Raw genomic sequence first — 241,379 nt, forward strand, 5'->3', positions numbered from 1 at the left:
CTAACTTTTTATTCAATCTGATAATCTCTGCCTTTTACTAGGGGCAGTTTAGACATTTAAATTTAATGTAATTATTGATATATTAGATTTAAATCTACCATCTTGCTAGTTGTTTTCCATTGGTCATATCTTTTTTTTTGTTGTTCCTTTTTTTTTCTGTCTTCTTTTGAGTTAATTTAGTATTCTTTTTATTATTCCATTTTACCTCTATTTAAACCTTTTTTTTTTTTAAGTGAGAGGAGGGGAGATAAGACTCTCGCAAGCACCCTGATTGGGCTCCACACAGCAACCCCTATCTGGGACCTGTGCTCAAATCAACCAAGCTATCCTCACTACCCAGGGTCAATCAACACTTGAACCAATCAAGCCACTGGCTGTGGGAGGGAAAGAGAGAGAGAGAAGGAGGAGGCGGGGGAGGGGGGCGGGGGGAGAAGCAGATAGTCACTTCTCTTGGGTACCCTGATTGGGAATCGAATAGGGACATCCATATGCCAGGACATCCATATGCCAGGCCGATGCTCTATCCACTAAGCAACCGGCCAGGGCCACTTAAACTTTTAAATTGAAAAATGTTCTCGGCCCTGGCCGGTTGGCTCAGTGGTAGAGCGTCGGCCTGGCGTGCGGAAGTCCCGGGTTCGATTCCTGGCCAGGGCACACAGGAGAGGCGCCCATCTGCTTCTCCACCCCTCCCCCTCTCCTTCCTCTCTGTCTCTCTCTTTCCCTCCCGCAGCCGAGGCTCCATTGGAGCAAAAGATGGCCCGGGCGCTGGGGATGGCTCCTTGGCCTCTGTCCCAGGCACTAGAGTGGCTCTGGTCGCGGCAGAGCGACCCCCCCACCATGGGCAGAACATCGCCCCCTGGTGGGCGTGCTGGGTGGATCCTGGTCGGGCGCATGCGGGAGTCTGACTGCCTCCCCGTTTCCAGCTTCAGAAAAATACAAAAAAAAAAAAAAAGAAAGAAAAATGTTCTCATACATACTGAAACCTTTTAATGTACTGATTCTTTTTATGTATTGTCAACTAGAGGTCTTTTTTATTTTAAAGAGCATGGACTCTGGAGTCAACCAAACCTGCATTTGAAACCAGACTCTGCCACTAACTGGCTATGTGACCTTTGTCAATTTAATCTCTACAGGATTCAATTTCCCCGTTCGTATAATTGGGATGATCATACTTGTCAGAGTACAATGAGAATCAAATGAAAAAATGTTAATTTCAGTATCTAGTATATGTCTAGAACAGAATAACTGTTTATTTAATGTTCTTTCATTTCATTTCATTTGTTTGCTTTCTACAAAGCTATGTTTCTAAAAGATATTTGAGCCCTATCAAGGAGACCAGTAGCTGGGCTCTTCACTAGCACTCTGAATCTTCCTTGCTGAGCCTTGAGCAGGCATTGCTCCTAAATCCGTGCTGTTTCAATTAACTTAGATAAAATTTTCTTTCTTTTCCTTCTTTCCTTTTTCTTTTTTATGTATAATTTTTCTCAGTTGGAGATGGACCAAAATATAAAATTTAGTTACCACCAAGGACTAACACACCAACTCTATTTAAACTCTTTTTAACACGGTTATTATTTTAACTGGGTTAAATCGCCCCTTCCTCTAACAACTTCTTACCTTGTTCATTTATTTATCAAACACTCCTCTGAAGATACTGCAAAGGAAAACTCAGTTTGTTCAGCTTTGATGATCCCAAATTCTGAATCAATGAAGTTTTTATTTGGCACCTGTGAAACCAAACACCAAAGAAGAGAAGGGGGAGAAAGAAGAGCTGTTGGCCAGAGGTGCGGGGCAGGGCCACAGGGCCAGCTCACCAGGTCCCGTTTTAGAGACTGACACAAGCATGTGATGAGGGCGTGGTGTCTCGTGATGGGCACCAACTATTCCTCCTGGGGCCTCGGGTGTCACTTAGCTAGAATGGACAAAGGACTATCTGTTGGTGGCTTTGAAAAAAGCCTTGACCTTGTACCATAGGAAAGCACTGAACATTCCTCATTCAGCTGCCTCTCCCCAGATCTACCTGGAAAATAAAGACTCCCCATAACCGGTGCTGGGGCCATTTGCTATGTTCAGAGTTGGAGCCCAGGAACGTACATGCGACTCTGTCCTCTGGGGACCCTGAGCCTGCCGGGCAGGGAGTGACTCGGTCAATGGTGCCAACACTGCGATCCTTATAACCCCAGAAGAAGCTGATTTACAACAAAATTCTGCTTCTTGTTATTTAGGAAAACATCAGTGAGAGAACATCTTGCTGCCTAAAGAGAGATTAAAAGAGATCCCTTGGCCCTGGCCGTTTGGCTCAGTGGTAGAGCGTCGGCCCGTGTGGGTGACCCGGGTTCGATTCCCAGCCAGGGCACATAGGAGAAGCGCCCATTTGCTTCTCCACCCCCCCCTCCTTCCTCTCTGTCTCTCTCTTCCCCTCCTGCAGCCAAGGCTCCATTGGAGCAAAGATGGCCCGGGCGCTGGGGATGGCTCCTTGGACTCTGCCCCAGGCACTAGAGTGGCTCTGGTCGCGGCAGAGCGACGCCCCGGAGGGGCAGAGCATCGCCCCCTGGTGGGCAGAGCAGCGCCCCCTGGTGGGCAGAGCGTTGCCCCTGGTTGCCCCTGGTGGGCGTGCTGGGTGGATCCCTGTAAAAAAAAAAAAAAAAAAAAAAAAAAAGAGATCCCTTAACCTCTGCTGGGCCTGAAGCTGCAGAGACACCACCATCACCCCCTCTCCGTCCTCCCTGGCTGTCTTTGTTCTCTCTTCTTACTCTTTCTCCTTATTGTTCCTGTCATGAAAAACATCATAGCAACATTCAGGGGCTGGAAGTCCTTGAACTTTCCCACATGACTTTTAGAGTGCTTTATACTTCCACTGTTTTGGAACAGAGTAGAACACTGGATGAGTGCCTCCTTCTCACATACTCCTGTGGTTCGGGCAGATAGAACCAGAATCCCTAGCAACAGGATTGGAGGAAAGACTTCTTTCTACCCCATTCACCACAGATGGGACATCTTGCTTTGGTGTTTACTGTTTTACTATTTAGAAAACATAAGAATTATTATTTTTTATTTTTGTATTTTTTGTATTTTTCCGAAGCTAGAAACGGGGAGAGACCGTCAGACAGACTCCCGCATGCGCCTCACCGAGATCCACCCGGCTCGCCCACCGGGGGGGGTGCTCTGCCCAGGGGGTCGCTCTGCCGCGACCAGAGCCACTCTAGCGCCTGGGGCAGAGGCCAAGGAGCCATCCCCAGCGCCGGGGCCATCTTTGCTCCAATGGAGCCTTGGCTGCGGGAGGGGAAGAGAGAGACAGAGAGGAAGGAGGGGGGGAGGGGTGGAGAAGCAGATGGGCGCTTCTCCTGTGTGCCCTGGCTGGGAATCGAACCCGGGACTTCTGCACACCAGGCTGACGCTCTACCACTGAGCCAACCGGCCAGGGCCTTAACATAAGAATTATTAAAAATAGATAGATGAGTACACCACCACCACCTCTTAGCCCTCTCCCCCCCCCGCAAGGATTCTCTGTCAGGGTGCTTTTGAAATCTTTCTGTGAGGCAGAGGTGCAGTTTAAACCCACGGCCTCTGAATTCTTGTTGCCTCAAATACTGTTGGATGTTCATATTCATCTAGTGATGTCATAACTCTATGCCAACACTCTTAGGTCAAAATAATAATGGTAACGATAACAAAAATCCCTCAAACATTATTGGAGTATCTACTTTAAGCTGGTTGCTTTCATATGTAATCTCTCATTTCATCCTTACCAGGAACCTCTGAACTGGACGTATTAAGCCCTTGGCCAAAAACCTTGAGTGCCTATGAGCAGCCTCCCCAGAGTAACATCGCGAGTAAGTGACAGAGTTGGAATTGGAACTTGACTCTAAACCCAGTGCTGTTCAACCCTTCCTGATAGATAAGGAGGTGCATTACTTCCCTGAGAGCACAAGGATGAGATGGGGGTTTTCTCTCTCTGGGGAAGATGGGGTCCCTATAACTCACACGACTATCTGCCCCACACAGGGGCCAGGAGAGGAGCTGGCAGAGACCACCTAGTCAAGGTTGTTACTATGGATACCAAGGTGGAAGAGGGCTCTAGCAGAGCCGGGAAGTGTCACTCAGTGCTGTCAGCCTCCGGGATCAGTGGCCCCTGTCCCTCAGTGTGCCTCCTCTTCCCTGCACCACCTTGCTCCTCACTCCACCATATTGAGTGCCAGTCCTCGGATTCAGCAGAAGCTGCCACTCCCTATGCTCGGCTAAGCTTCCATGTTGAAAATTTAGTATTAAGGTCTTGGGACAGCGGTTCTCAAAGTGTGCACCAGAGCGCACTGGTGCGACCTAGAAGATTTCCAGGTGTGCCCTGTGGTATTCCAGAGAAATATGTGCCTGTTGGGGACCAAAAACCAACAGGGGGACAGATTTTAGATTTAGATTTTGGAGTTTAGATTTTTGGGGGACAGAGGTGTGGGGAATTGGCTGTAAGCTGACAATCTGCCCAACCCCCCAGCTCACTTGCCTGATTAGGTTGCAAAAGGCTGTTAAGCTGTGGTGCTGGATTGTTTACACTGCCCCCCATGTTCCCTGGAAAGACTGGAGGCAAGTTTCTTCTATCCTTTGTTTGGTGTAAAGTTAAGATGATATGTATGGTAGGGGTATTCTGCATTCAACAGAATTAAGGGTAAAAAGAGAGGAATTCTTCAATGTATTGATGACGAAATGAGAGTTTGCCTTTCAAATATATGCCCAAACATTAAAGAAATCACTAGGACACATCAGTCTTATGTTTCTCATAAACACAAGAATGAAAAAACTTAACACATTCTCACCGAGACCTGCCGAATTTACTAAATCTTACTAAGAATGTATCTATATATATAAAAAGATAACTTTTGTATTTCTTTTTATTTTTTAACCCCTCTTTTTTTTTTATATATATAAATAAATTTTTATTTTAATGGGGTGACATCAATAAATCAGGGTACATACATTCAAAGAAAACATTTCCAGGTTATCTTGTCATTTAGTTATGTTGCATACCCTTCACCCAAAGAGAGATCGTCCTCTGCCACCCTCCATCCAGTTCTCTCTGTACCCCTCCCCCTCCCCTTTAACCCCTCTTTTTTACAAATTCTAAAAAGCATAACTCAAAAAATGTAACATAAAAATGTTTTTTGCCTGACCAGGCGGTGGCGCAGTGGATAGAGTGTCAGACTGGGATGCGGAAGACCCAGGTTCAAGACCCCGAGGTCATCAGCCTGAGCGCGGGCTCATCTGGTTTGAGCAAAAAGCCCACCAGTGTGACCCAAGGTCACTGGCTCCAGCAAGGGGTTACTTAGTCTGCTGAAGGCCCGCGGTCAAGGCACATATGAGAAAGCAATCGGCCCTGGCGGGTTGGCTCAGTGGTAGAGCATTGGCCTGGCGTGCGGAAGTCCTGGGTTCAATTCCTGGCCAGGGCACACAGGAGAGGCGCCCATCTGCTTCTCCACCCCTCCCCCTCTCCTTCCTCTCTGTCTCTCTCTTCCCCTCCTGCAGCCGAGGTTCCATTGGAGCAAAAGATGGCCCGGGCGCTGAGGATGGCTCCTTGGCCTCTGCCCCAGGTGCTAGAGTGGCTCTGGTCGCGACAGAGCGACGCCCCGGATGGGCAGAGCATCACCCCCTGATGGGCGTGCCGGGTGGATCCCGGTAGGGCGCATGCAGGAGTCTGTCTGACTGCCTCCCCGTTTCCAACTTCAGAAAATTACAAAAAAACAACAACAAACAATCAATGAACAACTAAGGTGTTACAACGCGCGATGTAAAACTAATAATTGATGCTTCTCATCTCCCTCTGTTCCTGTCTTTCTGTCCCTGTCTATCCCTCTATCTGACTCACTTTCTGTCTCTGTAAAAAATAAAATAAAATTAAAAAATAAATAAAAATAATAATTAAAAAAAGATTTATTTAAAAAAATGTTTTTTAATGTCAGAATAAATTTAATTTTGTCATATTTATTTTGTTTAATTACCATAAAAGCTTGCTTGGACTTTATATTTTTTCCTTAATATTTGACTTAATTATTATAACATATTTCTCAGAAATTTGTATTTAGTGCGCCTACAATTATTGGTAGGATTTTGCCTGACCAGGCGGTGGCGCAGTGGATAGAGCGTCAGACTGGGATGCGGAGGACCCAGGTTCAAGACCCTGAGGTCGCCAGCTTGAGTGTGAACTCATCTGGCTTGAGCAAAAGGCTCACCAGCTTGGACCCAAGGTCGCTGGCCCAGCAAGGGGTTACTCGGTCTGCTGAAGGCCCGTGGTCAAAGCACATATGAGAAAGCAATCAATGAACAACTAAGGTGTCGCAACGAGGAACTAATGATTGATGCTTCTCATCTCTTCGTTCCTGCCTGTCTGTCCCTATCTATCCCTCTCTCTGACGCTCTGTCCCTGTAAAAAAAATAAAAATAAAAATCTTAAAAAAAAAAATTTATTTGTAGGATTTTAAATGCGCCCCGACTTCAGAAAGTTTGAGAACCATTGACTTGGGATATGAATACATTTTGTTATTTGTATAATACTACCTATTTTGCTCCTGAGATTTTAATTAACTTCTGGAAATCCTTAACCAATTACAATAGTTTATAGGGGATAACATCATGAAAATACCTTATATTTTTCCTTTTCCTTTTCAAAATGATTTTGGTTGCTTTGAGCAGACACCCAGTGCTAATTTTTTTAATACCCATAGCTCATTTGAACACAGCTGAACTTAAAACTATGTTAATCTAAAGATAAGATCCCGCCTGACCTGTGGTGGTGCAGTGGATAAAGCGTCGACCTGGAAATGCTGAGGTCGCCAGTTCAAAACCCTGGGCTTGCCTGGTCAAGGCACATATGGGAGTTGATGCTTCCTGCTCCTCTCTCCCCCTTCTCTCTCTCTCTCTCTCTCTCTCTCTCACTCTCTCCTCTCTAAAAAATTAATTAAAAAAAAGAAAAAATTTTAAAAAAAAGATAGGATCCCATCTTTAATGGACTTAAAGTAGCAAAACTACTTTTTTTTTTCTTCATTCTTTTAGAAAATAGCTGTTGCCAAAGCAAGGGAACAGACACTATTTTGTCTTGTTATATAAGGGAGATGTGGTTTGTGGATGAATTGTTCTCTTAATAAAGTTGGGGTCTCAAGGGATATCAGTGTTCATCTCTGCCATTTCTCCAGTTCAAAATGGTTCTATTCTAGACAAATAGTTTAAAGTTTGTAATTGGAAGTCCTTAATAAAATTTGTATTTAATTTTATAAACTGTAAAAAAGAAAAGAAAGCACAAAATGGTCTGCCTTCCCCGCTTTCTCTGTGTCCGAGGAGACACAAGTGTCCGGGCTTCTGGGAGCTTTTGAAGATTCTCAGCAAAAATCATCAGTCAGACCCTGTGCTTCCATGTTGGTTTGCACCTGACATGTGCCATCTGTCCCATGATAGTAAAATGAACTATTTCTGTTTCTTCTTTCCCTTGTTAGACCTTGAGGTCTCTAAAGGCAGGGGACAAAAGTTATTTGTTTTTCTAAGGGCCTCAATAACTGTCAATGGAAGTGAATGGAATTTATTTGAATTCAGTTAAACTGGCTCATGAACACAAAATTCAGGAGTGAATCTATTCCATGGCATGTTATGAGAATTGTTTGATAATATCTCTGCAATATCAAAGGGCCAAGGGGCAGACATCTCTTCAGCCTCACCCAGGCTCACAGTCCCGGTGACCGCATGCACGTACTGCGTGCAGGGCAGTCACGGCTGGGGGCACGGAATTTGTAATTTTATGAGATAAACATGGGATAGAACGAGACAAATTGATCAGGACAAAAATACTGTGTGAGTTGTTTAGCATAGACATCATGTGCTGTTGACAGAGTGGACTTGAACTTGAACTACAAATTAAACTGGAAGTGTGAGAGTCTCTTACATGTCTAGGAATAGACTGAAGGATTCCCTCTGGGAGCCCAGTCTAGAAGTTTTACCATTGTTGTTAGTGATCAGCCAATTATCACACTGTCCTTGGGGCTTTCCACAGGTCATCTCATACAACCCTCCTTTTAAAAATTTTTCTTGATTGAATTTTGAGTGAGAGAGAAGAGAGAGAGAGAAAAAGAGAGAGAGAGAGAGAGAGAGAGAAACATTGATTTGTTGTTCCACTTATCTATGCACTCATTGGTTGATTCTTGTGTGTGCCCTGACCAGGGATCTAACCCACAAACTCGGTGTATCAGGATGACGCTCTAACAAACCAAGCTACCCAGCTAGGGCCACCTCTCACTTCTCAGATGGGGAAAACGGAATCAGCTTGAGGGTAAGTAACCCACACAAGGCCTCACAGGATGTAAGGGCCGGAGCTGGGGTCTAACCAGAGGCCATGTGCTGTCCACCAAGTTAGCCAGCACTCTAGTCCCCTCAAGCGAACACATCCTGAGATCTGGCTTAATCTGAATGATTGCAGACTTACCTCTTGCTTTCCCGTCCTGTCTTCGTGGAAGCAAAAAGAAGATACCCCGCCCTGTCTTTATAATCACACCATGAATACTTGAAGACAGTTTTTCAGTTGTTTCTGAGTTTTCTTTCTGCAGTTTAAGTAATTCCTATTAGTCAAAAATTTCTCCCAGACACCCACCCCCATCTCATAAGTCACCCCCATTTTTCAGGCACACTTTATTTTTTCAGATAGACTTTCAGAATGATGAAGGCCTCGACTGGGTAGGAGTGTTCTCCAGGGGAGGCCCAGCCATGGTCATAAGTGGGAAAGTCCTTTTCCTCATGAACACTTCAGCATCATGCTCCTTTGTTCTCCCGCTCGTTTCTCTAGTGCTGGCCAAGTTTGTACGGTGACACAGTTGCTCACCCTGAAATTTCATAACATTTTGTCCCCATAGCTCTTGTGAGTCATTTCTCATCTTGTATTTGTGGTATGGATCTTTTTCTTTCTTTCTTTTTTAATTTGTCAAGGCCCATCTAAAAGGGTCATATAGAGTTCAGGTCTCACCACTCGGCCTATGAGCAACTCCACCTAATTTGGTATCATCCACCAATACAAGATGCTTATTCTCTAGTCTACTCCATCATGTGAGTCCTTGAGGAGAGAATTTACATAAACCTCTTTACCTGTGAATATCGTTTTCTGGCTTCCCGATAGCCTGGGAGTGGTGAGCTGAGTTCACATGTTAATCCTTTCCAAGAACTGCTGCTGCTGATTCTCTGAGCTTTATGCTGACTTATGAAGAAACAATCAAGATTCATTTCCAGATCTGAAGAAATAGTGATGTTTTGCCCCAGCTCTGTTCCTGGAGGACAACCAAAACTGAATTTATTCTAAATATAGGAGGGACAGCAATGTTCTTTGGAAGCAAAAGCTTGGCCTGGGTATCTGGAACTTACTGAGAGGGCTCTGCCCCTCATCTTGCTTCTAGACTGACATTCCTGTTAGTTATTGCCAAACAGAGAAAAATTGTAATCTGGTAGCAAGCCAGGGCAACTGAAAACTGAAGCATTGGAAGTCCTTGAGCGCAAGTTTTTATATTGTTTATTTTATATCTGGCGTCCTGGAAAGGAGAAGACAGACCTTCTTTAGAAAACAGAAGTTTCGTGGCTTTTTGTTTACTTTTATATTTGGAGGGTGAAATGATGCATTCCTTATGCCAATAAATTCCAGACCTGGCCAATAATCAGAACCACCTGGAAAGTTTGGAAAAATACATATGGTCAATCTCTCCCTTCTCTTCCTGAATCATCATCTTGTAAGTGGTGTTGAGACATGGGGGCAAAGCATCTCTATTTTTTAAAACCTCTCCAAACTGGCTACATAATTTATGATTAAATTCATGTAATGGAACACCAAGCAGCCATCCGAGAGGGGAAGTAAATCTACCTGTGCTAGCATGGGAAGCTCTTGCATTAACAATGCAGAATGTGTAGTAAGTTCCCATTTGCAAAGATATTATCATAAATATATAGATATTTATATATACTTACCTCCACTTATATATGTATACTATATACATTTAGATGCATCACCAGAGGCACCTGTCAATCAGAAAGAATGCCACCTTTAGTACCAGAGCACCTGTGCCTAACCCCCCAAGATAACAGGTTATAGGGGAGAGGGTCTGAGGGGAAGGACCAGGGAGGCTAGGGTCTCAGGGGCTAGGGGCAGTGTCTATTTGCCAACTGATGTGAAGGATTTCAACACTTTCACAATCGAGTGAAGGCTAGCCCCGCATTTACATGCGTCAAACAATTCCAGACAATTTCCTAAGAACCTGCCACTGGCAGCCTGTCCACGAACACTAACTGATTTGAGCAGGAAGAGAATTTACTGAGAGTATATGGGGTGGGATCAACAGGAAGGATTAGGAACTAGACAAGAATAAAGGAAGAAATGGACAACTAGCCTTACCCACAGGCAAGGCCACACCACTGACCCGGTCCTGTGAGACCGCCGCTGCCACCACCCCTGGTCACTGGAGACTGCTGCTGGCACCACTGCCACGGGCAGACTTTGAGATAACACTCAGTGCATTGTCTCATGACTGTTTACACATTCATCCGCCTCTCCCACTGGACTGTGAGCCCCTTGGACGTAGGAACAGCATCTCATTAACCTCCCAATTTCCAGCCCCCACCTCACTACCTGGCATCAAGTGAGCAGAATGCTGAATAAAATATTGAGCAAATAAAATGTAATTGCTAACTATGACACCACTACAGGCAGAGAGAGAGCTGTATTTACCTGTATGTGTTACTTTAGAGCTTCAAACACGAACAGGTGCACATACTTTCTCATCTTCCATTCTGCTGTTGATAGTTTGCCTGATGTTGCTTCAACAAAAACATATGGCTTGACTTCAGGGTAGATTCATTCTGTCTCTTTCTCTGAATTGAGCATTCTCTTTAGCAGAGATTTGTATAAAACCATGGTTTCATGAAGTGATTATCTTAATTTCAAATGTGACATCCCGATGAAGTGGGTCTAGGGGTCAAATGTGATTGCATCTCTAGCAGGACTTCAGTTTTAATTGCCTATACACATGAAATAATGCCCAATCTCATCTCTGAGCCTTTCCTAAGCAAGCAACTTAAAACTGAACATGATGCATATAGACCAGGATTCTGGAGAAAAAAAGCAAAAATAAACCATATCCTAATAATCTATATCCTAGTGGTTTTCATAAGAGCCACATAAAAACAAGGAGTTGAGAACACATATCAAAATTTAGGCTTCTCCGGACCCACAAACAAATGATGTAACTCTTCCAAGATTCATCTGCTCTTTTCCCTAGGCAATGAGAAGAGTTAGAGACCGGGAAGCTGTGAAGATGAAGGATAATGCACACGAATAATAATTATGACACAAAGAAAGTAGATGATCTTTGCTTAACTAGGGATTACTACATGCTATCCACTCACAGAAAAAGACCTAACACAATTCACCGTAAAAGGTATAATCTCAAAGAAATGAAATCTTATGTTCACATAAAAACCTATACGAGAATGTGTGTAGCAGCTTATTTATAATAGCCCCAAAGCTGGAAACAACCCAGATGTCCTTCAAAGGATGAATTAAACAAAATGTGTTACATTTACATCATGGAATACTATTCAGCAATGAAAAGAAACACGTTACTTATACATGCAACAATCTGGATGAACTTCCAGAAAACAGTTTTGAGTGGAAAAAGCCAATCCTGAAAAGTTGCATACTGTATAATTCCATGTATATAACATTCTTGAAATGATAAAATTACAGGAATGAAGAATAGATTTATGAGCCCTGGCCGGTTGGCTCAGCGGTAGAGCGTCGGCCTAGCGTGCGGAGGACCCGGGTTCGATTCCCGGCCAGGGCACACAGGAGAAGCGCCCATTTGCTTCTCCACCCCTCCGCCGCGCTTTCCTCTCTGTCTCTCTCTTCCCCTCCCGCAGCCAAGGCTCCATTGGAGCAAAGATGGCCCGGGCGCTGGGGATGGCTCTGTGGCCTCTGCCTCAGGCGCTAGAGTGGCTCTGGTCGCAACATGGCGACGCCCAGGATGGGCAGAGCATCGCCCCCTGGTGGGCAGAGCGTCGCCCCTGGTGGGCGTGCCGGGTGGATCCCGGTCGGGCGCATGCGGGAGTCTGTCTGACTGTCTCTCCCTGTTTCCAGCTTCAGAAAAATGAAAAAAAAAAAAAAAAAAAAAAAAAGAATAGATTTATGGTTGCCAGGGGTTAAGGAGAGGGTGGGGTAGAAGTATGTAGCTATAAACATGCAACATGAGGGGTTCTTGCTGCAATGGAATGCTCTGCATGTTGACTGGATCAATATCAACATCCTGGTGTTGACTGGATCAATATCAATATCCTGATTGTGAAATTGTACTACAATTTTGCAAGATGTTACCACTGGGAGAAAAATGGGTCAAGGGTTCACAGGATCTGTGTTCTTTCTTATAAATGCATGTGAATCTGCTATTATTTCAAAATAAAAACATTTAATTAAGAAAAAAAAGTGTAAAAAAAACAATAAAGCTGTAAAGTAGAAAAAAAAAATCTAAGAGACCAAAGCTCCAAGTTCCTATGACTAAGCATTAAATATACTTCTGTGCTTCCTTGCAGCAAAAGAAAAAGAAAACCATCACAGTTCATATATTGTTGTTTTGTGATAAAGTAATTACAGTAACTTTTTAGGAGAGACAGCATTTCCCATGGCAGTCAATTCTAGAAGAGAAACAAACTTCATCCTAAACTATATATAACCCACAGGACACAAGGAAAATTCTACAGAGGTGAAGCAGGCTCAGAGATACAGTGCTAGTAATTTTGGATTTTTTTTTTCTTTTTTCTTTTTGTATTTTTCTGAAGCTGGAAACGGGGAGAGACAGTCAGAGAGACTCTCGCATGCGCCCGACCGGGATCCACCCGGCACACCCACAAGGGGCGATGCTCTGCCCACCAGGGGGCGATGCTCTACCCCTCCGGGGCCGTGGCTCTGCCGTGACCAGAGCCACTCCAGCGCCTGGGGCAGAGGCCAAGGAGCCATCCCCAGCGCCTGGGCCATCTTTGCTCCAATGGAGCCTTGGCTGCAGGAGGGGAAGAGAGAGACAGAGAGGAAGGAGGGGGTGGGGGTGGAAAAGCAAATGGGTGCTTCTCCTATGTGCCCTGGCCGGGAATCGAACCGGGGTCCCCCACACGCCAGGCCGATGCTCTACCGCTGAGCCAACTGGCCAGGGCGGATTTTTTTTTTTTTAATTTTTTTATTTATTCATTTTAGAGAGGAGAGTGAGAGTGAGAGAGAGAGAGAGAGAGAGAGAGAGAGAGAAAGGAGGGAGGAGCAGGAAGCATCAACTCCCATATGTGCCTTGACCAGACAAGTGCAGTCTCGGTGTACAAGGTCGACGCTTTATCCACTGCGCCACCATAGGTCAGGCGCCAGTGCTAGTAATTTTAATGCTTGATGATCCATGATTTGGTTGAAGGATCCTGAGGGGGGAGGGGGGATACAACTCTCATGGCTGTACTTACACATAAGTGAAGCTGATGACCACCCCCCAAAATGTAGCATCAGGGAAACCAGAGACGCTTCACAGCACAGCTATGAATTTCCCATGTGGTGTCTGAAGGCCCACCATTAGGAATGCACTTGTTTTGGCTGAGACTTTTTGCTATTTGGAATTCTTCTATTGCAAAACCAGAGACTGGGCATAGCTCAAATGATGCACACAGAGGGGGCCTCTGGGTAGCTAAGAGACTCAGAAGAACATAGAAAAACTGACTGGCAGGACAGAAAGAGTGTCATACCTTCTGGTTTGTCTCCTGTAACTGCAGATGCCTTTTCCCGTTAAAGGCAAACCCCCAACCTGTGCTTCTGGTCCCAGCTCTCAAGCTCTCAGCTCCTGCAAGTATCCTCATCCACTCACTACTAAATCCCTGCCCTACTAGATCATCTGTGTCAGCATACAAGCTGTATTATGTCCTGTCTCTAAAAAGCCCCAAACCAAAACAAGCCAACGATATCCTCTACCCCAGTGGTCCCCAACCCCCAGGCCGGGGACCGGTAGCGGTCTGTGGGCCATTTGGTACCAGTCCGCAGAGAAAGAATAAATAACTTACATTATTTCCGTTTTATTTATTTTTAAGTCTGAGCGATGTTTTATTTTTAAAAAATGACCAGATTCCCTCTGTTACATCTGTCTAAGACTCACTCTTGATGCTTGTCTCGGTCACGTGATACACTTATCCGCCCCACCCTAAAGGCCGGTCCGTGAAAATCTTTTCTGACATTAAACCAGTCCGTGGCCCAAAAAAGGTTGGGGACCACTGCTCTACCCCTTTAAGGCTACATCATCCCCTAGTTGCTGCACTGTTTCTGCCCCCCTTCACAGCAAATTTTGCATTGCCCATAGTCTTGATATTCACTTTCTCATCTTTCTCTAACTCAGCACATTTCAAGGAGGCTCCACACCGCAGAGTATGCACAGTTGACCTCCATGTTCCCAAATCTGATGGTCACTGCTCTTGTTGCCATCTTTCTTTTATATTTATTTATTTATTTATTTATTTGAGAGAGAGAGAGACAGACAAACAGACAGAAAGGGGGAGAGAGAGGGTAAAAGCATCTACTTGTAATTACTTTTACTTTAGTTTGACTGGTTTTTGTACATGCCTGGACCTGGGCAAGCCAGTGACCCCTTGCTCAAGCCAGCGACCTTTGGGCTCAAGCTGGCAAGCTTTGGGACCATGTGGATGATGTCCCTGCTGAAGCCAGCAACCCCATGCTGATGAGCCTGCTCTCAGAGCCAGCGACCTCCGCGGGCTGGGTCGACGCTTTATCCACTGCACCACTACCAGTCCGTCTCTTGATATCTTTCTATCCAGCTGCCCACTCCCTACTTCACGTCACACTTTTCCTCTTGTCTTCTTTGACATCTCACTCTCCTGGTTTTCTCTACCTCACTAGCTGGTGGCACATTCTGAAGGTGAGTTGAGGTGGAGCACACAAGAGATTTGCCACATTTTGCTTGCTGTTCTTCTGCCCCTTCTAACATGTAGAGTGCCCTATAGCTAGTCCTTTGTCTTCTAGAATTTCACTTAGGTAATCGTCTACAGTCCCATAGCTGGTTACTTCCACATCTGTATTTCCACCTCTGACCTCTCTCTCCCTGGAACTCCAGCTCTACACACGGTGGGACAAAAGTAGGTTTACAGTTTTTCTTATGTAAAATAATAATAATACAAAAAATAAACTCCAGCCTGACCAGGCAGTGGCGCAGTGGATAGAGCGTCGGACTGGGACGCGGAGGACCCAGGTTTGAGACCCTGAGGTCGCCATCTTCAGCATGGGCTCATCGGGTTTGAGCAAGGCTCACCAGCTTGAGCCCAAGGTCGCTGGCTCAAGCAAGGGGTCACTCGGTCTGCTGTAGCCCCCTGGTCAAGGCACATATAAGAAATCAATCAATGAACAATTAAGGAACCGCAATGAAGAATTGATGTTTCTCATCTCTCTCCCTTCCTGTCTGTCTGTCCCTCTCTCTGACTCTCTCTATCTCTGCCACAAAAATAAATAAATAAATAAGCTCCGTTTCATGTACTCACAACTGCTTGTACTTTTGCCCCACTGTAAAGCCAGGAGCCAGGGCCAGAGCCACGATCACAGCAGCCCGCCTCACGCAGGTTCGCATTGGATTCGGACAGTTGGTAAAGAAACAATGGAGCCAAAAACTGATAGGCCATTTTCTTTAATTCTAGCTTGCACCCGGCGGGCAAGTAAAAACACACACTGGGCTCCAAAACCCAATCACATTCAGTGCTCACAAAGCCACTGACTTATCCGAGTTTCCTAGAATCAAAGGTTTCTAGCTCACCAGCCTTATTCTCCTCAGTTCCCCATCTCCTTCCTTATCCCAGATACAAACTCTGTACAAACTGGTATCTCACTCAGCACTCCGCCATCTTGGCTGCTTCTCCTGGCCACATGGCCTCTTTCTGCTGCTTTCTGCTCTGCTCTCTCCTCTAATGATAATCTCAGGAACCAAGCGCGCCAACTCTGTTCTGCCCCCATTTTATATTGTAGCTTCACAACCTCTAATCCAATATACAAAATAGAGAAGTCTCTAACACAGTCACTTCTCTGAGGCATAATTGGATTGTACCGCCCCACATCAAGACGGGTGGGAGAGGCTTAATCCCAAAACCAAGCCCCAGGCTACAATGATCCTGTCTGCCTCCAACACACATTAATATCACCTGGGCGACGGCATCTTTAACAAAGTGAGCATAATACATTTTATCTGCCCAACACCCACCCTGTGTATCCAAAGGCTGACTCATCCTTACTCAGATAACTAATTGGCACCTCAAACTTAACAGTCCGAAAAGAACTCGAGATTTTCTCCTTCAGCCTGTTCCTCATCCTTCTTCCCTTTGGAAACACGAAACACCCAGTTGCTTGGGCCAAAAATTTCAGAGTTATCCTTGCTTTCTCTTTTCTGCTCCCCCACATCCAATCCATCAGCAAATCCTGCCAACTCCACCTTATCCAGCATCCGGCTCTAGTACAACTCACCATCTTCCCTCTCCAGGGCCATCTCTGTAGCTGCTGACTGATTTCCCAGCCTCCAGTCTCCATCTTCCACCCTCAACCCCAGCCCACCCCCACCCTCAGCCCATTCTCCACCTGGGAGCCAGAGTAATCCTTTCAAACATAGATTAGATCATGGCATGCCTGAAACCCTCCATCGGATTACCTTCACAATTAGATAAAATCTCAACCTACAAAGCGCAAACCATCTGGTCCCTCTTCATTTCCTCTTATTCCACCCTCAGCAAAGGGGCTCCAGCCAAGTGGAAGAGCAGTGTCCACAACCACCTGGTCACAGGGGGATTCCCAGGGCCCAGCGCAGCAGGTACACCATAAACATTTGTTTGTGAATCAATAAGCCAACGATTTAATGAGGCAAACTTACAATTCTAGACTGGTAGCAACAGTTCTGTTTCTGTGCCTCAGGGTCCTGACCTGAAAAGCCAGCAACTATAAACACCACTGGTCCTGAATTGCTGTGGGAACTAATGGAAAAGGATTTTCTAGTTCTAAAAAATCCACCCAATTGTTCTTTAATGGGTACATGTTACAGTGTGAGTCTTGTGATGACATCTAGGGCTCCTCCTTGCTTTATTCTTTGTGTGTAATGACACAGACTCCCGAGCCTTCAAGCAAATGCTCGTTTTGTGCCGTGCAGGCCTGCGTCAGTGTGTGATTACCAGCACAGGGTAATGGACCTGTGTGAAGGGCAAAGGGCGTGGCGGGGAGAGGAGATAATTTTGCCCAAATTAAGCACCAGTGTTGGGTAGGAACCAGCACATTATCCATCGTCAGTGGACTCATACAGAAAAACACACTACCCTAAAGTAGGAATTGTGCTAAAATATCCACCTGAGGCCTGCTGGCCCTGCAGCTGGCACAGTAGGAAGTGGATTCCAGCATGTAGTGGATTTACTGCATATTGTTATAGTTTTCTATCTTGCAGGTAGGTCTTGTTTAACATTCTCACACATGCCTTGGTCTGTGCTTTTTGCAAAGTAAAATGATTAGTGAAGACGATGTAATACTCACCAGTCAATCTGCAACCACATCCATAGTTTATGGAGAGCTGATGCCTGCTCATTTTTTCTCATCTTCCTTTCCATTGCCTGCCTTTTTTTCTCCCTTCTGCAAATATTTAACTTTGTGTCTCTAAAGGGGTGGGGGTACCAAACAATAACGTTATTACACCTCACAAATTTCCAATAATTTCTTTTATTATGTATTATTATTTTTTCTTTATTTTCCAAATGAGAGGAGGGGAGATCAAGAGACAGACTCCTCCTGCATGCGCCCCAACCGGGATCAACTCGGCAACCCCTGTCTGGGGCCAATAGTCTGCCCATCTAGGGCCATGCTTGCAACTGAGCTATTTTTAGCACCTGAGGCAGAGGCTCCACAGAGCCATCCTCAGTCTTGGGGTTATGAGTTCTTGAACTAATCGAGTCATAGTTGCAGGAGGGGGAGAGAGAGAGAGAGAGAGAGAGAGAGAGAGAGAGAGAGAGAAAGAGAAAGGGGAGGGGTGGAGAAGCAGATTGTCACTTCCCCTGTGCCCTGACTGGGAATCGAACCCAGGACACCCACACGCTAGACCGATGCTCTACCACTGAGCCAACCTGCCAGGGTCCCAATAATTTCTTAATAACAAATACTTCCTTAGTAGTAAATTTTTCTGATTTTATATATATATAAAAATACACACACACACACACACATATATATGTACATACATATATATATATTCCTTTTTTCTTTTTTTGCTGCAGCACTGTATTTTCCTCACAATAACATGTTGCTGGGCCTAATGTTCTCTCGGTCTTTCTTTATACACACATATATACGTATATCAATATTTATAAATACATATATATGTATTTCCCCTTTAAACAATAAGAGTTTGAACAGCGTGGGTCCACTTATACATGTGTGTCTCTCTCTCCTCTTTCTAAAATCAATAAACAAAAAATAAAACAAAAACAAAGAGCTTGGCCTGTGGTGGTGCAGTGGATAGAGTGTTGACCGTTTGAAACCCTGGGCTTGCCTGGTCAAGTCATATACGACAAGCAAGCAATGAACAACTAAAGTGAAACAACCATGAGTTGTTTCATTCATTCCTGAGGTGCCCCCGCCCCCCCTCAGGAACGTTACCCTGCTCACTTCCCACCTCTCTAACTGCTATGTGTCTTCAAGTCTGAGATTCCAATGTCACTTCTGCAGGGGTGACTTTCCCGTCCCCTGACCACCCCCACACGTAAGCAAGTCTTTGGCTTTACCCTCTCATAGCACTCTCTTCTCTTCTGCCACACTCTTCACCATCTCACTGAGTTCACTATCTGAGTATTTGTTTGCTGTCTGTTTCCCCCCAAAACTTGTCAGTTCCGAGTCAGACCTGGCTATATTTTTTCCACACTGAATTCCCAGCACCAAACATGGTACGTAGCACAGAGTAGTGACTGTAGAATGAAAAAATGAATAAACAAATGAAGGAATAAATGAAGCAAGCCAAAGCCTTGCAGTTCAGAAAGGAGTCAGAGAAAGCCCAGTGCCATAGTCAAGACTGTTATAAAAGTCCTACAATTCACCCTGGCCGGTTGGCTCAGCGGTAGAGCGTCGGCCTAGCCTGCGGAGGACCCGGGTTCGATTCCCGGCCAGGGCACACAGGAGAAGCGCCCATTTGCTTCTCCACCCCTCCGCCGCACTTTCCTCTCTGTCTCTCTCTTCCCCTCCCGCAGCCAAGGCTCCATTGGAGCAGAGATGGCCCGGGCGCTGGGGATGGCTCTGTGGCCTCTGCCTCAGGCGCTAGAGTGGCTCTGGTCGCAACATGGCGACGCCCAGGATGGGCAGAGCATTGCCCCCTGGTGGGCAGAGCGTCGCCCCTGGTGGGCGTGCCGGGTGGATCCCGGTCGGGCGCATGCGGGAGTCTGTCTGACTGTCTCTCCCCGTTTCCAGCTTCAGAAAAATGAAAAAAAAAAAAAAAAAAAAAGTCCTACAATTCCCAGGCTATCTTTTTTAAAATACCAAAAAAAAACAAAAAAAACCCCACAACAAAATAAAACGATGTCATCGTGTGCTAGATAAAAATTTGTTGTGACAGAGTGCATTATAACCAAATTTTCTACATAAAGTCTAGCGAGGGTTAGCTTATAATCCAAGATTTTGATAAGAACTTTGCCGTTTTAATGGGAGTAACAGGAACTAACCTGGACAATAAAGGATGCGAGTGAAGACAGCACAGGATTGACAGAAGCTGCCCCACGTTACCAACAGGCTGGAGCTGGTGTTCCTCTGCTCTTGATATTAAATCTGGGAAAGGTATCCAGCTTTTTCTATGAAATGAACTTTTGGCTAAATAAAAAAAAGGATTTTGAAGTTTTAGGATACCCTGTGGCCACAGAAAGGTAAATTCAGTCCAGCGGCGTTTGTTGGCTCAACTCCCACAGGACTTTTAAAATGATGATATTATATAGTCAGCAGCTCTGTATTCTACCTAGAGAACTGGTTTGGTCAGCGACTCCTAACCCTCACTGCCTACCAACCAACACCCCACTCACTCCCTCGCTGGACATTCAGCCGGCCCTTCCTGCCCGTTCCTCTGCCACAGCCTTCACATACACCATGCTCCTGCCATTCCGCGGTCACAGGGCGCACTTTTTCATCTCTGCCTTTGCACATGTTCTTCTTCTGCCTGGAAGTCCCTCTTTAGGGCCACTCAGTTCTTGCAATGCCAAATTCAAAGCGGATCACTCCTGATTTCCCCAGAAGTGGTTGCTCTTCTGCTCTGTCCTCTCGGGGCACTGTGTTGACCTCTGTTGTGGTCTTTATCATATTCAATATTGGTTTCTGAGCAGGTATGTACTTTACTTATCCTGGCTACTACCCAGGCCTGGGGGTATGGCCTCTGTCTTAATGATCCTTTTTCCCTCCATAACCCAATATAAAGCTTTGGAGCAGCGGTTCTCAACCTGTGGGTCGCAACCCCGGCACAGGGGTCCCCTAAAGCCATCGAAAAATACATATTTATTATACAATACATTTTTAAATAAAATATGTATTTCCGATGGCTTTAGGCGGCCCCTGTGTTTTGGTCATTCGACCCCCGCCAGGGTCGTGACCCACAGGTTGAGAACTGCTGCTTTGGAGGTAGCAAGGGCTTACTACATATTTGTTGTTTAATGAATAAGTAAAAGGATTGATGAAACATATGCTAAAAGGCTTTTATTTATTTATTATTATTATTTATTTTTTTTTTGTATTTTTCTGAAGCTGGAAACGGGGAGAGACAGTCAGACAGACTCCCACATGAGCCTGACCGGGATCCACCCAGCATGCCCACCAGGGGGCGATGCTCTGCCCCTCCGGGGCATGGCTCTGCCCCGACCAGAGCCACTCTAGCGCCTGGGGCAGAGGCCAAGGAGCCAACCCCAGCGCCTGGGCCATCTTTGCTCCAATGGAGCCTCGCTGCAGGAGGGGAAGAGAGAGACAGAGAGGAAGGGGGGGAGTGGAGAAGCAAATGGGCGCTTCTCCTATGTGCCCTGGCCGGGAATCAAACCCGGGTCCCCCCCACGCCAGGCCGACACTCTACTGCTGAGCCAACCGGCCAGGGCGCTAAAAGGCTTTTAAATGAATCAGATATACTTTATACCTTAATGCCAATAATATAGCCACAGAAAGAGATTTAATGTTAAACATTTTTATTTTTTTATTTTTCTGAAGTTGGAAATGGGGAGGCAGTCAGACAGCCTCCTGCGTGCGCCCGACCGGGATCCACCCGGCATGCCCACCAGGGGGTGATGCTCTGCCCATCTGAGGCGTCGCTCTGTTGCAACCAGAGCCATTCTAGCGCCTGAGGCAGAGGCCATGGAGCCATCCTCAGCGCCCGAGCCAACTTTGCTCCAATGGAGCCTTGGCTGTGGGAGGGGAAGAGAGAGACAGAGAGAAAGGAGAGGGGGAGGGGTGGAGAAGCAGATGGGCGCTTCTCCTGTGTGCCCTGGCCGGGAATCAAACCTGGGACTCCTGCACGCCAGGCCGACGCTCTACCACTGAGCCAACGGGCCAGGGCCTAATGTTAAACATTTTTTTAAATTTTTTTTTAATTTATTCATTTTAGAAAGGAGAGAGAGAGAGAGAGAGAGAGAGAAGAGGGAGACAGAGAGAGAGAAGGGGGAGGAGCAGGAAGCATCAACTCCCATATGTGCCTTGACCAGGCAAGCCCAGGGTTTCGAACCGGCGACCTCAGCATTTCCAGGTCGACGCTTTATCCACTGCGCCACCACAGATCAGGCCATGTTAAACATTTTAATTTGCCTTTTTATGAAATTTTGTTTTCAAACATACCAAAGACACTTTCTCATAAAGCAAGAAAGAACTTAGAAATGAATAAACAGAATGTGTCTTCACTAGTCCACCAGAACACTGGCGAAGTATCCTAATATATTACTCTAAACAGTCAAATAGAAACCAAGGAGGTTAGTAAATGATGAAGCAAACTATTGAAGATAGGACAATGAGATTTCCAAGAGCTTTCTGGATTTCTTTAATAGTCTATTGTTGAACTTTTAACAAAATAACTTCAACAATCAAAAATGTTTAATAATAAGTATTAGTTGACTGTAAAGTGATTGAGTCAAAGTAGTGACTTAATTACAAGGACTTGCTACAGAAATGGAATGTACCAGATTATTTAGGGAATGCTGTTTGAAAGGACAGTGTTTTCATGGCCAAGTCCATCGTATCCTGAAGCTTTGTGTTGTTTCTTTCTATCAGGGAAGACTGTCTCACAGATGATTTCAGGTTTTCTTCCGGTTCATGGGGGAGAAGAGTATGAAGGTTGAATAGACATCGAGGCTCCCCCAAGATGCCAACTCTGTGAAAAGAATTATTGGTATAGCTGAGTGGTGAGGCCAAAGACTAAGGTAGGGGTGTGTGTCTGTGTGTGTATGCATGCACGCATATACACAGCTTTTTCTTTTTCTTTTTTTTTGTTGGAAGCATTCCCTGTTTCCCTAAACCACCACTGTGGTCTTAAATATGGGTAAAAAAAACTCAGCCCAGGCCCTGGCTGGTTGGCTCAGCGGTAGAGCGTCGGCCTGGCGTGCGGGGGACCCAGGTTCGATTCCAGCCAGGGCACATAGGAGAAGCGCCCATTTGCTTCTCCACCTCACCCTCCTTCCTCTCTGTCTCTCTCTTCCCCTCCCGCAGCCAAGGCTCCATTGGAGCAAAGAGGGCCCGGGCGCTGGGGATGGCTCCTTGGCCTCTGCCCCAGGCGCTAGAGTGGCTCTGGTCGCGGCAGAGCATCGCCCCCTGGTGGGCAGAGCATCGCCCCTGGTGGGCGTGCCGGGTGGATCCCGGTCAGGCGCATGCGGGAATCTTTCTGACTGTCTCTCCCCGTTTCCAGCTTCAGAAAAATACAAAAAAAAAAAAAAAAGAAACTAAAAAAAAAAAAATAAAAACCCTCAGCCCAAAGCCAGATTTTGTCCTGGCCCTTCCCAGAGATGATTCTTCTAATGGAAAAACCTCAGCCTTATAAAGCCTGCTACTCATTCATCCAAATTAGAACTGTTTGCAGTCTAGCTTAACAGTCTTTTCTAGTTTAGATGGGTATACCAAGAGCTGCTCTGGAAAGGAAACAGGTGGAAAGGAACACGGGGTCGGTAGGAAGATGGCGCTTTCATTTTTGTTCAACTCTCTGGCAGAGGCACGGTGTCTCTGTCCCTCCCGTCCCAACCTAGGAAATGACAGTCGGGGCTCTCTTTTCTCTCTCCCTGGGCCACTTACATTGGCATGTGCACAGAGTCCTGATTTTTCATATGCTCTTCCACCTGGGCTGAGGACTTGGTGCCTACTTGATGATAGCTCTTCTCAAGGATATTCTGAGCTTTTTCTCTGAGAGATGGCAGCAGAGTAGACATAACTGGAGAACGCATGTTAATTGCTTTTTTAATCGCTGGACGTTTTGCCATCATTCTCCTATAGGGGGAAAGGTGACATTTACATCACATCTTCCTGTTTTCTAGAAATGTCCTTGAGCTGAGGAAAGTAAAAAGGTCATACCTGAATTGTACAAAGGTCATGCGTTTCTTTGCCCCTCCTGATTCTTCATCCTCACGCTTCCTTCGAGGAATATTGAACATATTGGTACGAAAGAGCCTCCCTATTTCTTCCTCAATCTCTGTGAAGTGTTGACGCCGGAAGACAATCCAAGCTACATACGTACAGAAAGTATACAAGGACTACAACAGAAAACAGACAGGAGTCACAACCTACAGCTATGATATGAAAAACTCCCAACTGTCTATATAACATTGCTAAGTAAATATAAGCCCAGATGATAACAATTTCTCAAGATTCCACAAAAGCTGTGGAAAATTATACATATATTCACCTTTGCAGGAGAAAAACTGGAGCAAAATTTTTAAGTTGTAGCATAAAGTTTGTTAGCATCCTTTTGAGAAAGGGCATTCATTACAAATAAATACCTGACAAATGTCTATTATTATTGCTATATTTCATTTTTCATAGCAAAGAGAAAAGTCCCAAAACATAAGTGACTTACCTCAAAGAATTTCCAGTCTTTTTGAGTATCTGATATTTTCTCCCTGCAATATAACAAATCACAGCTATAGGTTCAGAGGGAAGTTCAATCTTTCAGTGATCTATGCAAACCCTTATCTTCAAAAGGTCCCGTTGCAGGATCATTACTTGTGTCCCCAAGACTGTTTGGGCACATGCCATCAAAATGCATTGACCCTGACCAGGCAGTGGCGCAGTGGATGGAGCATCAGACTGGGAAGCGGAGGACCCAGGTTTGAGGCCCCGAGATCGTCAGCTTGAACACGGGTTCACCTGGTTTGAGCAAGGCTCACTAGCTTGAGCCCAACCAAGGTCGCTGGCTTGAGCAAGGGGTCACTCGGTCTGCTGTAGCACCCCAGGGTCAAGGCACATTATGAGAAAGCAATCAATGAACAACTAAGGTGCCACAACGAAGAATTGATGCTTTTCATCTCTCTCCCTTACTGTATGTCTGTCCCTATCTGTCCCTCTCTCTGTCTGTCACAAAATGCATTGATAATGAGTCCTAATATCTTTTTTTCTGACTTCTTAGGTTATCCAGATCAAAATCCCTAGCATGTTCCATCAAAAGTTAATAATAGCCTGACCAGGCAGTAGCGCAGTTGATAGAGCATCGGACCGGGACACAGGATCCAGGTTTGAAACCCCAAGGTTGCCAGCTTGAGTGTGGGCTCATCCAGCTTGAGAGCAGGGCTTCTGGCTTGAGCATGGGATTATAGATATGACTCCATGATTGCTGGCTTGAGCCCGAAGGTCACTGGCTCAGCTGGAGCCTCCCGGTCAAGGCACATACAAGAAAGCAATCAATGAACAACTAAGGTGCCTCAAGGAAGAATTGATATTTCTCATCTCTCTCCCTTCCTGTCTGTCTGTCCTTATCTGTTCCTCTGTCTCTCTGTCTTAAAAAAAAAAAAAAGGTCAATCAATAGGCCCTGGCCAGGTAGGATTGTTCTGATACTCAAAGGCTGTCGGTGTGATCCCCAGTCAGGACACAGAAACAGGTTGATGTTTCTGTCTCTCTCTCTCTCTAAAATCAATAAAAATAAAGTTTTGTGGGGTTTTTTTTTTTTACAGTTAATCAATATAAATTCAGGATAAACAAGCCAACCAAGAAATGTATTCTTCCAAATACTACTGGTGATGCAAGTACTGGGGAGGTGAGAAAGGTAAAAAGATATAAAGAGGCAACACGAGGTGTTAGTAGGTACGAAAATAAAGCAATTAGAGTAAGTCTAAAAGAAAAAGAAAAAAATCTTAATGATTATGGCTATTGAATGCAAAAAGAAAAGGAAATATATCATTATGCCATGCAAATATAATCTATGCCATGCAATCAACAGACTGGATACAATAGTGTGCTCTTCCTTCTGAATGAGCTATGTAGACTGAGCCTTATCTCCTAAAGGCAGGCATTTTTTCATGAGCCCTTGCAACAGAAATTTAATGTTAAAGACACCGGACTGGCATGGGCACACTCCCCAGCACTGGCCATTCTGATTCCTTTTCCCAGCCTTAGGAACGTGGGCGTGGCCGGGGAGGACTTGAGGGTTGACAGAGAGAGCTGTGCCCCTGCAATCACTTGAATAGTCATGGGTGCCAAGCACCCCAGGGTTGATTCTGGGTTTGCTTCTGCTTTTGCGTGGGTCTTCTTTGGAGTAACTGATCAAGAACTGGCCCTGGTATCAGGCTCTCCCGAACCATCCTGAATTCCTATGGTCTAGTGCAAATGACTCAAACTTCTCAGGACCTGAATTCAGCCTCTCGCAGGGACTTTATAATCTGTATGAGCCCAAACTAGACTTTCATTTTGGGGAACCGCTGAGGAGACGGTTGAACTTTTACTGAGCTGGGTCCCTCCTACCTCACCCTCTTCACTTACACACTGGCTTCCTCGTCCGCAAGTCTACGACAAAGAATTAAGAGAATGGTAATTGCAGTGAACATTTACTAAGTGTGGACTATGTGCCATTTACTAAGTGTGGAATATGCTAAGCCCTTTATACTTATTATTACATTTAGTTCTCATAAGATCCCTATGGTATAGTCAGCTTTATAGTTGAGGAAACTGAAGTTGAGACTTAAGTTCAAAGACACATAATTAGGGGTAGAGTCTGTACTAAAACTTAGGCTCGTCAGAGCTCCACATTTGTCCTCATAACCAGAATGCAAGGGAAACAAGCTTTTTATTTAGAATAATTTGTAGGACAGTTTAAAAATATTAAACAAAAGAGCCCAGCAGAAACTTTTCAGAACAAGCCTCAGCATCCTTCTGTTCCACCTGAAGCCTCCTTCTGGCCAGAGTCCATATGCGGTATTTCCACTCTTTCACGGACACTGCCAGCTGAAACCAGAGACCGTGCAGACCTGCCATGCTGAAGCGGACACCAGCCAACCTGCTTTTGGAATACCAAGTCAGCTTGCGTTCCGGGAGGCTTAGAGCAGTACTATATTGGCACAACACAAACCAGCACCATCTCAGCAAGGTTTTGAAAGGACAGAGTAATTTCCCAGGGAACATACACTTTCTCTTTTACATTTCTTTCACTGTTCTTTTTTTAAACATTAGAAGAAAAGGTATCATGAACTTCTTCCCCTCTTCTTCAAGATGCCATAAAACTGAGGCTCTCTCTCTTAAAGACCAAAGCAAACTGATGTAGCTCCCAGTGCAGTGATTAAGTACAGAATGTAGTGGGTTTCTTCTTACCATTCTGACTTAGTTCTGCATATGAAACTCCACTGCATCCAGGAAATGAAGGCAGAGAATGAGTACATTTGAGAACCTCATAGTTTAAATCTGCAAATTTATCTCTTGCTGGTGCATTTTGAATCATTTTGCTTTATCTCAATTTTATGTCATACTTTTCATAGTAAGTACATAATAATTATAAACTGAGTATAAATTTAGAAATGTGCTTAGTATAAATAGAACTAACAAATCTAAGCTCCCCAAATCCTCTACAAATTGAAACAGGGTTTATAATAGCACAGCACAATGTAACAGAAATAGAAAGCAAGCCATAAATGTAATTTTAAACTTTCTAGTTGCAACCATAAAGAGAAACAGGTGAAATTCATTTTAATAATATATTGGCAGTAGTAGAGCGTCGGCCTGGCGTGCAGGAGTCTCTGGTTCGATTCCCGGCCAGGGCACACAGGAGAAGCGCCCATCTGCTTCTCCAACCCTCCCCCTCTCCTTCTTCTCTGTCTCTCTCTTCCCCTCCCACAGCCAAGGCTCCATTGGAGCAAAGTTTGCCTGGGTGCTGAGGATGTCTCTGTGGCCTCTGCCTCAGGCGCTAGAATGGCTCTGGTCGCAACAGAGCAACACCCCTGGTGGGCATGCCGGATAGATCCCGGTTGGGCGCATGCGGGAGTCTGTCTGACTGCCTCCCCGTTTCCAGCTTTAAAAAAATACAATAAATATATATATTGGGCCAGGGCCGGTTGCTCAGTGGTAGAGCATCCGCCAGACAGTGGATGTCCCGGTTCCATTCTCGGTCAGGGCACACAGGAAAAGTGATCATCTGCTTCTCCAGCCCTACCCCTTCCCCTCTTGATTCTCGGTGTTGGCCCCAGGTGCTAAGAATAGGTCTATGGAGCCTCTGCCTCAGGCCTGAAAGTAGCTCAGTTGCAAGCAGGGCCCCAGATGAGCAGAGCATTGATTGGCCCCAGACGTGGGTTGCCAGGTCAATCCCAGTCTGTCTTTCTATCTCCCCTCCTCTTACTTGGAAAAGAAGAAAAAAAATAGTATATTGATTGTATCTAAACTACCAAACATTATCAGTCCTTCCTGAAGGAATGCAAAGCCGAGGGCCACGCCCACTGGGGTTCTGGACTGGAGAGGAAAACGTTGAGTTCCACATGCCCCCTGCTGCTTTAGGTAAAATCAGGCTGAAATAAATGTCAAGGCCTACTCTTTATCAGGAAAAGAAATTTCAAAGGATTATGTTTGTGGGGAGGGGAGAGAGGGCTTGGTGCCTGTGACTGGGGGTGAAAGTAGAGGAATGGGGCTTGAGGATGACTTATACACATGAACTTCAAAGAGCCTTTTCTCCCCGTCCTCATCCACACCTCCAGCCACTTCGGTCACCCATCAGATGACAGCTGTATTGAGAGCACAGAGTGGGACATAAATCCTAGGGTAGAGGTGGGTGGTGGCCGAGCCAGAACTGCCATAACCAAAGAACAGATCTAATTCCACAGCAGGTGTCACAAAGGGGGTTTTCTTGTCTATCCTGGAAAACACAAGAGAGCTTTCACTTGCCGGGCAGACTGCAATGCCCGTGTCTGAAGTCAGAAATACGGTGTCTGGAAGCCAACTCAGGGGATCCTGAGAATGAACTGTGGAGCCACTTTTGTCAAGTGTTCCCCTTCAGAGAACAAATTTGCTGTGGGATGTGTGGCATGACTCATTTCTGTTTGTTGCTTTGAGTCTGAAAATGACTACTCGGTAAGCAAGCCCGTTAAAAAGCCAATTCGCACCATGGTCCTCAGCTTGGGCTGGAATCCCAACAATGTATTGCTGGCAATGAGTCATGCAATTTCAAATGCAAAGTGCTTTCTGCATATATTAAAGAAGTGGATGACAGCCAACCTATACACCCTGGGGCTGCAAGATGCCTTTTGGTCAGCTGATGTCAGAGTTTGGGGGCTGTAGCACTGGTGGCTTGGTGCACAGTGTCAACTTTTCCACCTATGGAAGATGCCTGCCCCGGGTCAGCCATGACAGCACCATGCCCATTGCCAAGGCCTCAAAAAGTGTGCAGGGCTCAACTCTGAAAACAGAGTTCCTGCCCCCCCCCCCAAGTGTGTCATTTGTCTTGGAAAATAGCTGAGCCAAATTATTCTGTACAACAAAAAAGCAGCTTTCTCCATAGCACCAAAAGTCAAATGTAATAGTCTCACGGATGTGGCTAAACAGAGAAGTGAAGAAGGAATGAAATCCTAGGTGTGCACTTACCTTCCACAGCACATGTGATGCTTACAGGGCATTCCCAAACCCAGGACCAGCAAGCAGTACTCCTGGGCCAGGTATTTCTGTGCCGCCTCTAACTTACTTAAAACCAATTCCATCTCTTTTTTCTCTACAGGGCCTCTGAAAAGAAAAATGATAATTAGGGTTAATTTTGAAAAATGCATGTATTAATTAATAAAAATTCAGAAGTATAAACTGTTTTGAAAGAAATACGAGTCAACACATCTGACTTATCCTTTATTTTATTCAAGCCGTGGCATGGGTCCTCAAGGTCCTTTTTTAAAATTTATTTTTATTTTAAAGATTTTATTTATTGATTTTATAGAGAGAGGAAGAGGAGAACAAGAAATATCAACTCATAGTTGTTTCACTTCAGTTGATCATTGATTGCTTGTCGTACATGCCTTGACCGAGTGAGCCCAGGGCTTCAAACCGGTGACCTCAGCGTGCCAGGTGGATGTATCCATCGCACCAACACAGGCCAGGCTCAAAGTCTTTTGATATTTGTCACTGTCATCAGCATCTCAAGCTATGGCAGATTTTCACTTTTTTATAGATTCTTTACAACTTTATGCCACATATCCTTAGTTTTATATACAGGCAGTCCAAATTTATCACCCATCTTGTTTTTGGAGGCAGCCCACTTCCTTGCTGCTTTGCTAAAATAGATGGTTACCCCCATCTCAGCTTCTCCTGGGCTCCTGATGTTACTACTAAGGATGGGGGCTCAATGTTTGCCTCCTCTCACCTCTGTGTTTGCTAAGCAGGTATTGTGGAATACTACTCTGAAACTTTAGCATCTTTTACAATAACCTTTCTTCCCCTTAAAAAACACACCCAGTTCTAACTGAATTGCAAATGAACTTTAAAAGACAGCCTATTCTTAGGTTATATATAACATGTCTAAAGCCTAATTTTAAAAGTTTCTGAAGTACAGAAGGAAACAATATTGCCTACAATACATTCCAATGACTACTATTGGTAAGGTGTCACTAGCTTTTTTGGCTTTTTAATTTTCAGAAAGATTTAAACCAAATGAAATTTAAACAACAGGGACAAGTTATTGACCCTTCTGATGTTAACCACTGGATTGACCACATGAGGATATGTTGTGGGGGGAAGGAGGTGGGTTTGAGAATAATATAGATAGTTCAAAGCAAAAACAATTATCATATGTGATGAGAAGGCTTGTGAGTGGCTGAAATAAAATGAGTCACTGGGATAGATAAATTGGGCTCCAACTTTAAATGCCTAAATTTCATATAACCAAACACACATCACCACAAGCACCCCAACGGCCATCATGGCGCCTGCCTCTCTATTTCCTTCCATAGTCCCCACCCTCACCATTCACTCCCACTCTGTCAGAGCTGTCGTCGTAAACAAACCAAACTGAACAAGATCAAGAAACACCTAGAGACTTTTAGGCCACTGGTTCTCAAGTTTTAATATATGTAAGAATCGCTTGGGGTTAGTTGCTAAAAGTGCAGATTCCCAATGTCGGCCCCTCTCAAAGAATCTGGTTTAATAGGTTGGGGTAGAAGCTGGCATTTAAAACAAGCCCAGGTTGCCTGACCTGTGATGGTGCAGTGGGTAAAACGTCAAACTGGAACACTGAGGTCGCCGGTTTGAAACCCTGGGCTTGCCTGGTCAAGGCACATATGGGAGTTGATGCTTCCAGCTCCTCCCTCCTCCCCCCTTCTCTCCTCACTGAAATTAAAAATAAATAAATAAATAAATAAAACAAGCCCAGGTGTAATCCTCTGGTACAAAGTTGATAATAATTTCAAGTGCCGTACAATTGTTCATAAACTTTGATGCAATAATCTCGCCTGGAAATTTATTCTTTTTAAAAATCATCCAAAATTATGGGAAAATCTACTGTATAAATATTTAGTGCAATCATTATTTATCTTTTGTCTACCAGAAAAACTCAAAACTGCCAAAATATATATAATAGAGAAATAAAATGACTAGTGCTACAGGATGTATTATATACAGCCAGGTACTGTCTAACCTAATGCATGATTCCCTGTGGGACTTAAGCCAGGGACCAAAGTTTGTGCCCTTAATCACCATACTGTACTGCCCCTTAATAAGTACATCAGTAAGTCAATAACATATCAGCTTGATAGAATGTTATGCCACCATTAAAAATTATAGTGAAGACTGTAATGCTTGTGAAATGTTTAAAACTGAACACATTTTAAAAAACTGCATACATAATACATAATGGTGCCTTTGCTTAGAAACTATATGTCTGGCCTGACCTGTGGTGGCACGCTGGATAAAACACTGACCTGGAACACTGAGGTCACCGGTTCAAACCCTGGGCTTCCCTGGTCAAGGCACATATGTGAGTTGATGCTTCCTGCTCCTCCCCCTGCCCTTCTCTCTCTCTCCCTGCCTCTCTAAAATGAATTTTAAAAATTAAAGAAAAGAAACTACATGTCTGAAGGTAGAGTGGAGGTACAGTGACCACTGAACTGTAGAGGTATCTGAAGACTGAAAAACGAAGCAGGCAAGCCTTCCAATTATAATAGAATTTATTATAGGGTAAATTACTTACAAGGGGTAAGATTGGCGTGGACAGGCAATCCAGTGGTCTAGGTCTCATAGCTAACTTCTGCCACCAGACCATTACTAACCAATATTTTATAGTGTGGTTGAACTACTAATGACTGACAAGACAAAGGGACAAGCATGCAGCATAAGCCAAGAATCATATCTCCTGGTGGTCTTATGATGGATACTTGCTTGAAATTGATACCAACACTTAGTTTGGTATTTATCTCAGCTGCTATGCTATTCTGGCCATTTACTGACAAGAATCTTTATAATTACATTATGTAAGTTTACAGGATACAGCTAATCATTAACTGACGCTTTGGTGCTGCCTGAGACTAGTTACGTTAAAGGGATACAGAGATGTAGTCAGTTTTGCTCGCGTCAATATCTATACACTACAATTCCTAATTATAAGTGGATGAACTGTGGAAAAGCAAGCACAGTTGACTGGTAGCAGGTGGTGGGCAGATTGCACAATGGTTTAGGCATAGGTTTTGGAGGTAGACAGACCTCAGTTCTAACATCAACTCCACCAATTATAAGGTATGTAATCTCCAGCCCATTATTTAACCTCTCTGAGCCTTAGCTCCTTCATCTGTAAAATGGGGATAAGGCTTCTTCTTCTGGAATTAGGGGTTTTAATCATCTAAAACCATCAAATTGTACCTTTGTTATCCTCCTAAATCCCTTTCTGCTCCTTTCTTAGTTTGTAGGCTTTCCTCCCAAGTGCCGAGGAGGTTAAAACAATATGCATTATTGTTCTGTGAAGTAGGCACTAGTGTTATCTCTATGTTATACCTCACTAGTTTGACTAAAATGAATTTTTTCCTTAAAGTTATTTATTCCAAATTACCTCAATGCAAGCTACATGTATATTTCTATTATAGTAAGTAAACCAACAGACTACTGGAAGCCTGAAAATGAAAAGTTACCGTAATATTTTTAGAATCACACTATAGAATCAATAACTTTAAGTCTTGGGGTTTTGTTTTTTTGTTGTTTTTTTTTTACTGTTGTTGTTTTTATTTTGAGAGTACACTTATTAAAACTAGGGACAGTGAAACAAAGGAAAGGCTTAAGACAGAAGAGGCAAGATCCCAGCAACAGGAGTGAGCCTGGGCGGAGCTGCTGTGGCCCCTGGGAAGTGCGAGGAAGAATCAAGCAAAGGAAACTGCCTTGGCCCCTTAGAAAGAGTCACTGAAGCAGAAGATGAGAGCCAGCTGGGCTGCATGGGCTCAGAAAACAAGTTACAGAGGCAAAAGGAGGGGCCTTTGAGACAGGATCAGGGGTTAGCCCTGGCCGGGCTGCCGCTGCCCGCTGCTCTCCCAGTTGCAAGTCTTGTGGGAACCCTTGGAGTTTAGGAAGAAAACATCAAAGATACACACCTAAGAAAAAAAGTGGGGGGAGGGGGGAGGCACAGGCAAGCCCAAGAGAGTCTGCTTGTTTCTTTCTTTATTACTCGATAACCGATTCTTTCTAAGAAAGCCTACCTTATACCACTATGTTCTAATAAGTTTTAGTGAATTTTTAAAATAAGAAACCCTTCTTCTATTATCTATTCCTATAAATTAAGAAAGGAAACTGATCTCTCTGCCAGATTAACAATAATCCTCAGAATTAGGGGGGAAAAACACCTCACAAAATATAAGCTAACATGCCACCAAAGTCTAAGTTTCTTTTAGGGAACAGTGAGACTCCTCAAACCTCTGAGCCCATGGTGGGCTTGAGCCCTTTCTCTTGCTCCCACAGAAACACTTCATGATCTCTGGATGCTGTGGAATGCAGCCCTGACATAACATATTATAATGGCTTTACTGGAGCAGCAGTGTTGGAATTATTTATTTGGTTCTTTACAAAACTGCTGTCCAAGATACATTTATTTACCCATAAAATCAAACTGCTTGGTTATATACAAGGATTTTGCATTTTGAAAACATTCTGCAACAACAGATTAATGATTCTACCAGCATTCCTAACAGCTAACTCACTGGGTTGGTTCCACATGTACTACTGGAAAGGGCAGCCCGGGCACTGGAAAGTTCCATGGCTTTTGAAAGGTCACCAAGCTGGAGAGAGCACTGTTTTGCTCCGGCCTTTGAGTTCCAGATTTCGACACTGGGTGTATAGTTCTGAACCACCTCTGTCTAAAGCAGTTAAATTCTCCATATATAACCTAAGAAATTTTGTGGGCTTTTCCCCTGTGATATTATTTTGGTCAAATCTGTTAACTTTTTAAATTCTTAGTTTTTTTAATTAGATGCTTGCAAACCTTTTAGAAAGAACTTCGTAAGCATAAAAAAAGCATACAAATAATAACTATATCAGCACTGTCCAACATTGTAGCCATGTGCTTATATGTGGCCATTTAATATTTACTATGGCTATGTTGTGAGTATAAAGTAGATATCAAATTTCAAAGGCTTACTACAAAAAAATAGTCAAGTATTTCATCAATAACTACTTAACACTGACTGCATATGGTAATGATAATATTTTTAGGTCACTGGGTTAAATAAAATAAAATTAATTTGATGTGTATTTTTTTACATTTTTAAAAAGTGGCTACTAGAAAATTTTAGATTACATATGTGACTTTCATATTTCTATTGAGCAGTGCTGGTCTATATTGTTTAGAATATTCTGTTACCAGGCCACCCATCTAAATTATTCAGTGAGCCTCAAAAACTGGTGAACTCCTCCATGTAAAAAGTTTCAGTTTACAACAAAGATTTAAAATTTTCCATCACCCCTTCACCTTAGGCAAAAGTGAGTTTTAATTCTGATAATGTTAAAACTCTAAAGCATGTTACAAAATCCTACTTACACCATGTAAGTTTTGGGCTTCTTTTCCAGCGAGGTTTTTTCCAAGTAATGAGATAAATAGTATAATAATGCCATGAGGAAATTGTCAAGATTCTTATTCCTATGTGGAAATGGAAAAAGAAAAAGAAATCAACACTAACATATTTCAAACATTATTTTCTCATAAAAATATATAAACACAGTATAAGTAGAAATACATGTTATCATGGCTATCATACAACTTATTAATTTCCCATCTAAAATTCTATCTACTATATGTTAAAGATGTAAGAAATCTGATTTTTGTAAACATAACTTTTTGGAAGGTCAGACATTTTGATAATTGATAACTTAAATTGGTATGTTTTGCTTATCAATTAGTTCTAAATTTAAAAAAATTTATACACAAATGATATTTTTCCATTGTTTAAAAAATGTACATAATTAGAGCATCTTCCTAATATGCCAAGGTTGTGGGTTCGATCCCCAGTCAGGGAACATACAAGAATCAATGAATTCATAAATAAGTGGAACAACAGATTGATGTATCTCTCTCTCTCAAAATCAATACATAAAAATTAAAAATAAAATAAAGTAAAAAGAAAGAAAGAAAAGAAAGAAAGAAAGAAAGAAAGAAAGAAAGAAAGAAAGGCCTGACCAGGTGGTAGCACAGTGGACAGAATGTCTGACTGGGATGTGGAGGACCCAGGTTTGAAGCCCTGAGGTTGCCAGCTTAAGTGCAGGCTCATCCGGCTTGAGCGCTGGGTTGCTGGCTTGAGCATGGGATCATGGACATGACCCCATGGTCGCTGGCTTGAGCCCAAGGACAATAGCTTGAAGCCCAAGGTCGCTAGCAAGGGGGTCACTTGCTCTGCTGTAGCCCTCCACCCCCCAACCCCCTGTCAAGGCACATGTGAGAAAGCAATCAATGAACAACTAAGGAGCCACAACTAGGAACTGATGCTTCTCATCTCTCTCTCTTCCTGCCTGTCTGTCCCTATCTCTCTCTCTCTCTCTCTCTCTCTCTCTCTCTCTCTCTCTCTCTCTGTCATACACACACACAAATGTAGCAAGTAAAAAGTTCTCTCCTCTCACCCCTCTGTTACCATCCTATTCCCTAGTGATAACCATTGTTCTGAGTTTGTTATGAATCCTTTCTAAACTTTCTAAAGCATAGATAATCATATGTGAGTACCCCACCCCAACACACATGCATAAGCATGAATACTTCTTAATTTTTTTTGTAACAAATAGAATAATGCTGTATATACAAATCTTAACAACTTGCTTTTGTCACTTACATTTGTGTAGCAAGGACCTCTGTCCATAATACTATGTATAGATTTTCCTCACTTTTTTAAACAGCTGAATCTTTATCTCATAACTGATGTAACTAGCCCTCTATTTGGTAGTTATTTAGGTCTTTTAAAAATATTGTAAACATTATTGCAGCAATTATCCTTAAAACCATATCTCTGAGTAACTTCCTAAGTGAAATTGTGAGGACACAGTAAATAGGCATATTGAAGTTTGACAATCTTTTATCATTTGTTTTTATACTAGAAGTCATTGTTTTCTTTCTAAATATTCTTACAAGACTTCTGCTGCTTCCCTTCTAATCCTAAATGGAAACTGTTACTCCGGCATGCTTTCCTTAACTAAGCCTTGAAGGCAGGATGAAGGTGAGCATTGCAGGTTTGTTTCCAGGATATTAATAACTACCTGTCTTAGGCTGAGTGTTCCCAAAAACTGACCCCGAGACAAAGGTTTGAGAGTAAATAGTTTACTAAGGAAGAGATCTCAGGAAACATCCGTAGGAGAGAGGGGAAGTGAGATAGGAAAGAAAAGGAAGCCAACAAAGGGGATAACAAGCTCATTATCACTGTGGACAGATGAAGTCCAGGGCTGTAGGGGATTCCGGGAGGCGGTGCAGAAAACCTCTGGAAGTTATCTTGACAGATGGAAGCTGGGATAGTCATCCACCAACTCTCTGTCTAGCATGTCACGGACTGAAGGCTGCTTCTGGGGCACTGATTCCCTAGAGCTCCTCGCTTGCCCTGTAGTCAGGCTGAGAGAGCTCCTGCCATGGAACAAGGCTTCAGAGAGAGGATCTCAGGTGTTGGTCAAAGCAGCTGTCATTGACTGCTGAGCGAATGTGGGAGGACTGCCAACGGCATTGGGGACCCAACTCTAACTGAGCACTCAAGTGCAGGCGTCATGTGAAGCACCTTCCATGGACAGCCACGAGACACCAGGACTTCCAACTCTGTATCTGAGGAACCTGAGGCTTAGAAAGGCCAGGAAGCTCACCCAGAGTCCCACACTGAGTACGTGCCGGGGCTGCCAAACACAGCTAATGGAGAAAACTGATCTTCAGTAAATGAGTATCCCCTTGAACTATCCTATAAATACAGGGCAGCCTTTATGGAACTCGGACAATACGCTCTCCACAGGCCTTGTCTGGGAACCTTACAGCGGGCTCCCGTGACTTCGGGCTGCCTCTCTGTGGCCAGGGTCCTGAGAGCATGGCTTGCATAGATCCAGCCCCACAGCCTTTCTCCGAAAATCAGATTCGTCATCATTTATCAGATAGAATTCCTTCAGAATAAAGGGTAAAAGATCTAAACTCTCTCACAGCATTACGTACCTCATAAACGTTGTCAAAGAGCAGAACCGCTGCATCTCAATCTCTTGTAGCAAAAGCAAAGCAACAACTGAAAAAAATAAAAAATAAAAAGGTTGACAACTGAAAGAGGAGCACAGAGCTGCCTTAGAGGTTCACACCAGATAAGGTGAGGATGAGGAAGCAGCTACTCACATTTAGCATCGTGCAGCGTGATGTTGCCCTGCTGACCTCGCTTCTCCAAGGCTTGAGACGACTTAGCATCTCTTGAGACAAATCTTTTATCTGTCAACCTGTTTTAGAATTTAAGTCTCTAGTAATACTTTAAAAGGCTTTAGTTGTTATTTAATCTATCCTGAAGTGCATGAGGCTTTTACTATAAAGTAATAAGAGCCTAAGTCTCATGCTCAGATTTTGTTTAAGGTAGGATCATTTAGAAATATGTTTTATTAAACATTATATGTACTATATACTATGGGTAGGAAGGATGTACACTGCCCAAAATAACATGTAAAGACCAATTCCATCTAAATTAGATCATTTAAGTCATCTATTTAAGGTGTAAATACCATTTTCAGATTTTTATTTTATTTTTATTTTTTTATTTTTTTGGTATTTTTCTGAAGTTGGAAACGGGGAGGCAGTCAGACAGACTCCTGCATGCGCCCAACCGAGATCCACCCGGCATGCCCACCAGGGGGTGATGCTCTGCCCATCCAGGGCATTGCTCTGTTGCAACCAGAGCCATTCTAGCACCTGAGGCAGAGGCCATGGAGCCATCCTCAGCGCCCGGGCCAACTTTGCTCCAATGGAGCCTTGGCTGTGGGAGGGGAGGAGAGAGAAAGAAAGGAGAGGGGGAGGGGTGGAGAAGCAGATGGGTGCTTCTCCTGTGTGCTCTGGCCAGGAATCGAACCCTGGACTCCTGCATGCCAGGCTGACGCTCTACCACTGAGCCAACCAGCCAGGGCCAATACCATTTTCAGATTTTAAAAAAAGTATAGCTTGACCGGTAGTGGCACAGTGGATAAAGTGTCAACCCAGCATGGTCGCAGGATCAAAACCCCAGAATTTCTGGCTCTGAGCACAGGCTTGTCAGCGTGGGGTTTCTGGCTTGAGCGGGGGAATCACCCACATGATCCCAAAGCTCGCCAACTTAAGCCCAAAAGACCTTGGCATGAAAAGCCCAAGGTCACTGGCTTGAGCAAGGGGACACTGGCTTACCCTGGTCAAGGCACATACAAGAAGCAATCAATGTACAACTCAAGTGAAAGCAACTACAAGTTGATACCTCTCACCCTCTCTCTCCCTTCTTCTCTCTTAAAATTTAAAAACAAACAAAAAATATATATATATACATATATACACACATAAAAGTATAGTATAAAAAATCTAAAAATTTGCTAATAGGTAAATTATTACAGGAATACATTTATGAGGACTATTGCAACTCCCCCCACCATTATGAAATAGTTCATGTTCTTTACTTCATGGGTGTTTACTTTTCAATCTAGAAGAACGGAAATGATAGTTTCTTAAGAGTCTATAAAAGCTTAGCCTGTTCTGCTGAGAGTTTCTATCATGGTTGGGAAATTAAGATACCTGTCCGAGGCTGTACCATCAATTTCAGCAAAGTGAACTGCTTTGCCTTTCTTTCCTTTTTCTTTGACTTCTACTGCAGGTGTAAAACTGTAATAGAAATGAGAAAATTAGGAACTTCATCATTTCCCCGGGGAAAATGAATCATATCATGACCATAGCTCGTGTAACCTTAGGACTAGGATATATCATGAGTGGAGACTAAAGAGAATTTGAGGTACAGCAGAGCTCAACTTATGTATTTACATATGAAATAAACATCTAGAAAAATATTACAACTTCAGACTTTATATTCAGCCCCTACATATCAGCAGCCTCTAGAATAGCATCATATATAAAACATGTCCATCTGAAAACGTTGTAGTAACTTCACAAGAAACAAGGTTCATGATAGGTTTGGAAGAATGTTCATTTCATTCATTAAGTATCCTTTTCTCAGTCCCAGCCCCATAATTCAAAGTTTCTCACCTTATTAATTTTCCTGAGATAATTTGAGGCTGGGGAGCCCAAAAATAATACATTTGAAAGAATACATTTGGGATTATCATGTAGATCCAGTCTATGAACTAAGTCAAACAGACTTAGAATTATAAAATCAAAATTTTGAGGTTAGAGGACATCGAAAAGGTCGTCTAGTAAATGGCTGTCACAGTACTGATGGAGAGAACAAAGGCTCCGAGAAGCTGACTCATGTCTCCTAGTTTGAAAGTCATGGTGGGCACTGCCTGCCCTTAGCCAATAGTCGAGCATTTACAGCTAAACCTCTAGTCCTTATTCTCTGGCCCCTGGACATGCCTTCCCTACTTCACACTTGTCCGAGTGACATTTCACTTGACTGAAGTCATTCTCTAGCTCCCTGGTGAAATGGATTTCTTTGTGAGTACCCTGCAGTGGCTCTAGAGGCAGTCTACGCTCTCAGTGCAGATGGAATCACTAAAAAAAATTCACTAGTAATCATTGAAAACTGTCCTTTGAATTACACCTCTGTGGATTGTTCCCAAACCACAGCCTGAGCTGGTTCTGCACCCTCCTACAGTCTCCCCCGCCTCCTTCTCAATCTGACAACCCATTTAAAATCTGGTCTTTTCATAGACTGCATTTTGGTCATGTGTTTTCCTAATATTACAACATAATCCTGTTGTTTCCCTTTGCCCTGAAATGAATGAGAAAAACATCTTATTTTCCCTGTAGAATTGATCACTAAAGTGCAGAGGGCTGGACCACTCTTGGCTTCCACTCAAGTTAGAGCTCTTCAGTGGTTTATTAGCAGTCTTTCCTTAGGCCATAATGAGAACAGGAGGTTCAGGGCTTCTGGTGATGTAGTTTCCTCTGCTGTCTGTCCTCAGGGGAGTCAAGGACATTGGCAAAGACTCAGACAGGCTACTGGTTCTCTCCCAGCTGGGAGTAGGGGCACTTGAAACAAGAAGGGATAGGACTACTGACACCATGTCAGAGGAAGCATGCCTCACGGGCCAACCAAAATGTGGCCCATGAATAAAGGTATTCTTTCTTTTTCTTTTTTTTTTTTTTAACATTAGCTGGTGGTACCTATTAAGTCACAACTTTTCTTTCTTCCTCTTCCTTTCTTTCTTCCTTTTTCCCCTTCTTTTCTTCCTTTTTATTGATTTTAAAGAGAGAGGAAGGGGGAGAGGGAGAGACAGAAACATCGATTTGTTTCTCCATGTGCCCTAACTAGGGATCCAATTGGCAATTTTTGCATGCAGAACAATGCTTTAATCCCCTCTTTTTTAAAAAAAAAAAGAAAAAAAAAAGGTTTTATTTACTGATTTGAGAGAGAGAGGGAAGTGGAGAGTAAGAGAGAGAGAGAAAGAAACATCAATTTGTTTTTCCACTTATTTATGCATTCATTGGCTGTTTATTGTATATATACCCCGACCAAGGTTCAAACCTGCAACCCTGGCACATCAGGAGAATGCTCTAACCAACTGAGCTACCCAGCCAGGGCTGTGTCATTTCTTGCATGGAGGAAATGGTTATCCTGTTGTAATATGATAGATATCTCCCTCAGGGTATAATCTGAAAAGGTAAGGCAAGATCTGCCCGTGCTAGGTATTCTCTGAAGGGAAAGATTTCCAGTGTCATTCATCCAGGAAAGATGCCAGGAAACCCAAGGTGGGGGAGAGGAAAGGAACCTTCCCTTGATTTGAACTTGAAACTACCTAGGAGTCTGCAAACTCCTGTTGGCTAGCAGGTTTATAGTAAAAGGTGGCCTACCTCACGTGGAAGGAAACTAAAACCGAGGAAGAGGTTTCCAGATAGAATGTGAATACCCCTAGGATCAAGCTGGTACTTTGCAAAGCAGATGATCTGGATTCATGATATTCCAAATTTCTTCCCCATTTCTGGCTGCTCTTTCCTGGTCTCCTGAAGCCCCTTTTCCCAATTATGTTCCCTAAATGAGGACCTATCTCCAGGTTCCATCTGGTTACTCACTTCACTTCCTCTGAGTAATTCATCTGCTTAACTAACACTAATAACTCACAAATTTATATTTAAGGTTCAGATCTTTCTGCAGACATATAAATGAATACATCTGCCTATTGGATACCTTTGCTTGGGCATCCTATAGACACCCCAAACTCAAGATGTCCAAGACTGAACTCATTCCCCTTGAACTTGTATTTACTATTCCTATTTCCCCCATTTCAGCAAAGAAGTGTCACCACTCACCCAGAAGTCCAAGTCAGAAAACGTGTCATTCTTGATTCCTCTATCACTCTTAAGCCCTTACAGTAATCAGTTAATTCTTCAATATTTTTTTTTATAGATTTTAATTATTGACTTTAGAAAGAGGAGAGAAAGAGAAACGTTGGAGGGGGGCCAAGCAGGAAGCATCAATTCGTAGCTACTTCTCATTTGTGCCTTGACCCAGCAAGCCCGGGGCTTCGAACAGGCAACCTCAGCATTCCTGGTCAATGCCTTATCCACTGCACCACCAGAGGTCACACCAGTATCTTTTCAATTTCTCTACTTCCCTCTTTTCCCTCTGCCACCATTTTAATTTTAGCCACCATTATCAACCAACGAAACTTTTGCAGTTGCTTCTTAGTTGATCTCCCTGCCTTCAGTCTTGTCTCCCTCCAAACTATTTTCCGCACTGTAGGCAGAGTTATTTTCCTAAGATGCAGTTCTAATCACGTTGCTTCCCTGCTTATAACCCTTTGATGGCTCTCCTGAACCCTCTGAATAAATTATAACTTCCTCAGCATGGTGTGCAAGACCTTTCATGATCTTGCCCTGGTCTACTTTCTCTCTTCATACTTGGAACTCTATACCCAGCTGCTGAACTAAGTGCAGTCCCAAACATGTCACATGCCTTCTCAAGAATGGGCTTTTTGTACATGCTGTTCCTTCTGCCTAGAATATACTCTTCTCCTCCTCAACCAAATCTCCCTTTGCCTTGTCAACTCCTTCTCCTCCTCAGGTCTTCGCTTAGTTATCACCTTCTCTGGGAAGCCTGCCCTGTCTCCTGGGCTTCAGGAAATGGGCACTGGGTCAGTGTTGGGCAGATAAAATATATTATGCTCACTTTGTTAAAGTGGCGCTGCCCACGTGAGGCTGTCACCCAGGTGATATTAATGTGTGTTGAGAATCCTTATAGCCTGGGGCTTGGTTTTGGGATTAAGCCTTTCCCACCCGTTTTGATGTGGGGTGGTACAATCCAATCATGCCTCAGAGAAGTGACTTTGTATTAGAGACTTCCCTATTTTGTATATTGGATTAGAGGTTGTGAAGCTACACTATAAAATGGGGATGGAGCGGGAGCTTGCGCTTTTGGTTCCTGGGATGATTAGCATGAGAGAGCAGAGGGAGCAGAGCAGAGAGCAGAAAGAGGCCATGTGGCCAGGAGAAGCAGCCAAGATGGCGGAGTGCTGAGTGAGATGCCAGTTTGTGTAGTGTTTGTATCTGGGATAAGGAAGGAGATGGGGAACAGAGGTGAATAAGGCTGGTGAGCTAGAAACCTTTGATTCTAGGAAACTTGGATAAGTCAGTAGCTTTGTGAGCACTGAATGTGAGTGGGTTTTGGAGCCCAGTGTGTATTTTTACTTGCCCGCCAGGTGCAAGCTAGAATTAAAGAAAATGGCCCACCAGTTTGTGGCTCCTTTGTTTCTTTACCGACTGTCCGAATCCAGTGCGAACCTGCATGGGCTGGGCTGCTGTGATGGTGGCCCTGACCTTGCCTACTGGCCTTACAATGATCAAGATCACAGGGTTGAATGGAAAAGATAGAACTAGTTTTTCCACTGAGTACGGTGGGAAGGAGATAGTACAGATGGAAAGCAGAGGAATTTGAAAGTGCAAGGAGGGATACCTATGCTGCTCTCCTCAGTGAAAATAAACCAAACCCTTCCAGGCTGCTCCTGGAAGGTCAATCTTTTGGTAGCACTGTTGCTGACCCTAACTCTTCCCCTGAGACTGGGATACCCCTTGGAGCTCATTCACCAGTAAGAGAGGGTGGTTTTTGTTGGTTTTGTTTTAAAAGCAGGAAAATTGTTTGTTTTGGGAGAAGAGATGGAAAAGAAGGAAGGTAGGAATATGATTGTTGGGCAGATAAAATGTATTACGCTCACTTTGTTAAAGAGGCCGTTGCCCAGGTGATATTAATGTGTGTTGAGAATCGTTGTAGCCTGGGGCTTGGTTTTGGGATTAAGCCTTTCCCACCCTTTTTGATGTGGGGTGGTACAATCCCATCATGCCCAGATAAGTGACTTTGTATTAGAGACTTCCCTATTTTGTATATTGCTTGGGATGGGTGTGATTATATTAATGTGTGTGGGGGGCAGGCTGTGGGCAGGCAGGATCCTTGTAGCCTGGGGCTTGGTTTTGGGATTAAGCCTTTCCCACCCTTTTTGATGTAGGGTGGTGCACTCTCATGAGGAACCCCATTAGGCCTCAGATAAGTGACTCTGTATCAGAGACTTCCATGTTTGTATATTGGATTAAAGGTTTTGAATCTACACTATAAAGTGGGGCAGACTGGGAGCTTGCTCTCTTAGTTCCTGAGATTAGGATCAGAGAGGAGAGCAGAGAAAGGCCACGGAGGAGGCCAGGAGAAACAGCCAAGATGGTGGAGTGCTGAGGGAGAAGCCAGTTTGTGCAGAGTCTGGGCCCCCTAAGTTATCATCTCTTTTTCACTGGTAAATTTACCGATAGGAGGTACTCTATTTTTGCTAGTTTCCATCTTTATCTCAGATTCTCTCCTCATCTAGTTTCTCCCCATTTCCAATTTCTACCCTACTGCCCTCCTGAAACTATTGCTCCCCTGTAAGGCCAGGAGCCAGGGCCACCACCATCACAGCAGCCTGGCCCATGCAGGTTCGCATTGGATTCGGACAGTCGGTAAAGAAACCATGGAGCCAAAAACTGGTGGGCCATAGTCTTTAATCCTACCTTGCACCCGGCGGGCAAGTAAAAATACACACTGGGCTCCAAAACCCAGTCACACTCAGTGCTCACAAAGCTACTGACTTATCCGAGTTTCCTAGAATCAAAGGTTTCTACCTCACCAGACTTATTCTCCTCTGTTCCCCACCGCATCTCACTCAGCATTCCACCATCTTGGCTGCTTCTCCTGGCCTACTCCACGTGGCCTCCTTCTGCTGCTGGCTCTACTCTCTCCTCTAATCATCCCAGGAACCAAGGGGCCAAACTCTCATTCCGTCCCCATTTTATAGTGTAGAAATCCAAACCCTTAATCCAATATACAAAACAGGGAAGTCTCTAATACAAAGTCACCCTCTGAGGCATGATAGGATTGTACCACCCTACATCAAAAAGGGTGGGAAAGGCTTAATCCCAAAACCAAGCCCCAGGCTAAAGGATTCTGCCTGCCTTTAGCCCACCCCAACACACATTAATATCACCTGGGCGAGGGCCTCCTCCTGTTATCTTTAACAAAGTGAGCATAATACATTTTATCTGCCCAACATCCCCCTAGCAATCCTAACTTGCTAAATCTAAAGAAAGACCTCTTTTTCGTATTTCTCCCACCCTGAGCTCTCTTTAGCATCGAACTTTGCACAACACTCTCCACTCCAATCCCTCTTCTTAGAATATCTTCTTTTGCCTTTGAGGCCCTGTGTGTCTCAGGGTTTTTCCTCTGACCTTCTAATCACTCTTCCTCCTTAGCGACCTCTAGAATGAGTCTTTGACTCTCTATTCTTCTGCAAGTCATCTCTCCTTGGATTGCTGCATAATTGTCTTGTCTCCCTAGTTCTAATCTCACCCCTCCATACTACCATGGGAGAGGGCTTTCTACAGTGTTGGGCAGATAAAATATATTATGCTCACTTTGTTAGAGATGGCGCTACCCATGTGGAAGCCCATCACCCAGGTGATAATATTAATTGCCCTTCTTGCTTGGGATGGGTGTGATTATATTAATGTGTGTGGGGGGCAGGCTGTGGGCAGGCAGGATCCTTGTAGCCTGGGGCTTGGTTTTGGGATTAAGCCTTTCCCACCCTTTTTGATGTAGGGTGGTGCACTCTCATGAGGAATCCCATTAGGCCTCAGATAAGTGACTCTGTATCAGAGACTTCCATGTTTGTATATTGGATTAAAGGTTTTGAATCTACACTATAAAGTGGGGCAGACTGGGAGCTTGCTCTCTCTTAGTTCCTGAGATTAGGATCAGAGAGGAGAGCAGAGAAAGGCCACGTGGAGGAGGCCAGGAGAAACAGCCAAGATGGTGGAGTGCTGAGGGAGAAGCCAGTTTGTGCAGAGTCTGTGCAGGGAGAAGGAGATGGGGAACAGAAGTGAAGAAGGCTGGTGAGCTAGGAACCTGTGATTCTAGGAAACTCAGAGAAGTCAGTGGCTTTGTGAGCACTGAATGAGTGGGGTCTGGAGCCTAGTGTGTGTTTTTACTTGTCCGCCGGATGCAAGCTAGGATTAAAGCTAATGACCCACCAATTCTTGGCTCTGTTGTTTCATTACCATCTGTCCAAATCCAATGTGAACCTGCATGGGCCAGGCTGCTGTGATGGTGGCTATGGCTACTGACCCTACTGGCTTTACATACAGCATGTATGTAGTGCTGTCATGTATGCTCAGTAATGGCTTGTGTACCCTTGCCAAACAGAACTAGGTCTGAGAGCAATGACGGAACTGGCCTTCTGCCTCTGCGGCACCCACACTTACCACTGTCGCCCCTCAACCCCGTCTTTCCTCTGCCCTGTCTCATTATCATAGAATGGGGTGACATAAGTCTCTGCAGCATTATCTCTGAATGCTGAAACTTATGTTCCAGCTCATAAGTCCTCTCTGATTTCAAACCTACACTTGAACTTGTGATAGGATGTGCTTAGAGTTTAAAAGAGAATCCGGGCCCTGGCCGGTTGGCTCATGGTAGAGCGTCGGCCTGGTGTGCAGGAGTCCCAGGTACGATTCCCGGCCAGGGCACACAGGAGAAGCGCCCATCTGCTTCTCCACCCCTCCCCCTCTCCTTCCTCTCTCTCTCTTCCCCTCCCGCAGCCAAGGCTCCACTGGAGCAAAGTTGGCCCGGGTGCTGAGGACAGCTCTATAGCCTCTGCCTCAGGTGCTAGAATGGCTCTGGTTGCAACAGAGCAACACCCCAAATGGGCAGAGCATCGCCCCCTGGTGGGCATGCCGGGTGGATCCCGGTCGGGCACATGCGGAAGTGTGTCTGACTGCCTCCCCGTTTCCAACTTCAGAAAAATACAAAAAAAAAGAGAGAGAGAATCCATACCTATATTTCCATCAAATCCAAACACTAACTCTGACCTAAATCATACACAGATCTGCTTTCCTCTTCCTTAGTAGTGTTCCTAGCTGCTGGACTTCCCAGGTAATCCTGATACTTTGAGGCTGGCCACACCTCGCTGCTTTAACACAAAGCAGCCCCACTACAAAACAGCTGCCCCTGCCCCCCCCCCACTACTCTGCATGGATTCCTCTCCCCTTCACTCCTAAATGCCTCCAATTTGTAAATTCCACAGAGTCTGAAGCTTGGGTTTGTTTTTGTTTTAACTTTTAAAATTGAAGTATAATTTACATGTAGTAAAGTACATAACTTTTAAGTGGACAGTGTTGTAAGGTACCAAAAAGCTGCAAAATTAATATTGATATTCTAGAAGGAAAGGTCAGGCTTTCCTGTCCCGTCCTTCCTTTGGGAAGGGGGAGGGAGAAGAAGGTAGAAGTTTCTGGCTTGCAAGAACAACGGGTCATTTAGTTTTAAATCTAAAATAAAGGTTAACTGAGAAACTTCTCTTTCAATGGGATACAGAATTTACATACCACCTTACAATGATTGTAGTTCCTCCCCCTTCCTGGAATCCTGAGAGTAACATACCTCTAGGCAAAGGAGGGAAGATGAACCCTAAAAGATTGTAAACATCTTTGATTGTGTTACCTTGGAAGTCTTTTTTTTTTTTTTTTTTTTTTTTTTACAGAGGCAGAGATAGACAGGGACAGACAGACAGGTACAGAGAGAGATGAGAAGCATCAATCATCAGTTTCTCGTTGCGCGTTGCGACTTCTTAGTTGTTCATTGATTGCTTTCTCACACGTGCCTTGACTGTGGGCCTTCAGCAGACCGAGTAACCCCCTGCTGGAGCCAGCGACCTTGGGTCCAAGCTGGCGAGCTCTTTGCTCAAGCCAGATGAGCCTGAGCGCGACCTCTGGGGTCTCGAACCTGGGTACTTCCGCATCCCAGTCCGACGCTCTATCCACTGCGCCACCGCCTGGTCAGGCTACCTTGGAAGTCTTAATGTTTCTGTGTATCCCCTAAACAAATGTTGTAAGTTTATGCCATGATGTCATGTTCTCCCCCACCCGTGTGTGATCAAGGGTATATAACCAGCCCCTGCGATGTTTTGGGGGCACATGATTTGGGTTTGCAACTGCCCCATGTCAGCCATATGTGGCTGGCATATTTAATAAATCTCCTCCTTTAATAAAACTCTTCAAAATTCATCTGAACTTGGTGTCTCTACATAAACCCGCAGAATTGAGAAACAGGTACTTGACAACATTGAATGAATTTTTTACTATTTATACCCATATAACCACCACCCAGATCACTACATAGTCCATTTCCAGTACTTCAGAAGATGTTCTTGTACCTTCCCTGAGTCCTTGCCACTTGATAACTCCCCAAGGATGACCGTTATTTTTACCTCTATCATCATCACAGGTTTGGTTTTGGGATTTTTTGTCTGTTATTTATTTTATTTTTTTCTTTTTCTTTCTGAAGCTGGAAATGGGGAGAGACAGTCCGACAGACTCCCGCATGCGCCCGACCGGGATCCACTGGGCACGCCCACGAGGGGCAAGGGGCGATGCTCTGCCCTCCAGGGGGCGATGCTCTGCCCACCTCCGGGGCGTCGCTCTGCCGTAACCAGAGCCACTCTAGTGCCTGGGGCAGAGGCCAAGGAGCCATCCCCAGCGCCCAGGCCATCTTTGCTCCAATGGAGCCTTGGCTGCGGGAGGGGAAGAGAGACAGAGAGGAAGGAGGGGGTGGTGGGTGGAGAAGCAAATGGGCGCTTCTCCCATGTGCCCAGGCCGGGAATCGAACCCGGGTCCCCCGCACGCCAGGCCGACGCTCTACTGCTGAGCCAACCGGCCAGGGCTTTTGTCTGTTATTTTAAGCTCACAAATAGAATCATACATTATTTACATTTTTGTGTCTGGCCTTTCTTGTTCAACATTATGCCATATAATCTACCTTTTAAATCAACCATCCCATGTATATTCTCTAAAATTAGTGGAAATCAATCAAGCTATTTTCAAAGAATTTGGTAATAAACCAAAAAAAAAAAAAAACCCTTTAGCTTCTGAATATATTTTACAAATAAGAAAGTCAGTGTAAAGTTGTTATCTGTGAATTTATTAGAAGGCTTATATAAGAAATAGTGCCACCTGAGGTGGGTTATTATTAGATTAGTACTGAAAATTAGTGTGAAAAATAATACAAATTTAACTTCATTTACAAAGAAGGGCAGTAAGTAAAAAGCATGGTCCAATTTTCATCACAGAAGAGAGGATCAAGATGGCCTTTAAATATATATATGAAGATTGAAAAAAAAAAAAGGTCAGTACTTAAAATTTTACATTCACATGTTCTTGTGCTTTAAAATGTATTTTGCCTGGCCCTGGCCATGCAGCTCAGTTGGTTAGAGCGTCATCCTGACATGCTAAAACTGAGGGTGTGATTTCCAGTCAGGGCACATACAAGAATCAACCAATGAACACATAAATAAGTAGAACAATAAATCAATATTTCTCTCTCCCCCCCTCTCTAAAATCAATCAATAAAAGTTAAAATGTATTTTGTCTGTCTAACCCCAAAGCTATCTTGCACACTGAGTGTGATGTTTCAGGAACTACTCAACAGAATTTCCTGTGGCACATCTCAGAACAAAAACTAAAATTACTCTTCGGAAATGATAGATTACTCAAATGCTGAAATAAATACTCTATGAAATATAAACTTTTTTTGTGTGTGAGAGAGACACAGAGAGGGACAGATAGGGACAGACAGGTAGGGAGAGAGATGAGAAGCATCAGTTCTTCATTGTGCCACCTTAGTTGTTCATTGATTGCTTTCTCATATGTGACTTGACTGGGAGGCTAGAGCAGAACGAGTGACCCCTCGCTCAAGCCAACGACGTTGGGCTCAAGCCAGTGACCTTGGGCTTCAAGCCAGCAACCTTTGGGCTCAAGCCAGCAACCATGGGGTCATGTCTATGATCCCGTGCTCAAGCCAGTGACTCAAGTCAGCGCTCAAGCTGGTGAGCCCGCGCTTAAGTAGGTGACCTCAGGGTTTCGAACCTGGGTTCTCTGCATCCCAGTCCAACGTTCTATCCACTGTGCCACTGCCTGGTCAGGCTGAAATACTGTATAAACTTTTGATTAGGACTCTAATGTACTGTTTAGCCTTTAAATTATTTAATTGACATTAAATATAATGTAACTATAAATTATATCTGCTTAGCTAACTCCTTTCCTGAACTTCATTTGTCCAACAGTCTAAAAGACGTATCCACCTGACCAGTGGTGGCTCAATGGATAGAGAATTGACCCAGGACCCTGAAGGCCTCAGTTCAAAAACCCAAGGTCACCAGATTGAGCACAGGCTCACCATCTTGAGCACAGAGTCACCAGCTTGAGCATGGGGTCATCGACATAATCCAGTGGTCGCTGTTTTGAGCCCAAAGGTCTCTGGCTTGAGCAAGGGGTCACTGGCTCCGTTTGAGCCCCTGAGTCAAGGCACATAAGAGAAGCAATCAATGAACAACTAAGGTGACGTAACTACGAGTTGATGCCTCTCATCTCTCTCCTCCCTCTCTCTTCCTTCCAGTCTGTTTCTCTCTCAAATCAATTTTTAAAAATTTAAAAAACATCCTGACCAGGCGGTGGTGCAGTGAATAGAGCATCAGATTGGTATGCAGAGGACGCAGGTTGGAAACCCCGAGGTTACCAGCTTCAGTGTGGCGTCACTGGCTTGAGCCCAAAGGTCGCCGGCTTGAAGCCCAAGGTTACTGGCTTGAGAAAGGGGTCACTTGCTCTGCTGTAGCCCCCTGGTCAAGGCACATAGGAGAAAGCAATCAATGAACAACCAAGGAGCTGCAACAAAGAATTAATGCTTCTCATCTCTCTCCTTTCCAGTCTGTCTGTCCCTATCTGTCCCTCTCTCTGTCTCTCTGTGTCTGTCACACACACACACACAGACAAAAAAAATTTTTAAAGAAATTATAAAACATATATCCAAGTGAACATGTCATAGCATCCTCAAACACATCACCTCTTTTATTCTGTATATGATGATGGCCAATCCTAGCCACCCAATCACCCAACCCAGATATCTGGGGGTCAACCTAAACACCTACTTCTACCTCTCCCTTCACACCCAGGCACCACATTCTATCAATTCTATCCAAACAGCCTGTGAAATTCAATGTCTTAAATATTTTGTCTTGCATCCTTCTATTGCTACCATCATGGACTTAATCCTGACTCTATTTCTTACCTGTATAATTAATGATATTTGTAATCCTCTACAACTAACCTTCTAATTGGACCCCTGCCTCTAGTCTTCCTGTGCTTGAATCTATTAATAGTTGGTTTATTAAGCAACATTTGGTGAATGTCTACTTTGTGAAGTTCTGTAGATGGCTGCAGGGTCACCAGGATGAGTAAAATAGCTCCTGCCAGAGGGGCTTACATCTGCTTACATAAGCAGATACTTAGTTTCTTCTCTATACCTTTTTGTATTGCTTGAATTTTTTTTTACCCCAAGCACATGCAATTTTTATAAAAGCTATAATAAAGTTTTATTAAAATTTACCTTCTGAATTCAAGAGTTTTGGTTTCATCTTTCCAGTACCACATGCCCAATCGTAATCCCAACTGCTGTAAAATTAAATGATTGCAGTAAAAATTAAAAGTTGTTTACAATCCTCGTGTCACAATAAACAGTTAACAATAATTCCCACTAGTTGCTCTTTATTGCATAAAGATGTAGAATCCTTTTTTTTATTATTTCTTTTTTTTTAATTTATTCATTTTTTTAGAAAGGAGAGAGAGAGGGAGAGAAGAGAGAGACAGAGAGAAGGGGGAGGAGCAGGAAGCATCAACTCCCATATGTGCTTTGACCAGGCAAGCCTAGGGTTTCGAACCGGCGACCGCAGCATTTCCAGGTCTACAGACTTTATCCACTGCGCCACCACAGGTCAGGCAAGATGTGGTTTTTTGTGTTTTTCCATTCGAAGCCAGGAGTTTCTCCTATTTGATTGTTTTTAAGAGGGAGGGAGGGAGGAGGGAGGGAGGAAGGAAAGGAAGGAAAGGAAGGAAAGGAAGGAAAGGAAGGAAGGAAAGGAATGTAAGTTACAAACCTTAGCCTGCACTACCTCAAGGCCCATCATAGCAACTGACCGATTAACTGAGACTCGGACCACAACAAACTGATACCCGGGACAGCCTGACCCTTGGAGGGAGTTACACATTCCTGAGGAGGAACCTGCGACACTGGCCGCCCTCCGAGGGAGTCCAAGAGAACTAGGGCAGCCCTCAACGCAGCTGCGGCTGCGGGGTGTCCTCCCCCCCCCCCCTCGGCCCCCCGGCCTGCCCAGAGCAGGGTGCCTCGCCCCTCGCCCCTCGCCCCTCGCCCCTCGCCCCTCGCCCCTCGCCCTCCGCCCCTCGCCCTCCGCCCCTCGCCCTCCGCCCCTCGCCCTCCGCCCCTCGCCCTCCGCCCCTCGCCCTCCGCCCCTCGCCCTCCGCCCCTCGCCCTCCGCCCCCGCCTGCCCAGACCAGGGTGCCCCGCCCCCTGCCCGTCGCCCCCGCCTGCCCAGAGCAGCGTGCCCCGCCCCTCGTGCCGTGCCCCGCCCCTCGTCCCCCGCCCCCGCCTGTCCCGAGCAATGTGGTGAGGCGGCACTGTCGCACACACGATGATACAGAATCAATTCTGGCCCTTTGCAGAGTACACTGCTACAGTTTTGCTTTTGTAGGCACTGTGCCCGCGCTCGCCCAGCGCCCGGGGGCGGGGGGCACGGGAACGGGGCTGCCTTCTCACGCCGTGGGGTCGGGGGGACCCTGCTGCGCTCACCTCCTGCCGGGAAACTGCTAGCGTTTCCATACGCCTCTTCCTGCTGGACTCGTCCCGCGCTAGAAACATAGCCTCCCTCCGCCCGCCTCACGGCGTCGCCGGGGCAACCGGCCGAGCGGGCGCGAACGGAGGATCCTGTTCCTGCTGCGAGCGGCAGCCGGCGCGGGTCCGGGAGACCCCTGGGCATCGCCGTTGTTCGGTCTACCTGACGACAGTCTTTGCTGTGGTGGCTGATTGCAGTATCCACGGCGAAGCCGCCCGGGGGTAGAGGTGTACGGGGGTGGGGGTGTATTTCACGAAGGACTGATTCCTTCACTTCATTGTTCTGTTTAATTGAACTAGTTTCACTCCACAGGGAAGTTCCTTTGTTCCAAACTTTAAATTCAAATCCAGGTGGGACTAGATTGATTTGGGGGAGGGGGTTGAGAGTCCAGAAAGCTTGGAAATAAGGTTTTCAAAACTTGGTTTTGCTACATAACTAGATGTGAGACCTTGGACGGGACAACACTCATTCCACTTCTGAAGATCGCCAGATCAGAGGTTACGAGGATTTTTAAGGAGTAATGTGTGTAAAGCACCATCATTAATAAACTCAAAATTTGTGTTGCTCAAAGCAAAGAAACTTGCTTTCTGTCAATTGGTATTTTTACATTGACATTTTTTTACTTTTCAAATCATGTAATTTGTTCTTGCAACTGGGTTGATATGCAGATTAGTTATTTCTTTTCTTCCAACGCTGGTGTAAGCAACACTAGATGACGCAACATGATTGGGAATGCCCCAGATAGTCCTTTGTTTTATCCCTACAGCTTGCTTGGCATTAGAGATGCTCAGTAAATACTGGGTGAATGTCTATTGCCAAACTTTTAAAATATGGCAATAGACATTCCCACTACCTCCACTCTCCCAGTCTCACTGTTTGGTAAGATAATCACTGTTTATAGTGATATAAAATTGTAATCACTTAGATTTATGTTCCATTCACTTGAGTCCCTTGCTGGTAGGTTCCAGTTGGCTCAAGATACATAAAACTCCACCTACCTATCCACTGGCTGTGCTGCTTTGAGGCTGTGGCCTCAAGGATGGTTGACTACAAGGTGACTCATTTGAAAAGGAGTTAAGACTATCCCAGTCACCAAAAGTTTTTCACTAATTAGTGTATATAGCTTGGGGTAAGGAGGACAGGGAGAAATAATAGCTGAAGTTCCAGAAAAACCTGAAATTGATTCACCTCACAGCCAATATCTGGAGGACTTCCATCAACCTCCAGTTTATCTCAATGAATAAGAAAAACAAAGACCTTTTTACACCTCACCATAGTTTAACTTCAGGCTGTCTAATGCACAAAACTAAGGTAAAAAACTATGTTGAGAACCCAAATCAATGATATACATAAAATAATATGAAAAGTTACTTCACATGTGCCAGCTAGAGGGACATAATATCTAAAGGAAACCTTCTATAACTCCAAACAACCATTTTTACTTCTGTATTACCAAACCCTGACAAAAGAGGGAAGTAAAAGATGGTTTTTATTGGCCCTGGCTGATTGGTTCAGTGGTAGAGCATTGGCAGGCTTGTGGATGTCCTGGGTTTGATTCCCAGTCAGGGCACACAGAAGAATTGACCATCTGCTTCTCCACCACTCCCCTGCTTCTCTCTCTCTCTTCTCCTTCCCTCCTGGAACCATGGCTTGATTCCAGCAAGTTGGCCCCAGGTGCTGAGGATGGATCCACAGCCTCCGCCTCAGGCGCTAAAAAATGGCTCCTGTTGCAACCCAGCAGCAGCGCTGGATGGGCAAAGCATCACTCCCTAGTGGGCATGCCAGGTGGATCCTGGTTGAGCGCATGCGGGAGTCTGTCTCTGCCTCCCCTCCTCTCACTGAATTAAAAAAAAAAATTGTTTTTATTGCTCTAAATTATTATTTTTAAAGTAACTCAAGTAGATTTTTAAAAAATAATAATAGATATTTACAACCTAAAATGGAAATATAATTTTCCCTTTAGAAAAAATTTGTATTATAAAATAGGGATAAATGTACTATCTAAATATTTAATAATTCCAACTATTCTGTGAGGGGATGTTTTTGTGTGTGTTTTCCTAATTAAGAGAAACTTAAGGTCATATAACTAAAAGCACATAACATAGAACTAAGTATCTCCGATTTTAGGTGCAAGACTCACTAAATTATAATGCATGCTTATACTATGAAAAAGTCATAAAGGATGCTTTTCAGAACATCATAATTCTACCTTTAAAAATTAACAAGTAAGGACATGGCAATGACAATACTTGAATTAGCAACTCCATTTTGTGGTTATTTCCCCAATCTTGAATTCACAAACAACCTAATCTATTCTGAAAGTGGTGGAGGAAAGAGCTTATGGCTTCTTGATTTATTCTAAAAGAAAGATATTTCTACATTAAATATCACCCTATTAAACTTCAGAAATGCATATACCCATTCCAAGAGCTATATCAAATCAAAAGTAAATATTGGGATCTTTTTCCAAAGATCCATACTTTTTCTTCAAGGAATGAAATTCTGTATTTAATTTTAATGCTTAAGAATAGTCCTTCAAAACAGTTTTCTTATACCTATTTATAAATTAAACATACAGAAGCAACTGAATATTCCTGTTGTTCCTTAACCTAAATAAATATATTCCTTAAGCAATTGACCTTAATATATGGATTTGAGATTCTTTAAAACTTCAATTTAATTGTGGTGTTCAAGCAACAGGAAAATGTCTCACAACTTTTAGAAACTACATTCAAAATAGGTGAAGGCCTTATCATGGGCCTACTATTTGAGCTTCATAAAAAGAAATCTTTCAACTAGGTAGCCAGCTTGCTTGTGTTCCCATTTAAGATTGTATATAGGATGAAGAAATTCTGATTCAGTCTTCCTGACATATTAATTAGATGAATTTTTATGCGTGTTAAGTTTAAGTATGTAGCCTGACCAATGGTGGCACAGTAGTTCAGTAGTTGCATTGACCTAGAATGCTGAGGTCGCTGGTTCAAAACTTCAGGCTTGTCCTGTCAAGGCCCTTGTGAGAAATAACTAGGAGTTGATGCTTCCCACTCCTCCCCCCACCTCCTTTCTCTCTCTCTCTCTCCTCTCTAACATTAATAAAATTTTAAAAAATTAAGTATGTAGCATTAATATCTTCTAATGTGAAAGTTTTAATGAATTTCCATTACACATATCAAATCAATACTATAAAAAGTTTGAGTTTGTTTTGAAATTTCACACATCACGAATACTGTAATCAATTTATTGTTTTATTTTAACAGGTGTCTAGTATTATTGACTCAAAACAGGGACAACTATGTTAATTAGACATTCAGGTAAATAGAATTTAAGTGCCTATTCTGAGAAATGTATTTTTTAATTTCTTAGAATTCTATATGTATTGTATTTGCTTTAGTCTTGACCACTAGTCTAACACAACTCACTTTAAAGTTCAAGTGATGCTTAATTAATTCTTAAACTGTAATTTAGCCTTGTTCTAACATTAAGTACTTTTTTCCACTGTCATTTGACTATGGCTGATCTAACATTTGCTAAGGAGTTCCCAGGGGTTATTTGGTTACTGGTTTCAACTGACCCCTGGAAACACTGAATGGCTGCTTTGGTGGCTTTATCTTAATAACATTCAGATCTAGATAAATTTGAGAAGACAGAATTAAATAAAAAACACTCAAGAAGGCTAGGAGTTTTACAAATTACTTTCCAAAATAATAGAAAATGTAGTATCTACATAGATTGAAGTGTTATAGCCAGTTACCAGAGACCAGGCCACAGTATCAAAGAGACTACCACTAGTCATTTTTCTAATACATTATAAACTGATGTCTTCTAAAGTGAGGTCTAAATGAGTCATATTATTACCAAATTGCAGTTACAGAAAGACTCCATTATATTTTGAAGTTAGAGCAAGGGATAAACACTTTCAACAAATAAAGAGCTAATAGAAGTTTAATAGCATGGGTATTATCTTGATAAAAATTAATGCTAAAAGTCACTCTAAAGCTACTGATGACTTGTTCTCTTAGTACTAAGGTAGTTTGTCACATATTTGTCATATTATCTGTAGTCAGTGAAACACCCTTAATGTCTCCTTGCTGAAAACTTTCCACCAACTTGACACCAGCACTGAAAAACCCGTTATCTTCAGCTTTTCAGTGTAATTTTTTAAAGTTTATGTTGAAGTAATTTCACAATTGCCTTTTTAGCTTCATCCCCCACCCAAATGAGACTTGCTAAAAAAAAAAAGAATAAGAAATATATATGTACACAAGAGTCAGCTCTTGTGTAAGGGTCATTACCAAAGCCCAATCTTTTTAGGCTAATTTGTTCCCTAGTTTTCATATTATTTCAAAGATTAATCTCTCTACATGATAAAGAAGGGTCCACTACTAAATCTAAAATATAGCTTCTATAATTCATTGTTATGAACATGAAGCAAATCTATATCACTTGCAAAGAGTTATCAAAATGTCTATGTGTGGTGAAAACATTAGGTTAACTATGCATTTCCCAATCAGCTTTATAGACTTTATCCCAAGTTCTCCTTAAAGAGAATACATCAGAACAAAGCAGAAGTGAAATTCCACTAAAACAATAAACATGAACCCCCTTCTCCCAAGGACGTGTATTTTAAAGCCCAGAATAGTGGATCCCAAAGGGTTGTGATATTCCTATCTATAACAATCTCAAATCAGATATATAGGAAAATGGAGAAGTATATTAACAAAACTAAAGGACTATCTTGTCATTTGCCTTTAAAAAAGAAATCTATTTTAGTGATTTAAGGCAAGTATTGCAAAAGCATTATGATTCTTAAATCAGAAAAAAAAATGTTTACATTATCTCCTCCTACCCTCCTAGAAATTATACCTGCTAGAAACATACCCTTATAGAATTTGTCTTAAGCTCAAAAGATGAGCTGTTTTACTAGAAAATTAAACCATGTTTGGTTAAATTTGGACTCAATATTACGTGGCTTTAAAGTTTCCCCACTGGCTCTTATTTTAGGCACCTGTATGTCACAGAAAGCAACTTGTTTCATACTACTTTGGGCTATTATCGGAAGACAACTCCTGTCCCAGCCTTTGTTAGTTAAAAGAATCATTTTGCACTTAACCCCAGAATATAGCTTGTATTTTAATGAAATATTCAGGTGGATTTTTACTGGAACACTTAAGCCAAGCCTTAGTAGTAGGTCGTGTGCCCTGAAAGACTAGTCAGGCTTCTGTATTAAGGGGAGGGGGGATTTTACCGAGATCTTCTCCCCTTACGTTGTTGGTAATTCAAAGCAGGAACCTCATCTGAGAATTAGACAAGATTGAGTTAGATCAATTTCACCTTATACTACTAGCTTAAAGACCAACAGGGATAAAAAAAAAAAAAAAAAAAAAAAGTACCAAGGGAAAATTGAAAACTCGAAGACAGTAATTTTGAGATCAATTTCAGCTTTACTTTAAACTTGTATTTATGCAATTGTGTGCAAAAGAATGCCTGTTCTTTACTGCGATGTTGACTTTCCTCTTAAAGAAGTACATGAAAATGAACAATTCAAGCTTCTATGTTTTATTGTTACCAAGCTTCCACAGAACATGTGTGCAAACTTCAGGTTTCCCATCTCAGACTAAGCTAACCAAAAATGCTCACATCAGCAAACACGCAAAATGCATTAAAGAGAAACTTCAATTACTGTTTTTAAAAATCAAACTTTAGAACTAACCTTTTAGAATTAAACTAAGTTGTTGCTCCCTTCCTTTCATATGCATATACCGGGCTAAAGGCTTCCAAAAATAGGTCTCTGACTTGGCACAGGACATTTCAAAGAAAAAAACAAAAGGAAAAAAAATAGAGAAAGGAAAAGAGGATTACGCTGACTGGAGAGCAAACTTAGTCCACTTCCTCGATGGTGGGTCCCCCGGAGGCTCCGGACCCGCCGCCGCCGCCGCCAGGGCCGCCCTGGTACAGTTTGCTGATGATGGGGTTGCACACTCTCTCCAGCTCTTTCTGCTTGTGTTCATACTCATCTTTCTCCGCCATCTGGTTTCGGTCAAGCCAGCTGATCACTTCCTGACACTTGTCGAGGATCTTGTTTTTGTCCTGCTCGCTAATCTTGCCCCTCAGTTTCTCGTCTTCCACCGACTGCTTGATGTTGTAGGTGTAGGACTCCACCGCGTTCTTCGCGGCCACACGGTCGCGATTGGCCTCGTCTTCGGATTTGTACCGCTCCGCCTCCTGCACCATCCGGTCGATGTCGTCCTTGCTCAGACGACCCTTGTCATTGGTGATGGTGATCTTGTTTTCTTTGCCGGTGCTCTTGTCAGCGGCGGTGACGTTGAGGATGCCGTTGGCGTCGATGTCGAAGGTGACCTCGATCTGGGGGACGCCGCGGGGCGCCGGGGGGATCCCGGTCAGGTCGAACTTGCCCAGCAGGTTGTTGTCCTTGGTCATGGCCCGCTCGCCCTCGTACACCTGCACCAGCACGCTGCTCTGGTTATCCGAGTAGGTGGTGAAGGTCTGCGTCTGCTTGGTGGGGATCGTGGTGTTCCTCTTGATGAGCGGGGTCATGACGCCGCCAGCCGTCTCGATGCCCAGCGACAGCGGGGTCACGTCCAGCAGCAGCAGGTCCTGCACGTTCTCGGACTTGTCTCCGATGAGGATGGCCGCCTGCACGGCCGCTCCGTAGGCCACCGCCTCGTCGGGGTTGATGCTCTTGTTCAGCTCTTTGCCGTTGAAGAAATCCTGCAGCAGCTTCTGGATCTTGGGGATTCGGGTGGAGCCGCCGACCAGCACAATCTCCTGGATCTGGCCCTTGTCCAGCTTGGCGTCGCGCAGCGCCTTCTCCACCGGCTCCAGGGTCCCGCGGAAGAGGTCCGCGTTGAGCTCCTCGAAGCGGGCGCGGGTGATGGACGTGTAGAAGTCCACACCCTCGTAGAGCGAGTCGATCTCGATGCTGGCCTGCGTGGACGAGCTCAGGGTGCGCTTGGCGCGCTCGCAGGCGGTGCGGAGCCGCCGCACCGCGCGCTTGTTGGGGCCAATGTCCTTCTTGTGCTTGCGTTTGAACTCCTCCGCCAGGTGGCTCACCATGCGGTTGTCGAAGTCCTCGCCGCCCAGGTGGGTGTCGCCGGCCGTGGACTTCACCTCAAAGATGCCGTCCTCAATGGTCAGGATGGACACGTCGAAGGTGCCCCCTCCCAGGTCAAAGATGAGCACGTTCTTCTCGCCGCCCGCGCAGCCCTTCTTGTCCAGGCCGTAGGCGATGGCCGCTGCCGTCGGCTCGTTGATGATACGAAGCACGTTGAGGCCCGTGATGGTGCCCGCGTCCTTGGTGGCCTGGCGCTGCGAGTCATTGAAATAGGCCGGGACGGTGATGACTGCGCTCTGCACCTTGCCCCCCAGGTAGGCCTCGGCGATCTCCTTCATCTTAGTGAGGACCATGGAGGAGATCTCCTCCGGGAAGAAGGTCTTGATCTCCCCCTTGTACTCCACCTGCACTTTGGGCTTGCCTCCCTCGCTAACCACCCGGAAAGGCCAGTGTTTCATGTCCGACTGCACTGTGGCGTCCTCGAACTTCCGTCCGATCAGCCTCTTGGCATCGAAGATGGTATTGGTGGGGTTCATGGCCACCTGGTTCTTGGCGGCGTCTCCAATGAGGCGCTCGGTGTCGGTGAAGGCCACGTAGCTGGGAGTGGTGCGGTTGCCCTGGTCGTTCGCGATGATCTCCACTTTGCCATGTTGGAAGACCCCCACGCAGGAGTAGGTGGTGCCCAGGTCGATGCCGATAGCCGGGCCGCGGGCGGACATCCTGACGCAAAGCTAGGCAAGCGACGTTAGGCGAGAACCCTTGGGATAGAAAGTCCGCGGCGTCAACTAACGGTCAACTCGCACCTGACACCACGAGCGCAACCACCGACTCGCGTTCGCCTCCTTCGCCTCCCCGCACTTATAGCCACCTCCCTGCCGCCCTGTGGAAACTCCTGGAGCCAATCCGCTCCCAGGATCGCCCGCCAAGGCTTGCCTTTGTCTGAGTGACCCGCCCGTGGCCCAACAGATTTCAAGTTGAATGAGGGGGCCCGCGCTGGGAGGCGAGGGCAGGCCGTTATGCAAATATGCCGCTCCCGAGTCTCCTAGTGGCGGGGGTCTGCCGCGCCTTGCGCGCCACCCGCGGCTGGAGTGCGTTAGGTTCGCGTACGCCCCGGACGCCCCCTAGGTGTACATGCTTTTTTTCTCATCTTTGCCTTCCCTAAGGCGGGATTCGTCGACACCCATTGGATTGGCAGGGCACGAGACCAATGGGCAGCGCAGGCTTCCAAGGGGGGCGGGGAAGGAAAAGCTAGGGCGTGGTGGGGGCGGAGGCGCGAAAGGGGAGCCAGGAGAGGGGAGTCGTCTGGGTTGTTCGCTCAGTTCCTGGGCCTTAAGTGCGTGTAGTTCAGTGTCAGATGTACTGACTCACCTAGCACGCGGGGCAGGGTAGTTCATTGTGTTGGTTGCACCGAGGAAATAGGGCCAGGACCCCCTTTTTAAAGTTGGCATGGCCTCGGCGTAGGGGCGGCTCCCCCCGAGCCGGGGCCAAAAATGACACAGAAGTTCAGAATTGGGCTGTGGCCTCCTGGAATTTTACTTCGCGTACTTCGCCGCCTCTCAGTGGGTATGAGCGCTCGACGTCAACAGCCCGGCAGGCGGGAACAACAGAAGCCCGGAGGGAGCCGGGGAGAAACCCCGAAGAGGCCGGCCGTTTTCCGCGCCGCCCATGGGAGGCCTGCGGAATGGGAGGCTGGGGAGTGGCTGCAACTCGTCTTCCCAGCGTTTAAACTTAACCTACCTCGTTTTCCAGCTGCTTCTGCCCCTCTAAGCTTTCGGATTTTGTCTCCCTGTTCTCTCCACTGCTTTTCTTATTTTTGGTTTCAGGAGTTTTATTCACGGGAAAAATCTATAGTCAAACCCTCATGTTGAAGCATCATAAAATAACCCGGTCTCATGCCCAACCCGACTCTCTCGTTCCCCACTCACGCGATCATGTTTATGACAGCTCAACTGATGAGATTATTTTCTTTAGCTATGCTGAAGTTACATTAGATTAGAAGCATAAACCCTCAACAGATGAAAAGGAGAGCAATTCATTTTATAAGAGGAATGTGAGGATAGGTTTGGAAGCACTGTCTGGGCTCGAAGGAAAACTAACAAACTCGCTGGGCTAACACTTCACATGGGGTTAGGAGCGGGGAGCTGTAGACAGTCATTCAACGAGCTCTAACAGGTACCTACTGTGTGACAGTAAAAAGACAGATGAGCTAGTCTGTTGTATGAGGTTGAGAATCTAATAACGAGATAAACATAATGCGAGAGAAGTGTTATTGGAACACATTGGAGGGGCACATGCAGACGGAAAAGTGAAGGCTTCCTGGAAGAGATGACATGCTGATCCAGGCGCTAAAGTTTGCCAACAAAGGGGGAAAGGCATTCTTTGGATGGGTTGTAGTAGCTTGGGCTAAGAGGAGAGCAACTACAAGTTCTGTGCAAATTAGTGTCACTACAAGGGCAAGGATACAAGTAAGAAATAGTGTCCTCAGGCCCTGGCTGGGTTGGTGAGAGCATCGTCCCAAAGCGCTGAGGGTGCCAGTTTGATCCTGTCAGGGCACATAGAGGAGCAGATGATGTTCCTGTCTCTCTCTAAAATCAATAAAATAAACATTAAAAAAGAAACGAAAGTGTCTTCAGGTGGACAGGATACATTTAAGAGCTCTATGTGCCATGTTTCCCCTCACCCACCTAGGCTAGGAGGTGGGGAACTACCCTTTAAAAGAGGGTAGTAATAGATAGCCTGTATCGAAGTTGTGTGAGACAGTGCTGGAGCCAAGTTTTTGTCTTGAGAAATACACAGTAATCTGTGACCAAGAAGTAATGTTGCTAGAACCCTTTAAAGTCTATCAATGTACACTTACATTTCATTTATCAAATTGTGTATGTACAGTAATTTCCAATGTTCAAAGACACATTTACTATTAATTTGTTAATCTCATTAGTTAAATAGTACTGGTTTTAACCACAATTCCCATCTCCTCTGGAATTAAAAAATTTGAATTAGGAAAACTTTAAAGAAAACAAAGATAAAGACCAAAAGTTTTCTTTTGAACCTGCCTTAAATTCTGAACACCTATCTCTTGATTTTACTCTTGCAAGTTGATGTCTTTTATGTATTTTTTTTTAAAGGGAACTAAAGGGTGGGGGAACAATCCAAATTCTTTGTAGAGCTGATAATATGATATGATTTAGAGACAGCATACCCACAAAAAGAACTATAAGAAACAGACTCTTCAGATCACTTGTATTGAGACAGCCCTCACTCATTTACCTCAAAGCAAGATTGCAAAAAGCAAACATGCCAGTTCTTATACACAAACACTAAAATTAGAACTTCAGAAGGGAGAGGTTCTTAGTAACTATGTACAGTCATTACAAACAACTCTTGTAATCTAACAACCACATTCATCTTTAACACAGTTTTCTGAAACTACAATAACAATTTATCTGCATTTTCATTAGCTATATATATCTTTTTTTCTGCTCTAACTTTTCACCTAGTAACCTGATGTATCATATTTTAGATGGCATCATGAGCTTTCCCAAAAAGACACAGTATTTCCATTTTGATCTTACATGAAATAAACTTTTGTAGTCCTAGAGCATTATCATACATTGAGCATTCTTGGAATTTTAACATGGTTCCTGATTTGTATTGACTTTTTAAAAATCTTGTTCTTGCCCTGGCCGGTTGGCTCAGCGGTAGAGCGTCGGCCTAGCGTGCGGAGGACCCGGGTTCGATCCCGGCCAGGGCACATAGGAGAAGCGCCCATTTGCTTCTCCACCCCTCCGCCGCGCTTTCCTCTCTGTCTCTCTCTTCCCCTCCCGCAGCCAAGGCTCCATTGGAGCAAAGATGGCCCGGGCGCTGGGCATGGCTCTGTGGCCTCTGCCTCAGGCGCTAGAGTGGCTCTGGTCGCAATATGGCGACGCCCAGGATGGGCAGAGCACCCCCCCCTGGGGGGCAGAGCACCGCCCCTGGTGGGCGTGCCGGGTGGATCCCGGTCAGGCGCATGCGGGAGTCTGTCTGACTGTCTCTCCCTGTTTCCAGCTTCAGAAAAATGAAAAAAAAAAAAAATCTTGTTCTTTTTGATGATTGTGGTTCAGAATTCATTAAAAATATGACTTGACCCATCAAAATGATCAAATTTACATCTGAGAATACTTGCACTAGAGAAGCAAATATGAATAAAATAAGGTCTAAAACTATGTGTATGGATAGTCAGGCTTGCCCTAAGGAGACTGAGAAAAATCACTTTTTCCCAAATTACTAGGGAAAAATTTTTTTTTTTTTTTTTTTTTTTTTAATTTTTCTGAAGCTGGAAACAGGGAGAGACAGTCAGACAGACTCCCGCATGTGCCTGACCGGGATCCACCCGGCACGCCCACCAGGGGCGACGCTCTGCCCACTAGGGGGCGATGCTCTGCCCATCCTGGGCGTCGCCATGTTGCGAACAGAGCCACTCTAGCGCCTGGGGCAGAGGCCACAGAGCCATCCCCAGTGCCCGGGCCATCTTTGCTCCAATGGAGCCTTGGCTGCGGGAGGGGACGAGAGAGACAGAGAGGAAAGCATGGCGGAGGGGTGGAGAAGCAAATGGGCGCTTCTCCTGTGTGCCCTGGCCGGGAATCGAACCCGGGTCCTCCGCACGCTAGGCCGACGCTCTACCGCTGAGCCAACCGGCCAGGGCTGGGAAAAAAATTTATAATCCATTGAAAGTACCCTGTCCCAAAATATTTATCCAATCACCTGTCAATATAAGAAATATTTCACCATTTGCTTCTTTTAGTCTTGGAAAACTTCTTTAAAGTTATAGCTAAACTATAGATACAACAGTAGCCTGGGGTAGAACACTACCATGCCTGGTGTGGAAGGCTATCAGACTCAAACCTGGAAGAGGCTTTTCCAGACAGAACTATATCTGTGACCACAGCAGACAAATTGTACATACCTCAGTTTTGTAGAATACTAACTTGGAGGATAGACTCCTGTAGAACAGTCTGAAATGATCTGAAAGAAGTTAAGTTTTTGCCTTAAGTACATGAAGAGTCAGAATCAGTGTGCCATTATTGTTGACACATTAAGTGAAATCAAATTAACTGAAGTTACGACAGTCATCTTTCATAACTGATCTTAAATGAATACTCATTGCTGATCACTTGAAACAAAATTATTAACCTCTTTAACTGAAAATAAAATGAATTATACTGGTTAGGAGGTTATTTCTATGAATAAATTATGGTTTTATTTTGAGAAACAACCCCCTGAAATAGCTAAATACTATGTCAGTGAATTTTTATAAATAATTTTTTTTATATTATAAAGAAACCTAAGTCACTTGTTTCTATTAGTGTTTGCCATGAAATAGTGCTTTCTCAGTCATTATATATTAACAGGAAACAGGACCTGGCAGTAGTAATTTTAGTTAATTTTTTTTTTTTTGCATTACCTGTGAACCTGCGCAGGACCACCATAATTAGCTGTTTCAGATAATTTATTATTTTGGTATTAGAGAATGAAAAGAATTGAAAATTTTTCAGAAAATAATTTTTTAAAGGGCCAGATTAAAAAATACAGTATAAATAAAAGTAGTATACAGACGATTTAACTTCTGAACATAGAGGAGCAAATTTTATTAGGTAAAAGCAATGGACTAAAAATGTTAACAAAAATTCTTTATATAATCCAATAAACTTCATTTTATACTCATACACAGAAAATATTATAGAATGCATTCATATCACTTATTATTTATTACATTTTTATTTTAGTACAGTCAAAATTTAAGCCATATTTTTTTTAGTCTAATTCCACCAGTCAATTAAAAATTGAGTCTCTACTATATTGATCTGGCACCTTTAAATAGAGATAATATGTTTTTTATCATTTCTATTTCCTATTTCTTAGAAGTCTGTAGTTCTAAAGGCTTCCTGAAGCTCCCAAAAGAGATTAACTCTAGTTTTGTTTTGTTTTTTAGAAACTAACACTTCTCTAAACTTATTTTAAAGCAGTTGAATTCATATAAATTTAAAATCTTTAGTGGATTTCTCTTTACCTTCTCACCCCTGCATTCACCATCACATTGTAATTAACTTTCTCTGATTTTTGGTAATCTGTTAGAATGAATATTCACGTTATCCTATTTTATAGCTAGAGATCTAAAATTACTTCTGCGTGTATACTCTAAGTTAGAGCTCTTTGTGCAACTCTTTTTAAAAATATTTGAATAGGCATAAAACATAATATACATTTCTGAAAATATACATCTTGATATTGCACAATAAACAAAAATAATAACATAATAATGAACTGGGTACACAGTTTACCAAAAGTAAAACTACAATACACCGACAATAAGAAAATAATATGGCTAGAAGATTCATATAGTTAAGGAATGTGTGTATGAGCATATCTATAAAACAAAGTATTGTAACCAATTTAATATTTCACCAAACATTTCATTTTGTCATGAAAGGTCTTTAAAAAATATGTTAACTGTTGTTTTATTCAATTAGTTGAATTTTATCTTGAAATTTAAATACTGAGAAACATTAATACTGAGAATGGTGAACAGAAACTCATTCTGTCCTATTAGGTTAGTTTGCTAAATTCAAAAGAAAATAATGTCTTTAAGATACACTGTTCCTGGTTGTGATTTGTGAAAATCTATTATTATTGAAGAAATAATTACACTTGTTTTTCCTTTAAGTTAACAGACTTAAAAGAGAGCTTCATTAATAATAAAGTTTATAACATATATACAGTGAAAAAGAAGGGCAAATGTTATATTACAATAACTGTTTTCTTGTTACAATATTGGTCTTATTTTTTTTCTTTGTATCCACATTTTTCATTTATAGTCTACAGGTTTTGATGTATAATTTTTTAAATTGTCTAAATGCATTTCCTAATATATAAACTCTGATTCAGATTATCTTAAATAATTATTCTAAAGTTTAGAATTATATGCGTTTATACAATTATGTGATTATCTCTATAATATTTATGGTAGCCTGTAAGCCTTTTAGAAGGGACCCTTGAAGATAGTTTATAAAATTTCATTTTAGTGTAGCTTTACTCACTGATGTCTTATGAATATTCTACTTTTCTTTAGCAGATTTTCCACAAATACTAGGAGAGTCTCCATGAATCAATTTTTGTCACAACAAAGTGATTTCAAAGTGATCTTTACTGAGTTTTCTTGGATGCTTGCAACTGGAACTTTTGGGGCTGATGAGGTTTGTCAGGAAGACAGAAAAGATGGTGTCACTTCAGATCTGATATTCCTGGGTCTGGACTTAAAGATTATCTGTTGAAGATTGATTCTTCCCCATGTTCTCTCCAAATTCAGATCTCACTTCTCCAGAGGTTTAGAAGGCCCTATTTCACCACTGCCACACAGAAAAAGACAAAACTCAAGAAAAATAATAGTGCAAGTTGGCTGCTCTACAAGATACAACATTAAGTCTTAGGCCAGAATTTCATGGCTTTTGATATCAAGCCAGCACACTATTACTAGAACAAAGAATGAAAACAAAAGTATAGTTCCTAGAACTGAAATTTATTTAATTTCTTCCCCAATGTAACTCATTATATCCTTCAAATATAAGGTGTTGTTACTCAAATAATTCTTCAACTATAGGGGTGCTTTTTCCCCCTTGATCTAAGCTAGAAAGGGTAAGGCATATAAATATGTAACATAAAAAAAGATAGGTCAGCCAGGTAGACAAAAGTAGGGAGGAAGAAAGCAGTTAAGTGTTTTCCTTCAAATAAAAGAATTTTACAGTGAATTTTAACTTAATGGCAAATCTGGTTAAAACATAGACCTAAAAGTTTAAAAGTGAAACATCAAGCTAACATTGTTCTCTTTGAATATTGTGTTGTATACACTTTGCAAATGAAAATAAAGACAACACAAACACACCCACATTTCCCTTCAAATTCACAAATTTATAGTTCCCCTAACCTGCCCCAATGATTCTGAGTAGAATTATTTTTTGCTGCAATGCTTTGCCTGAATTTAAAAAAAAAAGAGATTGTCTCTTAAAATATTTTCCCCTCACGCCTGACCTGTGGTGGCGCAGTGGATAAAGTGTCAACCTGGAAATGCTGAGGTCGCCGGTTCAAAACCCTGGGCTTGCCTGGTCAAGGCACATATGGGAGTTGATGCTTCCAGCTCCTCCCCCCTGTCTCTCTCTCCTCTTTCTCTCCTCTCTAAAATGAATAAAAAAAAAAAAAAAATATTTCCCCTCACATGGAAGGAACATATATATAAGCATTTGAAAGAAATGGTGACTAATAATCTGCATGCAACCATGTCCTTTTTTTTGGCCCTTTGATCCCAGTTCCCTGTGATTTCTTACTTATTATAATGGCAATTAGTACATCGATACATTCAATCTAGAGCCAAGTACTGAGTTGTAATCTAATATCTTTTTCTGTCAGCAAATGAATATAAAATAATGAGAAATTATAATGGCTTCCTGCTCCCTGGTGACCTGTGGTAGATTTTGATAGGCTGAATAACTATCACTAACAAATCTCAATAATTTGGTTCTCCTGAACATAAAGGGAACAACTTAAATATTCTGCTCACAAAAAGTAGGGGATATTTTATCACTTCATATTCACTTTGAAATATCCCCTACTTTTTGTGAGCAGTATAGGATTTAAACTTCTTAATGCTAAAGTCAAGTGAGCATGTGCACATAAACATGTAGGTGGTACTATGTTGGTTTAAAATTAGCATGAAGTTGCAAGCTGCCATTGTGATTTGGACAATATTTATATTTTACCAATACAGTTCCAAATCCGTGGACTGTAGCTTCTTGCCAGCATGTCATTTTATAAGCAGGTAAATTTTATATGGTTTTAGTATGTGACTCTCTCCATGTTACCAAGTAATATACCCAAGAGTTCGATAGAAGGTCATGAAAAGGGGCCACCCAAATGATTATATAATTACTCATCTATTTTTTTTTTTTTTAAAAGAGACAGAGAGAGTCAGACAGAGGGATAGATAGAGACAGACAGACAGGAACAGAGAGAGATGAGAAGCATCAATCATTAGTTTTTCATAGCGGCACCTTAGTTATTCATTGATTGCTGAGAGAGATGAGAAGCATCAATCAGTTTTTCGTAGGGACACCTTAGTTATTCATTGATTGCTTTCTCATATGTGCCTTGACCGCGGGCCTTCAGCAGACCGAGTAACCCCTTGCTCAAGCCAGCGACCTTGGGCTCAAGCTGGTGAGCCTTGCTCAAACCAGAGGAGCCCGCACTCAATCTGGCGACCTCGGGGTCTCAAACCTGGGTCCTCTGCATCCCAGGCCAACGGTCTATCCACTGCGCCACCGCCTGGTCAGGCTCATTCTTCTATTCTAACTGAAGTACAATCTCGCAGATGATAGATCGTTAAAGTAACAGACTTAACATATAGTCAAAAGCTATATTGTATAGAAATCAATTGATGCATAAAGTTAAAATCAGATCTACTTTCATTTTTTCATTATTTGCTTCTAGATTAAGGTGAATATACAGCTATTGTTTCCTGAAATTAAGTTCTTTTACAAGTAAGATTTTTTTTTACAAGTAAAACTTTTTAAGTTTACACTAGAAAGCCATAGATTTTATTTTTTTGATAAATTACAAATGGCTAGAAAAACCAACATTTGTTTTTAGGCAAATTTTGATTGCTCTATAAATTTTAATCCAGGGGTCTCAAACTCGCGGCCCGCGAGCCGCATGCGGCCGCCGAACAATTTTGTGCGGCCCGCATACTAATCCACGAAGTTCAAAATATTTTGGATAAAATTAAGTAAGCCTAGGGGCCTACTTGTATTTTTCATTTCTCTAGCATCCTAGCTAGATATTAGCTTAGTTAACAGTAGTTGTGATGCGAACTACAGTTTCTGGTCGTTTTGTGACACTGAGTAAACTGCATGTACGATTGTGCTTGTTGTACTGATTTTTTTTGTTTTCAACTGCAGTGAGAAAAGTGTTGCGTAACAGTTGCCTTTTGTAGACCTAGTGCGGCCCGCCGAAGGGCTGTGATCTTGCTCTGCGGCCCACATGCTGAGTTGAGTTTGAGACCCCTGTTTTAATCAATCACAATCAATATAGTAATTGTGGATTTTGTTTTTTAGCCAAAGAAATGAAAATTTTCTTATCCACATCCTCTGTTAAAGCAAAAAGAGGAAACTAGTTATTCTGGGGTCCTGATTTTTCCTGGGAATCTTTTCAAATAAGTTGAATTGTTCATCAGTGGTAACCAGTAAAAGGCATTGGGACTGGTGGAAAAGAGTAAAACATAAAAGGGGCAGGGGGAGTTCACAGATGTTGAACTATGTTTTATAATTAATATTTAATTGAGCACCTGCCATGGACCTAAAAAAAAAATGGCTGACAATCCCACTAAATGTTTTAAGTTTATATAAAATTAAAACATTAGTATTTAGTCTTTATTTCCAAAACATCATTCTGAATGAACCATTCAAATAAAGTTTTATTTCCGACCAACGTATTTTCACATTATTCAATGTGTTCATCAGGTACCCACTGTTGCCAGCTACCTTACCAGGCACTGCAGATGACAAGTGATGGACAAGAAGCACGGTCTCATAGGAGCTTTAGCGCTCGTGTTCCTAGGCTGAAAAGGCCCTTCTTTGTACTTCTTGGTAGGTTGAGTATGTATGTAGGTTAGTGGTCAAATATAGGAATGAAGAAATCAGACAGGTCTAAGCTCAAATTCCAACTCTATAGTATTTAGTTTCAGTGTGGTCTCAGGATAAAATATTGTCTGAACCTCAGTCCCCATCCGAAAAATTAGAATGATACTTACCTCATAAGGCTGTGAGGACTAATTAAAATGACATATGTATTTAGCAGAGTAGAAAGTGCACTAAATGGATATGAGGATTACTAGTGAGAGCCTCGGATGGATGGATCATGCGTTTCCAAATCTGACCTGCAGCTTCAACTTAACACCAAATATAACTCTACTTGCTTGTTTCCTGATATTCATCCTGTCAACCCCATTTTACTGCACCTCAGCTATGGGAAACATTCCACAAGGATATGTTCCCACAGAGCTTTTCAGTAAGTACCCTGAAATCCTCAGCCTTGGTATAATGCTAGAGTACCTGCACGGCAGTAGCATTCACTACCGACAAGCATTTCTTAAACAGAAGATGAGATGGGGATAGTGAGCAAAGATGAAGAACTGATCAAAATAGATTAATGGCAAAATTTTTTTAATTCATAAAACCCATTTAAAATAAAATATCAGGCCCTGGCCAGTTGGCTCAGTGGTGGAGCGTTGGCCTGGCGTGCAGAGGTCCTGGGTTCGATTCCCGGCCAGGGCACACAGGAGAGGTGCCCATCTGCTTCTCCACCCCTCCCCCTCTCCTTCCTCTTTGTCTCTCTCTTCCCCTCCCGCAGCTAAGGCTCCATTGGAGCGAAGACGGCGGCCCGGGCGCTGAGGATGGCTCTGTGGCCTCTGCCTCAGGCGCTGGAGTGGCTCTGGTCGCGGCAGAGCGACGCCCCAGAGGGGCAGAGCGTCGCCCCTGGTGGACGTGCCGGGTGGATCCCGGTCGGGCGCATGTGGGAGTCTGACTGTCTCCCCCCGTTTCCAGCTTAAAAAGACAGAAAAAAAATAAAATAAATAAATAAAATAAAATATCAAATCTCTTTATTCTCAACCATGTGTGCACATACACATTCAGGTTACTTTTTTTTTTTTTTTTTTTTTTACAGAGACAGTCAGAGAGAGGGATAGACAGGGACAGACAGACAGGAACGGAGATGAGAAGCATCAATCATTAGTTTTTCATTGCGCGTTGCAACACCTTAATTGTTCATTGATTGCTTTCTCATACGTGCTTTGACCACGGGCCTTCAGCAGACCGAGTAACCCCTTGCTCCAGCCACTGACCTTGGGTCCAAGCTGGTGAGCTTTTTGCTCAAACCAGATGAGCCCTCGCTCAAGCTGGCAACCTCGGGTTCTCGAACCTGGGTCTTCCGCATCCCAGTCCAACGCTCTATCCACTGCGCCTCTGCCCGATCACGCCATTCAGGTTACTTTTAAAAATTATTTTTGATTGATTGATTTTAGAGAGGGGTGAGGGAGGAGTGATGGAAAGAGGGAGTGATGGAGGGAGGGAGAGAATCGTTGATGTTGTTCCACTTATCTATGCATTCATTGGTTTATTATTGTTTGTGTCCTGACCAGGGATAGAACCTGTAACCTTGGCGTATCTGGATGATGCTCTGATAAACTGAGCTACCTGGCCGGAGCTATTTTTCTTTTGGTTGGTACTGATATAGTTTTTAACAATGACAAATTTTTGTTTAACTATTACACTAGTTCTTTATGGGGAATTTTCCAGAGAACTAGTAACAATGGAAGTTCCTTAACAAGTGATTTAGAGAAATAAGTAGTTTTAATCCGGAGAAAGTTGCCAACCACCAGCAGCCTCTATCCCCACTTTTTAAGAACATAATAGCATACTATCTCTAATATTTAAGCATATTTTTGGCATATTCATAATTGTTTCATTAGGCTTCTATAGCTCTAATTGAATTCTTCTAATCTAATAAAATTATTTTAACCTATCAAGTACTCAATCTTAACTTATCTCACTTAAAAAGTTTCAATTTTTTTTTTTTTTTTTTTGCGAGAGGACAAATAGGGACAGAGAGAGATTAGAACAGTGGTCCCCAAACTATGGCCCACGGGCCACATGCAACCCCGAGGCCATTTATCCGGCCCCCACTGCACTTCCTGAAGGGGCACCTCTTTCATTGGTGGTCAGTGAGAGGAGCATAGTTCCCAATGAAATACTGGTCAGTTTGTTGATTTAAATTTACTTGTTCTTTATTTTAAATATTGTATTTGTTCCTGTTTTGTTTTTTTACTTTAAAATAAGATATGTGCAGTGTGCACAGGGATTTGTTCATAGTTTTTTTTTATAGTCCGGCCCTCCAACAGTCTGAGGGACAGTGAACTGGCCCCCTGTGTAAAAAGTTTGGGGACTCCTGGATTAGAAGCATCAATTCTTCCTTGTGGTACCTTAGTTGTTCATTGATTTCTTTCTAATACTGTATGTGCCTTGACTAGGAGGCTATAGCAGTGACTACTTGCTCAAGCCAGTGGCCTCAGGGCTTCAAACCTGGGTCCTCTGCGTCCCAGGCTGATGCTCTATCTATTGCACCACCAGCTAGTCAGGATCAAATGTTTTCTGGGTTTTTTTTGTTTTTTTTTAATTCAATTTTTATATCTTGTTCGTATTTTTGTTTTCAACTACATTATTTAAATATAATTTTTCAGGCCAGTTTATTATATTTTCCTTTTCATTAGTGCTCTGAGTGCCCTCACAAACTTATTTAACTTATTTCAATTCTTTTATCTTTAGAACTAGCCCCTGGAATCCTTCTCCCAATTTTTATCTGTATTCAAAAACTTTACATATTAAACATTAGCCATGTGCCATTTTACTTATATAACACATTTCTCTGAATATATGAGAGTCCTTGTCTACTGCCACATGGTGTGCTTCATTAACCTCTGAGATTCTTAATCCTGTTTACTAGAGAACTATAAACATCCGAGTTGCACTGTAATCGATGGCAAGGTTGTTGGGCAGACTCCATTTTTCCAGAATTATTGCTAGAGCATAAAAGTCCCTTTTTTTTTTTTTGTATTTTTCTGAAGCGGGAAACGGGGACAGTCAGACAGACTCCCGCATGCGCCCGACCGGGATCCACCCGGCACGCCCACCAGGGGGCGACGCTCTGCCCACCAGGGGGCGATGCTCTGCCCCTCCGGGGCGCCGCTCTGTTGCGACCAGAGCCACTCTAGCGCCTGGGGCAGAGGCCGAGGAGCCATCCCCAGTGCCCGGGCCATCTTTGCTCCAGTGGAGCCTCGGCTGCGGGAGGGGAAGAGACAGACAGAGAGGAAGGAGAGGGGGAGGGGTGGAGAAGCAAATGGGCGCTTCTCCTGTGTGCCCTGGTCGGGAATCGAACCCGGGTCCCCCGCATGCCAGGCTGACGCTCTACCACTGAGCCAACCGGCCAGGGCCATAAAAGTCCTTTTAAGCAAGATTGTGTTTATGAGACAGAAAGAGAAACAAGATTGCACATACCTATATTTATCTAGACTTTCCTTTCATTTTTAGATTTCAGGGCTGATCAAATTATAAAAGTGGGAGGGGCACACAGCTTCCATAACCTTGATTCACTGTCTTCACAGCACTGGAGGGCAAGAAGTAATAGTAAGCTACTAACTTCACCCCAAGAGAGGGAAGAAAATGAGAGGAAACTGGGCTGGACAGAGGTATTGGTTATTTTTCATTCCTCGTAGTTTTAAAAGGCAAGGACACTGTAAACAAACTCTTTGCTTTAACAAGGGAAATTGTACATTACACCTAAAGAAGCCTATACTATGCCCCTGCAACTAGTTCCAGAATAAAAGGTGTATGCCCTGTGTAACATGCGACTGGGAGAAAACATTGTTGAGGTGTGGCTTTGTGAAACTATAAATGTCTCAGTCATGTAAAATTAGAGGTTATGTCTGATGTTTATGTATTTACTTGCTAATTGTTACATGTCAAAATGCTAAGTTAAACCCTATTTTCTAATGGAATAGACAATCCATTAGAAAATGAACTGGTAGTTGTGGAAGTATTTAGAAAGAACCCTGTTCTTTGTGGGAACACCAGTGCAATAGATTTTGATGATGTAAAACAGTGGTCTCAAAGAAAATTATGTTTACTACAATACTATACAGTTTAGAAATTTGGTTTGAGTTTATCTCATCTCTCTACACTATTCTCTGATGGTCTCTGGGTTTTTACAGAACTTCTATCAGGTTCTTATCAGTGATGTACATAGCATATTTCATTTTTAAGCTGCATTTCAGATTTAATTACTTGCTAAACTACTTTATCCAAAACTAAGATGAATCACTTCTTCTGCTATGTGGCTTTTTTTTTAATCCTCAATTTCTCCTCTATCTTTTTGTGTATTTTCCCCCATCTCTACTTCTCATGGCTCATGTACTATTTCTATTCTTAACACCTCAATATCTTTCCACAAATCTGTGCTCTAATACTTCTCTGTCAACTAAATCTGTGCAAGTCAATAGATCTCTCAATTTTCTTGGCAATTTGCTCTTTTATGCAAGCTGTATACAAAAATATGACTTGTGTATCTTAAAAATCTGATATAAAAAAAGAGCAACACTATTCATAATCACAAAATTATACTTTTAAATATGGCAGTTATTTAAAGTAATTCACATTAAAAGGCAATCTATTTGATAGTTGTGTTTATTGGCAGGTCAGTTTGCCAATGCTTTAATTCACATGTATTTCATGTAGACCCTGTGTCAGCAACAACAGTAATATTATTTTAACTAAAAAATGATAAACTATTTCCATTTATATGCTCTGATTATTTTATAGTCCTCAAACTTTGTAGTCCTTTACAGAAAAAATAAAGCATGGTGATAACTGCAATTTGCCACAACACATTTTCTCCAAATCTTAAATAGTATAAAAGACAAGACATTTATTTGCACACTCTACTTTTATAGACCAATCAGATTTGTAATTGATTTATTTTATTAGCTTTATTAATATACATGGCAGCTTTCTCAAATCTCAAAGAAGTTCCAAAAGTATGTAATTTTAAAGGTGAAAAATCATTTTCTTCAGATGTTATATTCCTAGAGAACTATTAAAATCTATTTATATAAACAAAAATAATTGATAAACTAACACACTTTAGAAATCAGAATATTTTAAATTATTTTAAATGAATACAAGATATGTTTTTTTAATTAACTATCATAGTTAAATTTAATATCACAAAACAAAATGACTTGTCCCATGAATTTCTCAAATAGGATAAAGTCATTGGGTTTTACACTTAATATAAGTTTTAAATGTCATTATTAAATGATAATATTTTATCAATTATAGGAAAATACTCATTTATGGAATTTCCTTAGGTCCATCAATCTTTTTAGGCCAACTTTGAGCCCATGTCAACCTTCAAGGTTAGATTCAGTGCATCTAACCTGCCTAATAAAAATATGAATTTCATTGATAAGGGGGAATAAACAGTGGCTAAATCACTGTTCAACTTACTAAAACGGGGGGGGGGGGGAGAAAAAGAAAAGAGCTAAAAGTAAATGGGATAGCTTCAAGTAACTAATTACTTAAAAAAATTATTTTTAACTTAAATGGGAATGGCCAATGATGTTGGGTTTAAATTTTCACAGGATAACCTTAAAAAAAACCCACATAGAAATAGTGAAGTCATCACCTTATTGATAAAAAACTAAAGTTTAATAGTCATTAAAGGGGTAACAACCACTTATAGTCTACATTTAAAAGTAATTTTAATCATCGCTAAAACAAACTAAAAACAAAGAATTCTATTAAGAAAAAAATGATAAACATTTCATAACATCTAAAATGTAGATACTTAAGATCTAAAGAAAAATATTTAAGGTTAAAGGGCCTTGAAATATTTTTCCCAACAATTTATCTTAGAAAAATCAATTTCTAAATAACTCATATCCTTTGCTTTGGTGTTTTGTCTGCTATCAGCTAAACATTTGTACAGTAGAAAATGACTTATGTTCTTTTCAAATGCTTGGCATTATAATGTGATCTCATATCTTTCCTCAAATTAAATTTTGCTCCACATATTCCACATGTATAGAGATGAACATCCATGTGCTGTTCCAACTGCTCATTATTTGGGAATATCTGAAAGCAGACCTGGCACATAGTCTCACCAGCAGATAAATGAGAAATCATATGCCGTACATGGTCATGTTTTCTGAAGTTTCCTTGATCACAAATGGAACAGACATACCTGGCCATGCCTTTGTGCATATCATTGTGCAGGCGCAACTGACGTTCCCTTAAAAACTGCTTTCCACATGTCTGACACACAAACTGTTTTTCCTTAGTATGAACAGTATAGTGTTCTCTTAGGTGACACCGCTGATAAAATCCTTTTCCGCATAGATTACAAAAATGCTTTCGTCTGTGATCTCTTTCATTTTCTTCCATGATGGCACTTTTAAACATATCTTGGTCTAGGCAGCCAGACATATGTTCAACCACTAGATTCTCGGTTTCAAAACGCTGGCCACAATTAGGACACCGAAAAGGGCAAGCAGAATGTTTAAATAACTGCTTTTTTTGGATATTGTTTATCTGGAAATGATTGTCCCTGAAATCATCCAACATTTCAACAAACATATCTCTGATTTCAGACTGCTCATCAGGGTTCTCTTCCATGTCCATTTTCTCCTCAGCATTTCCTAACCCATTCATTGTCAGATCTTGGGGTTCTCCACATCTTTGAGCATGTTCCTGAAGTTGTCTACCCTTCACAAGGATTTGTCCACATTTGCCACATGCACAGATATTTTCAATGTGTTTGGCTAAGTAATGAGAGGACAGGTCTTCTTCAGTTATTGTGAGTCCGCACAGCTCACAAGATGCATTTTCAGTGTCCTCTGGTACAGGACTGCTGTTGTCAGGGGCCCTCGTAGTTTCTAAACCACCTCTTTCATCGGCATTTATCGACATCCGAGGTTTTAGAGTTTTCCTACCACTTTTTTTAATACTGACATCTTCTTCAACATAATATCTGTAAAATGGCTCTTCAGGTTCATCTTCTAATTCATCGTTGTCAGTGGATTCATTGCAATCTTTATCAGTAACTTTAATAATGTTAAAGTCTTTTAGTTCATCTGTGGGAATATCTTCCGGCTCCATCTTGATAATGATTCTTTTCCTCTCGGCAGCTCTGCTTTTTTCTTCACTGGCTAGTTCAGAGTCCACTGTGCTACTCTTTCTGCTTCCAGCAGTTGAAGTTGAATCATCAGCAGCCTCGCTTGTGTCTCCTCTATATTTGTCCGTCTGTGCAGAAAATGTCTTCGAAGAATCCTTCTCAACAAATTCAGCTTTGATATTACTGTCTTTTCCGTCTCTAACATCCACTATTCTGTGATAGGATCTCGTGTTCTGGTATGAGTGTCTGTTAGTACAGGTTAGCACATGCTCATCTAATAATTTCTCACAGCTAAAGCCAAATCCACAACTATCACAGGTAAAACTTCGACCAAAGCGCCGTGACACACGTTCCTTTGGAGCAGATAATTTGGACACAGAACTTTTTTTACATACATCATATAGTGGTTCAGGAAAATTACTTAATTGTAAAGACTCCTCATCAGGCTCTCTGTTATGTGGTGTGTTTACTGTTGAACTTGGCTCTGCACACCACCGACTGGCTTCACTGCCATTTCTAGCCACAGTATCTTCATACATTCTTACTCCAAATATCATTTTGTTGTTCTGTTTGCTAGAAGCAGAAGATGAACATTTTGAACTAGAACAATCTGCATCCTGTATGTCTTCTAAGCAGTCAGGAACATTGTACAGCTGTAGGTAATTCATTGCCACCTTAAACTGCTCAAAACTGGAGGGAGCTGTCATAATTTTTCCTAAATACATAAACTGCAAAATGAGATCAAAACACTCAGCACTAATTTTCATGTTGCTGAGATTCAGTTGTGCAGTACTATGTTGATGGTTCATGAAAAACATTCTAAAATAGGAGCTACAAGCAGCTAGCACAGCTTTGTGTGCTTGAAAGTAAATGTCATCAATCGCAATACAACAGTCACAGAGAAAACCCCATTCCCTTTGGTTGTTTAGCTGCTGCAGGACGTAGCTGCTGTGGCTGGGCTTTGCCATCTTCTATTAATTAGAGACCTATATAAAACAAAAACATTATAGTTAGACAACATATCAGAAAAGCATTTTAACAAAGTAATTTGAACATGATTTGTGACTTGTGTGACTTGGCTATTACAATCAAGTATGAATAGTCTTCCATTTTAATGTAGCAAAACCTGAATCATATGTAATACCTGAATCATATTTTAAATTTGAAGATGAATATATCGAGCCATTTATTCAAGCTTCTCATTTTGATTTTAAGAAATACAAGCAAAGGTATCACAAACAAAACCCATCATTTTGGTTTCATTACAACTCTACCGGGGGAAATGTATACTAAATTTGAAAGGAAAAGACATGAGTTTAAAAGTACTTAAGGGATATAAGCAATGAAAGTAAATGAAATAGCAACTTAAACTGAAAGTCACTAAATTGCAGAATATTAAAAATTTCTTAGATGATAGTTATAAAGGAATTATTGCTCATTTTTAAGTGAGATAAGGGCATTTTGGTTTTGTTAAAGAAGGGCCCTTATCTGTCAGATATACATATTGATATATTTATAGATGAAACAATATATCTACAATATGCTTGAATATAATACAGTAAGTTGGATGTGGGGCTATATAGATGATACAAGACTGGTCAAGTGTTGATAACTAATGTAAGAGAGGTATAATTCTATTTTTCTGTTTGAAAATTTCCTTAGAAAAATTCTATTAAGGAAAGCTTTCTAAATTACATGGAAACGGCAAACAAGCAAATAGATTTGATCACTGCTTCTTTTCTTGATTATTGGAGAAACAATAATTCTGTAGAGTGAGAATAGCTGTCCTTTATTGCTATAAAGAAGCAGTAGACCTGACTGCAAAGCAGTGGACCTAATTGGGAAGAAGGTGTCTATCCAGATAGTAAGTTTTCCTTAATTTTTGACTGTTTAAAAAAAGTACACAAAAGTAACACATGGTCATTGAAACATAAAAGTATATAGAATAAAACACACCTTCAGTTGCATACCTCTTCCTAGAGGTACCCTCTCCAAACACTCTGGATTGTGTATCTTCAGATCAGTTTCTATGGATACATACAGAGTCAACAGATATTGAATACCTACTATGTGCCAGGCACATAAGTTTGCTTTTGTTGTATATTTGTTTTAAACCTAAATAGCATCATACAGTATTACTTTCTGCTACTGGTTTTACTCACTTAACAACATACGGTAGATACTGTATTGTTAATGTAGGGAGTTGACTTTGCATAAAAAAGATGAGGAAAATATTGTATATTAAAAGCACTAGAAGTCCTACATATTATATTACAAAGCTAAAATATTCAACAACATCCAATTTTGGCCTTAATTTTTCATCTGTATACATAAAATTTTAGAATCTGTTTTCTACTGAAAAACAAGCTCCTACGCAATTTGAACATAAAAAGAACATTTCTCACAAGCTGTTCAGAGAAATAAAATGTTCACCCTTCAGTCTCCAAACCCTTCTAACTTCATAGTAGTAATTAAGACGGCATCTATGCTTGCTTTCTTATTTCACTTGCTTTTTTATTTGTTAGTCACAGATCACATGTGGATCACAGACTCCTTCCCTTTCCCCTCATCCTGCCTCCTTTTTCCTGCCTCCAGATAGAGGTGCACAGCCAGGGATAAGAATGAAATAGTACTGCTGAAATGCAATGTTGAACTGAAGGTGGTTTATAATGAGAACTACTGCCTTTTCTATGAGCTAGATCAAATATTTCAAGTAGGTACAATATTTCAACCCTTTGTGACTCAGGTATTTGTGCCAAAACCGTGAGGAATCATGTTCAGTATGTACCGAAGTATAAAAAGCAATTTATGCACAAAGACTTTTATCAACATGTTATTTCAAGTTTGAAATGCCTGGTAGTAACAAAGTTGTTAATAAACCAAGATAAATCCACACCCTAAAATTCAGTGTCATGTGGTCTTTAAAACTGTATTTATGAATGAAAACTGTATAAGAAAATGAGAAAAGTTTGACTCCCAAGCCCATTTTATGTAGGATAAGATTTCTATAGGTATTTTTGTAGGTTTCACAGAGACCTTTAATAAATAAATCAAAGAGAAAGAGGCAGGGATAGATATTATCTCAATTTTTTTCAAACAGTAAGAGTTGTTTATAAGGAAACAAACTTGTTCAGAGGATCATGACTGCCCTCTGTGGACGCATGGACAAATTTTTTTTTTTTTATTTATTTATTTATTTTTTATTTTTTTTTAAAGATTTTATTTATTCATTTTAGAGAAGGGGGGAGAGAGGAGGGAGGAGCAGGAAGCATCAACTCCCATATATGCCTTGGCTGGGCAAGCCCAGGGTTTCGAACCGGCGACCTCAGCGTTCCAGGTCGACGCTTTATCCACTGAGCCACCACAGGTCAGGCTGGACAAATGTTTTTAAGGAAAGTATGGTACAGTGAAATGAAAAGAGCACAGGCCCTGGACCAGACATATCTGAGTTCCAATCCAGAATTTGCTGCCTTGGGTAACTTGCTTTTTTTTCTTTTTTTAAGCAAGAGAGAGGGAAAGACAGGAAGGGAGAGAGATGAGAAGCATAAATTCATAGTTGCGACACTTTAGTTGTTCATTGATGCTTTTTTGTGTGTGCATTTTTCTGAAGCTGGAAACGGGGAGAGACAGTCAGACAGACTCCCGCATGCACCTGACCGGGATCCACCTGGCACGCCCACCAGGGGCGATGCTCTGCCCACCAGGGGGCGATGCTCTGCCCCTCGGGGGGGGGGGGGGTGTCACTCTGCCAACCAGAGCCACTCTAGCGCCTGGGTCAGAGGCCAAGGAGCCATCCCCAGTGCCCAGGCCATCTTTGCTCCAATGGAGCCTCGGCTGCGGGAGGGGAAGAGAGAGACAGAGAGGAAGGAGGGGGGGGGGGGTGGTGGTGGAGAAGCAAATGGGCGCTTCTCCTATGTGCCCTGGCCGGGAATCAACCCGGGGTCCCCCGCACTCCAGGCCGACGCTCTACCGCTGAGGCAACCGGCCAGGGCCCATTGATGCTTTTTCATATGTGCCTTGACTGGTGGGCTCCAGCTGAGCCAGCGAACCATTGCTCAAGCCAGCAACCATGGGGTCTTGTCTATGATCCCACGCTCAAGTCCGCAACCCTGGGGTTTGAATGTTGGTTCTCAGCATCCAGGCCGACACTCTATCTACTGTGCCACTGCCTGGTCAGGCGGGTAACTTGTTTATTCTTACTGACCCCCATATTTCCTGGCAGCTGTGTGGTTGTGATGCTTATGTAAGTATCAGGAGTTAGGTTTTACTAGATAACCTCAGTTTCCTTCCAAATAGAAGTCCAGCAGTATGGAAGCCACCAGTTAATCTGCAAAAACTTTGGGGTTTTAAATATCTTGTGCTTGAAATAATGACATGAGGAGCTTAAAAGTTCCAAGGACCTTTTCCTAATTTATTATTTTTTAAATGTTCATTGATTTTAGAGAGAAAGGGGGAGAGCAGGGAAGAGAGAGAGAAACATTGATTTGTTGTTCCACTTATTTATGCATTTCTTGGTTGATTCTTGTATGTGCCCTGACTGGGGATCAAATCCACAATCTTGGCATATGGGGACAATGCTCTAACCAACTGAGCTACCCAGACAGAATGACCCTTTCCAATTTGAATGAAAAGCAGTCTTATGGTCAGCAACCAAAATTAATGCAACTACATAGAAGACCAAAATGACAAAACACATGTGTAGCTATAGTGGCAATCAATTGAATTAGTGAAAATGCATACATTTTGTATTAACACAAACAAAACACTAAAGTAAGAGCATCGATAGCATTTTAATGTATACTTGTTAATTCAACAAATATCTATTGAACATTTTGGTGTACCAGATACTGTATAAGGTACTGAGAGTCAGCAAGAACACAGGTATTCTGTAATTTCAAGGATACAAGAGAATTCTGACTTTTTCTAGGTTAGTGACTTCATTTAACAGGTACTCAGTCAAGTGCCTACTCTGTGGCAGAAAGCATCGTGCTGTGACAGAGAGAAGGGCTCTGGGTTGGACAGGCCTGGGTATGAATCCCACTGCCTCCACATTGTCTATTTCAATCTTTCCCTCAGAGAGCTGGAAGCTGAACAAGTACTGTGTCTAAATTTAAAGCTGATACTACAGCTGCAAGGTTGACCTAGAACTGTAGTTTCATCAATGTCATTATGCAAATGTCCAAGTTCTGAGTAAAAATAATTTTAGGTAGACTGATTTAAATAGCAATCATTTACAATCAGTACCAGCAACTCTGTTCTTGTATCTCATTCAGAAAAGCTTTAAGGAGGCTTAAAAACACCAAGAAAAGGCAGGGAGTGGAGTCCAGGGAAAGGGAATCTAAATTCCTGTGAGGCTTTTAGCTTGTTATCTCTTGAGAATAATTTTCACATTAAACTTTTCATAATCATTTACTTTTATTAAACAATAAATTTCACTCAAATTCCAAAAGAAGCTTGCTCTTTTCAAAAAGTTTTTGATATCCTAAATAATGCTACCAAAAAAATCTTAGTAAACATTGTTATAGTAAAGCTTGTGAACAGTTTTAAATAAAAGGATTGGTATATTTCAGTTGTTCTTGTTTTTATAACTGAAGTTGGTGGCTGCTTTTGTTTGTGTTCCTAGCTGCATCACTGGTAGAACAAATTTTTTTTTCATTTATTTATTTAAAATTTTTTTTTTTTTTTTTTTTTACAGGGACAGAGAGAGAGTCAGAGAGGGATAGATAGGGACAGACAGGAACAGAGAGAGATGAGAAGCATCAATCATCAGTTTTTCGTTGTAACACCTTAGTTGTTCATTGATTGCTTTCTCATATGTGCCTTGACCACGGGCCTTCAACAGACTGAGTAACCTCTTGCTCGAGCCAGCGACCTTGGGTCCAAGCTGGTGAGCTTTTTTTGTTGTTGTTGTTCAAGCCAGATGAGCTCGCGCTCAAACTGCAACCTCGGGGTCTCGAACCAGGGTCCTTCCGCATCCCAATCCAACGCTCTACCCACTGTGCCACCACCTGGTCAGGCTGGTAGAACAAATTTATTACAGCTAGAAGCCATGGGCTTGGGGCTGCGAGCAGAAACCGAGAGCAAAAATGTGATCGAAAGTCACAGGTCTGCTTAAGACTAGGACACCCTGTGTGCATGCCATTCTCCAGGAAGAATAAGGAATTAAGTGACATAAACATTTTATACTGTATTTTTAAAAATTTAGTCTGAAAAAGTTTACCAGCTCACCTTAAATTAAAAAACAGACCATGGCCAGTTAGCTCAGTAATAGAGTGTTGGCCTGGCATGTGGACGTCCTGGGTTTAATTTCTGGTCAGGGCACTCAGGAGAAGTGCCCATCTGCTTCTCTACCCCTCTCCCTCTTGCTTCTCTCTCTCTCTCTCTCTCTCTCTCTCTCTTCCCCTCCACCAGCCATAGCTCAATTGGAGTGAGTTGGCCCTGGGTGCTGAGGATGGCTCCATGGACTCTGCCTGAGGTGCTAGGAAGAGTTCGGTTGCTGAGCAACAGAGTAACACCCCAGATGGACAGAGCATCACCCCCTAGTAGGCTTGCTGCATAGATCCCGGTCAGGGCACATGCAGGAGTCTGCCTCTCTGCCTCCCCTCCTCTCACTAAATTAAAAACAAAAACACAGCCACCAAGCACATTAAACAATTTAGATAGTCATAGACTTTTACAGCTTAGAGAGATCTAATCTAGTCCAAAATTCTTATTTCATAGCAGCGCAAAGATCTATGGCTGTTAAATATTATGTATGAAAGGTATAGTTAACTGATAAAGCAGGTACCAGGTGACCACCCAGATGGGTACTAACCACTCTATAGTAGTTATTACATATTCCTTGGTACTATGTAGCGTGCCCTTCTCAAAGAACACATGGGTCCTTAACACAGGGCTTACTGGCCAGGTGCTCTTGCACCTGTGACTATCCCATATGAACTCTACTTGTAATATGATTTTATCCATATATTTGCTTCTCGTGTTATCCAGTAGACGTGTTCCCTATGTTATGTAAGCCATTTCAGTAAATTTCTCACTGACATAAAGTTTGAGAAACACTTTTCCTTCATTGCTAAATCTCTTAAATTGGGGGGAAAAAGTCTTGCTGGATGTTCTTTTGCCCTAGCTTAGTCAAATGATGATTTAAGGGTCTATAAATAAGCATATAAAGTGAATGAAGAAGTTAAAAGAAGTTTTGGAGTTAACCCTGTCTGTAAGGCAAATAATCACCCTCTAATTTGTGTCAGATTTGCATCACCAAGGAGGCTCCTGAAGACGACTGGTGCAGCCTCAGTGAGTCTCCAGCAGAGCCATCAGATTCAATTCAGCATGCTGGGCTCTGAACTACTAACATTTACCTCTGGATCTCAAAGGACCTTTAAATATAAATATATTTATTCATTTCCTTGTACCTACTTCTATGTCTTATCTCACTGAATATATGTACATGGATTTAACTTGAGGGGTACAGACTAGCTTTCTTTTTCTTTCTTTCTTTGTATTTTTCCAAAAAGAGAAGCAAAGGGGAGGCAGACAGACAGACTCCCGCAAGCGCCAGACCAGGATCCACCTGGCATGCCCACCAAAGGGTGATGCTCAGCCCATCTGGGACATTGCAACAGGAGCCATTCTAGCGCCTGAGGTGAGGTCATGCAGCCATCCTCAGCGCCCGGGCCAACTTTGCTCCAATGGAACCTTGGCTGCAGGAGGGGAAGAGAGAGACAGAGAGGAAGGAGAGGGGGAGGAGTGGAGAAGCAGATGGGCGCTTCTCCTGTGTGCCCTGGCTGGGTATCGAACCCGGGACTTCCACACACCGGGCCAATGCTCTACCTTTGAGCCAACAAGCCGGGGCTCAGACTAGCTTTCCAAGAAGCCAGAAATGCAATGACAGTATTCTCTCATGTTTATAAATCAGAGTATCAGAACATACTGAACACCTGCAATATTCCTAAGACTACACAGAGCACTGAGGTAGTGGGTGAAGAAGGATGGTATATAATAGAGCTAATTACATACAAGGGGTTAAATTTTAAAGCAAGAAACAATCTGAGAATAATAATGTACTAAACTATACTGAACAAAGTTCAGGAAGCGTTTAGAAAGAAAAAAGCATGAATTGTAATAGAAATAGTAGGTTTAGGAAAGATGTAGGATTTAAGTGAAGCCTTAATGAATAAGTAGGACAGAGAGAAAAAGAAAGCAAAGGAAAAGGAATTCAGCACTCCATACAGGTGTCTATTGAACAGCTGGGGAGAGGTTCATAGCAGCATAAACAACAGCTTGGAAATGTAATGGGAGGAAAGGCAGATTTGTTTTACTGGCCTTACTATTGATGTGCCAGGCACTAGGTCTAAGCAAAGGTGTATGTGAATATCCTATGTATTGTATACACATATGTAGGCATGTAAACATGTATATATATATAATCTTATCATTTAGTCCTCATAACAAACCCTACAAAGTAGGTAATGTTTTAAGATCCAGTTTTCAGGTTAAACAAAGAAAGAAAACAGAGGTACACAGTATTATATAACCTTCCTATGCCGACAGAGGACCTGGTGAGATAAGAACACAGGCAATATGACGTATTCTGAGACCATGGCCTTAACAATTTTGCCACCTATAAAAATAAGATCACCTCAGCAAATTCCTTCCTAGAATACCATTTTCCAAGGCATACAGTCCAATTTCTAAATTTAAACTTAAATTCTTTAGGTTTTCCCTAAAAATTTCCAAGAAGAATCAATTATAGAGGCTCCTAAAGATAGATTTCACTTCAAGGCACCTAAATGACAGCCATGATCAAGTTTAGAAAATTTTAGTCACTTTTTAGAGTAGGCATTCTAGCTGGTTATTAGACTGTACATTCAGTACTTAGTACAGGAAGTTCCAAAATTATAATTGAGTTATGTTCTAAAACTTTATTTTAAGTTAGTTATTTGGAACTTGAAACATATTTCCATAGAAACAATGCTATAAATGGTGGCTAAGTTCTATGCTCACATCCTAAAATCTTCAAAAACCCTAGTGTCACTAGCTGTATGTTGGTGCTAACAGTGCTGTCATATTATTGATATCATCAGCACTAACAGAGGTTTATGTAGCAGTGCCCAAGTGAATTCTCAAGAACAGGGACAGGCTGATGGCCTTTGTTGTTTGTTCTCTGTGCCCTGCACACGCTTCCCACATGGCTGGCACTGCATGTGTGCTTGTTAAAGGCAAGTATTAACTACGAGCCCAGAAAGCAGACACCAATAGATTTGAATACCAGCTCTACCACTAAATGTCTTTCCCTGCTAAGCCTACTTTTCTCATCTATAGAATACAGATAATCATACTCCTCATAAAACTCTTGTATAAATTAAAGAACAAAATTGTTTTCTATTCAATCCAAGCATAATATAATGTCCTAAAAATTAATATCATTGTGAAGCCAGTTCATAGAATTTTATGAAGAAATCAAAAGTTCAACCTGCTGCTTTATAGATAAGAAAATAAACTGAGGTCCCAAAGACGTTAAATGATATGTTCAAGGTCATATCTAGTTTTAATGGCTGGCAGGATAGGACGACTTCAGTCTCCTTAATCCTGGTCTCACGCTGTTTCTTCTATTCTACGGCAGCCCCCAAGTACAGCGCATTTGCCTGCCTGCTCCCTCCTCTGCATCAATTATGTTATACCGCAATATAGGAGCTCTTCAACTACCGAGGGTTGTTTGCACCTACAAAATGGCCTGAGACTGTTATGCTTTTAGAGATTGCAGGCTGTTGGTCAGTATTTTTCTGTCTCCTTGCTTGTCAACCCGACAGCTGTCACTTCTATAAAGTGTGAGCTCTTGTTGCCCATCAATTCAATCTGTTACAGTTATAAAATTAAGACAAAAACTCACTGAAACCGAATCTATGTAAATAATTTTCTGTGAGAACCTAGGGAAGTGTTCTATGAATAAAATAAGGCTTTAATTCCTGTACTTTGTTTCATCCATATATTTTCACTGCTGATAAGCAACAAATTGCTTTACTCTTGCTTCAGCCCACAGCACCTGATACACTTGTGAGGTGGTTCTGTGGTTCAGCTGCATTACAGGTATAGGAAATAAATCTACACAGAAAGTAAAGGGAACATAGTGGCTTCCGGAATATTCCTCTCTCCCTCCAAAAGTAGAGGAGAAAAAGTATTTAACCCAAGCAGTCTCTGTATTTTGAGCTGTTCATCCTAAGAGGCGACATGGCATCTTCTGACCACCAGAGGGCATTGTGTGAACAGTAAGCTCAGCAAAAAGCAGCTTCACCAGAAAGTCCCTTTTTGCACGTGGCATTCGTGTTGTTAAGAGTTCATTTTGTGGAACTTCCATCTATTCCAAAGTACTCATTCTGTGTCTGTCTGGGACCCATCTAAAACTGCTCCTCCACCTGTATTCTCTATCATAGCTGGCATCACTATGCACCGATCACCCAGGCTACCTGGAAGTCACCTGGGACTCCACCCTCATAATTAAGTCTTACCAATTTTTCTCACAGGTATTTCCCAGATCTTGCCTCTATGCCAGGGGTAGGGAACCTTTTTGGCTGAGAGAGCCATGAACGCCACATATTTTAAAATGTAGTTCCATGAGAGCCATATAATGACCCGTGAACTTAGGCATTATCCAATAAAAATTTGGTGTTGTTCCAGATGGCAGCTGTGATTGGCTTCAGCCACCTGTAACTATGAACATGAGTGGTAGGAAATGAATGGATTATAATACATGAGAATGTTTTATATTTTTAAGATTATTTTTTTAATTAAAGATTTGTCTGCAAGCCAGATGCAGCCATCAAAAGAGCCACATCTGGTTCTCGAGCCATAGGTTCCCGACCCCTGCTCTATAACATCCCTACCATCCTTGCACGCCTGAAGCCTTTGTCATCACTCCTGAGTTTATTTCAACAGGCTCCCTAGCTGGTTCCTCACCCTCAGACTACTCATGAATATAATCAGAACATATTCTTCTGCTTAAACCCTCTATAGTTCCCTTCACATACCCTCAGGCTAAAGTACAAAATCCTTAACAAGGCAACCAAAGCCCTCCACGCCTACCCATCTAGTCTCACTTGGCAACTTCCTCTTCAAACTTCAGTTTCAAGAAGTATAAAACTGTCTACCCAGCACCTCCCATTTCTTCATGTATTTCTTTACCTCCATTATTTTTAGTCATGCTGATTGGTTATTCTGTCTGAATATCCCATATATCATTTAATAATCGGTTTATTACCTTCTCCAGAAAGCCTTCTGTAACACCTCTTTCTCCCATTATTTTAGGTTTTGGTGTTACTCTGGTATTCTCATTTTGCACTTACTATACTACATTTTAATCAGAACAGCAGCATAAAGTGGGTGTTAAAGCACAGACTAACCAAACTGCCTGGGATCAAAGAAATGCTGGCTCTGCCAACTTGTTAGGTGTGACCCTGAGCAGGATGCTTATCCAACTTGTGCCTCCATTCTCATCTGAGAATGGAGATGGTAATCCTTCCTAACCTTTAGATTTACTTGTAAGGCAGTGTCTGTCATGGAGAAAGTGCTAAATAAGGCTCAGCTCCCACAGTTTTCTATGTGTTGGTTCCCCCTCTAGCTGACGAGCAACAGGAAGGCAAGGTCTTTGGCTTCTTCATTTCTCTGCAACGTAGCTTGTACTCAGTAAAGGCTGCTGAAGGAGTAACTGGTGAGGCAGCTCTATGAAAGAACCAGGGAAGGCCTATCCTGGTTCCTTTTTGTTAGGTAGATCCACACATTTTTTAATTGTATTGTTTCCAATTTTATAGCTGATTTTAAAAAATGTTTAAAACCCTGAAAATTCCACTTTTATCTACTTAAAAAGCCAATGAAATAAAACCATAAAGAGTATCATAAAAAGTGTGTTCATTCTAAGACGCTTAACTTCATTTTTAAGCCTTAAATCTATTTAAGATTTAAGATCCCACCCCTCATCCTAAAGGACCTAACATAGCAAAAAGGCTTAATGTTTTCATACATGCTATTCCCTTTGGCTTAGAATGTTTTCAATATCTAACTCATTCTCTTCAAGTTCTTTCTGATCCCAGGATAAGACAAGATAAGCTCCTCTTCTGTGCTTCTAAGACAGCCTGTACCCACAACTACAGGGTGACAAATAACGTAGCGTCCAAACTGGGATGCTGTATCTACCACCACACTCACTGCAGGGGAATATAATTAAGTGGCTCCTCTGCTTTGCTGTAAACTCTTTAGAGATTAGAACACTGTCTCAGCCTGGCCTGTGGTGGCGCAGCGGAACGCCAAGGTTGCTGGTTCGAAACCCTGGGCTTCCCTGGTCAAGGCACATACAACAAGCAAGCAATGAACAACTAACATGAAGCAACTATGAGATGATACTTCCCATTCCATGCTCCCCTTGCTCTCCTAAGAACGCTGTCTCAGTCATCACTGTATCCCTGAGTCTCAACAGTTGCCTAATATTCGGTTCATATTTGATCAGTTTTTGAATGAATAAATGTTGAAGCAGGAAGTTTTATTTTGCTTATCATTTTTATACATTATTTCAATCATAGCAACTTTTATATAAAGGGTGGAGCAAAAGTAGGTCTACAGTTGTATATGAAAGTTAACTCTTGTATTAATTATTGTATTATTTTCCCATGCAAACAATTGTAAACCTCCTTTTGCCCCACTCTATTAGTGGCCAAAACCTTACAATTTCCCATACATGAAATAATTGAGTCTCACAACTCTGAGATAGATATTATTAACCTCATTTTGTAAATGAGGAAACAGGTTCAGCGGTTGATATCAAACACTCATATTGTAATTAGAAGATGAGACTCAAACTCTTCTGATTCAGAGTCCTAAGTTTCAGTGTTTATAAACTAGACAACACTCTGGCAAAGATGACTAACTCCAGTGTCTCTCTGGAACGAACATTCTAAGCCTCCCAGAGGCACCTCATTCTCATACTGCCCCATATGGCAAGTGGAATGCTCTGCCCCTTCCCCACCTCCTCTTCCATCTGCTGACTCCCACTGCCCATAAGGGCAAGCCCTCCCCTAATACACAGATTTAAAGTGGGGATGGGACTTTTCAGTTTTCTCTAAAAATGACTGCATACATATCAAACAATAGACTCAATTCTTTAATTAAGTTGGTGTTGGTGACTTAATTCTTTAATTTTCCAATTTTATTTTGAAATGCATTTTAAACTTGAAGCAGAGTAGGGTAAAAAACACACATGTCACCAACATCGTCAAATAACCAATGTTGTGATTAAACATCTATGCACTATTTTGGGGCTTTGTTTTCAGAACATCAATACTACTTCACAGCTGCTCACTTTTATTGAAGATACCAGGCTAAGTAATAAGTGATTCTGTACTTTCACTAAGATCACTTGTAGTTACAAGCTACAATATATAGTTAGAAATCTATCTTAAGTATGTACCATCTCCTTCCAAGCCATAGTTGAAAACCATAGTCGTTAATCTCTTTCTTTCCTCTTAATTTCCTTTCCTTGATGTTTGGCATGCTATCTCTGGAGAGAGAAACTCCTCATTCCACATCAGCACAAAGATATCTTGCTAGTGCTCTTCAAAGCACATTTACCGACTCCTTCCCAACTACAAATTATGAAACTCTTTATAATGTGAGGGGTTTGCTTAATTGTAATGAATTTGGCTGGTATAAATCAACCCATGAGAGGCTGGACCACAACATTAACAATAAAAAACTGTGAGAACTAGTACTGGCCACCAAGGTACCTTAAGTACTTCATAAGGACAGACCTAAAGTAACAGTCCTGTTATATTTAAACTCTCACATTTGTTACTTAATCACAGAACTTCAGATCAACCCAATGTAAAACATTTCCTTTTCCTAGCCAATTTTCACCCAACCTGAGCAGTGAACAGAAAACATGAGCCCATGAATCAATCATCTGACAGGCCACCCCCTAAGCAGGGTGAAGCATACACAGCAGCACAGTTATGATCAAATCTTGTCTTCTCTCATTTTAAACAAGGAATTGACTGTTAACAGTGATTATCTCTGGGGAGTGGGAGTGAGAATGACTTTCATTTTTATATTTTTATGTACTTCAGTGTAGGTTGAATTTTTACACAGAGCATAGATTTAATAATAAAGTGCTTCCATTTTTAGAAAAAGAGACATGAATCACTTTTAATTCTGTACACCTAACAGTATAAGAATAACAAAGTAATTTCAATATTTTATGGTAAGAGATAGTAGCACAATAGAAACTAGCAGAAGAAAACATTGTATGAAAACCAAAGTGACCTCTCAAGCAATGTTTTCAAGTATACCTTGAATTTTTGGGGAGACAACAGATTGCAGCTTAAAAGTAAAAATCTATGGAAAATGTTCTACATTTTATCTCAAATGGTTTCTTCCCCTTTGGACCAGAAGGGTAATAGCCAAGGCTTAGTACTTTTACTGGCTGGAGAAGAGGCCTGAGACACTTCTTTTCTCCTGCATGTTAGAATGGGAAATGGTATTAAGTACAAAAATTTAGTAATGTTAGAGCAAAATCAAAACACAAGGTCAAGAGCAAGTGGACAAGACTCTGTACCTGTCCTCCTATGGTTCCTGGTTAAATATGGTTTCCCTTTTTTCTGACAATGATGCACTAGTACCCCCCACCCACCCCAAAGTAGGCCACTATACTGGAATGGGAAGAATACAAAGGCTTCAGGAAAGACCCCTCAACCTGAGTTATTCTATACGTATGATGAAAATTTGGTTGTAATGGAGAAATCTGCTTTTAAAATGAATATATTATTTGAAGGCTCTACTGCAGACTTTATTAATCTTTGGAAAAACACTTCACCTCCACTATGCTTCAATTTTCTCTATTTAAAATGATGAAGCCCCCCATCTAGTTCCCAAAGTCATTCAGTTATTGAGACTTTATCAGATATCCAGCAAGTGATTCAAAAGGAAAGTTTTGAGGTTCTGTTGGCCAGTCCTCAATCAAGCTTCATCTTTTTCAATCCCACTTCTCCCCATCATATCCATTTGCACTGACAAAGTTTCATAGAATCTAATTTCATCGTTTAAAGAAGACGGTGATTGCTTTGAAATTATCCTAAAAACTGTTTCCTTCACCAAATCTGCTCCAGAATGTCTTGAACTTTATCAAGAAATTGATTCTAAGATTCCTCAAAAAGCCTGGGGCCACTCGTTGAATTCAGTGTCAATGGGAAAATTGTTCCTGGAATAGTTTTCCTGCCGTGATACATACTGTATGGAAATACACTTAGGCCAGTGGAGAATCTGCAAGTACCTATCACGCTGATTTAGGAATATTACACAAATACCAATGCCCTACACTCTCCAGAAAACATCAAGGACTTTCACCAGCATCTCTCTGACGCTCCTAATCTGAAAAATGTCATGTCAGCCTTCAGATCATGTAGACGCGTTGGTTAGATACTCTCTGAGAGAGTCGGAGGGTGGTTCAGCTCAAACTCAAGCCTACATTATTTTAGTGGTAACGACTCCCGATCTACATCCAACACATTTACCGGACACTAACAAAACTTTTAGTAAGCGCCCACCACTGGAAGCGAAAGCACTTTTACCCAGGATAGAGATCTTTTCCACTGAAAATTCCCAAACCCGAGACCTACCACCTTCTACTGAACAAAAAGCTTGTGTGCCGGCAAGAGGGGGTGGGAAAGAGCGTGGCAAGAATTTGCACGGCTCTTACGCCTCCTCCCTCGGAGCGCGCCCAAGTCTGCGGCCTTAGGCTCCGGGACACTTCCCCTCCCACCCGCCGAGGAGCCGCAGCTGTAAGTTGAGAGAAGCGGGCTCTTGGCACGTCAATCAACCGGGACCTCCCGCCTTCCGTCTACACCTTCCTCCCCCCCCCCCCCCCAAAAAAAATAAAGGCAGAGAAAAAAAGGGAAAAGGAGGTAACTGAAGTGGGAACTAGTATCCGCGGGGGCTTCGCCTCCGACCGGGGGTGGGGGAGCACACATCCCGGACCCGGCGCGCTGGCTGGCGGCGGGATCGAGCAGACCAACCGGCAACCGCCCGTCGCCGGGTCCTCGCAGCGCGTCCGCTGCGCTCAGGCTCCCCGCACGGGTCAGCGCCGCTCCGACCCCGCACCCCGCCAGGCCCCGCGGCCCGCCGTCCTCAGGCGCGGGCCAAAGTTGCGTAAATAGTCCCACAACTGGCAAATACTCACCGGCCGCAGCGGGAACCGGGGTTGCGGAGATTTTAGGGAGTTTAAGGCAAATGAGGCGCGGGAAAGGCGGGCGGAGGCGAAGGGACCGCGAGCTGCAGCGGCGGCGAAGCGCGGAGCTCGGGCTGGGCTGCGCGGAGAGGTTCTGGCTCCGCCAGGGACTGTGCTGCAACAAAGGACTTCCGCTGCCGCACAGCCGCGCCTGCCGCACCGCACTGAGCCGGCCCCGCTTACGCGGCGACTCCGGGTCTGCCCACCAGTTCGCTGCGGCGTCCGCCAGCCTTCCCCTCCCTCTCGCCCGCCCACCCACTCCGCCGCTGGCTGCTAGGGGCACCCGCGGTCGCCTGTTTGTTGCAACAAGTTTCTGCGTCGGGTTCTGAGGAGACTGGCGCAACCCGCACCCGGGGGCCGGCGCGGCGGCGGCTTGACCACCGTTCTTGCCCCTCTCCCGAGGGCAGGCTAGGACCTCCTCCTCCCGTTTGCACAGCTGGATGGGACTGGGCTCCTCCCGACTCCCCAAAGGCTGGATGCTGCTGCCCCACTCGGTCCAGATGTCAGACCCCTGCCCGGGAGGACCCAGCAGCTGGGCTCTCCTTCGCGGAACGTCCCGAGCGTTCTCGGGTCGCCGGCACCCTCGTCAAGTACCGGACGTGGCCAGTCCACTTAGGGTCGCCCATTCCCCACGCGCCCCCCGCCCTGTCTCCCCTGCGCCTGGCGGCCTCTGGCCTTGAGTCACTTCCCCCACCATGCCCCACCCCACCTAGCCCGCCTCTCCACCCAGGCTCCCGCGGCTTCGCTTCCGCGGCCCCGCGCCCTCATCCCTTTGGACACGCGGGCGCATCCTTCCCCACCCCCACTCCTGACTGAGGGGGTGCCCATGCTTTTGCACACCCCGGGGAAAGTCCCCAGGTCACGCGGTTGTGTGTGGGGAGCCTGTAACGCCCAACTTCTGTCAACGCTTCCGCCTACAGAGTCACCACTAGTGACTGGCGGAGGCGTCCGAGCGCGGGACGACTCCCTCTCGGCAACTTGAGCTGGCGGGCGGGCTGGCACGTAAGCACGCACGCACACTGCGGCCCCCGCGGCCCCCGTTCCCGGCTACCAGGCGCGCGGTCACGTGGGCCCAGCCCTGGGCGGCCGGCGCGGGAAGCCGCGCGAGAGCGGACCGTGGGGTGCGTGAACCGGCGCCGCCGCGTGACGTTTGTGGCGCGGGAGCTGCCCCTCCCGCATGGAGGAGTCGGCTGGCCGCCGCGGCGGCGTCTGGGTAAGCGACGCGGCCCGGCCCCTGTGCGCTGCTCCAGGCTCAGTCCCGCCCGCCGCAAGCCGCCTGGGGCGGTCGTGGCCTGCAGCTGCGCCGGTCGCGGAACAGATGCAAGTAGATGGGGAGAGGGGTGTTTTTGGTCCGTTTGACTTGTCAGTCAGGGCAAAGAGGAAAATGGCAACCGCGAGTGAGCGCTGAGCCGAGGATGCCCATAGCCGCCCTTCGCTGCCGGCACAAGGTGGTTGTGCGGGCCTGATGCAGGCTGGGGCCGCGCGCGAGGACATCTGCTGCAGGGCGGGCGGCGACCCCGCGCGGCAGCCCTGACTGGCGTGTGGCATTCCACGGCCCGCCGCGCAGACCCCTCTCGCGAGTGGGCGGGTTTCCAGGGGCAGCCTGCTAGATGCCGGTGTCCTTCCTCTCCCTTCCCAACCCCATCTGTGACTCCAGTACCTTGTTTCTAGAGCAGGAAGTACTCCTCCCGTCCCATAATTCATTTTTTTTCAGATTATAGTAATCTCATTCTAAGCATATCCAGTTTTTTTTTGTTTGTTTTGTTTAAAGCTCGCTCCATCTATCACTGTCTTCACTAGGAGCACTCATCTGGTGAAAACAAGCTGTTCCTCAAGCTGCGTAAGCAGCCCCTGGCACTGTACCTGGCACTTGACAGCAGCTAACATGTTTCATAAATTAACGCCCGGTTCCCCCCAAAGGATTAAATTTGGCATTTAGTCTCTTGAGAATCAAGTCTTGGTAAAGCTGCTCATTCTCCCAGGGTTTTTTTAAGTGTGTAAAATACATTTTGTAATCATGGATTTTAAAAGCTGAAAGGGGCCTTATAGAAAATCCAGTTCATCCTTCTTATTTTACAGATGAGGACACCTGGCCTAAAGAGCAAGCGTATAACTTGATTAAGGCCCTGCACCTCTTGAGTAACTGGATTCAAGGGCTCCAGACACCTTGTGCTCTCAACCACACCAGGAGTGCAGTGCCAGTTTAACCCACTCACTTGAAAGACTGTCTGCCAAAGGTGATTATACTTGGCTTGATCCAGAATTGAGAAATCAGGCTTGGCCAGTGTGTGATGGCTTTGGTATTTTAAGAAATGGGGTTGGCACTATGTCTTGGTGAAATAGAATGTCTATGATGTACTTTGGACCTCAGCCCCCCACCACCATTGATTCCTGGTACCTGCAGGAATAATCAACATTTGCAGCATTGACTGCTTCCTTAAGGTTAAGGCATCAGAGTCCTCTAATTAAGAGTAAACTGTAAATCCATTATCAGACGTTAGCTCTTTAATAGGGAACAAAATGTTGGGCTAAGACATGGAATAGATTAGTACTGATGGCTGGGAAGTTATCAGGAAGCAGTGAAACACCACAGTGATGGTCAGCAAAAAAGGAGAGAGGGACATCCAGTGACTTGCTGCACCTTTTCCCCAGCCCTCCCCTGAATGTCTTATTTGGAAGTAGTGGAGATGGATTCTGATCAGGTTTGGTTGTTTATCAAGTACCTGCAGTGGCTAGCTGCTTTCATAGATGAATTCTGAATACTTACCAAAAGGAGGTAGTATTGTCTCCATACTACAAACAACTGAGAAAACAGGCTGGGAGAGATTGACTTCGCTTCAATGATGCAGCCATTTGCAGTAGAATTCAAGCCTAGATCACTTATCTCCCAAGTCTGGTCTGCGCTCTTTTTGCACTGTATTTCACTACCACTTCAACCCAGGAAGGGGATGAGAGAAATCGCCTGTGGCTGATTTATTGGCGCCTGTGGTTGCCCAGAGAGGCTGAACAGGACTTTCAGCTGCCCTCTGTGCCTTAGAAAGTGGAGCTGTGTGCTTCCACCCTATCTCCTGAGGGGAATATGAAGGAGCCAGGCTGTCTAGCTGGGGAGGAGGGGCCCAAGTGCCTGGCGGTAATATATCCTGGTGAGGGCTGTGCTGGGAAGTGTTGCATAATGCCCTCCCCACCATTGAACCAAAGTGATTTATTTGCTTTGGTCTGTAGGTGCTGCTTGACCATCTTGTTAAAGAAAAACTTGTCCATTTAAGTAATATCAGGGCCAGAAAAGAGTTGGGGGTTTTATGTTGTTGCAGGGTTTTATTTTTCCCTTGTCTTAAAGAAAAGCAGTGCAGGTGCTCTTATCTTGATAAATTATAAAGTACTTCTACACCACTTCCTGTGCTCCTTTTCTGTTTATTTATTCCAAAATTGCATGTGAACGTCAGTCTTTTTTTTTTTTTTTTAATTTCATGTGAATTTTTTTTTTGAATTTTTTTTTTTATTTATTCATTTTAGAGAGGAGAGGGAGAGACAGAGAGAGAGAGAAAGAGAGAGAGAGAGAGAGAGAGAGGAGAGACGGGGGGGGGGGGAGCTGGAAGCATCAACTCCCACATGTGCCTTGACCAGGCAAGCCCAGGGTTCCGAACCGGCGACCTCAGCATCTCCAGGTCAACGCTTCATCCACTGCGCCACCACAGGTCAGGCCCAGTCTTTTGATAAAAGAATGCTAAGAAAAATTCTGCTTCGATTTATAGTTACAAACACAGGCTATGGAGTCAGACCTAAATTTTGATCCCCACTTTATACCGTTTGTTTGTTGTGTGTCCTAAGCCTGGGTTTTTCCGCATCTGTAAAATGGAAAGAAAAAGAGCACATACAGTCACGGTGAGAACTGAAAGAGAGAATGTACAGAGAGCACTTAGCACAAGGCCTTGCACATAGTATTGAATAGTTACTCATATGATAGTGGCTATTGATTATAACTAGAGCAGTGTTCCTCTAGGATAGGGAAGATATCGTTACTTGAGTTTGCTTAGGGAGAGTGGAGGAAGAGAAAATAAAGTGTTGGAAGCAAACAGTTTCAGGGTTATTGATTAATTTTATTTATTCTGATTGTGTTAATCAGGATTTTTTTTTTAACCTTTAGAGAAAGTGTTTATAGTATTGTTATTTTTGGAATTTTTCTAATTCATTGCTTCCCTGGTAACAAATTAATATACAATGACTTTTTGTTCCCTCTGAAAAACTTTAGTTACTTAAAGCAAAGGGTTTCATTAGCCCATGTGGATAACGTGTTGGTGGAACGTTCCGTGGCAAAGGAAGTATTGGCTTACCTGTATTCAGAAGTTATCATCCTTGTTTGCACTGTATTCTAGATCTGTACCAACACTGTCATTTCCCAGCTTTCTCCTGTCCTTTCAGTACCTTATTTTTTCTTTCAGAAATGCCGTTATTTATTTATTTATTTATTTATTTATTTATTTATTTATTTATTTTAGTGAACTAAGAAGAATCTTTTCCTTTCCTTCACAGGTTTCTGATTTTTTTTTTTTTTTAAGGTCCACTAGCGATGTGCGCTGGCTGGTGTTAGCATATTTGTTTGCCAGGAGCTGTGGCTTTATCAGGCATCTCACATGTTGGTTCCGTGGGGGTTAGAGATGTAGTAGAGGCTGGCTGCATCTGCCAACAGGCAGGGGGCCCCACTCTAACGTCTGCCGGTTCCGTTAAAGGTTTCTGGAGCATAACTGCTCTTCCTGTACCATCTACCAGGTCTGCTGTTTACCCTCTTCTGTAATATTCTCAGTGACTTTTAAAAGCAGATGCCTAAAATTACTGCAGATTTTACTTTAGCCAGTATTTTCAGGTTTGAAATTCCCAAATCATTTTTAGATATTAAGAAAATAGATGTAATGGTGTAGGAGAGTAAGTATCCTTTTTTCCTAAATACTTTTTAAAAAGAAGTCTGAAAACAGTGTATTTCTTCTCTGCCCCCAATGCCCATCCTACTAGTTTTGGAACACTTCTTCTTTTTAATATGGCTACTTTTTAGTTTAAAATTATAATTAGAATTATAATTGTTGATTTTTTTGTTCACTTAATGTAACTGGTATAATTTCCATATTTTGAGTACTTATTATGAAGTTGCTTTTTTGCTTCTGTAGTTTTTTTTTAAAGATTTTATTTATTGACTTTAGTGAGAGAGGAAGGGAAAGAGGGAGAGAAAAAGGAATATCAATCTGTTTCTGTATGTGCCCTGACTTGGGATCGAATCTGCAACCTCAGCACACCGAGATGATGCTTCAACCAACTGAGCTATCCAGCCATGGCTTTTCCTCTGTAATTTTGAGTATGAAGTATTCTAATCTAGAGTTTCTTTGTCCTCTCTCCTAATGCAATGGCTCTTTTTTTCCCCTTTCTTTTTTTTAGTGAGAAAGAGAGGGGGAGAGATAGACAGGAAGAGAGGGAGATGAGAAACATCAGTTCATGACTGCAGCACCTTAGTTGTTCATGGATTGTTTCTCATGCGTACCTAGATCAGGGATCTCAATCCAAACCAGTGATTCCTTGCTCAAGCTAACAACCTTGGGCTCAAGCCAGTGACCTTTGGGCTCAAGCCAGTGACCATGAGGTCATGTCTGATCTCATGCTTAGGCCAGTGACCTTGCACTCAAGTTGGTGAGCCTGTGCTCAAGCTGGATGAGCTCGCACTCAAGCTGGCGACCTCAGGGTTTTGAATCTGGAACATCAGTGTCCAAGGTCAAGGCTCTATTCCAGGGGTAGTCAACCTTTTTATACCTACCGCCCACTTTTGTATCTCTGTTAGTAGTAAAATTTTCTAACCACCCACTGGTTCCACAGTAATGGTGATTTATAAAGTAGGGAAATAACTTTACTTTATAAAATTATAAAGCAGAGCTACAGCAAGTTAAAGCATATAATAATAATCATTTACCAAGTACTTTATGTCGAATTTTCGCTGTTTCGCAGGATAAATCTTTATAAAACAACTTACTATAGTTAAATCTATCTTTTTATTTATACTTTGGTTGCTCCGCTACCGCCCACCATGAAAGCTGGAATGCCCACTAGTGGGCGGTAGGGACCAGGTTGACTACCGCTGCTCTGTTCATTGCACTAACACTGGTCAAGTCTAATGCAGTGGCTCTTAACTGACATGTCTTATTAGAATCACCTGCGGAGCTGCTTATTTTTTATTTTTTATTGATTGATTTTAGAGAGAAAGAGATATTCATTTTGTTCCACTTAGTTGAGCATTCATTGGTTGCTTCCTGTATGTGCCCTGACTGGGGATCGAACCTGCAACCTTGGTATTTTGAGATGACGCTCTCACCAACTGAGCTAACTGGCCAGGGCCAGAATCACCTGTAGAGCTTCATAGAAAAGGATCTGTGCTTCATCCCTAGCAATTGTGTTTGAGTTAGTCTGGAGTAAGACTTGGACTTCAGTACAACACTACCTGGAAAGTTTTATTATAGTCAGCAATAAGAGCCATTATTTCAGGATAAAATTATTTCTGCAAACATTCTTTTTTTAGATTACACATCTGTAATCATGTGAAAGTACCATAAAGAAGTTAAAATCATCATATAAAATCTTTATCGTATGGCAGTTTGAATATCTCAAAAAAGCTGTTCACATTCCTCTGCCAACTTTCCTGTCTCTTTGTCTTAAAAATTAATAATAAAGTCACCGTCATAGTGGTAAGAACCACAGAGAAAATGTCTAAGGCTACTTGTTTTCCACAGAAACCAATGTCTTACTCCTTTAGATCCTTTTTTTTTTAAATTAAAGATTCTTGCAGCCTGAGAGAATGAAAAGCTATGTGTTCTAGGACCTCATTCTGGCTGCCATGGGGCCTAGAGTCCAGTCTAACTAATACAGTATATTTTTTTAATAAATAAAAATCAAAGATGTTGAGTTTCAAGCTAACTTTGAATTAAACATAGATACTGGTATAAAGCTGTTCTAGTTTATTTAGTTTGAGCTAATCCAGAGTTCCTACAATCTAAAAGGTTTTTGTAGTCTCTCATATATTAATGCTAACCCTCTTGTAATAAAAATACCACTTTGATAATAGATAAAGTATTTTGATGTATCACTCTTGCATTTTTGGCTCTAGTATTTGTAATAAAATGAAAATTATTTTTCTGCAACCTCTCACATCTTAAAATTCCCACCATAAATTCTCAAATGTAACTTCTAAGATCATTCTATATGCATAAGAAACTTTGGCTGTTCCACATGCTAGAGAAAATAAAATTGATGATCAAAGAAATAATGAGCAAAGGCTTCATAAAAAGTCTAGCTAATAATTTGCAAAGTTGGTTGTGTTAGAAAATGTTCTAGCCTGACCTGTGGTGGCGCAGTGGATAAAGCGTCGACCTGGAAATGCTGAGGTCGCCGGTTCGAAACCCTGGGCTTGCCTGGTCAAGGCACATATGGGAGTTGATATTTCCAGCTCCTTCCCCCCTTCTCTCTCTCTCTTTCTCTCTGTCTCTCCCTCTCCTCTCTAAAATGAATAAATAAAAAATAAATTTATAAAAAAAATAGTCATGAGAAAATGTTCTCAGTAACTTTGTGGTGGATTGGCTGTATTGACCTGAGGTAAAATCTGGTTGTGTTGCCTTCAAACATCAATGATCTATTATGCAGATAAGTTTGAATGAATTTATGCATATAAGTTGTGGGTTTGTTGTTGTTGTTTTAAACTGATCTCTGAATTTGTTTCATTTTATAAACTTGAAAAACATCCCCTTATTTTAATCAATATATATATTTGTAAAATTTGCCATCAGTATATATGTTTAAAGTTCTAGAGGGGGATTTTGAAGAAAGGGCATTGAGTTTAAAGTCAGATTTTAATTGAAGTACTACCAGCATCATCTACTAGCTAGTTGTCTGACTTCAGGTAACTTTTCTGCCTTCTCTGAGCCAATGGTTCTTCAGCCATAAAATGGGACTAATTTAGTGCCTGCTTTGTTAATTGCATAGGATCAAAAAAATATAACATAGGGCAGATTTCTCAAAGTGTAGTCCGAGGACCCCTCAGAGGTTTTGAAGCCCTTTTAGTGGAATCTCTCTTTTGCAAGGCCAAATTCTGAGGCATCCCTCGCCATATCGTGATTCACTTTTCGTGGTCTCACTGTATCACAGATTTTTTAATTGTATATATCCAATTTTGTATCGCGGATTTTTTGCCAAATTGCAGGATTTTACGGTATATAGGTATTTTTATATATTTACTATTTTAATTATTTTTGCAGTAAAATAAGCACTTTCTAGCCTAAAAAATTGAAAACAGTATAAAAATATAAAAATGTTGAAACATATTAAAAGAATATTAAATCAAAATAAAGCCTTAAAATATATAAATAATAAAATAAATATACGGTTGCTACTTCGCGGATTTTCACCTATCGCAGGGAGTTCTGGAACCCAACCCCCACATAGATGAGGGACCACTGTGTCCGTGAACCAAAACATGGCAATGGATTGAATGCAGAAGCATAGAGAAGAACTCAGCTGTGTTTTTAAAGGCATGTTAAAGAGGATTGCAAAATACAAAATCATGCCACCCTTCTTGCTTAAAAAAACATTTTTTTAGAAAAAAATGTATTATTTATGTTAATATGTAATAGGTTTATTGTTATTTTAAATAAATTAAAATTTTAAAAAGTTCTCAGTTTCTCATGTGGATAAACATAACCCACATAAACAACTGCTGTTCCCAGTCTTAGAGTGTACCTGGAGGCCCTGACTGGGTGGCTCGGCTGGTTAGAGCATTGCCCTGGCACGCCAGGGGTGTGGGTTCAGTCCCTCATCAGGGCGCATACAAGAATCAATCAATGAGTGCTCAAAATACGTGAACAATAAAACTGATGTTTCTCTCTCCCTTTCTGTCTCTGTAAAGTCAATCAATAAATGAATTTTTTTAAAAAAAGTATAAATAGATTTTGAGACCAGAACTTTTTAGGACTCCTGATAAAGGGTAATAGCTGAGTATGTAGTTCCTATTAAGATTGAGATTTATAAAATACAGATTTATAGTTTTATTGGGATAAAAACTATAAACTTAAAAAAATAAATCTTGGTGACTCATTGGAGCAGCCCACACCTTGCCCCCCCCTCCTCAAGCAAGTATTCCTTCTCTTTCCTAAACTTAAGGGCCTCTGTACTTTGTTCTTTGAGCCCACACAGCCCAGCTGGCTCACTTCTTCCACAGCCTACTTCTACCTCTGACTTTCTATTTTTTTATTTTATTAAAAAAAATTTTTTTTTAATTTTTCTGAAGTTGGAAACAAGGAGGCAGTCAGACAGACTCCCGCATGCACCCGACCGGGATCCACCTGGCACGCCCACCAGGGGGCGATGCTCTGCCCATCTGGGGTGTCGCTCCGTTGCTACCAGAGCCATTCTAGCACCCAAGGTAGAGGCCACAGAGCCATCCCCAGTGCCCGGGCCAACCCTGCTCCAGTGGAGCCTCGGCTGCGGGAGGGGAAGAGAGAGACAGAGAGGAAGGAGAGGGGGAGGGGTGGAGAAGCAGATGGGCGCCTCTCCTGTGTGCCCTGGCCAGGAATCGAACCCGGGACTCCTGCACGCCAGGCCGACGCTCTACCACTGAGCCAAATAGGCTAGGGCCTATTTTTTTATTTTAAAGAAAGAGAAACATCAATGTTGTTCCACTTATTTATGTATTCATTATTTGATTCTTGTATGTGATAGGGATCGAATCCACAACTTTGGCCACCAGGATGATGCTTTAACCAACTTAGCTACCCAGCCAAGGCTTCTGACTTTCAGGTAAACTTGCTTGTTAAAAAAGTTTTGGCCTAACCAGGCAGTGGCACAATGGATAGAGAGGCAACCTGGAATGCTGAGGACCCAGGTTTGAAACCCTGAGGTTGCCAGCTTGAGCAAAGTGTCGCCATCTTGAGCGTAGGATCATAGACTTGAGCCAGAAGGTTACTGGCCTGAAGCCCAAGGTCATTGTCTTGAGCCCAAGGTTGCTAGCTAGAGCAAGAGGTCACTGGCTCAGCTGAAGCCCCCAGTCAAGGCACATATATGAAAGTGATCAATTAACAACTGAAGTGCCACAACAAGTTGATGCTTCTCTTCTCTCTCCCTTCCTGTCTGTCTCTCTTTTTCTTTTTCTCTTTCTCTCGTGCATGTGCACACGCTGAAAAGGGGAAAAAAGATTTGCCTGGCCTGTGGTGGCGCAGTGGATAAAGCATTGATCTGGAATGCTGAGGTTGCCAGTTCAAAACCCTGGGTTCACCTAGTCAAGGCACATATGAGAAGTAATTACTATGAGTTGATGCTTCCTACTCCTTCCTGCTTCTCTCTCTCTCCTCTCTCTAAAATCAATAAATAAAATCTTTAGAAAAAAAAAAGTTTTGCCCTGGCCTGATGGCTTGGTTGGTTAGAGCTTCATCCTAAAGCTTAGAGGTTGCCAGTTTGATCTCTGGTGAGGGCACATACAGAAGCAGATCACTGTTCCTTTCTCAGTCTCTCTCCATTCTTCTCTCTTTAAAATCAATCAAAAATATTAAAAGTTTTTTAAAATACCAGTTGTCATTCATGAGTGACAAAATGCTGGCAGAAACCGGAATGAAGTCTGCACTTGGAAGAGGGAAACAGCAGTAGATAAATTTCCATTTTTATGACTATCCTGAGATAAGGCCCCAGTGGGTGACATCAGGGGTTGGCAAAACTAATCTTATTCATCTGAAGAAAAGAGGACAGAGTTCAGAGTGACCACACAGCTGGAAAGTAAGCAGGAAAATTCTAGAAAGGATGAGTGGAAGGGCTAAATACTGCATATAAACTCAGCTCAAATCTCTTGCCAAACCCTAAATTTGCACGTTGAATAGCCTTCAAACAGCACACCTAACTCTGAAAAATCTGAACCATAAAGAGGCAGAACTTGTAGTTTAAGTCCAGTCTAGTTAATTGTCAAAACAAAACAAAAACGGCACATATGAAGAAACAGGAAATTATCATCATAATTAATAGAGATTGACTCCATAGTCCCAGAGGTTGGATTTGGCAGAAGAGATTTAAAGCAGCTATTGTAACTATGCTCATGGATATAAACCAAAATAAGGTGGTAATGTGTGAACAAAAAAACGTCAGAGATTATTTTTTATTGCATCCCTTCTGGCTTTTAGAGATTCTACCCTTCAGCCTGAATGCTGTCTTCAATCTGCAGCATCCTCAATGTACTATCCTGTTTTTTTTTTTGGTTTTTTTTTCATTTTTCTGAAGCTGGAAACAGGGAGAGACAGTCAGACAGACTCCCGCATGCGCCCAACCGGGATCCACCCGGCACGCCCACCAGGGGCAACGCTCTGCCCACCAGGGGGCGATGCTCTGCCCATCCTGGGCGTCGCCATGTTGCGACCAGAGCCACTCTAGCGCCTGGGGCAGAGGCCACAGAGCCATCCCCAGCGCCCGGGCCATCTTTGCTCCAATGGAGCCTTGGCTGCGGGAGGGGAAGAGAGAGACAGAGAGGAAAGCGCGGCGGAGGGGTGGAGAAGCAAATGGGCGCTTCTCCTGTGTGCCCTGGCCGGGAATCGAACCCGGGTCCTCCGCACGCTAGGCCGGTACTATCCTGTTTGTACCTACCTCTTATGGCCTCTGCTTTCTAACATCTCCTTGCAGTCAGAAAGTTTCTCCTGCTGTTTTCCCAGACTGTTGCAGAGGTCACCAGAAACCTCTTGGTCACATGCTTGGGGTGTTGTAATAGGCCTCATTCCCATGTTTCTCTGCAGCACTTTCCGTCATCGCCACCTCCTCTTGCCAAAGTTCTCACCTTTCCTTTGCCTCTCTTATCCTCCCCCAATGACAGTGTATTTCCTTATTTCTCCTATCACCCTTATTGTCTTTTCTATATTGTTCAAGGATTTATTCTTCGCTTTTTTTTCTCTTATTTTACTCAACATTCACTCTGGTGACTTCACCCTTGTCATTTCAGAGGACCTCCTCTCCCACTCCATCTCTGCTCCCTTTAGAGCCCCAGACTAGCATATTGTCTCTTCACTGGTCACTAAACATTTGTATTCGGCTGTCCTAAAGTGAACACGAACTCACTGTGTCCAAAGTGAAATTTGTGTCTTACCAAGCCAGTTTCTACGCCTCTTCTTTGGCATTCTGAGACACTGCCTTTATATCAACACCTAGCACAGGGCACTTATTCTGCGAATATGACTTGAAGGAATGAACAGAGTCTTCCAGTTACCCAAGTTGAAATTCTGAGACTTATCTTTGACTTGATCTCTGTGGCTGATGGCTGACCACATCCAATCTGCTGCCAAGTGATATCAGCTTTCCATCTGGTATATCTTGTATTACGTTGTTTGTACCATTACTTGAATATTGCAATGGTCTCCTTGCTGGTCATTATCTCTCCATGCCTCTCCCTTGCTAATCTTTTTTATATCTTGCTATTAGACTAACCAGTCTTAACTCAGAAGCCTAATGATGATGATAGTGATAAAGATGGCTGCTATTTATTGAACATTTATTATGGGCCCACTATTTCTAAATGCTTATAAGCATCATCTTATTAAATCGCTATAAAAACCTGTGAGGTATGTACTGTAATTACCTGTATTTTACTAGTGAAACGAAGGCCCAGAGAGTTGTGTTTTGTGAAGACCACACAGCTAAGAGACAGAGCTGGAATTTTAATCCAAGCTGTCTGTGTCCAGAGGTCAGGCTTTAAGTACTATACTGTTCTCCCTCACAGAAAACATCTTAACAGTACTCCATTTCAAACATCACTGGAGTACCTTTTAGTTGTACATTAAGTACTCTGAGTTGACCCCATCTCTTTTTATTCACTTCTGTTTTTTCTATTAAAACTGAATTCTTCAGTTCTTTATATATTTTTACCCCTCCCTGTAAGTTGACTCATTCTGGGTTTTTTTTCTGCTTGCAATGCTATATTCACCTTCTGCCTGTTCATCTAAATACAGTTCAAATGGTGTATTTTCCACTGGATTATCTGTTATTTATCTCCCTCCCACATAACATGTACTCCAAACTGCTCTGTGGCACTTGTCACTTCATGTTGGAATTACTCTGTTTTATCTCCCCTAGTAGCCTGCAGTCTTATTGACTGCAGCATCTATGTATGCGTTCATATATATATGGTCTACTGGAAAGTTCTGTCTGTTTCTATCACAAGTTTCGACACGTAAGCACATGTTTATTTGGCGCATGTGTGCCTCTCTATTTTTATCACTTAATGTATACATACTGCCATAGCAAATTAACTAAAACAAAGTTGATTCACGTTAGTCTTATGTGTGAAGCGATAGTGTACCCATGGCTACTGATAAAGTTCATTTACGCCACTGTATTGTATACGAATTTCAACAAGGAAGAAATGCTACAGAAGCATGTAGATATTTATTGAAAGTGTTTGGTGAAGGTACAGTTTCTGATAGGACATGCAGAAGATGGTTCGAAAAATTCGAAACAGGTGATTTCGACCTTTCTGATAGGCCACGTTCTGGGCGACCATCTTTGATCGATGACGATGTTGTTAAGACCATGTTGGAGCAAGATCCTTTTGTGACAACATTGGAGATCGCAGAAAGGCTTAATTCAGCTCAGCAAACCATTTCGGACCATATTCGGAAGATAGGATTGCTGTAGAAATATATTATTTAATAAAGTTTATTGACGATAAGAAAAATTTGTATTTTGTTTTATTCCAAAAACGGACAGAACTTTCCGGTAGACCTTTTATATATATATCTTTATTTATTTATTTTTGAGAGAGAGAGACAGGGACAGATAGGAAGGGAGAGAGATCAGAAGCATCAATTCATAATTGCGGCTCTTTAGTCATTCATTGATTGCTTTCTCATACGTGTCTTGACCAGGGGGCTCCAGCTGAGCCAGTGACCCCTTGCTCAAACCACCAACCTTGGGCTTCAAGCCAGTGACCATGAGGTCATGTCTATGATCCCATGCTCAAGCTGGTGAGCCCACATTCAAGCCAGATAAACCCATGCTCAAGCCGGCAACCTCAGGGTTTTGAACCTGGGTCCTCAGCATCCCAAGCCATCACTCTGTTTACTAAATCAATTAAGTAAAATAAAAAAAAAATACTAGTGAAAATGTTTATGATCTGAGGGGGTTTGTTGGAGACAATTTGTAAGGTTCGTTTTTGTTTGTTTGTTTGTTTTACAGAGACACAAAGAGAGGGATAGACAGGGACAGACAGGAACAGAGAGAGATGAGAGGCATCAATCATTAGTTTTTCATTGCAACACCTTAGTTGTTCATTGATTGCTTTCTCATATGTGCCTTGACCTTGGGCCTTCAGCAGACTGAGTAACCCCTTATTGGATCCAGCAACCTTGGGTTCAAGCTGGTAGGCTTTTGCTCAAACCAGTTGAGCCCATGCTCAAGCTGGCGAGCTCGAGGTCTCGAACCTGGGTCCTCCGCATCCCAGTCCGACGCTCTGTCCACTGAGCCACCGCCTGGTCAGGCTGTAAGGTTAGTTTCAAGGTACTTCAATTTGATCTGTTTTATTGAACTTAAGACGTGTTTTTCACAAACTGAAACTTCCATTATTGCATTATTTTTATTTTTTAGTCTCCCTATAAATTGGTGCTGTTTTAGAATCAGAGAAATGTGGTCAATACAATAAATAGTGGCTTTTGTTTAAATAGCCTTTTGAACAATACCCACAATTAGATTTTGTTTATATTCTTAGAGGTAGGCTCAAGTCTTTGTAGGTCTTATGTTGTTATTTCTTATTTCATTGCTACTTAAAGGCTTTTTTTTTTTTTTTTTTTTGTATTTTTCTGAAGCTGGAAACGGGGAGAGACAGTCAGACAGACTCCCGCATGCGCCTGACCGGGATCCACCCGGCACGCCCACCAGGGGGCAACACTCTGCCCCTCTGGGGCGTCGCTCTGTTGCGACTAGAGCCACTCTAGCGCCTGGGGCAGCGGCCAAGGAGCCATCCCCAGCGCCTAGGCCATCTTTGCTCCAATGGAGCCTCGGCTGCGGGAGGGGAAGAGAGAGACAGAGAGGAAGGAGAGGGGGAGGGGTGGAGAGGCAGATGGACGCCTCTCCTGTGTGCCATGGCTGGGAATCGAACCCGGGACTTCTCCACACCAGGCCTACGCTCTACCACTGAGCCAACTGCCAGGGCCTACTTAAAGGCTTTTAAAATGAGAATGTAAGGAGTAAAAGTTTTATTGTTACTTTCCTAATTGGGGGAGGAATGGGGGAAACATGTTTGAATAAGTAGGATTTTTAAAAGTAATGTATGAGCCTGACCCGTGGTGGCGCAGTGGATAAAGCGTCAACCTGGAAACGCTGAGGTTGCCGGTTCAAAACCCTGGGCTTGCCTGGTCAAGGCACATATGGGAGTTGATGCTTCCTGCTCCTCCCCCCTTCTCTCTCTCCCTCTCTCTCTCTCTCTCTCTTTCTCACTCTCTCTCCCCTCTCTATAATGAATAAATAAAACAATCTTAAAAAATTTTAAAAAATAAAATAAAAGTAATGTATGTATGAATGCAGAATTAAATAAGTTGCAAGATTCCTAAAGTACAATATTATTTACGTAAAAATTTAAAACATGCATAACAGTACATACCTTCTTAAGGGATGTATACATATGCTGTAATATTGTGACAGTATACAGGAGAGTCACAAACACCAAAGTCAGCATGGCGGTTACCTTTGGAGCAAGGTGCGTGGGGGGATAGAATGCGGGGGAGAGATCAAGAAGTCTTGATCATGTTTTTAATGGTTACTATAACAATTTTTTGAATTTTATTTATTTATGTATAAGGCTAATGACAAATAACTTTTACTATATTTAGGGAAAAAAGTAGGCCCTGGCTGGTTGGCTCAGCTGTAGAGCATCGGCCCGGCTTGTGAAAGTCTTGGGTTCAATTCCCAGTCAAGGCACACAGGAGAGGTGCCCATCTGCTTCTCCACCCTTCCCCCCTTCCTTTCTCTCTCTCTCACTCTCGCTCTCTCTTTCTCTCTTTCTCTTTCTCCTCCCCTCCTGCAGCCATGGCTCAAACAAGCAAGTAGGCCCTGAGCACTGAGGATGGCTCCATGCCCTCACTTCAGGTGCTAAAATAGCTCAGTTTCCGAGCGATGGAACAGCGGCTCCAGTTGGGCAGAACATCAGCCCCAAACAGGTTGCCGGGTAGATCCCAGTCGGGGCACATGTGGGAGACTATCTCCCCACCTCCCTGCCTCTCACTTGATAAATAAATTAATTAAGTAATAAATAACAAAAGGAAAAAAGTATCTAAGTAAAAGTAAGTCACTTAAAATGAATGAGAATTTTTAAACACTATAATTTTTTAAGGATGCACTTAGATCCACCACCCAAGCCAGTTTTAACCCAACCGAGGTGCTGGAAAGCAAAGCATATAGTTGTGCCCATCAAGCCAAGGAGGGCAATGGAGCCCAGGGCTCCCCTGCTCCGCTTGCTGTGGTCCACTGTGTAGTAACCATAGGCATGAAGAACTTGTCCAACAACCCAGGCCAAGTCCAAGCCAATAACTACTCATGGGTGGTACACCCCCCCCCATAGCTAGGAAAAATAAGAAAGGAGGGTACACTTCAAATGTGTTCTAGTGGGCTCACCTCAGTTGAAGAGGTGCCCATTTTCAGGGGCCATGTTGCTTTGTACTTCTTGCAGGCCTTGGCCATGTTGATGGCTAGAATGAGCTGCCATGATGAAGCTAGTGGCCTGGGATAGAATCACTACCAGGCGTCCCCAAACTATGGCTCACGGGCTGCGTGCGGCCCCCTGAGGCCGTTTATCCACCCCCCCCTCCCCGCTGCACTTCCAGAAGGGGCACGTCTTTCATTGGTGGTCAGTGGGAGGAGCACTGTATGTGGCAGCTCTCCAACGGTCTGAGGGACAGTGAACTGGCCCCCTGTGTAAAAAGTTTGGGGACCCCTGCATCTGTACTACTTGGAGAGGATGACCATCTTCACTTTGGAGCACCCCTGAAGGGCCGGTACAGATCACAGCTGCACACTGTAGTGTGGTTGCAATCTCTTTTATATTTTTTAAAATTTATTTTAGAGACAAAGAGAAACATTGATTTGTTATTCCACTTATTTATGCATTCCTTGGTTGATTCTTGTACGTGCCCTGACCGGGCATGGAATCTACACCTTGGCTTATCTGGACAACACTAATCAACTGAGCTTCCTGGCCAGGGCTATGGTTTACTTTCTGTGCTTAGGTGGGTGAGTAGGTGTTTGTTACATTGTTCTCTGTACTGCCTTTCAGATATATGTACAGTTTTTAAAAATGAGGAAAAAGGAATATATGTAGGTACATATTTATAATATAAAGCTTCCATAAAAGTTTTTTTTTTAAGTTTAAACAGTACAGTTCTCCCCACCCTTAACTCCCTGCTTCCTAGTTTCTCTCCCAGAAGCAAACATTTTACTCCAAGTATCTCTGAGGCTTTCTGCCACGCCTTGATATGTAACCAGACTGTTCCCTTGGCTCCTCCGGTTTGTGTGTCATGTTCCCCCAGAGGTAGAGGAGGAGGACATTTGAGTACTGGAATCCCCGGCTCTGCTACTTACTAGCAGTGTGACCTTGGGTAGATTAACTCACTGCTGATTCAGTTTCTTCATCTGGAAGATTGAGAATTCCCTTTCTCATGGAGTTTTACTGAGAATTAAATGGGTGAAAATTGCTTGACACATAGGAAGCTCTATATAGTGTTAGTTATTTTTATTACATTAAATTTTTAAAAATTGAATTTAGAGCAAGAAGGAAGTGGGGAGAGAGAGAATGAGAGAAACATCGATGTATTGTCCCACTTATTTATGCATTCATTGGTTGATTATTGTATGTGCCCTGACCGGGGATCGAACCCACAGCCTTGGCATGTTGGGAGGACCCTCTAACCAACTTAGCCACCTCGCCAGGGCTATTTTTATTATTTTATCAACCACTCAGCTATCTGCTGCCCAAGCTACTGCCAGCATCCAGATAGCTAACCCCACACTCGAATCACTGACCTCCTTACCCCTTGGCCTCTCTGGCAAGTAAGGAAACTTCATTCTTTTTTTAGGATCTGATTTTTTAAAGGATGTTCTCCCAGCCCCCCAGTGATGCCCTGCATACCCTAGGTGCCTTCTCCCTAAAGCACTAGCGTTCTCTGCAGAGTTGGGGTGAAGAAGATGGTGAAGCACAGCCTTCCACCCCTTGGGAACGTCCTTGTAGTCACATCAGAATCTGCCAGAATTCTTCTGCATGTTCTTCCTCGTGCATGATTTTGTCCCTGGAGACCAGTGCCCATTCTGCATTCTGCTTCCTTCATGACTCTCTGTACTTGTGTGTGTCTGAATCCAGTTAAGATCAGGGTTTGAGTCTTTCCCATGGGGCTCCCAGGCCCCATGCAAATCAGGGGATGTGGCTTAACATCTATTTTAAGGGCCTCTGACCTTACTGTGACTGATAAGTTTCCCAAACATTGTATGAAAGTTAGGAGGCCAGTGTTACCTAAGCACACAAAGGATTCCTAAGGAGCAGTGACAGCTCTAGCCCAGCCAGGACACACTGTTGTTTACATTTATAGTTAACATTTGAAGAGCAGTTTCAATTACTAGGTGCTTTTCACATCTCTCATTTAGCTCTGAGACAAGGATCAATATCTCATTCCCATTTTCCCAGTGAGGAAACTGAGGACTAAATACATTGTGGTTACACAGATTAAAAAAAAAAAAAGGACAGACCTGTTTGATTTCCTGGTCAGGGCATATACAGGAGTAGCTCGATGTTCCTGTCTCTCTCCTTGCTTCTCAAAAAGAAAAAGAAAAACAAAGAAAAACAGGACAGATCTTTGTTTTGCTTCTGAGACACATACCAAGCTACCCCTCACCAGTTGAAAAAAAACACACAAATATTTAGTTTCAGCAGAGCTGATACTGATTGTCAAATTAGGAGAATTTAATGTTAGCTAGGTTTGGGGTGAAATTAATGGTATAGAAACCTGTTGACCACTATGCTGTACACCTGAAACTAACACAAAATAATATTGCATGTAAGCTGTAATTGAAAATAAAAAAAATTTTAATTATTGAATAGCCCGGTTAGTTCAGTCGGTTCAGAGTGTCGTACCAAAACAACAAGGTTGCAGGTTCGATCCCTGGTGAGGGCATACATGGGAAACAACCAAAAAATGCACCACTGAGTGGAACAACAAATGCTTCCCTTTTACCTACCCTCTCTCTCCCTTCTTCTCTCTGTCTCTCTAAAAATCAATAAAAATCAAGCCCTGGCCGGTTAGCTTGGTTGGTTGGAGCATTGATCTGGAGTGCAGAGGTTGTCGGTGAGATTCCCCAGTCGGGGCACATATAGGAGCGGCTCAATGGTCCTGTCTCTCTTTCTCCCTGCCTCTCTCAAAAAAAATATTATTCAATAATTTCATTTAAATTTAGGTCTCCTGGCCCTGGCTGGTTGGCTCAGTGGTAGGGCGTCGGCCTGGCGTGCAGAAGTCCTGGGTTTGATTCCCAGCCAGGGCACACAGGAGAAGTGCCCATCTGCTTCTCCACCCTTCCCCTCTCCTTCCTCTCTGTCTCTCTCTTCCCCTCCCGCAGCGAGGCTCCATTGGAGCAAAGATGGCCCAGGCGCTGGGGATGGCTCCTTGGCCTCTGACCCAGGCGCTAGAGTGGCTCTGGCCACAACAGAGCGAAGCCCCAGAGGGGCAGAGCATCACCCCCTGGTGGGCATGCCGGGTGGATCCCAGTCGGGCGCATGCGGGAGTCTGTGTGACTGTCTCTCCCCGTTTCCAGCTTCAGAAAAATACAAAAAATAAAAAATAATAAAAATAAATAAATTTAGGTCTCCTCGTACTCTGTAGGTTTGTGTGAACTGTAGCCAATTTTGTTTAAAAATAATCTTTATATTGTCCTTTTTCTCAGAGCCACAATGGACACAGCTAGCCATAGCCTTGTCCTTCTGCAGCAGCTGAACATGCAACGAGAATTTGGTTTTCTGTGTGATTGCACAGTTGCTATTGGAGATGTTTATTTCAAAGCCCACAGAGCAGTGCTTGCTGCTTTTTCTAACTATTTCAAGATGATATTTATTCACCAAACAAGGTAAGGATGTGCTTGTGCAAATCAGAAGTTTTAATATTGTGGTATATCTGAACCTTACTATAACATCATTTGGGGGAATCTTTGTTATGGGGTTACCTTTAAGGAAAAAATTTTTGTAATATTTTTTTACATCTTAGTAATTAAATGCAGTGTGAAGACTCCATGGTGGAAGATAAAAATAAAAACAATAATAGCTCACATTTATTGAAGGCTTATTCCATACCCAAGCACTAAGTATTTACTGATGTGAATTCTGTTGTCCATCCTATTAAGAGAAAAGAAAATGGAGACTCGGTTGTTATGTAACTTGATCATCCAGGATTATACAGCTAGTAAGTTTGATTCAGATGTAGATCTGTGTTCTTAAAGGTCTGTGCTCTTAATCACTAAGTTAATTTCTATTCCATAACACTTTTCATAGCAAGGTTTCAGTGTCATCATTCTACCCACCTTATATTCCATATTACAGTCAAAAGGTCATTTGTCTCAAATATTTTTTTTCAAAAAACTTTTTTGAATTTAGTTTACCCCAACATGATAGGTATGTAGTGGAAGAGATGAGAAGTGGTATTCAGGTTTTGAGCTAATGGTAAAGAATCGCTTAAATTCATCCTACGTTGAAAATTATAGAACACTCTGTTTTTTAAAGGAACTTACATGAAATATTTTGGATTCCAGCCTCAATTAACGTTTCTTAAATTGTTCATTTATTCAACTGTTGATTGAATACAGTACTTACATCAGGCACTGTACTAGACCCAGTAACAGATAAATTATACTCCCTGCCCTCAAGAAATTTATAGCCTAATAGAGTAGTAATGCATATAAAGAAAATACCAGTGTAATTGATCTCTGTGCCTCAGTTTCCTTCTCTGTAAAACACTAGATAGTATACCCACCCATGGTGTTGAGAAGATTAAATGGATTAATAATATTAAAATGCTTAGAACAGGAGCTTTGCACTGTTAGCTGCTGTTATTAGTAGTTAATGAGATAAGTTTATAGTAGAAATGTTGCAGAAAGTTGAGTAGAGTGCCAGCAGCCCTGTTTTGAGAAGGTTAGGACAGGTTTTCAGAGGCCCTGGATCTTGAAGAGTCAGGAGCTGTTTTTCAGATGTAGAGGAATGTAAGTAGAAAGTTCACTGAAGGCAGAGGAAAGCATACATGAGAGCATGCAGATGTGAACCAGGCAGATCACAATGATAGGAATGTATGGCTCAAAGTGGAGAGGGGGTTGGAGTGGGAAACAGGTCATGGGTAGCCTTCTCTGCCATGATGCAGAGTTTTCTCTCTGACCTTTGGCAATGTAGAAGCTAGATTAGAAACACTGCCTTCACATCAGTCTTGTCTGAAAACTATGAGTTGGTTCAGCCCTTATGGTTGTGTACCTGGCACTGTACTAAAGTAAATTCAGGAGACAGAAAGGTAGCAGCCTATTATCTGGTATCTGTTGAGCAACTGAAAATTCACAGTTAACAGAGCTCTGTGTTGATATAAAAAATGCCTCCCTGCCACAGACCGCAGCTCTCAGAGGCTGGGTCAGAGCTAAGTGAAGCCCAAGAGGGAATCCCAAGATGTCAGGACTTAAGAAATGGACTGTCTGCACACTGACACCAGTGCTTTCTGAACATTCACACACACTCTTGCTTCAGAGAAGTCAGTCCATTGACTGATTACATTGTTCCTTGGCATCCAACAGTTCCCTCAGGTTGTCTTTATCCAGTTTCTCAGGGTGTTTCCTGATTGGTTACTCAGTTATTTCCAGTTATTACCTGAATTCTAGATGTATGTGTAAGAAATGGGCCTGGGACTTTATCTTAAAGCTTTTCAACATTATCCCTGTCTTCGTTTGTGATTTAAAGAGTAGTTATATCGCCTGACCTGTGGTGGCACAGTGGAGGGGGCATTGAACTGGAACGCTGAGGTCACCGGTTCGGGACCCTGGGCTTCTCTGGTCAAGGCACATGTGGGAGTTGATGCTTCCTGCTCCCCCTCCTTCTCTCTCTCTCTCCTCATTATAAAATCTTTAAAAAAAAAGTTATATTAGTATAGTTTGAAAGACAAAATAAGGTTAGTATAAATATTTAAATTGTAAATATTACCAATTAAACACACACCCTTTTAAAATTTTCCATATTTTTATTGTGATAAAATATGTATAACTTGGGGTGGTGAACGCACAATACAGTATACAAATGATGTATGTAGAATTCCACACCTGAAACCTGTATAATTTTATTAACCAATGTTACCCCAATAAATTCAATAAAAATATATATAAAATTTTTCATTTTAACCATTTTTACTTTTAGAGTTCAGTGCCATTAATTGCATTCACAGTGTAGTGCAACTTCACCATTTATTTCTAAAACTTCTCATCACCCCAGAAACTGTATCTATTAAGTAATAACTTCTCACCTTCACCATCACCACCATCACCATCACCACCATCACTACTACCACCACCACTTCCACAAGCTCCTGGTTATCTCTAAACTACTTTCTGTCTCTCTATGAAGTTGCCCATTCTAGATGTTTCTTATAAGTGGAATGATACAAAACTTGTCCTCTTGTATCTGGCTTATTTCACTTAGCATAATATTTTCAAGGATCATCCATACTGTAGGGTGAGTCAGCACTTCATTCCGTTTTATGGCTGAATAATATCCATTGTATGTATATGTCACATTGTGTTTATCCATTCATCTGCTGATGGACACTTTGGTTATTTCTACCTTTTGGCTAGTATGAATAACGCTATATACTTAATGGTGGTTTATGGGTATTTGTTTGAGTCCCTGTTTTTGGCTCTTTTAGTATATATTCAATAGATTGTTAAATTTTTTAAGAGTATGGTACCTATTTTATTCATGATTTTTTTACTCCCTGATAGCTAGTATCACTTAGGAGTCACTACATAAATGTTGAAATCTGTTTCCTAACTTTAGGCAGTAGATTGGATGCATGAAGACTTGTTGCTTGCCCATAAAATTGGTATACAGTGAAAGTTTAAGCTTTTGTGACTATGTTTCATCAAGGCAGACTGCTAAGTTTGAACTTCTTAGAAAAAAATTGCTTTAGCCCAAGATTGTATAGTGTTAACTAAAAGGTTAGTTTGTTTCATTTTGTGTGGGTCTGTTTTTTTGTCCTTAACAGTGAATGCATAAAAATACAACCAACTGACATCCAACCTGACATATTCAGCTATTTGTTGCACATTATGTACACGGGGAAAGGGCCAAAACAGATTGTGGATCATAGTCGTTTGGAGGAAGGGATTCGATTTCTTCACGCTGACTACCTTTCACACATTGCAACTGAAATGAATCAAGTGTTCTCACCAGAGACTCTGCAGTCCTCAAATTTGTATGGCATTCAAATCTCCACAACCCAAAAAACAGCTGTCAAACAAGGGCTGGAGGTCAAAGAAGCTCCTTCCAATAACAGTGGAAACAGAGCTGCTGTGCAGGGTGACCACACCCAGTTGCAGCTTTCTCTTGCTATTGGGCTGGATGATGGCACTGCTGACCAGCAGAGGGCCCATCCTGCTGCCCAGGCCTTAGAGGAACACCAGAAGCCTCCAGTGTCCATCAAGCAGGAGAGATGTGACCCAGAATCCGTGATGTCCCAGAGCCGCTCCTCATCCTCATCAGAAGTGACAGGCCCCACTTTCACCGAAAGTGGTATAAAAATTCACTTGTGCCATTACTGTGGAGAACGTTTTGATTCCCGTGGTAACCTAAGGCAACATCTCCATACCCATGTGTCTGGATCCCTCCCATTCGGTGTCCCCGCTTCCATTCTGGAAAGCAATGACCTTGGTGAAGTGCATCCACTTAATGAAAACAGCGAGGCTCTTGAATGCCGCAGACTCAGCTCCTTCATTGTCAAGGAGAATGAGCAACAGCCTGACCACTCAAATCGAGGCACCGCGGAGCCTCTGCAGATCAGTCAAGTGTCTCTGATCTCCAAAGACACAGAGCCAGTGGAATTAAACTGTAATTTTTCTTTTTCAAGGAAAAGAAAAATCAGCTGTACCATCTGTGGTCATAAATTTCTCCGAAAGAGCCAATTGCTGGAACACATGTATACACACAAAGGTAAACCTTACAGATATAACCGCTGCCAAAGGTTTGGTAATGCATTAGCCCAGAGATTTCAGCCATATTGTGACAGCTGGTCTGATGTCCCTCTGAAGAGTTCTCGCTTGTCGCAAGAACAGTTAGACTCATCTTGTGCCTTAGGGTCGGAGCTTACACAAGAAAATGTGGACACTATCTTAGTTGAATAGCAGTTTCTCCTTCAGAATTTTTGTATCAATTCCAACAAAATTGGCCCTGGCCGGTTGGCTCAGTGGTAGAGCGTTGGCCTGGCATGCAGGGGTCCCGGGTTCGATTTCCGGCCAGGGCACACAGGAGGAGTGCCCATCTGCTTCTCCACCCCTCTCCCTTTCCTTCCTCTCTGTTTCTCTCTTCCCCTCCTGCAGCGAGGCTCCATTGGAGCAAGGATGGCCCGGGCGCTGGGGATGGCTCCTTGGCCTCTGCCCCAGGCGCTAGAGTGGCTCTGCTCTGGTCATGGCAGAGCGATGCCCCGGAGGGGCAGAGCATCGCCCCTGGTGGGCAGAGCGTTGCCCCCTGGTGGGCGTGCCGGGTGGATCCCGGTCGGGCGCATGCGGGAGTCTGTCTTACTGTCTCTCCCCGTTTCCAGCTTCAGAAAAATTAAAAAAAAAAAAAAAATCCCAACAAAATTCACATGCATTTTTTAAGTCATAAGTTATTTTCCTCCTCAAGGTCTACTGACTTTACCATTCATCTATAGTTTTAATGTTGTATATATAAAGTCTCATTGTAAGATATTAATTCACAATTTAGAAATCAGAAATCTGGAATGTTAGAGTAAATAGTTTTTATAGAATTTCTAAGTTTTTCCAGGTTGTATAATCAGTAAAATCAAATTAATAGGAAGTAAATGAAATATTTTTTTATTGACCTTTTTTTTCTTTTTTTTTTCTTTTTTTTCTTTTTTCTGAAGCTGGAAACAGGGAGAGACAGTCAGACAGACTCCCGCATGCGCCCGACCGGGATCCACCAGGCCCGCCCACCAGGGGCGGTGCTCTGCCCACCAGGGGGCGATGCTCTGCCCATCCTGGGCGTCGCCATATTGCGACCAGAGCCACTCTAGCGCCTGAGGCAGAGGCCACAGAGCCATGCCCAGCGCCCGGGCCATCTCTGCTCCAATGGAGCCTTGGCTGCGGGAGGGAAAGAGAGAGACAGAGAGGAAAGCGCGGCGGAGGGGTGGAGAAGCAAATGGGCGCTTCTCCTGTGTGCCCTGGCCGGGAATCGAACCCGGGTCCTCCGCACGCTAGGCCGACGCTCTACCGCTGAGCCAACCGGCCAGGGCTTTATTGACCTTTTAAAGAAAGGAAGGGAGAGAGAGAGAGATAGAAAGAGAGAAACATCATTTTGTTGTTCCACTCATTCACGCATTCACTGGTTGCCTCTTGCATGTGCCCTGACCGGGGATCAGAACTGCAACTTTGGCATATCGGAACATCGCTCTAACCATGAGCTAGCTGACCAGGGCCTAAATGAAATATCTTAAAAGAATGTTCTAGACTTGTCACTTTTGGCTAATAAGCCCTTATGAGGATTATTTAAAACTATTTTCTGCCATATAGGAAATTAGGAGTTATTTTAATGCATAACTGTGTTATAATATATTAAAAATTCCTTTTAGGCATAGCTATATCAAATAATGAGTAGCTTTAATATTGTTTTACTTGCCAACTCTGCAACGTCTTTCTTACGTGCTGACCAGCCGAGGGCCCATCCTGCTACCCAGGCTTTGAAGGAACACCAGAAGCTTTTATATATTTATCTTTTGACAGTGTAAGCGTATTTTAGTTGAAACGAGAGAAAAGGAGAGCAGACAGACCTAGGAGTCCTGCAGAGAACGACAGTGAGACGCACGCACGGAGAGCAGTCAGGCCTAGGAGTCCTGCAGAGAGCGACGGTGAGACGCATGCACGGAGGTGGGCACAGACAGGTTCCAGTAGGTCTGCATACACTAGCACCCGTGTTCTTACATGAGTCTAATGGGTTTTCTTAAACACCTTAAGAACAATTTGAGGTTTTGTTTATTTTGGTTGTTGTTTTTTTTTATGACTGGAGATTTATATGAGTTTTAAAAGGAAAATGTTAAACTACATTTTATCCTTATACCGTCAGCGTCAGAGGATTTTGTAGGCTGCCCAAGTTAAAATTAATTTTTTAGCAATCACTAGAAAAAGTAATTTTTCAGTGACAGTTTTAACTTTTTTTCTGGTCCATGAAACCAGCAGAGTAGATAAGAAACAGTGTTCTAGAACTATGTTTAAAATAAATGACAGATTTTTTTCCTGTGAATAAACTTTTAACTCCCTTTTATAATGGTGAAATTTATAAAACTAAAACCCTAGAAAAGTTAAAGCTGATGTAGCCCTGGCCGGTTGGCTCAGCGGTAGAGCGTCGGCCTAGTGTGCGGAGGACCCGGGTTCGATTCCTGGCCAGGGCACACAGGAGAAGCGCCCATTTGCTTCTCCACCCCTCCGCCGCGCTTTCCTCTCTGTCTCTCTCTTCCCCTCCCGCAGCAAGGGCTCCATTGGAGCAGAGATGGCCCGGGCGCTGGGCATGGCTCTGTGGCCTCTGCCTCAGGCGCTAGAGTGGCTCTGGTCGCAATATGGCGACGCCCAGGATGGGCAGAGCATCGCCCCCTGGGGGGCAGAGCACCGCCCCATGGTGGGCGTGCCGGGTGGATCCCGGTCGGGCGCATGCGGGAGTCTGTCTGACTGTCTCTCCCTGTTTCCAGCTTCAGAAAAATGAAAAAAAAAAAAAAAAAAAAAGTTAAAGCTGATGTAGATTCTGCTGCTCTGTGTAACTGCGCAATAGCAGATCTAATCTCACCACAAAGGATAGATCTAGATCATTTCTGAAATGTTTAGATATCTAATACTAGATAGTCAAGAATAACAAAAAGAAAGGCTTCAAAACAGCCTCATCTTTTTTGTATGCCACCCTGTTAAATGCTAAGCCTCACAGACATTTTTTATTTATTTATTTTTTCTCACAGACATTTTAATACATCTGATAAGCTTGGTTTCTGAGACTTAGAATTTAGCTACATACAGAAACTCTAAAGTCCTTCATGGCCGCACTGAGGACAGTCCTGACAACTTCAGTTTTTTTGAGAGCATCAGAGTTCAGCCAGGAGGGAGCTCAGAGTAATCCAGCTGGTTCTAAGGGTGCACAGGTTGTCTCTGTAAATTGAGGTTAGCTGAATTATGAAGTGGTCATTTTTTCTTGAGGATTGATGAAGAAAACCATTGGGCGTTGTTTAAAACAGCAGTTTTTACCTTAGACAAGTGAGTAAAGCCTCCTGGGATCAAGACCAACGTGTGCTGAGAGCAAACTCTAGCTATGGGTACAGGGTCAGTTGTATTGGGAGTGGTCAAAATCAATGTGTTGCTCTTTGGGGTCAGAACTTCATCTAATCTTAAACTGAAGTCATTTAAGCAATTACTTTAACTCATACTACCATCAAACATTTCATCTCAGGATGAACACAAGTATTAACATTGATTTTCATATATTTTAGGCTATTCAGAATATATTCCTTAGCCATCGTCAAGTAAAATTTTATTTTTCTCATTTTTGTTATTTCTCATGATTTTTCTGACTTTTCTCTATTCTTTACTATTTGCTCAGTCATTGGTTCTTGACACAAGAAGTTTGTAGCTAAAGGGTGTGTTTAGGAGTGCATATGAGTTGTAGGGTCAGGCAACAATTCAGGGAAGGGTCTGGAGAAATGGTAAGAGTTTGCTGTGGCTGATTTAGGAAGTGGAAGAATGTTAACTCCATTTTATAGAAAAACTCCCCCAAACCGGGTTCTGGAGAACCAGTAAATAGTGGTGTGGGGACTGACCCATTTAACATTTTTTTCCATTCATTCAACAGCTATATTTTAAAAATAACTGTTATAACTAACACTGCCCTAAGTGTATTTTTTTAAAGATATAACTTCTTACTAAGAAAATATACTTTGTATTAAAAAACATTCTTCCAGCTAAACCCTTTAGTTTTGACTAATCATCTGCAAAATGTAGCTAATGATCTTAGCCGTACAGAATGGTTTTTATAATTATTACCAAACTCTAAACATAAATACTGGAAATGCTATATGCACCTTAATCAGTGTATCAGGCAACTACTAAACAGACATTTCCCCCTTGGATTAGTTTAGAATTTCCCCTTCCCAGTTGTTACACATAGTTGTTTCCTGGAAGAAAAACAGACTATTTCAGTATTTTCCTTATTAGCACATTATCAGAACTCAGTATCTGATAAGTATAGTCTGCCTTATAAGAAAACCAAAATTTCTTGATTTATATTGTATCTTTTGAGATGACTATTTCTTGCTCTGATATTTTGATTTCCCATCTGTAAAGTGGATATAAGCAGTTCCTACCGCATGGGTATTGTGAGTATTTGTATTAAAATTTTGTTAAGCTCTTCGTATTATTGATAAAAAACCAATTATATAAAGAAGACTACCTGTATTCCATAGTTAAATCTGTTAACTTCAGTATTCCAGCCCATACATTCTAGAATGTCTTAGAAGCAGTCATATACTATTTAATACTAAATAATTAATTGAAAAAAATTCTTATTATTTTTTACAACTACTCTAAAAACGATGTTGCCAGAACTCCTATTCTACTATAGTTTAATCATTAGTATTTTTCTTTAGATTTTACCAAGAAGAATATTAGCTCTTTTGCATTTTTGGGAATAAATCCTTGCCAATTTCATCTTTACTGAAAGTGCTTATAAATGTGTTGTTTACATCAAGGAAAAGGAAGAAAAGCAGTGGTGAAAATATTTTCATTCCTTTGATGTAGGTCATCTAAAGAATAGATGGGCACAAGAAATAGAGTGGGGGTGATAACACAGTAATTCGTTGTGTTCTACTAAAGTAGTGTTGGGAAGGCTTCATTTAAAACTGAAGGAAATACATATTTATCATAGAAGAAGAACCTGAAACTGTATAATTCCACTGATGTTGATTTGCACAGGCATATTCTTGATGTTGTAACTCAGATCCTTGATAAGTGTCGATTTTTTTGTAGATAAGAATAGGCCATATGAGAAGTTTTCATAATGTAACTTGTGACTTTATATGTTTTAAACTAAATGTAGCTCTATGGCATTTTATCATAATTAATTTTTAAATTCCTAGAATGAAATCTGTAAATGATTATTCTCTGCTGTACTTCTGTGTTTGTGTGGTTGGACTCTTTGGAAACTGGAGAGATTGCACAATCTTATACCTGGATGTCTTACATACAAGGAATCACACACTGATTTTTGTCTTCAAGACCTTGAAGAATCCATGGCGCTTCTGTAGGTATCTGTGTCATATTTGGTTACTTAGTAGAGGTTGCCCCAGTGCAGTTGACGTTAATTGTTATCAACACTTCTGTTTTGTGTCAAAGTCATTTAGTCAGATTAGTTCACATATCAACTTAAAATACTTTCAAAGAAACTTGGATTTCAAAACTTGTGCAATAAAAAAGGCCCACTGAAGAAATCTTCAAAACACAAGTAACCCATAGCAAAATACAGGAGACTGAAATCAGTGATACATTGTTTGGTTAAACTCTTCTGCCTAATGTACTGTGACTTTGTTTCAGAAACATTCTTTTAGAGAGTTTTGTATGGAATGAAAACGGTGGATTTCATGTATTTTATCTGACAAATAAATTAATGTGACTTAATCATAAATATTATTTATTAGCTCAGCTTATAAAATTTGTTCTTATTTTACAGTAGTGACTGCCAGATGTCTTCCTAGTGTCAAGGTAAGTAGTGTCTGTGTGCTAGGAAACATTTTGGATATGTGACACAAAAATGTATCTTTGAGCCCAATTATCAACCACAGGCCAACTACAGTCTCTGGAAAGAAAGGTAATATCTGGTCATTTCCCAGAAGTTTCTTGCTTTGCTTTTCTTTCTTTCTTCCCTATTTACTCCCTACTGTTTCTCCTCTGGTAATAATCTACAACAGTGATTCTCAACCAGGACATATTGGTGTTCTTCAGAGAAACAACCCAACAGAATGGGAGCGAGCGAGTGTGTGTGTGTGTGTGTGTGTGTGTATGTTCCCCGTGTTCCAGTCATATTGACACATAGATAGATAGATAATAAGGAATTAGTTCATCCAAATATGGAGGCTGAGAAGTCCCAAGACCTATTATACATTTGACAAGCTGGAGACCAGGAAAGCTGATGGTGCCGTTCCAGCCCAAACACCAACAGGCCCCACAAAGGCAGGAAAAGACCAGTGTCACAGCTAATAGTCCAACAGAAGATTCCCTTACTCCAGGGATTTTCAATCTCTTTCATCTCATAACACACATAAACTAATTACTAAAACTCAGTGGCACACCAAAAAATATATTTTTTGCCGATATGACAAAAAAATAGGTATAATTTTGATATATTCACCAAATGGCTATTGTGTTGGCTGTTGTCATTTTATTTAATTTGACAATTTAAGGGAAAAGAGGTTAGTGCCCCTGACTAAATAGGTATTGCATGTTTTAGTTTTTATATTTTTCTAAAGTGAGAAGCAGGGAGGCAAAGAGATGCCCACATGCGCCCAACCGGGATCCACCCAGCATGCCTACCAGGGGGCTCATCTGGGCCATTGCTCTGTTGCAACCGGAGCCATTCTAGCACCTGAGGCAGAGGCCATGGAGCCATCCTCAGTGCCCGGGCCAACTTTGCTCCAATGGAGCCTTGGCTGTGGGAGGGAAAGAGAGAGACAGAGAGGAAGGAGAGTGAGAAAGGTGTACAAGCAGATAGGTGCTTCTCCTGTGTGCCCTGACCGGGAATCGAGCCTGGACTTCCACAGGCTGGGGCGACACTCTACCTCTGAGCCAACCGGCCAGGGCCAGGTATTGCATGTTTTAAAAATTCTTTTGGCACACTGGTGAAAATCACTGTTTTACTCTAAGAAGGATCAGCCTTTTTGTTCTATTCAGGCCTTTGATTTTTTGGGTTAGGGCCACTCAGAGGGCAGTCTGCTTTACTTTGTCTACTGATTCAGATGTTAATCTCGTCCAAAATCACCTTTACAGACCCACTAAGAATTATGTTTGACCAAATATCTGGGCAGCCCATGGCCCAGTCAGGTTGACACATAAGGTTGTCCCCTCACCATGGGGACATTTAGCAGTATGGAGATGTTTTTGGTTGTCAGATGAGGGGGAAGATTGCTACTGGCATCTGCTGGGTAGAGGACAGGTTTGCTGATAAACATCCCACAAAGCAGAGGATAGCTCGCCCCACAACAAAGAATTGCCCAGCCCAAAATGTCAGTAGGGCTTAGGTTGACTAATCCTGATCTAAAATCTTAAAATAAATTTTGTGATGGTTGTTAAAATTCTGGGATTTCTGTCTTAGTTATCTTCAAAGCTAACACTGTCTTAGAGTATGAGAGGTGTTAGTCCAGAATTAAACTCTATTTGCATTATCCTTTATCCCAGCCTTTAAAAGATTTAAAAACTGTTATTAAAAATCAGAGATATATAAATAAAGTCAGTGAGAAAAAAAAATCAGAGCTGTATTAAGGAGCAAGACAGTTTTAAATATATTCATGTAATGTTTGAATTCATGTATCTAACCAGGTCTCTTTTTGAAATTAAAATGTAATAATTTTTAATCTGGCCAAAAGGTGGCACCAATGTACCTTTGAAGAATCTATGTATTTTACATTACATGTTTAAATTTGGCATCGCTATTTAATTCACTGTTTATTTAGTACTAAGGCTACTCCTGGATCTTGCTTTACTTCTAGAATCATGATTAATGAGGGTTTTCCTAGAATTTCATAATATATGAGGTTGCTGCAATAGCTTCACATCCCTCTTTGATCAAGATGCAGCCGGTCACTTTTTAAAAATATCACATTTATTGTGATTGTTATAGTGTGTCTGTAAAGTCATGGTGCACTTTTGACCGATCACAGGAAAGCAACAAAAGATGATAGAAATGTGAAATCTGCACCAAATAAAAGGAAAACCCAGTTTCTGTCAGATGATGTGGCAGCATGTGTGCATGCGCAGATGACATAACACCGTGTATACAGCAGAGCAGCCCACGGCCATGCCAGTCGAGATGTGGACGGTACAGAGGAAAGTTCAGTGTGTTCTGTGGCTTTCTAAATTCAAATCTGTGACCAAAGTGCAACGTAAATATCGGTGCGTTTATAACGAAGCACCACCACATAGGAGTAACATTACTCGGTGGGATAAGCAGTTGAAGGAAACCGGCAGTTTGGTAGAGAAACCCGTTCTGGTAGGCCATCAGTCAGTGACGAGTCTGTAGAGGCTATATGGGATAGCTACCTAAGGAGCCCTAAAAAATCTGTGCGTGAGCCCACATCAAACTGCACTGAGTAGGTATGAAACTGGGAGAGTTTTCCTTTTATTTGGTGCAGATTTCACATTTCTATCATCTTTTGTTGCTTTCCTGTGACCGGTCGAAAGTGCACTATGACTTTATGGACACACTGTATTGAGCATTTCTGAGAATTCTTGGGAGCCTTTAACAGTAAGACCTTGGCATTTTAGTCCCAATCACATTTGCTCTTCTAATCAGGCATCAAATTCAGTTCTTAGTGTTTTGCCTGATCAAGAGAGAAATCTTGGGCCATCTGAGTAAATACTCCCTTGTTTCTTGCCTCTCATTTCTTTTTATTTTTTAAAACAGTACAGATATATATATATATTTTTTTACAGTTCTCATGCCATGGTAATTCACAGGGAGTGGGTGGCCGCAGCTCAGGCTCCTTCCTTCCCGCTGGCTCTCACAAAGTGAGCTGCTCTGGGTGGAGCAGGCGGCCCCTTTAGGCAAACCCAGGTATCTGTCTCTTTGGCTTCCTTCTTCTCATCATTTTCCTTGACACGCTTCAGGAAGATATCTCAGCTCAGAGTACCTAATATGTTCAATAGGTGCATAATCCTCCTGGCAAGAATCTTGCCCTTAACTTGTTTGTTTACAACAGTGCCCATCAGCTGCTTGGTGACATTGTAGACTCTTCCAGTTCTGCCATGGTAATATTTGTGGGGCATTCCTCTTTGAACAATGCTCATTACTTCGATGTCTACAATATCACTTTTCTTGTAGATTTGCATGTTTGTGGCCAGAGGAACCATGTTTTCTAAAAAGGCCTAGAGAGCCTGACCAGGCGGTGGCGCAGTGGATAGAGTGTCGGACTGGGATGCAGAGGACCTGGGTTCGAGACCCCGAGGTCGCCAGCTTGAGTGTGGGCTCATCCTTTGAGGAAAAGCCCACCAGCTTGAACCCAAGGTCGCTGCCTCCAGCAAGGGGTTACTTGGTCTGCTGAAGGCACACGGTCAGGGCACATGTGAGAGGGCAATCAATGAACAACTAAGGTGTTGCAGCGCGCAGTGAAAAACTAGTGATTGATGCTTCTCATCTCTCTCTGTCCCTGTCTATCCCTCTCTCTGACTCACTCTCTGTCTCTGTAAAAAATAAATAAATAAAAAGGCCTAGAGAATATATAGCAGGTGCCACTCTTTCCCTTTGTGTTGGTCATTTTAGCGAATTACTGGGCGGCTGAAAGGTTGTCTCTCGTTTCTTGTCTTCACATCCACAACCTGTGAGGTTGGCCTGCATATTATTTTCTGGAATTTACTTTCTTTCTCAACTATGGTTCAACAACTGACTTTCTAAGCTGGTGTTCTTTATTCCTTTCTTCCCTCCCTTTCAACCAGTTCCAATTTCTGAGTAAGCTGCCAGAGTTCTTCATAGTCTGCCCTCTTTTTTCCATGTCATTTCTGCTTGCAATATTATTATTAATATTATCCTAAGCCTTTGCACCTACTCACCAAATGCTTCCCTTCAAATTGGAGAAGGAACCCACTTCCTCTCAGATAAATTCTCTTCTGATGTTTATAGAGTTGTTTATAGAATTTTGAAACTTTAAAAAAATTTTTTTTTATATTTGTATTTTTCTGAAGCTGGAAACAGGGAGGCAGTCAGACAGACTCCCGCATGCGCCTGACCGAGATCCACCCGGCACGCCCACCAGGGGGCGATGCTCTGCCCCTCCGGGGCTTGCTCTGTTGCGACCAGAGCCACTCTAGTGCCTGAGGCAGAGGCCACAGAGCCATCCTCAGCGCCCGGGCCATCTTTGCTCCAATGGAGCCTTGGCTGTGGGAGGGGAAGAGAGAGACAGAGAGGAAGGAGAAGGACAGGGAGGTGTGGAGAAGCAGATGGGCGCTTCTCCTGTGTGCCCTGGCCGGGAATCAAACCCGGGACTTCCGCACACCAGGTCGACGCTCTACCACTGAGCCAACCGGCCAGGGTCGGATTTTGAAACTTTTATTGAGACAACTTGGTGATACTGGTATCAAAATAATGAAAATAAAGTATCTTCCCTTATACTATTAAAACTGATGGTATCTTTCATGTCAGAAATCTAAAGAAATAGCAGTGCTCTGGGAGGGGTTCTCTTTACAACTGAACTAGTCCCTGCTCTACTGGGACCTGGGAAGAGGCTTGTGCAGGAAGGAAGTCTGAGGAGGAGGCCCCACCAGCTGTAGTGGTCACCCCATGTCGGTCTGTTTATCACTGAGTTTCAGGAAGGTCCATGTTGGATTTGTGTGAACCAAACAGGCCTTTGAGGAATACGATCTTGGGACTATATCTCTGCCACATTTTTCTGTAGTGAAAGCAGTGTGCTACTTTGTTCAAACCATATGTAGATGAATGCTAGAAAAATATTTGGTAACTCTTACAGTAAGTGCTTCATAGGGAGGAAATAACCTATGGTAGTTCTTTAGAAAAAGGATATAACATTTGCAAAGGTAAAAGGAAAGGTTTTTTTTTTTTTTTAATTTTTTATTTATTCATTTTAGAGAGGAGAGGGAGAGAGAGAGAGAGAGAGAGAGAGAGAAGGGGGGGGGGAGGAGCTGGAAGCATCAACTCCCATATGTGCCTTGACCAGGCAAGCCCAGGGTTTCGAACCAGCGACCTCAGCATTTCCAGGTCGAGGCTTTATCCACTGCGCCACCACAGGTCAGGCCAAAAGGAAAGGTTTTTAAGTGCAGGCCAAAGATTCCCTTGGAATGAGTCTCAAGTCGATTTACTGGACTGGTTCTCATTTCCCAACATTGCCCTTTCACGTGTGTCAAGTCTGGTGCTGTGCGCTCAGTGGTTCCTGTTCTCTCTTTTTATCATAATATTTAAAGTGTCAGGGGGAAGGCATATAAATAGGAAACTTTTTTATTTTAAACATCTGTTTCACTGTTAAAACCACCATTTTGCCTGACCAGGCGGTGGCGCAGTGGATAGAGCGTCGGACTGGGATGCGGAGGACCCAGGTTCGAGGTCACCAGCTTGAGCGTGAGCTCATCTGGTTTGAGCAAAAATTCACCAGCTTGGACCCAAGGTTGCTGGCTCGAGCAAGGGGTTACTCGGTCTGCTGAAGGCCTGCGGTCAAGGCACATATGAGAAAGCAATCAATGAACAACTACGGTGTTGCAATGTTCAACAAAAAACTAATGATAGATGCTTCTCATCTCTCTCCATTCCTGTCTGTCTGTCCCTATCTGGCCCTCTCTCTGACTCTCTCTCTGTCTCTGTAAAAAATAAAAAAAAATTAAAAAAAAACAACCACCATTTTTACAGATCTCTCAAATTGGTGGTTGTATTCAGAGCCACCACATGTGGACAAGCCAATTATATATAATAAACGCTAGGGGGCACTACTGCCAAACAAATGCTTCTCCTGGAGTTGGGCAGTGCAGAATTTGCACAGCTGTGTATGGCAGCCTTGCCTTTCCTTACCCTGGTTTAAGTGTTGGGTTTAAGAAGATTTTATTTTGAATTTCTGCAGCAAGTAGCAGTTTTCACTGATGTACCCAGGAAATAATAATAAATTAAAATGCACAGGTATCTGAAGAACAATGAAATCAGAATAAGAGAAACTCCCTAGGTGACACAACTGTATGTATTTGTCAAGATTTAGAGCTCTAGTCTGACCAGTGGTGACGCAGTGGATAGAGCATTGATTGACCTGAAATGCTGAGATTCCAGGTTGGAAACCCCAAGGGTGCTGCACTGTCTGAGTGTGGGGTAGTCAGCTTGGGTGTGAGTATAAGTGTATAAATGACTATACCTGTTTTTGTGTCACCCTATGACCCCCATCTCCCAGGAATGCAGAAGTGGGGCCTGGTGTCTAGGGCCACAAGTAGAGTTGTGAAAAGTATATGAGAGGTATAATTCCTGCCCCATAATTGCACTGCCATAAAGATCAAGATCAGACTGAAAAAGTCCTATTTGAGTCTAGCTGTCAAATGAGTTGTGGAAAGATGTGTCTTGTCTTGCACACGTGCAGAAACTGCTGGACATTGATACTATTGCTGTTATGATAGGTTGGGTATTTTTTTTAGCAAGAGAGACAGACAGGAAGGGAGAGAAATGAGATGCATCACTCATAGTTGTGGGGCTCCAGCCAAGCTAACGACCCCTTGCAAAGCCAGAGATCTTGGGCTGCAAGCCAGTGGCTTTTGGGCTAAAGCCAGCAACCATGTTGATGATCCTACGTGAAAGCCAACGACCTTGGGGCTTCAAACTGGGAACCTTAGCATCCCAGGTGATGCTCTACCCACTGCACCACCACTGGTCAGGCTGATAGGATGGGATTTACAATTTTCAGTTTGGGAGTTTTCCAGGCATTGGGCACCAGGTTTTCCTTACTTGTTCATGGTGCCTGTGCCAGGCTTGCTCAGGATTTTCTGTGGATGGGTGTGTAGAGTGCTCATGTATAAACACAAACACTCCCTTTTCTGAGCTCAGGAATTAACCCCTGGTGATCTCAAGCTTTCAGGGAGAAAAGAAAAAGTATATACTCACAAAGGGGCTGAGGACTCTGGTGTTCAGCATTAAAGGTAGGTCTAAAAAGAAATTAGAAGTACCTGTGAGGACAAATTTTGCAAAAGATAGTGTATCTTTTATATTAGGAAGATGATTTAACTAAACATTCTACAAAATGTGAAATATTAAATATCCTATGTACAGTGTTTGTACATTAATAAAATATTTTGCTTTGGAACTGGTCTAGTTTTAGGACTTTTAAGACACTATCAACTTTAAATTGGTCCAGAGATTGGAAAGTACATTACTTCATAGAGTCCAATTATTATTACTGAACTGTGCTTAAGAAAAAACAAGGTTGTCAACACGAGGGGGATAAAATCAATGTCTTAATAAACAAGTTTTGAAACACACGGCTTTAACAGGCATCATCTGAATAAATATTTTACATCAACATTGCTTTGTTATTTAGAAAACCATAAAGATTATTACTAATTCTAGTTTAAAATGGTATAGAAACAACAAGTATAGCGGGAAATGATGAAAACAGGTGCACTTCTATCAAATTCATAGAAGGCATCAAAGTCAGAATTGCCCTTTATATGTAATTAGTTCAATGACTTTGAACTCAAGGTCTAGGTGTTTGTGTTTTCTCTTTGCTGGAGGTGTTTTAGGCATGTCATTGTGTAGCCTGTCCCACGCCCAGTCAGCAGTGCAGAACCCTTTTGTAGTGTTAACTCAGTAGTTTCATCAGTGTGACCTTTGTACTTTTAGGAAATGAAATATACCGCATTTCTATTAAAAGATTTGGGTAATTAAAATAAACATGAGCCAATATAACATTTATTCTGTATATTAATAGTCAGTACATGTATTCAGGTTTCAACCTTTTTTCCAGAGTATTGTTTCTTAAATATTAGCATCTGATCCACAGTAATATAGTACTAATTTTAATGAGAAATACAAAATGGAATTTTTACTTTCATAACAGCTCATCCACTTAACATTTTACAGACAAAGAACTACTATAAATATGTAACATTATGCAGGCTTTTTTCTGCACCTGCTCACAAACCAGAACAAATACACTGTTTTAACTATTTAGAAACTGAATGCTTTGAAACTGCCGCCGTATTTATATGGCCACTTCCCACAGCAGATAAAATTTTTTATTCTCCCCTCCACACACCTGTCATGTTGCATTACCTGTGGCTCTTGGTCTTAACCCAGCAGGGGCCGGCTGGGTCTGCTCCCTGGGTTGAGCTCTTGGAGGGCAGGGAGCTGTCCTCTTTATACAAGTGTTTGGCATATGTCATAGCAACCCATGTTGAATCAAACTGAATTTAATCAGGACATCTATATTTAATGTAGCTGCCTTCTGTTAAGTTTTTATAACTAAATAGGGATCATTACAAAAATCCTTTTTAAAAATGTACCATAAAATGTACTATACATTGAAATTTTGAATTCTATAAAATAAGAAACTTCATGCTATACAATAAAACATCATAGGAATTTGAATTCAGAGAATTCTAAACTTTAAATGACAGGCAGAAAAGTCAACCCTTGATGTGTTAAGTGTCAGATGAAATTAGAAAGACTTGTTTGAATAAAGTTGACATTCAAAAGATCTTTTCAAACAATGGGATTCTGAAGTTTAACAGTAATTTAAAAAATTCTGTTAATCCTGAAAAAAAATATTTCTTAACTATAAAAAATAAGGCAACTTGAAGTTAGAAATTTATGAAGTTAACTCAGCTTTGCATGCCCTGCTATATCCATGTCTTTAAAAGCCTTTAGCAGGAAGGCTATTACACCTACTGGTGAAAAACCACAATCTCTCAGAACTAAATCAGTTTCTAAGACTTCACTAAATAGTAGACCAGTTAAGATCATCATAGACTTTGTGCTGTCAAATAGATCATCTTCAAGGAAAATTATGCAGACAGCTTTTCTGAAGAACCGCGTTTGTGCCACATGCTTATTATTCTGTGAAGTGGAGGAGGTGGTGGGGAACATAATTTCTTTTTGAAAGGTCTTTTGTTTTCTGCTACCTTTACCTAAATGTTACCAGGTACTATTTTTATACCCTACAAAGTACTTTGAGAAAATGTTAAATGAATAATGCTACATAAAATAGAGGAGGGTTTTCATATTCAGTGGGTTGTAAAGCAAAGTGAATAATAATTGATTCTTAAAAGAAGGAAGATAATATACCGAAAAACTTAAGTATCTGATAGACCAACCAGCCTCGTAAACTTCTGAGTCTAGGGAGAAACCAAATCCCCACCAATTAATAAATGTTCACTAAAGGCAAATTTAAATGAAAATTAATGTGCTGTTATTAAATTGCCGAAATTTTTCAATGATCATTTTAATATTGTCAAAGGATAAGAAATAAGAACCTATCTATATTCACTTAATATCTCACATATAAAATCAAATTGCTTAAAATGCTATAATAATAAAAAATTTTTAAGTGATTTCTAAGTCATCTGATTCCCAATTATTTCTATAACAACAAAACAATTTGGGTCACCTTAGAATTTGTTGTAGTTGGATTTAGACATGTGGAAGATATAATCAGATTGAAGCCAATTATGTCTGGATTCCTTTTTCAAACTGGAATCCTACTTATTTAATTCACCAGATATTCTCAATAGAAAATATTGAGAAGAAACAACTTAAGAATGAATGTGAGGCCTGACCAGGTGGTGGCGCAGTGGATAGTGTGTCGTACTGGGATGCAGAGGACCCAGGTTCGAGACCTCAAGGTTGCCAGATTGAGCGTGGCTCATCTGGTTGGGGCAAAGTTCACCAGCTTGGACCCAAGGTCGCTGACTCTAGCAAGGGGTTACTCGGTCTGCTGAAGGCCCATGGTCAAGGCATGTATGAGAAAGCAATCAATGAACATCTGAGGTGTAGCAATGAAAAACTGATAATTGATGCTTCTCATCTCTCTCCGTTCCTGTCTGTCCCTATCTACCCCTCTCTCTGACTCTGTCTCTGTAAAAAAAAAAAAAAAAAAAAAAAAAGAATGAATGTGAGTGTACCCATCACAAAAACAATTATAATACATTCTTTAAAAAATATATACAAGGGGTCCTCAGGTTATGACACAGTTCTGTTCCTATGACAGTGACGTACCTGGAATTTTGGTGTAAGTCGGAACACACCCTAGACTAAGTCACTTACCTATCCTAACACAGTTGTAAAATCAAAATCTAGAACATAACACAACTAAGCCACAGAAAAATAAAAAGGACATAAATATACTTTATGGTAGTAACAGAAAAAAATGACAAAAAATTAGTGTAAAAAAGTGTACGACACTAACAGTGTAAGCCAAAACACATCTCAATTTTTAAAGTTTTTATGGGAGTGAGCATTGTAAACTTAAAACATTGTATGTTAAGACTGCCGTAACCTGAGGACCCTTATATATCAAACCATGGTGGGGATGGGGGTGGAAACAGGAGTAGAGGAAATGTTCCTTAACAAAATAAAAAGTTCATTACACATATAAAATATTTAGCTAGTGTCTGTTTTTAACCCCCCCAAATACACCTAAATCTTTCGAACTATACTATTTAGAGGTTATTTATTGATCTGAGAGAGAGAGGAGAGAAGACTAGGGGGAGGAGTAGGAATCATCAACTCGTAGTTGCTTCTTAGATTCTCATATGTTCCCTGGCTGGGCAAGCCCAGGGTTTCAAATCGGGGACCTCAGAGTCCCAGACTGAAGCTTTTATCTACTGTGCCACCTCAGGCCAGGCTTTCAAAAGATTTTCAGTACTGATAAGTGCTGTACTTTTTGCTCATTCATGAGATTAAAAACTTAAAATGCAAGAATATTAGCTTGAGCCATCCTTGCAGCAAATGAAGGCAGAATTCTTTAAAACACTGTAAAATGCACCAACTTCAGTCAGGTTTTTAAAATTGTTCACTTTTAAATATATATATTTGCTAGTAGCTGTTCAAGTCTATTAATACCACAAATAGGAATTAAAATAGTGTTTTTAGGGAAGGTGACTGTGGTCTTTTTTTTTTTTTTAATGTTTAAAAGTTATACGAATAGCCTGGCCTGTGATGGCGCGGTGGATAAAGCATGGACCTGGAATGCTGAGGTCTCCTGTTCTAAAGCCTGGGCTTGCCTGGTCAAGGCACAAGCGAGGAGTAGCTGCTCCGAGTTGATGCTGCCCACTCCTCTCCCCCCATTTCTCTCTCCTGTAAATTCAATAAATAAAATATTTATTTAAATAAAAAGGTATACAAATTTAGGGGGTCATGTTTTGAAAAATCCACTTTGTATCTTGCTAAATTAAAGGGTTTTTGTGGGTCCCCCCAAAGTTTATAAGCATAAAGGTAGGAAAATCTGGAGGAATACTTTTGCACTTCAACAAAGAATTTTGTTAATATCCATTATTTAGTTCAGTTCCAAAGTCAGATTAGGCTCTTCTGCCAGAGGTCTCAATATGTACTTGCAAAAAGAAGCAAGATGCCATTGCACAGTTTCTATATGCAATCCATAAATAATTCAAGACGTCACCAGATCATTTAAAATCATCTAATGTACATTCTTTTCTCTAAGGGTGTACAAATACTTTTTAACAAATACAACTCTAGTGAAAGCTCTTCATTACTATCTAATTTCAGAGTAACACTGTCACTCAATTTAGACAGTGGGGGACTATACAATAGGAAGCCTAACCCGTGAGGTAAGGAAGCATATTATATTGTTATGGCCACAAGACAAGATTGAAATAGAATCATTTTTTCAAAAAATATGGCAATCACTGGTGAGATTGATTATGTAAACAGTGAATGAAATGCAAATGAGCCCTTATTGTTATAAGTTCATTTTTCTTTTTTTTGGTGAGGAATTAGCTGTATGGAAAAAAAAACTGATGAAACATTTAATTTTCAATGTCCATGTAAAATGTTTTTTACTCATGTCTCTCAACACATAGGCACAATGAAAGAATACTGACATTTAAAATAGAATGTGCATTAGCAATAACTTTTTACTTTCCACTTAACCTTGTACTTAGCTCATTCTTGGTCAAGAATGAATAACATTTTCACTAAATTATTATTTCTTAGGACTTTTCCTACCAAGTTGGCTTTGAATCCACTTTGAGGAGAGTTGATTAATATGGTTTCTAGAAGTAATCTTACAAAATTAGTCCACGTTATCTATGGTGACCTATTACTTGGGAAATTTGCCTTTTCCTGGATGGAAAATAGTATTTCACTCTTTGTCTCTGTTGCTGTTGTTTTGGTTTTTGTTTTTACTTTTTTCATCAGATGATCCCATGCAGAAATGGATTTATTTATTTATTTATTTATTTTCATTTTTCTGAAGCTGGAAACAGGGAGAGACAGACAGACTCCCGCATGCGCCCGACCGGGATCCACCCGGCACGCCCACCATGGGGCAACGCTCTGCCCACCAGGGGGCGATGCTCTGCCCATCCTGGGCATCGCCATGTTGCGACCAGAGCCACTCTAGCACCTGAGGCAGAAGCCACAGAGCCATCCCCAGTGCCCGGGCCATCTTTGCTCCAATGGAGCCTTGGCTGCGGGAGGGGAAGAAAGAGACAGAGAGGAAAGCGCAGTGGAGGGGTGGAGAAGCAAATGGGCGCTTCTCCTGTGTGCCCTGGCCGGGAATTGAACCCGGGTCCTCCGCACGCTAGGCCGCAGAAATGGATTTATATAAGTCTGTCTGAGGCAGGAGAAAGAGAGAGAGGGAAATTGTACACTCCCTGTTGCCACAACTTTGCACTTGGTAATCATTTGCCTGTTTGAAGTAATTTATGAATGAATCACTTTTGTAAGGGACTTGAGGAAGACTAGAAAACCACTCATGTGTAATTCAACTATTCTGCATATTCTGCTGAATTGGGAAAATACTGCCGAGGAGTGTAACAACTATAAATAACACATTCATACACACAGAGCTCACCTTATTCACCATTTTAAACAACATAAATGTGCTCTGTAAAAAAAAAAAAGTTCTTGAAAACTGAATGCAATATTACTTTATCCACAGAGTTGAACTATCAAAAGGAAACAAACCAGGCTATGTAACATCAGAGGACATTAAAGAGATTATGGCATATCGTTAGTGCTCAATAAATACACCTTTCTTCCCCCAGGCACCCCAATCTCCACCTGACGTTTTAGCAGCTCCCTGTATGTCACTTTGCATTACAGTCTGTACTGACTTCCTCCATCCAGAAGTGACTGCATGTTAGTGGTAGGCAGAATTTTATAAACTTGATCAATTCTTTAGCACTTCTGGGCTGAGATTGTACCTTGAAATTCCACAGATGAAAATCTCGTTTGTTACTGAATAGGAAATGCCATAAATATGGAAAATAATTCATGATTAAACTTTTTTGTTTTGCTTCCCATGACCTGGAAGTTGAGTCACTGTAGAAGATTGTTTATTTTATTATCATCAGAGGCCATTTCATTAACCAGCTGTTCTATAGACAACTGGATAGCATTCTTGACAAGAGAGGAAGCCGTTTCTATTAAGAGTGTTTCATATTGTTCTGAAGTTCTACCCTCAAAAGCACACTCAGCAAAAACTCCTATTTCCTCATTTTCACTTGCAAGTAAGAATTGCTTAGGGACATTTTTAGCTTTCTTAACATCAAATTCACTAATTTCAGTGTCTGTAATAATAATAGCAATCGGCTCCATTCTTGTGATTTCTTCTGGTTGGGGTTTCTCTGGACTGATCTCAATTTCTTTAAAATCTGATTCAGTATCTTCTGGCTTAATCACTTCAGCTACAATCTCTCCACTTTCATAGTCTTTCCAATTTGGTCCACTTTCTAACATACTGTTTCTGGCTTCTTCCACAAACTGTTGATCTGGGATTGCAGGTGAGGGAGGAGCATCAGAAACCACTGGTAGCTGATACTCTGTTTCTGAGGTTTCAAATGGGCTTGTTTGCTGAGGCTGGATACTTTGTTTTTCCTCAGTGATTTCAATATCTCTTTCAAGGATTAGTGTTCCTGTCTGAATATCAGAATGCCCCTTATCTAACCCAACTTCTACTGAAATCACTTTCTCTCCAGAAGTTCTGCTGTTGCTCACATTTGATTCACCAACCTCATCACCCCCTTTCTGTGAGACATCTCCACTTACATCGTGGGTTAGTATGGTCTCTGTTACCTGGTCATTTAATTGGGTTGGAGTTATTTTATCCAACCTCTCAGCTTCTCCCTGAACTGTGATACTGCAGTCTGCGTCTTCTATAATTTTGGAATGATTACTTCTTTTCTCTCCTTTTGAGAATTTTATGCAGGGAAGCTTAAGTCTGGATTTTGCCTTTTTCTTAGAAAGATCAGCATCCTCAGCATTGATTTCAGGTTGCACTTCAGCCTCAAAGGGCTTTTGCTGCTTTGAAGAATCTGACCTTTTCCTGCGTGTTACAAGACGTTTGATTGAGGCCCAGGCCCCCCCTGGGGGCTGTGGCTGATCAGAAGCGCTTGCTGCTGAGTGACACTTCCTTGCTACATCAGCAGCGTCAGGGCCAGCTCCGGGCAGCATTGCTTTGGCTGATTTCTTTCTTCTCTTGAAGCAAAGCATTGATGCCTTTTCCTCCTGCCTCTCATTCTGACAACTGACTTCTGATCTCTTCTCATGCGTGCTTTCTACTTGAATTTCAGAAACTGTGGTCTCCATTTTTATATATTACACTCTTCTTTCCTCTAGAAAATGATATTCTCTCTTCCTTAGCAGCCGTTTATGACAAAAAGCTGTGCAAAACTATCATAAAAGCAAAATTTCTTCCATATGTATTCACTCCTTCGTCTTATTCCATCCAGTTGTTGAAGGTGGCTTCTCCAGTATGCAGATACCTAGTTTATCCAGTCCTTGGGATTTCTCTTTAATTTCTTCATGAAAGCCCTTTCCTTGACAGACTGGTTTTATTTAAAGATCAACCTGATGAGAAAAAAGAGAGTGGTATTTGATTTCACCATCAGCCTACTGTTTTCTATAGAGATGGTTTCAGTTGAACATATATGATTCTATCAGGCATGTTTCCCAAATAATAACTAAAAAAATGACTAGAGAATAAAAATTGGGGTTGACTTTTGCCTTATCAAAAAGATTTTAATGTGAATGTATTTTGCTGTAGTTTCTTTGATAAAAGCTCATTTTGGATTATTTCTGCAAATCTGATTTTATCAGTCTTTAGTTGTGCTGTCTTTATGAATTGTCTATGACTGAGTTGCAAGTTAAACAAAAAAAAAAAAAAACACCAATAAAGGGTAGGATGATAAGCAACCTAGTGTAATTTTTATCAATATTATGTGAAATAAAGAATTCTGAAGCTGCAAAGGATCTTAGAGATTACTTGAGATAATCAAGTCTGATGAAGAATGGGCAGTTATCCTGTCAAAAGCCATATAGTTAGATATGTCATAGCCAGAGTTAGAATTGAAGACTCTGACTCTCCAGTGTTCTTTCCATTTATACCATAAGGCAGTGATTTTCAACCTTTTTTGAGCCGCGGCACATTTTTTTACATTTACAAAATCCTGGGGCACACCACCTACCAAAATGACACTCTAACTAACACAGTACATATTATACATATAGTTAATAATATAGTTTCTAAATGTATTTATACTCACTTAGCGTGAAACCTGGGCCTGTTTCGATGAACACAAAAGGGATATCCTGGCAGGAATGGTAGAAAGACACACACGAAGCTCTTCCTCAACAGTTCTCAGTCTCTCTCTGTTTTTAGTTTTTATCACAGTCAAGCTTGAGAAGCTCAGCTCACATAGATATGTGGTTGAAAACGGGAGCAATGTCAAAATAGCTTTGTTGGCAGAATGGGGAACTCCTTGGCAACAGATAATCAAAAACTGTCCAAAGGAAGATCAGCAAACTTTAGCTTTAAAGTTAGATAACATTGTGATGCATTGTAGATCACCCTCTGTAGGGGCCTCTTTTAAAAAGAAAAAGGTCAAATATCTATATACACCATCAGGATAGACATAACCAGCTGAGGATGAGGCTTCATCTAGTGGTGGCAACATTTACCTCCAGTCCTGACCAGGATTAGAAATCGGGACCATGGGGAGGAGTAGCAGCTTCAACTACTCACCACAGCCACACAATGACAAGTGCACGGCAGCCCGAGCCTGGACCTTCCTGGGTGTGGATGAGAGGCAGACTACTATTGGTTCATCACTAGTGGTCGGGATGAATCCTAGAAGGTGATTGGTCAGTGAGCGTTCCCTGTGCCTCCACTCTTCCTTTCGCCGATAGCTGGAGGGATTGTGAGGGGAATGTTTATATTCGGATGGAGGCAGCTGGCGGCGGCCGGATAAATAGCCTCCACGGGCTGTAGTTTGGAGACCCATGTTTAATTCCCCCACGGCACACCTGACCATGTCTCGCGGCACACTAGTGCCATGGCACACTGGTTGAAAAACACTGCCATAAGGTATCTGTTCTAAAAATGTGAGTTCCATCAAGGAGGTGCTATTTTTCATACATACCCTGGGGAAATCTAACATTACCGTCATTTTCCACTCTTAAGTTTAGTTGTATAATGTTGTCATTTTAATCTAAATATTTATTGTTCAAACATTTCCCATAATGAGTATATAAATCAATTTTTTTTAATTTTTTTAAAGATTTTATTTATTCATTATGGGGGGGGGGGAGGAGCAGGAAGCATCAACTCCCATATGTGCCTCGACCAGGCAAGCCCAGGGTTTTGAACCGGCAACCTCAGCGTTGCCAGGTTGACGCTTTATCCACTGTGCCACCACAGATCAGGCATGAGTATATAGTTGAAGGTCAGTAAGAGTGAATGATAGCAATAGCTGACATTTATTGAGCAACTTCTGTGTGTTAGGAAGTTCTAAGCACTTGTACATACATCTCTAATCCTCCCCACAGTACAAAGTGAGTAGGTGGTGATATCACCATCTACAGATGAAGGAACAGTCTTAGAGATGTTAAGCAATTTGCCTGAGATTACACAGCTATTAGGTAAGAGAGCTCAGAATCAGCTCACGATTATTTCTGAAGCCCATGAGCTTTAAGAGTTTCATCTGAAAAATGAATTATTGTAAAATGGTGCAGCCACTGTAGAAAACTATAGGGTAGTTTCTCCAAAAACAAAAGATTGAACTTCCATATCACCCAGCAATTCTACTTCTTGGTATATATCCCAAAGAATGGAAAGCACAGACTGAAATAGATATGTGTACATCCATGTTCATAGATGCATTGTTCACAATAGTCAAAGAGTAGAAGCAATTCAAGTGTCCATGAAATGATGAATAATAAACAACATGTGGTCTATAAAATATATATGTAGGCCCTGGCCATTTCACTCAGTCAGAGCGTTGACCTCAAACGACAAGGTTGTGGGTTTGGTCCCTAGTCAGGGCACACACATGGGAAGCAACCAGTGAATGCACAACTAGGTGGAACAACAAATGAATGTTTCCCATCTTCCTCCTGTCTCTCCCTTCCTCTCTCTGTCTCTATAAAAAAAATCAATAACAAAATTTATTTAAACATGCTAATCTGTACTAGACTCAGTCAAAATATTTAAAAATGTTTAATGGTTACTTAACCATTATGTAGCCCATCAACTCATAATTGAATCAAGATTACACTGGGATCTTGCTATTTTAAAATTAAGCTTTTGAAATTTATTTTATTTTCTTGGTTCTGGAACTAATTTGAAAGCCAAATGTAAATAATAAGCTGTATAACTGGCAAACTGATTAGTTATTTATAAATTTAAAGGTATGTTTAAAAACTAATCCACAGAATGGTATGATGATACCAATGAACAGAGATGTGATTATCTAACAAAAATCCTATGAATCTTAGTTGATGGATGTCCTAAAGTAAGTAAAGGGATTCATTCGTTGGACTGTTTTTATATAAATCTTTCACTGTTGAAGGTTATATTTGGGTAGTTGAGTCTATGACTGAAAATCAGTTTATGATCTAAGTATTCTTTTAGGTTGGGTGTTCCATACTCCATGCTATGATGGACAAAGTCATCCTATAACAATAATGGAACTAAAATATGAACATTTTTATAGTGTCCCTCCTCATATAATGCTTCCATTAGTACTACTAAAACTACAGCTAATATATACTGCTCACAAAAATTAGGGGATATTTCAAAATGAATATGAAGCAATTGAAAAAAGCATTTTTTAAATTAAACAAGAACATCAGAAAAGCAAACAAGTCAAAGAAAGTTCAATTATGCAAATGAGATGTAAAACAACTTTTATTTCATTGGTGAAAATGCACTTTACCAAAGGCTGAAAGTACTGGAGTATCTGCACATTCCCTGATCTTCTAATTTTTGTGAGTAGAGCTTTCTTTAAGTCATCTCACCTCTTTTTTGAGTTCTCAGCTTCCAAATACTTTTTTATTAAGCAAGGGATGTATAACTAACATACTGAAATTAGATCATGTGTAGGAATGTATCATTTGAAACTAACATGGACAATTTGCTTGAGAAGCTAATTTGAATAATTATCACACTGTAGAAACAAAACAAATATACAAACACCTCATTGCAATGGGGAAAATGAAGTCTGTGTAGACTATAAAACTTTGCAGAATGTTAGATTGCAAATGAGTCACCCTTACCTGCAAGTGTAGTTTGATTGCGGCAGGAATCTTAAAGTCTCTGTTGTCATTTCCTGATAGAATCGCAAGTCTAATGCCATAGGAAACACCCCTTCCCCTCTTCTCTTGAGCAGAGAAGCACGGAGGCAAAGAGCACTCACAGCCTGAGGAAAGCAGTGGCTCTCTCCAGCATCAGATAAGGTTCACGAAGCTTCCTCTAGGAGGAAGGCGTCTCTCTGGCTTGATGAACCCTACGGCAGGAGCTAGAGCACAGGATAAACTACTCAAAAAGGAAAGTGCCGGGGGCGTGCAAAAGATAACCCAGCTTTAAGCTATCTGCACAATTATAACGCCAGGAACCCAAAATCACATCCTCCAATGAAGGGCAAATAAGGAAGAAATCTACCGCAACCCCTGCTTCTGGGGCAAGCTGTAAGGCTGAGGGTAGGTGGGCAGAGCTGATGAGGGTCGTGCTGGCTGGAGATTCCTGCGGACAAATGACCTTCCCGGTTCTTACATCGGCCATCCCCGGGGGTCCAGGTGGCACCTCCCATCCACACTGCCGCAGAGGGTCAGCAGACCAGACACTGGCCTGCACCCTCTTTTCCTGCAACCTCCTTGCCCTCGCTTACTTACCGACGGCGCCGGGGTCCCTGGCTGAGGGATTCACTGCTTGCTGCCCAGTATGGGGCGGGGTGCGCTGGCGGGGCCGGGTATCTAGGCAGCGGGATGCCACGGTGCACCCAGAGCGAGCAGCCGTCTGCAGAGGGACCGCAGCCTGGCGGCGCCCCCTCCTCAGAGCGCAGGAACTGACAGCCGGCGGCACCAATGCGCGCCGAGCGGCGGGCGCGGGGAGGGGCCAGGGCTGGGGGGCGGGGGGCAAGTAGGGGAGGTGGAGGGGCGAGGATCTCCGGGTCCACCTGCGAGCTGTCTGCCCAGCCACGTGGGAGACCTTCCAGCTCCTTGCCTGGGCGCGAACCCGGCAGACGCGACCGTATCCTGGCAAGGGCATGGGGACCACAGAGACAGGTGGCAAATGGGGATGGGACCCGGATAGTGAGCCCCACATTTTTTGAGACGCGGAGTAGCAAAACCTGGTTTTAAATTGTAGGCATTCCCATTATAACCCCCCGCCCCGTCCCAAACCGAATATTTGAAGGTACAGCAAATATCACATTTTTAAGGTAGGGTTCAAAACTGCAGCGTGGGATCTCGTTCATTTAGAGAGAAAAGTACATACCTGAATTGAAGCCACAAAAAAACTTTCCTAGAAGTGGGTTTGGGTGTAATGAAGTTATCACGGCTCGTTGCCAAATAGGCTGCCAGAGGACCAAGCGCCCGAACCTTGTCTCCCTAGAGTCTTCGGGGCAGATCGAGACGATGCGACCTGGGGCGCACAAGGTCAGAAGGGCACAGGAACCCAGCCCCACCCGTCTTTTATACCTTGTATGTTTCCAAGAATAAATTAAGGTAGTTTACAAGTTACCCATATTTCCCTTCAGGATATTCCGAGATGCCTGCTTAACCTTGTCCCTCACAATTCAGCGGAGTTGGGGCGAGAGGAGGGCTTTCCTTTCAATTCCAGTCCCACACGGAGCCAAGGGCACAGGCAGCGTCTACTTCCTGCCTGACTGCCGAGGTCATGTATTTCCATACATTTTCTGAATCTTTAAACAAGTTCCCAGCCGTAGTGAAAAGCACCACATTTGTGTGTACACATAACACATTGTTTTCATTAACACCTGTGAAAGTTGTTGCTATGAGAGCTTAGGGTGACTTGCTTTGGTTTTTTTTTTTTTTTTTTTTTTTTTTAAATTATTTGTATTTATTTACTCATTTTAGAGAAGAGAGACAGAGAGAGTGAGTGAGAGAGAGAGAGAAGGGGGAGGAGCTGGAAGCATCAACTCCCATATGTGCCTTGACCAGGCAAGCCCAGGGTTTCGAACCGGCGACCTCAGCATTTCCAGGTCGACGCTTTATCCACTGCGCCACCACAGGTCAGGCGACTTGCTTTGGTTTTAATATTACCCATAAGGGCATTCATGTGAGCTCCAGCTACCAGGTCCTGTAGGATGCACGATTCCTGCCTCCTCCTACAGGCCCCTCCCAGGCACACCATCCAGATGAAGAACCTATTACGGCGGAGGGAAGAACAACTGAACAGCCGCTGTACTTGTCTCCTTTCTTCAATAGGATCACGACCTTTGGGAGAGTAAATCTCAGTTATCCATTTTTGGATGTTTTTCCAGGGATACACTTTATCTTTGTAAGATTCTATAGCTTTCCTTGAGACTTATTAAGGACAGAACTATTAGGACCCAATAGCAAAGCTGAATCCAAGTTGTCAAGATGTTAAATTCACAGATAAAGGAGACAAGAACTATAAAACAAGAAAACCCATACGCATCTAGTTTAGTTGTAATTAAGAATTCAATTTATCTTTGCTCATTCAAGAAAACTCCAGTCTGTGAAAATGTCCTTTATATCCCCAGATGGGTTGCTAACCCTGCTTACTGACAGTTTTGAACTTTACAGTAGACCAAAGAAATCGACAGCATTCATAACCAATTGAAATGTCATTACCCACTGAGATCCAAGTTTTCTCAACTCTAGTACAATAGATCTGGGGGTTTGCAATAATTTCCGGCAAAAATAAGATGAGCTTATTTAGTTGAAGACAGGGTAGCACAGCTGTCTTTTTGGGAAATAGTTGGAAATAAAACAAGGGACAGATTAAAACAACAAAGACCACTTTCATGACTTGTAGATCTTATTCCACTTGCTTTTCTTAAAAGAAAAAGGACTAGTGGAAGCTGAAGGATGGTTGAGGAAAGAGGTGATTTTTTTTATTTGAAGGGCAGATTTCTTTAAGGTATATTATAAATAACTTATCCCTGACCTCTACCCCCCCCCACACACGGTAGTATAGTAGTATAAGTAAAATAGTGCACACACACACCCCCCACACAAAATTATTTCTTTAGGATATAACTAGAATCCGATGCCATATCTTAGTTTAAAAAATGTACCCAGTACCTCATGCATGAAAGAAATCTGTCATCCCTGAACTCACATAAGTGACAGTTAGGAAGCTATTACCCTTATCATCGTCTGTTATTCCATTAGTAGCTTTTCATTATATAATGAGTAACAGGCTATAAATATCTCTCTCCAATCTGAAGAGAAATTATCCTACCTACAGCTTATCTTGTTAACATCACCAGATACAGTATGCCAATAAAATAGCTTATACGTATTTATCTGATCTCAACTGATCATACCATTTCTCCCGTCCTGGTTCCTATATACCCACAATAAGCCTCCACCCCTTCTTCCCTGGTACACCACTAAATGAACCTGCAATTCTAGTTCTCTGGTCGGATCTGTTTTTCAGCACCATTAGGGTTGCACCAGCCAACACACACTCAACAGTAACCCTGTTGTAATCTGCCTCACTTGACAGCACATAAATGCTGTCTCTTTTGAATGAAATGTACATACATCTTCAGTGCATAGCAACAGCCTCTGAGGTGCAGATCAGAGAAGGTGCAACCTGTTTGTCAGTAATCTGACTATGGGGAGGGAAGGCATTAGCAGCCCAGAGAAGGGGTGCAATGGGGGCAGGGAGGTCAGTGATATGCAAGGGCTCTTAACGCCAAAGTAAAGGCACTGGACCTCTGGCAACACACACTAATATGTACCCCAAGCACTAATTCTGTATGTTTTGAATTCAGTTTTTCAACTACCCAGTACCAATAGTGATTTTTTTATTTTAAAAAAATTTTATTCATTTTTAGAGAGAGAGAGAGAGAGACGGGAAAAGGAGCATCAATTCTCACATGTGCCTTGACTAGGCAAGCCCGGGGTTTCAAACCGGCAACCTCAGTGTTCTAAGTCGATGCTTTATCCATGGCACCACCACAGGTCAGGCTATTTGTTTATTCTTTTTTTTAAACATTCTTTTATTTATTATTATTATTTTTTATTCATTTTAGAGAGGAGGGGGGAGAGAGAGAGAGAGAGGGGAGAGACAGAGAGAGATGAGGGGAGGAGCTGGAAGCATCAACTCCCATATGTGCCTTGACCAGGCAAGCCCAGGGTTTCGAACCGGCAACCTCAGCATTTCCAGGTCGACGCTTTATCCACTGCGCCACCACAGGTCAGGCCTTGTTTATTCTTATGCCTTCTCTTTATACCTCTTCTTTATCACAGATTAAAGAATCAATTCCACAAAACCCATGCCATGAATAATAATTGTTCAGCAGCCTTCTTAACTTTATTTCTTTTCTCTGCTCCTTCCACCTTTTATTATCCCTTCCTTCTGAAGGGATGTGAAATGGGCTTCCCATCTGTCACAAATGGGACGCTCATTTCTGTACAGCCTCGCAGGGGTTGCCTTCTAGGAAGAGTCTGAGGGCAGAATGATGGCAGAGGCAGGGGCTCTGGAGTCAGATGCCTTTAACAAGTTCACCTGACAGGCCGTAGCAGTGCAATTTTATCTTTCTGCAAAGTTAAGATATAAAGCTAACTCACAGATCTGTTCTATTACAGTTTATCTCCATCTATTCCCAACGAAAGGTCAGCTCTCATTTTTGAAGCTTTAGAAGGCATTCTTTGAGCAAGTTGCTAGGAATTTATCCTAGATGCTTTGGTACATGTTGCACAGAGACACGACATGGGAATATTCACTGCTACACCACTTAGAAAAGCAAATCCCTCTAACAACGCCCAGTGTCCATTGATAGGACTGTTTAAACACTACATACCCATAAGAAATAAGATAGATCTCAGATACATTGCCAAGTGACAAAAAAGCAAGTTGTAACATCTGAATTTTTACTGAAGGCATATTGTACTTCTTCTGAGGAATTTCTTGCATTGGTGATAATCCATACATTCCAAGCAATAAATACCTATTTAAAAACATTTGCATTATTTATTGTATTAGGGCTTTATCATCTTTGGCTTATAAACCTCCTCTCCCACCAATTGTGTTTATTATTCCTATAAACATAAGGATTTAAACCCACATAGCTGCTGGTGATACCAGGAAGGCTAAACTCTTTTTTTTCAATTCTTCATTGCAGCATTTTAGTTGTTCTTTGATTGCTTTCTCATATGTGCCTTGACCAGGGGGGGCTACAGCAGAGCAAGTGACCCCTTGCTTAAGCCAGCGACTATGTGGGCAACCATGGGGCCATGTCTATGATCCCATGCTCAAGCCAGCAACTCCGTGCTCAAGCTGGTGAGCCCGCACTCAAGCCGGCGACCTCATGGTTTTGAAGCTGGGTCCTAAGCATCCCAGTCCAATGCTCTATCCATTGTGCCACTGCCTGGTCAGGCAGGAAGGCTAAAATCTTGAAGATGATCTTTAAGTCATCGTGTCTGACGACAGACTGCTTTCTTTATTTACAAACTGAATTCCCAACAAGTCTCATCCCAGATGAGGTTTTACAGGACATTGAAATAAACCCCAAACCATCAGAACAATGAACTTTGTGCAAACAAGGCCCGAATGATGCTCTGGAGCAGGAAATGACACCACCATTGAAGGTACACCATGCGCCAGGCAGTGCACAATGTGGAGCTGGGACTACACACTCATGACCCCTTTGCTGTATGCCCTAAAGTACTGCCATTATTTATTTGGACTGTAAAACATTGTATTACAACACTGATGTGAACCTAGGGGATTAAAAATAGTAAAACCAGTCTGGCCTGTGGTGGTGCAGTGGATCAAGTGTTGACCGGGAATGCTGAGGTCATCAGTTTGAAGCCCTGGGCTTGCTGGTCAAGGCACATACAACAAGCAATCAATGAACTAAACTAAAGTAACTATGAGTGGGTTTTTGTCACGCGCCCACACCTCTATGTCCTATGTAAAATCAAGGCACACAGGAGAAGCGACCATCTGCATCTTTTCCCCTCTCTCCCCTCCCACTCCCGCAGCCAGTGGCTCAATTGGTTCAAGCATGGCCCCAGGCACTGAGGATAGCTCCTTTGGAAAGCATCAACCTCGGGTGCTAAAAATAGCTCAGGACTCAAGCATTGGCCCCAAATGGAGTTGCTGGGTGGATCCCAGTCAGGGTGCATGAGGAAGTCTGCCTCACTATCTCTCTTTTACCTTAAAAAAAAAAAAAAGGCTAACCTATGGTTAGTGGTATATGACCATCCTATCTTGAGGACCCTAGAAATAAATGATGCTAATGCTATGACAGAAATGGGAACTCCGAGAAGTTTAGAACCAAAACCTGTATGAGCAATAATTTCCCAGGGTAAAAAAATAATAATTAAAAAAAGAAACATAGAAATGTATAAAATAAAAAGGTATGTCCTCCATACCCTGCTGATACGTGTCTCCCAGAAATACACAAGCATGCACCATCTTCTCCTTTGAAAACAGTATCATAAAGTATACATAACAACTTGCTTTAGTCCCACACGCATACTAGGCAAATGGCTCACACAGGGTGACAGACATACTACAGCAGTCTCTTAATGTTACACTTTACATTTAAACATCAAGCCAGCAAAATTATTTTCTTTTATTCTGTGAAATTTCAGTAAATAGACATGTGCATGATTTATGTTAATTTAGGCATGATGATGAGAATTGAGACCAAAGAAAAACTTCTGGGGAAACTCCCATGATTTCTCTCAGATCTTCGGGGCAGGAGCTGACTTCTCTCAAGATCCCCCCCACTCCAGACAGGAGGTCTGAATACACACTAGCCTGTCAGAGTAGATTCCTGAAGATGGGCAGTCTGGAAGGAAAAAGAAACAGGAATAAACGTTTTTTTTCTGACTGCTGAAATATTCCCTCTTCCTTTCCACAACTCTTCTAGGGCGGTCCATAGACTTGAAATCAGTGCACTGCATTTACGCTATGGCTATGCAAATACTGTTCCAGGCCAGACCAGGCACGAGCCGGGATGACTTCTCCCCTGTCACACTGGCCCCCTTGAGGAGCAGGGTTCCCCTAGCATCAAGCTCAGTCTCTCTTCTATGGCAGCAGCGCTGCTTCTGTGAGCAACCATCCGTACAGTTGCTCGGATGATGAATGCTGTTTGCTTCCACCTGGACCTTTATTTTCTTAAATAGGAGGTTTTTGTTTTGTTTTGTTTTATTTGTGACAGAGACAGAGAGAGGGACAGACAGGAAGGGAGAAGAGAGGAGAAGCATCAACTCTTTGTTGCGGCACCTTAGTTGTTCATTGCTTTCTCATATGTGCCTTGACCGGGAGGGGGGGGGGGCTACAGCAGACTGAGTTATCCCTTCCTCAAGCCAGTGACCCTGGGCTCAAGCTGGTGAGCTTTGCTCAAACCAGATGAGCCCGCGCTCAAGCTGGCGAGCTCAGGGTCTTGAACCTGGGTCCTCGGCATCCCAGTCCGACTCTATCCACTGCGCCACTGCCTGGCCAGGCAGATATGAGCTTTTGTGTTGCATTATTACCCTTTGATACACTTGTCTTTCCTTGCTCTTTCTAGTCTTTCTCAATTCTCCCTCCTGTTCCACACTGGATTTGTAACTCTAGGTCACTTGCAGTTGTCAGGCCTCCCCTAAGTGTTGTCTAGATCACGATTTGGTTTCCCAAGAGCCATGTCTTCTTTTCTTGGTTTATTCCTCATTTTTCTGGAGTATATCGCTAAATCCTTTTCCAGGGAAAGGTGTGGAATGGGGAACCTGTGTCTGAAAACATCTGGATGGATTTGGCAGGGTGTAAATACAAGTGGCAAGCCATCTTTCCCTGTGAACTTGGAGGCTATTCGTCAACTGTCTACAAAGCCTCTTACTGTTGATGAGACAGATGGGTCAGTCTAATTCTCATTTTTTCATAGGCAATCCATTCTCTGGGGGAGGAGTTTTAGGATTTTCATTGTTGATGTTTGAAACTTCAACTTGATGTGTCTCAGCTCATCCATTGTGATGAGCCCTCGGGGCCTTTCAGTTAAGACCCAAGAACTTCTGCACTGGTGTTTCCTTCTCTTTTCTACTTTCTAGGACAGGGGTCCCAAACTGCGGCCCCCTGAGGCCATATATCTGGCCCCCACTGCACTTCCGGAAGGAGCACCTCTTTCATTGGTGGTCAGTGAGAGGAGCATAGTTCCCATTGAAATACTGGTCAGTTTGTTGATTTAAATTTACTTGTTCTTTATTTTAAATATTGTACTCAACTCTTTTTTTTTTCCTGACTTATTTCATCAATATAATTTATTTATTTTATTTTTATTTTTCTGAAGCTGGAAACGGGGAGGCAGTCAGACAGACTCCCGCATGCACCCAACCGGGATCCACCGGGCACGCCCACCAGGGGGCGATTCTCTGCCCATCCAGGGCGTTGCTCTGTTGTGACCAGAGCCACTCTAGCGCCTGGGGCAGAGGCCATGGAGCCATCCCCAGCGCCCGGGCCATCTTTTGCTCCAATGGAGCCTTGGCTGCGGGAGGGGAAGAGAGAGACAGAGAGGAAGGAGAGGGGGAGGGGTGAAGAAGCAGATGGGCGCCTCTCCTGTGTGCCCTGGCCAGGAATCGAACCAGGGACTTCCGCATGCCAGGCCGACGCTTTACCACTGAGCAAACCGGCCAGGGCCTTCATTTACTCAACTCTTACCTGCTGTCTGTTTAGCATATAGACCCCAGCTGCTCCTGTCCTCCTGTGTGCCACCACCTCAGAACCCGGAGCCTCCCTGCCTCCGGCAAGGCCTAGCCTCCGCTGCAGTACCTCTTTAGTTCATGAGACGGCAGCTTTCCCCCCTCACTGCCAGCCTGTGACATCCCCTTAGGGTTGTCTGTAAAGGTAACACTTTAGCTGGAGTCCTATAATTTATAAACATGTCTCATAAAACAAAAGGCAAAACTCTCACCAGAAACAACTTACCAGTTTAGAACAGCCCATTCACCTGCTCAGTTTCAGGGTCCAAATCAATGTCATAGAAGCAGGGCCGGGTAGGGAGTCCGGGCATTGTGCTCATCTAGGGGATGTGAAACAGCATTAAACATAAAGGGACAGCCATCTCTCTTTCCCATGTGCCCCTCAAATAGAGAGTCCAAAGCACTAGGATAGAATATTGTTTTATAGTTTTCAATAAAGTGGCACTCCTCTTGTTAAAACATTAAAAATAAAGTAACTGCTCCTGCTAGGACCTCAAAGAGAAAGCCTCTGACCCCTCAGCAATCAGATGCCAGGCGTCGCTGCCCTCCGTACTGACAGTCACTCACCTTCGCAGCCTCATCTTACAAGCCCACGAGGAGGTACGGGGCTTGTCCACTGTTAACTTTGTTTTAACCAGTCTTGCATAGATACCTGTATTATTTCTGCTTCAGCAACACATTAAAAATTAGTATTCATTAACTTGGACCAACACATTTTTTTATATAACGTAGATGGTTTTACCATCGCTGTTCTTACTGGTCCAAACTGGCCTTCTAAAACAGAACCTGTGATGCTCATGGCTTATATTTTACACTTGTTTCTCTTCCAAAGACTTGGCTTTGACAAATATCTACTTAGATGCTTACAAGTGAAAACAGTATATTTTATCTGTAACAATGTCCTATATAATGAATACACACAAGCTCCAAATCAGATCCAGACAGGAAAAGAGTTCAAGCTGAACTTCTCCAACATAACTATAAAAATGTCATAGAAAACGATGAGTCACCTTCTGTAACATGGAACACCTACACTTTAGAAAACCTAATTCTGACATGTGCCAATCAGTACTTCCTAGAACATATTATGGAGACCTGACATTGGTCTCTATTCTCAAATTCTGTACGAGGTACCACTGCTGGGCGTAGGGAAAGGAGGAGAAGGAAGGCGTGGGTCCGCAGACCTAGCAGAAAAACCTGAATGTGACATTATAAAGATAAAGGCCATATGCCCATTGATACAGACACACATGCATTAATTAGCCTGTTGGCGGAAGATGCTAAAGATGGTCCCCAAAACAGTGATTAGAGTTCTCAGTATTTTTACTCTTATCCAAAGAGGATTCCCCCCAAAACATTAGTCATATTGATAATCAGAAAAAATTTAAAAATGGAAAGATTATGTGTACATACACATATGAATTTATGATCTAAGACTAAGAAAAGCCACCACACCTTGAATTAATACTCAACTTCTGAGTCCTGTTCAGGTTGTAGTAGCAATTAGGAGGCAAGAAAAATAGTGACTGTTTAAGGCATGGCATTTAGATTATGTGAGGAAATGTCTTCAACCAGTTGGCTTTTTTTTTTTTTTACAGGGACAGAGAGAGTCAGAGAGAGGGACAGATAGGGACAGACAGACAGGAACAGAAAGAGATGAGAAGCATCAATCATCAGCTTTTCGTTGCGAGACTTAGTTGTTCATTGATTGTTTTCTCATACGTGCCTTGACCGCAGGCCTTCAGCAGACCGAGTAACCCCTTGCTCGAGCCAGCGACCTTGGGTCCAAGCTGGTGAGCTTTGCTCAAACCAGATGAGCCCACGCTCAAGCTGGCGACCTCGGGGTCTCGAACCTGGGTCCTCTGCATCCCAGTCCGACGCTCTATCCACTGCGCCACCACCTGGTCAGGCCAAGTTGGCTTCTAATGCGCGAGTCTGGTCTAGGTGAGAGTCTTGAGTTGGGCAGGATGCATTTCTCTCCCAGCTACAGGCAAGCTCTCACTGGCCTGACCATTTGGTTTTGCTTTCATGGCTAGAGCCACCCCTCTGCACGCACACACCACAGCCACTGCTCTCTCAGCTGGCAGCTGCTAACAATTTCTCCAGAAAGAACACGTGTTTCTGCAATATTCAAGGCGCTGAGTAAATGCTTTATAGTTCCTGTGAAAAGAGAACTTCTAACCCCAACGACTGATGAAATAACAAATTAAACCTCCTGCTCTCTGCGGTGGCTGAGGGAGCGCTGGTTCGCAGGCACTTGTCTGACCACCCTTGTTGGGTGATGATACCGCTTCACACCGGGAATGGAGAGAAGGGTCCCATCTTTAATAACAAGCCCAAGGCCAACGTCAGCAGAGGGGAAAACAGGATTCAGCTTTAATGTTATATACCCCCCCTTTTTGAGATTCATTTTATTTACAAGCAAACAAAGATGTCCCCTATAAACTCTCATCTGTAATGAGAAGAGCAATATAGAGAAGTAGTTGCTGGCTCCATAGTGATGTGTGAAAGGGGTCCATCCGGCTGTCTCTGTGAACCATGATTTTGTTATTTAAAAGAGGGGGAAAGCCACGTGATTTCTTCATGTTACATATGTGAGAGAATTCAAAAGAAAAGTTACTTTTCAAAATTCTACAGTCTCTAGACAGATGCGTGGGGTGACCAGAATGTCACTTTCATTCAGTGACAGCCCCTATTCCCCAAGAGTCATATCCTCTGAGCAAAAGTGTTAATATTCATTAAAAGTATCTGCCCAAGGAATGGAGAGACCTTGCTCTTGAAGAGCCTGAACTTTCAGCTTCTCGGCTGCTGTTCTACCCTCTGTCCTTCCAGGATTTCTTCAATAGACATTTGCTGGCGGGGGGTGTCCCTCTCCTTTCCTAAATTGATCGATGCCTCTCAAAAAGCTGATAAGTATCCTTCCATCTTGAAGCAGGACCAAGTGCTTTTCATCAATGTCCTTGATGAGTCTGGTGGGGCTGGGCATATACAGTATGTCCGAAAAGTCATGGTGCACTTTTGACCCGTCACAGGAAAGCAACAAAAGATGATAGAAATGTGAAATCTGCACCAAATAAAAGGAAAATCCTCCCAGTTTCTGTAGGATGATGTGGCAGCATGTGCGCATGCACAGATGATGACATAACACCGTGTATACAGTGGAGCAGCCCACAGCCATGCCAGTCGAGATGTGGACGGTACAGAGGAAAATTCAGTGTGTTCTGTGGCTCGCTAAATTCAAATCCATGTCCAAAGTGCAACGTGAATATTGGCACGTTTATAACGAAGCGTCATGACATTAATCACTTAAAACAGAGAATCACAGACGTTATTCACTCTGTTACACCAGACGTCCATACCCGTGTGGTAAGAACTTCACTATTGTTTGGATGTGTGCAGGGCAACAAATAGAGCCCACATCAAACTGCATTGAATAGGTATGAAACTGGGAGAGTTTTCCTTTTATTTGGTGCAGATTTCACATTTCTATCATCTTTTGTTGCTCTCCTGTGACAGGTCAAAAGTGCACCATGACTTTACGGACACACTGTAGTTTACTTTTAGCTGAGATAAGGCTGAAATGCATGGTGCGGAGGGCCAGAGCATCCCACACCGCCTTCCTCCTACTGTAGTCGCTGCCTTCGCAGGACCAGGTCGGGAACCTGGGCCGGGACCAGCACTTCTGCCCTAGCTCTCAGCCACCAGGGCACACCAGAAACTCCAATGCTATAAACTTTTGACTCTATAATGCCACCTCCTACCACTTTCTAATTATATAAAATGAATATCACTCCAAAATATCTATTGGTTTCTTTTTCATTGTGTATTTAGTTTAATATTTCAGTCCTGAAGGCAGGTAGGCACAATCCGCAGATAAAGGACACGGATCTAGGGGAAACCGGCGGGAGCAGTGCTAACCCTGGGGCAGTTTTCAGACTGCAGTCATGTCCTCCAGCACATTTCCACCTCCTGACCAGCAGTTTCCCTCCTTCAAATGCACAGAATCCACAAGAAGGCATTTGACAGGTCATCTGGAAGTGTAAATAAGTAACTTTACCTTCCACATGTACAGGGTTCCTTCACATTCTTTATTCAAAAACTATGAGTTGTTGAATTTTAGGCAGAAGCTCTAGGCCTGTCAAGACCCAGGAGGTACAGAGCCTGTCCCTACCTCCTCGGCTGTTGTGAAAGGTGCCTGATAAATGCCATGTCAATTGTGATTACCTATAAGCACTAGCACAGCCTACCGATTGTGCCCACCCTGGATTCAATCACGGCCGCACTGTCACAGGGAGACAGAACTGTTGTTCAGTACGAGTAGTCATGGCATCATCCTTGAACTGATACCAAGATGGTCCACAGCAAGAGGACTGACCCTAACAGGCCCGACTCCATCTTCCTCCTCAGCAATGAACCCTGCTCCTGTGGCCTCTGCTTTCAGCTTCAGGCTCACCGTGAGACGAGGAGCACCCTCTGCCCACAGCACCCTCTGCCCGGAGCACCCTCTGCGCACAGCACCCACTCACCGTGCCCACCAGGGGGTACAGGAAACCAGCCCCGACGCTGGCGCGGATGTCACGAATGGGCAGGACGAAGCCGGTAGGCACACCTTTTTGCTCTGGATTATGAGACAAGGACAAGTGTGTCTTGGCCATGCAGATGGGCAGGTTCCCAAAACCCTGGGGGAAGAAGGGAACAAGAGCGGGACCGTGAAAATCTGTACTGCAACCAAGGACCTCTGCGCGCTGTGATGCTGTGGGTTCTTCACTTTATTTGAAACATCTGAACTCCCCTCACATCAGTCTCCATGTCACTGCCCTCTAGCTCAGTTATTATTATTATTTTTAAAGGGAAAGAACCTGTTGGGCACAGAGAGGACTCACAACTGTATATGCCAAAAGTGACTATTTTATTTTCCTCTATATAACCAATTAAAAACAATAGTTTGGCGCAGACATGGCGATGCAATTCAAGGTGGGCTCTCGATATTTTAGTAAGATATTCTGTATTTCCTCAGAGCTTTCCCACACACTCACTACGGAGATAAAGAACTCGGGACTGGACCACCTGACCCAAACTCACTATTTCAGAGCAGAAAAGGCTGCTTCCCAGAGGAAGCGCAGCCGCGGGTGCCCGGCAGGGCTGGGGAACCTGGCTTCTGGACTCCAAGGCTGGCTTTATACACAGTTGAAAGAACAAAACCACCAGACACCTACCTGCTTCGTGTAGACTTCCGCCTTGTGCTGAGCCTCAGGCAGCAGTTCAATGTCGTCTGCCCCATAGATCTTCTGCGCGATGAGTCTAATTTTATCCTCCACTGGGAGCTAACAGACAGGAGAGGGGGAGACTTTAACTGGGACATGGCCACATTCCAGGTCAGAGTCCTCAAAAGGGCAAGAAATTGTTTTTATGTGCATACACAGATGTGCAAACAGTTTAAGGTTTACTGGGTTAGAAACCTTTTCTTTTAATATAAGCCCCAGACTTTATAAATATAAAATGTCCTATAGTGATAAAGTTACTGTGTGTGTGTGTCTGTGTGTGTATTTAGGATCTCACTAACTACATTACAAACAATACTGCTAACTACCCAAGAATAATTATTTCTTCGCAAATAAAAAGTATGTTCTATGACTGAAGAGCAGTCTCCTGTCAAAGCAGACCTGGATACTGTTTGTGACACAACCACCAGTATCCATCCACACAAATTTCAGTTTGCATATGAGAGGCAGATGCTACCCCTTAACACAACATATTGATTGCTAATTGCTGTTACTTAGAAATAGTTAAAAAAAATCTGGTGACTTCTATGATCAACATGTAGTGGGAATGGTGTGAAAGGATATGCCCTCTGTGGCACCTGAGGCAAAAAGTGCAGTGGACGGAGGCCTGAGGTCTAAGGAGTGAGGCCCCGCCCACAGGGCTGGCCCCGCCCACAGGGCTGCCTCCTCCCGGGCCTGGCTTCTCCAGTGCTGCTGAGCCTAAGGGAAGCGCAAGGAAAGCCACCCCAGGTAACCTGCACGAGCAGATTGCTAAAAGTAGACAATATGCCTGACTATACTCCCCAGCAACTAAAGCTAAGAGGATTCACTGGGTAGTTTTTTGAAAGGAATAATTACTTATAAAAATAAAAATTCCCCTTTGAACTAAACAGTGATAATCTATGAAAGGGCTTTGCATAATGCACATGAATAAAGTGACCGTTCAATTATGGCTTATAAAGATGCAATAGAGATTACTTTTATATGCATCTTACAGTTGGGCTAAGGCACATTCGGAACTTCTGAAGCAAAAGTACTTTGTTGAGGGGTGATTTAAGACCAAGAGATGCTGAGTAAGACAAAAAGGGGCAGCCTCCTGTTGGTCAGAGCAGAGCAAACTTCCAAGCAGAAGTGGGTTATAAAGTCCTCATGACCCCACCTGGCCCAGGTCTCCCGCTCGCCTTCAAGGCCTGGGGTTCCTAACAGCGGGCACTGTGGATGGGGCTTAGAGAGGGTGCCTGTAAGTGCTTGTGGCATCTGTGTGCAAATGCTGAACAGATTTTCAAACCAGTCTGTATAACTAAAGTTCCACGGGAAAATGTCCGTGTCACCAATGGGAGTGTTAATCAACTGTCAGTTTATTGAATCTGTATGGGGCAAAGAGAAGCAAAAGAATGTTAAAACTCAAGAGTAGGCCCTGGCTGGTTGGCTCAGCGGTAGAGCGTTGGCCTGGCGTGCGGGGGACCTGGGTTCGATTCCCGGCCAGGGCACATAGGAAAAGCGCCCATTTGCTTCTCCACCCCCACCCCCTCCTTCCTCTCTGTCTCTCTCTTCCCCTCCCGCAGCCAAGGCTCCATTGGAGCAAAGATGGACCGGGCGCTGGGGATGGCTCCTTGGCCTCTGCCCCAGGCGCTAGAGTGGCTCTGGTCGCAGCAGAGCGACGCCCCGGAGGGGCAGAGCATCGCCCCCTGGTGGGCAGAGCTTCGCCCCTGGTGGGCGTGCTGGGTGGATCCCGGTCGGGCACATGCGGGAGTCTGACTGTCTCTCCCTGTTTCCAGCTTCAGAAAAATACAAAAAAAAAAATCAAAATAAAAATTAAAAATCAAGAGTAATGGTGTTTTTTTTGTCTACATTTTTATGACTATTTTTGAAAGTCTATGATGATCTTCTAAAAACCAAGCCAAGAACCAGCATAGAGAATACAGGCAGAATTAGCTACTGCATCTGTCCCGTGTTCCTAATGAAGTTTCCAAACGTGGGCATACTACTTAATGTCCAATCACATCCTGAAATACATAAAGAGAAATGAACACCAAATACAGTCCTATAATGTAAACAACCTTTCTCTGAACTAACTATATACTTTATTGTACATGGAATAGCAGTACTTCTGCTTGGGCAAGATACCACAGTTGACTCAGTGATAGAAAGTGGTTTTGTACCTGAGGGCTCTTTGAACTTGGGGCAGCCCTGGACCAGGAAGTGAGCGTAGCTTAGGAGCACACTCCTTTCCCCTATTTTTTTTTATAATGTTGGTTTGTTTGTTTTTTAAATTCATTTTAGAAAGGAGGGGGAGAGACAGAGAGAGAGAGAGGAGAGACAGAGAGAGAGAAGGGGGGGGAGGAGCTGGAAGCATCAACTCCCTTATGTGCCTTGACCAGGCAAGCCCAGGGTTTCAAACCAGCGACCTCAGCATTTCCAGGTCGATGCTTTAACCACTGCGCCACCACAGGTCAGGCTCCTTTCCCCTATTACTGGAAAGCAGTCAAAAACCTTATCAGAGCCCTGATGTAGTCCCTTGCTAATTTGCCCTAAAACAGTTGGTGCCTTTGGTTAAAGGCCGTAGTGAATTATTTCTTGGTTCTGACCCTTCCTCCTGTCAGCAGAGGATCTGTACTGTGAGCCTTTTCAAAAGTTAGGGTGTGAGCCAACCTCCTGGGGTGTTCTTGCCTGAATCCTCGCTCTGTAAGTAGGCAGCAACATGTGTTGGTAAGAAAGCTATCAGGAGTTGAGGGTCAGGCAGTGGTCGTGTAACTCACCTACGTGGGAATCGGACTCACACGGCTGAAGCTGTTAAACACGGGCTCTAGAGAGGCAGCCACACAGAACCCTCTTGCTTTGCATACTGCAAGTAACCCACCTTGAGGTCATAAAGGAGCTGGAAACTGCTGGGTGCCTGAGCTGCTCTCCGGACAGCCTGGGCCAGGGCTAGGGCACCCCTGCCCCCTTCCGCCCAGTGAGTGCATTTCACAGCATCAAAAGCCCCATGTTCTTTGGAAAGGTGGCTGACGAGGTCCAGCTCGGTCTCTGTATCTGTCCTGTAAAGACAGCATTTCATGTCATGGTGCTGACAATGCCTGGATTGGACAGACTCTCTTGTTTTTGCCATTAAAACCCCTGTGAGCCCTAGCTGGGTGCTCAGTTAGAGTGCTGTCCTGACACACCAAGGTTACAAGTTTGATCCCCGGTCAGGGCACATACAAGAATTAACCAATGAATACATACATAAGTGGAACAACAAATTGATGTTCTTCTTTCTTTCTCTCCTCCTTCCTCACTCTCTAAAACAAAATAAAACAGAAACACCAATTCTCCCCCCACAAAAACCACCATGTGCATTACCTGCTGATAAATAGACATTAATCAAGTAATATTGCTTGGGTTCAAATCCAGCTCCAGAATGTACTAGCGAGGTAACTTTCAGCCAGTTAGATAAGCTTTATGTGCCTGGACTTCCACACGGGGAATAATCATAGTACTTATTTCATTTGGGAGGCCAGATGACAAATATATGCCAAGTACTCAAAACATTCCAGGCACATCATAGAAATCAGTAAATACTTGCTTTCAAAAATTTTTGCTTTCCATTCTGCTGTGGTTAAGCCATAACAAGACCAAAACCAGCCCTACTATACTTAAAGAGCCCACGCAAGTTCTCTCTTGCAGAAACACTTCCAGCTCAACACGTTCATTCAACTCTTTGTCAAGACAACATCCCACCAGACCCAGTGAAACAACTGTTAGCTCAAAAGAACTCTGGGGACCGAAAAGAACATTTAACTTCAGGCCTATGTTGCCCTCTTCACTTGGTGGAAAGGGCACCCATGGGAGCCGATCTGACCCTGGCCCCTCAGTGGGTGAGGCGACGAGTTCACTGTGCCACTGTACCGCAGGCTCTCCCTTAATGACCCCTGTAGCACAGGCTGACCGGCCAATAGGAGGGCCCGAATGAAATAAAGCTAAAGCTCCAGATGTCTCTGACCCGGTCCCCTAGTCCCCTGGACTCTGACACTTTGTACTTACTTGAATGCATTCACGGCCACCACTACTGGAACTCCAAACATCCTGGCATTTTCAATTTGTTTCCTCAAGTTACTGAAGCCTTTTCCAACCAGCTCCAGGTTCTGTAGAAACAGTGAACATGGTGGTGTTCCCATGAGGGTGAGGGCAGAGAAAGCACAGCAGAAAACAGTTCCAGGTGCTTCTTAGAGGGGAACCTGTTTCTTCAAACCAGAGCCACGCACAGTCAGGACAAGGTGACAGAAAGCGTATCAGCTGGTGCATCTCCCACCACAGGGACTGTGTGCCCACAGAGCTCGTCCCACTGCACCGGCACTTTTATACTAACACCGGGCAGTGGGGTGTGTGTGTGTGTGCTGTGCTTATGCCCTGGCATCCTGAAAACACGAGAGCTGGCATATCTGCTGTCATCACACAGTATCTTAATAGCATGTTTGCTGTGTGAAGAGAATCAGATGCCCTTAAGTAAATTATATTTACAATCCCTGTGTGTATAAATTTTATGTACTCATATAATGGTGCAAAATAACTCTAGTTAGTGTTACACAGACCCTTCCATCGGAAGACAGAGCCTAGTACAGTGCCTGGCATTCATTATATAGCTGCTATAAGTACTGTCAGAAAATGTGAGGCAATCAGTGATGCTTTCAAAGGTATTAACGAACACAACCAGGAACCTTGACTGGGGACAACAGAAATGAAGATAAATGCCATCTGTAAGAACCACAGTATGTAACTTAAAGGAAAGAAATTAAAGAAACACACTTTTAAGAATATTTACTGCAGCACTGAAAAACTGCAAATAGCCCTGGCCAATTGGCTCAGCGGTAGAGCATCGGCCCAGTATGTGGATGTCCTGGGTTTGATTCCTGGTCAGGGCACACTGAAGCCCCTATTTGCTTTTCCACCCCTCCCTCTCGTTTCTCTCTTTCTCTCTCTCCCCTCCTGCAGCCATGGCTCAATTGGAGTGAGTTGGCCCAGGCACTGAGAATGGCTCCATGGCCTCACCTCAGGTGCTAAGAGCAGCTTGGTTGCTGAGCAATAGAGCAACGCCCCAGATGGGCAGAGTATTGCCCCCTAGTGGGCTTGCTGGGTGGATCCGGTTGGGGCACATGTGGGAGTCTGTCTCTCTGCCTTCCCTCCTCTCACCAAATAAAACAAAAACAAAACAAAATTGCAAATAACACAAACCTCCTTCAAAGGGGATTGATGATATACATACTTAATACATATGCACCATGGAGACATTATGAAAAGTGAGATAATCTGTATTATATGGAACCTGTCAAAGATCTACTAAGTTATAAAACTAAAGAACTCTATTTTTGGACAAATACAAAAATACATGTGTGTGTGTATATATATGTGTGTGTGTGTTTATATATATAATTTTTAAGACTTTATTCATATTAGAGAGAAGGGGGAGAGAGAGAGAGAGAGAGAGAGAAAGGGGGAGGAGCAAGAAGCATCAACTCCCATATGTGCCTTGACCAGGCAAGCCCAGGAGTTTGAACTGGCGACCTCAGCATTCTAGGTCGACACTTTTACCTACTGCGCCACCACAGATCAGGCCTGATGAAGTATTTTTAAATGTTGCAAAATATGCACCAAACTGTTAAGACTCAAATCATATATTATATCCTTATATTGTTTAATTTTTAAACAAAGAATGCGTCACTAATATACACTTAAAAACTGAATCAACTGCACTATCCTTAGTGCCTGAGGCTGATGCACTGGAGCCAACCAGCTAGCCTCAGCACTTGGGGCAATGCACGAACTATCTGAGCCACTGGCTGTAGGAGGAGGAAGGGGGGGGAAAGAGAGAGAAGGGGGAGAGAAGCAGATGGTTGCTTCTCTTTTGTGCCCTGACAAGGAATCAAACCTGGGACGTCGATATGTCGGGCTGATGCTCTATCCACTGAGCCAACTGGCCAGGGCCACATTACATATTAAAAAAATAAAAATATAACAGTAGTATATAAAACTACGTATACTGCATCATGAGCAAAACCCAGCAGCAGTAGTGCTTAATTTGTGGATTCCATGAAAAAGCAGAAAAAAAATAAGTAAGTTAAAGGTAGAAAACATTTGAGATCCTTATGACCATGATTTAGACTGTTTTTCCTTTAATTATTGAAAACTGAGATTAAGATTTAGTTGATATTCTGAAAAGCACCGCTAATTCTTTACCTCTAGTCACATGAAAACCAATTAATATGTAACACAGCTTGAGAACAGTTTTAAATAAGTAGAGTTTTTGAAAGAAGATGCCAGCTGGGCCGGTGAGGGGCAGCCGTCTAATTAGACACAGGAAAGGCGGAGGGGGGCAGGAGGGCCAGAACTGTGAATTCCCCTCCCACGCGTGAGTCAGCCGAATGGCCATAAAAGGCAAATCATAGCTCAGAAGACAGGCAGACACCAAGCACCAACAATTCTTCTCTAGCTGTTTTTGAAATACTTCATTTGGAGCCTAAACAGTGACCCTGTATTGCTTGACAATGTAAAAGCTTCCAAAAAAGGCAGAAAATTGAATTAGTGAGAGGAGCTGACCGTACCATCTCATTTGAGTCTTATAACCACCCCGAACTGGCTCTGGAGATGTTTCTTTGATGGTAAGTGAGGTCAACATGAAAAGGTTCAAGCTCAATCAGCCTATGGGAACTTCGCCCAGAAAAATAACCAGGATGCAGTGTATCTTGGCCCATTAATCTGTTTAAATCTGCAGAGGAAGGCATTTCAAAAAAGGTCCCTGTATTTGCTTCTGGTGTGAATGGCATTTGGGAACTGAGCAACCATTGCAGGGAAGACAAGGAAACTTCCATCAGTTTGGTGCACGGTTTCTCAGCCTCAGCAAGATTAACATGTTGGCGTCGGCCTAGCCTGCGGAGGACCCGGGTTCGATTCCCGGCCAGGGCACACAGGAGAAGCGCCCATTTGCTTCTCCACCCCTCCGCCGCGCTTTCCTCTCTGTCTCTCTCTTCCCCTCCCGCAGCCAAGGCTCCATTGGAGCAAAGATGGCCCGGGCGCTGGGGATGGCTCCTTGGCCTCTGCCCCAGGCGCTAGAGTGGCTCTGGTCGCGGCAGAACGACGCCCAGGATGGGCAGAGCATCGCCCCCTGGTGGGCAGAGCGTCGCCCCTGGTGGGCGTGCCGGGTGGATCCCGGTCGGGCGCATGCAGGAGTCTGTCTGACTGTCTCTCCCTGTTTCCAGCTTCAGAAAAATGAAAAAAAAAAAAAAAAGATTAACATGTTGGGCCAAGTAATTCCTTGTAGTGGGGGGTGTCCTGGGCACCCTAGGATATTAGCAGCATCCCTGGCCTCTACCCACAGAATCCCAGTAGTTATAACAAAAATGTCTCATGGCATTGTCAAATGTCCCCGGGGGGCAGACATCACTCCCGGCTGAGCAGTAAGATCTAGGGCAGTGGTTTTGCTGATATCCCATGTGGGGAAATTCTGCTTCATGATGCACTCCTTCCCCGCTTCAGGTCCTTCAGTTCTTCGGCACACTGTGGGCCTCTTAGCACCCTCTGCTCCCAGCAACCCTGGGTCAGAGTGATACCCCCCCCCCCATCTCCAAATGAGCTGGTTGGGATATGCTGACTCTGGGTGTGGTTCCTTCTAGGTTAAGTAATTGGAAATGATTGAAGTTACCTCTTCTATGTAAGCCTTGGGAAGAGGCATCCCAGCAGTGACCTGGAAGGAAAGGAAGCAAACAAGAGTCAGAGACGTTTTCTATTTACAATTAGATATCAGCTTAAAATGGTGTGTGCCACATGTAAAAGGCCAGAAGTGCACATGTGGGAGAGACACAGCTGTGTAAGGCCGTCTCCTGCCCTAAGGACTCAGAGCGTATGACCAATTCTACAGCACAGGACAAAAATGACTACTGAGAAGAGTGGGAACTTTTTTTTTTAGCATGAGACAGACAGGAAGGGAGAGAGAGATAAGAAGCATCAACTCATAGTTGCGGCACCTTAGTTGTTTGATTACTTTCTCAATGTTGTTCAATGATTGACAGGGGTGGGGGGCCTCCAGCTGAGCCAGTGGCCCCTTGCTCAAGCCAGCGAGCTTAGGCTCAAGCCAGGAGCCATGGGGTCATGTCTATGATCCCACACTCAAGCCAGCAACCCTGCGATGAAGCTGGTGAGCCTGCACCCAAGCCAACAACCTCAGGGTTTTGAACCTGGGTCCTCAGCATCCCAGGTTGATGCTCTAATGACTGTGCCACCGCCTGATCAGGCAAGAGTGGGAACTTTTATGACCTGAACTACAGCGGTAAGAAAGGAGGATCAATGGGGGGGGGGGTATGCTCTAGGTAGGGGGAATAACTTCTGAGTGGTGCACACAGCAGTGGGGGTGGAAGTAAAAGGTGAGTGTGGGGGGGAAAGGCAGCTGTCAGCCCCTGCCAAGGCCACCTTGACACGGCCGCCAATGAAGTCTGTGACAAGCCCTGTAACGGGCCGGTCTGCAGAGCCAACCCACGCCTTTGTGGAGCTGAACTGGGAGGCTTGCACAGCACACACGTTAGAGAAACACCATGCAGGACTCCCTCTATCACTGCCTAGTTCAAGGTCTCACAGCACTGAAGCGGTGAGGTCAGAGGAGCCCGGCGGCTCAGCCTGCTGCACCCACAGGGATGAGCATGGGGGCAAAGGCGCGGATTCCATGAACCCCGCTGTGGGCAATGGACAGGGACTAAAAAGCCTTCCGTTTTCCAGCCTGGTATGCTCCCATTCCCCAGGCAGACTATGGGGCTCCAACTCTCTTCCAGCCACAGAGAGGTGGGGCTGGCAGTGGGGACGGCCTGGCCACCTCGTCTGGGCCTGGCATGCAGCTCCACGAGGTACTGCGAGCAGCGGGCCGGCTCCTTGGCAGAGGGGTGTGTGTGAAGCCGTCCTCGCAGTGCTGCCCAGGTGAAGTGCCAGCATTAGTTTTAGACCCTGAGGTCAGGCGGAAAGAAAGGGAGGTGCAACGTGGGGAGGGTGAGTGAGGGGGTGCGAGAGAGAGAGAGATGCTGGCTGATTGAGGAGGAAAAGGGGGTCCATCCTGCACGGCTAGCAGGAAGGGGCCCTGGGTCAAGTGCTTCTGAAACCTGGGCGACAAGTCAGGACTGGAGAGGCTGCTGGGTGTGTTATGGCGCTGGTCTGCACAGCGAGGCCTGGAGACCCAATCCTCTCATGGGGTCCTCAAGGTCAAGACTATTTCCGTAATAATGCTAAATGTTAAAATCCTTTCATTCTTACTCTCTCACTGAGGATACCCTGGGCTTTTCCAAAGATTGGGTGACATGGGATATCATAAAAGATCAAATAGAGAAGATAAAAACCTAGTGATCTTCAATTAAGCCAGATACTGAAGAGATCTGAAAAATGAACAATGCCCAAATTTTGTTTTGGAAAATATAGTAACTTGTCATTAAAAAAATAATGTTATTTATGTTAATAGGTAACTCAGGTTAAATTCCTAATACAGTGGTACCTTGAGATACGAACAGACCAACATACGATTTTTTTTTTTAAGATACGAGCTGTGACTCGGTCCATATTTTTGTTCGCGATCAAGCGAAATTCCGAGATACGAGTTGTGATTCGGGAAGCTGCCGCTGGTTGGCGCGTTGGCGCATGGGTCCAGTATTGGCAGTTGGATATACGAGTTGACTGACTTATGAGCTCAGTTACAGAACAAATTAAACTCGTATCTCAAGGCACCACTTGTATAATAAATATAAATAGATATAACCTACCTAAATAAAAGTTCTTTCAGGCCCTCACTAATTTTTAAGAAGTTTAAAGAAGTTCTGAGACCAAAATGCTTGCGAACTGCTACACTGATCGCTACACTATGAAACGCTGATTTGGTTCTGTAGGCGAGTGAGGTCTTAGTCTTATTTCTCCAGTTATAGGATTGGCTCCCAGAGGATAGGAATTTACGACTTTTTCAAGTAATTTCTGAACACTAGCACCAGGTCTCCACGGGCAGGAGCTGAAGCAAAGATGTTAAAATAACAGGATAAAAAGTGAAACTTCTAACCAACAGGGATTCAGGAAAACACCAAGTTCAGGCTGGAGCTGGAAATACCCAGTCCTAACCTTAGCAGTCCCGCCCAGCACGCACCTGCCCAGGAGGGCTGACCTCCGTCTCAGCTAAATGGTGTGGTCGGTTGGCTGCCAGTGCCACTATTCAGAGGCAAAGTGGGACTGAGGTTTTAAAAGAACAGTCTGAACACAAAGGAGTTTTCTGTGGGCAGAGCAAGCACATGCTTTGGGTGGGGTTTAGATACTGTGAGATGTTTGACTCAGGGAGGCAGGCCACGAAGCCAGGGTCAGCCCTCTTAGAACCCTGAGAGTGGGCAGGGCCGGGGTGATCGGGCGGCTGGCACAGGGCTGCCTGAACCCCCCTCGCTTCTTGTATCTGTTAATCATGAGGATCAGAGCCGCTTCATGAAGAAACAGGCACAAGTCATCCAGCTCCCCTTCAGCCTTCAGAACGTTCCTGACAGTCAGACGCGTCCTCCCCCTGATCCTCACCGTGGGGCCGCCTCCGTGCATTTTAAGAGCCCTCACAGTGGCAACCAGCACCACCACGTGAGGGCGGAGACCGGAATACCGGCATTTGATGTTAAAAAACTTTTCCATTCCAATGTCTGCTCCGAATCCTGCTTCCGTCACTGTAAGGAAGGAGAAAAGCAACTGTAAAAATGCTGTCCCAGGCCCTGGCCGGTTGGCTCAGCGGTAGAGCATCGGCCTAGCGTGCGGAGGACCTGGGTTCGATTCCCGGCCAGGGCACACAGGAGAAGCACCCATTTGCTTCTCCACCCCTCCGCCGCACTTTCCTCTCTGTCTCTCTCTTCCCCTCCCGCAGCCAAGGCTCCATTGGAGCAAAGATGGCCTGGGCGCTGGGGATGGCTCTGTGGCCTCTGCCTCAGGCGCTAGAGTGGCTCTGGTCGCAACATGGCGACGCCCAGGATGGGCAGAGCATCGCCCCCTGGTGGGCAGTGTCGCCCCTGGTGGGCGTGCCGGGTGGATCCCGGTCGGGCGCACGCGGGAGTCTGTCTGACTGTCTCTCCCTGTTTCCAGCTTCAGAAAAATGAAAGAAAAGAAAAAAAAAGAAAGAAAGAAAAAAAAAAAAATGCTGTCCCAGCTCCTTAGAACACCATCTATTCGCTGACTGTGTAAAAAATCCTCACCTACAAATCCTTCGGGGCCCACGAGCTTGAGCGCAATCTGGTCTGCAATGATAGAGGAATTCCCGTGCGCGATGTTGGCAAACGGTCCGGCGTGAACAAAGACCGGAGTGCCCTGCGGAGATCAAGACAGCAAGACCGAACCTGCCAACCCTGCTCCAAAATGGGAGGACAGTCAAGCTGAGAGGTAGCTGGGTTCCAAAAGAAAAAGCCATCCCAAGGGGCTAACCAGGAGGCTGCCTCTTTTATGACAGTCACGTCCCAGCTGCAACCGCGAGAAAGAACGGGAAGAAAGAGGTGAGCGAGTAGAAAAGGTCTCGACTCCCCAAGAAAAGTGTGAACACAGAACCCCGCTTCAGAAAGGCAGGAGTCACTCTGCTCACCTCTAACGTCTGCATGAGGTTGGGCTTGATCGCATCCTTCATGAGCACTGTTAGCGCACCGCTCACCCCCTGCAAAACAGAGGCACAGAGCGTCAGCTCCCACCAATGAACAAACCAATCTTTCAAAACCAAAATTCAACACTCTTAGGTATTCCTTTTTTTAGCCATCTTGAACCAAAAAGTACTTTTGCCTGAACTAGACCGTTCATTTATTATTTCTGAATACACTCTGAAGTTACCAGTTATTTTAAGCAGGGAGAAGAGCTAGAATAAAAATGACACTCAGATGTAATTTTTGGAAAAACATGTAACTCTGGAAACAAGCATCTCACTCAAGCGCTGTTGCTGATGGATGAGGGGGATTCTATGTTCGACTAGTTGACAACATGTAAGTTACCAGTTCTGTGAGTACTGGTGTCTGGGCAGGAATGGGCCACAAACCAAATTCAGTACGTGTTTCCTAAAGCAGAAACGGAAAATTTACACCAGAATTCAATACCAGCTCTTAAATACCAGGTCCTTCTTCTAAGCCCTCCAACCAGAGCTGAACAAACCGGTAACAAAGAAAGCTAAGACTATGGATCTCATTTATGTTCAGTTTTCACGGGCTTCTAAATTTCTGCTTTGGGTGTAAAAAAATTAAAACAATTTCCTTTTTTATACATACTAACTGTAAAGACAGGATATTAATGTTTTCTCCCTTTTCTGAATTCATCTGACATGCTGCTTGCTTAATCACAGGCCAACCATTTTGGTGTGTGTCAACACAGACTTTAAAAAATTAATTTATAAGATCATCTCATTCCAAACCTCATATAATCATGCAGACAGCTCAGAAATAAACCTAAGTAGAAAACTAGCCTAGTAGGACCATCAGATTATAATAAGTTATTCCCAGTGTGGTTATAAGCATAGATATAACAGTGGCCAACAAACCTCAGGACCAGAGGTCTCTGTGCAGGGGGAGGCCTGTCATGAGGAGAGGCCAGGGTGTGACTCCAAGCTCAGCATTAAGGGCCTCACGTGGACTCTTGAGGTACTCTGCAAATTGAAGTCATATGCCCACCTTTGGGAATACACAGGTGGAAGATGTTGTTTGAACCATCTGAAACCTGTGGTCTATTACTGGAGCATACTACCTATTACTATAAAGCACATTTTATAAATTTCATAACTACCTGAACAGCAATAAAATCATTTTAAGTTCATTGATTTAACTGCAGCATAATTTTCGTTACTGATAGCTGCTGAGACACCATAGGGCAATGGGCACAGAGGCACCACAGGCCCCTGGCACCAGGGCACCCACCAGATCCTCAGCAGTGATGGGCTCCCCTTTCCTGCTGGACGCTACCACCATCTTGCTCAGTCTCTCTCTCATGTCTTCTAGGGAAGTGGTGAGAGCCAGGACAGCCATGATCTCACTGGCCACAGAGATATCAAACTGGGTCTGTCGGAAGAAAAAAAAAACACAACAGGAAAACTTTGTTAAACCAGAAGAGCGTACTGCAAAAAGAAATCCCGGTTTGCACCCAAAGCTTAAACAAAATCTTCCAGATGATGGTTCTTAAAATTAGTGTGTAATCCACTTTGGTTCTGGGAGGTGGAAGTTGGTATGTCCGCGCCAAGTTGGTACTCCAGCACCATCTTGTCTTCTCCTTAAACAAAATCTTAAATGGATAGAATAATGGCGTACAAAGAACTTAATGAAAATAAACCTCCAATAGCAAAAATTTGGAATTAACTATTCCAAGACCTTGAGTACTCAAATTTTTAAAATAAATATTCCAGTAGGGCCAACAATCTCTGTGAAAGCAGCTTGTAATCATGTCGTTATGGTTTCCCTAACACACAGAGGGCACGACACGGAAGCTCTTATTCCACGAAGAGACATACTGCAAAATGGCCACGGAAAAGAAGCATTTTTAATTAAATGGCACGCCAGGATATTCACTTAGGGCTCTCCACCTCTAGGAAAAAGTGCCGGGGGAAAAACACACAGGTAACACATGGGGTTTACTGAAAAAGCTGTCGGGGTACTTGATACCACCCCACCCCCCCCGCATTTCCACTGCAAAGAGAAGGCAGAACACCACCTGGCAGTATCAGTCAGATGGGAGCAGACGGAGGGGGACAGAAAGAGCAAGGATCTGGTGCGTCAGAACGAAGTCACTTAAAAAGGAACAGTTACCATCCGTGTGTGCCCCTTCTCTGTCGGAGCCTGGCCAATTGTGATCTTCCTTAGGAATCTATCATTGGTGTCCAACACTATGGTAAAAGGGAAAGATAAAGAAGTTTTAGTAACAGGAACATAAAGTTAACAGAAGCAGCCAAGTCTTACAGCAACAAGTCAATGTCTGTCTATTAATATTTGATTTCAAAACTGGTGGCAAAGCTAAAATATGGGTTTCAATTAAGAAATGTCCATATATCATAAATGTACAGGAATTATTTCTAAAGAAATGTGGATTGGCCTGGTTTTATCCTGTCTAGAGAATTCAAACAACTAGAAATCAGGAGTCTATTTTAAAGCACATTCGACCTTACAAGAACAGCAGGCTACAGTTTTCTAAAGGCAGAGGGTTGTGTTGTTGTTCTATGGGATGACTCACTGACCTCACACCATTCTGAGGAACACAAGAGCCATAAACACAAGGCCAGGCAAATGCCTTTTGAAGCTTGCTGGGTAAGAGTCCTGCTCTTTCCTCCAGCACACCAAGAAGAAAACCTTCCATTCCGATGACAATATCTAGCCAGCTGAATACCCTTGGAAATCATAGCAAAGATCAATTAGCTAATTAATCTTACTTCTACTCTACCTCCTAGGGCCAATTATTGTTAATACTTTGATGTATTTCCAATTCTGTTTTTTGTAAGAGGTGCCAAACAATAGCAAGATACAAAATGAACAATACACTAGTTACATTCTAAATGTGTCAAAGAGGAGAGGCATATTTTTTCTTTTTTGTATTTTTCCCAAGTTAGAAGGAGGGAAGCAGTCAGACTACTGCATGCACCTGACCGGGATCCACCGGCATGCCCACCAGGGGGAGATGCTCTGCCTATCTCGGGCATTGCTCCGTTGTGGCCAGAGCCATTCTAGTGCCTGAGGCAGAAGCCATGAAGCCATCCTCAGTGCCCAGGCCAACTCTGCTCAATGGAGCCTCGGCCGTGGGAGGGGAAGATAGAGACAGAGAGAAAGGAGAAGCAGATGGGTACTTCTCCTGTGTGCCCTGACTGAGAATCAAACCTGGGACTTCCACATGCCAGGCCAACCGGCCAGGGCCAAGGAGAGGCATTTTTAAGGCCAAATTATTTTCCATAAAGACTAATAAGTAACACCCCCAAAGCACGGTCTTCTACAGCACTCAGAGGGTGACACACACACACACACCCCACTTGATAAATGATGTAATGTGTTGTTGAAGTGTACCCTTATTTTTTAAAAAATACAGTGTGAAATTCCTTGTATCTAACTTCTCTAAAATAGCCAGTCAATAGGTATGATTAATTTTTCTCCCCTGGTCTGTTTTTGCTTTCTCAGAAAGCACAAATTAGATATTAAAGCAAAGGAAAAGTGAACAAGATACTAAATTTTCAAAATGGATCTTTAGCTTATTTCTCATAAAATATTATACCATCTGTCTAAAGCTATTGAAGCAAAAGAAGAGAAACTGTGTGATATTTATATATTATACGTGTCATCTTAAAAATGTCATTAGCTAGCAACAGTTACTGAGCAGATAAAAATCACAAATGCAGTCATAAATTGGCCATTAGCTGCATTCTACACAACTGGGTGAAAATCCCTTCTCAGCAGTGATACAGCGTAGATGGACACACTGTAGGCACAACATAAAAACGAAGCCTGGCTTGGTTGTACGGAGAAAAGCAACATATGGTCATGAGGCCAGACGACTCATTCACTAAACTGCCAAGTGTTTAAACTTTCAAGGCTACCTACTTTGATACAAGAGAGTTCAATAAATGAGGTAAAAATGAGTAGGCAAACTAGTGAGCTACAAGAAAAGTCAAGTCACTGATGCCAGACAAGAGTTCTGTGAATAAAGGGCAACATGATTCAAGAAGTGATTAAACTCAGTTTCTCTACTTTATGCCACTAAAACTTTTTGCATAAAATAAAACTAGCAAAATGTTAATTTTGGTTTATGTGTGAACCTCTTAGAAACCAACCTCACTCCAATCAACACTGAACAGACAGCAAACGGCCAAGCAACCCAACAAAAGGAGGTTTGGTCACAGCGAGTATGGAGAGAGACTGATGGAGGCGGCCAGGAAAACAAGTCAGTCACCACCTTGGTCATGTCCTAACCATGAAAATACCAACACACAAGCTTTCAGACCCCACATTTTAGCAGCTCTCACGGAGGGCGTGGGGCATGCAGTATAAATGAAGCAGTAGGGCTGGCTAGACTCTGGTACCTCTTTGCCAAGTTATGGTCTCCGGATCAATGTCCAGTCTCACAAATCTGCTTATCTCTTCATCTGTCAGTGTGGTAGGGTCGGTCTTTTCAATGCCTAGTCTCTGAAGAGGTAGTAAAATTAAAACATCAAAGAAGACAAAACAAACAAAAACAATTAATTAAAAAAAAATTTTTTTTCCTGAAGTTTGAAGCGGGAAGCAGTCAGACAGATTCCCGCATGCACCCAACCAGGATCCACCCAGCATGCCCACCAGGGGGCGATGCTCTGCCCATCTGAGGTGCTGCTCCATTGCAACTGGAGCCATTCTAGTGCCTGAGACAGAGGCCATGGAGCCATCCTCAGTGCCCGGGCCAACTTTGCTCCAATAGAGCCTTGGCTGCAGGAGGGGAAGAGAAAGAGAGGAAGGAGAGGAGGAAAGGTGGAGAAGCAGATGGGTGCTTCTCCTGTGTGCCCTGGCTGGAAATTGAGCCCAGGACATCCACACGCCAGGCTGATGCTCTACCACTGAGCCAACTGTCCAGGGCCCAAAAAATTTTTTAATTCTCTATTTCCAGATGGGATTCCCTCTAAGAAATACAAGCCATGTTAAACTCAGAAGGGAAAACTATAATCCCTTTTGCTAAACCTTTATTTCCTAATCACCCTGTACAAAAGTATTATTAGCATGTTTGTCCCTATCACTGAGCACCAGAGGCATGACCCTAAAGCCAGCCCTAAATAAGCATAGTGATCAAGAAGTGTTGTACCTACTTCACCAAACCCAAACATATTGAAAGGAAAAGCAAGAGATTCTTCAATCAGACAACTGAGAATCCCAACTCAAATGAAATATTAGTAAGGGCAAAAGTAAATATAAATCAATATAAGTAACTTAGACATACTTTTGTATGTGAAAGTATGTAGCACTACATACTTTTACAGCCTTCTTACTGTTTCAAAAGACACAAAAAAGGCCTGGGCCAGATAGGTCGGATGAGAACACTGTCCCAGAGCACAGAGGTTGCCACAGATCCTCAGTCAGGGCACATACAGGAACAGACTGATGTTCCTGTCTGTCTGTTCTCCCTCCCTTCCTCGCTCGCTTATATATTATAAAAAAAAAAAAAAAAAGGGTTTGACTCTTCCTCCTCACAGAATGTGGCAATTTTCTTTAGGTACAATGCTTACATGGGTCACATCCTAAAACAAAAACTGCTTATAAAATATATTCTCCTTTTCTTTTAACTCATGGTAGGTCTGAGTGGGCTCCAGCAAGCCCTACTCCTTCCATAGTTCTGTACTACGCGGACTTTGTTCTTAAAAATCCAGTATGTTTTCAGATTGGAGCACACTGGCTTGTCATAGGGCCTCCCCAGCCTAGTGTATGACATTGTTTACAGAAGCCACCAGGCTCAGAATCTGCTGTTGACAATCCATTCTTGACTGAGCAGCAGGGAGGCAGACTGCAGTGACACTAGGTGAAGGAAGGCTTCACGTATTCTTCTTACAGCACCAAAACATCAAGTTGTAAAAATTAAAGTGAGAATATGACTATTGTTGACAACACACACAGAGGAATGTAAAATTCCTTCCGTTTATTGTATGGATGTTCCAGTTTGTTTATCCATTCATCCCCTGAAGGGCCTTTGGGTTGCTTCTCAATTTTGGAGAGTATTAATAGAACTGCTAAAAACATTCATGTTTTTGTATGAACACAAGCTTGTATTTCTCTTGGATAAATACCTAGGAGTGAGATTTCCGGCTATATGGTTGGTATAGTATATTTTAATGACTATAGTTATTTTTAATAGAAATTCAAGTTAAATATAGAAGTAACCATTCTTGCTTAAGGTCCCAGGGATAGGAAGAGCAGAGATTCACATTGTAAAAGCTGGTATGCTGCTATGCTGGCCTCCTGACTCCTTCCCACACTGCAACGAAAGTGTCAGTCTTTGTAGCTGAATGCAGAAGTAACTCCTACCATCAACCTGTGTTATGTACATGGTCTTAAGACGATGGTTAGGGATGTAAGGAGATTTTTGCCTCTTATCAATTACTCAATTTCACACAATATCAAAAATGAAGAGGGAAAGCTTACCCATAACCTTCGAATCTGGATATCAGAGAACTTTCTCACGCCATTTACTGATGGTACCAAACGATTAAAGAGAGCCTTAAAGAAAAGGGGGAAAGGGGCTTTTAAATAAAAGGAATCCCGTTGTCTTGCTACCTGCATCATCAGCACCCAAGGGACCAACGTTAATTCAGGAGCCAGAACCCTGTCAAAAGTGCCCACGGGGCCTCGGTGCCATACCTTGTCTGTCTGGGTCAGCTCATGGAATATGCGGGCGTCAATGGCTGCGGCAACGAGGTTATTAGCTGCAGTGATGGCATGGATGTCACCAGTAAGGTGCAGGTTAAACTACAAAAGAACAGAAGCCACATCAGTCTTCTAACTTTCTGACATTCATTCTGCTGCAACCAAATCAATCCCTATGTTCCAGCTAATGGGCCACACAGCTAGTAGACAAACACCCAATACAGGAGGTCCTGAAAACATGAAATTACTGTCTTCAGTAGAAACTGTGGTTTTCCCTACTGGTAACCACAAACACTATACCATCGGGATCAACAGCAACACTGGATTACTGAGGACACTCGTATGTCCTTGAGACAGCAAGCGAGGAGTACAAAGGAGCAGCCCAACTCTATGTCTACACGTTGTTCCCATTTCTGCAGCTGTTACTCTGAGTTTGCTCTATGTTGGCTCCTTCCAATCTCATGCTTTATTTGATCACTTGTTTAAAATTATTAATTCCCAGAAAGCCAGACTTTGAAGTCACTGTCATGCCAAAAAAAAACTAAGCTATCTTACAACTTTGCAAATTAAGATGTTTTCCCACAGCCCTGGACAGTTTGCTCAGTGGATAGAACATTCGCCTGGCATATGGATGTCCTGGGTCTGATTCCCGGTCAGGGCACATATGAGAAACGACCATCTGTTTCTCTTCCTCTTCGTCTCCTCCTTCTCTCTTTCTTCCCCCACCTCAGCCAATGGCTTGATTGGTTTGAGCTTCAGCCCCAGGCACTGAGAATAGCTCGGTTGGTCCAAGCGCTGGCTTCAAGTGCTAAAAATAGCTTGACTGATTCAAGCATTGGACCAAGACAGGGGTTTCCGGGTGGATACCAGTCAGGGTGCATGTGGGAGTCTGTCTTATTATGTCCCCTCCTCTCACTTAAAAAAAAAATGTTTTCCCTTAAGTGTCACATCTACTGCCAAACAAGTCATTTGTCCACGAATGCCTTTACAATAAAGCTCACTACCTGGAAGGAAAACCTATAATAAAGGGTTTGATTCAACCAAATCCCAGAACACTTTACCTCTTCCATAGGAATGACCTGAGAGTAGCCACCACCTGCAGCGCCACCTAGAGGACAAGTCAAGGGGGAGGCTCAAGTTAAGCATGTTTCTCCATAAAAAGGAAATCAAATTGGTTTTGTAACTGCTATGCATATAATTTCTTTTCTTTTTATAACCATTTGGACAGATTTGATCAGTGTTTTTAGTTTTTTCTACCAAGCTGAAACACTTGATCTTTCTGGTTCTGAAGAGTCTCTCAATTGAAATCTGAGTCTGACAAAACCATGAACACTTACATAGCTACTCATCATCTTTAGAAACAGGTTCCCCGTGATTCCTAACGTCTGCTAAAAGCCTGCAGTTACATAAGGCAAACCTGTTCATTTTCCACTCTTATAAATGCTACTCTGGCATTTTAAAAAAAGGAATATTTAAAATACACACACCAAACACCAACACAGAGACTGCAATTCTTCCCAAATAGGAGACATATGTTAGAAAACATATTAACTGCCAGATTTTTCCTGGCATATTTGAATTATTAACCAAAGGCCAGTCAAAAAAATATCCAGGTTTTTGAGTTATCAGTGAGATAAATGCCAATTTGAGGTATGGATTTTTTGCCTGACCTGTGGTGGCTCAGTGAATAAAGCGTCGCCCTGGAATGCTGAGGTCGCCGGTTCGAAACCCTGGGCTTGCCTGGTCAAGGCACATACGGGAGTTGATGCTTCCTGCTCCTCCCCCCTTCTCTCTATACTCCTTCTCTCTCTAAAAATTAATAAAATAAAATCTATTTTTTGGTGAGGCAGAGACCATGCAATGAAAATGGGGCAATTTGTGATCTGAGAAAAAGAATACTGGGTTCAACAAGCGGAACAAGAAGGCTCAATCTGACATTGCAAGGGAGTTAAGACAAGCTCAAAAGCGGAACTAAGTCAGCACATTTATGAAACAGATCGAAACAACAGGCAGAAGAGCAAAGAGGGACCTTGAGTGAACACTGCAGTAATTAGAACAAGCAGAATATCATCAAGCAAATGAGAAAGCTGACCCTACGAACCTATTATAATTAATAAAAGTGATTTTAATGAAAAGAACCCATTTGCAGTACTGCAGCTATCAAAAACTGAAGGTGAAGTCGATTGCCATTGTGGTTTTAGGCAATCAGCTCAATCAATGTGTTGATGGAATTGTTTTAGAGCTTGAACTAGACATGAGGGCCCACTCTGGTACTTAAGCATAGTGCTTTTGACTTAGCTGCCCCTGAAGTCCCAGTTGCTGCTATTGTAAAATGGAGATGATACTACTATATTAGAAAATAATATACATAAATTGCTTTACACTAAACCTGGCATAAAGCACATACTCAACAAAGGTGGGCTTTTCTTATTCCCACAGAGTGAAACATCTATAGGGTTTGTCTATGTCTCTAGGAAGTCAGCATGGTGACTGGTTGCTATGATTACCTTTATTGTTACAGTGACAGGTGACTTAGTCATATAGAAGCACCTCTGCCTACATAGTACCCATCCCAGGAATCCCTGTGCTGCGTGTCAAACAGTGACAGCAGGAGCTGGGCTGAGCCGATGAAAGCCTTCACCAAAAGCACCGAGACAGGGGAGTGTGAGAAAGACCTTCCTAGTGTCTAAATAAGCTGAAGACCCCGTAAACATGCATGGGTCAAGAGGGCCCGGGCGAGAGGCAAGGATCCTCTAGTCCCGCCGATACCTTTTATTCCGAAGGTAGGGCCCTGAGAAGGCTGCCGCACACACGCAAAGACGTTCTGATGAAGGTGGGCACCGAGGGCTTGCACCAGCCCGATGGTGGTCGTGCTCTTCCCCTCTCCCAGGGGCGTGGGAGTGATTCTTCACGATGAAAGCAAAAGAGAAAAATTACACTTAGGGGAATTAAACTGATGTCATCACTAAATCAGACTCAACAGATCCTAAAGAATGAGTCTTAATCTGTGTGAGTACCCTGCGCTGACTGACTGTGCCACTGGAGCTCTGAGTCTTAATCCGAGAGATAAGAAAGATGAAAGACTTGAAAGGGAGCTCAGGAGTTAGTTGTAACTTCCCCCAATTTTAAGTTAAAGAACACTGCTGTGCTTTAGCTCTTCTTGCTGTAAGGAACAAATATACTCTCCCTTGTAGAAGACACTGCCATGATTTCAATTTCTAAATTTAGTCTCCAAAACTTTTATCTGTAGCTCAGCCAAGCAATACAAATGAATGTTTCGATAAAGCTAATGAATTAATGAATCTGGAGTTAAAAAAAAATTCAATATAAAGACCAGGTTTTAAGACCCAACTCTTCCACTTACTTCCACTTACTCAATGAGTAACTTGACAAATTTTCTCATCTCTGAAGGTTTTAATCTACTCTGACCTCAAAGGGTGGCTGGCTGTAAGGACCAACTGAAATAAAATTTCCTGTGAAAATGCTAAAACCAAAGTAAAGGAACCTCCACATATATATGCTAAGTGCAAATGCAACCCCTAGTAATAATGATCGGGACAGATAATAAGATTTGATTGGCAAATGAATAAAAAAGTCACACCCAGTCACGACCACGTATTTTCCGTCCCGCTGCTGCTTCAGGCGCTCCAGCACTGACAGCAGAACTTTGGCCTTTGTGACTCCATACAATTCCACCTCTTCAGACAAGAGACCGATTTCCCGGGCCAGGTTACCAATGGGCTTTGGCTTGCAGGACCGTGATATGTCAATGTCACTTAAAAGAAATACAGAAAAGTTCAATCGATCTTTATTCATGTAATTAATTAATACTATCCCACCCACTGATGGTACTTTTGAGGAGGGGGGGGTATACCTGTAGCCATGGCTACAAACTGACATCCCACAAAGTTCTGAACCTGTAAAATTTTATTTTTACCTTGGAACAGGTGTCTTGAGGTCAAGCTTGTTATACTGAATCGACCACTTTCCTGGCTTAAATTTCTCCAGGAAACGCTTTGCACTCTCTACTGTGCTCTAAACAAAATGACACAAAGGGAACTTAGAGAGGGAGTTATTTTAACCTCCACCTCAATTCTTTTTTTTTTTTTTTTTTTTTTTTTTTTTTTTTTTTTGCATTTTTCTGAAGCTGGAAACAGGGAGAGACAGTCAGACAGACTCCCGCATGCGCCCGACCGGGATCCACCCGGCACGCCCACCAGGGGGCGACGCTCTGCCCACCAGGGGGCGATGCTCTGCCCATCCTGGGCGTCGCCATGTTGCGACCCTCCTGGGTGTCGCCATGTTGCGACCAGAGCCACTCTAGCGCCTGGGGCAGAGGCCACAGAGCCATCCCCAGCGCCCGGGCCATCTTTGCTCCAATGGAGCCTTGGCTGCGGGAGGGGAAGAGAGAGACAGAGAGGAAGGCGCGGCGGAGGGGTGGAGAAGCAAATGGGCGCTTCTCCACCTCAATTCTTAATCCCAGGTCACTCAAGTTCAATCACGGTATGAACAGCTTTATGACCCACCTATCGACATGCCTCAATTCTAGGCAAGAGTCTATATGCACCTAAAATTCCTTGGGCTGCTTGCCCCTCCCCATTTCAGCCGGTGCGGGTTACAAAGGGCAAGCGAGCCAAAGCAAAGTCAGCAGTGTCCGTGTGTTGCACTTCCCCTGCAATGATATTCCAGTCAATTCGAACTGTGCCTTCCCTACTGTCCCAGTAAGACTGATTCTATGTCTCTGTTCTTCCATTCCCTTTATTTCTTAAACAGATTCACACCCTTACTTAGTTTCTGAGCAGGTTTTGTGACATTTCTACTTGGAGAGAAAAGCAGTAAGTTGAAGTCTATCAGTTTCCTAGAACTATTATAGGAACTTTGATTCAAACGCACCTGCATTAGCATTGCCACCGTCATGGGCCCCACACCACCAGGAACGGGAGTGATGAAGCCCGCCCTCTCTTTGGCCTCACTGTAGGCCACATCGCCCACAAGTTTTTTTCCATTCGGTTTTGTATTGTCTGGTCCAGGAGGGGAAAAAAAAATCAAAGCAAAGTCTCAGAATTGTAATCCTGGGGTTTATATCTAAATTAAGTGATCAACTATGACTGTTCAAAAACTAAAGTTACGGTGTGCAGTCCCCACGGGCCCAAGTGCCTAATTTATGTAAAAGCTAAGGATGACAGGTATTCGTTATTCCCTAGAGAGAAACCTGTTTTACCTGCAGAAGTTCATAAGGTGCTTAAGTGATTTTCAGTCCCAGAAGAATCCTTCCATAGTCTGTCAGGTGGCAAACAAGATACTGTTTTTTACTCTTACAGCCAACTACCCGATTTATAACGAGCTCCCTTTAGAATGTTAATTTGCCAAGGCCTACAAAGAAATTTTCTGGGTGCACAAAGCTCCAACTATGTCACAGCTGCCAGACACCATTTCCACAGCAACTGTCAGCATTTTGTAAGCTCCATGCACAAGCTGGAGGAATAATTCAACATCCAATTCCAAGGACCAGAAGCTAGTTCAATGTATGCAAAAGGCAAAGAATATAATTACATTTCCCTTAAAAGGATACAAGAATAACTACAATTCTTACCAGCAAAGAATAGCTATTCAAGGAAACAAAACCCAGTGATGCATCATTGCTCTCCCACAAAAAAACATCTCCACTTGGCTTCCGTGCACTTCCTCCAGCAGGGGCTGGCGGGACAGGGCTAGACTTTGCAGCTCTAAGCCTTCCGAGGCAGGATCTGGTGGGATCTTAGCCATTTCGCTACCTCTTTTTGATTGGATCATCACAACTGAAGAGATGATGCTTCAGAGTACAGTGGGTCCTCACACAACCTCACTGCATTCAACATCACTTTGTTATAGCCCACGAGAAAAGAAAAATGGACTCTCCCCATGTCTGCATGGGTTTTCTCTGGTTTCCTCCCACATCCCGAAGATGTGCACATTAGGTGAACTGGTGTGTCTACATCGTCCCACTCTGAGTGAGCGTGGGTGTGTGGGACATGCCCTGCATTGGAAGGGGTCCTGGCCAGGCCGGTTCCCTCCTTGTGCCCTGAGCTGTAGGACCAGGTTCCAGCCACCTGTGACCCTGAACTGGAAGAAGCAGGTTGGAGAATAATGATCTTACTTGTTTGCATTCATCTCTCTTAAATGTATGTATAGCTCACATTTATTTTGATGTTTAATATTAGAAGCGTTTCAGTCTTTATTTAGAAGTTTGGTGTTTTTATGACCTTAAGAATTAAGCCACAGGAACTTAACTCTTGTGTATATCAATTAGCCTGTGGTAAAATTGGCTTCGTTATACACTGTTTCACTTAAAACCACAGTCTCCAAGAACCTATAGAACACTGAGGGCTTACTGTATAGCCAAAAGGCCAGGACTAAAAGGCCTGGGCTGTGGAATCAGCTCTTCCAGTAACTGCTAGTCCTCAGCCCCTGCGGCCTCCTTACTGATGAGAAGTCAAAACATGCAAAGGATTAATACTACTTCCTTCCCAAGCTTGCTGAGAATCAAGTGAGAAAATGTGCACATTCTTAAAACTGAAAAAGCATTCCCCAAACATAAAAAGCTCGTACTCTAAGACAGTGGTCCCCAACCCCCGGGCCGCAGACCGGTACTGGTCCGTGGGCCATTTGGTACCGGTCCGCAGAGAAAGAATAAATAACTTACATTATTTCCGTTTTATTTATATTTAAGTCTGAACGATGTTTTATTTTTAAAAAATGACCAGATTCCCTCTGTTACATACGTGTAAGACTCACTCTTGACGCTTGTCTCGGTCACGTGATACATTTATCCGTCCCACCCTAAAGGCCAGTCCGTGAAAATATTTTCTGACATTAAACCGTTCCGTGGCCCAAAAAAGGTTAGGGACCACTGCTCTAAGGAACTGATAAACAAAAACGCCTTCGAGAGTTTCAGGTTTCTAGATTATAAAGCAGCAGCTCTGGCAGAACATTTCCTCTCATAACCACTAACATCCTTTCAAAATGTCAAGGGAATACTGGTAAGGGTCTGCCCTTTGTACAGGTTTCAACAGTCTAATGCTGAAGTTAGTTTCAAATACCTCTTTCTACTTATTGTTAGTCTCTTTTCCCACGTTTCTCAATATATAGGAGACGTATCAATTCACTGCAGAGCTAAATACTGCAACAGACGAGCTCAGTTTTGCCACTTAACTAAGCACTGTCAGTGTTGGCCTGAGTGTCCTCTGATGTATGTACAGCATTTCGTGGAAAGCAGGACGTGGTCGGTGGAAAAAGGGACCACTTCCCCATCTAAGCGTACGGCTTTGGTAACTGACAAGCACCTTGGCTAAGTACCCCAGGCCTAGAACTTCTCTTTCACTGGGAATTGCAGGTGCAAAATGCAAATGAAGATCCAGCTCAGGCTCAACAGAAGCCCCCAGCCACCCGGGTAAGTTGAGATGGAACTGGGGGATCTGTGCTCTCTTTTTATAATCCCTCCAAATCAAACTTACTACTGGGATAGCCCTTGTCAAACTATCTTTAGTAAGCCAGGCAGGAAGAGCACTTTGATGTGTATCTGGCCAATTCTTTCTACTCTGCTCTTGAAACTTACAACATATATATATATATTTGTGGTGGGTGGGGAATAAAAAATGACACAACTTAGTTCATGTGACTTATAATGTTATCCCTGATTGGACCATGCAAATGATTTAAATCATCAAAATATGAACCAAGCAGCAGCCCGGCTGCGGAACATGGTGCTTCCAAAATGAAGACCACAGTCTTGGGTCCTCTAACCCAGCCATGGTCTCAACTCAGTGGTTCCGCCATGCTGGGGGAACAACAGAACCTGGCCTTACTGCTGTTTATTCACCTATCTGCCCAGAGTAAGGAGAACTAAAGCTGACCAGGAAGGAAGATAGTGCATTGGTCTTATTCATATTTTACCATCTACATGAAAAATAAATGTCAACAGGATAGTGAGTGTCATGTTTAAGTCAACAAACACTTCATACCTATCTGCAAGACTTACGATCCCCACCAGGCGTTTATCCATTTCCCTCAAAGCTAGTCCAAAAATATGTCCAAAGCAGAAATATGATACAGAAGACGCAAGGTTTCAAACAGGATGAGCCTGAATGTCATGTCGCAAGTCCTCAAAGTGAGGAGTTGTAGGTGAGCACTTTTCTTCATCACCCATTAGATAATTACACTATAAGAAAATAAGTGCTCAATTATGAGCTACTGTCTTAAAAGCATGGTAGGGAGAGTGGGAGGCAGGTTAAAAACAATGGAGGCTTGACAGTGACTAATATTCTTGGCAGCTTAGTGTCTATATTTCAAACTTGAGGTGGGAAGGGAGAAAAAAAGATTATTCTTGCTGTGATTCCCTTCAACAACTCAGCAGATACGACTGCAAGCAGTCAGAAGGCACGATGCTGGACATGGCACCGCAGAGACCACCATCCCGAGAAGCTGACTAGAATGGAGGGGAGCACAGGACACCACGTATGAGACATACGTGATAAAAGAAACACCAGGTTCTATGTGAAAGGGACAGAAGAGGGGAGGGAGGGAGGGAGGGAGAGAGGGAGGGAGGGAGAGAGGGAGGGAAGGAGAGAGGGAGGGAGGGAGGGAGGGAGGGAGGGAGGGAGGGAGGGAGGGAGGGAGAGGGTTTTCAAAAGGAGAGATCATCCCTTGTTGAGGGGAAATCAGACAAGGTCTGGAGGAAGAGGGGGCATTTCAGACAGAGAGGGGGTGGGGAGGAAGTGGTTGAAAGTGAAGATCACGGTTGAGCTTACGCAATTTGCGTAGCCCGAGGCCTGGGTGGGGGGTGCCTGATGTACAGAGGCAGTCCATCGATGAAAGACCACTCCTTCTAGAATCTGTGAGGTATGCATACACTCGCTGTAGTGTATTGTCCTTTCACATTTTATGTTTGAAAATGTCATGAAGAACAGCCTGCCACTAATGACGCAGGCGTGGACGCTGCCAAGGACAAAAGGGGCCCGTGCAGGAGGACATGTGGCCCGTCGACCACAATTTAAGACAGGTATTCAAAAAGTGCATACCCGAGGCCACAGAGGTGGGAACTAGCACATGGGAGGTGAATATGACAAAGCACATGGATGGATCTCAGACCAGTAAGAAACTCACAGTAGTCCATCCAGCTGAGAGGGCTACATTCAATGGTGACAGAGGACAGAGGAAAAACCTTAATATTTAAAAAATAAATCCAGGAGAGGGAATAACTGCATGAGAAACTAAAGGTTCCAGACCCGTGGGAAGGAAGAATGGTGATATCATAAACAAAATGGGGAGCGATGCACGACTTAGGGAGGAGGATGCCGAGGATCGCTGTGGAACAGGTCAAATGTCTTCTCTGTGAAGCCCTCTAGGACTCGTGGCAGAATGAGCATCTCTTCTGAAGTCTCATGGCACTTTGCAAAGATGACACTATATTTTAAATTAGCCCATCCTTTGTTAAAATAAACGGTACTCTGTATGTACATAAAGATACAGTGAGACGTCCCTCTTGCCCCCTCTCCTGCGCTCTCCCCAAAGTCCTTTCGGGAGCTGCTCTGCACAGTGGCTAAAACCACAGGTTCTGCCGTCCAGCTGGCCCGCCCGCCAGCAGCCTCTATGCCATATACCAACTGCAAGCACCCCAGGCAGGCCAATCACACCGATCCTTACCACCTCACGCCTAAAACAGGACAAGGGGTTCTCACGTAGGCTTCGGCCGGTGACCCAGACATCTTCCTCTGCCCAGCCCTCCACCAGAAACCACCTTCCTCCTCTGGCAACACTCACCTGGGACATAATTGACCCCGCAGTCGATGACTATTGCCCCAGGTTTGATCCACTCCCCTTTCACCATCTCAGGCTGACCAGTTGCAACCACCACGATGTCACCTTTATTTACCTAAGGGAAGAAGGTTCTGCCTTCAGAAATTAAACAGTGAAACATAAAAATTCTAGAGGTGGAAAGGACATCCCTTTCATCCCTGTATGAAATGTTCACTATTGTCAGCTATTTTCCCAGGCCACACACTGACAGCTCTTTAGATGCCAGGCTGATGCCTATACATGCCAAACTCCCCCTTCACAAACTCTCTGACCCAATGGGGAACTTGATTAAGAACTTGTAGGATGAGGAGCACTGTTTGGGGACGATTACAAGACAGGGCGCTAGGCCTCTCTCCAGCTCTCTCTCCATGTTTAAGAGACCGCACTGTCAATAGGGATGTGCACATATGGTAATTACTGGGCTCAGGAATCCGAGGTCACAGACCCTCTGTCCACATGACCCTCTGGATCACCTTTACCTCTGAGGCCACCACTGTTATCAGTTGGGGATCTGGCTGCCAGGGGTCACTCCCAGATCTTATTCTGCTAATTCCTATTTACCACATGGGGGACTGGTGCAGAAAGAACCTAGTCAGAAAAAAACCTGAATAATTTTGGGCAAGTTCTTTATGTGAATCTGTTCCTTCATATTGTAAAATGAGACGAGATTCATAGAATTGTTAGAGGGGTTAACTGAGATGATGAGGTCAAGTACACGGTGGTTTCTGGCACTCCAATGTTAGCTATTCTCATCAAGTGAGATCACACGACCACACGCATGCATACATGCACACACAGGTCACACGCTCCGCTCCAGACCCCTACCTCCTTGTCTAGATTGACAGTCTTGGAGTGGCAGGTGGTCACTGTGGCATGGTTCCACAGAAGCAGCTGGTACATGGGGGCACCGACGATCTTGCTGCGCCCGACCACCACGGCGTGCTTCCCGGCAATCGGCACCCCTGGAAGGAGAGCCACAGTGCAGCAGAGAGCAGGGGAGCCGCCCTCCTCTGCACACCACCTCGCGCGAGAACTCAGAACAAGTGCAAGAGAACAGATTCCTAGCACCAGAAAGAAATCCTCCTAAAAACGCCCTTCCTTAGGAAACAAGATTCTCCAGGGTTTCAGATACAAATCAGTCCCTGAACACGTGTCCTCACTGTGGGTTTCATTCAATTACAGGAGAGCTGGAAGAAAACCTACATTCAAAGAAAAAAGGAAACCTTGACATCGAGCGAATAGCCGCATGGAAGACAGCAGATTAAATTACATGGCAAAAAGAGTTTTGGGGGCAGGGAATAGGGTGGAGGGGGGTGAGGGGCACTCGATTAGCACTGGTGATTCTTTCCAACTTGGGTGAGCGTATTCACGCAGTTCCTCACCTAAATTTCTCTTTTGGCTCAAGGCCTGAGCCCCAGGGCTGTTTGCTGGGAAGTGACGAAAGGGAAATTCAGCTGCAGCAGGAAGCCCTCTATTTGCCTGTGCTGCATTCCCTCCAGGCCACTCCACCAGCCTCCTCTGCACTGACATACTCTACTGAATGGAGGTGGCTTGGGCGAGCACCCAACAGTGGACAGGGGACTATGTTTCATTCCCTGGCCAATGAGATCCAATCCTGTGTCTTTTAGGCACAAGGATGGAACAAGGTTAGAGCTGCTTGGGGCCACAGAGTGGAGTCTGAGAATGAGCTCGGAAAAAGGCAGAAACAAAGTCTTGAGGACTCCACCTAGCTGTGGCTAAAGGGGATTCTTGCTTACGACATCTGTGCTTAAATTGTGCTTCCTGCAAAACATTAATTTTATCCAACAAAAGATACCTTCTATAGACTGCTAACATCATAAACATCTAGAAGTAAAGCCCTCAAAGTCCGAAGTGTTTAAAAGTTACTTACTATACTTTTTAGGATTCAGCAGAGGACTTGAAGCAGCATTAGGTCAAATGGCAGCTTCACTATCAGCAAGAGGAAGTGGGAGGCCTGCAGCTGCTGTGGCTTATGGGATTTGTCTGTATCAAGTTGTGACAAACCATTTGCTAAATATGCTGTAGAACATAAATTTAGTTGTGGGACTGAACAGTAAGAGCTGTCCCAAGGTCTAAAGCTTGACCTTTTCTCACTAACCACAGAACATGACAGTGGCCAACACTTTCCACTTGAGACGTCTGATCCACTTCCTCTAAACAGGACACACTTCCTTGTAAAAAATAAGTTCTGCTAAAAGTATTTGTAATGAAATTAAAATACCAAGATGCTGACTAGGTTATAGGACCAATTGTTAAGAGATCATTTCCAGCCATGTGTCTAGTCCTAGAACTACTGTGGAAACTTCGTGCCCATTGGGGGGCTCGGGGAGGGGACTTTTCACTTTGTACCTTTACGTACTATCTTAATTCTTACAACCATAGAGGTTATTATTTCACACACACACAAATTTGCTTTGAACTCAAATAACTCTGAGTTCAAATTTTGGCTCTACCGCCTCTTGGACAAATTATTCAATCTTTCTGAGCCCGTTTTCTCAGCTTTTGAACAATTAGAGTACCTATTTCATAGGCTTGTTGGGAAGATTAAGTGAGAATTTAGGTAAAGGCCCCAGCCGACAGGTCCTGTGCCAATCAAGTCCGTTTACTTAGGGCCCACATGACCCTCTCGGAACCTCCACATGTCAAGGCCAGGCTTGAAGAAACGGTGCTTTGCTTTTGGTTTTGGTTTTTACCTGTCCCTTTAATGAGCTCCAAGCATCCTTTGGGCGTACAAGGGATGAAACAGTCATTCAGGTCACCTCTTGTCAGTTTTCCAGCACTGATGCTAGTCAATCTAAAACAGTGGATGCAATGAAGGGGGAGATAAAGCTAAATTAGGTGTTTTACTCTTTAGAAACAAATATGGTGTGTTCCTAAAATAGGAATATATTATAATGGGATCACGCAATGTGATGTAGAAAGTTCAGCCACACTCACCCATCCACATCCTTTTCAGGTGCAATAGCGTTTAGCACTGTTTCAGTGTTAATGGGATTCTCGGAATCTAAAGGCAGCTGTACTAAGAACCCATGTACGGTACAGTCTTCATTCAGTGATGTAATGTACTTTAACACCTAGAAACAATACCACATACAATTTGGTATATGCCACATAGAAATCAAAAGGATAGAACATTCTCCGATTCAAAAGAAAGGTTGTTCCAATCCCCCGCCCCCAAGAGTTTAACTGCAGGCCCTTCAGAATGTGCCTCCCCTTGAATTCTGAGAATAACTCTACTTTAACACAGAAGGTAATCTTCAGGAGTCCGGTAAGAAATCCTTCAAAAACCTAAGAACTTCAATTTAATACCCGTTGTTACCATAATCCAAATCCAAACGTATAATACAATAGTGGCTATTGACTGAACACTGAAATGTGGCTAGTACAACTGAGTGACTGAATTTTAAATTTTATTTTATTTTAATTAAATGGCCATAAGGAGCTAGTGGCTACCATAGTGGACAGTGCAGATGCAGAACATTTCCACGACCTCACAAAGTTCTTTTTCCTCCTGCCCCTTCAGTTACCCCCTATATCTATAAGCAACCACAGTTTGGACTTTAATCACGGATGATTTATTCTGCCTACTCTTGAGCATCATGTAAGTGGAATACACAGTTGGTTCTTAGGATGCATATAACTATAGGCCAAGGACCAATCTTCCACAAACATTGCAGGTGATTTGGAAACAAATGATGCTACAATCACACCATGAGTACCAAACACCCATGCTGCAGCACAGCACCACCTACTCTGTAGGTATTTTCAAAGATTTTTACTTTTTTTTGTTTTTATGTGCCTTGACCGCAGGCCTTCAGCAGAACAAGTAACCACTTGCTTGAGCCAGCGACATTGGGCTCAAGCTGGTGAGCTTTTGCTCAAACCAGAGGAGCCCTCACTCAAGCTGGCGACCTCGGGGTCTCGAACCTGGGTATTCCACATCTCAGTCCAACGCTCTATCCACTGCGCCACTGCCTGGTCAGGCATTTTTCAAAGATTTTTAGAGGTAGTCTGTGAAGAAAGACTTACCTGAAGGTCTTTTGTATGCTGAATGCATCAACCCCTAGTTTCACTGAACGGAAAACCAGAGAGGAAAGCCTTCGGCTATCCTCTTGACACTCAGTTCCTAAAAGCTCACCTCAGATTCTGTGGCCGTTCTAGGTAACTTAATGTGAGTGATTTTGATCCCAATCTGCAAAAAATGAACATTTAAAAAAGGTATTTGACAAGAGTACTTGGGACATGGGCCCACCTCCTTTCTAGCTATGGCTAAAACAAACCATGCGGTGTTAGTAACGATTTCACCCTACATTCTGAAGAATTAGTCTTTCATTCAGACCCATCCATCATTGACTTGGTAACTGTCATCACTGCAATTATGCGATTTCACGTCCCCTATTCCTGCTCTTTGGGAACTAGGCAGACCATTGATTAGGAAACGTTCAAGGGTAAACTAGAGGCCTCAGCTCTCAGCCACCCACTTCTGACTTGTAAAACAGATAAACTAAACTCTGCCGTGGGTGACAAAACGTTTTTAGGGGGAGGGGCAACATGGGGCCAGGGGTAACCAGCAGGACCTGGGTGGGGTGGGGGTGACAACCCGCTCTGGGCTTTACCTCCTCAGCAGCCTTCAGCTTCACATCTACATAAAGATTGGAGTCATTTCTGCTGCCAACCTAGAGTAATAAATACATGCAAGTCAGACAATTAGCGAAAGGCAAGGTATATAGAAAAGCCTCTAGAATTTTAGTTTTGATAACAGGAATGTTTAACCATGAGACTCTTGTTGGGAGAGCTGTAACAGAACAAGAGGAACGCTGGGGCAAGGTGGAGATGTGGACACAGGTGTATGAGGGATCCCTCTCCAAACAAGGCCCACCCACTTCCCACTGAAAAAGCCGAAAGATAAGAAAAAGCAAGGGATGCCTGTGTCTGCCTTGGAAACGAGGCAAGGCTCCTGCAGACCTGCCTGAAGCATGCAGAATCTCTGCTGCAGACCTGCCTGAAGCATGCGGAATCTCTGCTGCAGACCTGCCTGAAGCATGCGGAATCTCTCCTGCAGACCTGCCTGAAGCATGCGGAATCTCTGCTGCAGGCCTGCCTGAAGCATGCGGAATCTCTGCTGCAGACCTGCCTGAAGCATGCGGAATCTCTGCTGCAGGCCTGCCTGAAGCATGCGGAGTCTCTGCTGCAGACCTGCCTGAAGCATGCGGAATCTCTGCTGCAGACCTGCCTGAAGCATGCGGAATCTCTGCTGCAGACCTGCCTGAAGCATGCGGAATCTCTGCTGCAGACCTGCCTGAAGCATGCGGAATCTCTGCTGCAGACCTGCCTGAAGCATGCGGAATCTCTCCTGCAGGCCTGCCTGAAGCATGCGGGATCACTCCTGCAGGCCTGCCTGAAGCATGCGGGATCTCTGCTGCAGGCCTGCCTGAAGCATGCGGAGTCTCTCCTGCAGGCCTGCCTGAAGCATGCGGAATCTCTGCTGCAGACCTGCCTGAAGCATGCGGAATCTCTGCTGCAGACCTGCCTGAAGCATGCGGAATCTCTCCTGCAGGCCTGCCTGAAGCATGCGGAATCTCTCCTGCAGGCCTGCCTGAAGCATGCGGAATCTCTCCTGCAGGCCTGCCTGAAGCATGCGGAGTCTCTGCTGCAGGCCTGCCTGAAGCATGCGGAATCTCTGCTGCAGACCTGCCTGAAGCATGCGGAATCTCTCCTGCAGGCCTGCCTGAAGCATGCGGAGTCTCTTCTGCAGGCCTGCCTGAAGCATGCGGAGTCTCTGCTGCAGACCTGCCTGAAGCATGCGGAGTCTCTGCTGCAGACCTGCCTGAAGCATGCGGAGTCTCTCCTGCAGACCTGCCTGAAGCATGCGGAATCTCTCCTGCAGGCCTGCCTGAAGCATGCGGAGTCTCTGCTGCAGGCCTGCCTGAAGCATGCGGAGTCTCTGCTGCAGGCCTGCCTGAAGCATGCGGAGTCTCTGCTGCAGGCCTGCCTGAAGCATGCGGAATCTCTCCTGCAGGCCTGCCTGAAGCATGCGGAGTCTCTGCTGCAGGCCTGCCTGAAGCATGCGGAGTCTCTGCTGCAGGCCTGCCTGAAGCATGCGGAGTCTCTGCTGCAGGCCTGCCTGAAGCATGCGGAGTCTCTCCTGCAGGCCTGCCTGAAGCATGCGGAATCTCTCCTGCAGGCCTGCCTGAAGCATGCGGAATCTCTGCTGCAGGCCTGCCTGAAGCATGCGGAGTCTCTGCTGCAGGCCTGCCTGAAGCATGCGGAGTCTCTGCTGCAGGCCTGCCTGAAGCATGCGGAATCTCTCCTGCAGGCCTGCCTGAAGCATGCGGAGTCTCTGCTGCAGGCCTGCCTGAAGCATGCGGAGTCTCTGCTGCAGGCCTGCCTGAAGCATGCGGAGTCTCTGCTGCAGGCCTGCCTGAAGCATGCGGAATCTCTCCTGCAGGCCTGCCTGAAGCATGCGGAGTCTCTGCTGCAGGCCTGCCTGAAGCATGCGGAGTCTCTGCTGCAGGCCTGCCTGAAGCATGCGGAGTCTCTGCTGCAGGCCTGCCTGAAGCATGCGGAGTCTCTGCTGCAGGCCTGCCTGAAGCATGCGGAGTCTCTGCTGCAGGCCTGCCTGAAGCATGCGGAATCTCTCCTGCAGGCCTGCCTGAAGCATGCGGAGTCTCTGCTGCAGGCCTGCCTGAAGCATGCGGAGTCTCTGCTGCAGGCCTGCCTGAAGCATGCGGAGTCTCTGCTGCAGGCCTGCCTGAAGCATGCGGAATCTCTCCTGCAGGCCTGCCTGAAGCATGCGGAGTCTCTGCTGCAGGCCTGCCTGAAGCATGCGGAGTCTCTGCTGCAGGCCTGCCTGAAGCATGCGGAATCTCTGCTGCAGGCCTGCCTGAAGCATGCGGAGTCTCTCCTGCAGGCCTGCCTGAAGCATGCGGAGTCTCTCCTGCAGGCCTGCCTGAAGCATGCGGAATCTCTCCTGCAGGCCTGCCTGAAGCATGCGGAGTCTCTGCTGCAGACCTGCCTGAAGCATGCGGAGTCTCTGCTGCAGACCTGCCTGAAGCATGCGGAGTCTCTGCTGCAGGCCTGCCTGAAGCATGCGGAGTCTCTCCTGCAGGCCTGCCTGAAGCATGCGGAGTCTCTCCTGCAGGCCTGCCTGAAGCATGCAGAATCTCTGCTGCAGGCCTGCCTGAAGCATGCGGAATCTCTCCTGCAGGCCTGCCTGAAGCATGCGGAATCTCTCCTGCAGGCCTGCCTGAAGCATGCGGAATCTCTCCTGCAGGCCTGCCTGAAGCATGCGGAGTCTCTGCTGCAGACCTGCCTGAAGCATGCGGAGTCTCTGCTGCAGGCCTGCCTGAAGCATGCGGAATCTCTCCTGCAGGCCTGCCTGAAGCATGCGGAGTCTCTCCTGCAGGCCTGCCTGAAGCATGCGGAGTCTCTGCTGCAGGCCTGCCTGAAGCATGCGGAGTCTCTGCTGCAGGCCTGCCTGAAGCATGCGGAATCTCTCCTGCAGGCCTGCCTGAAGCATGCGGAGTCTCTGCTGCAGGCCTGCCTGAAGCATGCGGAGTCTCTGCTGCAGGCCTGCCTGAAGCATGCGGAGTCTCTGCTGCAGGCCTGCCTGAAGCATGCGGAGTCTCTGCTGCAGGCCTGCCTGAAGCATGCGGAGTCTCTGCTGCAGGCCTGCCTGAAGCATGCGGAGTCTCTGCTGCAGGCCTGCCTGAAGCATGCGGAATCTCTGCTGCAGACCTGCCTGAAGCATGCGGAGTCTCTCCTGCAGGCCTGCCTGAAGCATGCGGAGTCTCTCCTGCAGGCCTGCCTGAAGCATGCGGAGTCTCTCCTGCAGGCCTGCCTGAAGCATGCGGAGTCTCTGCTGCAGGCCTGCCTGAAGCATGCGGAGTCTCTGCTGCAGACCTGCCTGAAGCATGCGGAGTCTCTGCTGCAGGCCTGCCTGAAGCATGCGGAGTCTCTGCTGCAGGCCTGCCTGAAGCATGCGGAATCTCTCCTGCAGGCCTGCCTGAAGCATGCGGAATCTCTCCTGCAGGCCTGCCTGAAGCATGCAGAATCTCTCCTGCAGGCCTGCCTGAAGCATGCGGAGTCTCTGCTGCAGACCTGCCTGAAGCATGCGGAGTCTCTGCTGCAGGCCTGCCTGAAGCATGCGGAATCTCTCCTGCAGGCCTGCCTGAAGCATGCGGAGTCTCTGCTGCAGGCCTGCCTGAAGCATGCGGAGTCTCTGCTGCAGGCCTGCCTGAAGCATGCGGAATCTCTGCTGCAGACCTGCCTGAAGCATGCGGAGTCTCTCCTGCAGGCCTGCCTGAAGCATGCGGAATCTCTCCTGCAGGCCTGCCTGAAGCATGCGGAATCTCTCCTGCAGACCTGCCTGAAGCATGCGGAGTCTCTCCTGCAGGCCTGCCTGAAGCATGCGGAGTCTCTGCTGCAGACCTGCCTGAAGCATGCGGAATCTCTCCTGCAGGCCTGCCTGAAGCATGCGGAGTCTCTGCTGCAGACCTGCCTGAAGCATGCGGAATCTCTGCTTGCCATCGCGCCCACTACCAGATGAACGGGCTGAGGAACTGTCACTGCGCAAGAGGAACAGCAGAGCCCAAACAGGAACAGCCAGGGGGCACATTCTACTCCCTCTCCCCTGCCCCCGGGGGCAGTGGAAAGCTCTTGTGCCCCCACAGCTAAGAGACACCTGCTAGGGTGGCCCAGTTCTTGCTTACACAGAGCAGACATTTAGGGAGGGCAAAGGGTAGTCAGCTGCTCCCAAGACAAGGAGGAAGCCAAACCCTTTGAACCACCATGCTGCATCTCATCATGTTCCTTCTATTTAATTACTCACCAACATACTTATAGTTTTTCACTGTAACACTATCTGTACAATTTTGTTTTATAAATATTTTCCCATGTTCTAGAGCAGGGGTCCCCAAACTACGGCCCACGGGCCACATGCGGCCCCCTGAGGCCATTTATCCGGCCCCCCGCTGCACTTCCGGAAGGGGCACCTCTTTCATTGGTGGTCAGTGAGAGGAGCATAGTTCCCATTGAAATACTGGTCAGTTTGTTGATTTAAATTTACTTGTTCTTTATTTTAAATATTGTATTTGTTCCCTTTTTGTTTTTTTACTTTAAAATAAGATATGTGCAGTGTGCATGGGGATTTGTTCATAGTTTTTTTTATAGTCTGGTCCTCCAATGATCTGAGGGACAGTGAACTGGCCCCCTGTCTAAAAAGTTTGGGGACCCCTGTTCTAGAGGTTGACACTTGTCCTTTTCAAGGCTGAAACAGACTCTCAGGGTGATATGCTACCATTTAACTTCTTCCAAAATTGTGGAGAGAAAAATGGTAGGTCCCTCAGTATTGATGCACGGCTCCTTTTAATAGGACAACCGCAGACAAAGAAGTTGGCCTCAGTTACAGAGGGTATTCCCCGTCCTAGTCCTGTTGATGCTGTTCCTGGAAGCTGTCCCAGAGGCCCACGGAACATGGCCTTGCTATTGGCCTCAGTTGTCCTTTATACCAGTGGTCCCCAACCTCTTTTGGGCCACGGACCAGTTTAATGTCAGAAGATATTTTCACAGACCAGCCTTTAGGGTAGGACGGATAAATGTATCACGTGACCGAGACAAGCGTCAAGAGTGAGTCTTAGACGGATGTAACAGAGGGAATCTGGTCATTTTTTAAAAATAAAACATCGTTCAGACTTAAATATAAATAAAACGAAAATAATGTAAGTTATTTATTCTTTCTCTGCGGACCGGTTCCAAATGGCCCATGGACCTGTAGCGGTCCGCGGCCCAGGGGTTGGGGACCACTGCTTTATACAGATCTCAGTTTTGCCAATACTAACTTGAATTTCATCTCTTGAATGCTAAGTCCATTAAGGAAAATTTGATTTTTTAAAATGGATTATTTGAACCTAAGTTGCTTCCTGTAGGGCCTTCCCTAGAATTTCAGTGTCTCTCATGTTTCTTCTTTGGCCATTTTCTATACATGTTCTTGGCCCCTCGCATCCCTCCCTTCATTGATTCAGTTACCAGATTTAAGGTACCCTGGGATTTTTAGAACAAAGTAGGAAAGAAGTACTAAATTCAAGAGTATTGGTTTTTTTTACATTTTCATTAGTAACTATAACTATAATTATTTAGACTTAATTCTGACTTTAAATGGTTTTAGCGCTCACTGCCAGTCCTTTTAAAATTAAAATTTCTCTCTTCTACGGTTTATTTTCATTCCTCTCAAGTAGCTGAAATGCAATTGTAAATCATTTTTTCCAAGAAAGGTATATAAGCATTTTTCTGAGTCTAGGTGTATGTGAAAATATTTTTCTGTTGTCTTTGCACTTGAAGGACCCACTTGGCTGGATTTGGAATCACCTTATTTTCCTTCAACACGTAGTCGTTGGCATCTAGTGTTACAGAAGCCTGAAGTCTTTTGCTGTTATTGTTCCCATACAGGAACTGTTTTCTCTCTGAATGTTTTGGAAAAAAATTTTCTAAAACTCCAAAACTGCCACCAGTTTTAAAAAGCTTAACAGTTATGGATATGAGCATATGTCAAAATTTTAATGTAATTCTAATGCAAAGGAAAAGATCTCTCCGGAGCCAATTCAAAAACTCACTCTCAGGATAGGCATTTTACAGAGAAAGATGGTTATACAATCATTGCTAGATTAGATGCAAAAGACTGTTTAGTTGAAGAACAGTAGATTCTTGACTGACAGTCAAATGGGTGGGAGGAAGAAGACTGGATTCCCAGAACACATCTTAAATCCATTCGAGTTTATCAAGAAAATCACTTAAACATTTTTATCAGAATGCTAATTTTTTTCTAGAAAGGAGGTGAATTACATCACTCAGAAAAGGTCCTTTCCCGGAACAAGTTAAGAACAAACTCTTTTTTAACACCAGGCATCTGCAAACTGTTTCTGTAAGGAGCCAGACGGTATATATTTTAGGTTTTTCAGGCCATATACTCTGTCACACATTGAGCTTCTTTTTCTTTCTTTTCTTTTTCTTTTTTCTTTTTTTGTATTTTTCTGAAGTGAGAAGCGGGGAGGCAGAGAAACAGACTTCCGAATGCGCCTGACCAGGATCCACCCGGCATACCCACTAGGGGGCGATGTTCTGCCCATCTGGGGCGTTGTTCCGTTGCAACGCAAGCCATTCTAGCACCTGAGGCAGAGGCCAAGGAGCCATTCCCAGCGCCCGGGCCATCCTTGCTCCAATGGAGCCTCGGCTGCGGGAGGGGAAGAGAGAGAGAGAGAGGAAGGAGAGGGGGAGGGGTGGAGAAGCAGATGGGCGCTTCTCCTGTGTGCCCTGACTGGGAATCGAACCTGGGACTTCCACAAGCGGGGCTAACACTCTTCCATTGAGCCAACTGGCTAGGACCTAGCTTCTTTTTTAACCTTTTACAACCTGGGCAGCATTTGGACATGGGCCACAGTTTACCAATGCCTGTTTTATAGCATACAATAACTTGGGTATTTGTCTAGTCATTATTTTTCTTTATGCTTCAGGAGATTCTTACAGATATTTAGGCCAGTTGAGCTTATTAATTGTTGTTTATTATTGTTCCATCCATGTCCTTTTTAAGGACTGTATGAGTTGCCATATGCAAAGCACTTTGAATAGTTCCTGGTAGGAAGCAAGTGTTAGTTATTATATTATTAATTCAAATATTTCATTTACTAAGAGGATGGAAATACAGCATCATCTGTATCTCTTATAACGAAAAGTCTTCATTTCTTTTAATATATTCAATTATTTGGTGATGTAACAGTTCACTGTGATTTCTAAAAATTCCAACTTTTAGGCGCATACACATGCGCGAGCACACACAGAGCCAAATCATGATTATCCCTGACTGCAATGCTAAGAAACTAGAATAACATAGGGGAAAAGCATAGGAGATAGACCTGTGTTCATATCCCAGACTCAGTCCCTCCGACTGTAGCTTTGGATAAACTACCCAAAATCTTGGCTCATCAGTTACTATGATGACAGGAGACCATTCCCAACTTGTAGGGGTAGTACAGAAACGAGAACAATTATAAATACATACAAGTCATCTGAACTATAGCAGACACTAAACAGTACTGTCATTCCTTCTGTAAGGGATGGGGAGTGGGTATAGTTAGATGGATTTTGATCAGATTTATATTTTGACAAGAGCAGCAACAGCAGTTAAAAGGACAGACTGGAAGCATCCAGTTAGAAGTCTAAAACCTGTGAGCACAGGACTGTTGTGGCCCCAGGGTATGGGAGCCCACAAATCAAAAGGAGGGAACAGATTCCTAGAGCGTAAGAGAAGCAGACTCAATAGTGCAACAGTCCCTGAGGGGATGTGGAGAGTGGGGAAGAGATCCAGAGGCGATCTCAGGTTTCTGGTTTGGGTGTGTGGGAACATGGTAGTGCCAGGCCAAAAATGAGAGGTCCAGGGCAGCAGAGATAATGAATATGTGAAAATTTATAAACAGAAACCTCATTTAAAATGGAGTTGCGAGGCTAGAGGGGAGAGAACTCTCACACATGGCACTCAAAGTACACTCCTGACCCCTACAGGAGGAGACACACCTTGCATCTCTCAGAGGAAGTGACACTACTACCTCAGCAGGAAGAAAAGATTCTTCCTCGTCCAGTTAACAGCTCAGCCAATGGTAGACTGTCTGCCACAGCGCAGCAAATGAAAAGTACCATATCCTGAACTTCTAGTTTCCTCCAACGGACTCTTCTTTACAACATAAATCCAGAAAAGAGCTTCCTCTTTCCTTTGTTTCTCTTTGCACATGGTTCACCATCGGATTGCATGTCCTGAATTACAATTGTTTGCTGTTCCCGAGTAAACCCATTTTGCTGGAGAAATACCTGGCTGTCTGTTTGGTTAAGATCCACAATTACAACATAATGTGTATAAGCTTTGAATCACAGAAAGATAAAGATGCTGACTCTGGTGCTAAAGTGCAAGATTAAAATATTGTACCAGTTTCACTGTCAAGGACATAGACCAAGTTGCAAAACTGTTTATGTAAACAAAAACACTTGGAATCAATAAATTCAAAATACAAGTTTAGAAATCAAGCTTAAATAACAAGAACATATCTCAGTATTGCTAAGGAAAGGTTTAAAAAAACAGATTTCTTCTCTATGACATTTACTATTTCTACAACAAACAATTCACAAGCATGAGCCAAGAAATAACTAGTCCCCCACATGTACTAAGTATATACCCACAACATATACCTTTGATTCTCAGTAATTTGCAAAAAAAGAAAAACCCACCACAGGACAGAACGCACCGGCAGAACAACAGGTCTTCTGTGTTTTCCTTCTCAGCTAAGGCCTCTTAAGATAATTAACAATTGGGGGGAAATACTTGAGTACTATTCACTCTGAAATTCTTGAGGAACATGGGACAGAAATTTAGCAAGGGATTAAATGATGTAAGCGGCGACATACAGAGAGAGAAATGTGAAGTGAGGAAGCAGGTATTTCTGAAAGGAATTTCAAATGAAAGCTATCAACTTCCTGTCATCCAAGTCCATCTTCCAAAACGTTCTTTGTATATATACAACGGATATTTACTGAACGCCCCGGATCACTTCATTGAAGGGCCTCCCGCTGGAAGAAGCTGAAGCCCAGGGAAGAAGATGTGGTCGGAGGCCTAAAGTAGGATGCATTCTTCCATGTAGCCATGAAGCTCAGTGAGCTCACTTAGAGAAGGAATAAGAAGAAAAAATGGTCTGAGCCCTGAGCCCTGAGGCATTCAAATGTTTTAGGAGAAATGAGGAAGAAACAAGAAGATCGCTATCCTTCAGAGATGAGAAACAAGCAAAACAGATTAGAGGAGGAAGGGGAAGGGAGGTAAGTGAGGTCCCAGAAACCTAAAGATCCAGGGTGTAAATTACTGGCCTACAGCTGATGTCTGCGGGCAGATGAAATGGCCTAGGGCAGCGATTTTCATCCGCTGTGCAGCAAGACCTTTTAAAACATGTAATAGCTGTCGACTTAGTCGGGGGCACTGACCTCTCTTCCCTTAGATTGTCAAGTTAAAAAATGACAACAGCCAATACAACAACCAGACAGCTGTTGGTGTGAACAAATCAAAATTATACCTATATTTTTTGTCAGATCGGCAAAAAATTATTTTTTGGTGTGTTGCAGAATTCTAGTAATTAGTTTATGTGTGCCGTGACATGAAAAAGGTTGAAAATCGTTGGCCTAGGACAAAGGTCTACACCTTCTTGTGAGAACCCAAGACCTTTTCAGGAGATCTGTAAGTACTAAACTACTTTCATACTAACGCCACGTCATCTGCCCTTTTCATTGGACTGACATACACACTAAGGCTGCAAAAGTCCTGGGGAATAAGACTGCTGATGACTCAGCATGCGTCAAGACAACGCTACCAATCTATACTCTTCAGGAGGGTACCTTTCACTGCCACACATGCTCAGTAAAAACACATGCCAGTTTCATTTAGAAGTGCCCTGGGTGAGGCGGTGAAAACCATTCATATTATTAAACTTCAACCCTTGAGTATACATATCTTTTTAACAGTCTGTCTGAGGAAGTGGGAGGCACTCACCAAGCACTTCTGCTGCACACAGAAGTACGCTGGTTGTCACCAGGAAATGTACTTGGCCTTTTTGGCCTTGCAAACTGAGCTACCTCATTTTTATATGGAAAACCATCTTCACTTGAAAAAGAAACTGACAAACAGTATTATTCAGCTCTGACTATTTGGCAATATTTTCTCAACAGCAGACCAAGTTGGCTTGCTACTTCAGGGAAAATAACTATGTATTTGTTGCCAATGATAAAATTTGAGTTTTCGAGCAAATATCAGCATTTTTTTTATCCATTTCTGTGAGCCTGATAACTGCTCAATACTTAAAGCTTTCGCTGATAAGTTCACTGGTAATGTTAATGATTATGATTTTTTTATACCACATAATAAAATGTATTAATATTGGGAAGATCTGCGTAATTCAGTGAACCATTATTTTCTGAATGAGGAATGAAGAACATAACAGAACCTCCCATGGGTCTATATCCTTTCAAACTGCAACATAGATTTTGATGCAACAAAGTATGAAAGTTCAAAGACACAGTTTCAGATTCCACATTGCAACTAACCTTTAAGAACTTTACTTATTGCCTGACCAGGCAGTGACGCAGTGGATAGAGCGTCAGACCGGGACGCAGAGGACCCAGGTTCGATACCCTGAGGTTGTCGGCTTGAGTGAGGGCTCACCAGCTTGAGCCTGAGGTTGCTGGCTTGAGTGTGGGATCATAGACATGACCCCATGGCCGTTGGCTTGAGCCAGGGGTCACTAGCTCTGCTAGAGCTTTCCAGACAGGGCACATATGAGAAAGCAATCAATGAACAACTAAGGAGCCACAACGAAGAATTGATGCTTCTCATCTCTCTCCCTTCCTATCTGTCCCTATTTGTCCCTCTCTCTCAAAAAACAAACAAACAAACAAAAACTTTACTTATTCAGTCCCAGTGTAATATTCAAGAAAAATAGTCACAATTATCTGGAAAGACTATTTTACAAAGCCTTCCCTCTTACAATTATACATCTTTATGAGGCCAGATTTCCTTGGTATATTTCAATCACACTAGCATATAGCAGAGATGGAGTCCAAAGCAGATGGGAACGTAGTTGTCTATTAGGCCAGACAGTAAAGGGTTTTGCAAAAATGTACAAGAATGTCCTTCTTTTCAGTAAATTTTGTTTTCTAAAAGTTATTTTCTTCCCTGGCCTGGGTTCGGTTGGTTAGAGTATCATCCTGATATGCCAAGGTTGCAGGTTCGATCCCCGGTCAGGGCACACATAAAAATCAACCAATGAATGCTTAAATAAGTGAAACAACAAACCCATGTCTCTCTCTCTCCTCTGTTCTCTCTCTCTAAAAATTAATCAACCAATAAAAATTAAACATTAAAAAAATTTCAAGTTATTTTCTCATAAAAATGTTACTTATACTAACATATAATGAGCTTACCATTGGCATGTTTATATGTATTAATATTTTTAGGCTTCTTAGTTTTAATTTCTAATACAGTAAATATTGATGAACAAAAGCTCCTTAAAGTCTTAAGCTTTTAAAAGCATAAAGGGATCCTAAGATCAAATTTCAAGAGATGCTGGCCTAGGGGAAGGGTACCCACAGATTAGCAGAGGGCCAGGATACACCAGCATTTAGAGGTTGAGTCAATGAGGAACCTGCACAGGTCAGAGGTTTCACAGACACCAAAAAATAAACAGAAAATGGGGAGAGACCGAAGTGCTCGTCTTAAATGCTACAGAGACACTGGCTAAGGAGGATATAACAGAAATACACTACTCTGTTTCCCCGAAAATAAGACCTAGTGCAAATTTTTTCAAGCTTAGAAATATAAGGCCTCCCCTGAAAATAAGACCTAGCGCGTCTTTAGGAGCAAAAATTAATATAAGACACTGTCTTATTTTGGGGAAAACAGGGTAGATTATTGTACAGGGAAATAGAATCACAAGAAATTCTTGATGAAATTCAGAGTTTGGCTGGTTATGCTGATGTTTGTGATGACATGACACAGTCTATTAATAAATGTTGATTTTTTTGTTCAACTATAAATGTGAATTCTTGTTCATGGAAAAATAAGACATCCCCTGAAAATAAGACCTAATGTGTCTTTAGGAGGAAAAATTAATATAAGACACTGTCTTATTCGGGGAAACAGTATCACAGTACCTGTAATATTGCCAGGCCTGGTGTGAAACCTGGTACTTGCTTCTTCAACTGAGTGACCTGGTTCTTCAGTCGCGCCTTTATCTGCCTGGAGAAAAAGGAAAGGTTGCATTAACACAATGTTTCAAGCACACAAAGTGAGGTGGATTATTAGATGTATCTCACTTCTAAATTAAAAAAACACCTTCTCTGCATGGTCATTATCTGGTATCACATGTACTGTGCACTGGCCATAAATTTTCCAGGCTTCAGGTAGGTCTTTCTCAACTCCTACTGACACTGACCGGGTCACAGGACATAGGGCCAGTTAGTTTAAAACACATTATCAGTGGTTCTCAAAGTGTGTGCCAGGGCACACAAATGCGCCCTAACAGATTTCCAGGTGCGCCCTATGGCATTCTAGAGAAATACGTGCCTGTTGGGGACCAAAAAACCAACAGGGTTTTTGGAGTTTAGATTTTTGGGTGACAGAGGTGTGGGGAATTGGCTGTAAGTTGACAGTCTGCCCAACCCCCCACCTCACTTGCCTGATTAGGTTGCAAAAGGCTGTTAAGCTGTGGTGCTGGATTGTTTACACTACCTCCCCTGTTCCCCGGAAAGACTGGAGGCAAGTTTCTTCTATCCTTTGTTTGGTATGAAGTTAAGATGATATGTATGGTGGGGGTTTTCTGCACTCAACACAGTTAAGAGTAAAAAGAGGAATTCTTCAATGTATTGATGAGGAAATGAGAGTTTGCCTTTCAAATATATGCCCAAACATTGAAGAAATCACTAGGACACATCAGGCTACTGTTTCTCATAAACACAAGAATGAAAAAACTTAACACATTCCCACCAGGACCTGCTGAATTTACTAAATCTTACTAAGAATTTACCTATATATATAAAAAGATAACTTTTTGCTGTTTTTTATTTTTTTTAACCCCTTTTTTACAAATCTAAGAAGCATAACTCAAAAACTGTAACATAAAAATGTTTTTTAATGTCAGAGTAAACTTAATTTTGTTGTATTTATTTCATTTAATTACCATAAAAGCATGCTTGGACTTTATATTATTTTCTTTAATATCTGACTTAATTATTATAACATATTTCTCAGAAATTTGTATATAGTGTGCCTACAATTATTTGTAGGATTTTAAAAGCGCCCCAACTTCAAAAAGTTTGAGAAGCACTGCATTAGTTGATAGCATTCAAAATCATACAGTGAACAAATGAAAACTTAGCCCAGCATTTCTAGAAGGCTGCTCACCCTCACATTTTTGTAAAAGATTTATGCAGTCTGAAGAGAAACCACAGTATCCATCCTGATATTTTTTATCATTTCCACTCTCCCGAGTGCTATATGAAAAAAGTTTGCAGGAAGAAACTTGGAACTCCCGCCTGCTCAACCTACCACACATAGTACGATAATCACACGATATCCACAGAAGACTGCATGATAATAAATCCCACTCCAAATTCAATATGAATTTATAAATCAACTTTAATTCACAAAAGAATTTTCCTTAGAAAAGAATTTAACACAAGGTTAAAAGTGTAACCTGCTGTGAAACAATGATAAATCAACTTATCAACATACAACTTCTCAACGACACAATAGGACATCAAGTATAGTACATTACATTCATAAGTAAATATTCAAAATCGCCCTTGCGTAGTGCTGACACAGTCATGAGCACCAACAGGCTCTGCCTCTCTTGAAGGATTAGTTTTCCGTTTGCCTTTCTTCCTCTTAACCACACTTGACATACAAACGCTGTACACATGGACATCTGCGAGCAGCACCTCCTTCATTCTAACTTGGTTACTCTCTTCTCCAATTCTCCACACTTTACAAGCAACTGGCATAAAAAGGCATAGGCATCACAAGAAAGATTATTTGGGTGAGACCAGAAAATGTTAAGAACATTGGATGATACAAGAAATCATACTTAAGACTTTAAAATTTTATTTGTAACTAGTGACCTTTGCTCAAGTCAATAGTCTATACCAAGGGGTAGTCAACCTTTTTATACCTACCGCCCACTTTTGTATCTCTGTTTGTAGTAAAATTTTCTAACTGCCCACCGGTTCCACAGTAATGGTGATTTATAAAGTAGGGAAGTAACTTTACTTTATAAAATTTATAAAGCAAAGTTACAGCAAGTTAAAGCATATAATAATAATTACTTACCAAGTACTTTATGTCGGATTTTCGCTAAGTTTGGCAGAATAAATCTTTATAAAACAACTTACTATAGTTAAATCTATCTTTTTATAAATATTTATACTTTGGTTGCTCCACTACCACCCACCATGAAAGCTGGAACGCCCACTAGTGGGCGGTAGGGACCAGGTTGACTACCACTGGTCTATATAATAATAGAGTTCAAAAGATGATTGAAAGGCCATTGGATTTTCTTCTACTGGGATTTGACCTGAATAAAGGCCACAAAATTCAGCTTTGACACAAAGGAGCCGGAAACAGTGGAGCTGCCAGGTTTTCACTAGGCTGCCCGTGAAACTCCCCAGCAATTCCAGCCTTAGCTGCCTCCCCTGCATTGACAGGGGGACCAAGTTTCCAGATTCCACTCTTTTTCCCTAACCGTTATATTAACACAAAGCACTAGGTAAACATTTCTACTGGTACTCCTTAACCCTCCTCGGACCCAAACAAAACCCGTGGGGAGTGGGGCGGGGGAGGGGAGAAACAAAACAAATCGCAAGCATTCCTAGCACCATGTACGACAGTAACAAGAACCACCAGTGAAAACAGATGAACACATCTGAGGCTCTCAATAACCTTGTGAGGTGTGCAAGGGAAGAGAAACTTCCTTATTCTCATTCACAGATGTAGACGGAGGCTCTAAGCCATTATGCAGCTTTCTTGGGACCAATTAGCAAAAAGAGTGGCAAGTGCAAAGGTCCTGAGTGGACATATGAGGTCCAAGGGGAAGAAGAAGTAACCAGAGCAGGCCGACAGTCTTTTATTCTGAATGTGATGAGAAGCCATCAGAAGGTTTTGAACAGGGCTGACATGATCAGACTTACATTTGTAAAGGATTATTCTGGTTGCTGAGTAATTAATTATTCTGCAGACTGTAGGGGGAAAGGTGAGAATAAGGGACACCAGCAAGATGTTATTGCAATTACAAAAACTCAGGCGTGGGGTGATGGTGGCTTGGACTGTGGTATCAATGGTAGGCTGGCAAGAAGTGGTTGGATTCTAGGCATATTATCAAGAAGCAAAGAGAAACTGCTGGAGCTGCAGAGGACTGTGCTTTGGGGCTGTGGAATCGGAGCTGGAAAGACTGCCGACTACAAATATTTTAAGGCACAGAAGAGATTTCACACCGACACAGTGCATTTATTTATCAACTCTTAGGATTCTAGAATAAATAAGTACTGTATTTGAGACCTGAAGAAGGGAGTCTAGGGAAATTTAAGAATAATAGTTATACCCAGTAGGTAGCAAGCTACGGGCACCCAGTACTACAAGGTGGTACAGGTAGAAAATGTGTCAGCCCAGTAGGTTAAGGGCAAAGAACAAAATGTTCTATATTTCCTATGCTATACTTTAAATGGGTTTCAGTTTGTACCCCCTCAAAGAAAAAGATTATAGCTTGAGATGTTACACTGACTTCCTTAAACTTTTCCTAAGAAGGCTTGTTTCCAAAGCTGTATTAGCAGAGATATTTCTCCAACTAGAAAGATTTATTTAAAAGCTAACATTTAGGCCTGGTTATGAGACATGACCAGAATAGTAATAAGATGCATTTAAAAATACACATAAACCACAATCAGCAAGAAACTAGACAGCCCAGAACACTAAAGCAACAAGTGGCAAGTTTTCAGCTCTAAGTGAGAAAACAACAACCAAGACAGCTGTAATTAGGACTCTGTAAGTCACTTACAGAACCTTCCCTGCCTTAACTTTCTAGGTGGACCACTGACTGAAGAATCCCTAAAATGAAAAGTGGAATAAAGAAAGCCAAGAGTCAGGGACGGCTGAAGTTAAGAAACTATATAAAACAGGACTATGGAGAGAAAAGTGAACTCACTCATCTGTGTTTAGTCACAGAGCTGTGATGAATTAAAGGTTGGAAGTGCCTTAATTTTTATAGCTCACTTCCAGAATGTTTAAATGCTATAACAGGCCTGACCTGTGCTAGCGCAGTGGATAAAGCATCAACTTGGAATGCTGAGGTTGCTGGTTCAAAAACTCTGGGCTTGCCTGGTCAAGGCACATAGAAGCAACTACTATCTATGAGTTGATGATTCCAGCTCTTCCCCCCCTTCTCTCTCTCTCTAAAATCAATAAATAAAATATTTTTAAAAAATGCTTTAATAGAACTTCCTAATCATGGAAACCTCCTAAATTAACAGAATGTCCTTGAGTTGCAGATGTGTCCCATTTCTATCCATGGCCCATGAGCTACACCATCCTGGTAAAGATTCTGGAGGCAAAGTGCGGCAGAAATATGCAATTGGAGAAACACCCCTGGACCCTGAATAGAGCTACACATGCCAAAGTCACACCATCCTCCATCAACATTCTCTAAAATCTAAGGGAAGACAACATATCTGTCTCCATGTGGAAGGAACCAATACCAGAGTGCCAATGAACGCAGACTGACAATGTAGCAGTAAACCATTAAAATTTCTCTGGTCATGAGGAAGAGACAGAGTAAAATAGTTACAGCCAGTTAGATATGAACAGACCCTGATGCAGTTTTAAGAAAGTTGCTACTGGCATCTAGTGGGTAGAGGCCAGGGATGCAACTACATAAATATTTTACAATGCACAGGCCACCTCATCACAACAAAGAATTACCAAGCCCAAATGTTCATAGTGCCCATAGTTGAGAAACTCTGCTATTGGCCAACAAAATGTAATTGGGGGAGGGGGGCATCTTTTCTTTCTAAGGGGCAAAAATCAGAGTGGGAATCATTGATCTCAGCCTGTCAATATGTGTTTGAAACTACATGGACAAGAGTCCATTTCCATTAGTTTTCTCCAGGTGAATGCCTCCCAAACAGAGTTGTAAAAGAGCCTAGCTTCATGACGGCGAACCTTTTTATAAAAACTGCCCACATTTACAGTGCTGGTCAACCAGGGGTGTCTCTCCAGTTGCATATTTCTGCCGCACTTTGCCTCCAGAATCTTTACCAGGATGGTGTAGCTCATGGGCCATAAATAGAAATGGGACACATCTGCAACTCAAGGACATTCTGTTAATTGAAGAGGTTTTCGTGCCCTTTGGTTGCTCTACTACCGCCCACCATGGAAGCTGGAGGCGGGAGGGACCAGGTTGACCAGCACTGCAAAAGTGGGCAGTTTTTATAAAAAGCTTCGCCATCACGGGCCTAGCCAATAAAGGTCAAAGGTGCACATCTGTATGAAATCACATGACCTCCGAAAGTTCCTAGTCAGAGGAACCCTAACACTCCTAAACAGTGACCCAGGTCTCTTTTTCAAAAGATTTTATTGATTTTATAGAAAGGAGAGAGAGGGGAGTGAGAAGTATAGTTGCTTCACTTTAGTTGTTCATTGCTTCCTTGTTGCTTGTTATATGTGTATGTGCCTTGATTGGGCAGGCCCAGGGTTTTGAACCAGCGACCTCAGTGTTCCGGGAAGATGCTCTATCCACTGTGCCACCACAGGCCAGGCTCAAAGTCTTGTATAATTATTCCTGAAAAAGTCCATTACAAATTCCAACTCATTCTATTTAACATGATGGCTCATTTTCAAATTTTAGACATTTTATGACCGAGAAAAAAGCATTCTTAAAATATAACCTAACAAGGACATCTCAACAGAAGCCATAGGTAGAAAAAGAAGGCAGTGAAGGATAATTTGCTATACGGTTATAAAAGCTACATGAAAATAAAGCTGCCCAAGGCCAACAAACACTGATTCTCAAAGGGTCCGCAGAGCACCCCTTTAGTAAGTAATTGGTGAAAAACTAAGACCCTCGCCTTCAACAAGAACACAAATTTCCTTTCTAAAAAATTATTTTTAGCTGTGGCTGGGTAGCTTACGTTGGGTGGGGCATCGTCCCAATGTACCAAGGTTGCAGGTTCAATTCCTGGTCAGGGCACATACAAGAATCAACCAAGAAATGCATAAATAAGTAGAACAAATTGATATTTCTCTCTCTAAAGATAATCAATAAATAAGAATATAAATTTTAAAAACTGATTTTAGAGAGAGGAAAGGGGCGGGGTAAAGGGAAAGGGGAGGAGGGGGAGAGAGAAAAAGAGATACATCAATTTGTTGTTCCACATACTCATGCATTCACTGGTTGATTCTTCCCGTATGCGCTCAGACCAGGGATCAAACCTGCACTGCACCCTGGGCGTATCAGAACGACACTCTACCCAACTGAGCTGCTCGGCCAGGGCCAAGAACACAAATTCCTTTTGCCTGCCCCTCCAAAGGAGATTATTGTTATAAGATTTTAACAATGCAGTACAACAGAAATGTCTTATTTGCTTTATTTTCCTTTCTTCCTATGTTGCTTTATTTGTTCATTTCAACTTTTATTCTGCTAAAAGATACTTCATATTTTCTGCAAAACCTAACAGGTAGATCCTTGTAAAAACAACTGAGGTCACCTAGTGCTCCAAAAATACCTATATTTCAAATTCCTAGTTAGTAAAGTCAAATTAAAAGACTAAATTACTTTCTTGTTGAAGCTGTTTTCACTGATATGTACATAATGTAATAGCAAAAGCGACATTATATCAGTATACAGAATAATCAGCTAATATCAGTACTTTCCTTTAAATTTAAAAATAAAGCTAAGAATTATTACAATTTAATACAAATATATATTTGCTAAACTTGAAAAGTACCTCAAATATGTATTTGAAAGTAATGTGACTCTATTTTATGTTCCGATGTAAAATTCTTCCATTCAATTCTCAAGCTCTCTCAAAGACCTAAGAAGAAAAAGGTAAATTACCTCGTATTTACGACATGAAAATAGTGAAATGGTGTAAAATTCTAATAAATCCTCGAATTTGCAGTGAGTACAAGGGTCATCATTAATCCATATACACAATACAATAACTGCTTTTTAAAATTTTTTTTTCCATTGAATTGAGTGTGTGGAAGGGGGAGATGGGAAAAAAGGGGGGATAGACAGTAAGAGAGGCACCAACTCGTCGTTCCATTTAGTTGTGCGCACACTGGTGGCTTCTCGCACGTGCCCTGACCAAGGATTGAACCCTCTGCGGGCCAGGACGACGCTCTATCCACGGAGCCACTCAGCCAGGGCCAATAATTATTTATTTTAAGTTTCTATATCATCGTTTATGAACTCAGCATTACCGACAGGTGGGACAGACAGTTCCCTGTTGTGGGGGCTGTCCTGCGCACTGTAGGGTGCTGAGCAGCATTCCTGGCTTCTACGTCTGAATGCCACTAGAATGTCTCCAGACATGTCCACATGTGTCCTGCGGTGGAGGGAGGGGCAACACTGCCCCTGGTAGCGAATAACTGATCTACAGGAAACAAGCGGGACTGCAAAACTAGGTTGCATGCATTGAGACAGACTTCCTAAGAGGCAGGATTTCAACACTGGATTGAGTGCATCAGAGAGAGATCCCAGAGAGAAAAGCACTGTCAGAGTCCAAGTGTGCAGTCTGGTGCTGCAGCCTTCCTGAACAATGTGGTCCCACCTTCCCGCCCCCGGAGTGAGGGCAGCTTCCACCCAGATCCAACAAAGTGGACAGTAAGACTACAGAGCACAGTATTGTTCAACTTTCCATTTCCTTGCAAAACATCAGGCGTCCAGAGTTTTACATGTATAATTACTACATAAATGTGGTGGGTAATAATCCAATTAAAAATAACTCTGGGCTTGACCTGTGGTGGCACAGTGGATAAAGTGTCGACCTGAATACTGAGGTCGCCGGTTTGAAATGCCGGGTTTGTGTGGTCAAGGCACATATGGGAGTTGATGATTCCTGCTCCTTCCCCTGTTCTCTCTCTCTCTTTCTAATAAAAATGAATAAATAAATAAAATTTTAAAAATAAAATAACTCTATAAGCCCAACAAAACATATAACTACATTTGGCTTCTGGGCCACCATTTTGTAAACTTCAGCTGACAGCAAGAATAAGGATGCCTGCCCTGTGGTGGCAGAGTGGATAAAGTGGCAACCTGGAATGCTGAGATCGCCGGTTTGAAACCCCAGCTTGCCTGGTCAGGGCACATACAAGAAGCAACTACTATGAGTTGATGCTCCCTCCTCTCCCCACTTTCTTTCTCTTTCTCCATCTCTCTTTCCTATCTCTAAAATCAGTAAATAAAATCTTAAAAATTATGAATTATGAGATATGAGAAGGTAGTCTCAAGTATGAGGAACTGTAAGTGAAGGCTGAACACCCAGTATGAGCCTCGCTATTTCAGGACTATCTAACTGCAGAAATGGCCATCAAAGCGGATTGCGGCCCCAAGTCCTCTGGATCACCATCCAGGCGGAATACGGAAGACTGGGAGTCTCCACTTGGGAAAAAAGAGCAGGCCGAGATCTCTTATCTGAGAAAAGTCTCTCAAAGGCCTGGCCCACTTGCTCTGCTGCACAGGTTCCCAGAGTCAGGCCAGCTCTGACACCCGAGGTTCCCTGTCACTTCAGAAAGGCCTGTACCTTATAGCTCATTACAGGCAAATCTCTCCAAGTATAAGAAGGCCTACGGTATTTCACAGACAAGACAAAGTAAAAAAAAGGCATTGTAACATTCAGTAGTCCTTCACTGTGATGAGTAAATTCTTTATATGAAAATCTACTGCTCACAAAAATTAGGGGATATTTCAAAATGAATATGAAGTGATAAAAAAAAAAGCATTTGATTTTTTTTTATTTATTCATTTTTTAGAGAAGAGAGACAGAGAGAAAGAGAGGGGGGGAGGGGCAGGAAGCATCAACTACCATATGTGCTTTGACCGGGCAAGCCCAGGGTTTTGAACCTGTGACCTCAGTGTTCCAAGTCGACACTTGATCCATTGCGCCACCACAGGTCAGGCTGATTTTTTTTAAATTAAACAAGAACATCAGAAAAGCAAACAAGTCAAAGAAAGTTGTTTAATTATGCAAATGAGATGCAAAACCAACTTTTATTTCATTGGTGAAAATGCACTATACAAAAGGCTGAAAGTACTGGAGTATCTGCACGTTCCCCGATCCCCTAATTTTTGTGAGCAGTGTAGTTCTAGTCCTGTAGCAAGGTGTATAGCCATGGTTTCATTTTGATCTTTGATCAGTAGGATAAATATAGTACTAACTTAAGGCTCCAGATTCTAAATAGCTACCAAAGAGACAGAACTGGATAAACACAAATACCACATGTTTATTCAGCAGATATTTTCCAAGCACCTATTTATTAAAACTTACTATGTGTCAGGGATTGCTCTAAATGCTTTATAAGTAATAACTCATTTAATTTTTTTTAAGAGAATGAGAGAGAAGTATCAACTTGTTGCTTCACTTAGTTGTACACTGATTGCTTCTCAAACATGCCCTGACCAGGGGTTGAACTGGTTACACTGAGATCGTGTCAGCGACCCCATGCTCAAGCTGGTGACCCTGGGTGCGAGCTGCTGACCTTGGGTTTTTTGTTGTTGTTTTTTTGTATTTTTCTGAAGTTGGAAACGGGAAGGCAGTCAGACAGTCTCCCGCATGCGCCTGACCAGGACCCACCCGGCATGCCCACCAGGGGGCATTGCTCTGTTGCGACCAGAGCCATTCTAGCACCTGAGGCAGAGGCCATGGAGCCATCCCCAGCACCCGGGCCAACTTTGCTCCAATGGAGCCTCGGCTGCGGGAGGGGAAGAGAAAGACAGAGAGGAAGGAGAGGGGGAGGGGTGGAGAAGCAGATGGGCGCTTCTCTTGTGTGCCCCGGCCGGAAATCGAACCCGGGACTCCTGCATGCCAGGTCGACGCTCTACCACTGAGCCAACTGGCCAGGGCCTGACCTTGGGTTTTGAACCAGCCACCTCGGCATACCGGGTTGGCACTCTATCCACTGTGCAACCACCAGTCAGGCATAACTTATTTACTTTTAACAACCTTTTGAATTAGATGCCCTATACTCCAATACACAGATGAGAAAACTAAGGCACAACGAGGTAAACTAAGTTACCCAGTGATCCACAGAAGAGGGAGCAGCACTGTGTCTAGCTCTGGGGATACCACCCACAGGAAGCTCACAAACAGATCCAACTTGCTCTGCTCAACCCACCACAACTCCGAGCACTTTCTCTCGGTGGCTTACTAAGTGCTCAACTATCTGTCTCTTTCCAGCCAGTCTTTCTAGAAAAAAGACTTGAGAAAAATGCCATCAAAGGAGGCTCGATTATAGCCAACAAGGAGAAGGTCAAACAATCACAACATTTACTAGGACCCACTATGAAAAGCATACATGTAAGAACTGTGGTTTCTAGTCTAAAAACCAAATCAGGGTAGTTTTTCTAACACTATCTAATTTATACCCCTTTGTATAATCTCACTAAGGACACCTCCCTTAAACCAGGGTGGGCTCTCACCTTCAATATCAATTCACCTCACTCAGCTCCTCTAGTCAGTCACAGTCAGCTTTCCCAGGACTATCACTGCTGACCCCAAGGCAGTGTCTTAATCATTGATGAGGTCGGCCCTGGCCCATTGGCTCAGTGGTAGAGCATCAGCCTGGCGTACGTATGTCCGAAGTTTGATTTCCCGTCAGGGCACACCAGAGAAGTGACCATCTGCTTCTCCACCCCTCCCCATTCTCCCTTTTTCTCTGTCTCTCTCTCTTCCCCTCCTGCAGCCATAGCTTGATTGGTTCAAGCGCATTGGTCCCAGGTGCTGAGGATGGCTCCCTGGAACCTCTGCCTCAGGCGCTAAAAATAGCTCATTTGTGAGCATGGCCACAGATGGGCAGAGCATCAGCCCCAGATGGGGACTGCCAGTTGCATCCCGGTTGAGGCACATGAGGGAGTCTGTCTTTCTATCTCCCCTCCTCTCACTTAGAAAAGAAGAAAAAAAATAATAATTGATGAGGTCAAAGTCCATGGTATAGGCTTTGTTTTTGGTCAAGAATCCTCTTCACCATTACACTGGCAGACTCATGACCTTAACTCCTTCAAATCTTTGTCTACCAATTACTTTTACGAGTATGAGCTACACTTCCATATTTAAAACTGCAACCCCCATGCCTCAGAAACCGCTGTCCCTCTTCCCTACTTTGGTTTTCTCTTTCACTCTTCTCACTGCCACACATTTTAACTTTTTTATTGTCTATCTCTACACATCAGGACGCAAAATATATGAGGGTAGGGATTTGGGATGTTTTGTTCACTGTTACTGCCTCATGGCTCTGAAGAGTGACTGGCACATACAAGGCACGCAGTCACTTGTTGAATAAGTGAGTATCTAAAAAAGACACACTCTTGTCTCTAACCCTCAGATCTCCCCAATTATCAAATTCAGGCTGCAACTCTGGAACTCCCCCACAAAGGAGAAATGGGGGTTGTCCTCCCAGAGGAAGATAATTTGACAACTAGATCCAGGTTTTCCATTGGCTGGAACAGGCAGAGAAGAAATCTAGAATAATGAATGTTGTCTACTCTTAGCTACCAAGAAGGAATAGAGGGAGAACACAAGTAAACAAAAATGAAACATGGCCTTCTCAGCAGAGTGGGAGGCACAGAAGTGAGAAGACGGCTGTGAAGGAAAAAGATTAGTTTATAAAATTTCCTTTACCAAAGTGTTAAGTGCTCAGTAAAGTGAGAGACATCCTACATCCAGTGAAGACCTTGGTTCTAGCTGAGGCTTTGCCATTCATCAGCCTAGTAAGGGCCAAATATCATCACATTTCTTGGCTCAACTATTTTCTTAGCTGCAGGTAAGATGTCGGGAGTAGATAGGTTTTGGAGAAATTCTGACTGTGCAACTCATGACCTGCCCTACCTTTCTTCTCTCCAAGGACGAGATTTTACAATTCAGACACTACATCAGAAAAGAAACTGCCCAGGGCACTTGCAGGCTTGCAAGTCTGTCCTTAGAGACCCAATGATTGTTGGCAACCAAGGAAGCTGACCTGCAAACTTAGGAAGAAGAGACCCTTTTCCCAGATTCCAGGATCTCTGGCTGCAATTTAAGAAGTTCACTTACCTTTCCTCAAGAATATCCCATGCCTGGCCAAAGAGGAGCAGTGGGGACATCCTGCCCAGAGCCTCCATCTGTAGCTCAACCTACTCAAGCTGTGAGAACCACATTCTTGTTCAGCCTTCCCCTTCCCCAAGGGTCAGCTGCCTATTGCAGCCTCAGCACGAGGAGCTGGGGACTGCACTACCCCATAAGCCGGGCAAGTTGTCCCCCGTGTAGAGGAATTGTGAGCACTACCAGCTCCGGGAGTCAAGCTCTCCATGAAAGTCAAGGTGCTCACGTGTGGCAGTGTATGAAAGAGCCATTTTATAAGTACAGTAAATGAAAATCTTTGCAAGCACAAAGAGGCCTTTGTCTTCAAGCTCCTTTATGAACTGTGTTAGTAGGCACTAATTGTTCAACCATGGAGCACTGGAAAAGGTTAGCCAGGTTAACACATGCTGGGAGAGACCCTTCCAGTGCCTGAAAGTCTTCTACTTTCTGTACTTAGTTTTGTGGTTTCAAGCAAATTAGCTTACCTCTCTGTACCAAAATTTCCTCAAATATAAAATAAATATCTAGGCCATTGAGTTGTTTGAGTTATTAACTGAAAACCATTTAGAATTGTTCCTGGCACAGTGTTTTACTACATGTGAGTTGTATTAGTGATTATAGTTGACTCCTGAACAACAAGGATTTGAATGGCGGAGGATTTGAACTATGCAAGTTTTTTCCAATAAAGATAGTCTCCATATTCCTTGGGTTTCACATCCCTGGTTTCAGTTGACCACAGATTAAAAACAGTATTTTTGATCCACAGTTGGAAGGCCATACTGTTCTTCAATGATGAGTGCTGGGCTTGGATTTAAGGCTTTACATAAATGGTCCTCAGCCTACAAGGTGCATTAGAATCACAGAACAAGCTAGCCGGCTACGCCAAGGTTACGGGTTTGATCCCTGGTCAGGGCACATACAAGAATCAACCAGTGAATGCATAAATAAGTGGAATGCCAATTATGTTTCTCTCTCTCCTTCTCCTTTCCTCTCTCTGAAACCAATTAATAAATTTTAAAAATTTTAAAAAAAAAAGTCACGGCCTTGACCGGTTGGCTCAGTGGACAGAGCTGGCTTGGCATATGGACATCCTGGGTTCGATTCCCAGTCAGAGCACACAAGAGAAGTGACCATCTGCTCCCTTTCCCTCCCACAGCCAGGTGGCTCAACTCCTTTGAACATTGGCCTTGGATGCTGAGGATAGCTCAGTTGGTCCCAACTGACTATGGCAACCTCAGGTGCTAAAAATAGCTTGGTTGATTCGAGCATCAACCCCAGATGGAGGTTGCCAGGTAGATCCTGGTCAGGGCACATGCAGGAGTCTGTCTCACTATCTCCCTTCTTCTCACTTAAAAAAATAAAGAAGTCAAGATAGTGATTATCTTTGTGGTGGTGGTGACTAAATGAAGAGAGAGAGAGGCGTCCATGTTATTTCTTATATGAATGCTACTCAGGTAAATTCATTGGGCTGTATACACATAATACGTGTACTTTTAAATATACATTTATATTTAAATAAAAAGAATTAAAAAATAGCTCCCTAAGAGTCTCTAATGTGCAGCTAATGTTGAGAGCCATTGAAATAGATCTCAAGGCAGCTATCCTGTCAAAGATAGTGTATTAATCACCCATATATACCTTAACTACAGTTGCCCCAAACAGCACAAGGGTTTGGGGCACTGTCCCCTACACTGTCAAAAATCTGAGTGTAACTTTTGACTCCCGCAAAACTTAACTAGAGTAGTCTCTTGGTATCCAAGGAGAACTGGTTCTAAGACCCACCCCCGCCCAGTAGCTTTCAAAATCTGAGGGTGCTCAAGTCCCTCATATATAATGGCCTAGAACAATAGATACAGTTGGCCTTCCAACTGTCGATCCTGTGGTTGGCTGAATCCAGGGATGTGAAACCCAGAGAACATGGAGAGCTGACTGCATCTTTACTGGAAAAAACCTGCATGGTTCAAATTCTGTGCCATTCAAATCCTTGTTGTTCAAGGATCAACTGTAATCACTAATACAGCTCACATGTAGTAAACACTGAGTGTGCCAGAAACAATTCTAAATAGTTTTCAGTTAATAACTCAAACAACTCAATGGCCTAGATATTTATTTTATATTTGAGGAAATTTTGGTGCAGAGAGGTAAGCTAATTTGCTTAAAACCACAAAACTAAATAAGTACTGAAAGAAAGTTTATAGGTATTTAAGATATAAACATAAACAAACAATGCATGTATTTGCCCTTATGGAGTTTACAAACATACTTATCTTGCTCTTTTTTTCCCCCTTTAAGTGAGAAGCAGGGAGGCAGAGAGACAGACTCCCACATACGCCCAAGCCCTATGGGGTAGGGCAATGCTCTGTCCATCTGCAGCCCTTGCTCTGTTGCTCACAACGGGGCTATTTTAGCGCCTGAGGCAGGCCATGGAGCCATCCTCAGTTCCCAGAGCCAACTTGCTCCAACTGAGCCATGGCTGCAGGAGGGTAAGAGAGGTAGAGAGAGAAAATGAGGGGGAAGGGTGGAGAAGCAGATGGTTTACTTCTCCTGTGTGACCTGTCTGGGAATTGAACCCTGGACATCCATACACCTGGCCAACGCTCTACCACTGAGCAAACTGGCCAGGGCCTTACCTTGCTCTTTACTCAATACATATACAGTGAGCACCTATACTCAGTAGCCTGCCAAGAAGCAAACCTATATAATCTCTTCAAAATCAGTCTTTTTAAAGGGAAGAATTCATCAAGAAAAAGCCACTTGTAAAGGAGGCAGGTTTGAATACAACTTAAAAAAAGAAGGTCAAACAGAAACAATGCAATTCAGCAAACCACATGTTGAAAAGCAATCAGCTAAAGGTATGTGACTTCTAGTCTAAAACCCTGGAGTTTCTCCTCACCAATGTAAAAGATTCACCAGAATCTAATTTACACGTCACTTTTTTTGTCCATCTATCTCTACCTTCCAATCAAAAATCTTTTGCCCCAAGGTGGGTTTCACCATAAACCACTCTACAGTTCACTCAAAAATCTCTACTCACAAAATTAGGAGTTCATAGGACAATTATTGTTGCCAGCTACAGCACTTACATAATAAATGGTAAGGTTCAAGGTCCTAAGAGCAACCTGCAGGATAACACAAAATACAGGCAAACATAGGTTTACAGTTGCACAGTTTATTCTTGTATTATTATTTATTAAATATTGTATTATTTTACATATGAACAACTGTCAACCTACTGTTGCTCTACCCTGAGCAACCTTCTCTCTTCTACTCTCATCTTTTCCCCACTAGTCACCTCCCAGACAAAAAATGGAGGGGTGTTACTTCCTGGGAATAAGTGGCAACAATATCCACTAGTGGGGCAGATTTCCTGTTGGGGTAAAACTGGCAGAGGTCAACTGTAATGTGGAATATTGTCAGGATTCAAGAGTCAAACTAGAAAGGAACTCTAGGGCCAGGACACGGAGATGGCTGTTAGAGGAGTATTAAATTGAAGGGAAAACTGGACCCACTTAGCAAATAATGACCCTGGCGTAGTGGGAAAAGGAGATCCTCTGTCACCAAACTAATTTCAGTTTCTTTACTTCCAAATTACAAGGGAAGGAGGTCGACTTTTGAGTTCTGAGTATGGTGCAGCCCCAACTACTCTCCTGGCAAAGGCGCCAGCAGCTGCGCTTTCGGGAGCATAGTCGGGCTGGGTAAGAGGACTTGTCCCAGAAGCACCGCAGCCAACGGGCACAGCCACCAGGCAACCCACGTGCAAACGCAGATTGTGCCCGGGGTCCCTTTCTGCAGCTACAGGAGACCGGTCTCCAGGTGTGAATGGCTCAGAATAATGGCCTCCCTCCCCGTCGGGCGGGTCTGATGTTGCGCTACAGGTCTCCCTCCCGCAAAAAATGGGTCCAGTGCTGACATGCACACCCTCCTCAGAGCCCCTGCCTGCAGCCCAACACGCGCTAACAACGACAGGTGCTTACGTGGAAACCACTTTCCCGTTCAAGATTTCCGCCGGTGCCATGACCTTTACTAGTCCGCTGCCCACGATGGAAACCGCCAAAATAGAGGTTCGACTCCCTTCACTGAGGTGCGGGACAACCCAACCCACGTGGTTAGCGACCGCCCAGGAAGAACTTGCTTTTGCGCCTGCGTCCCCGCCCAAACCGACTCCACCCCCCACCCTCTGGGGCGGGTGCGCGTGCGCAGTCCGGAAGAACGTATTTTCCCTAAGCAGGTGAGCGCGGCTAGGTAGGGGGTCTGGAACGCGGCTGAAAAGTAAACTCATGACCAGAGGGAAGAAATGACTGGCGGGCAGAATGAGTCGTTTCAGAACGCGCCTTTGTTTGGGGCGGGGAATCCGCTTAGGAGTGGGATGGGTCTCTATTCCAGCCTATCAGGTGCTCAGGCGGAGGGGCGGTTTCGCGGGAGATGACTTAGCGGGCGCGGGAGCCAAAGGGTCTACCGGACGGGCGGGACGCTGTGGTGCAGTCGCTGCGCGCAGAGGGCGCGGGGCTTCACCCAGGGAGTTCTGGCCCCACACGCGCGCGGGGAGTTTGGAGCGCCATTCTCGCCTAACCGCACTGTCGAACTGGTGCCTCCACCCCACAGCCGAGTAACTGAAAGTCTCCGGTGACTGACGCTCGGCCACGGTTGAAGCCCAGCACGCCGATTTAGGCCCGTATCCCGGTAACGCCAGGACCAGCTTTGCAGGACTCGATTGTGCCAGATCCCCACGCAGATCTGGGGTTGGAAAACCGACGCGGGCCTAACGTGAGCTGATGACAAGTGACCAGCAAGGACGGACACGGCCTCCCCGTAGGCACCTACATATTCTGGACAATACAGGAGATGGGGAGCAGGACTGGAGGACCCCAGGCAGCTAGGATGTGTGTGCAAGGGTCCCAGCTTTGTGAGTTAGGTTACAGTCATCCAATACAGTTCAGAGATAAATTATTCAGGTCACGTCATTCTTCCCCCTCTCCCCAACCTTTTTTTTTTTTTTTTTTTTTTTTTTTTTTTTTTTGTGACAGACAGAAAGGGACAGACAGACAGGAAGGGAGAGAGATGAGAAACATCAATTCTTTGTTGTGGCTCCTTAGTTCATTGATTGCTTTCTCATATGTGCCTGGGGGAGGGGGGGCTACAGCAGACGGATTGATCCCTTGCTGGAGCCAGCGACCTTGTGCTCAAGCTAGTGAGCCTTGTTCAAACCCAATGCGCCTGCACTCAAGCTGGCGACCTCGGGGTCTTGAACCTGGGTCCTCCACATCCCAGTCCGACGCTCTATTTACTGCACCATTGCCTGGTCAGGATCCCCAACCTTTTTGAAGTAATGACATGTTGGAAGTTTAAGGTGTATACACACCGTGATGATTTTAATACACGTTATTGTTACAATTTTTTTTTAAGTAAGAGGAGGGAAGATAGTGAGATAGTCCGGTATGCACCCCTGCCTGGGATCCACCCAGAAAACCCCATCTGGTGCTGACGTTGAAACCAATCCAGCCACTGGCTGCTGGGAGAAGAGGGAGGGGGAGAGAAGCAGATGGTGGCTTCTCTTGTGTGCGCTAACTGGAAATCGAACCCGGAGGTTTGGGCGGACATTCTATCCACTGAGCCAAATGGCCTGGGCCTAAAAAATTCTTACCACAATTAGGTGGTTAACATTTCCATTCCCTCACATAATTACCATTGTATGTGTGTGTTGATAATATTTAAGGTTTACTCTCTTAACTGTTCAAATGTATAATACAGTGTGGTTAATTACAGTCACCATGCTGTACATGAGATCCCCAGAATTTGTTCATCTTATAGCTGAAAGTTTGGAACCTTTGACTACCATCTCCTTATTTCCCCACCACTCTTGCTTCTGGCAATCATTATGGTACTCTGTGAGTTCAGCTTTTTTATTTTTTAAAAAATTTATTACTATTTTTTAGCGAGAGAGAGGGAGACAGAGAAAGACAAGAAGGTAGATGAGAAGCATCAATTTGTAGTTATATCTCTTTAGTTGTTCATTGATTGCTTTCTCATATATGCCTTGACTGGAGGGCTCTAGCTGAGCCAGTGATCCCTTGCAGTGGGATCCCTTGCCAGCCACCTTGTGCTTCAAGCCAGTGACTTTTGGGCTCAGGCCAGTGACCGTGGAATCATATCAATGATTCCATGTTCAATCTAGTGAGCTCATGCTCAAGCTGGTGAGCCTGTGCTCAAGCCTGTGACCTTGGGATTTCAAACAGGAGACCTCAATGTCCCAGGTGGATGCTCTACTCACTACACCACCACCAGTCAGCAAGTTCTGCTATTTTTAGATTGTGCGTATAAGTAATATCTTACAGTATTTGTCTTTCACTGACTTCACTTAACATGATGCTCTCAAGGTCTATCCATGTTCTCTTAAAAGGTAGGATTTCCTTTTTATAGCAGAATGATATACACACACATATAATTACATTTTCTTCCTCAATTCATACATTGATGGACACTTAGGTTGTTTCCATGTCTTGGCTATTGTGAATAATGCTGCAATGAACATGGGGAAGCAGTTAACTCTTTGAGATAGTGAATTTGTTCAGGTCACTTTGGATTGGATTTGACCAAATATCTGGGTTACTTTTATAAACCATTTCTTAGGGTAGCCTGTTTCAAGTAATAGCAGAGCTCATCCATTGAATTGATTCATTTTTTAGATTTCTGGACTTTTGGTGGTAGGGAGCTTTTGCCTTATTCCTAAATTCTCAGGGTATTTTACAGTTGCCCTATATATGGAATTAGAGACTCTCTTTGTTTTATAAACAATTTTGGGTGGGTTTTTTTGTATTTTTCTGAAGTTGGAAACGGGAAGGCAGTCAGACAGACTCCCCACATGCGCCCGACCGGGATCCACCCAGCATGCCCACCAGGGGGCGATGCTCTACCCATCTGGGGCGTCGCTCTGTTGCGACCAGAGCCATTCTAGCGCCTGAGGCAGAGGCCATGGAGCCATCCTCAGCGCCCGGGCCAACTTTGCTCCAATGGAGCCTCGGCTGCGGGAGGGAAAGAGAGAGACAGAGAGGAAGGAGATGGGGAGGGGTGGAGAAGCAGATGGGCACTTCTCCTGTGTGCCTTGGCCGGGAATTGAACCCGGGACTCCTGCACGCTAGGCCGACGTTCTACCACTGAGCCAACCGGCCAGGGCCTATAAACAGTTTTATTGAAATATTTTACATACTATAAATTTCACTTGGTTTAAGTATGATTTTTAGTATATTTGTGCAACCATCGCTATAATGGAATTAGAGAATCTGGTGAATTTTTCTTTTACTTTATCATTCTTTAAAAATTTTTTTAATTTATTGGTTGATTTTAGAGCAGAAGGGAGAGAGAGAGAAACATTGACCTGTTGTTCCACTTATTTATACATTCATTTGTTGACTCTTGCATGTGCCCTGACTGGGGATTGAACCCACAACCTTGGCATATTCAGATGACATTCTAACCAATTATCTGGCCAGGGCTACTTTACCATTCTTAAAGTTTGTACAAGTGACACATTAGAGGTACAACTTAATGACATATAAAAATAGGACATCTGAACACACACCCTCACATAATGTTATACCTGAACAAGTGGAATTATAAGGAAAACTGAAGCAAAATTTTCTGGTAAATTGTAGGCAGTGAAATGTTAGTGGCTTATAATACCAAATAGATGTTGACTACTTCAGTTGTCTTTTGCTGAGGAAGGTGGCACAAATTCTAATTTACAGATGGAGAAATAGGCTTTGAAGTATAACTTACCTAAAGCTGCAGAACTGTGCCTGGGATAAGCCCCAAACCTGGATGTTTCAACTGGAAATGTCATTGTCATTGCCACCTCAACAGCATGGTTTTCAACTATTAATATTTTTGTGTGACATGTATAATTTATGCATTCATTGAGCATAAATGAATTATTGAGTGGCTCCTGTGCCAACAAGAGACACTGCTCTAGGTGATACCATAATGAGCCAACAGAAGTCCTGCCCTCAGCTAATATTTTGGTGGGGGAGACAGTGATCAATTAAAGAAATATATACCGTAGGCCCTGGCCGGTTGGCTCAGTGGTAGAGCGTCGGCCTGGCTTGCGGGGGTCCCGGGTTCGATTCCCGGCCAAGGGCACACAGGAGAAGCGCCCATCTGCTTCTCCACCGCTCCCCCTCTCCTTCCTCTCTGTCTCTCTCTTCCCCTCCCGCAGCCAAGGCTCCATTGGAGCAAAGATGGCCCGGGCGCTGGGGATGGCTCCTTGGCCTCTGCCCCAGACGCTAGAGTGGCTCTGGTCATGACAGAGCGACGCCCGGAGGGGCAGAGCATCGCCCCCTGGTGGGCAGAGTGTCCCCCCTGGTGGGCGTGCCGGGTGGATCCCGGTTGGGCGCATGCGGGAGTCTGTCTGACTGTCTCTCCCCGTTTCCAGCTTCGGGGGAAAAAAAAAAAAGAAAAAAAAAGAAATATATACCCTAATTTTAGATATTGAGATATGACATTTTTAAAAAATAGGCAGACTAAGAGAATAGGGAATGGTGGTGTGTTAGGGAGTACTACTTAGAAATGCAGTAAGAAAGGCTTCTCTGGGGAATCTGACTTGAGCAGAACCCTGAGTGAAGAGAGCAAGTTAGGGTGTAAGAGAAAAAGCAAGAATTTGGTTTGAGAAACTTAAATATGAAGTTGCCATTACTGACTTGAAAGAAGGTAACACTGTGGAAGAAACAGGTTTTTAATTTCCATTCAGTTTTAAAGGTTTTTAGGTTCCATTCAAGATGGAAGAATAGGCCTGGCACTAGAGGCAGTTTGGTTGGCAGCTTATACTCTTCAGGGCACCTCCAAGCCCAGCCATCTACAGGTTGCTCTGTAGCTCATGCCAGGAAAGGTAAGGCAGCTGGCCTTGCACCTCTCAGGAGGCCACAGAGCCAGTGCACCTGGATAGCTGCAGACCATGCTGGATTAGCACCCTACCACATCTATGAACTACACAGCCAAGGGGTGGACTTGGCAGGCACCAAAACTCTCCTGAAGCAAGTCCTGCTCTGTAGGGTCATCCCTGCACAGCAACTCCTTCTCTGTAGTCGTAGCTGGTCCTTGCAGCTGACCAGCCTGGGGTCAGCCCCTCCCAGTGACATGTTAACAGCAGTCAGGGCTCAACTACAACAGGACAGTGCACACAGCCCACACAGGGAATGCACCTGGAACACCCAGCTTGGGTGACTGGGGAGCCCTATAGGACACACTCAGTAAGGCCATTCTACCAAATTCAAGAAACCTAGTGGCTCTACCTAATACATAGAAACAAACACAAGGAAGCAGCCAAAATGAGACAAACATGTCCTAAATGAAAGAACAATAGAAATCTCTGGGGGGAAAAAACAAAACAATGAAATGGAGGCAAGCAAATTATCAGATACAGATTTCAAAGCAATGGTTAAAAGAGTATTCAAGGAACTTGGTGAGAACTTCAACAGCATAAAAAAGAACATAGATCATAAAAAAGAACCAGTCAGAAATGAGGGATACACTAACTGAAATAAAGAATAAATTATAGGAAATCATTGGTAGCAGAGATGAAGCAGAGAACCAGATTGGCACTTTGGAATATAAGGAAGCAGAAAACACCCAATCAGGACAGCAAATAAAAAAAGAATCCAAACAAATGACAGTGTAAGGAGCCTCTGGGACAACTTCAAGCGTGCCAATATTTGCATCATGAGAATGCCAGAAGGAGAGGAGAGAGAGCAAGAAATGGAAAACCTATTTGAAAAAATAATGACAGTAAACTTCCCTTCCCCGGTAAAGGAAATAAACATACAATTCCAGGAAGTGCAGAGTCCCAAACAAGATGAACCCAAAGAGGTGTACACCAAGACCCATCATGACTAAAATGCCAAAGTTTAAACACAAAGAGAGAATCTTGAAAGCAGAAATAGAAAAGCAGGTAGTTACCTACAAGGGAGCTCCCATAAGACTGTCAGTTGATTTCTCAACAGAAACTTTGCAGGCCAGAAGGGATTGGCATGTAATATTCGAAGTGATGAAAAGCAAGGACCTACAACCAAGATTACAGTAAAGCTGTAATTTAGAATCAAAGGACAGATAAAAGAGCTTCCCAGAGAAGAAAAAGCTAAAGGAGTTCATCATCACCAAACCAGCATTACAAGAAATGTTAAAGGCTTGACCAGGCGGTGGCACAGTGGATAGAGCGTCAACTGGGATGCCAAGGACCCAGGTTTGAGACCCCGAGGTTGCCAGCTTTTGAGCGTGGGCTCATCTGGTTTGAGCAAAGCTCACCAGCTTGGACCCAACGTCGCTGGCTCGAGCAATGGGTTACTCAGTCTGCTGAAGGCCCACAGTCAAGGCACATATAAGAAAGCAATCAATGAACAACTAAGGTGTCGCAACGAAAAACTGATGATTGATGCTTATCTCTCTCCGTTCCTGTCTGTCTGTCCCTATCTATCCCTCTCTCTGACTCTGTCTCTGTTTAAAAAAAAATGTTAAAGAATCTTTTTGAAGAGAAGAAAAAAATAAATGGCCATAAAAAACCAAAATTTTACCATTTGCTACAGCAAGGGTGTTATGCTAACTGAAATAATTCAGTCAGAGCAAGAGAAATACCATATGGTTTCTCTTATATTTGGAATCTAAAGAACAATACAAATGAACGAAAAAGAAACAGGCTTACAGAAAATATTTATGGTTGCCAGAGGAAAGAGGGTTTTTGTGACTGAGTGAAAAGGGTGAAGCGATTGAGAAGTACAGATTGATAGTTATAAAACAGTCATGGGGATGTAGAGAATAGCATGGGAAATAATGTCAATAATATAACTATGTATGGTGCCAGTTGGGTACTGGAAATATCAGGGGGAGCACTTCATAAAGTATATGTCCAATATGCTGTATACATGAAACTAATACAAAATAATATTGAATGTAAACTGTAACTAAATTTTTTGTTGTTAAGTGAGAGGAGAGGAGATAGTGAGACTGACTCTGCATTCACGCTGACTGAGATCTACCCAGCAACCCCATCTAGGGTCAGTGTTCACAACAGAGCTATTTTTAGCACCTGAGGCTGATATGCTTGGACCAACCATGCTATCCTCAGCACCAGGGCAGATACTTGAACCAATGGGACCACTGCAGAAGAGGGAGAGAAGGGGGAGAGGAAAGGGAAGAGAAGCAGATGGCCGTTTCTCTTGTGTTCCCTGACCAAGAATTGAACCTGGGACATCCACACACCCAGCTGATGCTCTATCCACTGCTTCTTATACACCTAAATATCTAAGTGATATTCATAGAAATGAGAGTTAAGATATTTAAATACATGAGATTAAATGAGAAGGGAATGGGTATAGGTAGAGAGAGGACAGAGGACTGATCTTTAGGACACTTCAGTGTTTAGAATTGAAGGCAATGAGGAAAAACCAGGCAGGAAGATTGAAAAGCAAAGTTGTGTGTTATTAGAAAAACCATAAGAACATGCAGCCTTAGAAGACAGGAGAGGGAAGTGTACCACAAGAAAAAGGGTAATTAATTCTGTCAAATATATAGCAAATTGGTCAACTGAGATAAAGACTGAAAGTCAATCATTTTAGAGAACAGAAAGAAAAAATATTTTTATTCAAATGCTTTTCATGGCAGTTGCTTTCAAAATGTGTAATTTCTTTTTGCAGAAGCTTCATTTTTACAAGCTGTTTGAGGGTAATTGGATAATACCTATCAAAACCTTAAATTGTAATTTACCTTGTAATTTCACTTCTAGGAATTTATCCTAAAGTAATATTTACATAGATACACAAAGATATAGCTATAGACATAGATATAGATATAGATATAGAAATAGATATAGATAGATGTTCCTCACAGCATTGATTTCAATAGTAAAAAGCCAAATCAGGATGGATGCAGTTGTTAAAGGAACAATGGAGATTATATATATATTCTAGAGAGAGAGAGACAAAGAGAGAGAGAATATATATATATTTAGAATATATATATATTTAGAGAGAGAGAGAATATTTTAAGATAGCTTTCAAACATTGTTAAATGATAAAGGCAGGTTATCCAATAAAGTGTATATGATTTAATTTATATCAGTATCCTAAACAGGCCTTCTGATTATATTATCAAAAGTTGCCTCCCCATTACTGTCACATTAGTCTTTTTTATTTACAGCACTAATCACGATCTAAAATGATTTATGTACTTGTTGGCTATTTTTTTCTTTTTTTTATTTTTACCAGAATGTAAGCTATGTAAGAAATTTCCTGTCTTGTTCATACTTACATTTCTGCTCCTTGGGCATGTAATTTTAAAAAAGCTAGTTTTAAAGGAAACTTACTTTTCTTACTTTTCTGGTTTAGTTATTTCTTACTTTTCTGGTTTAGTTATTAACTATTTCTTTCATATCCTAAACAGGCCCTCTGATTATAGTATCAAAAGTTGCCTCCCCATTACTGTCACATTAGTCTTTTTTATTTACAGCACTAATCACGATAGAAAATTATTTATATACTTATTTGCTGCTTTTTTTCTTTGTTTTTTTTTTTTTTTTTTTTACCAGAATGTAAACTATGTAAGAAATTTCCAGTCTTCATACTTACACTCCTGCTTCTTGGGGATGTAATTTTAAAAAGCTAGTTTTAGAGGAAAAAACATTTCTTTTCTGGTTTACTTATTAACTATTTCTTTCATTCCTATGAAAATCAACTTCTCCCTGCCTCATTTCTATCATATATAAATGAAGGTAATGGAACAGTCTCTCTCAACCATGAAGTCACATTAGAATCACCTGTGCAGTTCTTAAACAGTGTTTATGCCTAGGCTCCACGGGAGACCAGTTAAGTCAGAACTTGGGGGTAGGGTCAGGGTATCAGGATTTTTTTGGAGCTTTGAGATTATGATGTTTAGGCAGAGTTGACAGCTACTGAATTAGATGATATTTTAAGTATAATCTTAGTGATTCCGGTGTCAAGAATACATAATAAGGACATACTTTCTCTGGCATAAAAGTATTTCCATGGAGTAGGATATTAGCTTTTTAGAGGAATCACCTTTATTTTAGAAATAGCTGATGGAATCTTCATTTTTCTCCTCCCTTTAAAGTACTTATTCCTTGATAAGATGTATCAGAGTATAAAAATTTGAACTATTTCAAGAATGCTCAAAAGAAAGACCCAACATGTGAGATTTACAGTTGCCAGAATGTTTACTTTCGGTGGGATCACTTTCTTAAGGTTCTTTAGTTCTCTAATGCTTGATGAAACCACTTTGTGTTTTCATTTCATTAATTAGGGTAATAAAGACCCACACGTCCTGCTGTATCACTTTAAGAGGTCCTTTTTTCCCTTCCGTGGACCTCTAGGATGCATTCACCTAGCAACAGCTTCTCTGATGTGTAAACATTCTACTGACAAATGGTGCAGGGAAGCCACTCATACTGGACAATTCAGGTTTCTTCTAGTGATTGACCTTGGATTTGGTATTTTCTCTTGTTCCTGATATGGTAAAAAAAAAAAAAAAAAAAAAAAGGTTTTTACTTTCTATTGTACTATATGAAGCATAGCAGACTGTATCTTTCTTTTCTTTTCTTTTTTTTTTTTTACAGAGACAGAGAGAGTCAGAGAGAGGGATAGATAGGGACAGACAGACAGGAATGGAGAGAGATGAGAAGCATCAATCATTAGTTTTTCGTTGCAACACCTTAGTTGTTCATTGATTGCCCTCTCGTATGTGCCTCGATTGTGGACCTACAGCAGATCGAGTAACCCCTTGCTCATGCCAGCGACCTTGGGTCCAAGTGGGTGAGCTTTGCTCAAACCAGATGAGCCCACACTCAAGCCTGAGACCTCGGGGTCTCGAACCTGGGTCCTCCGCATCCCAGTCCGACGCTCCATCCACTGAGCCACCGCCTGCTCAGGCGACTGTATCTTTCTAATTTGAAGTATTGATAAATCTTTTTTTTTTTTTTTTTCAGAGACAGAGAGAGTCAGAGAGAGGGATAAACAGGGACAGACAGATGGGAACAGAGAGATGAGAAGCATCAATCATTAGTTTTTCATTGCGCATTGTGACACCTTAGTTGTTCATTGATTGCTTTCTCATATGTGCCTTGACCGTGGGCCTTCAGCAGACCAAGTAACCCCTTGCTCGAGCCAGCGACCTTGGGTCCAAGTTGGTGAGCTTTTGCTCAAACCAGATGAGCCCGCACTCAAGCTGGTGGCCTTGGGGTTTCAAACATGGGTCCTCTGCATCCCAGTCCGATGCTCTATCCACTGCGCCACCGCCTGGTCAGGCTGAAGTATTGATAAATCTTATGAGCACACAAAAAATATAATAGTCACATACAAACCTAAAGTCACAGAATAATTATGCCATATTTCTTTGTTTATTTTTGCTTTAGCCTCCTTATACATATTGTTTTTTTTCTGTTTGTTTCTGTTTGGGTTTTCTTGCACGCGCGTGAGAGAGAGACAGGAAGGGAGAGAGACAAACATCAACTTGTAGTTGCGTCACTTTAGTTGTTCATTGATTGTTTCTCATCTGTGCCTTGACCAAGGGGCTTAAGCCGAGTCAGTGACTCCTTGTTCAAGTCAGTGACCTTGGGTTCAAGCCAGTGACCTTTGGGCTTAAGCCAGTGACCTTGGGATCATGTTGATGAGCCCGCCCTCAAGCGGGTGACCTCAGAGTTTCGACCCTGGGATCTCAGCATCGACACTTTAGCCACTGTGCCAGCACCAGTCAGGCAACCTCCTTATACGTTTTAGTTATATTTGTAAAATTTTAGTTTGTGAGAACAATACCATCATCTATATAAGTTAACTTTGTATTAAGAGTTTATTATTTTTCCTGTTGAGTTCTTTATTCAATCTGTAGTTTTTGCGATGATAGAGATATATCAGAAATAGATCCTGGTCTTAGGTACTTTTAATGTAATAGGAGAGATAAGGTTTTTACATAATGTATGAGATAACAATCAAAAGAAAAGTATGGATTGTATACTTTAAAAGGAGGAGAGATAGAAAGATTCCTTGAAGGAATCAAGGAAGGAGGTGTTTTTTAAAAATTATTTATTGGGGTGACATTGTTTAATAAAATTACATAGGTTGCAGGTATACAATTCCATAATACATCATCTATATATTATATTGTATACTCACCACCAGGAAGGAGGTGGTTCCTGAATCCATACTGCAGGGTTTATATGTTCATGTTTTTGGGGATACACTTGGCCCACACCAATACCTTGTTTCATAGAAGCAATAAGAGACTCATTAAGCTGTTTTTAATAGAGCTTTAAGATGTATAGAGTGGAAAGGAAATAACAGTAAAGGATAGGATTCTTTAAAAGACCTTTGTCTCTAGTATCATTCAGTTCCAGGACTGAGGAGCCGTTTATTCTCTCTTTTCATTCTTACAACTGAAACTTATGTTACTCTTTGTCTTCTTTGGTTCTTAGAAAGGTTGGCTCAGCGGTAGAGCGTCGGCCTGGTGTGCGGGGGACCCGGGTTCGATTCCCGGCCAGGGCACATAGCAGAGGCGCCCATTTGCTTCTCCACCCCCACCCCCTCCTTCCTCTCTGTCTCTCTCTTCCCCTCCCACAGCCAAGGCTCCATTGGAGCAAAGATGGCCCGGGCGCTGGGGATGGCTCCTTGGCCTCTGCCCCAGGCGCTAGAGTGGCTCTGGTCGTGGCAGAGCGACCCCCCGGTGGGGCAGAGCATCGCCCCCTGGTGGGCAGAGTGTCGCCCCCTGGTGGGCGTGCCGGGTGGGTCCCGGTTGGATGCATGCGGGAGTCTGTGTGACTGTCTCTCCCCGTTTCCAGCTTCAGAAAAATACAAAAAAAAAAAAAAAAAAAAGAAATTAATTTATACTAGATGAATTGATATTGAAGGCAATTGTTGAAGTGCACATATCTCTGATGAGACTTTAGTCTCTTTTGATTCTTTTTTTTTTTTTCTGAAGCTGGAAACGGGGAGAGACAGTCAGACAGACTCCCGCATGCGCCCTACCGGGATCCACCTGGCACGCCCACCAGGGGTCGATGCTCTGCGGCGACCAGAGCCACTCCAGCGCCTGGGGCAGAGGCCAAGGAGCCATCCCCAGCGCCCGGGCCATCTTTGCTCCAATGGAGCCTTGGCTGTGGGAGGGGAAGAGAGAGACAGAGAGGAAGGAGGGGGGGGGTGGAAAAGCAAATGGGCGCCTCTCCTATGTGCCCTGGCCGGGAATCGAACCCGGGTCCCCCACATGCCAGGCCGTCGCTCTACCGCTGAGCCAACCGGCCAGGGCCTAGTATAAATTAATTTCAACATGGACTTCAGTGTCTTTGAGAAAGGCAAGGCCTGCATGCTTTCCATTCCACGTTCTTCAAATCATACCATCCTCATTTCTTTCCCCCCTTATGAAAATGTCTCTCATTCTGGGTTGGTTCAATTTTCTGAGAGATACCACCCAGCAGAGGACACACACACCACTGACATGCAGGCCCTCTGGTGCACAGTTTTTAAATGCCACTCCCCTCACTCCTACAATACAACCCATGATCTTGAAAAAGAAATCTCTATCTTATTGCTTAATAAAACACATGGGCATTAATTTGGAAGATATCTTTTCTCTATTGCTTTATTTTCACTTTAGAAAAGAAAGATATATGGAATTAAGCTGCTTAGGGAAAATGGTTTTAAGACAGTTACTAAAGTTCTTAGGAAATTGAGTTTATAAAAGTTATAATGTGTGGTTACATTTTATGTTCCTCTGAGGCAAAAGAGCACTCCGAGGTATTACATGCTACATTATTAACAGCTTAGCCTCTTTATCTTTCAGCTGAGTCTTGATGGATATAATTAACATTTCAGATAGATTGCTAAATTGAAAATGAAGGAAATTTGTAAGTCAGGTGTCTAAAGATATGATTTACAAATAGCATTTAAGTATGATATTATGAGTATATATATGTATATCAGAAGGCTGTTTCAACCAATTACAGTGTTTTGATACTATCTTCCAAAAACTAGATCGGCAGTGTCTCCAAGCAACAGGTTCAGTGGTCATCTCCTTCTGAAGGCTGGCTAAACTGCAAAGATCTGAAGTGGGACCTTCCCAAAGACATTGCTGTTGATGCCGGACAGACCTTAGCATCTCTCCCTGATTGTTCTATGCAGAATCCCTCCGGACGCACCTTGGGTCACCATGATTAGATCCGTTTCATGCTTCTTTTATCTCCAGCATGTCAGGCCCTCTCCAGTTCTTAAGCCACTCAAATCCAAGAATGCTCACTACTGACCAAAGCAAAGGGCCCCATGAGGCTAAGACAACAGAAGTCAGGCATCCATCATCTCATGCATCTCAGAATAATAGCCCGGTAGTGAGTTGTACTTTGGCATTTATTTTACCCCCATTCTTATCAAGTAGAGGTGAAACAATCTCCTGCATAGCTGAGGGCTAGAAGAAAGGAAAGTCCAGTTCTGTTTGTCCACTTGCCCATGCTAGCGCCTTTGGTTAATGAATGGTGCAAGTCATGAAGTCAAATGATCTCTTACTTCTGATGCCTGGCTTAATTCTCACTTATTTGTTAGAGCGGTGAAACATCTAAATCTAATAGAACCTCAAAGTGGATTACTTATTTTTACTTTTTTGGCAGTTCTGACATTTCACTGAGGCCCACATCCCAAAACAATATAAAAATAGACTGGAAAGGGCCTCTGAGTTAATTGGCTCCAACTACCTTGTTTTGCAGATTAGGCAACTGAACACTAGAGTGATTTATGGGAAGAACTGAATAATCTGACTCCAATTATGTTGCCATTGCACCATGTTATCCCCTTGGTTTACAGCTTTGCCTTTTTAGGGCTAGATCCTAAAGAGAATCTTTCTGGAAATTTAATATTCTCTTGAGTCAAATGATGTCCCTCCCATTGATATTTTTAAGACCACTAGGAAGATCCATTTAATCTTTAGCTTGTAGCTCCTAGGAGATGAAGTCTGAGCTAGGGGTGAGAATGGGGACTTAGGGGAGTGGTTTATTTCCTCCCTCTATTGGCTTTAAATGAGAACAACAAGCCTACTGTGCTAGGAAAAGGAATGTATTACATTAAAAGTAAGTCAATGGGATGAGTGAATAAAGAAAATGTGGTGTGTGTATATGCAATGGAATATTATTTAGCCTTTAAAAAGAAGGAAATCCTGTCTAATGGCGGTGGCATAATGGATAAAATGTTGACTCTGAATGCTGAGGTCTCCAGTTCGAAACCCAAGGTCCCTAGCTCTGAATGCAGGCCCGTCAGCATGGGGTTACTGGCTTGAGAAGGGATCATCTACAGCAGGGGTCCCCAAACTTTGTACACAGGGGCCAGTTCATTGTTCCTCTGACCGTTGGAGGGCCAGACTATAAAAAAAACTATGAACAAATCCCTATGCACACTGCACATATCTTATTTTGAAGTAAAAAAACAAAACGAGAACAAATACAATATTTAAAATAAAGAACAAGTAAATTTAAATCAACAAACTGACCAGTATTTCAATGGGAACTATGCTCCTCTCACTGACCACCAGTGAAAGAGGTGCCCCTTCCAGAGGTGCGGAGGGGGCTGGATAAATGGCCTCAGGGGGCCGCATGCAGCCCTCTGGCTGTAGTTTGGGGACCCCTGGGCTACAGGATCCCAAAGCTCGCCAACTCTAGCTGAAAGGTCGCTGGCTTGTGCAAGTTGACACTGGCACAGCCCAGTCAAGGCACATGTGAGAAGCTCAATGCACAATTAAAGTGAAAGCAACTACAAAGGTGATGCTTCCCACCCCCTTTCTCCCTTCCTGTTTTATTCTCTCTCTGTGTCAAAAAAAAAAAAGAGGAAATCTTGCCTGCCATCTTCACAACATGGATGAACATGGAGGACATTATGCTAAGTGCAATGAGCCAGACAGATATACTTTATGATCTCACTTATTTGTAAAATAAATAGAAGCAGAGAGCAGAATGGTGGTTTTTAAAGGTAGAAGGGAAAGGAAAATGGAAAATGGAAAATGGGGAGATGTTAGTCAAAGGGTACAAAGATTTAGTTATGCAAGATGAGTTCTGGTGAACTAATGTACAGCAATATGACTATAGTTAACAATATTGTATCGTATACTTGAAAGTTGCTAAAGGGGTAGATTTTAAGTGTTGCTACTACAAATAAGAAAAAAAAGAAAGAAAATGGTAACTATGTAAGCTTGATTGTGGGGATTATTTCATCATGTATACATATATCAAAACATTATAACACGTTATATGTAATTTTTACTTTCAGTTGTACCTCAGTAAAGATGGAGGGTAGGCTCTGGCTGGTTGGCTCAGTGGTAGAGCATCGGCCCAGCATGTGGAAGTTCTGGGTTCGATTCCTGGCCAGGGCACACAGGAGAAGTGCCCATCTGCTTCTCCACCCTTCCCCCTCTCCTTTCTCTCTCTCTCTTCCCCTCCCACAGCCATGGTTTCTTTGGAGCGCAGTGAAAATTTGCTCCAATGAAGTAAATTAAAAGTTAGCACTTCTTTTTTTTGTATTTTTCTGAAGTTGGAAACGGGAAGGCAGTCAGACTCCCGACCGGGATCCACCCGGCATGCCCACCAGGGGGCGATGCTCTGCCCATCCTGGGCGTCGCCATATTGCGACCAGAGCCACTCTAGCGCCTGAGGCAGAGGCCACAGAGCCATCCTCAGTGCCCGGGCCAACCTTGCTCCAATGGAGCCTTGGCTGTGGGAGGGGAAGAGAGAGACAGAGAGGAAGGAGAGGGGGAGGGGTGGAGAAGCAGATGGGCACTTCTCCTGTGTGCCCTGGCGGGGAATCGAACCCAGGACTCCTGCACACCAGGCCGACGCTCTACCACTGAGCCAACCGGCCAGGGCCAAAAGTTAGCACTTTTTGTTTTTTTGTTTTTTTTTCTGAAGCTGGAAACGGGGAGAGACAGTCAGACAGACTCCCGCATGCGCCCGACCGGGATCCACCCGACACGCCCACCAGGGGGACGCTCTGCCCACCAGGGGGCGATGCTCTGCCCCTCCGGGGGCGTCGCTCTGCCGCGACCAGAGCCACTCTAGCGCCTGGGGCAGAGGCCAAGGAGCCATCCCCAGTGCCCGGGCCATCTTTGCTCCAATGGAGCCTTGGCTGCGGGAGGGGAAGAGAGAGACAGAGAGGAGGGGGGGTGGTGGAGAAGCAAATGGGCGCTTCTCCTATGTGACCTGGCCGGGAATCGAACCCAGTTCCCTGCCGCCAGGCCGACGCTCTACCGCTGAGCCAACAGGCCAGGGCCAAGTTAGCACTTTTTAATCAATTTATTCTTTTGTTTCAGTTCTCAGGCATACTCAGGTTAATCATACTTAGTTCACAGCACATGGCCATCTTTTTGTGTAAGCCCCTCTCACTTTATTTTTTCTTCATCATCTCCATCCTCTCACATCTAAGTCTAGTTGATATTTTTGAATATATATATCTTATAAAAATATGTAGTTTTATTTTATGTATGATTTTAAAAAACATGTCATACATAGAAATGAACTATAAAATGTGTACACACAGGTTAGATAATAAAGCAAATACCTGTGAACCCACCAACTAGTTTCATGCATTACCAGTATATTACAAGTTTCCTGTGTGTTCCTTCCTGACTAAATCCTTTTCTTCCCCTCTAAACTTCAAAATTAGTAGATATTTTGAATTTTATGTTAATCATGTTCTTGCTTCTCTTCCTACTTTTACTTTCTACACATATATGTATCCCTAATCAATGTTAATTTTATGTTTTAAATCTTTATATGAACAGGGAAATAATTATCATAATACAAAAAATGTTTATATGAATGGAACTATACTGTTTTTATTCTTTTATGACTTGCAACTTTTGTGTAGTGAGATTTTTGTATTACTTAATAATTTCCATTATTTTGTAATATTCTATTGTATGAATATACTATATCATTGTGTTCGGTTTTTTCTTTTTCAAATAATGATAACTCTTGCTTTTAACTGGAAAGGTTAGTCCATTTGTATTTATTGACATTACTGTTTATTTGGATATATTTCTACCATAATATGTATTCTCTCTGTCCCTTTTTTTGTGTGTTTCCTTCCCCCCACTTCTATCATGCAAAAAACTGATTATGTTTTTGGTTTGTTGTGTTATGTTTGTTTTATTTTTCTCATTCCATTTTTTTTCCTTTTCTACTGGTTTAGAAGTTATATGCTCTATGGCTATTGTGATTTTAACATATATATTGAACTAATTTAATCTTTGTTACTCCCGAGAAACCTGAAATTTTATAATGCTTTAAACTGTTTCTCTCCCCTCAATGTATATGTATTTTTTAAGGTCCTGCATTAGTTCTGTCCTTTATTTTCAACTCTATAAATTAATTAATGAAAAGTTAAATATGCCCATATATTTACCATTAATTTTTGTTGTCTATTATTTTTTACTTTTCAGATTTTGTCAGGCCATTTTCTTTTCTATGGAAAAGTATCCCTTAAAATTTTCTTATATGAGGGATTATTGGTGGTAAATTCACTTGTCTGTGTCTAAAATGTCTTTATTCTACTCAATCTAAAAATATTATTTCATTCAGTATAAAATTATAGTTGACAGTTACCATATTTTCTTGATTAGAAGAAACACTACATTTTTTTTTAATGAGAGGAGGGGAAGTAGAGACAGGCTCTGGCATGCGCTGGACTGGGATTCATCGGGCAAGCGCACTAGGGGGTGATGCTCTGCCCACCTGGGGCCCTTGCTCTGCCGCAACCAAAGCCATTTTTTAGCTCCTGAGGCAGAGGCCATGGAGCCATCCTCAGCACCCTGGGGCCAACCTGCTCTAATCTAGCTGTGGCTGCAGGAAGGGAGGAGAAGAGAGAGAGAGAAGCAAAGGGGTGTGTGTGTGTGTGTGTGTGTGTGTGTGTGTGTGTGTGTGTGTGTAGAAGCAGATGGGCGCTTCTCCTGTGTGCCCTGGCTAAGAATCGAACCCTGGACATTCCACATACCAGGCCAATGCTCTACCACTGAGCCAACAGGCCAGGGTGAAACACTACATTTTTATGCACCATTAGGAAATTTAAAGTAAGTTCTTAGCTAAACTATCCACAATATGAAGTGGCATCAATTTAAGATGCACCCCAGTTGCAGAGATGTGAATGTTTGTGCCTCTTAGACTCAATGAAAAATTATCTCTTTCTTAGTGCATTACGAATATCATTCTGCTGTTTCCTAGCTTCTGTGTTACTGCTGAGAAGACACTCATAAGTCCAATTGCTATTCTTTGTAATTACCTGTCCTTTGTATCATCTGCTCTTTAGATCTCTAAATTGCCTATCTCCCCTCCTTTTGCATAAAAAAGCCCAGTGTCTTATATTTAAGATAAATTTAATGTGTTTTGCCAGTACTTATTATTTATTTTTTTGAGAGAGAGGGAGAAGAAGAGAGAGAGATGAGAAGTTTCAACTCATAGTTGTGTCACTTTAGTTGTTCATTGATTGCTTTTCATACATGCCTTGACCAGGGGACTCCAGCTGAGCCAGTGACCCCTTCCTCAAGCCAGTGACCTAGGACTCAAGCCAATGATCTTGGGCTCAAGCCAGTGACCATGGGATCATGTCAATGATCCCATGCTCAAGCCAGTGCTTCAGAACTGAAGCCAGTGACTTCAGAGTTTTGAACCTGGGAGCTCAGCATCCCAGGTTGATGCTCTATCCACTGTGCCACCACTGGTCAGGCTGTTTTGGCAGTACTTTTAAATTTGATTTTCATGCTAGCGTTTATTTGTAAGGGAAATATGAATGTATTTATGCAAATAAGATGTTTTTCTTCCCTTAATATAGTAATAAAGCAAATAGTAGAAACCTGGTAAACCAGGGAGATGCAGCCAGCTCTGGAGGGGATGAATGCTGGCAATATAAATTTTGCAGCTAAAGGAAAAAATATATCAGAGCCAGTTATTAAATTTAATTCAGACAATTGTAAATTCACTTGTGGTTTAAAGAAATAATAGATCCATTGTATACTTTGCCCACTTTTTCCAATAGTCAAATTTTGCATAACTATAGCATAATGTAACAATACAACCCACCAATCTTATTCAGATTTTCCCAGTTTAACTTATATTCCTTTCCGTGTTTGTGTGTATTATGTTCTAAACAATCAGTCAAGATGCCTAACAGTTAGTTTCAATGCCACTAAGATCCTTTCTGCTGTTTTTTTATATCCACACCCACTTCCTTCCCACCCTCAACCCCTGACGACCACTAATATCTCCTCCATTCCTAAAATGTAATTTCAAAATGTTGTATATCAAAAAGCTAAACATGGCCCTGGCCGGTTGGCTCAGTGGTAGAGTGTCGGCCTGGCATGCGGGGGACCCAGGTTCGATTCCCAGCCAGGGCACATAGGAGAAGCGCCCATTTGCTTCTCCCCCCCCCCCTTCCTTCCTCTCTTTCTCTTCCCCTCCCGCAGCCGAGGCTCCATTGGAGCAAAGATGGCCCGGGCACTGGGGATGGCTCCTTGGCTTCTGCCCCAGGTGCTAGAGTGGCTCTGGTCGCGGCAGAGCGACGCCCCGGAGGGGCAGAGCATCGCCCCTTGGTGGGCAGAGCGTCGCCCCTGGTGGGCGTGCCAGGTGGATCCCGGTCTGACTGTCTCTCCCCGTTTCCAGCTTCAGAAAAATACAAAAAAAAAAAAATTGTAAATTAATGTTCATAGTAGCATTATTCATTAAGCCAAAAAGTAGACAAAATCCAAATGTTCATCAACTAATGAGTGGCTAAGCAAATGTGGTATATCCATACAGTAGCATTTTATTCAACTATAAAGACGATGCTACAACATGGATGAACCTAGAAAACATTATGCTAAGTGAGGATTAATCAGTTACAAGAAGCAGCATATTGCATGATTTCATTCATATGAAACATCTAGAATAAGCAAACCCACAGAGACAGAGAGTCAGTGAGTGATGAGTGGTTGCTAGGGGTTGAGAGGGGGGATAATGGGCAGTAACTCCTGACGGGTATAGAGTTTCTTTAGAGGATAATGGAAATGTCCTGGAATTCAATTGCATAACCTGTGAAAAACTAAAAACGACTAGTTGTATGCTTTAAAGTGTAAATTTTTATGGTATGTGAATTATATCAATTTTTAAAAGAAAAATAAAACAGTTCAATATGGCTACACAACTCTATGAATATACTAAAACCCATGCAACTGTATAGTTTAAATGTGTGAATTTATGAATTATATCTCAATAAGGCTGTTAAAATGTTATATATATAGAATCACATATATGTAATCTTTTGGGGTTGGCTTTTTCACTCAGCATAATTTCCTAGAGATTTATTTACATTGTTGCATGTGTCAATAGTTTTGCCCTTTTTGTTACTGAGTCCAGTATGTACATATGTACACATGTGGTATGTACGTACCACAGCTAGTTTAATCCTTTCCTTGTTGACAAATACGTGGGTTGCTTCTAGTTTTTTGGCTATTACAGATAAAGCTTCTCTAGACCTTTATGTATAGGTTTTTGTGTGAATATAACTTTTCATTTCTCTGGAATAAATCACTAAAAGTGCAATAGCTGGGTCAGAAGGTAATGGCAGGTTTAGTTTTATAAGAAACTGCCAAAGTATATTCCGGAGTGGCTGTAGCATTTTACATTCCTACCAGAAATGTATGAGCGATCCGTTCCTCCTCATCCTGGCCAGCATTTGGTGTTGCCACTATTTTATATTTTCGATACTCCAATACATGTGTGGTGATAACTCACAGTGGCTTTAATTTGCATATCCCTAATAGCTGATGATGTTGAATATATTTTTATGGGCTTATATACCATCCATATGTCTTCCCTGGTAAAGTTTCTTTTGAAGTCTTTTGCCCATTATCTATTGCATTGTTTTCTGAGAGTTTAGAATTCTCAATTTGGGGGGTGCCCAAATTTAGCTAAGTCCTCATCATATTTCTGGTTCATCATGTCCAAATCCAACCAAACTATTCAAAATTCATGTTTCTTTGGCATAAAAAATAATGCAGCAGTGTTTTAAAATTTTAGATATTGCAAATCACTGTTCATATGGAGGAAGTAAAAAAAAATAGAACTGGCAAGTGTTTTGGCAGACTAATTGACAGAGTTTGGCCATTAAAAGGAAAATTAAAGTAGATCTAGAAATCTACTATATATTATTGTGTGATCTGAGAGTCATGCTGACTTAGGTATTATTTATGAAACATTATCTTAACAATATTCTAACAATAAGATAAGAGTGAGATCTTAAAAGAGTTCTTATATGATAATAGCACAGGGAAAGGGAACTACTGTGTTGCACAACCCTGGGGGCATTTGTTATTTTTATGGTATCTTAGGTGAATAATAACCACTGCAGTGCAGAGAACCCCTGACTTAACTGGTTAAAATAATGAATATAATGCTGAAGGATTTTTTTTATTTCTTTTTTTTAAATTTTTATTTATTTATTCATTTTAGAAAAGAGAGAGAGAGGGGGAGAGAGAGAGAGGAGAGAGAGAAGGGGGGGAGGAGCAGGAAGCATCAACACCCATATGTGCCTTGACCAGGCAAGCCCAGGGTTTCGAACCGGCGACCTCAGCATTTCCAGAAGGATTTTAATAATTATGATGATTACCAGAGTTGGGATCTATTTGCTAGGCATAGTTATAATGCAACATTTGTTGAGATTCTGCCATGTGAAAAGTTCTAAAAATACCTCCATTATGAATTATATCTCAATAAAGCTGTTGTTAAAATGTTATATAAATAGAATCACATATATGTAATCTTTGTGATGAAAGATCACTAGATGAAACCTCCATTGTTTCATCTAGTGAACTTTATTCACTTATAAGACAGAAGAGCAGAGATTTTTAAGATGGTTACCCAAAGATAATAAAATCACTCACCTCACAGCAGCTAAACCCTCTGCCTCTTTAATTCTTTCTTTTTTCCCCAAATGAGAGGAGGGAAGATAGAGACACAGACTTCTGCATGTGCCCCAACTGGGATCCACCCAACAACCCCCATCTGGGGCCAGTGCTCTGCCCATCTGGGGCCATGCTAACAACTGAGCTATTTTCAGCACTGAGGTAGAGGCTCCACAGAGCCTCCACAGCACCTGGGCCAATGCACTTGAACCAATTGAGCCATGGCTGTGGGAGGGAAAGAGAGAGAGAGAGAAAGAGAGAGAGAGAGAAGAGAGAGAGAGAGAGAAAGAAGGGGGGAAGTAGATAGTCTCCTCTCCTGTGTTCCCCGACTGAGAAGTGAACCTGGGACATCCACACACCAGGCCAACGCTCTATACACTGAGCAAACTGGCCAGAGCCTCGTCAATTCTTTGTGATCCCTACCTTCCAGAAGCAGCCTCTGGTGGCTCTCTTGTTCTGCTTCCCCTCTCACAACCCATCACTCTTGCTTCTCTTCATAACTCTATGAGCTCTTCTTTCCTTTATTTGCCTTAAATATATATATAATATATATATAATAGCTACTATATATAATATATATAAAAAATTTGAGCTTCACTCTCCTGACTCTCCTCTACCCATTTCTCTGATCAGCACAAATAAGGCCAGAAACCAAGTGATATAAACATAGGTTGCTTTTTAGAAGAGAGTTCTGTACACACACTCCTTTGCAACGCATCGTAAAACAAAGTATTTATGGCCCAAGTATCAAGTTGTTTTTTTTTCTGCTAGGAATTCTAAAATTGGTATAATTTACTCTTGTAACAAGATTTAAACAACTTTAATGCTGATGAGAATAAAAATCACTTATTCCAAACCATATGCATCAATTTGGTAAATTTTAAAAAATGTATTTAAAGGTCCTAAAGAGTCAAATTATTACTGCTTTCTTTTTGTAAGCTACACTGTAAATTAGTTTGGCATGTGTATGTATGCCTGTATGTGTTTCCTAGGGTTAAGCATGTAGGAAAACCATCTACTATGAAATAGTGCATTGACACAAAAATTTATTAAAATGTATGCTTTGAATTGGTGTTTCACTTTTTAAAATTAACATTGGAATATATTATTAGACTTGAAAGCCTTCATTTTATTGTATAATAATGTGTAACTTAAATATCCATAATGATTTAAGATCATGAATGTTCTAAAACCAAAATTACAAATATTTTAAATAACACTTTCCTTTCTCATTAGCTAAGAAATCTTCAAAAACTTTCCACAAAAGAAACTTCATTGCAAGAGATGAAGAGTGAACTAGAAAGTTGCAAAGAAAATAATGTGAAACAGTCATTCCAGATAATGTTCCTGAAAAATGATATTAAAGACGTACAGGAACTTATCGCTTCTCTAACCAGAATTAAATCTTTGAAAAGCATCAATGTTCAGAATCTTGAAAGAAGCAACTGGGATCTAAATGAAAGAATTATAAAACTAAAAAACCATATAAGGTAGAGAATTATTTCCCCCACCCCCACCTCACATTACTTTTTTTTTTTTTTTTTTTTTTTTACAGGGACAGAGAGAGAGTCAGAGAGAGGGATAGACAGGGACAGACAGACAGGAACGGAGAGAGATGAGAAGCATCAATCATTAGTTTTTCATTGTGCATTGCGACACCTTAGTTGTTCATTGACTGCTTTCTCATATGTGCCTTGACCGTGGGCCTTCAGCAGACCGAATGACCCCTTGCTCGAGCCAGTGACCTTGGGTCCAAGCTGGTGAGCTTTTGCTCAAACCAGATGAGCCCACGCTCAAGTTAGTGACCTTGGGGTCTTGAACCTGGGTCCTCGGCATCCCAGTCTGGTGCTCTATCCATTGAGCCACCGCCTGGTCAGGCCACATTACTTTTTTTTAAATCATTTGCAATGTCTGTACGTGATAGTTTAAACATTTTTGAAGACATAAAATAATGTACTTTTTAAAGTACAACCACAACTATAAAGTAGAGGAACTTAAGAAGGCAAAGATCAAATCTGTTTCCTAACACAACATTAATCTTTGCAAACAAATTTGCTAAGAAACAGCTCCTATGTTGAATGTTAAAAATAAAACAATCTTCTTGCTCAGAAAAATCAAGATATCATTTGATTACGAAAGCCTACTCTTCCCCCAATTTTACATGGGCTTATCTTTATTTAAAAATTGTAAACTCCCCAGCGTGCAGAGGACCCGGGTTCGATTCCCAGCCAGGGCACACAGGAGAAGCGCCCATTTGCTTCTCCACC

At 43.1% G+C, this 241,379-nt stretch overlaps 6 protein-coding genes, 1 non-coding gene and 2 pseudogenes across 16 annotated transcripts; 3 read left to right on the plus strand and 6 right to left on the minus strand.

The window, feature by feature from the left end:
- Positions 1-22,071: 22,071 nt before the first annotated feature.
- Positions 22,072-52,457, minus strand: PPP1R36 (protein phosphatase 1 regulatory subunit 36). Of its 5 annotated transcripts, none has more exons than XM_066274814.1 (11): positions 52,262-52,457; positions 51,005-51,069; positions 38,683-38,769; positions 37,279-37,376; positions 37,108-37,174; positions 34,483-34,581; positions 29,076-29,210; positions 24,102-24,144; positions 23,600-23,778; positions 23,324-23,515; positions 22,072-22,412 (listed from the first exon to the last, which is right to left on the minus strand). In XM_066274814.1, the coding sequence occupies exons 1-11, from the start codon at positions 52,328-52,330 to the stop codon at positions 22,226-22,228; spliced, it is 1,221 nt and encodes a 406-aa protein (XP_066130911.1). In that variant the 5' UTR covers positions 52,331-52,457; the 3' UTR covers positions 22,072-22,225. The 5 variants fall into 5 exon arrangements, with proteins under 5 accessions (XP_066130911.1, XP_066130914.1, XP_066130913.1 ...); XM_066274817.1 differs by lacking the exon at positions 52,262-52,457 and adding an exon at positions 51,628-51,682; XM_066274816.1 differs by lacking the exons at positions 51,005-51,069; positions 52,262-52,457 and adding an exon at positions 39,148-39,256.
- Positions 28,146-28,950, plus strand: LOC136333861 (actin-related protein 2/3 complex subunit 1A pseudogene; annotated as a pseudogene).
- Positions 52,458-57,725: 5,268 nt separating the features above from the next.
- Positions 57,726-60,500, minus strand: HSPA2 (heat shock protein family A (Hsp70) member 2). Its single transcript, XM_066272851.1, has one exon. It carries the CDS (start codon positions 60,093-60,095, stop codon positions 58,182-58,184), a length of 1,914 nt encoding a protein of 637 aa, XP_066128948.1. The 5' UTR covers positions 60,096-60,500; the 3' UTR covers positions 57,726-58,181.
- Positions 60,501-64,464: 3,964 nt separating this feature from the next.
- Positions 64,465-64,528, plus strand: LOC136336739 (small nucleolar RNA SNORD2). Its single transcript, XR_010731561.1, has one exon. It is a non-coding gene; the product is annotated as a small nucleolar RNA SNORD2 (small nucleolar RNA).
- A 471-nt stretch (positions 64,529-64,999) lies between these two features.
- On the minus strand, positions 65,000-94,417 carry ZBTB1 (zinc finger and BTB domain containing 1). 3 transcript variants are annotated; one of them, XM_066272850.1, is made up of 4 exons: positions 93,398-94,417; positions 79,138-79,208; positions 76,252-78,167; positions 65,000-66,758 (listed from the first exon to the last, which is right to left on the minus strand). In XM_066272850.1, exons 3-4 carry the CDS (start codon positions 78,147-78,149, stop codon positions 66,722-66,724), a joined length of 1,935 nt encoding a protein of 644 aa, XP_066128947.1. In that variant the 5' UTR covers positions 78,150-78,167; positions 79,138-79,208; positions 93,398-94,417; the 3' UTR covers positions 65,000-66,721. The 3 variants fall into 3 exon arrangements, with proteins under 3 accessions (XP_066128947.1, XP_066128945.1, XP_066128946.1); XM_066272848.1 differs by lacking the exon at positions 65,000-66,758 and having other exon boundaries at positions 73,428-78,167; positions 93,398-94,416; XM_066272849.1 differs by lacking the exons at positions 65,000-66,758; positions 79,138-79,208 and having other exon boundaries at positions 73,428-78,167; positions 93,398-94,415.
- A 28-nt stretch (positions 94,418-94,445) lies between these two features.
- On the plus strand, positions 94,446-123,574 carry ZBTB25 (zinc finger and BTB domain containing 25). 4 transcript variants are annotated; one of them, XM_066272855.1, is made up of 5 exons: positions 94,446-94,658; positions 95,525-95,682; positions 113,405-113,584; positions 116,740-117,683; positions 123,447-123,574. In XM_066272855.1, the coding sequence occupies exons 3-5, from the start codon at positions 113,412-113,414 to the stop codon at positions 123,518-123,520; spliced, it is 1,191 nt and encodes a 396-aa protein (XP_066128952.1). In that variant the 5' UTR covers positions 94,446-94,658; positions 95,525-95,682; positions 113,405-113,411; the 3' UTR covers positions 123,521-123,574. The 4 variants fall into 4 exon arrangements, with proteins under 4 accessions (XP_066128952.1, XP_066128953.1, XP_066128950.1 ...); XM_066272856.1 differs by lacking the exon at positions 123,447-123,574 and adding an exon at positions 122,857-122,971 and having other exon boundaries at positions 94,448-94,658; XM_066272853.1 differs by lacking the exon at positions 123,447-123,574 and having other exon boundaries at positions 94,450-94,658; positions 116,740-117,975.
- Positions 123,575-135,897: 12,323 nt separating this feature from the next.
- Positions 135,898-142,945, minus strand: AKAP5 (A-kinase anchoring protein 5). Its single transcript, XM_066272857.1, has 2 exons — positions 142,809-142,945; positions 135,898-138,488 (listed from the first exon to the last, which is right to left on the minus strand). Exon 2 carries the CDS (start codon positions 138,225-138,227, stop codon positions 136,959-136,961), a length of 1,269 nt encoding a protein of 422 aa, XP_066128954.1. The 5' UTR covers positions 138,228-138,488; positions 142,809-142,945; the 3' UTR covers positions 135,898-136,958.
- Positions 142,946-148,679: 5,734 nt separating this feature from the next.
- MTHFD1 (methylenetetrahydrofolate dehydrogenase, cyclohydrolase and formyltetrahydrofolate synthetase 1) lies at positions 148,680-217,335 on the minus strand. Its single transcript, XM_066272847.1, has 28 exons — positions 217,146-217,335; positions 201,004-201,088; positions 188,889-188,948; positions 188,411-188,464; positions 187,210-187,346; positions 186,966-187,066; positions 185,077-185,213; positions 184,216-184,327; positions 179,311-179,438; positions 178,355-178,452; positions 178,019-178,192; positions 177,187-177,323; positions 175,479-175,525; positions 174,412-174,519; positions 174,196-174,270; positions 172,116-172,218; positions 169,864-169,940; positions 168,982-169,122; positions 167,673-167,741; positions 167,293-167,404; positions 166,634-166,773; positions 163,758-163,799; positions 160,106-160,206; positions 158,943-159,120; positions 156,038-156,145; positions 155,348-155,500; positions 151,048-151,141; positions 148,680-148,936 (listed from the first exon to the last, which is right to left on the minus strand). The coding sequence occupies exons 1-27, from the start codon at positions 217,184-217,186 to the stop codon at positions 151,052-151,054; spliced, it is 2,808 nt and encodes a 935-aa protein (XP_066128944.1). The 5' UTR covers positions 217,187-217,335; the 3' UTR covers positions 148,680-148,936; positions 151,048-151,051.
- On the minus strand, positions 152,660-155,319 carry LOC136333550 (U6 snRNA-associated Sm-like protein LSm1 pseudogene; annotated as a pseudogene).
- Positions 217,336-241,379: the final 24,044 nt, after the last annotated feature.

The sequence above is a fragment of the Saccopteryx bilineata genome, chromosome 4, assembly GCF_036850765.1.
Source record: "Saccopteryx bilineata isolate mSacBil1 chromosome 4, mSacBil1_pri_phased_curated, whole genome shotgun sequence".
Taxonomy (NCBI): domain Eukaryota; kingdom Metazoa; phylum Chordata; class Mammalia; order Chiroptera; family Emballonuridae; genus Saccopteryx; species Saccopteryx bilineata.

What these genes read in the sequence shown, in the direction of transcription:
- PPP1R36 (XM_066274814.1), bottom strand. Translation starts at nt 52,330, where the DNA reads ATGTTTCTAGCGCGGGACGAGTCCAGCAGGAAGAGGCGTATGGAAACG. An exon ending in TAGCAGTTTCCCGGCAGGAG is followed by an intron (nt 51,070 to 52,261) that starts GTGAGCGCAGCA and finishes TTAATTTTACAG; the next exon opens with CAGTTGGGATTACGATTGGG. An exon ending in ATGACCTTTGTACAATTCAG is followed by an intron (nt 23,516 to 23,599) that starts GTATGACCTTTT and finishes TTCCCCCTATAG; the next exon opens with GAGAATGATGGCAAAACGTC.
- HSPA2 (XM_066272851.1), bottom strand. Translation starts at nt 60,095, where the DNA reads ATGTCCGCCCGCGGCCCGGCTATCGGCATCGACCTGGGCACCACCTAC.
- ZBTB1 (XM_066272848.1), bottom strand. Translation starts at nt 78,149, where the DNA reads ATGGCAAAGCCCAGCCACAGCAGCTACGTCCTGCAGCAGCTAAACAAC.
- ZBTB25 (XM_066272853.1), top strand. Translation starts at nt 113,412, where the DNA reads ATGGACACAGCTAGCCATAGCCTTGTCCTTCTGCAGCAGCTGAACATG. An exon ending in ATATTTATTCACCAAACAAG is followed by an intron (nt 113,585 to 116,739) that starts GTAAGGATGTGC and finishes TGTCCTTAACAG; the next exon opens with TGAATGCATAAAAATACAAC.
- AKAP5 (XM_066272857.1), bottom strand. Translation starts at nt 138,227, where the DNA reads ATGGAGACCACAGTTTCTGAAATTCAAGTAGAAAGCACGCATGAGAAG.
- MTHFD1 (XM_066272847.1), bottom strand. Translation starts at nt 217,186, where the DNA reads ATGGCACCGGCGGAAATCTTGAACGGGAAAGTGGTTTCCAC. An exon ending in TCCAGATTCGAAGGTTATGG is followed by an intron (nt 172,219 to 174,195) that starts GTAAGCTTTCCC and finishes CTACCTCTTCAG; the next exon opens with AGACTAGGCATTGAAAAGAC. An exon ending in ACCTCATGCAGACGTTAGAG is followed by an intron (nt 167,405 to 167,672) that starts GTGAGCAGAGTG and finishes TGATCTCCGCAG; the next exon opens with GGCACTCCGGTCTTTGTTCA.